The sequence below is a fragment of the Anser brachyrhynchus genome, assembly GCF_964034855.1.
Source record: "Anser brachyrhynchus genome assembly, chromosome: 24".
Taxonomy (NCBI): Eukaryota; Metazoa; Chordata; class Aves; order Anseriformes; family Anatidae; genus Anser; species Anser brachyrhynchus.
In genome coordinates this window covers 462259-701360 of record NC_137717.1, presented here as the reverse complement: position 1 = coordinate 701360, position 239102 = coordinate 462259, and the positions used below count along the sequence as shown (strand labels likewise).

The window sequence follows — 239102 nt, the reverse complement described above, 5'->3', positions numbered from 1 at the left end:
GCTGCCGTAGCAACAGGGCAGGGGAGACGGGCTGTTGCCATAGCGACAGAGGAGCTCGTTGCCCTGGCAACCGAGAGGCAGAACTGGTCGCCACAGCAACACGGGGAGATGCTGAGGGGCGGCTGTCCCCACGGCAACAGGGCCGGGGAGGCAGGGATGCGTTGCCGTGGCAGCGGGGGGGGGGGATCTGGGCAGCATCCTCTGCCGCGGGATGGGGGGCACAGCTGCCGGCCCCCCCCCTTGCAGGCACTGCGGTTGTCGGCGCCTCGAGAAGCTGCCCCGAGAATCTGCCAGTGCCGGCACGAAGGTGGGCACGGCCCCGCGGAGGTGCTGCGGGGTCTGAGCGTGAGCAGGGCGCTGTGCGTGTACAGCAATAAACCCCCCGGGCCGGGCAGTGTGAGCTGCGATGGCCACAGCCGACACCCGCCGGCTGCAGGCAAGGGAGGACGAAAAGGCTGCGTGTTCATTTGTGCACCTGATAGCACTGTCTGCTTTCATGGTTCTTACCGTGGCAGTGTGATAAGAGACCTCTGCTTTAGTAACCAGGGGAGTCTGGGGCAAATATATACACGTACATGGGCTTTAAGCAGGAGAGCTCAAAGGTATGTGTAAAACCGAAACTGCTCCTCCATCCAGTTTGAGAGCAGCTTTCTGTTGCTGATGGTCTCCGCTCAGGCCATGGGACCTGCGCATCACTTCCAAAAGAAAAATGTTTTAAACATCCTACGTGCCTTCAGCACGAAAAGAAAAAGGGCACCTTTCTGAAAACCTTACTGGGTGGGTCACCTTGAGCTGAAAAAAGGCACCAGTCTGCGAGCTTCAGCGTTCACACCCCAGAACTGAAGGGACTGGTACATCCGGGCTTTGTTTCCTGCTCACAGGCGAGGTGTCAGATTTAGGTCACCCTGCTCGGCGTTTCAGCTGCAGCTCCCACAAGCACCTTTCAGTACAACTCTAACGCACTTTGACACGGCACAATGCAACACGCAGAGAGTGTGAAATACTGCAGGAAGCGAAGGGAGCAGGCGTTCACGAGCTGCTGTGCAGAAACGCTGCGTTTTAAGGCTTGCTTCCCCCGGGTGACCACAGCTCCCAGAGCAGCTCTCCTGACATCTCAGCCTTAACAGGATCCCGGGTCCCTCCTGCACTTAGAGCAAGACTTTTGCCGCCAGCGTGACTAAAACCCCAAAGCATCGAGTTCAGGGAAGGGGGGAGCACACACATATATATAATTTCATCCACTCGGCAGATCCGGGTGTACAAAGTTCTCCCAGGCCCCTGGAAGCGACTGGGTCACCTTCCCCTCCCTGCTCACCTATAGGGTTACGCAGCCCCAGCAGCGAGCACCAGACTGCCCCGAGCCCATTAGAGGAGTGTACGGTTACAGCAAGGCCCCCGAGCCCGGTGCAGGCTAAATCCACTTAAAAGGAGGTAAAAGAAGCCGGGTGTTTTATCACCCCAGCCCCAGCACCACAGCCACTCGTGTTCCAACGGCCAGGAGAAAGCCGGGACACACCTCAGCGGGGCTGCCAAGCCCTGGTGCAAACCCCTTCCTTGGTTTGTGTCCGTGAGCAGCAGGACACCCCACAGCACAGCACCCCCCCCCCAGGCATCACAGCATGCACGGAAACCCACAGTCACCTGCACGGAAAAAGCCAACCCAGGCTGTCTTTGTAACTTATTTATTCATGAAGTGTGAGGTAATGAAGAAAGTGCTAAATCCGACCACAGTGTTAACTCTAACGGTTCTCAGCAGGTCAGCGGGACCCGGCGGGGCCGTCCCTGCCAGCACCCCAGGGTGCCCCCCCCCCATTGGGCACAGCCCAAAGCGCCACCGGGGATTTTAAGTGGCTGCTGGCCAGGGGGTGCTCACAAGGATGGGGGGAAACGAGGAAAAACCCCTGTTATTGCAAGAGGGTGGGTTGGAGAACTGCAAGGTGGGAACCAGCCTCTGCCAGGACTCGGCTCAAGGGTCCAGCAGGAATGAGCCCCTTCCTGATCTCCCTAAAGTGCAGCAGGACGGAGCCTTCCCCGACAGCAGGAGCCCCCCACCCCTCCACAAAAGTTTTTATATATATATAAAAAGCAAACTCTTTACCAATACTTCTCAAAAAGTGGTACAAAAATACAGTATAAAAACACAGCCTCCAGTATAAGACTCGCAGTTACAGCAGCAGGTTCTAGAACACAAAATCCAAGACAAGCTACTGCACGAAGTGGTAGGAAAGTGAGGTACGGTCCAGCCGAGCCACAGGGCTGCCACGAGCAAGGGGATCATGGCTGGGACGCTGCTCAGAGCGGGTCACATCCCACTGGGATCCTTCTGAACATGAGCTGGGACTCACCGAAGCGGATTGTGGTGCTTGGGGACATTTAGGCAGGGTGGGTGCCCGGAGCAGCTCCCAGCAGGGCTGTCAGCGGCCAACAGCTGGGGGCTGCCAGCGAGGTGGAAGAGCGGAGCCCCTGAATCAGAAAAGTCACTTGAGAAAGCTTCACTGGGAGACGTCTCCCAGCTCCCAGCAGGCAGCCACAGGCAGGGGGTGCCCCGGGAGGGCCCTACCTCCGCCAGCAGCGCTGCAGCCGCCCCACATGCGGCAGCCACCATGCGCTCCTGCCCCCAGGAGCGAGAGTTCGACAGCTAACCAAAAATCAAAAATGTGCAAATTGAGAGGGACGCGGGGTTGGTGCGAGGGCCGGGGTGGGGGCGGGTTCGTGCTAGTGCCCCTTGAGGTGAGCAATCTGTCTGAGCAGCTGGCTCTGCTGCAGCCGCAGCTGCCGCTTCTCGGCCGCCATCCTCCTCTCGGCACTGATGAGCGACTGCAGGTACTCGGAGGACTTGCTCAGGATCACCACTTTGGGCGTCTTGGGGCAGCTGGCCAGCCCGGGCACCTGGTCCCGCAGGGCCAGGAAGCGCGAGCGCAGGTCGTTGCGCCGCTTGCGCTCCAGGTAGTTGTGGTTTTTCCTCTTGGCCACGTCCTCGCTGTCGGAGCCGGGGCTGGTGCCGGCTTTCGGCAAGCTGGGCTCAGGCAGCGTGCTGGCAGGAGTCGACTCTGTGGTGCTGAGCAGCTCCTCCTCGTCCCGCCGGGGCGGCTCCGGCTGGGGGCAGGCGTCCGGCGGCGAGCGGGCGGCGTAGTTGTGCTGCTGCTGGTGGATGGAGATATGGAAGTGTTTCATGCAGGGGTCCAAGGGGTCGGCGCGCAGCGTGATGGTGACCGGCTGCCTCAGGCTGAGCGACTGCCTCTTCTCCACTGTCACCACATCGATCTCCTCGCCTTCTGCTCAGAAGGGACATGGCACAGAGAAGTCCCTGTGAGTTGGGAGCCCCTCGGGGGCTCCCCACAGCCCCGGATGCCCATCCCACTGCCATCCCACCAAGGTTTGGTGATGCTCTGCAAAACCACCCCACGACCTCCAGCAGGGATTGCACAGCTTAGATGCTCTTGCAGTGCCACCACACCGGAGGATTTCCCTGCACATCCGTGTGCCCAGAGCCCTGAACCCAGGCTGGGGCCTCACTTCTGCACCAGGAGCAACGCGTGCAAAGAAGCAACAGGCGAGAAGTGCCCCAGCCCACCTGCAGGAGGGAACAGCGGGATGCTGGGAGCTGGGGCTGGGCTCTAACCCCACGGAGCAGCCCAGTCTGAGGCTCTCCCGGCCCGTCGGGGCTGTGGATGCGGATGTGGGGCAGAGCCGCCCTTTGTTCCCCCGGCTCCTGCGACCCCCCGCTGCCCTCCCAAGCCGTGAGCCCCCTCACAGCCGGGGCCAAGCCCCCCGGGAGGCCAAGGGGGCCCTTGGGGAGGGGGCAGCGGCGAGACCCGAACACCCCCCGCACGCACCCGCCCCCCCCCCCCCCCCAAACTGTCCCCGCGCGGCCCCGCCACGTGCGCGCCCCCGTGCCCCCGTCTCCCATTAATAAAAGTCGGGCCGCGGGGCCCCGCCCCCGGGCGGCTCCCATTGGCTGCCCGGCGGTGCCGGCACCACCCCGCTGGCCGCCCATTGGCCCCCGCGCCCGCCCGTCGGCGGGCATTGTTCGCACGCTGTTGCTTTTTGTTCGGCGCCCACGTGGCGAGGCCGGGCCGGGACCCCCGGCCCCGGGACCCCCGCGGCCCCGGCCCCTGCCCCCGCCGGGCCGGGCTAAGCCTCTTAGTGCCGACCCGCTTACGGCCCGCGGGCCCCTAATGCCATTAGCGCCCGCCCCGCGCGGGGCGCCGCCGCCGGCAGATTTCTTAACGGGGTCACGGCACGGCGGGGCCGCGCTTCCCGGCGGCTAACGGGGGGGGGGGGGCGGAACAGGAGCGGTGCGCGGCCCCCCCGGCCGCGGGGGGGGTGTAGGAAGGTCAGGGTTGGGGGCCCCACACAGCCCCGGGGTGCCGCAGCCGTCGGGGATGTCCCGCCCACCCCGGAACCGCCCGCGCCTGCCTCGCCTTTTGGCCCGGGGGGGGGGCTGCGGCGGCCCCCACCGGCAGCAGAGCCCCTGCAGGGACGGGGAAAACATCCCCGGGCGAGCCGCGAACTCGCCCCTCGCCAGCCCGCCCGGCTCCCGCGGGGACGGCGAGCGGGGGCCGGGGGGAGCCACCTGCGGGGGGCACGGAGCCGTCGGGCGGGAGCCCCCGGGCGAGGGAGCGGCCAAAGGGCCCCTCGTCGGCGGAGCCGGGCCCGGGGCTCGCCCGGAGCCCCCCGAAGGCGCCGCCCCGCGGGAGGCCACGCGTGGGGGCCGGGGGAGCGCCGCGCCCCGCTCCTTACCGGAGTCGCTCTGGCCCTCGGATCCCGAGGATGCCGGGACCTTGCTCTCAGCCAGCGGGCAGAGGAAGACGGCGGCGGGATCCACGCACTCGCTCGCCGAGCTGCTGAAGCCCAAGTCCTGGGCGAAGGAGGGCTTGTGGGGGGCCGCCCTCTGCGGGCCCGGGGCCAGTTTCTCCGTCATGGCCTTCTCCAGGCGCTCCCGGGCCGAGAAGCCGCTCCACATGCAGTCCCGCAGGATGAAGGCGCTCAGGTTGCCGAAGATCGGTCCGGGGCCGAGCAGGTACTCGGGCTCCTCGGCGGCCGGGCCGTGCCGTGCCGGGCCACCCGGCCGCTCCTCCGCGCCCCCGCCCCCGCCTTTGTCGCCGGGGGCGCCCAGGGGCGAGCGGGGGGGCGTGGGGACGAGCTCGAACTTCTTCCAGATGTCCTCGCTGGGCGCCGTGGAGCGGTGGAAATCCTCCCCGGCGTCGTGGTCGTAGAAGTAGTGCGGGGACGGGTCCCGCTCCATCTCGGCATGGGGGGGGGGCGGCGGGGGCAGAGCCGGGGGCGGAACGGGGGCACCCCCGGGGCACCCCCAGCCCAGCTCAGGCCGGGGGCTGCCCCCGCACCCAGCTCGCCCGGCGCTGCGGGTGGCGGCGCCGGCAGCGGGCACCGAGCCGGGACGGCGGGGCATTGTTCCCCCCCTCTCTTATAGCCTGTCTGCGGCCGGCGGCCCCGCCCCGCGCCCAATCGCCGCTCCTAGATTTGCATAAGGGGCGTGGCCCCGCCGCCCGCCCCGCCCCCCCGCGGCCGTGCCTCAGTTTCCCCGGGCGCGGAGCGCGGCGGAGCCCCCGGTGCGGCGGGGCCGGGCGCAGCTCGTTGGGGCGTCCGATTCCTGCCCTCGACGCAAATTCGCACGTTCCCGACCAAAGCGCGGCGCGGGGTGTGAGAATGGAGCGGCGCCGGAGAGCATCACCGCGAGCCGCGGGGCTCCTGCGCCCCGTGAACCCCCCCCGGGGGTCTGAGCTGCACCGGGCGGGCTGCGGGGCGCTGGGGGGGCCGGGGCTGTCCCGCTGCGTGCAGCACCCCTCCCAGCCCCGGGAGAGGTCGGGGTTTGGGGAGCCCCTCGCAAGCGCTGCGGAGCTGGGATCCCTGCAGGGAACGTCGGGGCTGGGGGCAGCCGGGCCGAGGTGGGGGCGTGCAGCCCTGCCACCAAACCGGAGCTGGGGACAAGTCGTGGGAGGCTTCGCCCGCTGCCGGACAGCCCCGGGTGCCCCTTCCTGCCCACCTCGTACCTGCGCAGGCTGAGCCGGGAGCTTCACCACCAGCTCCCACAGAGAGGAGGCCAAAATAAAGAGGGGGGGGGGAGCCGGGAATGCCAGAAAACCGTCACTGAGAGACACAGAGATCAGCTCTCCACTTGTGCCTGAGGGACGTGGTGCGGGCACAGAGGCAGGGCTGGGCACCGTCTGCCTCCTGGGAATGTCCCCACCGGCAGGAGCGGGGCACAGAGCTGCCCCCAGCGGGCTGGGAGCCAGGGGCGGCACGGGGCGCAGCAGAGCCTTCCCCACGCGCAGCTCCCCCACTTTGTGCCTCTCCACCACCGAAGTCGTTCTAGAAAGGGCAATGAGCACCATGAAACGACTGCAGCCTCGTCACGCGGGTGTCACTGCACAGCCCGCGATGAGCAGCTCCCCCCAGCAGCATGCACTACCCCACCGCCCCGTGTCCCCGCAGCGTTCCAGCCCCGCTGGACCCAACCCCACAGCCCAGGCAGGGGGCGGCTGGCAGTGCCCTGCTCAGCACCTTCCCTTTGGGTGCTCTGCACCCAGGGGTGTCAGGGCTGCAGGATCGGTCCCGGCCAGCAGCGCTAGGAGCCGTGGGGCTGGGGACATGTCCCTGGCTGCATCCCTGACTCCACAGGGAGCCATCGCCCCTGTCCAGGACCAGCATGGACCAGTGAGGCCAGCCCAAGTGCGGCCCCGCGTTGTCCTGCACAGCCCAGCACAGCCCAGCACAGCCCAGCGCAGCCCAGTGCAGCCCAGAACAGACCGCCACAGCTCAGCGCTGCCCAGAATAGACCAGAATGGTCCAGCACAGGTCGGCATCAGCCAGTGCAGCCCAGCCCAGCCCCACATGGACCTCCCCATCCCTCCCCATCCCATCCCGTCCCGTCCCGTCCCGTCCCGCCCGGCCCCGCGGGGCTCAGCAGCCGCCAGCGGCGGGCGCCGGGCGCCACCTGCCGGGCTCGGGGCTCGGCTCCAGCGCCCAGCGCCCAGCTCCAGCTCCCCGTGCCCGCTGCCAGCTCCCAGAGCCCAGCTCCAGCTCCCCGTGCCCGCTGCCAGCTCCCAGAGCCCAGCTCCAGCTCCCCGTGCCCAGCTCCAGCTCCCAGAGCCCAGCTCCAGGGGGGCTCCCAGCAGGGGGGTGCTGAGCCTGGCAGGAGAGGGCTGGCAGAGGGAGAGACCCCACACGCTGTGCTATGGGGTCCCTGTGACGGACCCAGCACCCCACATGCCCTCCCACCCATGCAGAGCAGCCCTGAGCATCCCGATCCCACCCGCAGGACCCACACAGCCCCGGGGAGCCAGGGCCGGTGCTCTCAGCCAGGCTCCTCCTGCTCCCGTGCTCCCCCAGCCGCTCGCCCTCCCAAGGGAGCGCAGGTGAAGCCCCCTGTTTCTCTCCCAAACACATCTCCTTCAGCAGGCGCTGAGCTGCCAGGGGGCTGCAGAGGCTCCGCCTGCCCCTGCACCACTGGGGTGAGCGGGGGACGGGGGCTCAGGGCTGGGGACACAGCCGGTGCTGCCCAGAGGCACCAGCAAGGCTCCTCCGTCCTACAGCTCACGGCTACGTCTCCTTCCCCCTCCTGTCTCCTTCCCCCTCCCCGGTGGCCTCGGGACCTCTCCAGGTTTTCCCAGGGTGCGGCAGGAGCTCGCCCCAGCTTCAAGGAGCTCCGGATGCTTTGAGGGTGCAGAAGCACCGCTGGAGAGGGGCTGGAGGGGCCACGCAGCCCTTTGGGCCCGGCCTCACCAGGTGCTCTGCAAACACGACCCGAGAGCCTCTCGTGGCGCCCGCCCTGTGCCGGCTGTGCAAACAGGGGCGGGCGGGTGGGCGGGTGCCCCGGGGCACCCAGCAGGGCCGGGAGCTGCCATGGGCTGTGCAGGCTTCTCGCCGCGCTGCCCTGGTCGCAGGGGCTGGCACGGCTCCGCGGGAGCTGCTGTAGCCCAGCCAGCAGCTGGCACAGCTCCAGCGTGCGACACGAGGCAGTTCCCAGGTCTCCAGTGCCCTTTGGATCCCCGCTGACAGCAGGGCTGGACTTTGAAGCTCTGGACACAAGCGTTTCCCCACGGGGCACCCCAATGGGCACCCTGAGCTCCGGGCTCTGCCTCTGGCCAGCCCCATCCTGAAGTGGCCTTTGAGGTACCCTGCCATCCCCATGGGGCTCCCAGGTCCCCAGGGACAGCGAGGCTGTGAACCCCCCTGCCAATGTGCACCCCCAGCCCCCTCCTGTCCCCCCAGAGTTGCGACATGCTCCCTGGGTCCCGCGGGAGAGATTTGGGCAGCGCAGGACGAGAGCTGCGTGCTGCCCTGCAACGCATCCCCTTTGTCCCCGTGGCCGTGGGGCCTGGCCGGACCCTTGCGAAACGCCTGCCCGAGGCCCGCGGGGTGCAGGAGCACCACAAAACACAGCCTATGAAACACGGCCCGGCTGCGTGGGGCCAGCGCTCAGAGCTCCGGGGAGCTGGGGCTGGGGGCACGGCAACGCGCCCTGAATCCTGCAGGCAGCAAAGTCCAGCGAGCAGGGAGGGTAACACGTCCTCAGCTGTGGCCCTGGTACCTCTTCGCCCCCTCCCCCGGACAGATTGTGCCTGCAGCACCCCCTGCCCCACACCAAGAGGTGCCCGGAGCTCGGGGGGTGCCCTGCAGCTTGGCTGGGCTGTGCCCAAGCAGGGGAGCGGTGCCGCCGCCAGCAGCAGCCTGTGCCCCCCGAGTGGCTCCAGGCTTGCTGCCGTCTGTCCCCAGCCGCCCTCCCCATCCCCTGTCCTGTCCCATCCCTGTCTGGTTTCGGGTGTGCTCACACTTGCTCAGCCTGGCTCTGAGCCGTGCCAGACGCGTGACACACGCAGGCAGGGCGGCAGGCGCGGTGGCAGAGCCATCACCTGGCAGAGCAGCCCCTGTCCCCATCCCCATCCCCATCCCCGTCCCCGTCCCCGTCCCTGTCCCTGTCCCTGCTGCAGTCACATTCCTTGGGGCTGGCCCTCAGCAGCTCCTTTATTGTTGTGAGGATCCCCCGGAGCATCTGCCGGGGAGAAGGTTCAACGTCCCCCCTCCCAGATATTGTGCAGGAGAAAATCCTCCTAATCCCAGGAAATCCTGGTCTTTCTGCCTCTCCTGCTTCAGACGTGAGGCAGGGCTGCGCCTACCTGGCAATCTCCGGCACAAAAGGGCCGCTCATTGTTCTCCCAAAGCCTGCGCCTGCCCAGGAGGCAGCTCCGGCGCTTTGCTCAAGGACAGCAATGCTGAAAGAGTCGGGAGTGCTCGGTCCCTCCAGGTGCCCTGTGAGTGCCCTGTGAGTGCCCTGTGCTCCCCCAAAAGGCACTGTGGTGAGGGAAACTGAGGCATGGAGCAGAGCCCTGCAGATCCTGGCTGTTCACCCACCCGCAGCAGATCCCTGCTTACACACGGCTGGGGAGCGGAGCACCCCGGGGTACCCAACCCTGGGCTTCGGGGCAGGGACACCCGCCTGGGTGCCCCCAGCGGCTGCAGCAGCACTGCCCAGGGGTGCAGGCGCGTGTCCAGGGCCCCCTGCCCCACACAGCACCCAGCCGCCCGCAGCAGCGGCTCCCAGCCCGGCCCCAGGCGTGGATCAGGCGATGGTGTCGGGTGCTGTGCTGGGTGCCACGCTGGGTGTCACACTGGGTGCTGCTCTGGGTGCCACGCTCGGTGTCATGCCAGGTGTCACGCTGGCTCCGCTGTGTGGCCCCATCCCATGGCGCGGCTCGGCGCGATCTTTGGACCCGGATGGCCTGAGCAGAGCAGGGCTGGCGGCTGCCACGGGGGTGGCACGGCGCTGGTGCTTTGGTTTTGTTGGAAGGGGCCATCAAAGGTCAAGTCCGAGCTCCTGCCCTCGGCCTTCCCCTACCTCGGGCAGCCCAAAGCCACGGCCCCACCGCCCTGCGAGTGCCATGGTGCGGGAGCAGCCCCAGCCCCGGCCCCCCAGCAGCTGTGGGATGCCGCAGCACCCCGGGGCTCCTTCTGGTGCCTGCTGCTGGTACCTCTGCGTCTTTCATCACCAGAGCTGCTTTTGGAGCCTTCAGTGTCTGAAAGTGTTTTAAACAAACAAACCACAGACACCAAGTTCCTCACAGCCAGGTGATTCCAGGAACTGGGATTTTAAGAGGATTAACTTTGGGCTTCATGGCAAAATCGGGGTCCAGGGACACGCTCGCTGGTTTGGGAGAAGGGCACCGGGCGTTGAAGTGCACACGTCTGCACGGGGGCTTCGTTCCGGTGCTTCTGGAGCACCCCGATAACACCATTTCCCCTCTTGTTTTTCCCCGGTTTCCTTACAAAACGCCGAATTTGGAGCAATTCGAGCTGGAAGGGGCTTCCGAGGGGCGCGTCGTGCAACCCCTGCAGGGGAAGGGGACAGAGGGGGGGGACGGGGGCTGGGCGGGGGGAGGCAGGAGGAGGGGGCCGGGGGCTGGAGGAGGCAGCAGCAGGCAGGAGGCAGCAGGAGGAGGAGGAGGCAGGAGGAGGAGGAGGCGGGAGGCAGGAGGAGGAGGAGGAGGAGGCAGGCCCGGGGGCGGTGGCACGGCCGGGGCGGGGCGCTCCCGGTACAAGCCGGCCGGGCGGCGGGGCCGGGCCCCATTCATCGCGCTCGGCATGGCCGGGGGCGGCGGCGCGGAGCGGGCCGGGGTCGCGGTGGCCGCCGCGGGGCTCCTGCCGCCCGCCCGCCGCCAGCCCCGCCGCAGGGTGAGCTCCTTCCCCCGGCCCCCTCCCGGGGCCGCCCCGCTCCGACCCGACCCGGGCCGGCGGCCCCGCGGCTCCCTTCCCTTTCCCCTTCCCTTTCCCCTTCCCCTGCCCCTTCCCCTTCCCCTCCCCGCTGACGCCCCGCCGCGTTGCAGGAGGGCCGGGAGCGGCTGTCGGTGTGCAGCAAGCTGTGCTACGCCGTCGGCGGGGCCCCCTACCAGACCACGGGCTGCGCGCTCGGCTTCTTCCTGCAGATCTACCTCCTGGACGTGGCGCAGGTACGGGGGGGCGGCGGGGGCCGGGGGCTGCGGCGGGCTGGGGGCGAGCGGTCCCGGTCCCGGCTCCGCCAGCGGCCGCCCCGTGCCTCGGTTTCCCCGGGCCGGGGCCGGGACGCGGCCCCCGGGGCGCTGCGGGACCGGCGGGGGGAGCCCCGGGAGCGCCCCCGGGAGCCCCGGTGCCGGCCGCCGGGACCCGCCGTGGGGCCGCGGGAGCGGGGAGGGCCCACGCCGGTGCCCCCGGCCCCGCTGGGAGAGGGACGGAGGCCCCGGGACCTGACCCTGCTCCCCAACGGCCACCGGGCCCCGCGGGGGGGCGGCCGGGGGGATCTCGGAGCTCGGCGGGAGCAGCCGGGGGGCCCTGCCCTCACGCAGGAACTTGTCCCTGCAGCTGGACCCCTTCTATGCCTCCATCATCCTGTTCGTGGGGCGAGCCTGGGACGCCATCACGGACCCCTTGGTGGGCTTCTTCATCAGCAAAACCCCGTGGACCCGCTTCGGCCGCCTCATGCCCTGGTAAGAGCCGCCGGCAGCGCCCGCTGCCCCTGCCCAACGCCACGAGGTCCGTGGGGCAGCCCGTGCCCACAGCCCCCTCGCCCCGGTGGGGGGCCAAGTGCCCCACAAAGCCTGGGGTGCTGCCAGCAGTGGGGGGTTGCTGTGCACTGTTATTCCCCCCGGCCCTGTATGAGCTGTGCTGGGCTTTCCTCTGCTCTGCTCCGCCTGGAGCCGCTCTGGCCCCCAAGAGCTGCCCCGGTGCCGCGCTCGGGCACTGGGCTTGGCTCACGTGGCAGCCGCCAGCCCCTGCCCGGTGGCAGGGACACGTTGCCAGCAGTGCAGGTGGCATTGTGGCCGTGGGGAGGAGGGATGGGGGTGAGTGTGCCGACGTGGGGTGCTGGGGCACCAGCTGATGGTCACGAGGACGTGGCTCCAGCAGGAACAGCAGCTGTCCGGCCCCGTGCCTGCACATGGGTGCTCCCACCGCCGCTGGGAGCGAACAGGGGGCTAAGGGGGGGTCAGAGCGGCTGGGGGTGTTCACAGAGTCCCAAAGGGATTGTGCGTGGGACGAGGCAGGACATCCCCGAACACCTGCCCTGTGCGGGGCAGCGAGCGTTGCGGTCCCCAGGAAAAGGGCTGCAGGGCACTAACGCCCGAGTGCGGACCCGTCGGCCTGTCCCACGCCGAAATAACGCCCGCGGGATTGCTGAGATACAGTGCAGCGAAGGGGGCGGGCACGGGGGGTGCAATTAGAGCCCTTACCCCCGCAGATTATACCCTCTGCTTCCAGGGCTCCCAGGAATAGCTCCGGGCAGCGGTGCCGGCTGTTGTTCAAGGCAGGCTGCACGCATGGCCCGAAATAGCTTCCCTCCAGCCGCACGGGCGGTGGGGTCTGGGGCCGGAGATTAGCGTGAGGCTGGGCGTGCTGGCAGGGCGCGCAGGATAGCCACGCTCGCCACGGCTCTGCGCTCCCTAATCTCAAGGAGGGGGTGGGGACGGAGCTGCCGCATTCCTCCAAACGGCTCTCGCCTCGTTAAAATTAGCCAGAGCCTTCCTCCATCGGGCACCGGGGCCCCTCGGCAGTGCTGGGCGAGGAGCGTGCAGGTGGTGGTCGTGGCTCGGGGTGAGCAGCTGAGGCCGACCTGGATGGGGCTGAGCTGCCCCAGCCAGGCGGGGTTGGGGTCCCCCAGCCACGTGGGGACGGGGCCGCCCCGGCTGCAGCCCTGCCTCAGTTTCCCTGTGTATGAACCCAGGAGCGTGGCACTGCGGGATGTGGCTGTGTGATGGCCTCGGAGGCTGCTGCCTGTCCCCGAACCCTCGGTGTGACCCGGTGCGGGTTTGCTGCCCGACGTCCTGCTGGGCTGCGAAGCGCCTGCCCGGTGAGGCTGAGCCCCAGCCGGGTGCTGGTGGCTCTGTCTCAAGGCATGGGGCTGCTCAAGATGGAGAGTGAGCTTAGATCGCCTCCCTGCCCTCCAGCTTTCTTTAGAAGCTCTTTTTCATCACGTTTCCTTCCGGCAGCTCATCCGCTGGCTGTGCCCTCCCCTGCCGCACTCCCGGAGCCTTTTCCCGCTCCCCGACCCCCCCGGGCTTCCTGGTGACCAAACTTTCCCCTGACGTGGACGTGACCTCAGAGTTCCCACTCGGCTCTGACCCCCCTGCTCCGGGCAGAGCCCGTTTACAAACGGTTAAGCTCCAGGAAGGGGCGTGCGAGCGGCACAAAGGAACACGCCATCGCGCCGCGGCCAATGAGCGGGCGAACGCACAGGGGCTGCCTCCTCCGAGCCGCTTAACCGCCGTGCCCGGCCAGGGGTAACTCGCAGTCACTCGCCCCCGCGCCTGCCGGGGCTCAGCCGGGGCTCAGCACCCTCGTCCCGGCGCTGGGGGCGCGCCAGGAGGTCCCGTGGGGGCTCGCACACCCGTGCGCGCGCTGGCACCGTGGCAGGCGTGACGTGGTTCCCGCGTGCGGGGCCGCGGTGACTCACGGAGAGCTTCCCCAGCTCCACGTCTGCGCGGGAGAGGAGTGGCTGGGGCTGCTTCGCCCCTGTCCTCCCCCCCCGGGGTGACGTGCGTGCGGAAAAATGTGCATGTGTTGGGTCCTGTTGGGTCCTGTGCGGCGCGACTGCCTGCTCTCCATCCATGGAGATTTGGTTTTGCACCCCCCCCCCTGCAGCTTTAAATTTAAATTTTGCGTCCTGTACGTCAGCAGGGTGGAAAGATCTCCCTGTACCCTCGCTGCAGAGCAGCTGAGGGAGAGCCCTGACCTTGTGCAGCCCTGTCCCGCATCTGGTTCTGCTGGCTTAATTCTTGGACACAGCCTCCGTTCAGCACTTTGTGGGGCACAGCGTGCCTGCAAATCCGCGAGCAAAACCAGCCTCCTAAACCGATCTGGACGCGGCCTCAAGCCTTGGCTTCAGTTCCTCAGTAGGAGGAATTCCTCCCACCCCAGCACCAGGGGACCCGGCTGCTTTCCCCGAGCCTTTCCCATCGGGGCAGCAGTGGGACGAGGGCTGCGGGGTGCTCCGGGCGGCTTCCTGCTGCCGTCCCCCCGCTGGCTGCCCCTCCAGGGCTGCCAAAAGCCCGGTGCTTGAGCAATCCCCTCCGAGCCCCAGTCGCACTTTGTGCCCCGTGTCCCCGAGCACGCAGGGCTGGAGGCAGGAGGGGAGGCAGCCTGCCTGCTGCTGGCCGGGCTCGCCGCAGCCCTGCCGGGGGACTGGGGTGACGCGGGGATGAGGGCTCAGGGCCGGCAGCCGCGCGGTGCCTGGCCGCTCCCCAGCCCTGCCGGCAGCAGGGAGGCGATTCCGTCCCGCTGAGCACGCGGTGGTGCTGCCTGCGGGGAGGGCCGGGGCCAGGCTGGAAGCCGAGGGCAGGAGCACGCTGATCCCTTCCACTGAGGCGGGGACGGCTGCCCTGGCAGAAACAGCTCTTCCCTGGAAGTCTGAGTCAGCCCTTTCCCCTCCCAGCCCGTGAGACCCCAGATGCTGCCTGCAGCCGGGGCTGCGTCACCCCCGTGGCACCCGCACCCACCTCCTACCGTGGGTTAGAGCCGGGGGACCCGCCTGAGGCAGCTCGGGGACCCCCAAAATCAGGTGCCCGAGCCCCACTGTCGGTGCGGCAGCAGGGGGAGCTGGGCCGGTGGGTTGGCCGCGAGCTCGTGAGGCTGACGCTGTGTCCTCCCCAAGGATCATCTTTTCCACGCCGTTTGCTGTCATCTCCTACTTCCTCATCTGGTTCGTGCCGGACATCTCCAGGGGCCAGGTGATGTGGTACCTCGTCTTCTACTGCCTCTTCCAGACCCTCGTGACGGTGAGTTGGGCTCTGCGCCTGCCGGAGCGGACGGGGCACGCAGCGGACACCCCCTGCCCCCCTGAGCCGCGCGGTACCCCCCGGTCCTGCCCTAAGCCAGTTCTCCCCGTGCCGCTGCAGTGCTTCCACGTGCCCTACTCGGCGCTGACCATGTTCATCAGCAGGGAGCAGAGCGAGCGGGACTCGGCCACCGCTTACCGTAAGCATTTCCTTCCCTTCCTCGCCGTGTCCGGGGGGCAGCTGCTGGGGGCTGTCCTCGTCCAGGAGCTGGCAGGGCTCACCTATCGCACCCTGAGACCCTGAGGTCTGGGGGGACCATCATCATCCAGGGCTGGTCCCAGCCCTCCCCGCTCCCCTGTCCCAGCTCCCCCCGCAGTGGGGGGGTCCCGCTCGCAGCCGAGTGCCCGGAGCAGGGGACGGCAGCCCCGAGCCCCTGAGACTTTCCTGCTGCTCTGCCCCGTAGCAGAGGGGGAGCTGTGGCCAGGCCCTGGCACGCTTCACCTCCCTGCCTCAGTTTCCCAGCAGCTGCTCTCCCTCCCTGCACACGCGGGGCCTTTCCCTCAGGTTTGGATGGAGCTGCAGGAGCGCTGTGCTGGCTCGGCCCCGCTGGCACGGGGCAGCGAATGGGGGGAGGTGGGGGGGCAACCGGGGGAGCTCGGAGCCCTGTGCTCAGTCCCGCTGCCTCCCCCCAGGCATGACGGTGGAAGTGCTGGGCACCGTGCTGGGCACCGCCATCCAGGGCCAGATCGTGGGCAAGGTGGTCACCCCCTGCATCCAGAGCCCCCTCTTCGTCAGTGAGAGCAACGCCTCGGCCTCCATGGGGGACGTGAACATGACGCACTACACCGGGTCGCTGACGGACATGGTGAGCCCAGGGGCCTCGCTGGGCCCTGCCGTGCTCCCGGGCAGCGCTGGCTGCCGGGACGAGCCCTCCCTCCTCCCTCACCGCTCCCCTTCTTGCGCAGAGGAACGCCTACATGGTCGCCGCGGGGGTCATCGGGGCGCTCTACATCCTCTGCGCCGTCATCCTGTCGGTGGGCGTGCGGGAGAAGAGAGGTGAGGCTGGAGGGGTGCGGAGGTGCACGGGGCTCCTGGAGGAAGGCTGCTGCACTAACCCGGCAAGAGAAGCAGAACCTGGAGCCTCTGGAGCCTCTCATCCAGGGTCCCTCGGCCCCGGGACGGGGGGGGACAGGCAGCGCAGAGGTCTAGGCAGGAGACCTGGGGAAGGCTCTGCAGAGTAGCAGCGCTGCTGGCAGGAGCTCAGAGCATCCCCAGCGTGTTCCAGCACAGCCCCGAGGACTTAGCTCTCTGTGCTGGCAGATAAACATTATCTTGCACAGCTTCAGCTGGCCAAGGTCGCTGGTGCCAACTGGGGCATCCCCGAGTGAGGTGGTGTCCAAAGTCCGGAACGTTGTCCTGCCGTGCCTCTGCTCTGCGCCCGGCGCTGCTTGTCCTGGGCAAATCAGCCGGGCCACCCACGTCCCCCTGGGGCTGAGGGACCCTGCGTGAGGGCAGGGGGTCCTTTCCCACATTGCTGGGAACTCAGCCACGTGGGGTGCTCTGCAGCAGGCTTGGGGTGCTGCCCCCCGTGCACCCCAGGGTGCTGTGCCCGTGGGTCTAACGGTGGCTTGCTCCGCTCCCCAGAGTCCTCCGAGCTGCAGTCGGACGAGCCCGTCTCCTTCTTCCGGGGGCTGAAGCTGGTGATGAACCATGGTGCCTACATCAAGCTCATCACCGGCTTCCTCTTCACCTCGCTGGCCTTCATGGTGAGCGCCGCGGGGCTGCAGGGGCCGGGGGAGCCCGGTGGGCCGGGGACGTGGGGGGGGAATGGCTGCTGGGCTCTGCTCGGGGCCGCGGGGGCCTCCCCCTGACCGCTGTGCGCCTCCTTTGCAGCTGCTGGAGGGCAACTTCGCCCTCTTCTGCACCTACACCCTGGGCTTCCGCAACGAGTTCCAGAACATTCTCCTGGTCATCATGGTGCGTACGGCACGGGCAGGGAGGCTGGGGGCTGCGGGGACAGTGACGAAGGTCCCCCGGGAGCAGGGGAGGGAGAAGGAGCCGCCGAGTGTCCTGCGAAGGCCGGGCTGGCTGGCAGGAACAGCAACGCCTTTGTTCCCACATAAAGGCGGCCAGAGATGGGGAGAACAGGAGCCATGGGGGCCTTTTGTCCGAATTTGGCCACTTATCTCCCTTCCCCCCCTGAGAAAAGGAGCTCGGTGCTGGCTGCCAGGATGGGGCACAGCAGCTCCTCGGGAGCCCTTTCCACCCTCCCGGCCCTGTGGGGTGGGGAGGTGCGAAGTGCCAGAGCCCTGCAGGACCTGGCTCCTGGCCACGCCGTGCACGCAGCAGTGGCCGGATCAGGCCCCTTCCCACGCCCGGGATCGGCCGAGCCCTTGCCCGTCCCTGTGGGCCAGTGCTGGCCTTGCGCCCGTGCCAATCCCCGGCTCTCCTTCCCCTGAATGGGGCAGGCGAGGGATGGGGTGAGCACGGAGCAGATGGTGCGGCCACGTGCCAGCACCCGGAAACCCCGGGCGCTGGGCGAGGGGCCACTGGGGGGGTAGCCAGGCCAGCGGGTGACCCCATGGCCCCTCTTCCTGTAGCTCTCGGCCACCTTGACCATCCCCTTCTGGCAGTGGTTCCTCACCCGCTTTGGGAAGAAGACTGCTGTCTACGTGGGCATCTCGGTGAGTGGGCGCCCTCCAGTGCGGCTGCGGCCTCTCCCCGTGGGCGAGCAGCGCTGGGTCCCTCCCAGGGGAGGGATCAGAGCTGGGCAGAGGCTGCGGCCACCCCGTCCCAGTGCCTGTCCCTTGTCCTGTGCTGTCACGGATGGGGCTGAGGCTGGTGGAGGTGGCTGCGGGGCTCTGGCAGCACCGCTGCTCCCCGGCCGTGCCTGGGCCGGGTGCCGTGGAGGCCAACCTGGGTTCTGTCCCCCCTGCAGTCTGCCATCCCCTTCCTCATCGTGGTGGTTGTCCTGGACAGTAACCTCATCGTCACCTACATCGTGGCCGTGGCGGCCGGGATCAGTGTGGCGGCCACCTTCCTCCTGCCCTGGTGAGCGCGGGTCCTGGTGCCGCCCTGTGCCAGGAGCAGGGCAGGGTGCTCCCCAGTCCTCGGGGGGATTTGGGGATGGTTTCAGCCCCAGCGGGGATATCTTGGAGGGAGATGCTCCCAGCAGGGACGGGAGGTGCGCTGTGCTCACCACCCCGCTCTCTGCACAGGTCCATGCTCCCAGATGTCATAGACGACTTCAAGCTGCAGCACCCCGACTCCCGCGGCCACGAAGCCATCTTCTTCTCCTTCTACGTCTTCTTCACCAAGTTCACCTCGGGGGTCTCCCTGGGCATCTCCACGCTCAGCCTAGAGTGAGTTCTTGTGCCGAGGGGCAGGGAGGCCGGTCTCGTGCCCCCACCCAGGGGTCCCCGCTCCCCGAGGGGGGGTGTGTGTGTGTGTGTGTGTCGGGGGTGTTTAAATCCCACGGAGCTCCCTGCAGGGAGCAGGCTGCCTCCTGCAAGCCCTGCCTTCTGCCTGAAGGCCCCTTTGTGCACAGCTTCGCAGGGTACCAGACCCGGGGCTGCTCCCAGCCCAACGAGGTGAACTTCACCCTGAAGATGCTGGTGTCGGCTGTGCCCGTGGGCCTGATCCTGCTGGGCCTGCTCCTCTTCAAGCTGTACCCCATCGACGAGGAGAAGCGGAGGGAAAACAAGAAAGCCCTGCAGGACCTGAGGTGAGCGGCAGCTTTGGGACCGGGCCCGCACGGGGCGTGTGGGGGCAGGATCAGGCCCAGACCGGTCGGGAATCCTCCGGGAGCCGTGGGCGGCAGGGTGAGCAGGGCTGCCTCTTCCAATCCTGGCCTCCAAAGAGGTGGCGTGAAGGGCTCGGATCAGCGGGCCGCCCGCCCCCCTCGCTAAAGGACTGCACGGGACCATGACCGTGAGGCAGCAGCAGGCCTTGCTTCACGCCCCCTTCCCTACGCTTTCTCCCCAGGGAGGAGAGCAACAGCAGCTCCGAGTCGGACAACACAGAGCTGGCCAGCATCGTGTGACGGGGCTGGGCCGCCGCTGGAGCCACGCGGGGCACCCGCACCCCCACCAGCTCTGCGCCCGTCTGGGCCCAGACCCGCAGAGCGCCGGTAGTGTACATTACACAGTGACCCCGGGGGGCTCCCCTGCCGCCACGGGACGGTGCTGGTCCCACGGAACGGTGCTGGTCCCGGGGGCACGGAGCGGGGCCTGCGGCCGGGGGATGGTTGGTGTACATTACACTGTCGGTGTGACCGCGCCGAGGACGTGGGCTCACCTCTGCTGTCTGTACATATGACACTAATTTAGAAAACTGTGCTTTTGTTTTTTTTTATGGAGCTTAATTAACTTAATGATGTAAATATTAAACTGTTTCCTATTTGTATATGTCTGTGCAGAAACTGAACTCGAGGGGCTATTAATATTGATTTACATAAAAGGGGGGGGAAGGCCACAGTCCTGCTGCGGGGAATTGTTTGGCTGTTTTTCCAGGGATGTCAGCCCGACCTGGGTCCCTGTGCGGGGATGGGGCCGGCCGCCCCCAGCCCAAGGCCCGGGAACGCCGTGATCGGGGCCGGAGGCTGTGCCCTGCAGCCCCTTGCCCCCCTGCGGCTCCTTGCGTGGTGCCTGGCTGCAGCAGCCCAACAAAGGCCCTATTATTTTCCCTCTTTCAAGAGGGAAGGGGGGCGGAGGGAGGAATGACATGAAAGTGCTGGCTGCGGGGACTGGGAACCTGGGGCTGGAAGCAGCTGGGGAGCGGGGAGCAGGGCCTGCGGGTGACACCCAACACTTCCTCCCCGGGCACTGATCTTTGTGGGTATTTATACCTTGCTCTCACATTCCCCTCTCCCAAGCAGAAATCCCAGCCCTGCCCTGCCCTCAGCGGGGCTCTGTGCTCCTCCAGCAGCAGGGGCAGGGAAGGGCGCAGCAGGGCTGGGCGAGGGCGGCTCTGCCCTGTCCCCACGGCACGGCGCTGGGCGCTGGGGCTGTTGCCTTTAAGTGTTCGTCACCAGCAGGGAATGAGTGGGGTCAGCGCACAAGTCCCTCTGCAGGGCCCTGGGGATCGTGGCTCGTGTTTCCTTCCACTTCTAGGTACTGGAATGGAGCTGGGGTTGTAAAAGACAACAAGGGCGACAGAGCTGGGAGTGCTGAAATGGGTCCCGGTGCCACCGAGGCCTGGGCCAGGGCAAGGAGCTGGATGTGACGGGTCCCCCAGAACTGGGGAGGCAACGTCGGCTGTGCCCTGGGCGCTCCCAGCTCCCCGGGCATGGAGCTCGTAGCCAGTGCCAGGGCCGCAGCAGCAGGCAGGCGGGAGCCCGGGGAGCTCCCCGGCTGCGGGAGGGGGGCGGCAGCGCCCCGGCCCCGCACAGAGCTCCAGGGCCTCGCGAGTGCCCTGGCCCCAGTCGGGTGTGCGAGGAGCTGAGCTGCTCCTTGGCACGGCTGCTGCCCGGGGGTGCTCGGTGCCACCATCCCCCAGGGTTTGAAAAATCGCCGCTGCTTTTCTTTTTCGAACTGTTTTGACAGAAAGCAGGGACATGCCATTCTTTGCCTCCCATTTTCTGGCTCTGTGGGGTTCATAAGGAGTTTCTGTTCACGATTTTTTTTTTTTTAATATTTTTGCAGCCAGCTGAAAGGACTAAAAGCATACTGAGCTTGAACCTGGGCCCAGACATTCCTAGCTGAGCACACCTCTTCTATTTGGGGCTTTTAAGAAAATAGAGGGGGAGGAAAAAGTCACCATGGGAGTTGATAGCGCTGAGCCCTGGGCAGAGCTCCAGCCCCGAGGCAAAGCCCACGTCTTGCAGTCGTGATTACCGAGGGCTTTCACTCCAGGCATGAAGAAACCCTCGGGCACGGGCAGCGCGCCCGGGCAGCGCCACGCGGGGAGATGCTGCCCGCACCTTCGGCCGGCCTCCGGGAGCGGTGCTGAGGCTTCACCCAGGCTCCTCGTGGTGCCGAGGGACACGTGCTCCCTGTGGCGGTCGTGGCTGTGCCCGGTGCCAGCCGCGTGAGCCGTGCCCCGGGGCTGGTGTACCGTGGCTCCGGGAAATCAGAGGAGGAGGCCGGAGGTGGCTGGGGGGCAGCAGCTCCACGCAGCGGGTGCAGAAATGGATGGAACCGGGGGTGGGCACGGGCCGGAGCCACTCCCCACCACACTGGGGGGACCGATGGGGTCTGGCAGGGGTTGTCCACACGCCCCGTGCCTCCCCCGGGGCCTCCGGGCCGGCTGCGAGCCCCACCCCCGAGCCCCGGGTGGGCAGCGCTGGGACCCCCGGGGGGCTCCGGGGGCTGGGCGGCGCCGTGCTGCCCGGCTGGGCGCGGGGCACCGGGCTCGGGAGGGGGCGGCCGACGGGCGGGCGGGCGCGATCCGGGCTGCGGGCACAGAACCGGGCACAGGGCGGCCGCGGCGGGGCCTCGGCGGGGCTACGGAGCCGCAGGCGGAGAGGGGACGGGGCGCGGGCGGTGCCGGTGCGGCCTCCCGGGGTCACCGTGCCCGTGTCCCCCGGCCGCTCGCACCGGGCGCGGGACGGGCCTCGGGCAGTGCCCGCCGGGGCCGGGGCAGGGCTCGGGGCCGGCCGTGAGCGGGGCCGGCGGCGGGAGGCGGCCGCGAGCGCCCCCCGCGGGCCGGGCCGGGCCCTGCCGCCGCCGCCGCCCCGAGGCCCCGCCCCCAAAACCGAGGCCACGCCCCTAAAACCGAGGTCACGCCCCCCAAATCGAATCCCCGCCCCGGCCACGCCCCTCTCCACCCACCCGCCAATCACAAGGCGCGGACCGCCGAGGCCCCGCCCCTCCGCTCGCGCCGCGCCGGGCCGTGCGCACTTCCGGCGCGCGGGGCGGGGGCCGGAAGCGGCGGGGCGTTGGGGGGTGCTGGGCGGCGGCGGCGGAGCGGCAGCGGCGGGAGGTGAGCGGGGGGGGCAGGGTGGGGCGGAGCGGGGGGGGCCCGGCCGCGGGGTCCGGCCCAGGGCGGCCGCGCGCAGGGCCCCGGGCAGCCCTCGGCGGCGGGCGCGGAGCAGGGCGGGTCCCTGGGCCGGGGCCGGGGGGCGGCGGGGCCCGGGGGGCTCCGGGCTGCGGCCGCCGGGGCTCGGCGCGGCCCCTCCTGGTCCCGGGGCCGGGGTCGGCGGCTGGGTCCCGCCTCGCCTCCGGCAGCGCCCTCCGCGGGGAGCCGGCCGGCGGCAGGGGGGTGCCGGGGGACGGAGCCGCCGGGGGCCGCCCCTTGGGGCCGGACGGGTCGGTGCGGGCGGCAGCGGCAGCCCCGGGGCCCGGCTCGGCTCCGGGGCTGCACCGGGCGAATTTAACGGGCCCCTTCCCTGGGGGCTCGCCGCTGCTCTGCTCTGGGGCCGGCCTCCTGCGAGCCCGTGCCCGGGGCCGTCCGTGCCTCTACCGGCAGCACCAACTGCCCCCCCCCCCCCCCCGCTGCCCCGACCCGCGCAGAGCGGCCGGCTGGGAGCCCGCTGCCGCACGGGGTGTCCGCAGCTGCTGCCCGGCCCGGGGGAGGTGCGGGGCAGCGGGCAGGGTGCTCGCTGTGTGGGGGGCGTCTGCTGCGAGCCTGCCGCTGCCGCTGGGAACGGGCGTTCGGCGGGACTTAAACGGGAGCCAGCTTTAAATCCTGCCTCGCGTCCTGAGGGGAGGGCTCCGTGCCAACGGCACGCTGCTGCCGGGGGCCGCGGCCCTGCTGCACGGCCCGAAGGCCTTCCTGCGGCCCCCTCCTCTCCTCCCCCCTGAGAACGCGGAACTCGGAGGCCTCGGAGGCGAGCTGTGTGCCGCGGCTTCCTCTGCGGGGGATGCAAACGAGATCCTGCCGCGTGCACACCACCGAGGCCCGTGAGGTTAGGTTCTTGCTGACAGATCACTCTGCATTTGAGGTGTTGGGTGGACAAAACGCTGCCCAGGTACTGCCCGAGCACACTTTGTGTTTTTTTTTTTTGCTCAGCGTTAGTCTCTGGGTTGCAGACTCAGGCTGGCAGCGTTAGCGAGGCTCTCGCCTGGACACCTACAGAAAACCTCTTTATTTCGTCCGGGCTGGGTTTGTAGGTAGAAAGAGCTGCGTGAGCAGAGCAAAGAGCGCAGGAAGGGTGAGTCAGGGTTTGGTGAGGAGGGGCTGGGTTTAGCTGCCTGCTGCAGGACCCGACATTGCCTGCACGTAGCCCTGCCTCTGTTGCCGATTTACCAAATGGCTTACCCGTCACGTCGTCCTGGTGCTGCCCGTTAAATTGAACCGAATTCCCCGGGCAGCGGCAGGCTTACCCGGCCGTGGGCTCACGGCTTCCGCCAGGGAAACCCCCCCCAGAGGCCCAGGAAGGACGCGGGGGGTGGGGGGGGGTGGGGGGAAGGAGCCTGGGTCTGGAGGAATGCTTCCTCTTTTAAAGGCTTCGATCCCGCAGCCAGGCCCGGGGCTGTTCTCACAGCGGCCTGCCTCGCTGCTCCGGGGAGCCGCTCTCTGGCGGGGCTTTCTGGTCGGTAATCCCCGCCCGGCGTGCAGCAGGAGGCCAGTACCGGGGCTGATCAGATTAGAGCCTGGCGCGGGACGCGGTGGGGATCAGCGGAGCACAACAGCAGCTTTGTGTGCCCCGCGGGCCCGCTCTCCATCCCCATGCGCCTGGGGACCGCCCGGTGTCCTGCTGCGCTCCCGGGGCACGCGAGAGCTTCCCCAACGGGTGGCTTTTTGGGGACAAAACGCTTCCTTTAGCGAGCGCGGGGGGGGCGGCAGAGCCCCGCTCTTGGCTGCGTTCCCATGTGTGGACGTGAGCCCCGTTCTGGATGCATCCCTGGCTGCAGCAGAGCGCTGACGATCCTGTGGTCAGGGTTTCTGCACTGTGTGGAGTAAAAAAAAAAAAAAAAAAAAGGCATTCGTTGCTGCTGATTACGCGGGCGACCGCCCACAGGTTCAGCCCCTCTGAACTCGCAGCATCTGGAAGCCGCCCAGCCCAGCCACCGCTGCCCGGCTCCGCAGAGCAGGGCAGGAAACGGCCGCCTTCCCCCCGGAGCCTCGCCGCTGGCGTGGGCAGGCCGGGCTGAGAACGGCTGCGTTTGTGCGGTGCCGCCAGTGCTGCTCGTGCCTAACGCCGGCCTGCCCCGCGTCCTCGGGAAGCTGGGCGAAAACATGGGCTGTGGGGCAGGGCTGAGGGGGCTTGGGAGCGGAAGCCAAGCAGCAGTGAGAGCCGCGGGCTCAGCTTCTGAGGGAGAGCTGCTCTCAGCTCGTGAGGGCAGGCATAAACCCTGCCCGCCCTTTGGGGCGCGCTGGGAAGAGCCTTCTCGTCTCCTTCAGGCAGGGCTCTGAGCTTTGGCAGGCTGCTGCAGCGGGGAGGAGGCCGGGCTCAGGCCCTAATCGCGACGGGTGGCGATAAGATAGGATGCAGTCGGTGAGCTGCTGTTCCCTCCCTGCGTTCCCGGGGCGTTAGTGTGCTCGGAGGGTGACCCATCACGCTCCTCGGCGCTGGGTCTGCAGCGGGACTAAATGGGAAGTTTCTGTTGTGCTCAAGACTTGTCCAGATGAGAAGCTTCAAATGACTCGTGCCAAAGCAGCTTTCCGGGGCAGTTCAGATCCCAAAGCCGGTGGCGGGGAGTCCGAGCAGGGTGCGTCGCTGCGGGGGCAGCCTGTCGCGGTGCGTGCCAGGTGCCTCGCAGCGGTGCCGGGGCTGCAAACGCCCCGTGGAGGCGTTCGGGGCTCCGGGAGGTCCCTGCGGGCGCCTTTGCAGAATGAAACCGCTCCGGCCCTGCAGAGCCCACGGCTCCTCCCAGCGGAGCGCTCGCGTTTGATTTGTTGCACGGTCATAAACGGGACTTTGGCCAGTGAGCAGCTGCGGCGAGGCGCGGTGCAGACCTTTGTTTTACTGAGCAGTGTCAACAGGAGGCTGGGAGATGTGAGCTCTGACATCCTTATAAGGGTAACGAGCCGTGCGGCGGGACAGAGAGGATGTGGCCTTTAAAGAGCGCCTGTGGCGATATAAAACAGCCGTGTGCATGGCTGCTCGTATCCAAACAGCCCTGCCAGCGCCAGGGTACGTCACCGGGGCTCAGGGCCGGGGAGAATCTCTTCTGGAGCTGGGAGGGCTGGTACCGGACAGCTGACCAACGCTCCAACGCTTGGCACGCGGCTCTCCTGCTGCCGGAAGACGCGAATGCGTTGTGTGTGTTCAGGTCGTGGACGGAGCGGACATGGAGAGGCTGGTGGAGCGGCTGGAGAAGGCTGTGGAGCGCCTGGAGACGGTGTGCCAAGGCCCCGGCATGTGTGGGGATGGCTCCTCCAAGGGTAAGGCGCCGCGGGCCCAGCACCCGGCAGGCTCTGCGGGGCTGCTGCAGGGGCTGCCCGTGCGCAGGGGAAGCGAGTTTGGCAGGAGATAGCAACCGCAGCCCCGCTGCACTCGCGCGCTGGCTGAGAAGAGAACTTCCTGCGGGTGCAGAGCTTCCCCTGCCTGCGCTCACTGCACGTCGGGGTGCCCGCTGCCCCCCTCGGGGGGCATGGCGGTGGTGCCCACACTCTGCGTCCTTCCCTGCAGGAGTGGCTCAGTACGTGCAGGCGTTCGATGCCCTTCTGGCCGGCCCGGTGGCTGAGTACATGAAGATCAGCAAAGAAGTTGGCGGGGATGTGCAGAAGCACGTAAGGAATCGCTTTCTTCTTCCTCCGTCCCGAACAGCTGCTTGTCCCCCGGGGCTGTTCAGGGCCGGGTTTGCTGTCAGTGTTTGCGTTCCTTTAGCGCTGTGTTGTCGGATGTTAATGCGTAAGGATTCGGATGTTAATAACCCGCAAGGATTTGGGACAGATGCCCAGGTAACCTCCAGCAGATTGCCACCCGTGCACGCTGTGAATCGCCTCCCTCTGAGATCTCTGGGAGTCGGGCACCCAGCTCTCTCCTTACAGACTTTGGCGCGTGCTCGTGGGCGGCCTGTGCGCTGCCCAGCCACAGCTGCTGCATTCCCGTTAGCGCTCCCTGAGGAGAGGTGTCTCCAAGATGTGCTGCTGTCAGACTGGAACACAGATCAGACGTGCCTTCGCTACCAGAAATCCGGAGGCCAGAAGGACGATCTGGCCTAGCAACGTGATCTGTGTGTGGGGAGATAATTGTGGCAGCTCTTTGCACCCCTAGGTAGCTAACGTTATCTGCCCAGCGGGCTTCCCAGGGCTTGGGATTGGCACAACTGCTTCCTTGTGGTCGAGGAGCGAGGGGCAGCAGGAGCTCGAAAGACTGTTGGTGTTAGGCTGGGTACAAGGGAAGCTCTGTCACGTTTCTCTTTGTTCTCAGGCTGAGATGGTTCACGCAGGCTTGGTGAGCGAGAGGTCTGTGCTGGTGATGGCATCGCAGCATCAGCAGCCAGCGGAGGTAAGTCTGGGAAATCGCCTCGTCAGGGAACCTGGGTGCCCCTACCTGGGAGCGGGGCATGGCTGCAGTTTGAGGGTAATCTGGGACGTTCCGGTTGCTCCAAAAGAGGAACCAGAGGAGGACTGGAGATGCTTGGATCCGTGCGGTGGCACTTGCTGAAGGTGTGAACCGCTGTGGGTGCTCGTCCAATGCTGGGCAGGATTCCAGAGGCTGGTTCTCAGAGCTGCAGAACTGGCATTTCCCAGCCATTAAAGCACGAGCGCTCTGTGTCTGTCAGAGCAGCTTGTGAACATCATCTCGCAGCTTCTGTCCCTCTCACGTTCCTCCTGGCACCAGCGCTGCGCAATCGCTGCTCCCTAAGATGCAAAGCAGACAGGAGCCTGTGTAGTGTGCTTCTCGTTCTGTGGCACTCACAGACCTTCAGGCATGAAGCTCCTAAGGCAGAACAGACGCCTGTCTCTCTTGAGTGGTGTCTGAACAATAGCCAGACTTGTAGGACTGATTTGTCCTCAGCAAGTAATTTAATGCTGTGCCCTAGGCTGCCACCTCAGCAGGATGTGTGACTGAGACTCTGATTCTGCGTGCGTTGGCTTTTCCCTGCTGGGAACTGTTTCTCCATGAGCAGCAGGATCCCACCTTGCTTTTCTTTGCAGTTATTGTCTGGCTCACTCATGGCTTCTTGGTTACTTGATGGTGGTGCTAGGCTGGAGCTTCTTAAAGTGTAGCCTGGCCAGTGGTCCTTGGGACCTCTGTGTTTTCATGTGAACAGCACGACGGATAGCAAAAAGGAAGTCAAAGCTTGAAAAGCAAGTTTTGCCCAAATTTGTCCCTCACTGCTGCCACCGCAAGGACACTTCCTGATCTTAAAGGAAAGAAAAGTCGCCTAAAAGGCATCTCTGGAAATGCGTAGTTGTTTGCCCTTGGAAGACTTCTAAGCACTTGCATTCATCATTCTGAGTGAACAGCACATAAACAATTCTTATCGTTCAAGTATTAAAGGCTTGGATCGACTTGAGAAGTAATTTGGATCCTGAAGTCCAGCTTGATAGGTTTGTTGAGACTCTCATGTGGCTCTGAGTGTAACGCAGGCTGTGGGTCTCAAACTGCCTGCGTAGCACCCCCCTGCCCTAAGGGTTTATGAAGGAGAGGAGAAATTTGACAAACTGTCTTAGAACAAAAGAATACAGGGAAGGCAAATGCTATTTCTGTCCTTGTTACTAACGAGCTTTGTCAGTGTTTCTTGGATCGCACATGAGTCACAGTTCTTGGCGTACTCCCATAGTACCAACCCAGCTGGGAGCTATGACTTCAGCCCTGGAGGAGCTGGGCCGTGGGACCACGCTCAGCTCCTGGGGAGGGCCAGGCCTGGGCAGGAGCTGTAGCAGCAACTTGGGCCAGTTGGAGTCTTCCTCTGAATGACCGTCATCCCGGCAGGGCCGCCCATGAACGTGCAGCTGCTCCAAAGCAGCACTGATGTTCTTAATTGTTGTCCCCCTTGTTGTGCAGAATGTCTTCTCGGCACTTCTGAAACCGATTTCGGAGCAAATCCAAGTGGTGCAGAATTTCAGGGAGAAGAACCGTGGTAGCAAACTGTTCAATCACTTATCGGCAGTCAGCGAGAGCATCCCAGCCCTGGGCTGGGTGGCCATGGTAAGGACTGCTCTGGGAGCTGGTTTCCTTGGGCGGGTGGGAAGAGTCTGGCTCCCTGGTGAGGCAGCCCCCTCAGCTGCTTCGTGCCAACGTGTTCTTTCTTCTTTAGGCTCCGAAGCCTGGTCCTTACGTAAAAGAAATGACTGATGCTGCCATGTTTTATACCAACCGGATCCTTAAGGAGTACAAGGATGTGTAAGTTCACCTTTTCTCTTACAGACATCGCTGAACACAGCTAACGGGGTGCACGGGGTTCACTGCGGTATCTGACCGCAGCTGCCTTGGTCTTTAATTAATTCCTCTTGCTTTAAAGGCAGGGTGTATTTATAAAGCCTCAGTCAGCTGTTCTCTCCTGATCCTTAGGGTTAAGATTCCTTGCGTTCGTGTTGCAGCTGGAATCTCCAGTAGCAGGTGGATTGCTGTTCTTGCCTCAGCATCGTCTGGTGGCTGAACTGCTCCCCAGGGCGGTGAGCTTTGTCTCAGGAACGGGTCTCGTTAGGATTACCAGACCCCTCAATTAAAATACGCTACAGAACAGAGCAGGCCTCTGGCCTCCTGCCTGCAGGTGCAAGATTAATCCTGAAGCTAGAACTCGGTGCTCAGGTGTGAGACGGCTGTGCTAGTCCAGCTGAGTCCTGCCTGCAGTCCGAGAGAGGGAGGGATGTAAAGATCTCTCTATAATCCGTGGGTTTTGATGGTAAATGCGCCTGCTGCCTCCTCATGATCTCCTTGTATTCTAGAGATAAAAAGCAAGTGGACTGGGTGAAAGCTTACCTGAGTATCTGGACAGAGCTGCAGGCCTATATCAAAGAGTATCACACCACGGGGCTGACCTGGAGCAAAACAGTAAGTGCTGGCTGCATCTGCAGGGACTTCTCGGGCGGGTATTGCGTGATTATTGCAGCAGACGTGGAGCTTGTGCAATGGCCTTTCCTCTTGCTGGCCTCTTACAGGGTCCTGTAGCAACAGAAGGGGCTAAAGCGCCATCCGCTCCCCCCGCAGGGGCTGCGCCGCCCCCCCCGGGCCCTCCTCCCCCTCCTGCTCCTGCCCCCACCGGCTCCAGCAGCGACGACTCTGCCTCCCGCTCGGCGCTCTTCGCCCAGATCAACCGGGGGGAAGGCATCACGTCTGGTGAGTGGCGCGGCGGGCAGGGCAGGGCAGCCACGAGGAGAATGCCGCTGTGCTGCGGGTCCGACCAGGCTGGCGTTTCGGATCCTTGTTTTGCTGCTGTCCCTGAACATCCCTGCTTCTGGGAAGTAGGCTCACAAACAAAAGACCGTCTGGTCTGAGCGTGAAGCTGGGAGCCAGGAGCGGCCCTGAGGCAATTCGCAAGGACAAAGGGAGCCCGTCTGAGTTGGTGTTCTCAGCCTCCTCTGTCGAGGGGGGCAAGAGATTAATTGCTCTTTGGGATGGAGGGCGGGGGGCTCTTCGGTTGCATACCTGTCCTGCCTCAAGTACCAAAGGTGCGGTTTCACACCTACTCATATCTGCACAAACATCCCCCCCTGGCTGGCGGACCAGGACAGATGTGGCACAAAGGTGAGCTGCTTGGCTCAAGGCTCCTTCCAGCTGCGGAGTGGAACAGCAGGAGGGGGCCTTCTGGTTCCACCGAACGTCCTCATGAACGCTGCTTCAGTGTTTCTGGCTCCCTCTTTGACTTGTCACTCGTGGCTGGGCTCAGTTTAGGCCCAAACTCAAGAATTTATCTGCATTCTGAGAAACGTCATCATGCTGATTACTGATGTCTGGTGTTTGGGAACCTGCGCTGTCAGTGGAGAGCTGGAGCTCAGGCTTGATTTCTTTTGCAGGCTTAAGACATGTTTCAGATGACATGAAGACCCACAAGAACCCAGCACTGAAGAACCAAGGAGGTCCTATAAGAAGTGGACCCAAACCTTTCACTGCTCCCAAACCAGCCTGTAGTGCTAATCCTTCCCAAAAAACCTCTCCAAAGCAACCTGCAATACTAGAATTAGAGGGCAAAAAGTGGAGAGTGGTGAGTGCCTGGCATCAGTATGTGTGGGTTGGAGGGATGGGAGCTTACAGCAGGGAAGGGGTCTCCACAAGACCTTTCTTGTAAGATCCATTAGCCCGGTGCTGCATGCAATTAATTCCCTTTTAAAGGGGCTCCACTACCCTGCTGTGCTTATGGATGAATTGGTCTCTGTTCTAAAAATAAAGCGCGTTTTCCTCTCCTTTTCAGGAAAACCAGGAGAATGCCACTAACCTGGTAATCAGCGATACAGAACTGAAGCAAGTAGCTTACGTTTTCAAGTGCACAAATAGTACACTCCAAATCAAAGGCAAGATCAACTCCATCACCCTTGGTAAGTAGAGCAACCCTGAAAACTGCTTCTGCGTGCTGGTCTGTTTGCAGAAGGCTGAATCTCCACAACCTTTTTGTGAGCTGCTCTGTCTTGTCTTTGCAGATAACTGTAAGAAGCTAGGTCTGGTGTTTGACGACGTGGTGGGCATCGTAGAGATCATAAACAGCAGGGACGTTAAAGTTCAGGTGAGCGTCTGCGTCCTGCTCTCTGCCTGGGGTGTGATGCTGCACTGCACAACAGGGCTCCGGTAGCATCTGCTGCTCTCAGTAGCTGAGTTTCCAGAACGGGAATACGCACCTGTGGAGAAGGCTCATGAAACGCCTTCTGTCCTACTGCTCTGCAGCTGAGCCTGCCCGGCCCTCGGGAAGAGGGCTGAAATTTGTCTCAGTGAGCTGCTTCAGGGATCTAAATAAAAGATCAGTCTCTGTGAGGCAGGCAGCAGGATCCGGCTGCCAAAGTAGGAGGCGAGCAGGAGAATGAATGTATTCTGATTCCAGTTTTGGTGTCTGATTTGGGATGGGCAGCTTGCCCAGCCTTTCCTTTGGTTTTGTTCTTAAAAGACCAAATCAAGAAATAACCCTGGATTCTTGCCAGAAGTGTGAGTACTTGAGTTCAGTGTGACTGTGGTGGGGAACTGGAGTCAGACCTCTTGCCTTAAAAACCAGTGCAAAAAGAAAAATGTGGCTTCCCACTTCCCGCTGATGCTCCTCTAACTGCTGCTTTGTTCGCGGCTAGGTAATGGGTAAAGTGCCAACAATCTCCATCAACAAAACAGACGGCTGCCACGTGTACCTGAGCAAGAACTCCCTAGACTGCGAAATCGTCAGTGCCAAGTCATCGGAGATGAATGTCCTTATTCCCACGGAGGGCGGTGACTTTGTAAGTGTTATTTTTGCGCTCCGTGTGGAGGTCTGCAAGAGGAGGGGGAAGGCGTGATTCTGATTTTGAGACCCGCAGGGAATATCACAGTCGCAGTGAGGTCTGGAGGTACAATTCTAGACTCGCCATTTTAATCCTAGACTCGGGGGTTGTGAATGATGATTGGAGGCTAAAATCGGCAAATCAAGTTGTCTGTCTGTACACTGAGACGCTTGCTGTTTGGTGAGAGTTTCCTCTTCCTCAAGATCTCTGGGGGCCAGAACAGGAAGCGCTTGTTGGTGCCGGAGGGGACGTACCAGAGACTTAAGAAAACAAGTGCCTGAAGCAGTGATAGTAGCTACTAGTTTCAGTTGCAAATGGAGATGTATGACCACAGATTTCTGTTTTTACCCTCCAGACTGAATTCCCAGTCCCAGAACAGTTCAAGACGGTGTGGAATGGTCAGAAGCTGGTTACCACTGTGACGGAAATTGCTGGCTAAGAACAGCTCCAAGGCTCACGCCCTCCCCTGGCCCTGCTGTGGGACAAATCTGCTTTCAGATGATTCTCTTAGATTTCTTGTACCTTTCTGCTCTCAAACTGCTTCTCTTCTACCCGAGAGACACAGCTACCTGCCGTCACTGAAATACCTCTGGCTGGGATGTGGTATAGGTGGCGGGTCAGTTATTGTCCACATCTATTAGCAGGAAGGTGTATTTTTCCCCCTCCCCTTGTCTGATCTAACTGCACCAATTGATCGTGTCAGATTTTGGGTGAACTTCACAGCCAGTACTGGCGGTTGGCTTTCAGAGTGTTGTTCGGGTTTTGTTTTAATTTTTGTATTGCCTTTAAGCAAACTGTTCACGTGAGAGAGGAGTGTTGTCCCCTTTTTAACAAATACTGTTGTCTGTTGGGGTCCAGAAGCACACAGTTGCCATTGCAAATGTCTGAAGTTCCTGGGAGCTGCTTATTCCAGCCCTACGTACTAATCAGTGGCATTACAGGACATGGGAATGGCTTTGTTGGACCAAAGGCTGAGGACTTGGGCCATAGCATTCTACCTTGATTTTCCTTTCATCATTCCTACTAGCTCAGTGCGTTTCTGACTGTGCCATGACAGGAGGCTTTTTATTAACCCGTGCCACAGGAAGACTGCGGTGGAGTCGCTGCAGTTTCCCCCCCCGGCAGTCTGGCTGGTAGCTTGGAGCTGAGCTCTAACCTCTTCCCGTGAGCCCTCCATCCTCTCAAGGGAATCTTTACCCCAGGGCTTCCTGCTCGGAGCAGCTGAACTCAGGTTCAGTGCTCCAGGACGGTTCTGAACCTGTCCCCTCCTGCAGGGGAAGGGTCTCCTTCATTCCAGGTCAGTAGTGCAGTATTATTGATACCCAGGTTGGATCAAGTTGGTTCATCACTCTCTTCCTCATCTGCAATCAGTCACCATTGCGTGAATCTCCTTGACCTCCCCTTCCCCCTTGCTTGGCTCTTTACATTGGTGGAAGCTTGCAGCCTCTGTTCCAGGGCCCTGGAGCAGAGTGATGGATCTACACCTCAGTACTGTATTGACCCGTAAAGGGAGCTGCACGTGCTTTGACCTTCATTTTTCCAATGCCTCGGGTGGCATAAGCATATCGTAAATGCATTTCCTCGGTAAAGTGTCAATGTTCTTTTTCTCTAGGACAAAACTTACAAAAAAATATGCAATTTTTTTATTTTAAGACTGTCCTGTGACTTGTACTTGTCTTCTCCTGAGGCTTGTGAAAAATAAAAACCTTTCTTATGTACTTAAGATTATACAGAAGATAGAATAAAGTTAATGCCAACTTGCTCATTACAGCGTCTCCTGTTTGCTCTTCTTGGAGGCACAAGAGAACTCCGGGGGGACAGGATGCCCCGTGCTGCCTGGCCCTGCCTAGGTTGCTCTGAAGATGACCTCCCCCGGGGGGAGCCCAGCCTTTCCTCAGCTCTCTTTGAATCAACCGAGCAGTAGTTGTCAAATTGCACCTCTGTTGTGTTAGGTGGTTAGATGTAAAGGTCTTTATTGATTTCAGTTGTACAAAAGTGCATAAAACAAGCCATTAGTTGAAAATGGTTCAAGCTGTTAATACCCACTTAATTTAAAACGCCCTTTTCCCCAGGACCTCCTAAATGCGGTCTCTTTCCCCAGCCTGACAGCAAGACTACTCTCTCTCTCTCCCCTGCATATGGCCACGCTAAGTCTATTCGCTTATCCCCTTTGGAGACGCTGCGTTCCTGCACTAGTGATTTTGGTTAATGCTGCCAGTGCTTCTGGAGAGGAACAGGCAACGGGGGCTGAGTGTGACTTAAACCTCTCAAGCAGCTCAGTTATTTCACCGTCACCAACTGCCCAGCACAACCACCGCTCTGAGCCCAGCAGGGGGACGGAGCGCTTCAGCGGCAGTGCAGGGCTCAGCCCACCCCTGTCGGAGCGTGGTCACAGCCGTCTCTTGTTGCAGTGCAGCAGGTGCTACCGCTGCACCCTGCAGAAGCACTGAGATTAATTCCCCCCCCCACCCCACCCCCTTCCCCAGCTTCCCTGCAGGCTTGTACACGAAGTACTCTTGCACAGTAGCAGCTGCATTAACTACGGGGAGCCCCCCCAGGGTGCCTCACTGGAGGAAGGGGAGGATGGTGGTACAGAACCACTCCTCTGAGAACTGCAGGTGATCCCCTTCCACCCCCAGGAACACCAGCTTTCCTGCTTTGTCCATCTCCTGCAGCCCGAGGCGGTCCTGAAAAGAGAAGTGTGCTGAGAGCATCCCGAGGGCTGCTGCAGCCCGGTGACAGCTGGGGAGCCCACCCGAGAGCAGTGCTGCTGGTCACAGACCGCGGCTGCGGCACAAGGGGCTGGCGGGCTAGAATTGAGTGGGAACTGCAGAGCCCCCTCAGCCCCCAGCAGAACGTACCTCTGTGTACAGCGGGGTCTCCCTCAGTGGAACCGTCTCCTTGGCTTGGCCGCTTTTGTAATACCCAAACCACTGCCAGAGGAAACACAAGGGAACAGTTACCGAAGGGCTCCCGGAAGGCAGACGGACTTACTGACCGATTCCGGAGACGTGCTGCTGTGGGAGGCACAACAGCACGCCTCTGCGCTCAGCCTGCTCCTCAGAAAAGCTCTGCCACAGAAGGACAAACCACAACTGAGCAAGCAAGACCCAAAACACCGCCTGAAAGGAGCACCTGCCCTGCCTGCCTCACCTCAGAGATCGGAGGGTCAACCATCGTGTCGTTGAGAAATTTCACCATCACAAACTTTTTCAAAGCCATCAGGTTTTTCTTGTACGTCTCATTGATGCCCTGGGTGAAAGCAACACAGAAAGACCCCGGTCACGGAACGGCCACCGGGAGGGACGGCGGCTGGGAGACTGCCCGCTCCAACTCGCGCTGCACCAGCGAAGGAAGCCCCGGCCTGCACCAGCCTCGGAGGCAGGAAGGTGCTTTCCTGTGCTCTGCCTTCGCTGTGCTCGTGGCATTCAGCCTCCTCTCCAGGCTGTACAAAGGGGCCGGTCCTCTGCTGCCTTCCGGGGCAGGGAGAGGAGTCGCCAGGGGAAAGGTGACGGGAGGGCCAAGCACTTGGCGCATCCTTGACGGGGCACAGGGACACAGGAGCTGCTCTGGCGTGGCCAAGCCTCCATCACAAATCTACCAGGGCAAACACTTCGTACGCTCCTGGGGTGCAGGGCAAAAAATGCTCCCTTTGAACTCCAGCAAAGGTACTGCCATGGAGAACGCAAAGGAGCTCACTGCTGCTGCTGTCCTGCTGGGATTTATGCACCGGCCAGCTCCGTACCCTCTCCTGGTTTATGTCGGCCAGGAAGATGCTGTTCTTCCTGTAGTCCTCCTCCCTCAAAGGATCGTGCCAATACTCTGCTTGCACCAAACTGGAGAAGAGAAACCAGAGATCAGGCCAGAAACCCGCAGCTTCTCACGCCTCTGCAGCCTGACGAGTGTACTCACTGCTCTTGAACAGCTTGCGTGTAGGCGCCCAGATCCAGAGTCTTCCGGATCCAGTCACAGATATGGGAGCTCTCCCCAGGGCAGCGCGGAAAGCCGTACACGCCTGGGGGACGGAGCCATCATGTAACAACCCGGTGAGCCAAGCTGCAATCCCTTAATCCCTCCGGCTGGTAAAGAACCAGCCTCTTACGGAGGGGTGGCAGGAATTACCCGGGGATCAGGAGGCCGTTAATTCCCCAATCTCGTTAGGCAGCCCTCCTGCCCCGGGCACTAACCAACACAAAGGTAGTGGACAATCATCTTGAGCTGAGGTTATTGCTCTGGAGGATGGGGGCATGCAGGCGAGCAGAACGTTCTCCAGCTCGCCTCACGCGCTCTCTGGAGGTCTCAGGGTGGTTCCCTGCAATTCCCCCCCCCCCGACACTACAAAGAAATAGACCCAGGCCACGGAACTTCCTGGGGGAGACCATCTGAAACCTATTGCCAGCTGCCCTTAGCTGTACGCTCCCTAAATTACACTTCATAGCGCCTCTTCGGTCTACTGCAAAGAGCACCTCTCTTTCCTTGGGGCTTCAGCCTTTCACATGCCAATTTTAGAATACCCCGTGACCCAGAAGGTTTAGTGTCACAAAGGCTTCGCTGTGTACTCAGACGCTTCTTCTCCAGAAACAACTCATCCCAGGTGCTTCCAAGGTACGTAAGAGCTCTCCTGAGAAGTCTTCTACTTACACACGTCCCTTCTCAGTGCCAGTCAAGCCAGAAGGTAGCGACTGAGCCAAAGCAGGCCACCGTGTTTAGAGAACAAAGGGACAGCTTGATTCCGGAGAAGCCTGCTGTTTTTCAGGAAGAGGTCAAAAACCTCCCTCCTCCTGCCGACAAGAGCCCCCCGCCCTCCACCAGACAGGGTAAGAGGACGCTACCTTGGTGCTGCCCCCCAACGGAGATCAGATTGAACATGGGAGGAGAAGGACACCTCTGGGCCACCGCCCTCCTGTGGAGAAAGGAGGAGGAGCTGAGTTAGCGCCGCGAGCACCCCGGCCACGAACGCTGCTCAGCTTGCTGCAGCGTGGGCTCAGGCACCCGGGTGATGTTTGCCTAGAGAATCGCGCCGTGCTGGGAGAGGAGACTGGGGTCTCCTTCTGGAGTCTCGCCTCATTTGGAGTGCTCCCACCTTTAGGAAGGGATTTGTCTGTTTACATCTGCTTCGTACTTCAGGAGAATTTAAAATCAAAATCAACCCCCCAAAAAAATCACTGGAAGCGGAACAGAAATGTCAACTTACAGGAACTGCCCCCCTTGGGAGAAGCCGATTGCGTTGTAGCCTCCTTTCAGGTGCGGGTCCTTGGCGAGCTGGCTGCACACCTCTCTCACTTGGTCGTTCGCGTTCATGAAGAAGCTGTTCTCCACGTCCTGACAGCCAGATTAGGAAGCACAACTGGTACCTTTACCATGGCTTACATTATTTTCATTTCTGCAAACTGAGCACTAAAAGCTCCACTTGTGAAAGAGACCTTAACCTTCATGAGATGACGGAAACGAAATTCAGGCTCTGAGGATTCCCATCAGCGCAACTTTCTTCCTACTCTGCCTGCCAAACTGCCTCAGAGAACAGTGCCGCTTCCCCAGCCTTCTTCCCAATTTCAGTTCCTTCAGATTTTGTATGTGTTTTATACACGTATGTACAAATCAACCTCCACCTGCCCTTTCCAGGTCCCAGAAAATAACATACGTTGCTCGTTATTCTGACAATTTGAAGAAATTTCGTAGGGGTACGCAGAACGGACAAGAACACAAAGGCGCAGGAGCAGCCTGTGTCTGTTGCACTGAAGCCGTACAGCGAGCGCGTCCTCTGGAATCAGAAGGGACAGCGGGATGAGGCTTTAACCGGGACAGCGGGGCGTCCCCCCGCGTCCCGTACTGCCTGGGACGGTCCCGATCAGCGCCCAGCAGTGGCTGCGCACATTGACCCAGTTCAGACGAGGGGGTTGTTTTTCCCCACCTCTTTCCTACAGGTGTTACCTCGATGCTGTTGGCTCCTGCCCGTCCGGCCGGTTACCTCTGAGGTAACCAATTACCGGAGGTAACCAATTACCAGCAATTACCGGGGGTAACCAGCTACCGACAACTACCGGGGGCGCCCCGCGGCACCCCGGGCCGCGTTAACGCCTGCGCCCAGCCCCCCCCCCCCCCCCCCCCCCCCCCCCCCCGCGGCCGCCGCTACCTGCAGGGGCGAGGCGCCGAGGCGCAGGGCCAGCACGTAGGTGCCGGGCAGGCGGCGCTGCAGCACGGCGCGGATGTAGCCCATGCTGCGCGGGTTGCAGCAGCTGTCTCCTGCAAGGCAACGGCGCAGCGTCACGGCCCGGCACGGCCCGGCGGCCCCCGGCGGCCCCCCGCGAGTCGCCCCGCTGCCGCCCCGCGCCCAGCCACCCACCCATGCCGTGCCACAGCACCACGGGCGGGGCCGCGCGGCCCAGGCCGGGGCCCAGGCCCAGCCACAGCAGCAGCGGCACCGCCGCGCGGAGCGTCGCCATCTTGAATGGTCACGTGACACGCGCGCCGCGCCGGTCACGCGGCGGCGGGCGGGAGCCGAGCAGGAGGGGGCGTGGCCCGCCGCGGTGGGCGGGGCTTTGGAGAACGGGGCGTGGTTAGAGTGAGTGGGCGGGGCCTGAGTGGATCGGGGGCGTGGCCTGTGTTGGTGGGCGGGGCCAGCGGCGGCAGCACGTGGCAGCCCCCCCGCCCCGCCCCGCCCCGCCCGGGGGCGCGGAGCCCGGAGCGCCGGGAGCATGGAGCGGGCGGCGGGCAGCGCAGAGGCCCCGCACGAGGCCGCCCCCCTGCTCCCCCGGCCGCCGGCCCCCAGCTCCGGTACGGCCGGTGCCCCGGCAGCCCCCGGGGGGAAGGGGCCGGTGGGGGGTGCGGGGCCCGGGGGCGCCGCGGGGCTCGGGGCTGCCCCGGACCCCCGGACCCCCTCCTGAGGCCGCCTCCCCGCAGGGCCGTGCTCGGCTCGCTGCGCCCTGGCCCTGCTGGCTCACGGCGCCCTGCTCGTGGCGTACGCGCTGCGGGCCGCCCTCAGCATCGCCATCATCGCCATCACCGGCGGCAGCCCCCCAAGCGGCAACCACAGCGCTCCCGGCCCGCGGCTGCCTCAGGTGGGAGCAGGGGCGGACAGGGATCACCCGTAACCCAGTGCTGCATCCCGGCCGTGCTTCTTAGGGCAGGCTCGGAAGCAGCTGAGGAAAGCCTCAAGGATGGGGGGGGTGAGGAGCGGAGCGCTCAGTTCGTTGTCCTTAGGGCCGCGTTTCCTGCTTGCTTCTCCCTTCCTGGCGCAGTCTGAGCCAGGAAATGAGAGCCCTGGCTGACTCTGCTCCCCGTCCCCACCAGGCCCCCGTGTACAACTGGAGCGCTGAGACCCAAGGGATCGTCCTCAGCTCCTTCTTCTACGGCTATGGCCTCACGCAGGCGCTGGGCGGGTATGGTGCGGGGCTCTTCGGGGGGAAGCTGGTCCTGGGCAGCGGGCTCCTGCTCTCCTCCGCCCTCACCCTCCTTGTGCCGCGAGCTGCGGAGCTCGGCGTGGGCGTCCTCGTGGGGCTGCAGGCGCTGCTGGGCTTGGCTCAGGTCAGTCGCGGCTCTAGTCGGCCCTGGCTGCTGCTCCCTGCATCCCTTCCCTCCACGCTCCCCATTTTCTGTTGCAGGGGGTGATATTTCCAGCTCAGTACACGCTCTGGGCAAAATGGGCCCCTCCGCTGGAACGCAGCAGGCTCATGAATATCGCTGATGCTGGTAAGGCGTGAGGATGTTCCCAACTGCCGATTCAGTGAGCACAGGCCCTTCCCTCACCCCCTTCTTTCCAAGTCGGTCCTTGGTGGTTGGGTACCAAAGTCCCTTTAAAACAACTTTTTCGGTGTCTGATCCCTAGGATGCACTTTTGGAACTTTCTCTGCTCTTCTCGTGGCTGGAATCATCTGCCAGAGCCTGGGCTGGCCTCTTGTGTTCTACATCTTTGGTGAGCAGTGACCCACCGTGTCCCTCTTCCAGCCCCGCAGCAGAGCATTTGCTGGCAGAGCTCCCAGCGGTTCCCACCCAGAGCCCTGCAGGACCAGCTCCTCCCTTTGACCTCCCACACAACTCCGGGCTCCCCTCTCACCTTCTAGGCCAGGATGATGAAGCCCTTTTTGCTGGGGTACTGTAAGGGAACGTGCTGACCCTGTCATGCCATTGAGCCAGCCCCTTCCACCACGAGCAGTGGGTTTGGGGGAGTTTGTCCCTTTCCATCCTTTGCACTCCGTTTCACTAACACCAGCCTCCCCCCGCCGGCGCTCAGCTCTGCTGCATCGTACCCACTGAGAGCCCCACTTTCTGCAGGTGGTGTGGGCTGCGCCTGGTGCCTCTGCTGGTTCCTCCTCGTGTATGAGGACCCCGCGAGTCACCCGTGGATCAGCGCTGGGGAGCGGGAGTACATCATGTCGTCACTGGCTCACCAGGTACACGCAAACCCTTTGGGAACGCTGCGGACACTGGTAAGGGGACTGCTGTGGTTCTGCTGGGCTTCTTACACAGCAGCCAGAGCTGGTCCCGGCCTTAGCAGCAGGTGGAGAGGCTGAGAGAGCCTGGGCAGCCCTCTAGGGGATGGGAGAAGGAGAAGCCCTGACTGATGGCTGTCCTTCCAGGGCAGCTCTCATGGCTGCTCCCTCCCGCTTGGGGCCATGGCCAAGTCGCTGCCTGTTTGGGCGATTGCCATTGCCTGCTTCTGCACAGACTGGTTGTTCTACATGCTGCTCACCTCCATGCCCACGTTCATGAGCAACGTCCTCCACTTCGACCTCAGAGAGGTGAGTGCTGCCCTGAGGCTGGTCTCTGCAGCAGCGATGGGGCTTGGTTGCTCTCTAGGCTGGGAATACAGAGTTTCCTCAGGGATGTTTCTTCCTGAGGACCAGTGGCTCTGGGACCAGCGGTGCTGCAGCCTCCGAGCCCCTGGCTGCGTCACTTGGTGCCATGGAAGTGAGAGTGCCTCGTTCCCTGCTCTGCAGAACGGGCTCCTTTCCTCCCTGCCCTACATTGGGAACGGGCTGGGGCACATCCTGGCTGGGCTGCTGGCTGATTTCCTCCTGGCCCGGCGAGTGCTCGGAACAGCAGCTGTCAGGAAGCTCTTCTCAGCGCTGGGTGAGAACAGGCTTTCATCTGCTGTGCAGCCTTCCCAACACGCCCGTGTGGCACATAATAAGACACGTTCCCTTCTCTCAAGGGATGCTGCTCCCCTCCATCTTCCTGGTGGTTGTGCCTTACATCGGCAGCAGTTCCACGGCTGCTGTGGTACTTCTAACGCTGGCGTTGACGATAATCAGCATGACAGGGGCAGGCATCGACATTAACCACATCGATATAGCCCCCAGGTAAACGGGTCTGTCCTTTGTCCCCTCCCTGGCTTTGTGTTCTTCCTGTTCCCAGTCCCCCAAAGCTTCTGCAACTCCTCCTCGCTTCCCTCATCTCCTGCAGCTAGTCACTTTGTAAGCTAGGGAGTAAAATAAAGGCTTTAAATTCCCCCAGTCTTGCAAGGAAGACGCTAGTGTTGCTCAGCGTGACAGGCACTGTTCATGCAGATGAGTTTAAAGATGTTTCTTCTGGCTGAGGATCTCTGGCCTTGTTCACTGCAGGGAAGGGGCTGGCAGCACCTGCTCCTCTCTTCAGACAGTTTATACTCTGCCCTGCTCAGGAAATCTTTGCTTCCTCCCTCCAGATACGCAGGCTTCCTGCTAGGAGTCACAAATACCTTTGGCATAATCGCAGGAATTATTGCACCTACTGCAGTGGGACTTCTCGTCAGCCAGGTAATTTGGGGCCACAAACCACAAGCATATTCCTGGAAGAAAGCACAGCTTTGCTCTCAGAAACAGATTGCTTTCTTTGCACTGAATCAGATTTTAGTCCCAGCCAGCCCCCTCACAACACACGCGTGCCACGTAGCACCCTGCAAACCAGAGCCCCCGTTCTGGGGATGCGGGGATGAGTCAGGAAGGTGGAAGAGCCCCACATGGCCCCATCTGGGTGTGCTTAGAGATGGAGAGGGGTGAGGGAGAGGGGCAAGGGAAGAGCTCTGCGCCAAGCAGGAACGCTTCCTAAATTCAGCCCAGCACACGTTGTTTCCAAAGCTGCCAAGGCAGGAAGCGTATCTCCAGTGAGTGGGTCTGGTGTATGCCTTGAGCAGCTGTTGGTATCGGTGGCAAGGAGGGGACGGAGCTGAGCTTGGTGCCGGTGGTCTGGGTGGCAGCAGTCGGGTGATCGCTACGGGGAGGTAACGGGGGGATGACGGCATCGTGGCCTGTTTGGACTCCCCCAGGATCTCCAGGAGGGCTGGAGGAACGCCTTCTTCGTGGCCGCAGCCCTCAACGTTTTTGGCCTCATCTTCTACGTGGCCTTTGGCAGCGGGACCGTCCAGGGCTGGGCTCGCGAGGAGCCCGCTGCGCCGTGAGAGCTGCCCGCGGCGGGGCTGCGGGGGAGCAGAGCTGGTGTGGGGCGGACGAGAGGGATCGGGGGGCGGCGGGGGCACGGGACGGGGTTGTCGGTGCTTTGTCACGGCCTCCGCACGGCCACACAACAAGTCTTCTCCACAACGAGACCGGCTGCTTGTGTGTGGGTGCCCTGTTGGGGGGGGGTGGTGCCCGGTGCCCCGTCCTGACGAGCCGGCGGCCCCGCGGGGCAGGGGGCTGCTGGGGGGGGGGGCACAAAGCGCCCCCGGAACCCGGCGGGACCCCCCCGGGACCCTGCCCCCCCCCCCCCCGGGGCGCGTCCCCGCGCCGCCGCCTCACGAAATGGCCGCGGGGGCGCGCGGTTGCCAGGCAACGTGCCCGGGGGGCGGGGCAGGGCCGGCCTCCGGCCGCCAGGGGGCGCTGCCGCCCCATAAGGCCCCGCGGCGGGGCGGGGCCCGCCTCTTCCCCGCCTCCGCCATGGCGGTGAGTAGCGGCCGCCGCGGGCAGGGCAGGGCCGGCAGCCTTCATCCGTCGCCATCCGCCCTCGGCGGGGCCCGTCCGCGCCGCCGCCCGCGCGGGAGGGAGCGGAGGGGGCCGGGGGGAGCTCGCGGGGAGGGAAGGGCCGGCGGGGCGCCCTGCGGGGCCGGCCGCCATGGCTAGGCCGCGGCGCCGGGGGCGGTGTCGGTGAGCGGCCGGCCGAGCCGTGCCGGGGCGCGGGGCGAGCCTCGGGCCGCCCCCCGGTGCCCGGCCTCAGCCCCGCGCCGTTTCTCCGCAGCAAGACCAGGGTGAGAAGGAGAACCCCATGCGCGAGCTGCGCATCCGCAAGCTGTGCCTCAACATCTGCGTCGGGGAGAGCGGCGACCGCCTCACCCGCGCCGCCAAGGTGCTGGAGCAGCTCACGGGGCAGACCCCCGTCTTCTCCAAGGGTGAGCGCTGCGGGGCCCGGGGGTGCTGCCCTGGCGGGGAGGTGATGCTGCGGCCCCCCAGGGCAGAGCCGGCGAGGGCAGCGCTGCCCCTCGGCGCTCCGAGGCCTGCTGGGGCGAGCAGGGGGCCTGTGGAGCTGGTGGCTGCTTCTGTCAGGCCGGGTGTGGCTGCAGCTCTGCTCTCGTCACAGAGAACCTGCCGTTGTCGCGGTTCTTCTTGCTTCTAAGCAATTTCCCGTGTCTCTGTAAGCAAGCTCTGAGTCCCCAGGTGGATGTTCTCTGAGTAGCCTCTAAGTGTCGTTCTTGCTGCCCGCAGCACGATACACTGTGAGATCCTTTGGCATCAGGAGAAACGAGAAGATTGCCGTTCATTGCACGGTTCGTGGGGCCAAAGCAGAGGAGATTTTGGAGAAGGGGTTAAAGGTGAGACTTGGTCCGGGTCTTTGACTTGTGAAAGAACAAAACTTAAACTGTTATCAGCTGAAAAGAGGCTTTGAAATGCTGTAGCTAATCTGGTTACGGGTCAGTCATGGATGTAAGGGTTGGGGTGGCATCTCTGATACCCAGGCTGCTGCCTTTGTACTGTTTCTCTGCTTGGCCGTTGTCCCTTCCTTATTTAAGAGTTAGTTGGCGTGGTTGCTGTTATCTTTGGAGACTCTGTTATTTGCTGCTGTGCTTCCTGAGCAGGCTGTGGGATAAAAATTTTGGGGATAAAAGTTTTGGGGCTCAAGGCTTAACAGCATGTAGGCAAGTTGTGGGTCTGGTAGCAGTTAGAACGTGCAGGACTTGTGTCTGCAGTTGATAACGAAACGCTGACCGATAACACGTGTTTCAGGTGCGAGAATATGAGTTGAGAAAAAACAACTTCTCAGACACTGGGAATTTTGGCTTTGGAATACAGGAGCACATCGATTTGGGGATCAAATACGATCCCAGTATTGGTATCTACGGCTTGGACTTCTATGTGGTGCGTATTCCCCCACTCCGTTGTATTCACTGGGTTTGTGTGAAAGCTGTCGAAGGAACCTAGGCTGAAAGTTGGCTCTTGTTAACGCTGCTGGAAGATGGAAAGATGTCAACAAAATCCATGCCTGAACGGGCTCACGGGGCTGCCGTAAGCCCCCTGATACGTGGTGTCTCAGAAAGTGTCTTCAGAGAGAAATACTTTTGCTGTCACTGGTATTCCTGTGATAACACCGAGGAAAAACTGCTAGGAAGTTAGAGGGGAAAAAGCAGCAGTGTGGGGGACTGCGGGAACGGAGGCTGAAGGACGGGCTGCGTCCCTGCGCTGCTGGCGAGCTGCGGCTCTCCACGAGGTGGTGGTGGGCAGACAGCGGTGGTGGCGGGCACGTTTAGCTCTCCTCCTGCTCTGCCCCGCAGCACTGCGGAACAGGGGGGAGCTGTTCTGTGCGCGTTAGCGCTGCTTCCAGTGTACCTTTTGTCGAGAGCTGAGGCCTCTGGGTGTGGAGCACTGCGTCTGCCACGCTCACGTTGGTTTCTCTGAGTCTGTGTGTGCAGAGTTGTCCAGCCCAGGAGCTGTCCCATCGGTTCAGCTGCCTGCTCCGAGTTACGTAGATTTCAGTTCACATTGAGGCTGGTGAAGATAATTCTTTTAAGTCCTGAACGTGACTCAGAGGGGAAGATGTCGCTGGTTTGGAAGTTCTGGACTTCCTTCCTAGAAATGTGCTCGTTTTAATGAAGTAAGTAAATGCCAGAATGAAACAGTGCTGCTGGTCTGCTCTCCTGGCAGGTGCTGGGCAGGCCTGGTTTCAGCATCGCTGACAAGAAGCGCAGAACCGGCAACATCGGAGCCAAGCACAGAATCGGGAAGGAAGAAGCCATGCGCTGGTTTCAGCAGAAGGTAAGGCCCAGCCTCGTGGCTGTCATCCCAGGAGATCTGAGCAAGTGTCAGCAAAATGCGTCCTCCTGTGGGAGGAGTGGAACAAGTCCCTGGGCAGGGGGAGACGTTGGTCTCTGCTTAACGCACCGGTGTGGATTTCCCCGGCGCAGCAGAAGCTCCATTCGGGCACGAGCGCTGTTGGTGCCCCTCGGTGTGGTAACTGGGGCAGCTGCTCACGCAGGCTGGCTGTAAGTGCCGGCTCCGGCGTACAGCTCCCCTGCGGTTACCGGAGGGGTGACTGTGCCCGGCTCACCGGTGACGAGGCAGGGCTCGCTGTGCTTACGCAGCACGCTCCTGGCTCAGCCGCCAGGCTTGGTGGATGGAGCAATCCAAACAAAACCCGTGCGTGGGTTTGGCTGCCCGTAGCTCTCCCTGACGCAGACAGGATCAGGAGTGGGAAATGCCAAAAGGTTGAGATTCGTGGAAATGGGCCTCTGGTGGTTTTTTTTTTGTTTTGTTTTGTTTTGTTTTGTTTTTTAAGAGGTGGAAAGGGTGAGCAGGCTGTCTGGTAGCTCTTTATCAGCCACTCTGCTCCGACCTACACTGGTCCTGCCCTGCAGAGGGGGAACCCCAGCCTGCTCCTGCTGAGCGGCTTTTTCCCCTCCTCACGCTTGGTTCTGCGAGCTGCCAGAGCTCGCCTTCAGGGGCCAGATAGGAGCTGTAAAAGGGATGAGTTAATTCTGGTCAGATCCGCCTCTGAAGGGTGGGGCTTCTTGTTTGGCTGGCCCGGTGAGTGGAGTTCGGTGCTTTTGTGAACAAAGACCCCCTGGGAGGTTCACAGTGTGGCAGTTAGCTCAGCGGGGAGAGCTGGTGTTGAATGTCGTGGCTGGCTGGCTTGGGATGAGGGTGGTGACGCAATTTTTTCCCCGGGGTGCTGTACCTCTACCTGGCTCACTTGGCTCTTTCTCCTTTTCTCACAGTACGATGGCATCATCCTTCCTGGCAAATGAACAGCTCCTGTTACCAAAAAGCAAATAAAGTTTTATAACTCCCAAAGTTCTGTTGTGCGCTTTGTGGGGCTCTTCCTGACCTGGGAAGCTGCTGGGACTTGCACTGAAAAGGCAGCAGGAAGGCAGGGACTGCCATGACAGGGACTGCGGTGCCGTGTGCTCGAAGAGAGTTCCCGAGGAGTGATTGTCGGGCTTACACTGGATGTAGTCTCTGCTTCTGTGCTGCCCAAGAGCACGAGCAATACAGAGAAATCTTCCTAGAAAGGTAAAAGGGGGGACAATCAACAACAAAAAAATACATCCAGTTTTTGAATGTTCCCAAATCCCAGTTTGAAGCTCTGGTCTGAAGCTCGGCAGTGACCTCAGCTCCTCCAGTGCATGGGGTAACAAGTCTGCTGCGGGCCAGAAATAGCTGTTGCTGCTGTCTCGTGTCTGGGTGCTGTTTGTTATGCTTGGCCATAAAGATCGGGTTTCCTGGAACTGAGTAATCCGCTCCTATTTAGCACTGGGCAAAGAGGAAGGGGGGCGCTGTGTGTTCTTCCAGCCGTTTACAGACTTCAACAAAACCGTGGAGAAGGAAGAAAATTTGGTAAAAGTCGCTCGCAGGGAAGAGGATGGGGTGCTGAGGTGGGGCAGGGCTGCCCTGGCCGGGCTGAGCGGAGGGAGCGGGGAGAACAGAGCTGCCTGCAGCCCCTGCGCCCTCCCGGTGCCGCACGGAAACCGGGGGGGGTCAGGAGAAAAGCCGCGGGCCCCTGAACCGTCCCCGTGGCGTGGCGCTGCCTGGGGCCTGCGCGCTGAGTGCCGGGGTGACTCGGAGATGAAGCCAACAGTCGCGTCTTTAAGCGAAGCTGCGGCGCCGCAGGAGCCCGGGGGGCCGCGCAGCGGGTGCCGTCCCGGGAGGCTCGGCCCCGTGAAGCGGGGGCTTGGGCGGCGGCTGCGGCCGGGCTGCGCCGAGCTCCTGCCCCCTCCCTCCAGCCCCCCGGGCTGCCCCCGTTCTGAGACGAGCCCCGCTTCCTGCCCCCAGAGCGGCTCCCCTGGATCCCGCAGCTCCCCGGGCCCGCGGTTCTGGTTCTGAGCCTTTCGGGGGAGCGCAGCCAGCACCGGCCCCCCCCGGCCCCGGCCCCGTGCCCCCGCCCCGCGGCGTTCAGGGGAGGCGGGGCCGGGCCCGCCCCGGCCGCCTGCCAGCACTCAACATGGCGGCGGCGGCGGCGGCAGCGGCGCCGCGCCAGGCCCCAAGATGGCGCCGGCGAGGCGCTGCCCTCACCCGCTATGGCCGCCGCCGGCAGGGCAGCGCGGCGCGACTTCCGCTTCCCGCCCGCACCCAAGATGGCGGCGGCGGCCGGGAAGCGCCGTGTGGCGAGCGGGCGGTGAAGCCGCTTCCGCCGCCGCGGCCCGTCCAGCAGTAAAAATGGCGGAGTCGGTGCTGGAAGTCGTGGGCCGGCTGCAGTCGCGGCTCGCGGGCAGCTCCGAGCCCAAGAAGGTGACGGCGGCGGCGGCGGGGCGGGGGGAGGCGGGCGGGCCGGGGCTGGCGGGGGACGGCAGGCGCTGCCCCGGGGGGGCCGGCGGTGGGCGGCGGGGCCGAGCCCCGGCCGGGGCGGGTCGGGGTCGGGGGCCGCGTGTGGCGGCGGCCCGGGCCCGCAGCCCCCTCCCGGAGCGGGGCCGAGCCCCGGCGGGGGGGCAGCGCCGTGTCCCCGAGGCCCCGGCCGGCCCCGCGCCCCCCGCCCGGGCGGAGCAGGCGGAGCTGCCGGGGCCCCGCGGCCCGGAACGGAGCTGGGGGTGCCGGGGGGCCCCTCCCGGGGTCTCGCTCCCGGTCCCGGTGCGCTGCGGCCGCCCCTCGGGCCCTGGGAGCCGTGGGGCCGGGCTGGCCGTCCCCCGGTCACCCCGTGCCGGTCGCTGTCCCTTCCTCTGCTGCCCCCCGGCAGCTCTGCGGGGGCCGGGGCTCAGCGCCAGCCCGCTGTGACCGGCTGTGGTGGCGGTCCCGGTCCCGAGCCTTCTCCTTCCCCGGGAGGAAGGGCCCGGGAGCTCTGCTGTCTGATGGCCGTTACTTTCCAACGACAGCCCTGGAATAGGTGGCGTTTCCAGTCCGTGTCTGGTGGGCAGCTTCCCCTGTCACGCAGCGGCTTCTGCTTCCCCGCTGTAAGTTCCCTTCGCCCTCTGCGGCGGGCGCCGCTCTCCTGGGCCAGCGGGACAAACCCGCGGCTCCTCGGGGCGCTGCCCCCACATTAGGGCACCGCTCGCAGCCCGGCCTCCCTGGCCTGTCCTTCCGAAACGCTCCAGCAGTGCCGTGAGAGAACGACGCTTGCCCGGCGTTGTGTGGAGCTCTGTGTTGGCTGGCTGAAAGGTGCCGAGTGTTATTTTTAGGTGAAAATTTCTGTACAGAACTGTGAAAATGAAACTGGGCGCTGTTGTAATGGTTTGGAAATGGTCTTCTTGGTTCTTTGTTTTTATTTTTGGTGGTGGTTTTTCCCCCCAGCAGGGGAGGTACAAACTCTGCAGCAGGACTGCTCTTCTGGGGGGAGAGAGAGAGAGGCGGCACGAGCAGGAGAGCGCCGTGATGGGGAGGATGGGACCAGGCTGCGCTGCGCTGATTTGCTATCAGCGTGTGTTGTCAGAATCGTAACGGTCTGCCGAGCTTCTAGTAGAAAAAGAAAACAATCTGCCTACCTTAAAACTTTATCAGGGCTGGAATTAACTGAGGTTTTATGGCTTCGGTCTTCTAGCTCATTGACTGAAACTTCACCCTGCGCTGGGGTGATTTAGAAGAGCCTTCTTGTGTGTGTCTGATCTGGTGTTGGTAAGCTACGGGCCGTGTTTTGTCTCCCACCTGTGGGATCTGTTATTCCCGAGACGAGCTACCAGGTTTGGCCTGACTTCAGCCGCAGGCACCGTGTGCTGTGCCAGGCTGTCCCCGTGGGGCAGGCAGGTCAGCGCTCCGCCATCCGCACTGCTCGGAGCCGTCCCGCTTTGAGGGCCTCTTGCGCGTGCCCCTGAGGTCCGCAGCTCGCGAGCAAAGCGGGGATTTCCTGTGCTGGGTGAGCGCAGCTCCCAGAAATGTTCCTACCTGGTGCTGCCGGGCTGGGTTCCCGCTGGACGGTGTCAGCGAGTGCAGTTCGGGTATCTTGGGTGTTAGATAAGCGCCCTGCTGGCGGCGCAGGTAACAAAGCGCCTTGTTTCCTGGCGGCGGCACTTGGAGGTTTACAACCTGGCTGAGAGTTCTGCTGGGCTCCGAGCTGTGTTAACGCTGCTGGTGAACGTGCAGGTGTAAGGGCTCAGCAGCGACACGTAGGCAGCGGCCTGTGTGCGCTGGCCCCTCAGGAAGCCATCTCCTGCTCGGAGGCGCACGGATGTTTCCAGCCACTGACTGCAGGGGACGTGGAATAAGCCAGTTCCCGACAGAAGTGTTCTGGGTCAGACGCGCGGGTCCCCTGGCCTCAGACCACGGCGTTTTCCCCGGGCTATACGAAGTCCTGAGATCAGCCCAGCTGAGAACAGCGCTTTTCTTTTGGAGCTCAGCCCCAAATACAACAAATAACCAAAGACCAAAAAGAGCGGTTTGAGGCGTTCTGGTGAGGTGTAGCTAGGAAATGGTTGGGGTGGCACTAAGGGTAACGGGAGTTCTCCCTTGGCACGTGCTCTCGTGGTGGGATTTCTGTGAGCAGCCTCTCCAGGAAGGTAACTGGCTGCAGAGGAGCTGGTGTTTTAACACCCATTTTGCTCCCTTCTGGCTAGTACGAGCTCCGTCCATCCCTCCTCTCCCCTCATGCCCCTTGCCTTCCAGCGAGTGCTTCATGCGCACGTTCGTGTCCCTGCGCTGGTGCCGGGAGGGATTCGTAAAACACACTTATTTCCTTCCAAAGGAAGGAAACCCCAATTTCTTTGATCCCTGCCTGCTCTACGTGTGGGTGATGGGAATTGTTAGGCTGACGGCGCTGATCTGAGCGTGAGCGCGGCGCGTTAGAGAGGAGCCGTGGCTGGGGCAGCCCTCTGTACGGCGCGGAACAAAGCCCGGCTGCGTGGGTGCCGCAGGGCCGGGGGTGCTGACGGGGCTGGGCTGTGGCTGCAGCCGTGTGGGGAATAACGCGGGGGGCAGCGAGGGGCAGCGCGGTGCTGCTGGGTGCGCGCCATTGTGCCCCGTGACCAAACAGTCTGCGGGTGTCTCGGGGAGGCGACGCCTCGAGCTGCCGGGGGCAGAGGCAGCAGCAGCGTGCCCGGTGTGCGGAGCAGCGTGTGGGCAGGCAGGGCCTCCTGAACGGGAGCTGGCGTTCGGCACCGGGGCTCGGGGAAGGGAAAAGAGCGGGGCTGGAAGGGATCGGTGGCCTCCGGACAGAGCAGCTGAGAGCGGAGGGGCTGCCGGCAGCACCGGCCCAGGGAGCGTCTGCAGAGGAGCTGGGGGTTCCTGAGATCTTCAAGAGCATCTGGAAACCTTGCCTAGTTTGCACGGCTTCAGGAAGGTGTCTCACCTGTTTCACTTTCCCCCTCCCTTTGTCAAGGGACGTGATTCTCAGCGCCGTTCTGAGGGTGACGTTGTGTGGTGCCTCTGGTCCCGATGCTGCGAGTCGCAGTTAGGATGCCGTCCTCTGTATAGAAAGGGTTCGTATCTGAGTGTGGTTTAAGGCTCTCAGAGGCTCTCACAGGTGAAGAGACAATTTCTTTACGGTTGGCCATTGTGTTCAGCTTCTGGGGGGCTTGGTCTGGAGCAAGGTGCCAGCTGTCTGCTGCTTGGGTCTTTCTGACGAGCTCCCACGCAGCGCAGGGTTCTATTCCTTTCTAACCACGGTACGTGGTTCAGTGTGACGAGCCTGAACGCTTTCCTTCTTGTCTCTGCAGCTGCTGAAAAGCCTGAAGAGGCTCTCGGAGTTGCCCATCACAGTTGATATTCTCGTGGTAAGAGCTGTGAAATCTCTCGCGCTTTCATCGTGTCTGTCGAGTGCCAGTAACGGCGTGCCGGAGAAATGCTGCTTTCCCTGGAGCAGGACGTGCTGCCTAAGCCACCTGCTACAAAGCGGTGTCACAGACCAGCTTCTGATCAGGTTCTAGAAATTCCAGGCACAAAGCAAGCGGGCAGCCATGGAGGGCAGCGCTTTATTCTCAGTTCTTCCAAAAGCTTCACGCTCGATCAGGGTATGGGGTCAGAGGAGTTCCTAAATCCATGCCACCCCAGTCACCAATAGGGGCTGCTAACCCCTGGAAGTATTAATGTCTTCAAATAGTTATGGGAAATGGGAACTTAGCTTATTAAACTAAATAATTAACGTCTGATTAAGGCAGATTTGTTTTCTTTACAGAACTCTAGTAAACTATACAATGTCTGCTGAAGCCGTAATGTGTCGGGTGTGGTACCTGTGCTGTTAGATCAGGGAAGCTCATTTCTGCCTCGCAGTGACAGGGAGCGCTTGGTAGGAAGCTCAGCAGAGGTGAGAATGGGTTTTGCCAAGGTGAATTTGTATCTTGACTCTCTCCTGAAGGAGACAGGCGTGGGGAAGACAGTGAACGGCTTGCGGAAACACGAGCTGGTAGGAGACTTCGCAAAGAACCTCGTGGCCAGGTGGAAGAAGCTGGTGCCGGTCTCCCAGGAAGCAGACAGGTAGGTGAGCCCGCTCGGTTGTCTCGATGGGTAAGCTTCGTTAAGTCTTTGCAGTGGAGGTTATAAATTACTCTGACCGTGGAAAGAAGAGAAGGCTCTGGAAAAACTTGTAGCGCAAGTGTGCTAACTCTGCGTGGCACTTTTGCCTTGGTTTGGAGTAAACTTCCTGCCCGTGCCAGCCACAGGGCGCTGGGTTGCTGACGGCTGCAGTTCAGAGTCAAGGCAGGGGCCAAATCTCACACAACTGCAGTTTGATGGAGAGATTAACGGCGGATGCCAAGAAAGGGCCTTACTAGAGCAGGAGGTGCCGTCGGCTCGCTTCCCGTTGTGTGATGCCAAGGAGAGGGAGTTCCAGGCCCAAGTCAAGGCAGCGGCTCGCTTTGAAAGAAGGCTTCTGTGTGCCCAAATCCCGTGGAAACTGAAAGCCGAGGCTAGCAGCCACGTTGCGGTAACAAAGCTGTGCTGAATCCAGCAGTGAGATCATTTAAGTGTGGGTGATAACGATCCAGTTAATCACGATGACTTCGATGGCTCCAGTATCCCTGCAGGCTTTAACTGGTGAACTGGAGGCCGTGTTCTCTGTGCGCGCCGTACAGCCAGGGCTGTGTGGGTGCTGAGAGGTCCCGTACACGTTTGTCTCTGCTTGCCTCTAGTCCTAATAAAAGTGCTTCATCAACTCTGGCACCAGACGTGTAGTTCCCAAATCCCTGAGCAGTGCCGTGACAGGGACAATTAGTAATATTCCTGCCACAAAAGTACCAAACACAATTTTAGTCCTCTGTAAGAGATTCCCACCCATGCTGTCTGCAGGGTGTAGCTCTTTTTGTTCACACCGAGAACTTTGTCTAACTCATTCGTTTCCTCATCCCTTTAGAAATAACCTTGATTCTGAAGACCGTGACTACGAGAGGAACAGCTCAAGGAAAAAACAACGAGATCCTTCCCCCAGAGAGGATGAGGAGCATGACCAGGACTATTCAGAGCCTTTCCAGCCTTCCTGCAGCCAGTCCTATAGCCCAGATCACAGGGAAAAGAAGCCCAAAAGGTATTCTGGGCCTGAGAGGGCCCATGAGACTTATGACTATAGCAGCCAAGAGGATAAGGGGTGGAGCAGATCTTCCCCAGCGCTCTCTTCAGATCAAGAGTACTCAGACTATGGACAAGCTGTGTCACCTGAGCCAAGTGAGAGCCCTCAGGACATGTACACAGACCCTTACGCCTCCGAGGAGCAGGAAGAACCCGCAGTATTTCATCAGAAAGCTGGTAAAGGCCATGGTTTTCAGGAGAAGCGTGGGGGAAGCCGAGAGAGGAACCCTGGTGAGTTCCACGACAAAGGGAATGTGAGTCGGAACAAAGAGCACAAGGCTTCTCACAAAGAGAAGCAGCGACTTGACGGCAGAGTGGAGGACAGGACCTCTGCCTTCAGCCCAGAAAGGTCGCACAAGACTTCTTTTAAAGAGCACCTCCGAGAAAGCCCCGTGGCAGGATGCAGCAAGGAGAAGCAGAGGATGTCGGATGGCACCAAGAAGGAGAAGAGCCGAGAAAGCAGCTCCTCCAGAAAGGAGAAGCTACACGTGCAGCCGCACTTGGAAGAGTCTCCGGACAACCACGTGAAGAAGCGAAAACATCGGGACGCTGACAAAAGCAAATTGGAAAAGTCCAAGCCAGGCCTGGAGACGTCGAGCAGGGAGCGGGAGAAACGGAAAGCTGAGAGTGACTCCTCAAACAGGGTTAAAGAGAAGGGGATTTCTGGGAGCTTAAAAACTTCTGAGGGGAAGCACAAAGCCTCTGAGGTGGACAAAAAATCTGTGGGCTTTTCCTCAAGTTTTGGGGAAGGGGAAGTGGAGGATGAGTTTGAACAACCTACGATGTCCTTTGAGTCATACCTCAGTTATGACCAGCCCCAGAAAAAGAAAAAGAAAGTGGCCAAACCCTCCGTGCCAGCTGGGGAGAAAGACCAAGGGCACAGCAAACAGAATGGATCCAAAGCCAGTACCAAGAGCTCAAGCTCGAGTCGGAAGAGTCCAAGCCACAAACGGACGAGTGAGAAGAAGGCAGAGAAGAAACAGCCAGAGCCTCCTAAACCAAATAGGGTAAGACTTTGAAGGATCCAAAAGCGAATGAAAGAGGTGGGGTCGGCTGTCCTTGGTCCTCTGCCGTCCGGGGCTTGTTATTTCCCCCCGGAGGTGCTGGGCTGCGTCGTGCATCGGGCTGTGCCTGCGGTGTCTCCCTGGTACCTGGGCCTGTGACTCCTGGTTCCTGCCGGAGCTGTGCCTCGCACGCCCTGTGCTCAGAGCAGCCTGGTGGGCATCGCGTTGTGCTGTCGGGTGGAAACGTGCGGGAACGGGGAATGGAGGGGGAGCAGGAAAGGAATGCAATAACCAAAACCTCGCTTAGTCAAAGGGGGGAAGAGTAAGAGACCACCTTCAGCTGAATATAAGAAAAGATGTTGGATGTGAAGTGCTTGTTTAAAATGGGGAATGTCTTTGGTTGTGAGTCAGCTTCGAGTCCTGCCCATTGTGTAACGCATCTGCGTGCTAGCAAGGTTCCTGAATCTAAGTCCTTACGGTCTCTAAAATTGTCAGTTTTTGTTACCTTTATCAGTACTGCAGTTTTGTTAACTTAATCTGTTGGTCTGAAGAAACGGGAGAATTGGTGTTACAATGCAGCTCATTCTAGAAGCCTGACCTTTTGTGAGAACTCGACAAATAAGTAATGTTTCTGTGTATGTTTGTTGCCTCGTGGATGCCAAAGCTGTGTATATAAGTACGGGTTAAAGTGTAAAACCATTACTACTTAACCTTTTTACTCAACTTTGAAACGCTTTACTCCTCCAAAAGTGGTTTTTTTAATCTTAGCAGCATTTTAAAATCCTCCTTTGCCGTTCATTCTAACAAGCATTTAATACAGAGTTTCTAGATTTTCCCCCAGTGCGTGAGGTTCCCCTCTCCTCCTCCACTACTGAATCTTTTGCAGGAGAGGAGGAGGAAGAAGAGAGACTGGACAGGTGAGTGAGTGCTTGGGTCAGGATGTTTTTGCCAGCCTTCTCTTCTGTGTTGTTTTTTTTTTTTTAACCTTTGCCTCGTTAATCTGACCGGGGCTCTCGTCAGAGTCCTTTAGTGCTGAATTCAACAGGTTGAAGTTGTGGACGGCTCTTACCAGAGGGTGCCGAGTGATTCAGATCCTGAATTTTGGCTTGATGTGTGGACGGCCCCGGCAGTCACGGCGATGTGGCAGAAGCGCAGCCTACCCGGGCTGTTCCCTGGTGCCAGCTGACCAGCGCTGTGTGGCTCATTTGGGATGCCAGACGAAGTGCAGCTCAGTGCTGTTGTGCGCTGGCAAGGTCTGACATTCTCGTCTTAGCTGCATGTACGTCCTCTCCTTCCAGATACTCATAGATGTGGTGCCAACGTTGCCAGACATCCCGCTGCCCCCGATCCAGGCCAACTACCGCCCTCTTCCCTCAATCGAGTCCATTACCTGCTCCCAGACGAAAAGGAAAGGTATGTTGGGCAGGAAGACGGGTTTGAAACGGGCTGCAGGCACTGCTCACAGGAGGCAGCGGGAGTGGGTACCAGCTGGGCTCAGCTCTTGCTGTTGGAGGCCAGTGCCCTGCCTGATGCCCGGAGCCTGGGCTGGAATAGAATCGAACACTTCAGTGAGAGCGGCCTTCACAGGTCATATGGTCCCACCGCCTGAGCACCCCAGGGCTAACCAGAGTTAGGGCATTAATGAGGGCATTGTCCGAATGCCTCTCAAACGCTGGTGATTTCTTTCCCGTGTGCTTTTCCTCATTTCCGAGGAAGATCACTTGCTGGCCCTTCCCGGGGCTTTGGACTTGCTCTTCCTGAAATGGGTGGCAGGTGGCAGGTCTCCTAGAGAAGACTTGGTCCTTTAGTTTGTTTGGTCCGTTAGTCTGCTTCTGGCTGACTCTGGCTTGTGTCTCCCGTGCCGTTCATCGGGGTGGGATCTCTGTTTCTCTGTGCCTTCCTTACTCCAAGTCTTGCTTCTTACAGCAGTGTCCTCGCCGGTCGAAGAGAGTGAGGCAGGCTTTACAGGTCGACGGTTGAATTCAAAGATGCAAGTGTATTCGGGCTCCAAAACCGCCTACCTCCCAAAGATGATGACTTTGCACGAGCAGTGCATCAGAGTCCTCAGTAACAACATCGACTGTAAGTACCGTTCCTGCTCTGTGTTCGTCACTCTGCCCTGCACACACGCTGCCCTCTCTCCCCACCGAAGTCCCGGTGACTCGTGTGTGTATCACGCCTACAGCTCCTTTCTCCCTCCCCTCGTGCTGGGTGGTAGCATGCAGCATTGCTGTTTTTTCTACTGCATTTCAGGGTATCAAGCCCTTTCCTTGGCAAGGAAGGAGCGGGATAAATACTGTGTGCATCTTGCTTCTCTCTAGCGATCTATGAAGTGGGTGGCGTCCCTTTCTCAGTGCTGGAGCCAGTGTTGGAGAGATGCACCCCAGAGCAACTGTATCGCATCGAGGAATGCAATCACGTGAGTGCCTTGCCCTGGGGAAGGGATGCTGACACGTGGACGTGCTGTTCTGTCCTCGTCTGCAGTAGCAGAATGGCAAAGAACAACATGAGAAGTGTGAATTCTCTTGCTCGAGTCGCAAGTTCCCAGATTTGCCATCTGCCGCCTCTTGCTGCGGGCTGGCCCCAAGCCCTCTCGCCTGCTGCCGTGTTCCAGCGGCGCTGGAGACAGCTGGTGCTGAGGGAGAGGGAGGGATGGCTGTGCCAGGGGACGGGGAGCTGCAGGCGTCAGGAAGGATCCCAGGTTACCTGTGGGTTTGTTTCAGGTTCTCATTGAGGATACGGATCAGCTGTGGCACAATCACTGTCTCCGAGACTTCAAGAATGAGAAGCCAGAAGAATTTGAGTCCTGGCGGGAGATGTACCTCCGGCTTCACGACGCACGAGAGCAGCGGCTGCTCATGTTAGCACGGAACATCGGCTCAGCTCACGCCAACAAGCCCAAAGGTGGCGTGGGGCTAAACGGCCTGGGGAACAGACGGGTGGCTGGGAATGCTGCCTAGGGGAGTCTTGTTGTGGGGAAGGTCTTGCAGAGCGGCTGCTTTGAATCTAGTCCAGTTGAGGAGTTGCTTAACTCTTGTTCTCCATGTGGTGGCCCTTGCTTAAAGGCTTAGCAGGCTCTAGAGCTCCTCCATGGTGTGGTCAGTGCAGGCTAGGCAGGGCAGTGTTTTACAGCAAGGACAAATTCAGAGGCACCTCCTGTTCTAGAGCTGCTAATTCATGCTGGGGTCGGAGAACCGCAGGGTGGGGGAAGCATTCCTCCTTGTTTTGGTGAGCAAAATGAGAACGACTGGCCTCCTCAGCCTGACTCGTCGCAGCAGACGTTGTGACTGCAAGAGGTGCAGAGCTGAGGGAGGAGGCTCTCACCTGAGCTTTGGGATGAACGAGCTGGGGAAAAGTGCTGGGAGCTTGCTGCAATGACAAATAGTGAAGAGCCTCCTTTATGTCAGGCTGGACCTAAGCACTGTTTCCTTCTGGGCGCCTGTAGGTAGAGTGGCCAAAATGGCCTTTGTGAACTCCGCAGTGAAGCCACCTCGGGACGTACGGAGACGACAGGAGAAATTTGGAACTGGAGGGGCCCTTCTGCCGGAGAAGACCAAGTGAGTGTTTCTCAGTAGCACTTACTGTTCAGGGCCTTTTCTCCTCTGGGCTCCTGCCAGCTTCCCCCTGAACCCCTGCATCTTGGCAAGAAAGGAAATTGTGTATTTGGGAGATCCTTCTGCAGCGAAGCTTGTGACTGTAACGGCCTCTTTCTTGCTGGGAAGGGTTGAGGTCCTGGTTGGTGCTGGCTCCGCGTGATAGCAGCCGTGCTGCTGTTAGCAGTGTGGCTCATGTCTGAACGGCTGCATCAAATCACAGGAACACCTCCACTGAAATATGTCCTGTCTCCGTGTTTCAGAATAAAACCAGTCTTCTACGCATCTGGCAAAAGCCACGCTCGTGTGAGCGAGGAGCAGTCCTACGATGGGCCCAGCACCAGCAGTGCCCATTCTGTCCCATCGTCAGGTAGCACCTTCTCCTCCTACGACCCCAGGAAACCACCAGTGAAGAGTAAGTACCAGGCACAGGACGTCCGTGGTCTCCTGTAGCTCCTCCCTTAGGCGTGCACGAATCTGCTGCTGCGAGAGAAATGCAGGCGGTGCCTGGGGGTTGATGTTGGGGGCCTCTCCTCTCCATGAGCAGGAGCAGGGTGGTAAAGTCTGTTCAAACTTCTTTCACAAGAAGCAGCGTAGGGAAACAGCTGGAGTCAGGGTGTGGAGGCTCGGGTTTGCTTTTGGGCTCTCTAGCAGCACGTAAGGAAGCCGTTGCTCCCATGTGTCTGTCTGACTCACCTGCTTGCCCCCGATGGCTGTATCGGCCTGTCCCTAAGGTACCAGCGAGGCCAAGAGCCTGCATTTTCCCCTGTGCTTTCTGTATCCATCCAGCTGTTTGTAATAAGGAAACTGTAGTGCAGCTCCTTGGGGAAGGCAGCAGCGAGCTGAACCAAAGATCTGTTGCTGCAGTGCAGAAAGCAGCGTGGGCCCTCCTGTGTCTGAGACCCGAAAACAAGATGGGCTGCAGTCAGCGCGCACCTGTGCGCGCCTCACGTCTGCTTCGCCAGGGCTGCAGCTCCAGGCTGCTCGCTGCTTTAACGTTTTCTTTTTCTTCTCTTTTGCAGAAATTGCACCCATGATGGCAAAGACTATCAAAGCTTTCAAAAATAGATTCTCTCGGAGATAAGTTTGCAGCGCAGAGCTGGGAAATTCCCTCTCGTGGGGAAGTGGCACTGAAGGGGAAGCAGGTACCCGAACAGCCCAGGTCCCTTGAACTCTGCGGAGGCTGCAGCTGCTGGGAGAGGCTTCGATCTGCACAAGATGACAGCACAGTATTTTATCTTTTATTCTTGTCCCTTCCTCTGTGTCAAGCCCACTTCCCTTCTCCCTGACATCCTGTTTCTGGCCTTGTCTTCTGTCGAAAGAAGGGTGTACAGAATCTCCAGACATGAGAAAATGTGAAGTCTTGGCACCTGCTGAGAGTGGGAGATCCAGAGACTATTTACTATTTAACCTCTTAATAAATTATGAAAAGGTTTTAATTAATCCTCTGCCCCTCTAGCCCACCGGTACTATTTATGTTGCTCCCAGTAGTCTCCCCCCTCCCGTTCCAGTCCAAGGGCCAGCCTGTCTGACCAGAGGGCAGGAACCTGGCCGGGTGGGCGCCGGTTGGCCCGGGGAGCCTTTCCCCATGGCCTCGTACCTGCAGGGCCCGAAGTCCCACCTGGGCTCTCTGGGACAGGTGGCACTGGTGGCCCTTCTGCTCATCGCTCCTTCGGCAAGCGCATCAAGTCCCGAGGCTTTGCTCTCTAATCGTATATCTTAATAAACTCTTAGCTCTCGACCTTCTCTCTGCTGGTACTATAGATCTCGTACAGACGCTTACGTTGTTGTGCAGGGGTGCAAAGAGCCCCTGGGGTCTCTTTCTCTGCTGCTGTCGTCTTCTGCTGGCTACTGGGAATAAAACCTTGAAGGGTGTGGGGAGAAATCTTACAGCGCACCAATGAACATTTTAACTTTTTTAATTTTGAGGGAGTGGACTTTGTCTGCCTCTGGAATTGAAAATGTTTTTAAAATATTAATGAAGGCATTGTTTGCCTCTTTTAATGGAAAGAAGGAATAAATTTATCTTGTTTTCTGTGTGGGACTGGGAAGGATTTATTTTCAGTTTGGAAGCTGGTGCTTAAATCCTGTACTGTCCCCGTACCTTTTCCTCTGCCCGCTCTTTGGAAGAAGCGAGGATTTTAGTCTTTGAACCTAAAACCACTTGACGGGGGTTGGATGGAAGTGACTAAGGGGACGTGTCCTGCTTTTACTGCGCGCGGGCTTCGCGGCAGGAGGCGCAGGCGGTCGGTGGTACTTGGTGCCCGAGGGGCTGGAGCTCTGGAAGGACGGGCGGGGGGTGCGGCCCCGCCGCTGGGGCTGCCGAGGGGGCACGGCCGCGCTCCGAGGGGCAGAGTCGGGACGCGCTGGGGCTGCAGCAGAGCGGGGAGCCGGAGCCACCCGGGGAACCGTGAGGCCGTGTCGGTGGGCGTCCTGCTGGCGGCTTGCGCCCGGGGGGAGCTCGGGGGGGCTGGGGCTGGTCGGGCCCGGGCTGTGCGCTGCGGGAGCCGGCCTCCGGTAGGGCTCGGGAACGGGAGGGGCTCTCCCGGTACAAGCCGTGCTCCTTCCCCTAGGACCTCGCTGTCCGGGTGCCAAAGGGGCGGGTAGCGGAGGCTGGGGGCAGCCCCCGAGGGGCTCTGCCGCCGCCCCCCCGAGCTGCCCCCCCTGCGGGGGGTGCGGAGCGGGGAGCCCTCGCCGCGGTGTCCTCCCGGGGCGGCTTCGGCCCAAATCCCGCGCGCTTCCGTTCGCGGTGCCCCGGTTCCAGCCCCCCGCTGTTTCCCCGCTCCGCCCTTCCCTGACGGTCCCGGAGCAGCGCTCCCAGCCCGGTGCCGTGGGCCGGCCGCGGTCCCGGCCGCGTTCATCTCCCGGCGTAGCGCTGGGCAGCGCCGTGCGGGGCTGGGGCTGCCGTTAGCCGCCAGGACCCCGCCTTCTGCCCCCCCCCGCCGCGTCCGCGCCTCCTTGGGGCGGCGGCGGGGGCCCAGCACCGGGCGGGGGCCACAGGGCCGCGGGTGCTGAGCCCCCCCCGTGGGTGCTGAGCCCCCCCCGTGGGTGCTGAGCCCCTCCCTTGCTGTGCCCGGCCGGGGGGGGGGCGGGGCCCGGAGCTGAGCCGGCCCCGAGCCCGGGGCGGGGCTTCGGGGTGGGCGGGGCGTGGAAGGGGAGTGGGCGGGGCTTGCGGTGTGGCGGGGCTTGGCAGGGGGAGTGGGCGGGGCTTGGGGGCGGGGCTGTGCTTCGGGTGGGCGGGGCTTGTGGGAGGGTGGGCGTGGTTTGCGGGTGGGCGGGGCGTGGAATCGGCTGTGGGCGGGGCTCGGGGGCGGGCGTACCTGGGGGGCGGGGCTTGGCGTGGGCGGGGCTTGGTGTGGGCGGGGCGCGGCCATGGCGCAGGGTCCCGCGCACGGCCCCGGGCGCTGCTGCTGCTGCGGGGCGGGGGGCGGCGGGGAGCGGGGCGCGGCCTGGGGGCTGCACCTGCGGATCGACCGGCAGCGCCTGCACTGCCTCAACGAGCGCCGCGACGGCAGCGGAGCCCTCGTCTTCCGCGCCTGGGAGGAGCGCGGCGACCGCGGGAAGGTGCGGCCGGGCCGGGCCGGGCGGGGGGTCCCGGGCTGAGCCGTGCTCGGGGTCCCGGTGCGAGCCCCCCCCCCCCCGCCCCGCTCCTCTCCCCGCAGTTCGTGGAGAGCGACGAGGACGCGGAGCTGCTCTTCAACGTGCCGTGAGTGCGGGCCCGGCTGCGGGGCCGGGGCGGGGCGGGGCGGGCACGGGGGGGCAGCGCCGTGCGTCTCCCCGCAGGTTCACGGGCAGCGTCAAGCTGAAGGGCGTCATCGTCATGGGCGAGGACGACGGCTCGCACCCGGCGGAGATGAGGCTGTGAGTACCGGGGGCGCTGCGACGGGGCCCCCCGCCCCGGGTGGCTCAGCAGGGCTGTGCGGCTCGGGCCCGGGCCCGGCAGAAAGAAGCCGGGACCCGCACGGGGCGGCCCCGGCCGCTCGCTGGCCGTCGCTTGAGAAACGCAGCGCCGAGTTCCATTAGAAATCCACAGTCACAGCGCTGCCTGCGCGCCCCGAGGGGACCGGCCTGCTGCCGGCTTAAAGGGCTGCAGAAGGGGGAATGGGCCGGGGAAGGGAAGGGTCACGCTGCAGGAGGAGGGAGGGACGTGGGAACGGCCTGCCCCCAGGTGAGGCCTGCGGGGCTCTGCCCAGCCCTCCTGCTCTGCTCGTCCGTGCCGCCTGCGTTAGCTCCGGCAGGGGAGGGCTCCTTACTGCTGCTTTTTTTTTTCCCTTATGGAAGGGTATTGAGTATGCAGTTCTTGCTTGGGGGGGGGAAGCCACCGTTATGAAGTCAACGTTGCCCTCACTGTGCCACAAACATGGATGCGAAGCGCCGTCAGGGCTTGTTTTGCGCATGGAAAGAGAACAAGGGGCTCCTGGGCCTGGTGTTGGTCTGTTTTACTCCTTTGTATCGACCAAAAACGCCAGCGCTGCGCTCGGCTGTAACTTGTTACCAGCCGAGGAGCAGGAATCGGTACCCAGCCTTGTAGCAGGGCGGCCGCTCCCCTGCTTCCCCTTGTACCAGAGCCTGGGTTCCTTCACGTACCCGTGTGTGCTGACATCTGCATCTCCTCAGCTTTGTTCCTTGCTCTCTAGCTTGGTAGTTCGTCCGGGTGTTGAGTGTTCTGGAACATGATGATGCATTGTGGTGGCGTTGGTAATTTCTCCTGTAGTAGGCAAAGCAAGTCCAGCGTGTTATTGTTGAGAAGAATCCAGGTAGTGCTAATGAACGGGGAGGAAACCAATTAGTTGATGTGCACTTAATAACTTCCCAGGTTTCCTTCCTCTCTCCCCAGGTTCAAGAACATTCCTCACATGTCCTTCGATGATGCAGCCAGGGAACCGGACCAGATGTTCAGCCTGAACCGGGACCCCACGGGCGAGCTGGAGTACCCCACCAAGTACGGCGTCGGGCATGCAGGTGTTGCCTTTCCTGAGCGGAGGAGCTGCCCCCTTTCAGCCTGCTGAGGTGCCGCTGGGCTTTAGCAAAGTGTCAGTGGGGGCAGTTCCCTCCCTTGCAGCTCACTGCTGCCTATCATAGAATTTGTCTCCCCTGGCTCTGTCCTGCTCTTGTCAGGTGAGAGCTGTGGTCCCCAAACGTGACAGATCCTCCCCAGAGCACGGGGTGCCTGCTGCTCATGGCCCAGGCTCTGTGGGGAGCAGAACTGTCCCGGTGTCCTGGCCCCAGTGACAGCTCATTGCTGGCCGGGGTGATGGCTGCTCACTGCAGGGACGAGGGAAGCTGCTCCTCCTGCCCCCTCACTCGTTTGTCCCCAGGTCTGACTTGGATGGGGTAGGAGCGATGTGCAGCACCCAGCTGGGGCCAGGAGGCGGTAACGCAGGACAGCGCCACTGCCCTGCCTCTGGGGCGGCAGCCTGTACGCAGAGCCGTCTTCAGGGTGTTTTTCCTTGCAGAGTTGCCCGTTTCTCCAGCGTTAACCATCTCTCCATCCACTTCCCGAAGAACTTCGGAGCAGAGACAACAAAGATATTTTATATAGGACTCAAGGGAGAGTGGACAGAGGTAGGTCTGAGCAGGGCAAAGCTGAGCAGGACTGGGTTACTGGGGTACGGAGAGCTTTAACTGGGTTACTGGGGTACGGAGAGCTTTGGCTCACAGCTCAGGCTGGGCTCAGCTGAGGAGGAGGTGGGCGGCACGCCGAGGGGGGAAGGCCGGGGGTGGGCAGCGGGTGAGGGGGGGCGCGGGGCAGCTCTCGGGGCCGTGTCAGGGCCGTTCGGCGCCGCTCGGTTCCGCCCTGCCCTGCCCTGTCCCCGCAGGCCGCCCGGCACGAGGTGACCATCTGCAGCTACGAGGCGGCGCCCAACCCGGCCGAGCACCGGCTGCAGCAGCACACCCCGCAGACGCACTTCATCTCCTAGCGCCGCCGGGGCTGCGCGGCGCCTGCACGGCACGGGCGGGACGGGCGGGGGGCGCCGGGGGGGGGCTGCGGCCCGGTACTGGCCCCGGTGTGAGCCCCCCCCCCCCCCCCCGGCGCCGGCCCCTCCTCGCTGCCAATAAAGGACCGGGCTCGGAGCCGCCGCTGTGGCCTCGTCTCCCGCGCGCGGCGGGGCCGGGGGCGACCGGAGGGGGCCGGGGGCTGCGGGGGGCGCCGGGGGGGGGGAGCCGGGGCCGCGCTCCCGGAGCTGCTGTGCCCGGTTCCGGCCGGGGGCGGGGCGCGGTGGCTGAGATGGCCGCCCCGGGGGGCTGCGTCACTTCCGCCGCGCAGCCCCAGCCGCCACCCGCGGGCGGAAGTTCCGGTGGGAGCGCGGCGGCGAGCCGGGAGCGCGGCGGGCCCGGGCCGAGGTGCGGGGCGGGGGCAGCGGGGGGGGGGGCCGGGCCGGGGGAGGCCGGCTCGGGGGGCGCGGCGGGGGCGGCGGGCCCGGGGAGCGGCGCTGCCCCCCGCCACCCCCCCAGGCCCGGGGCGCCCCGAGCGGGGCCGGGAGGTGCCGAGCTGCCCCGGGCCGGGCCGGGCTCCCGGCGGTGCCTCCCGGGAGGCGGCCGGGCCCCCCCGGGGCTGCCCCCTGCCGGTGCCGGGCGCTGCGGGCACCCGGGGCAGCCCCGCGCCCGCCCCCGGTAAGGCAGGGCTGAGGCCCGGAGCCGCCCGCGGGACCGGAGCCGAACCCCCCGGGCCGGGCCGTGCCCTGCCCGCCCCGGGGAGCCGGGCGGCGGCTGCGGAGCGGGACCCGGCCCGGGCGGGGGCAGGGAGCGGGGTCGGGCGGGGACCGGGGACCGGGGCCCGGGTGGGACCGGCCGGGAGCGGGGGCTCCGCTGCTCGCCGCGCCCCGGGAGGCAGCGGCCGGCCCTGCCCGGGGCCGGGGCTCCCCCCGCGGCAGACGCGGGTCGGGCTCCTCGCGGCCGGGACCTGCGGCCGCCCCCCCGGCCCCCCCCGCTGCCGTCCCGGGCACGGCTCCGGCTCTGAGGTGCCCGGAGCCGATTTTAACGCTCCCGACGCCGCCGGTCCCCACCTGCCCGCCCCCCACGCGACCCCGGAGCTGCGGCGCGGGGAGCGTTTGGGGGCTCTGGGCACGGTGGGGCTGTCCCGGGGTGCCCCCGGCAGCTCGGGGGGGTGTTTCCCCGCCTTACCTCCGCGCCTCCATCCCGCAGGTGCCAGTGTCGGAGTCTGTCTCGGTGTATGTGCGGTAACAACATGTCTGTCCCCCTCCTCGCCGACGCCGTGACCGTCTCAGGGGCAGAGCGGGAGACTGCCGCGGTAAGGGGCTGCGTGGGGCAGGTCGGGGGCTGCTCCCGCGGGGTGCTGGGGGGGCCGTGTGCTGAGCCCGCGGTGCCCCGGCTCCTCCGGCCTCTGCTGAAAGGGGGCGCGGGGCCAGCGAGGTCTCTGGGGGAAGGAGCGGCCGTCCTCCGGGCTGGGCGCTTTGGCTCTGGGGCCTGGCCCAGCACAGAAGCAGCAGGCACCGGGAGCGGCGCAGGGTGGGTTCTGTGGGGTTTTGGGTGGCTCTGCTGCTGGGCAGCCGGGGGCATGGCGCTGATGGCACTGCTGGTGCTGCTGCTGTGCCTGTTCCGCCCGTCCGTAATGTTCAGAGCTGCCCAGACGTGTCATCAGCTCCGGCTAATTGCTGCCTGAGTCTCTGCTAATTAGTGACTGCGTGGCCTTTTGCCACATCCCTGCAGCACCCCCGCCTCTCTCCCGGCACGCCGGCCATCGCACCAGCTAATTCTTTTGTTTTTCTGCTTAATTCCACAGGTCATTTTCTTACACGGCCTGGGAGACACGGGGTGAGTGCTGCCGGAGCTGTGGCGTGCGGCGTGCTGAGGGCGGGCCGGGGCCCAGCCGGCGCTGCGGGGGCAGCTCGGGGCCGTGTCTGGGGCTCTGATCTCAGCCTCCGCAGCCCAGCCGATCCCTAATGAGCTGATCCACCCTAATGGGGATCCTCTGGCCGGCGGCTGTCTGCGCTCAGCTTCGATATTTATGACGCCGGCAGCCCCCTGCGGGTTTGACTTTCTGTGCTCGTTAGGACAAGCAGATAACACGGTGGTGTTCCCCGTCCCTGGGAGGGCTGCAAGCTGCCAGGAACAAAAGACTGCTCCCTGCACGGGGGGGTTCTCTCCCCCTCTTCCCTCACCGATGGCAGCCCCTCTGCCTCTGGCTGCTGAGATCTGGGCTGGGAGCTCCTGGGGGCTCCAGGCTGTTGGGGTGGGGGGGTGGGAGCCACGACAGCAGTGTCAGGGCTGGGCGTCGGCAGCCTTGGAGAAAAGCTGTCCTGGGGGAGATCCCTCGCTGTTGCCAGTGTCCTCCGAAGTGCTCAGGCAAGCCCTGGTCTCCTTTCTCTTCTCTCTTCTCCCCAGGCACAGCTGGGCCGATGCTCTCTCCTCCATCCGCCTCCCCTATGTGAAATACATCTGCCCTCACGCGTAAGTGCTTGGCGACGGGCTCGGGAGGCCCGGGTGCCCCAGCTGGGACCTGCAGGTGCTCCCTGCAGTTGCCTTGCAGCCCCAGCCTGCCACAGGGCCCTGGGGCAGACGTCCCGCAGCCAGGGGCCGGACCCTGCCCCCTGCTCCCGTTCGTTTCTCTGACGTTTGATCTGAGCCCCCCAACTTTTGTCTCTGCAGGCCCCGGATCCCCGTAACCCTCAACATGAAGATGGTCATGCCCTCCTGGTCAGTGCTTTGGGTGCTGGGGGGGGGTCTCCCAGAGCGGGAGGGACCCTTTGGGGGTATTTTGGGAATTTGCCAAAACCCAGCCTCCTGCAGGAGCTGGGAAGGGCAGAGCTCCCAGCTCCCTCCTCCCCGCACGCCGGCGGACGGGTTTGGGGCTGACTCTGCTGCTCCTCCCAGGTTTGACCTGATGGGCTTGACTCCGGACGCACCTGAGGATGAAGCTGGGATCAAGAAAGCTGCAGAAAACAGTAAGAGGCTTTGGGGAGGGGAAGCACGGAGCTGTTGGGTGTCTCTCCCTCTCCAGGGCAGCAGTGGCTCTGTTCCTTCTGCCTCCCCTTTCTGCTGTCCCGTGGTTCCAGCCTGGCTGCAGCCAGGGACCTCTCCCTGCCCCCCCCGTCCCCCCCTGGGACCTCTCGTGGCTGCCCCTCCTGTGCCCTGCGCCCACCCCAGGCCCTGGGGGTGTCCCTCGGCAGCTCCCCCGTTTCACCGACCCGTTTCTCTGTCCTTGTCCAGTTAAAGCAATTATCGAGCACGAGATGAAGAACGGGATCCCCCCCAACCGGATCATCCTGGGGGGCTTCTCGCAGGTGAGCGGGGCGGCGGGGGGCGGGCTCGGCCCCCTCCTCCCTTCCCGAAGCCCCGGGGACTCGTGGCGCTAACGCCTTCCTCCCGTTGCAGGGCGGCGCCCTCTCGCTGTACACGGCGCTCACCTGCCAGCACCAGCTGGCTGGCATCGTGGCGCTCAGCTGCTGGCTCCCGCTGCACAAAGCCTTCCCGCAGGTACCCGCGCCGCCGCCCTCGCTCTGCAGGCAGTTTTGGGGTGGGGGTTCCCCTCGGGTCTCCGCTGCGGGGAGCCTGGGGCTGCTGGAGGCACGAGCTGCCCGCGGTGGGGGCTTCACCCCCCCCTCCTCCCTTCCTCCCTGGCGGCAGGCGGCGAGCAACGGCGTGAACAAGGACATCGCCATCCTGCAGTGCCACGGGGAGATGGACCCCATGATCCCCGTGCGCTTCGGGGCCCTCACTGCCGAGAAGCTGAAATCCGTCGTCACCCCCGCCAAGGTCCAGTTCAAAACCTACCCCGGCGTGATGCACAGCTCCTGCCCCCAGGTCAGTGCCGCAGGCGGGCGGAGGGGACGGGGCTGCGGGGGGCGGGCGGAGGCTCGGACCCGCGTAGGGGCCTGCTGAGCCCAACGCCCCGGGCAGCCCCGCACACCGGGCTCTGCGCTCGCAGGAGATGCTGGCGGTGAAGGAGTTCATCGAGAAGCTGCTGCCCCGGATCTAGGCAGAGCCGCTCGAGACTGTCGCAGGGAAGGACGCCGAGGTCGCCGCCGCTCTTTCCCCCGTGACCCGTCCGCTGCACACGGAAGCCATGGCCCCCCCCTCGCCGCCCGGCCCCCGCCTCGTCCCCTCTCCTCGTGCCGCCCGGCTGCGGCTGGGGGTGCCTGTCCCTCCCCGCCGCCCTCGGAGCCGAGGTCGGAGCTCTGTGAGGCGCGGCTCCGGGTGGCCTTCCTTCTCCTCCTCTCGCTCTGAGCGGTTTTGGGGGGGGGGTCGCCCTCCCCTCGGTTTCCCGTTCAGGCACTGCAGCGTATGGGCCGGGCGGGGCGCGGGCGAGATTTTTGTTATTTGTTTTCTTTTGTAACAGTGTTAGGGGTGGGACGCGCCCCCTGCGGCGGGAGGAGCAGCGGGGGCACAGGGCAGGGCCAGGCACCCCCTGGGGCTCCTCCTCTGCCCTCGGCCTCGCTCAGGTGACTCGCGGGTTTTCGGTCAGAGCTCAGGAACCCGGGACTCTCCTGCCGACGCCTCGAGGCCCAGGGAGAGGCTCTGCTCCGGGCTGGCGCTGCCGGAGGCTGGCAGAGAGGCGTCTGCGGGGCTCCGGCCCCGGCCCTGTCGCACACGCACACTGCCCCGGGCTCGCCCCGCGCCCCTGCAGCCCTCCTCCAGATAATCACCTCCTTCCTCCTCCTCTCGTTGCTTTTACAATCTTCTCCTCAGCCCCGCGGGGGGCCCAGAGGCGTCTCCCTCTCCCTTGTCCCAGCTCCGCGCCCGCTGGCCAGGTCCGTAACGTCTCTCTTGCTGCTACTTCTCCTTCCCTTTGGACCCGGGCTGGCTTGGGGCGGGGGAGAGGGAGGCGAGGGAAGGGCTCCTGGCCCCGGGGCCCTGCTCCTGGCCCCGGCCGGCGGGCGGGAGGGAGTGGCTGCGCTCCCAGCCCTCACCTCACCAGCACCGCCCGGGAGCCGCCGTGCCCCTCCTGAGGGGCTGCACGGGGCCTCAGCGCTGCCCCGTGCCCGGGCGGAGGCTGGGGGCCCCGCTGGCTTCCCGCGTACAATCAGAGGCCGCCCGGGGCCGGGCCGGGCCCCTTCACCCAGCTGGCTGGAAGCGGCAGCCCAGGCTTTGCCTCTCCCCGGCCGGGAGCGCTGCGGCACCGGCTGCACCAGCAGCGGCCGCGGCACGGGGCCTTGGTAGCCATGGGGGGCTCCCGGGGGGCTCCCGGCTGCCCGCTCCCCTCCCGCAGGGCCAAGGGCACTCGCTGTTGAGCGGCGCTGCCCTTCTCCTCGCCTCTCCTCCCTGGGCTGAGCCCACGGCACTGCGGGGCCGCGCGGGGCCGGAGCTGGAAATGTCTTTTAAAAAACCAAAAGCCTCAAGCCCCTCTGGGCTGAGGGCTGCGGCTCTCCCGTGCCCGCTGGCTCTGTGGGGCGATGTCTGGGCCCCGTCCTGCCCTCACCCCGCAGAGCCCCTCGGCACCCCGGGGCTGGGGGCAGGCACCTCCCAGGGGGGGCGAGGGCTGCGGGGGGTCCGGCCCTGCCCTCCCCGCCCGGGACGTGCAAAGCAATAACCCGCTCTCCGGAGAGCCGGCTCTGTCGGACCCACCCTCGGTTTCCTGGGTTGTTTTGGGCTTTCTTCGTTTCCTTGGGGAAGTCTTAAACCAGCAAAGCTGCTGCTGGCAGCGGGGGGAGCCCGGCTCTTCCCCGTGCTTGGGGTTCGGTGCTGCTGCCTCTTCTGCTTTCTCCGTGTAAAGCTGCTGTGCCCCCAACCGGGGTGGGTGGGCGGCCGGGGGCTGCCGGGGCCGGGACCGCAGCTCCCCGCGGGCAGCCGGCCCGTGGGCACCGGCTGGGAGGCCCCAGTGGCCCCGCTGCAGCACGAGCGGCACCGACCGGGGCCGTGCTGGGACCGCGGGAGGGCGAGCGGCTTCTCTCCATTCGTCACCGCAGCTTTCTTCTCCTCTCCTGGCCCCCCCCACCCTCCCCCCCCCTTTTTTTTTTTTTCCTCCCTCCCCTCCTCGTCTTCCTTGTAAACGTTTGGGGTTTTTTGTGCGTATGTTCCACAGAGTCAGCCACAAGGTTAAATAAACCATAAACCTCTCCCAGCGCGGCGCTGGTGCCCTTTGTCCCTCGCGCCCCGTCGGTGCCTCTCCCGCAGCTCCCCCGTTCCCCGCGCTGCCTCGTGGGGCGCAGCAGCCCTGGCGCAGGGAAAGCAGCATGGAGCTGCCACGTAGAAAGTAAGAACGTTTATTTAGAAACAAATCAAAAGCTCGAGTCATAATTTAACATAAGTTATCAATCTAAGGGACAGCGCACCGGGCTGGCCGCAGCCTCTGCCTAACGCAGCCGGTGTCGCTGCCGTAATAAATAGGATCCGGATTTGGCAGCGGAGCAGAGCCTTCTCCTGGGCAGCCTTTGGCAGCGTGATTACAGAAGCGGCTGCTCAGGCCCCACAGAAGCAGAAGCAGACACCTGAGCCCCCCCCAGCCCTGGGCAGGGGCTCCTCCGGCCCCACCAGAACACACGGGAGGCGAGACCTGGTCCCCAACACCCCTGGGGAGGGCGGAAGGAGGCGGGGGAGGCCCCTGGCAGCCAGCAGGGCCCTGTGCCCGGGGCTGGAGGGAAGGCCCTGTGGTGGCCCCCTGGGGCAGACAGAGGGACACCTGGGGCCCGAGGCCACGACAGAGGTGCTGGGCAGCACGGCCCTGCCCTCACCTCTTGCCCTCGGGGCCCAGAAGCCTCCCCGGGACTGAGGCAGCAGGGAAGGGGCAGCTTCCTCAACGAGACTCACCCCTTTGAACAACGGAGGCGGCTTTCTGGGGCACTTGGGAGGGCCCAGGAGCAGCCTCGGCCATGGCTGCAGCTCCCAGCCCAGCACCTCCTCCTTGCTGGGGCTCGCAAGAGCCCCCGGGCCTTTCCACGGGGGGATTTGGTGCCCTGAGTGCCGAGGCTGGGCCCTGGCTGCCTCGTCCTGGTGGCGCTGCTCCGTGAGATGCTGAGGACCTGGGAGGAGGAGGAGGGGGGAGCCCGCGGCCGCTCCTGCCCCGGGCAGGGGGGGGCAGGACCCGCACCCAGGCTGGGCACAGCCTCGGCCGGCGGGCGAGCCCCGGGGCAGGGCTCAGTTCTTGCTGAAGCCTGTGGGGTTCTGCAGCTGCCACCGCCACAGGTCCTCGCCTGCACCGGGGGAGAGAGGCAGTGAGAGATGGGGGGGGGGGGGGGGCACAGCGCAGCGGGGGGGGCGGGGAGGGAGGGGGGCTCTTACACATCTTGTCCAGGCCAAAGGCAGCTTTCCAGCCCAGCTCGCGCTCAGCTAGCTCGGGGTTGGCGTAGCAAGAGGCCACATCTCCCTCCCGCCGGCCCGTGATCTTGTACTTGATCTGCAGGAAAGCAGCGCCGTGGGGGCTGGGGGCTCCCTGGGGGGCGCTGATGCAGGCAGGGGGGCTGGGGGTGGTGAGGGAGCCCCACAGGAGCTGCCGGCTCCGTGCTCACAGCCCCACAGGCTGCGGTCAGCTCCTACCTCCCTCCCTGAGGCTTTCTCCATGGCACGGACCATCTGCAGGACCGAGTAGCCGGTGCCAGTGCCGAGGTTGTAGATCTGGCAGGAGGACGAGGGAGGCGCATCAGCTCCCTCCGCGAGGGCAGGAGGGCCAGGCCCCCCCTCGTCCCGCCCGGGGCTGAGCGCCCAGCCCAGGCCCAGCCCCGCTCTCGGTACCTTGCAGCCGCAGTTCTCCTTGAGCTTCTTCAGAGCGGCGATATGGCCCTTGGCCAAATCCACGACGTGGATGTAATCCCTGACACCTGCCGGGACAGACGGTGAGCGCAAAGCCCTGCCCGGCCGCCGGGCTCGAGCTGCGCTGGCTGCTGGTGGGAGGGGATTTCTCTGCTCCCCCCGTCCTGCAGCAACGCACCGGTTCCATCGATCGTCTCGTAGTCGTTCCCAAACACGCTCAGGAACTCCCGGCGCCCCACTGCCACCTGCACAGAGGGACAAGCCCGCGAGAGCGCGGTCAGCCTGCACCACGCAGGCACCGCAAGCCCGCAGGGCCCCCAGGGCAGCAGCCGGGCAGTACCTGCGCCACGTAGGGCATGAGGTTGTTTGGGATGCCCTGAGGATCTTCTCCGATCATGCCGGACTCATGGGCACCGATAGGGTTGAAGTAGCGCAGGAGAACGGCGTTCCAGTCCTAGGGAAGCGCACAGACGGGGCTGCAGTTCTCTGCAGCGCTGCTGGGCAGCCCCAGCCCCAGCCCCCTTTGGGGTGCAAACCCCCCAGGTCCCAGCCCCAGGCTCCTTGCAGGAGCTCCTCACTTTCTCTGCCTTGCAGAGATCTCGGATCATCTCCTCGATGAAGTACTTGGATTTGCCGTAGGGGTTGGTGCAGCCTCCGACCGGGTGGTTCTCATCCAGCGGCAGGTACTTGGGGTCCCCGTAGACGGTGGCGGAGCTGCTGAACACGATGTTCTTCACGCCGTGGGCTTTCATGGTCTGCGGGGCGGGCACCGGCCGCTGCTGAGGCTGCCAGCTCCGCGCCCCGCTCAGCCACGTGGCTCTGCCCTCGGCGGGCACCGCACGGCGCTGGCCCGGGGAGCACCGCGGGGGAGGGGGGGGGGGGGGGCAGCGCCCCTCAGCTCACCTCCAGCAGGCGGATGGTCCCGGTGAGGTTCACCCGGTAGTACTCCAGGGGCTGCTGCACGGACTCGCCCACGGCCTTCAGCCCCGCGAAGTGCACCACGGCCGAGAAGCGGTGCTGGGGGGGGCGAGGGGGAAGGCAACGCCTGAGGGCCGCGGGGCAGCCCCCGGGTGTCGCGGGGGGGGGCTCCCGCTGCGGCCCGTGGCTGTGTGACGCGAGGAGGGGTCTGCCCTGCCCTGCCCTGCCCTGCCCTGCCCTGCCCTGCCCTGCCCTGCCCTGCCCCGCCGGGACGAAGCCCCCTCCCGAGGCAGCGGCCGCCCGGTGCCCCCCCCCGGAGCCTCCCCCCCCCAGCCCCGGGGGCCGTCAGGTGCCCGCAGCCCCCGGAGCCTCCCCCCGCAGCCCCCCGAGCCCCGGCCGCACCTTGCCGAAGAGCTCCCGCAGCGCGGCCCCGTCGGTGACATCGAGCTCGTGGAAGGCGATGGGGCGCCGGGCGAGGAGCTGCACGCGGCGCAGGCTCTCGGGGAGCGCGTCCGGGCCTGGGGGGCGGCGGGAGGTAACGGGGGGTAACGGGGGGGGGTAACGGGGGGGTAACGGGGAGAGGAGATAACATGGGGGGGTAGCGGGGGGGTAACGGGAAGGGGGTGAGGTAACGGGGGGGGGTAAAAGGGGGATGGGGGGGTAACGGGGGCAGGTACCGGGGCCGGAGGGGTGCCGGAGGGGTACCGGGGGATACCGGGAGGTGCCGGGAGGTACCGGGGAGGTACCGGGGGTGGCCGGGGGGTACCGGGGGTGGCCGGGGGGTGCCGGCTCCTTCCCCCCCGGGCCGCGCCGCACCTCGGATGGCGTTGTGCAGGTTGTCCACCACGACGGGCGCGTACCCCGCCTCGGCCAGCTGCAGCACGCAGTGGCTGCCGATGTAGCCGGCGCCGCCGGTGACCAGGACCTGCTCCGCCATGGCCGCGGCGCGGGGCAGGGCCTGAGGCGGGGCCGCCACGTCCCCACCCGGCAGGGACCGCGCGGGGGCGGGGACACAGCGGGGCCGCCCACGGCGCTGCCCGGAACCGGACTCGGACCCGGAGCCGGCCCCCCGCAGCCGCCGCCCCGGACCCCGGGAGCCCCCCGGGGACAGGGCAGGGTCCGTCCCGGCCGCCCTCCCGCCCCCCGCCGGTCCCGGTCCGGTGCCGGGCGCGGCCCCTTTAAGGCCCGGCCGCTCCTCCCGCCCCCCCCCCCCCCGCTCTCCATGGCAACGTGGCACCGCCGCTACGGGGCGGCCGCGCGGCGGCAGGGCGCATGCGTGGCGGGACCTGCCCGGGACCTCGCAGCGCCCCCTGGAGGCCGGGGCCGGTAAAGGCCGGGGAGCCCCGGGGCCGCCACCCCCCTCCCCCCCGCCCCCCGCAGAGCAGCGGAGCCGTTCCCCTCACGGTGCCGTAACTTTATTGAGATAAATACCGCGCTGATCGCTGCCCGCAGCCAGCGGGGTCCTGCACCAGACACAGCCCCAGCCCCCCGCGGCAGGCCCGGGGCCCCCCCGGGAGGTGCTGCTGCTGCCGGCAGGGCCGGGCCCGGTGGCGCCTCAGCACCGCCCGCTGCTCGGCGGCTCGCTCCTGAGGCACCGGGAGGCTGCCCGGGGCCGGGCCCGGGGCTCCTTTCTCCCCGCGGAGGGGGGGGCACATCCCCCTCTCCCTCCCCCCTCTGTCCTCCCCCCTCCCAGGCACACGCCCGGTGTGCTCAGGGAGCAGTGAAGCGGTCCCAGGTTGTTCGTTTCTTCACAGATTCGAGCGGATGAGTTTCCTCTCAAGCTCTGAGTCTGAAAGGCACACTGAGGAGGAGAGGCAGCAGCACAGAAGGGAAGCCCGGCCGGCTCCACACCCTCGCTTTCTGTGTGACCCAGGGACACGCCTGATCCAGTATCACAGCCTGCAGGAGGCCTGGGACACCTTGGAGTTGGTTCTTCTGTTCAGCGCGTTGCAAATAAACGTACCGGTGTCCATCAGCTTCTGCAGGTCCACACCCTTCAGGGAACAGAAGATACCAGAGGCGTTGGTGCCAGCGCTGCCCCGTGAAGCTGCCCAGTAAGGACTGGCACCACTGGGACAGAGCAGCAGGGGCCGAGGGAGGCTGCAGGGTGCCGAGACGAGGCCCTTGGTGTGGTTCTGATAGCGGTGGTCAGATCGCACAGCGCTGGAAGAGGGCCAGGACGCGCTCCCCGTGTGGGTGGGACTGCCGTGGCACAGCGGGCCCAGAGCCTGCACCTCCTGCGCCGGGGCTCTCCGGGCCAGGCTCTGCAACCCCGCTCCAGCCCCAACAGCCGCCACGCGAGAGGCTCTCGCTTACCGTGTGGATGCCCAGGCCGTTCAGCATGTACACCAAGTCCTCTGTAGCAACGTTTCCGGATGCTCCTTTGGCATAGGGGCAGCCTCCAAGGCCAGCAACAGAAGCATCAACCACGCTCACACCCATCTGCAGGCAAAACCATTCTCAGTAAACTTCTCCTAATTAAAGGGCAAATCACGATCCTGCTCCTGAATCCTCTGGTTCACAAGCAAGCACAGAAGAATCCTGAGGAAGCATGCAATGCTGCAAAGTAAGAATCTTACCTGAAGTGCTACCAAGATGTTGGCAAGAGCTTGCCCATAGGTATCGTGGCAGTGGACAGCAAGAGCCCCAACTGGCACCTCCTTCATGACTGCCGTCAGCATCTCCCTCATGCTCCCTGGGGTCCCGATGCCAATGGTGTCACCGAGGGAGATCTCGTAGCATCCCATAGAGTACATCTTCTTGGAGACCTGTCCAAAAGCCAAGACACGCACTGAGCAGGCAGCTTTGTCATGACTTTCCCCAAAGCTGGATGCCCACTGTACAGGAAGCAGAGCATGCTCCCCATGAGATTCCTCTGGGAACAGAAAACTCCAGGTCCACCCACCTCCCTGAGTTCCCCCGTCCACATCAGCCAGACCACCCTTCCTTATGTGTGGCGGCAGATCGACTTGGGGGAGTTTACGGCTTTCTCCCCATCTTTGGTTAAATGGCTCAATGCATTCTCCAGCCCCCAGGGTCCCATTCACGTCTTTATAACGGAGTCAAAAACCTCACAGAAATTCTGGTTATATTTATCAACTCACCTCTGCAACTTTAGCTGCAGAAATCTTCCCTTCATAGGGACATCCAAGGACACAGGAAACATATCTGTAGTTAAAAAAATAAGGTAACTTTTAACCAGAGAATTGAAGCGAGATTGTACAAGCCATTTGCTGCACACACTGTGAAGCATTTTGCATTCTCTATGCAATGGAAGAATTCTTTTTTTTTAAATACATATTTATTCTACAATTACTTTGTCCGTGAAAATGAAAAGTTGAGAGCACATCTCAAAAAAAAGATGAGAGCACATCAGACCGTTAGGTTTTATATCTATCTGAACACTTCAACGTGGCACGTCTGCCAAGAAGCCAGCATTACTTCAGATTATTTGATAAAGCTGAAGATGTAACAGATACATGACGGGTGAATCCACGTGGAGTGTAAACTGTCATGGGCTGTCCAGAGTTTGCACCGAGCCAACACCTCCAACTCTACCAGCGTGGTGTTGTTCCCGAACTAAAGCTTCCCAACGCACAGAGCTCACATCTGCTTGCACCCAACCAGGTAGAGACACTGCCCCCAAACAGTGAAATTTAAAAGAAATTTCCCTCCCCGGTGCTGTGGGGGCTGTGCTCCAAAGGGAGAACCTCGAGCAGCCACATTTCCCCCGTGAGCTGCTCGGTGCTGAGCTCACAGCAGAACTCCTCACCCCCGGACGGGAATGCTGGCTGCTCGCGCGGCACTCATCACTTCGCTGAACCTCTCCAGGCTCTCCTCTATGGAGCAGTTGATGTTCTTCTTGGTGAAGAGCTCTGACGCTGCTCCAAAGATGGACACTTCCTTGGCCCCCGCTGCCACCTGCCAACAGAAAGCATTAATTAAAGTGAGATGATTTATCTTTCAAGGGAAATGACCAGCACAACCAGGACTGCAGTTCTCCCCTTTTATAGAAAAAGTTTTTCCTCCCAGTTCTTCCCCAGATGACCTAATTCTTTCCTCAGTTCATTCTAAAGCAAAAACACGAGGCATCCTGGTTTATCTTCAGAACAAACAGAAAGTTACAGACGTGACAATGAAGCCACAAGTGCTGGATGCCGTCATGAGGGCTGTGGGACACGCAGATGGGCCTGAGAGCATCATTGCCCATTAAAAGAACGGACAAGTTTTTACGATGAAAGAAAGCATACTGAGGTGTTCTCTGACATAAACATCAGGTTTCTAGCTCCCCATCAGAGCAATTCCTTTTTCAAGGAACTGTAAGATGAAACTGCTGCCTACCAGAATGCAAGGGGCGCTTCCCACCCTTCACCACAGCTGAAACGTTCCTTCACAGGCAGCCCTGCGCACAGGACGCTGCCAGCACTAACACTGCGATCTCTTACCGCTGCCTGAAATCCTTTCAGATTCGGGGTCAGCACGGGATAACTAACACCAGGCAACTTATTGATCCCTTGCATGACTTCAGTGTGGTCGGCCATCTGCAAAGGGAACGCGGACAGATTTCTAAGGGTGTCGACATGCTTGTCATCCACTTCCACAAGTTATAAAACATTTCCTAAAATTCATTTTTTACGAATGGGAACAGCGATACGCAGAACGGGGGGAAACTAACTGGCCTCTAGAGAGCCCCCAGCACCGCGCACCTGGACGGACCAAAGGTCGGTCACCGGCCGAGCCGGAGTCACCGCGTGCGCCGCCAGCTGCGCGTGAGCCCGCGCCGCTCCCCCGGGTGCGGAGGGAAGGGCCACAGCAGCAGAAGCGCCGTCGTTTGGCTTTTCTGCGCCTCGCTCGCTACAGACGCGGTGCCGAGGGCTGGGGGGGGGGGGGGGGGGGGGGGGTCGGTCTGCTCGCCGGCCCGTCGTCCCCCCAGACCCACGCCGGGACCCCCCGGAGCACTGACCTGGGGCACCCACCGCGGCGACACGAAGCTGGTGGCCTCGATGACCTGCAGCCCCGTCCCGGACAGCATGTCGATCAGCCCGATCTTCACGGGCGTCGGCACGATGCTCTGCGGGCAAACGAGACGCACGACGGGGGGGGGTCGGCCCCGCGCCCGGCCCTCCGCCTGCCCGCCCGGTGCCGGTGCCGGTGCCGGTGCCCGCCCTACCTGCTCGTTCTGCAGCCCGTCGCGCGGCCCCACCTCCACCACCTTCACGCGGGGCGGGAGGGCGCCGGCGGCCGCGGCGCTGATCTGGGGACAGAGACGGGCGGGCGTCAGGGGAGCGGGGCGGGGCCGGTTCCCGTCCCGGTCCCCCGTCCCTGTCCCTGTCCCCGTCCCCCTCCCGGTCCTCGGTCCCTGTCCCCGTTCCCCGTCCCAGTTCCCGTTCCCCGGCCCCCCCCGCCCCTCACCGGCCGCAGCGATCCCGCCCAGCGCGGCAGCAGCCTCCGCGCCGCCGCCATGGTTGCCGCCCCCCACGTGACCGCGCCGTCACGTGCCCCAGAGCGGGGGGGGCCCGGCGGTCACGTGACGGCGGCGGGCAGCTCGCCCCCCCCCGCCCGTACCTGGCCCCGGGCGGCCTCGCGGGGCGGTGGCAGCGCGGCGCAGCGCGGCATCGGCGGGGCGGGAGCGGCAGCGGGCGGGCTGCACCGGGAACGGCGACGGGGACCGGCTGCGGCCGCTCTGCGCTCGGGCTGTGGCCGGGCTGCTCCCGCCGTGCGCTCGGGGTCCGGCCGGGCCGCTCCCGGTCTGCCCCCGCCGCCCGCAGCCGCCCCTTTATAGGCGGCCCCGGTGCCGGCGGCGCTGAGCAAACAGCCCCGTGTTTGCACGGCCCCGGCCCCCCCCGCCCCCCCCCCCGCCCCCCGGGCAGCGGCCCCGCTGCGCCCACCCCGCGCCCGCCCTCCGCAGCCCCGGCCCGGCACGGCCCCTGCGGAGCGGTCACTGCCGGTCCCCACCGGCACCGAGCGCGGCCTCGCCCCACGCGAGCACGGCGGCGGAGCCCCAGCAGCTGCCAAGGAGCTCGGCGTCAACCCAGCGGGCCCCGCTGTTCCCCGCGGGCCGGGCCCCGCCAGCAGCGCGCCGCAGCGGGCAGCCCGGACAGACAGCGACTTACAGACCGACAGACAGACAGAGCGGGCAGACGAGAAACTCTCGAGAGAAAAGCGATTTATTCAACAGTGAATGAAAAATCATCTTAGACTTAATACAAAAGACAGGCCGGGGGGGGGAGCTGCTGTCAGGCCAGGGCTGTCAGTTCACACCCTCAAGCCTGAGAGCCCAGCCAGGCTGCGCAGGCACGGGTGGCAGAGTTACCAGCAGTCCCTTACCCGGGGCCTTCTGCCACTCCAGAGTCCCTGCAAAACCCAACATCGACACCTGCAAAAAAGGGCAGGGGAAACGCTCAGCTGTGGCTTCCACAGGCGCTCCCCATTCGGTCACCCCGGTACACCCAGCACACGTTTCAGTCTCTGCATAACATTCCCCACACGTTAAAAGCAGTCCTGCACGTTTCCACCCATCGCTCACTGTGTACAAAGGCAACGCGAAGGGTATTTTGGGGCCAAACCTTTGACTGTAGTTTGTTTGGTTTTAGGTGTTGTGTTGTTTTGTTTTGTTTTTTTTTTTTACCTGAGAGGCTTCACCTCTGTTTGTTCAGAGCAAAGGGCACCCCAGCATTTGCGTCACTTACACTTACAACTAGCGGGTCAGTGTACCTGATCTGAATTGGGGATGTAATACCCGTGATCCCTTCTATGTGTGAGGCTTGTTACTGACCTCACCTCCCTGGGTCAACAGGAACAAAAGGGGAGACGTGTTCCTACCTGTTCTATGGCAGACCACAAGCCTCTCCTGCCCAGTCCTACCCACTGCTCTGTGTTGACCAGTGACAAAACCTGAACCTGGGATGCTGCAAGACTCTGGGTGAAGCCATCCCAGAGCAAGAAGTAAGTGATGCCAACTGCCGTGTTCTCCCCAGTTTCCAAATGAAGTCGGGTTGGGCCTTCCCACCCCATGCCTTCCCAAGATGGGCTCTCAAAGTGCATTCTCTCTTTTTTCTTCAGGTTCCTTACTTGCGTGGCCGGGGATGGGGTGGGTGAGGACAGCTGCAGCACGTTGTCCTGAGGCCAGATCAGAAAAATGGCATAGACAACTGGTCCTTTAGAAGTGTACCTAAGAGAGCAAGAGTTCAGCTAGGTGAAAAGCCCACAGGAGAGAGATCCACACAAGCCTGACCTTTCCAGACAGCACGAGAACACCAGCTCACCTACTGGCACCATACAGGGGTCACCTACTTTCCCCTAGTTCCAAAATCAGTCGCTTTGAACCCACCATTTAGCCAGTAAGCACTGGCTGATGAAACCTAAACAAAGTCCACGCACGTTTCCTAAAAGCGAATGTCATCTGTCCTTTCATCAGACTGAGGTCAACAGAGCAGATACGCTGTCGTACACTGATCTTGTCATTGCTCTGCATTTCGAGGCTGAACATGCTTGAGCACACTTAGAACCAACAGCTCTGTTTTGTAGCACTTCTGGCTCTTGATTCGCTCACTGTGCTCTTCTCAGCAAGTGTAACAGTTGGGTAACAGTACGCAGTACTATTATATAACAACCTAAAAGCAAATATCACTACATTTACAGACTACATTCATTTAAACTAACTACATTTGTGCAATTCAAACTAGCCACGACCACTACTTAAACAGTCCTGACAGCAACAGCGTAGGATTTTTTTTTAAGGGAACAATTGTTTTTTAAAATCATGTAAGACGGCTGAAGCCCTGATCTTTATTCTCTTCTTTCCAGCAGGATATTTCTTAGATAACGCCCTGGGGCAGTAAGTGAGCACTCCAGTTGTAGGACGTTACCTAAAAGCCATCTGCACCTGGTGGCAATGCTTCAGCAAGTACCAAGTTTAATGACCAATAAAGAAACCCCAGCTTCTTTAACCCGAGCTGGAGCAGCTGCAGGATGGTACTGAACAATGGAGTCCTTACCAGACAGTCCCTGTGTCCTCCATCTGTACTCTCCATGGCTTTGATTCATAAATTGCCTCCCCGTTAGTGTCCAGCCACCTCCCAAGGGCCAGAAGCCTTTCTTGGAAGATGGGAACAATCACTCCTTCCTTTGTAGGGCCCACATTGAGAAGGTAGTTGCCTCCAAAACTCACAGTTTGCACTAGCTCCTGCGGCAGATAAACAAAGGTAACAGACTGAATTATCTTCACTTCTGACAACAAAGAAACCTGAGGAGTGCTTTGTCCTCCTCAAACACTCCTTTATCTCCACCTGCTTGTACGAAACACATGACAACTCTTTCTGTGAGTAACAGGATGAAGGAAATCTGTAATTCTCAGTAACTTCCCTACACCCGTGATTTTGATTTCAGGTTTCTTACCTCGATGATACTTGCTTCATCCATTAACTCATCAATGTGCATGTTGCTTCGATAGCCCCAGGAAAGCTTGTCAATGGAGGAGCACATCTCCCATTTGTGAGCTGGCAAGGTCCCTGGTCTGTATTTGTCAGCACAATTGTAGTAGCCTCCATGATGGCAAGAGCAGTTATTACACCAACGGTCATTCACAACAACAGTGTCCTAGAAAAAAGAAACATAACTCAGCAGGAAGAACGTTTTGTCTTGGACGTTTCAGCTTACCTTTATCCCTCCCAACTTACTTTAGGCATCTAAGCTAGGAGCCTAAGTACTTAACACATACACGTGCATACGTAATCGAGAGAGAGAGAGAGAGAGAGAGAGGATCCTCCAGAAAAGTCTGAATATCTCTCTGGAAGAACGTCTCTCTATTCAGTCAAGCAGAAATCAAGGGAACAAGGTTCCTGGTCTCTGAGCCTTCCACACATGCTGTAAAGGAAAAGGCTTGTGTTTTCTGCCTCAGGTTTCCAAGAGGTTTCTCTTGGAAAAGTCAGTCTGGACTTTCTACTTTTGGTGAAAGAATAAAACATGTTTGGCACCTGTCAAGAAGGTTTCTGATCGCATTCATATCTCACTGCTGCCAGACCTTCCATACCTATAGAATACCACAGGCCATGACGGATAGCTGAAAGAAGTACCTTGACAGGACTATCATTATAAAGCCAGGCAAGGAAAGAGGTAGAATTCCAGTACGAGTCCGGAGCTTCCCAGTCTCCATCCGACCAAATCAAATCTGGTTTATACCTGACAAAGAGATGAACATTATTTCAGAATGGCTTATTTGCTCCTACCCCAAAGGAAGCATGTCACAGCACTGTGTTTCTTGCCTCTGGAGTCTGCTTTCACTTCCTATTGTCTGCCATTACCGGGAGGTTCATGCTATCACTTCCTGCTTCGGAAAAAGCTTTAAGTGAAGTTCTTGCAGCAGCAAAGAAAGATGATCACAGCTCAAAGTATAGGATGCAATTCTTCCAAAGCAAGAAGATTGCATCTCAAAGGCAATTATGAGGCACGTTCTTTACTTGGGACAATGGGTACTGTGAGCAACAGGTGTCCAAGCTGGGTATTCTAATCAACATGGGGAAGCAAAGCAAGGATGTAAATTCACAGTGAAATCGCTCTCCTATTCTAATAAATAGCTTGCTCCACTTTCAAACCTACTCTGCAAAAAGGTAGTATTAACGGGCATTTCTCTTGCACAAAAATTTGCCCCTACCTTACTGTAAAAGTCAGACTGCCCAAAGAGCAAATGCGAACCCCTTTTCTAATTACCTCAAATTATTGCTGCTAAATAAATAGATTTGCCTTGGCAAAAATTAACATTTGTCAACAATCTTCTCTGCATCCACTTTGCAACTTTCTCTACAAAATGGAAACCAGGAAATGCTCTTGAATCCTGACTGGTGGCAGCTCTTACTTTAGGACAAGATCATAAAGTTCTGGCATTGTCTTCTTCAAAACGAAGTTCTGGGTCTTGAAGCCACTTTCTTTGTCAGCTAGGTAGAGTGGATTAAACCACTCTAACAGAGAATGATATAGTCCATAGCGTATGTTGCTGAAGAATAGAAAACAGAGAGGAAAGAGTTAGTCTGGTAGTAAGGACTGAGAATCAGTGGCAGATATATTATACAGTGGCAGTAATAATAATTATTGGCATTATTATTTCACAGTTTCATGACTTTGCAAGCACTACTATTTTCATATTAAACATATCATTTTCCACTATTTGCTGAGAACAGCCATGAGAATTCAATGCAGACAGACAACAAGAACAGCAAAGCTTGGCTGTACCTCTCCCTGAGGGCTTGTCCCAGCTCTCCTACAAGGTCACGGTGGGGCCCCATATCCACAGAATTCCAGTTCCAGGACACGGGTGACCCCCAGTTGGTGAAGCCTTCATGATGCTTCGTGGTCAGCACCACGTACCTGCGGGGAAATGGCACCTGATCAAGATGACAAAGTAATTAGCTAAGACATTTCCAAGCCTCACTGGCAAATCTGATACCTATACATGCAAGGGACGGAATAACCATACTGTGAGGAGTCCTCTTCAGAAGTCCCTTTCATTGCCCTTAAGATTTAGGGGAAACAACAAGAACAGTAGATGTTTTAAATGGATTGTAATGCTGGAAAAGGATGAACAACGAGACTTAGGAAGTCAGAGCGGCCAACCCCTCAGCACTCTGGGCATGACCTGTCCGGGACCTCCAGGTGCTGCTCTGGGCCCCCTGTCCCCTCAGGGTGTTCAGACGCAGCCTCCGTCTCCTCAGGGACCCCCATCCCCTCAGGGACCCCGAGACCCGGCCCCATCCCCTCAGGGGTCCCAGCCCCATCCCCTCAGGGACCCCCAGCCGAGCCCGGCGCTGACCTGGCGCCGGCCCGCTGGAAGAGCCGTGCCCACTCGCGGGGCTGGAAGTCGTGGGCCGTGAAGCGGGGCGCGAAGTCGGCGTAGGCGGTGGCGGGCGGGTAGCGCTCCCGCACGAAGCGCTCGTAGTCGGCGCGGCGCTCGCCCTGCCAGTGCCACCAGAACCACTCGGAGCCCCAGGCCGGCACGGAGAAGACGCCCCAGTGCACGAACACCCCCACCTTGGCCCGGTCGAACCAGGCCGGCAGCGGCCGCGCGTCCAGGCTGCCCCAGTCGGGGCCGTAGCGCGGCGCCGCCGCCGCCGCCCCCAGCGCCGCCGCCAGCCACAGCAGCGGGCCCGCCGCCATGCCGCCGCCTGACGTCACGCGGCCGCCGCCATGGTTGCCCGGGGACGCGGGTTCGAGGCTGCGGCCGGCCGCGGGGTGGCGGCCGCCTTCCCTTCCCTTTCCTTCCCTTCCCTTGCCGCCCCTTCCCCTGCCCGCACGGCCCGGCCCGGCCCCGCCGCGGCCCCCTCAGCGCGCCCCCTCCTCCGGCCCGACCGCTGGTCCGTGAGCCCCTCGGCCCCGTGGCTGCCGCGCCCCGTCCCGTGCCGGGCGGAGCCGGGCGGAGCCCAAGGGCCCCGCGTTTGGGCCCTGCCCGGTGGCGGCCCCGCGGCCCTCGGGGCGCTGGCGAAGGGCCCGGGCCCCGCGCCGCTCCCCCGGCGGTTCCGCGGCCGGGGCTGCGCCTTGTGGAAGTGGCCAAAGCGTCTCCCGAGCTCCTCGTGCCGGGGGCGGCCGGGACCCCTGGGGTGTGAGCCTCCCCTGGGGCCTGCGGGCCGGAGGTTACAGAGGACAAGGCTCGAGCACGGTTTGGATGTTTAATCACACAACAGCCAACGCTGTCTGCGTGGTACAGGTTGGGTTTCTGTAAGCTTGCTGAAAGAAACGTGGTGCCTGCAGCATCCCGTCGGTCTCACGATTTTCGATGACGCAGTCCATAATCCCCAGGGTTTATGGCGAGGCAGCCCCGGCACCGCTCCCGCTGTTCCCTCCCGCCTTTGCCGGGACACGAAGGCCTTTTGTCACCTCTTGTCACCATGCTGCTACCACGGAGCGCCCCGGCACGGCACACAAGGCCGGTTTAATAGCTGCTCCGCTGCTACACAGCGACGTGCTGCGAGCGCTCTGCTGACGGCGCTTGTATAAATAACCCTGCTGGTGCCTGCGGGGGCGTTTACAGAGGTGTTTGTGGTGGCTGGGGACCGCTGGAGAACCTGGAGGTCTGCAGAGTGTTTCACTTGAATACAGTTATATTTTAAGGGAGATTTCACTGAATGTAAGAAAAATGGGTTAGGAGGTTACTGGTGGACAGATTGGAGGCCAGGCAGGATGAGCTGCCACAAAACACCTGGATTTGCTGTTTTGGGGTACGGCATTACCCACTGCCTCGCAGCTCTCTCACCGTAACGTGGCACCGGTGTCTTGGCAGCCCGCGGACTGGCAGTCCGGGCAAGTCTGGGCACTTTATGTCCCAGCGTCCCAGAATAACATCAGCGGGAGCTGGGTCCATGCCAGACACCTCCCAGGACCTCCATAAGAAGAGAAAATAAAAGCAATCCAAAAGAAAAATGATCCAGAGGCTCCCACCAGCCTGAGCTCAGACTTCCACTGCTGCCTGCCTACGTTACGCGCACCTCATCCTCGCAGACGGTCTCTACCACGGAGGACTTGTGGGCACTGTCTGCTTCTGGGCTGTCGTCCGTGCCCCTCAGCCGCCTCTTGACCCGGAAAAAGAGCGCCCTCAGGGAGGAGAACAGCTCCTTGCTCCGCAGGGCATAAATGATGGGGTTCACCATGGAATTGAGCAGGCAGAGAACGCTGCAGAAGGCAAACACCTTGCGCAGGTGATTGGTAAGCTTGGCAAAGATGCTGTAGATCATGAGAATGAGGACCGGCGACCAGCACAGCCCAAGGACGGTCAGCACCATGACGAGGGTCTTGGCCAGCATGACATCCATTCTCATCCTGGTGTTTTGCTTTCCCACCTGCGCCTGGTGCTTCCCCATGTACGCCACGTGCTGGTGAGCCCTCCACAGCACGTGTGTGTAGGCGTAGACAATACACCCTAGCAGGACCATGACGAGGCAGACCCAGCTGGACAGGTAGTTGTCATCCACAAAGGGGAACAGCTCGGAGCAGGTCGAGTTGAGCGTGCAGCAGTTCCAGCCCAGGATGGGCAGGGAGGCAGTGGTCACACACATCGCCCAGAGCACCCCCAGGGCTGCCCATGCTCTCTTCCTCGTCACAAGGAGCTTGTATTCGGAGGGCCGGCTGATAGAGACGTAACGGTCCACAGCTGTCAGCAGCAAGCTGCTCAGGGAGGCTGTGAAGGACGTGTTCACCCCTCCCAGCTTCAGCAGGAACAATTCTTTAGAGGAATCGGTTTCATTAAGGACGTGGAAGTTAACAAAACTGCCAACAAAGATGATGCTGGCCAGGAGGTCAGCCAAGGCCAGGCTGCTGATAAAGATGTAGGAAGGCTTCCTCCTGGTCCCAGGGGAGGAGAAGATCAGGTACAGCACCACAGAGTTCTCAAAGATGCACAGCGTCCCAAAGAGGCCACAAAGTGTGGCAATGCTTATCTTCTGTGCTTGGGTGCTGAGGACCATGAAGCACTCCATGAGCTTGCTGTTCGCACTACATTTGGAGGCATTTTCATATGTTTTACAGATATCCATAGTAGTGAACTGGAGCCAGGAGCTTGCAGGGAGCGTTTCAGCTTCCTTCTGCACTTCAGGTGCTCTGAAAAAGACCAAGGGGAAGGTGAGGGACAACACCTACAGGAGCACAACGAGCAGTAAGCTCAGCCCCCTCCCTTTATGCAGAAGAAGAGCCTGGTGCAACCTACTTTCAGGTCCACAGACCAAATGTGGGAGACGACTTCCAGCCTTTCCCAGCTGAGATCCAGGCTTTGTCCTGCTGGGTCCAGCTGCCACGGCTCTGAGCACTGCATCTGTCTCCTCACCGCACGAGGGAAGCGGTGGTGCTGAGACCTGCCCGTGCCCCGGGCTGGCTCTGAGCAAGGCTCCAGGGCTCGGGGCTGGAAGCACGGGAAGGGGCTCCCGGTGGTGCTGGGCTGTGGCCGGGACAGGGCCAGGCTGGAGGAGGACGAGGGACACTGCCCGCTGCCTCACACAACAGGGGAACGAGGGCACCCCAAGTGGGTTAGAGAGCAGGCAAGGAGGCGGCTATGGGATACACTAACGCTGCCTGATTAGCAAAGTGGGGTGCTGTGTCCTGATGCACTGCCAGCTCGTACCCCACTGGTGTAAAAGCCCACGGGACAGAAACCCCAACAGCACCCGTCTGGCTTCCAGCACCCAGGATCCCAAATCCACGCAAAGGGGCCAGGATTTTCCACTGCTGGAGGAAAGCACTGAGCTGGCAGTGTCCCCCTTCTCCCAAAACAGAAAAGCCACCGTCACTGCCCGCCCTCAGCTCTCTTTCAGAAGGGAAAATGTCCAAACAGCACGAGCCAGCGCAGGCAGGCCGTGGGACAGCAGCTGCCGGGCTCCAGGCACCGGTAACTGACCGACTGCGGTTTCTCCGTGTGGTGTCCGAGATTCAGCAGTGATGGCAGCGTCCTTGGAGGCTACAACAACCAGCAAATGACCAACGTGCTGGAAAACCCTGACTGCAACATATTAGAGTGACAGGTACGTTGTTTGTCTTTGCTACTTCCTTCCCGTTGGTTAGCCGGTCCCTGACCGCCACCACTGTTCCTGTGCTGCAGACACCCAGCAGCCTGCGAGGCTGCTCAGAAGAGCCCAGCCCCGCACGTCGGGGCTTGGGCATCAGCGGCTGCAGGGCGTTCGGTTGCACATTGCAGCTGGAACATTTCAATCCTGATGTGCATTTCTTGGCATGTCGGACCAGAGGGGTCCTGGACTTTGAAATGTCGCTTAGCATTGCAGCAAGCCTCCCCGTGCTTACGTCAGGCCCTGCCATGGGGCAATCACACGGGAGCAGAGATGTTGCACTCCAACCCTAGCGCTCCTGCTTCCTGCAGCTCTTCACAGAAACATTGCAAGCGCAGCAGTAATTAGTAACTGCTGGTGTTAAACCTGACCACCAGAGAGATGGACTGTGCAGCCGGAGGGACTGTGACGTATCTTGGGGCTCACCAGGGGCCACTGGGGCAGCAGCTGCCTCCTCGAGTACCCAAAACTCCCCCGGCCAAACCCTAGCATCCAAACCAAGACATCTCTTAATTAAGCAGACTCCAGCATCACCGTGACATCCATTCATTGCAGCCAGCATTCCCAGGACTACCCTAAATTCCCAGTATCTGCCTTTATTCAATGTCCAAAGAACATACCGAGGAGCCTGGAAACAAATGAACAGTAGGCAAGAGATGGAAGGTGAGCAAAATGCTGTCCCTTGTGGTACGTCGCTTAGGGAGGGAATTTGGTTATAACAGCAAAACAACTCCTGCACTGACTGTTCTGGTACAGCTCTTCCATTAAGTTGACAAAATTCAGATAAGCCCTTAGGTTCAAAATGCAGTTACTGTGCCGGGCTCGTAGCAACCAGCCCGGCAGCCCAGACCTCCTCTTCCCACATCTGTTGTGTTTCAGGCTGAATGACAAGGACGAGTCTCTTTGCAGTTTTGTCTGAGCTCCCCCCAGTCTTTCTTCAGCTCCTGTGTCTGCGAGGGAGAGCACAGGGCTTCGCTCCCGCACAAGGTCTGCTCGTTCGCAGAGGCTCCACAACCTGAGAACACAGGTGGGGCTGAGAGCCCGTCTCCTTGCACGGTCTGACCCTTCTTTTTGGCCACAAAACTGCTTTTTCCTGCCCAGGAGACATCCTTCTGTTCTCAGATGGGCTCCTGTGTTCAACCATTAGTTTCTTCATGCCCACTACCTCCTGCATGCTTCAGCTTCTGGGAAAAAGCCAACCCGGGGCTGGATCCCAGGGGAGAGCTTTGTGGGGCAGGTCCCAGTCCCACTTCCAGGGAGGACACCCCCTTCTGCGGGGCAGCAGCTCCCCTTCCCCGGGAATTACAGCCCAGGCATTGCTGGCATCCCTGCCAGAGACCCTGCCTGCGGTGCTGACCTTCCAGCTCAGCCCCAATCCCTCCTTCACAGCCAGAGGCTGCGGGGATTTCCTGCGCCCCTGCTCCCAGAGGACAAACTCCCCTCCCAGAAGAGCCAAGTGTCTCCTGCCAGCAGGATCTCCCAGGATGGGGAATATTCTGCCACAGTAGAGCGATGGAGAAAGCCCCAGCCAATGCCAGCAGCAGCAGCAGAGTCCCAGGAGGCAGCACACAGAGGCAGCACGCTGAATGAACGAGAAGCCCAGCTATCAGGAATAAAATACAGATAAGGCATGTGGGAATGTGGCAGATTTCTGGGGCCACATCACTGACTGCCAAGTCTCTCCAGAAGCAGCAGAGAAACCTCCCCCTGCTAGATCTGATTGTTAGCCCACTCGCTGCAGCCTAATAACTCCACTGGCTTCAGTGGAAATTAAATCTACAAGTGAAAAAGTCCTTTTCCATTCCAGTGCTTTGCTGTGACTGATTTCAGCTGTCAGACTTCCACTGCGTTGCACACAGCAGCACAGTTTCTGATCCCACTTGGGATGGTTTCTTCATTTACAGAGACATCTCAGAATCCTTGTGATAAATAAGATAACTTACTGGTTGCTTAGATAATGTAAAATTAAATTTTCCTGCTGCAACCAGACAGCGCAATGTTCCTGCAGCACTCTGAAAGTGCTGGCCTTGAATTTTCCATCACCAGTATTTCTGAGAGATTTGGTCTTTGCAACAAAATGCAGCAATCACATCATATGAACAAGTGAAGTGATTTACCTGAAAAAAAATGTAATGAATTTCTTTCACATTTCACTTGCTGAAAAAGCAAAATATTGTTTGCTTTACAAATATTTTCGCTTGTATACAATTTCTTGTTTTAGTTGCAGGAGAAGTTTTGGCATTGTTTTGGAAATAGCTGTTCATCCCAGCTTGTCCCTCTGCCCACACTGAGCAATGCCCGTGGTTACCTCCCTGATGCTAGGAACTCTCTGGCACAGGTGCCGCACCGAGGACTATTTGCTTTATTTGTTTTCAGAGTCACGATTTGTTCACGTGTGACTGTGCAGAGTGTCAGCGTTCAAAGCACACAGGTGCACGGCTGCAGAGCAATGACACAAATGCCAGTGCAGGTACAAAGCATGGCAAAACTGCTGCTGCTCCTCCACTGAAACCACCGCATGCGGAGCCACAACCATCAGCCAGCGCAGAGTGCTCAGCCTGGGGGCTCGGTGCCAGACTCACGTTTGTGAGGCAAACCTCTGGCATATCCAACGTTAGTATTTCCTAAAACCAGCTGCAAAGAGCCAGTCTGCAATCTGCTATTTAAACACTTACCTTTTTTGTTCTTGTTAAGAAAGCATTCATCCGAAACACAACATTTTCCCACTCTGTGTTACACATGGCATTGCAGTTCATCCCGAGTATCAGCGGGAATCTCCCCGACAAACCCTCGGTGGCAGAGCCTCCCCAGACTGCGTGCGTGCGTCAGCACTGTGGGCTCCCAGGTACGATGATGCCTTTTACCGTGAGAAAGAGGATCCTTGGCTGCAGGATGTCCCTTGGGGCAGCGAGTGCAGCCACTCACCTTCTCACGCCTACGCTTCGGCTGCGGACGGTCGGGGGCTTCCCACCCTCGGGCTCCCAGGGCAGCTCGTGCAGCTGCGGACGGTGCCTGCTTCCCCCTCCTGTCACATCGCTTCTGGTTTCATCTGGGCTCCTCGGTACCATTCTGTATGATTCCCCCGGGCTGCAAATCCATCAGTGCAAATCGTTTATCTGGTTTCTTGCTCTCTCTCACGTTCTTTTGGTGTAAGTGTGCTTCTTTCCTTCCCCACTTCCCCTCTGGGTCTCGTGTTCTGCCTCTGGCTGGCAGCACCTCGCAGCCACCCTGCCCTCGGCTCGCTGGAAGCGTTTCCTCAGCCCCCCCAAATCCTCCGTGCACATGCAGTGGCTGAGGCGAGAGACTTTCGGGATCTTTTCCTGATTTCTGAGGGAAAGTGGAAGAGGAGGGGAAGGACGAGAGCTGAGAAGCAGACATGGAAAATGTGGTGTACCTATCGGTGTGCAGGGCTAAGGGCAGGCTTGGGAAGCCGCCGTGCGCGCTGGCCGGGCCCCACCAGCAGCCACGATCCCACCCCTGGGCGCACACAGCCACTGCTGCGCGCTCCGTGCTAAGGCCCGCGGGACGTGCACCAAGAGGATTGTCTCCTTCCAAACGTCCGGGCAAGGAACCGGGCTCCGCCGCGCCGTCACGGCCCGCGGACCCCCGGACCCCCCGGACCCCCCCCGGCTGCGCAGGGCGAGCTCCGGCCCCGGCCGCCCCCGCCCCCCCCCCGCAGCCCCGGGCGCGCTCCGCGGTGCTCGGCTGCCCCCGCCCGGCGGAGCGGGGAGCCCCGGCCCCCCCCGGCCCCCTTCCCTTTCGGTCCCCGGCAGCACGCAGGGGGCTGCAAAGCGCCAGCGAAACGCAGAGGGCTCCTTGGAGCGGCTCTGGGCTCGTGAACCCAGGCGGTCGGGGGGCGCAGGACGCCCCGAGGCAGAGCCATGGGGGCACACGCACAGGTACAGCAGCCGGGGGGGGGTGGGGGTGTAGCTGGCCCAGTGCGAGAGACCGCTTAGGGTTGTACAGCGTTCTTCACGGTGACTTAAAGGGAGTTGAATTGCTGTTCCACAGCGAGCTTCCCACTCCTCACCATCCCCAGAGCGTTTTGTTTGCCTGCACCCTCTGCCCAGAGGTGTCCGGCTGGTGGGTACCGCACGGGCCCTCCGCGTGCCCTGGTGCTGCCTTGGTTCTGAGCAGAGGCTCCACGAAAAGGCGCGCGGGCAGCAGGGGAGAGCACTTGTGAGCTGGGTCTGGCTCAGCAGCAGCTTCTGTCTGCGGAGAGCAGCAGCTGGGGCGGCTGGCAGGACACAGCTTGTGTGATGGGGAAGTTGGCACCTGCAGGAAGCTTGGCTGGGCTCTGTGGGAGCACCGCAAGTTTTTATTTCTCTGACTTTGGTACGTGCCAAATGTGAAAAACGAAGAGTGGCTCATGGCTGGGGGTAGAGGCAGCACTAGCACTGATAAGGTGTCAGTCAGAGAGATGGGGTCGCTTTGTACTGCACCCCTAGAGGAAATGCTTAGGGGAAAAAACAACTTACTGTCTTCTGTGTGTTGTGGCTCACATGAGTGAAGTGTGGCTTGTCTGCTCTGGCCCTGCAAGCAGAGCCTGTCCTGAGAACCACCTCTGTGTGTGTTGTGAGGTGGGCTGAGGGTGACAGTGCTTTTCCTGCTGATAGGACGTGAGAGGTATATTGATTTAACTGGGCTGAGGCCTCTACAGGCCTTTGTGACTCACTGCTGGTGTGGATTTCAGCAGGGAGCTGTCGGAACAGCGAGCCTGACGGGTGTGACTCGGGAGTCACGCCTGGATGTGCCTGTACAAAGCTCTGACATCAAGCCGCAATGAAGCTGCTTCAGAGCAGACTTTGTAATCCCCCTGGGCACTGAAACTCAGGGCTTCAGCGAGCAGTGTGTGTCTGCAGTGCTGCTGCTCAGGGTGCTGAGCCTGTGGTGCTGTGCGCGCGCACGCAGCTGTGCAGGGCAGCTGCACGAAGGAGACAGGAGCTCAGGTGCTGGTTTCAGCGGCGCAGAGGAAGAACCTCCGGCTCTGGAGACAATGCAGCTCGGGTAGTGCTGGACAAGGACTTAAGTCACATCCATTTAAGTTTATATAGAAAGTATCTTTAGGTATCCTGCCTCTGTTTTCCTTAAAAACTTACAAGGAGCTTCAAGCTATTAGAGTAAAAAGTTTCATTAAATTGTTGGGCTGCTTGCCTTGTACCTCTCTCACTAGTTACTCTGGAGAAATTCAAATACCCATGTAGTTCCTGTGGATTGCTTTGAGAACCAAAGGTCCTCTGCCAAAATAGAATAAAGGATATTCTAAATGTTACCCTATATTTAATATTTTCATGTGGATTTTTCAGAAAAGACAAAACCAACAATTCCCACATGAAAAAACAAACAAACAAACAAACCCCTTAGATTGTAACCCTGGTTAAGGTTTGCCTCAGGTGATACCAATGGAGACATGTAACTAGTTTCAAATGTGTCATGGGACACTTCGTAACCCCAAGATCTTTACTTTTTATGGCACTTTTAAAACCAAATGCCACCGGAAGCTTGTCACCTATGGAATAAAGCTGGGGCAATGGTTCACTGTTGACTTAACAAATGATTCATCTGTGCTGCTTGCTTCCTGAAGCGCCCATCAGTGGGTATTTCCACCGAGCTGCTCTGGCACACAGGTGCCCGTGGTTAGATCCAAGAGTGTGAACAAAGGTCTGGGCTCGGCTATGTCACCACATGTTGTGCCTTACAGCGAGGCAGGCTTTGTTTTACTAAGGCTGCAGCGAAGGGAAGGCGGGCACAGCGCTCCTCGGCTGCAATGAAGGAGCCCGGCCATGTCAACGTGGGGAGAGGCGTTAACATCAGAGAGACATTCCGCAGGGCCGAACCCAGCCCGGGTCCCCGCGTGTAACGCCCCCGCGTGAGCTTTTTTTCACGGGTTTCGCTGCTTTTGACACTGAACATCCCCCAACTCCTTCTGAGGGTCTGGGGAAGGCGTGCAGGGAAGCACAGCTTCAGCCCCCTGCCCGGGGGTGTGCGGTGAACCCCCGGGGCCCCGCTCGCAGCCGGGGGCGTTGTGGGGCCGCCCCGGGGCCGCCCCGTGAGGAGCCCTCAGCGGGCCGGGGCCGCGCTCCCGACCTGCCCCGCGGCGGGGGGATTCAAACGCGGGCGCCGCCCCGCCCGGCGCTCAGTCTGCCCCCGTCGTCCCGGCAACGGGCGGGGCGGGGCCCGCATTGGCTGAGGGGGCACGCCGCGCGCTCCCATTGGCTGGCGCGGGAGGGGCGGGGGGAGGAAGGCGAGGCGCCGTGCCGCGCAGGGCCGTGGCCGCCATTTTGTGTGGCTGAGCGAGGAGCGGCGGAGCGGTGCTGTGCGGGGGGGGGGGGCGGCGGGACGTGACGGGACGTGGCGGCAGGCGAGCGGCGGGATCGGTTCCGAGAGGCCCGCGGGTGTGCGCGCGGGCGGACGAGACGGACAGAAGTCGGTAAGGGAGGAGCGGCGCGGCGGGCCGGGCGCTGCCGCCGCCATGTTGTGTGCGCCGCGGGGCCGGGGCCGGGCGGGGGCGGCGGGCGGCGGCAGCAGCTCGGTGAGCGCCGGGACCGACGGCCCGCGGGTTTAGCGGTGCGGGGGGAGCGGGGGGGAGGTGCCCGCTTCCCGCTGGGCTGCCCGAGGCCCTGGGTGGCGACACGGCGGGGGGGCGGCGGGGGGTGCGGTGCGTGCGGGAGAGGACGAGCCGCGGCCTGAACGGGAGGTAACGTCAGAGCTGACGGGGAGTCGGTTCCGTAACAAAAGGAGAAAAAACAGCCCAGGGATCAGCAGGGGAGCTCCGCTGTGAGAGCTGGAAGAGGCTTCGGGGCTGCGGGCGGCTCGCCGGGCGGGCCGGGCTCTGCGCTGTGCCTGCCCGCGGAGCCGGGGGCGAGTGTTCGGGGAGGGCTCCTTCCCACTCGAACGATACTGAAGTGCCAGCTCCCTGGGGTTTCATCCCAAAGTGTTTTGTGCTGTATTTGACTCCCCTCCTCCCCCCCCCCCCCCAATCAGGAAAAGGGTAAAGTTCTTGCTTGCCTCTTCTTATTTATTAGCAGATACCTAGAGCATGATGAAAATGCTGTTCTCTGGGGGATGCAAAGTATGATGATGAAGTTAATGTAAATAGATGAACACTACCGTGGTTTAAAAAAACACAAAGGTTTGAAGTATATTGTCAGCTTTAACAACTAAGATGTAACTGACTTAATTCTGTGAATTTCAGCTACTTTTGATAACATTCACAAAGGAAAACAATTTTCTCCTAATCTGACATCAGACTCCTTTCTCATTTATGCAGTTGGACTTCTCCCCTTGGAGCTTCAGTGCCGAGAATCCGATGTTGGGCTCGGCTACCTGGCTGAATACAGCAGATCATCCCATGAAAACGTCTATTCCTAGCCAAAGGAAGGAGTCTAGTAAAAGGCACCACCTACTTTTTCAGGCTTGGAAGCAAGAAAGGGAGCAAGAGTTGGAGGGTGTGGAATCTGAGAAGGCCACTGAAAGGTAAGTGGGGCTTGGAGGAAATAGTATATTGTAAGAGAGTCAGCATGAAGGTGCCATGTGTGATAGTATCTGTCTGTCTGCTTTAGAAGTCCAGTTCTGAACGGCTGCTTTCCATTTGAGCTTGTTTTCAATTCACTTTGAGTTTTCAATCTGTCTTCCCCAAGTATGCTCAAGTCTGTCTCTGTACGCTACCTTCTACCCTCCTGCCCCCATCTCCCTCCAAAAACAGTTGTTTGGGAAGTGGATTTCACCCCTACCTTGCTGTGAGTTGCTGTGTAATGCCTGAAGAGTATCAGGAGTCATCACAGTCTCTTTTGGACTTACCAGGAAGACTGGGGAGTGGCTTTATCAGTGCAGACTTCATCCAGACCTTCAGGTGTGACAAAAGCTTGGTTTGAATGTCTTCAGGATTAAATACTAGTGCCTTACCATCTGGTGCTGTGTTTTGTGAGCAACATTTATCTTTCACGTTCTCCTAGTAGCATCTCTTGCTGTGGAGAAAAGCAGCGGTATGTTCAGTAGCTGGGCCGTCTGGAGGACCAGCGTTTTCATAACCAGGTAGACTGCGACTGTTGCCGAAGGGAACTAGTGTACATGGAGTTCCCGAAGGTTGAATTGATTCATGATGTGCTGGTCAGCCATTAGCAGCAGAATTGTCAAGACAAGCCATTGTAGCCACTCACTGTCTTCCACTAGGAAGATCTGCTACACTGTAATTCTTCTGTTTTCTTCAAATTTTTCAGTTTTGAAAAACAAAAATCCAAACTTTTCCCTGCTTTTTTACAGGTGACATTTAAGTTGAAGATGGGTGGTGGAGAGAGATTCAACATTCCAGCTCCCCAGCCTAGAAATATTAGCAAGAACCATCAGCAACTTAAAAACAGGCAGAAGAGTAAAGACCAGAATTCACAGATGAAGATGAACTATATGAAGAAAGAAAGAGGACATGGATGCAATTCATCATCTGGTGCATGGCAGGCCATGCAGAAAGGGGGAAAGAACAATGCTCATTTCCCCAATAATCAAAATTGGAGTCCTAATTTATCAAATGGTAACCTGTTTTTCACACCTCAAACCAATCAGAACTATGCTGGAGCAAAGTTTAGTGAGCCACCCTCACCAAGTGTTCTTCCCAAGCCACCAAGCCACTGGGTACCTGTTTCTTTTAAACCTTCTGATAAAGAAATAATGACATTTCAGCTTAAAACATTACTTAAAGTCCAGGCTTGAGATGGAATACTTCATATTTTAAAGTTATTTAAAGTTATTTAAATTTACAGGGTTTCACATTTGAGAATAGTTATTCGTAAATGTAGATGCACAGGTATACAGAACTAGATGTTCTTGCTATGTGTAGTTAGTCAGTTGCAAGAGAAGGGACTGGGTAGGGAAATTTACACTCCCCTAGTGTTTTACCTCAAAAGTCAAGTGCTCTGGAATAGGCATTTTCCCTAGAATCACTTTAACCAAATCCTGAGCTGTCACCATTTACTATGTTTACTGTAGATGGGACACTCTCTCAAAATTGGAATTATGACTCCTTTTTGTGTAGGGCATTAGAAAACCAGGTTTTACCTAATTTAATGCAGCATTAACTGAAAAGAAATGCACTGAAAGCTTTAGTCAGGTACTTTGCCATTCAAACTTGTGTCAAATTTGCTAGTTAAAACTGCAGAGCAGAATTTCCTAGCAGAGGGGAATTTTTACCTAGGTACTAGTGAAAATAATTATTGCTAGTACTGGTGATTATCGTTCTTTAATACCTGTGAGCTTTATTTGACACTCAAGCCTGTGACTGAAATTTAGATCTAGGAAACTCATACATGTTCTTGAAAAGATGGAAGAACACAAGGAAATGTATTTCAGTCTCTCTCCAGCTGTAGCTATACTTTATTGGAATCTCAAGTCAGACTGTGCCAATTAATAACATACTTTGCATTGCCAGATGACTGCCAAAAAAAGTCCAAAAAATCCTTTTTATTCTGATTGCACTGATAAGTTCTAAAATACACTTCTGTATCATTTTCTAATTGTCAAAAAGCTGGAGCAATTCTTAAGCGAGTCTTCAATTGGTTGTCCTGTAACAATTGCTTTAAGTTGCAGTATCTTGTGGCAGGTATAAAATGTTCTCATAGGGAAAAAAAAAGAGCCATGTAAATAAGTGTAAAACGTTGTAGCATATGTAAATTTATGCTGGGCTTTCCTGCACAGAAGTATTTTTAGTATAAAACTGCTGAATGTAAGATGACCATGCTGAGTACATGGCCTGATTTTAAAAAAAGATATTTTGTTAAAAAGAAATACAAACCATAAAAGGAGATTCCTTCACTTGATGCACAGTGAATGCATATGTTTTACTTTGTCGTGAGCTCATTTTTAAAGTAACTCAGTGCTAAAGAGGCTTATTTAGAATTTTGTAGTAAAATTTAAAAAAAGCTCACTTTTAAGATACTGATTTTTGAATGTGTAGGAGAGGTGCAGGTTAAGTGATCACATGCAGTAAGGTGCTTATAATCTGGATGTTTCACAAGAAATGCAAAGGGCAATTTGGGTGCTTAATGAAGTACTGTTAAACTGTTTGTTTCTAAACTTAATGCTACAACATTTTGTAACAGTATTTACTAAAATTTGTGAAGTTCAGATGTCAACATGCAGATTTCAGTGCCGTTACAATTCAGTTGATCCTGTAATAGAAATAATCTGAACTGTGATGGTCTGAGGTTCTGCACTAATCCAGTACTGAAAAAGTGGTTTAGTTTGAAAGGGAGTTCTGCAGATTGTGAAGTGTTACTTAAGATCTCTTCCTATGCATTCAAAATGCATTGGCAGCTAGGTGAATGTTTACAAATCTATTCTTTCATGGGCAGTCTTAAAACTTTGTGACCTGGACCTTCACCAGTGTAAGAGCTGTATCCCAGTTACAATCGTGTATACTCTATTTCAAATTGTCAATTACTGTGTATGTACAAATTGGTAACAAAATTAAATAAATTCTTCCTCCCCCATCCCCCCAAGCATTTAATTATTTTCAGGTGGTAGTGGAGAAATGGGGTTGCAGTATTCTGGCATTCAAAGAGTTCTATAAAGCACTGACATTTAAGAATACCAATTAATGTACCAAATGCCTCCACTCTTATTGGTAAGAGGCCCCAAACCAGCCAGGATTGCAAAAAGCATCAGCAACCTTAGAAACCCAGGTGAGCATTCCATGCGTCTCTTTAGGCTACGAATGTCAGAAGAACCTGGAAGTTACTTAACAATGAAGGAGGTTTCTTCACTGACAGTCCTCTCATCCATTCTTGCCAGTGACTGATAAACAACAGGCTTGAGAATTAATGATAATGGCATTCAGGAAAACCCCCACCACCTGTTACAGGGCTGCCAGGCCATGCCCAGGAAAGCTGCACTTGGGAGCAAGAGGAGCTAGTCTGAGTGAGTGCAACTGAAGTATAGCTGAGTACAGCTGCAGTCGTGCTCTGCTGCCTCTGATAAGTCACTGGCTCAAGTGCTCTGAGCTAGAGGAAACATCCTTGGTTATTTCAGTGCTTGGTTGACAATCTGCAACAGACTACAGCTGTATTAATTAAGTCAGAAGGTGCTCTCAAGATATAGTCAAAACTTGTACATTTTATTCCCAATTCACAGGGTTATTTGCACAGATGGAACACAAAACTCAAGAAGAAAGGATGTGTATGAATAAAACAGCATCTTTTGATCAAACACACTACAGGGTACATAGTCTTCCCTTCCTACATTAGTCTCATCAGTAAGAGCATCTGTAGACAATTATTATAGCAATGGACTACAAACTTCTTAAGCAAGTTACAAGATAAATGGAGAAAACCAGCGATTATTAATGGGTGATTATGTCCTAAAAATGTGTGAATTTATTCCTTTGTATTTCAAAAATGCTATCTGCAACGTTCCTGCCAAAAATTATGTAGCAGTGCTGCAATGTATATCAGTCCAATTACCCTTCTCTGAACATACTTCAAGCTGTTACCCGAGATTAAACATTAAGGAAAAAAAAAAAAAGCTCTTTTCCAAGAGCAGAGCTCAAAATAACATTTAAATTGAAAATTTCCACTTTGAATAAAGCCATTATACTGTACATTTAAACATCTTTAAAAGACATAGAAAGGATAACATTTAGCTTTCAGAGACCAGTCTATCATAGTCCCTAATTTGAACACCCAGCTACTTAACCACTAAATTTAAGATTTTTAATTATCCGTTGGGTGCATGGACTTTTGGTGAAAAAGAAGTTCCAATAGAGCCTTCTATTACTGCTGAGATAAATCAATATGCTGCAGATATTTTGGAGCACAGTCATTACTTTCAGCAGAATTTTTACATACTACTTCAATTCTACAAATTTTGCAGGAATGACAAAATCTAGTTTACCACAGAAAAACATAATTCCCACCATTCTTGAGACTCCAAAAGAAAGATGCCTATACATGATCTTTTGTAGCCTGCTTATGTTCTTGCATTCCAGCTGTGCATAACCTGCAGGTAGCTTGCACAAGACAGGCTACTGCTTTTTTAGAGCAGGCACAGGATACCTGCATCAAGGAAGGGAGATGTTATCTAGATGGGCTGTGGCTTGACTTGCGTGAATGCGTAAACATTCCCTGCCCTTTTGGCCACATCCTGCTAACTCGTCCCCAACTGAAAGGCCCACAGAACAGCTTCTTCACAATTTTTCCATGGGAGCAAGAACTAGGACAACATCTTTATTCATGCACTCTTGAAACATCGTGGGTTTGTGTTCGGCTTTTCTGGCTTGTTCATATACACAAGTCAAGTCAAAGTTTAGTCCTACCTCTGGGAGAGAAAGAAAGAACCATCAGAACTGTCAGATACTACATTATACTTGCAATGAATTGGATTTTTAAAACAAAAAAAAAATAAACTGTGCTATACACAAATGTTGAGGCACACAATATAAGGACATGCTGACACAATAGTTAAGGTATGTCACTATTACTCTTCAGTCACAAATTAGAACCTCAGTCTGGACCACAAAGATGTTCTTCCTCCCCACTGATCCAGCGGTAGTTCTGGCTGGACTAACGTGGGAACCCTAATTGCAGCAATCCCTGCAGGTTGCTGACTAAAACATTACCACACACTCCCAGAAGATAGGTGGACCACTTCTAAGTAGAATTTTAGTTCTGAAGACTGTATTCATTTACAGAAGCTTAAAAAGTGTGGGTTTTCTGCTGTTATACGACATTTTTATGCACAGCTACAAGAAAATCACAGCTCAGCATCGGAAATGTAAGTGTGGGCTTACGAAAGCATTTAAGTGTTCCTCAGAATTGTTTTATTCAGTGGATCAAAAAGGACTAGCTGTACATACCACAAGTGCCAGGAGGCAGCTCTAATTCTAAATGTCAAAGTTTTACAACTTGCTAGAGAACCATTGCTGGCACTTTTTTAGGCAACATGTAAAATGATGAGCTGTTACTAGAAACTTGATTCTAAATGAATCTTCAAACATTAATTTTTAATAATTCATAACCTGTCTGTTAATATCTGAATTATAACCATAGGGAAGTTCATCCAGCAACAATGGAAGTTAATGGGAAAAGAAATGTCAATATATTAGACTGAAACATTTGCTTATCGTTCTTATTTTGTCTAATACCCCTTTAAAAATATGAAATATTTATTCAGACATCAGACAAATTCCTGACTTTACTGAAATACCATAGTAAGGATTTTACTCCGTAAGGGATGCATAGCTCTATGCCTAACCATGCTCTGGAGTCAAATTCTAAAGCTACAATAATTCCAGTGGATCAGTATTTCCTTCATTTTTTTATTACAGCATGTTTGCTAAATTTACAGCAAGCAGAAAATAAGCTGGGTCTTTAGTTATTTTGATCAAAACATTGATGTTTTAAAGGTAGTACACAATATTCGTTAAAAAGAACATATAAAAATACCTTTTTAGAAGCCTCTATAAGAAAGGAAATACAAAGTTTAATCCCACAACTTTCCTCTGCTAGAGCTGCACACTACTGCTACAGTTTTAAATAGACTTTATGCTGTTTTTAAACTATACATCCAGGAAAGTCTACAAAATTAAAGGAACGTGCATATAAATGATTGCATAGCAGAACATGAACATTAAACTGCAAACAGTAAAGAAAAAAGTTAGAAATACTATCAAACGTACAAAGGTTCCTAGAATCAATTCCCTAAGCACGTTCCACTGCTAATATTTAAAAGCCATCTGCATTTCTTCAAAGGCCCTGCTGAACACACTAGAACCAAACCCTAAAACATTTCTCTAAAAAGGAACTTTTTAAAAATCAATGTCATTATATGCTACTACACAGACAGCACAGAACACTAGGTGTTTGATGCTGGCTTTTGAAGGTAAATAGAAAAAAATGCCAAAAGCCACTTTCATAACAAAATATTTTGCCTTCTAGAGAAATACTGGTTAGATTACACACTGGTTTTGTTATTTTTCACATTCAATTTACTAAATATACTGTATTAGTGAAACTAAATATCTAGATGCAGCTCTTGTTCATATCCAACCTTAAACACTTGTTCTTAAGTAAAACGAAACCTTGTAACCAGTTCACTATTCGTTCTGAGGAAGAAGTGATTTAGACTTGCTTGACTAAATACTTTTTTGATGTGTAGAAGCAAGCCTTTGTTACTCAAGAAGAGAGATGGCTACAGTTTTATACCTATGAATACACCAACTAACCACAGGAGTCATTGGCATAAAAGTTTAGTTCTTATATACTGTACACACACAACTTGAAACAATCTACTTGTATCTAACAGCAGGAAAACTAAGCAATTTCATGGTTAACTGCTCACTAAAATTTAGAATAGATACAAAAACTGCTTAAAATGTACACACAACCTAATATTTAGTTGCTCTGTCATTTGCTGAAATCTGAATTTAATTTTCCATTTCGAGGTGTTTTCTCCCCCCCCCCGCCCCCCACTTAGCAGCAAGGCCAAAAGCAGTGAAGCCTCTATGCTGAGAAGTCACAACACTGCACAACTCTCTGAATGAGCTTCCAAGACTAACTCTCTCCTTGTGTAGTATATGCAATGTTAGTACCATCTCTCCAGATGGCAGGGTTAAAGAGAAATTTCAAATATCTCTCTCCACAGAGCTCCATTTACCAACCTACTTGTGTCACTGGGCATGGAGAACTTAGAAACCTGCCTTTGAACAATGGAAACATAAAATTACCAGTCTGCATTTCACAGCAGTGTTGCACTACAGCTGTCCAGTTTTCCATTTTATCACAAAGTTCAGCATTAAAGAACAAGTTAAACAGTTGGTTTAACTGTTCAGCACAAACTGGTACCAATTTCTACGGGTATGACATTTTCAATAGGACAATGTTGCAAATTACGATCAAGTCATCACCAATATCTAAGCATTAAAAATGCAAATCTTTACAAAAATATACATAGAGACACCACAATCAATTCAGTAGCTGCCCATAACATGTAACCAAGAGGACATTCTCTCTCTCTCTCTCTCTCTCCCTCTCTCTCTCCCCCTCTGTCTCAGTGGCTTCTCAACACTGTTTCAATTTTAACCATTGTCTGCTACAGGGAAAACTGACAAAGAAAGTTTGTTGTTGTTGTTGTTGTTTTAGCACTGTTGCAACATCATATTCCTGATAATTTAAGTAAACTGAACTGCGTGTAAATGAATCTTACATGCCTAAAACCAACATGGATACGGTTAGTGGCCACTGGACTTGGGACTAGTCCAAGACCTTGATCTGGATTTTGACCTAGATCTAGAATGTGATCTTGACTGTGATTTGGATCTAGCTGGTTCTTTTTTTCTCGACTCCTTTTCATATCTTGAGCTGGACTTATAGTGTGTTTTAGAATCTGTTTTAGAGGTGCCTCTAGATTTGGTGTGAGATGCAGACCTAGACCGTGATTTAGCCTTCATTTCTTTCTTGGGCTGTGACTTGGATCGTGATCTTGAATTGGACTTAGATCTTGAAAAAGATCGATTGCGGTGTTTGAACCTATCAGAATAAAGGGGAGAGAGGAGATTTGAATGTAAAAACACTATTCTTAGGCATCTAGTACATTAAAAATTGTTTACCATTTTTTGCAGGAGAAATTTTTTTTTAAACCTACAGTTAAAGGAATACAGTGCTCTAGTTTTCAATTTAAATGGTGTAAAAATTATTTTACCTATCATTGTCCGAATGGCTTCTGCTACGACGAGGTCTTCCAGTAGGTCTACTGCTAGAAAGGTATATCAGAAAAAGTAAACGGTGACAAATACCTATGTATGTATGCATGCAAGTGATTAATATATATTTTTTGAAATGTGCATTTGCTTTTAGTTATTCTTCAATGAAGCAGAGAATCATTTCATTCAATAATTCTGATTCGATGTAGCATGCAAGTATATAAAGTATATAACTCCCACAAGCAATTTACAAAGGGAATACAGAAAAAGAATATAAAAATTTTAATGATTAAATATTCAGTGTGTTGTTTCTCCTCCAACAGACTGCTGTTCAGTTGAAGCTAAACACACACTACACTTACTTTCTGGGACTATACGATCTTCTATAGCTGTAATCAAAAGAACGACTTCTAGATCGTCTCCTTTCGTAACTCCGACTTCTAGATCGCCTATATCTGTCATAGTCATCGTAACGAGAAGAACTGTATAGGTTTCTCCCTTCCTTGGCTTTCATTTGATTTGGTGCTGTAAGAAATATTAACATTTAAAATCTTAAGTTAAAGTACCTCTCTTCCCTTTAGCAACAGTACTAATGCTATTCATGTATGTTTTATGTTTAGTAAAAATCCTCATTCACGTCTCTAGCAAAGATGCTTATAAAAGGAACAGGAAAAAAAACAGGTGAGAATGCTGTATACCACTTGCATTTTGCTGCTTTAAAACACTGCAGCTTTGAGAGTATTATCAATCTAGGAGGGGAAAAACAAACAAACCCAAGACAACAGCCTAACTCAAACCAGAACCAAAAACATCAGAAAACAGTGAGAAACGAGTAATGCTCCACACAACCCAAACACAGACTTGACTAAAGTGATTTGAGGCCACCTGGAGGTTGACTGACAGGCCACCTGACAAACCAAGCCCATAACTGAAATATTCTAACATTCCTGAGTTTTCCTAAGAAGTGGCAGCCAACAGTGAATTAAACACCCATTTTTTGATTAGACAATGCCATGGATTACACTTGATCCAGCCTTCTTTAATTATTTAAAGACAATTTATACAGAGGCAGCAATCGATGCCACACAAAGGAGTTAGATTCTAAAAGTAGCCCTCTTCCCTATACAACAATGCACATTCACTCCGTAGCTTGAATATTAAAATAATTAGAATTAAATTAGAAGTCTTCTATTTTCTCAAAGCAGCACAGCTATCTTTCGTTTGTATTAAATCTGATTTTCACTCAATTGCAAAAGCCACAGTCAATGTATTTTAAATACATCATGCTGTAATAAACCCTACCTGTACTACCAGCTAAATTTTTTACGGTTTAACTGTGCCAGTTGACAACACGAAAATAGATTTAATTATTTTTTTGTTCAGAAACTTAAAAGAAATCCCAGTGTTTACATATAGGACAGAAGTTTGTTCTTCAGAGCATGATTTCCATTGAGTTCAACAAAAGTTAAAATGGCATGTTCAAGGGCTACTTTGATAGTTTTAACTGAAAGATCTTTAAGGCACTCTTATTCCCAAGCTGAACATGAATATTATAGTCCTGTTTTAGACCAATGAGTATCTGTTATGTTTACCAAAAGTGTGTTTTGTTTTTATATATGTATCTATCTCTATATTAAGAATACATACATGAATAACAGATAAAAGATGTAAACTGTCTTTACAATTAACTGTTCAGAAAATAAGACTTCTTTTCCAAGTTGAAATGAGATACCTTGTCTTTTTTTTTTTTAATATCCTGAAGCCAAATGAAAATGAAGATGTTACCTCAATCCTGGAAACTGGACTGCACTGGGAAACGTCAAAGAATCACGAACACACTTCAACACAATATAAACATTACAATACATTAAAATTGAGCTACTCATTTTGACAGGGAAAGTTTTTGACAGTGTGTTCCTGCAAAATAGCTTGACAAAGCCGCACAGAGAGTTCTTAAGTATTTTCAGCTAGCAAGAATCATACTGCGTCAACTGCTGTACTTAGTTATCTGTTTTTAATTAAAACGAAAGACGTTAATAAGGTCCTTTTAAATCCAAACCATCTTATGATTCTATGATAACAGTTATTGAATAAAAAGCAAAACCACCTACATACTATTTATGTGCAAGTAAAAACTTTTCACAACAATTACTAACATGTGTAATGTCATCTGGCACTAAACAATCTGATGAAATACACGCGAGGAGGCACTTACTCTTCCGATCACCCTGCGCAAACTGGATTTCTATTTGTCGACCACAAATCCATTTTCGGTCCAAATTATGGAGAGCATCTTCTGCATCGCGGACATCTTCAAATGTGGTGAGTGTTAAGGTACTTGGGAATTTGAGTAGTTTACAGATTTGGTATTCAAAAAAAAAACAGTTATTTTCTAGTTTTACAGCCCATTATTTCTAGTTATTTTGTTCATACTAGCCCACACTGTAGCAATTTTTAAATTAGCCACCAACTACTGAGAACTACAATAAGAAAACCCTCACAATATGGCCATGAACTTATCCATCAGCAAGCAATTGCTATGCAATACCCACTTGTAAGGAAAAAAAAGAGAATCCTTCTCAAGATACATTATTTGTTAATGGTTATTCAGTTCTCTGCACTACATCGACTTTATGGAAAAGAATAGTTCTTAAATTGTTAGGCATGCTAACAGTAAAAAAACCAAAAACGATATACATCTATTCGTTTTAGAATTGTGAGGAAGCTTTCCTTTTTAGCCACCAGTTGATTTTTAAGTTCAAATTATGTAATACCAAGGACGTATATACAGACTTTCAGCAACCTGAGAAAAAAGCATATAATAGAACTACCAACTACTCTACCAATCAGGTCCAAAGCTCAGTAACACAATCATTACTAATTTTAATCTGTGCGATTGATCACTACTTCAATTCACACAACTTCTAGCAACGTGGTCTGGAAGAATGAATTGCCTTCCTCCTCACAGCAACTCCGTTCATTATCAGCATCATCCGTGCAGAACACAAACGGTACGCTGTAGGTACACGCATCTGGATAAACCAAGAACGAACGCATTTTCAGTCAAGACCACAGTTACAATAGCACCCACAAGAGAAATATTACAGGTTTTGTCAATGGACTAAACCAGAATCATTCATCAAATTACTGCTTACGTGACAAACAGAAGAAAAACTGTTATTCTGTAGGATACATCAGGTATGACTCCTTTAATCTTGGCCACCATTCAACTTCATCTTGACCTTTAACTCTTTAAGGGCTTGTCAGAAGGACTTGTCATGAGATGCTTGGCCAAAAATGACAGATGGCTTTATCTTTAACTTTGAAAAACAACCTTTTCCCCCTTTTGTAGATAAAGCGAAGCTTTGTCTCCCATTATGGCTTGTCCTTCTTCCAGCTTTTCTTTATTTTTTCTTTTCCCAAACTGTCCCTTCTCTTCAAGCCTGATCCTTAAGAGGTCTTTGGCTTGTCTACTTGCCTCAATTGTTGAACTCTACTCTAAAGGTTCTTTCATGCTTTCTCTTTGGGGTCGCCATTACTGTACAGCTTTACACTCTGAGGCAACAACAGAGGACAGTAAATTAGGGGACAATATTAGAGAAAGAAGTTCACCTCATTTTTTTTATACAATCTGCTTTTGATTGATTTCAGTTCCCATTTGTTAAATTAACAATGAATACTAGCCACAGTTTGCTACGCACAAGTTTACTTACATACCAGTTATAATAAAAACTTGGTAGACAATTTTGAATCAGTGATAAATTTTCATTTAAATCATATAATATCAATTTCAGAGACATAAGCAAGCTTTTATATTACTGGACTTAAGTTTTGCAAAAAGGCAAACAAAATTGTAGATAAGTTAATCTTCAAAAATAACGAAACACCACAACAGAAGACACTTATCAGATACAACACAGAAGTAAACTGCTTTTTCATTTAGATTTGTTACCTCTTACACAAACTTGAATTTCAAACTTCAACACCCCTCACTAATCAGCCATCTGAAGAAAGGATATTGAACATAAGCAAATCCTCTGGGACGACGAGTGTAGAAGTCAAGTGGAACGTATACATCAACTATTGGCCCATAACGACCAAACTCACGGCGCAAGTCTTCAGACCTAGAATATCACAAATATCTTATATGTTTTCTCACTACTAAAGGCATTAAGAAACATCCCCTAAATAAGTAAAAAAATCTATACTCAGTATGACCACCCATCTTTTCGGAAGCTCCTGGTACAGAACACATGTAAAAATATTTTCTGGGGGAAAAAAAAAAAGAAAAAAGTGTTTTAGTCATTCATTGTTAAGCAATACACCGGGCTTTCCTAAAACACTGTCAAGCCTCAGGATGCTTAAGGTGACCCTGTTATTTTCAAACCTGTGTTCAGCATAACTCAGTAATACAAATGCAAATGGAGATGAGAAGTGACAGACATTAGCCAATTCAGTGCAAAGATGGACAGAAAGTCAAAAGAAGGATCTAAGAGTTAAGCATCGCATAACCTATTAACGTGGATTTTACAGCATGTAAACATTAGTTGTAACATCCAGAGAAAAAGCTTAAAAATAATTCAGTCACACAAAGTTATTTCCACAGGATTATCAATACTCACAACCACATCAAATAGAACAGAACCGAGTGAGCAACCATTCATGCCCTGAGGTCAGCTGTTCCGAAGATGTGGCTTTAGAGAGTGGAGTGCAAAACCCTTCACCAGATCAGTAACTGTACTTGAAGTAACTACTGTCTCTTCAACGGGAAGGTTTCTTAGTTACTTCAGCTTCTTTACGTATCTATTCCTGTGTCATTTTAGGACAATAATCTGTATGAGAAAGACTGATTATTTTATTTATGTGACATGGAAGAGTTCCTGATATTCCTCTTTCTCATCTGTTAGGAAAAAATCCACGCTGTTCATAGTCAATGACAGCAGAAGACAACTAAAACAACCAACTTCAGGATCTCATGAGACCATCTCTAAAAAGAACTCACCATTTAACCGCGAGCTTAAAGCCTAAATGGGAAGCACGTTGTTTTTAAAAAAGTGTGAAAGTCTTCTCCCCCGACTCTTCCTATGAGGAAAAGTTCTACTGGCATTGACAGAAAACTGGTCCAAGAAATACCACTTTTAATTTGAAGCTATTTATATTTTTAATCATAATAAGATTCCTAGTTCCTTCCGTTATTCCTACACCGTTGTTATTTGCCAAACACATTTGTCGCAAGCTGCCCAGGCAGCAAGTTTGAGAACTCGGGCTCTCATTTTACGCAAGGAGACCTTGCGGGATCCTCCGCGCCAGTTCTACAGCCAGAGCACGAACCGGGCTCTAACTCGGGCACCCACTCGGGACTGCCGCGCTCTGCAGATGCCTCCCGCGCGGTAACACACGCGAAGGGGAGACGATAAACTGCAGGAGCGAACAGCGAGACCGAGCGCTTTACTAGAGATGGCCAAGCAACCAACGAACCTCCGCGGTACGGGCTTTTTAACCGTTTAAATCCATTAAAAGTCACCGCGCCAAGCCGCCGCGCGGGTGCCGGCCTTGCGGCGTTCCCCCCCGCCACAACCCCGCGGGCACGAACCGCTCGTTCCGTGCCGCCGCGCGTCGCGTGCCGCGGCAGGAGGCGGGCCGCGAGCGGCGCCGATCGCCGCGGTAACGGCAGCGGCCCCGCGGGGAGCCCGGGGACACCCGCACGGGGCCGCCGCCGTCCGGCGGGGTGCTGCGAGGCCTCCCCCCGCCGCCGGAGACCCGCTCCGAGCTTTGTTCCCTCGGCGGCGGCTCCGGGGGGCGCGGGGGACGCACGCGGCGCGGGGCGGGCGGGCGGCCGGACCCCCCCCATTCCCTCCCGTTCCGCCCCGCGGCCTAGCGAGCCCGCCGCAGCCTGCGCGGCCCCGCGCCCGCCCCCACTCACCGGGTGTCGTCGGCCACGTTCCGCACGAAGAGCGAGGTGTTGGGGGGCCGCAGGTAGCGCGACATGGCGGCGGCGGCGGCGCGGCGCGGGGCGGCGAGCGGCAGGGCCCTGGCGCTGCGGGGAGCCGAGCGGCTGAGGAGACCCCTCCGAGCTGCACGCAGCGCCGCCGCCGCCCGCCCGCCCGCCTCTCGCGAGACTTCCCGCGGGGCTTCCGGCGAGAGCTCGGCGCGAGGCGCGCCGCGCGGGGGAAGGGGCCGCCGGCGCCAAAAGCGGCCCCGCCCGCACTGCGCATGCCGCCTCGGCCCACCGGGCGCGCGCGCGCACGCGCGGAGCGGCGCCGCCCGCCTTCGGCCGCGGCCAGAGCGGGAGCGGCCCCTCCCGGCCCGCGCATGCGCCTCGCTCCGCCCCGGCGGCGGCTGGCTTTTCCCGCCCAAAGGGGGGGAAGCGCGCGCGCGGGCCTGGTGGCGGCGGCGGGGCGGGCGCTGCGGCCCCGCCCCTACGAGACGGCCCCGCCCCTACGAGACGGCCCCGCCCCGATGAGATGGCCACGCCCCTCTCTGAGGAGACGGCTCCGCCCCGCCCCTCCCGCCCTGAGGGGACAGCCCCAGCACCCCCCCGCCCCCCCCCCAGTCCGCCTGCATTTGGGTTGAGAATCGGGGATATTGGGGTGTGTTGTGAGGCGAGGAACGTGGCTTTCCCCCTGCTCATGGAGCGCCTCAGCTTTGTTTAACCGATCTGTTCTCTGTATCAGTTTGAGAGCAGTCTTTCCTGTCACAACTGTTAAATACTTCTTAGCTTTTAAAATGTTGTTCCTCTTCTTGTTACGCACTGTGCAGATCAGCTAAACAAGCACCTAATTGCTCTTTGCTGAACAGGATATAGAGAAAACAGTTTTTAGTAGAACACCACAGCTTATTAAACACAGGAATTAAAACTGAATACATTCATTAAGTATGTAAGGAATGAAGAAACGTTTATATCAGCTTCTGTCCCTTGCCGGCGATACAGCGATAAATGACCGCTCCCCAGCTAGGCCCCGGTTCGGCCGCCCGGCAGGCAGACCTCTGGCACTGCGGGTACAGAAGGGGGCTGGAAGTGTGCTCGGTCTTACAGTAACGGGAAGTGATTTGTATGTAAAAGGACAGAAGAGATCGTAACTGTTTTCTGTACTATTCCTTCAGATAGCAAAGATCACACCTTGTGGAAAGTGCACTTTATTTTAGGTATGTAAAGGTGTCACGAGGAAGATGATCGGTGTTTAAACTCTCTTGCTTCTTCTGACAAGCGTTACTCCACCAAAAGTTATAGTCTGTAGAGGATAAACACACGTAACTTGTTTTTCATTTGGGCTTCAGGATGTTAGGATGTCCATTTATAGCTAAGTGACTAGAAGTTTCTGTATTTCATTTATAAATCCATCTTATTCCATAAGAATATTCTACAGAGCCTAGTAGGAGTTACAGTGCCTGCCTATAAATACATGTATAACATCCATACCAAGGAATGTGCTTGGTTGCCTTTTTTTTTTTTTCTTTTTACACATTTCATCACTGTCTTAAGTGTTATCATATATACTACAAGAAAGACAGGCTTCCCATAATAGAAATCCACTATCCCAAACAGTAATGTGTTTTTTTGCTGTGTGTTTTGCTTAGTTTTAGAAAAGTAGTTTGAGATACTCAAATTGATCTTAGGAAGTTGCATGTCCAAAAGACATAACTTTAATGTAGTCAGCTGGCATTCTGGTAGTAGTCTTTACCCAAGCAGACCTTTTTAGAAATTTGGTGAGCTTAACTCTGTAGATAAAATCTCTTTGTCAGTGATAAATCATCTGGAACTTACTAAAGGACTTTGAAGAAATGTAGGTGGACCAAATGTATTGTCATCTACAGGAATTTATAAGGAGTCTTTCTACCTAATGCTCCCCAGCTAAAGCCATTCACTCTCCAGTGCTTAGAATTGTTCCCAGGATAATAATTAACAAAAGCATCTGCAAGGAATTCTGCAAGTAATAAAGCAGTTTGGGAGCCAGCATTTTTTTTTAAAATGTATTGAGCCCATGCTTAAGAGCTAATCAACACAGAATGTTTTCCCTTCAGCATTCATTTAATACACCGTTATTTTCTAACACTCACCTCCACCATTTCATTTCCTTTAACTTCTTGCTCATGAGAGAATTTATCTGATTTGCACACAAGCTTCCCATTTACTAGGTTCACAGTACACTGTTGAAGCAGATAGAAAACAAAAAATTGAAGATTTAATGAAATTCAATTAGACATAGACAGGAAATAAATGCAGATGATACCGATGCTTCGTAATTACGTCTGCTAATTTAAGCAGGAGATCACCGTATTTTAATAAGAGTTTTAGAAGAAACACTTCTGTTTGTTGAAATGATAGATGTATGGATATGTTCTATTTTTTTGCTAATGGAAGTGGTACAAACAGGTTTTACTCATGCACAGAGAGTGAAGTATAAAGATGAATAGAGATGCACTTGTTCCTGAAATTTGTTACCTTTAGCTTTTTGCCGTCCATAGTAGTAATATCAGCTTCTTTTCCAAGTGTAAATGAGTTAGTTACAGATTGCTTGGGTGTTTTTGATGTCACCACAAAGTCGTCTCCTTTTTGCTGTATTTCAACAACAGGCTTAATATCTCTAGCGACTTTGATAAGTTCTTCTGACAGTGCTGTGAAAAAAGGCAAAAAAGTTACTTTTTCTGTTATGACATAGTGCATTGATACGAAATAGCCAATTCTTTTCTCTGATCAAGATGCAGAGGGTACAAACCAATGACAGAAAACGATGTCCAAGGTAAAAGGCAAATCCCATTTTGGATTCCTCACTTCTCGATGGACATACTGTTCCATTCCACCTAGTCTGTGCAGGTTTAGATACTATAATGATTAATACTGTGTGACAATGTTTTGTTTCTTTCAGTAATGGCTCGTCACAAGACGACATTTCTCTGTGACTAACACCATATATGTTACTCAGTTTCCCTCACCTCTTTCCAGGGAGGCTGGAGATGACAGTTATCTGTCTGGTTGGAGCTGCAACAGTGCAGGTGACCTCAAACTACCTTAACAGGGTGTCTCTAGCATGACTTGAAGGTGTCATCTTTAGCAGGAAATGGGTTGGTTTAGGCATCATACTGCAGAGCTAGGCTTGTCAACTGTATCTGAGTTTTTTCTACTAAATATCTCGTACTTTTAAAAACACGTGAATCTTTTGCCAAGACTGTCAAGAGGGTAAGTGCATTTTTATTAATGCTGGCACCTATTAAATCATAACTACAAAGTAAATTCTTTATAGATTATGAAACAGCTATCACATACATTAATCAGTAATGCTAGGGAAAGTGCCCCCTCTACTAAAGCACATTGGAAATCTGTATGTCATTGACAAATTGATTCTAGTTAAATGTATTTGTAAAATTATGTCTTAACCAAAATAAGTCAATTTCTGATATACCTCTTTTTTACTGAGGGACTCGTGTTAAGATTGCTTCTTTTCAATTTCAAATCAGATATAATAGACTTACCTGACAGGGAGTAGTTTGTCACACAAACAAAAGAAAAGCAAACAAACAAACAAACAAAACCACATAGAAATACTGTAATAAAAGATGTCATACAAAGCATGTGTTGCAAATCAAGGAAATTATTTCAGAAATAACTTGACACTTACCAAGAGCTTTCAGAAACTCTTCATAGTTCTCTTGAGCATAGACCTGCCAGGTTCCACTGAATGCCATTATGGAAGATGTAACGCAGTGTGAGGGCAGTGATGCTAACAGGAAAATGAGGGCTCCCCCTGGTCACTCAGATGCTATTTATGGAAAGGGTAAGGCCAGCCCAAACTGTGAGATGATCAGCTAATTATTAACAGTGAAGTAACAATTATTAATCGTTTATTTGTTCTTAATGATCATAACCTCTAGTTCATTCTGCTTTCTACAAAGTCCTACCTTGACCGACTCTTTTGGGATGTACTGTTTATTGTGGGTCATTGAACTCAGGTAATTATTCATAATTGTTGTAAAGTGTTGCATCGATTAATTTGTTTTCTTTTTGTTGACAGCTTCTAAATTAAATGCATTTTCTGTGCTTTAGATAGAATTCTTCAGATAAAATGGCATAATTTAAAATAGATATGAGGTAACTACTGTCGTATGGTAGGAACCTCCTAACCATCACAATATTCTGTACTACAGGCACTTGGAACTTACAAGGTGGGAATAAAACCCACAACTATTTCTTCCAAAATTATGGTCCTCCAATCACTCGATGGCAGGGAGTCTCCTTGGAGTGGGACAGTCAGTTATGACTTTGTCCAGTAGATGTCAGTAACGTGCATCTAAATCTGTATTAAATGTAGGGGTTTTTTAATAGTCATTACATACATAGAAAATTAAAGGTAAAATAAAATATGGAACATTGCTTGGAGACTGAAATTAAATGAGTAACTGGAATGCGTTACTTTTCTTCTCACCGATTGCACCAAGAATTCTTCAGTCATTATAGACAGTGAGTGATATTCCTTGCTGTCTGTGCAAGAATGGTTGTTGATTTTGGAAGGCATTCACTAGATTGTGTGTCTTGCAATTATATTGCTTAATTCAAATAGAGCCTGTATCCCAGGGGTAGCTGACCTTTCTAAGTTAACTTTTGTTACTCTATACAGGTCAGTAATTCTTCTGTTTGAACAGGAAAACAATTCTTATCTTTTTCTTACAAATTAACATTATTATTATTTTTTTTTAGCAAATAAAAATTCAGACTCAAAGAGCCAGATGCCCATAGTGTAGGAAATGGTTATGTTCAAGCCTATTTTACCTCTAATTCTGATTAGCAGACAGCATACGAGGCTCTGAGTTGAGAAAACTTGTGCTCTAATTCTGATTAATCAACCTTTTCTTGGTTTCAAGAAGACATTTCTCTTAAACATTTTATCTATTTTTTGTTTGCTTTTTCAAAAACATATCAGCCATTTTGACTGAAGAGTAATATTTCTTTATTAAAATGTACATAAATTAACCTATTCTTCTCCCAGCGATGTTTAGTTCAGGATAGTTAACAAGAAGGTCAATAAATAACTCGTTTCTCATGAATCTGGAAAATTACTGATTCGTGCAGGCCAACCATGTGCAAGCAAGTGTAACGTTCCTTTTCTTCAAGGACTGGTCATGTACACATCCTAATCTCTGGCTTTAATAAAGTTCATTATTCACACCAAAAAAACAAAAAACCAAAAAAACAGGCTATCTGTTCTAGCTGACCATGCTTGAGCAGGGGGGTTGGACAAGGTGACCGCCAGAGGTCCCTTCCAAACTGAATGATTCTGTGAAATCAAAGATTTAGGTAAAGCTTTTCTAGTCATCTCTCTTCATCCTCCTCTAAAGTCCACTCTTTTCTTTGGGTAGCTAACCATGATACTAAGTAACCCAAAAAGAAATGCTTCTTGCACACACACACTTACGATGGAGTTCATGTGTCTATAAGGTGCCTTACTCTGTAATACCAGTGACAATGCTGTCCCCGCCAGAGTCTGGATCACACTCAAGCTTTTCTTTATTATTATTATTTTTTAAATTCTGATTATGTTATTATTATTGTTATTTTTAAATCAAAAATGCCCATTTTGGAATTGCATAGGACATAGAATAATACCTTGCTGCTTAGGTAGCAAGGATGAGATTCTGGTAATGAATAAGGCTGTATGTATTAGTGGGATGTAACTTACATGGATGTGAAATGCAGGTGTTTGTAATTGGAGTTATTCTAGGACATGATTCATCTGTGTTACCATAGAGCAATGTTAGTTGTGCCGTCTGCTGTTAATGATCAGAAGGGCCTGCTTTTCTTCATTCACCATAGGATGAATCTAGACAATTAGCCAAGGTCTCATTTCTACTGCTATTAGATTTAATAATAAAAGTTATATAAATCTAATTTAATTTTAAGTGGTGTGTGAAATATAACTACCTTTGGTTATATGATCCTCTACAGGATTGCAGTGCTTATGTATGTAGGCACTGGAACAGCAAAGTGTCTCAAATAACTGGGAAAAATACTGTTACTGTTAGGACAGTTTATAGTACTTTGTGAAGCAAGATAAAATGCTCTTTTGCTGAATAAATGACTGTAGCTGTACGGCTCTGTCAGGAATACAATCACTCTTTCTCTCTCCCAGCCATGGTTTTACTGGTAGAAGCTGGGAGTGTAGGTATAGCTTTAGAGCATTTGAGAGCCCACACTTTTTTCTACATTCATAACAGTCCAACATAACTAATAAACATAAAAATTGTTTTATTCTAAAGAATATAGCTGTGCTGTAGGATGGAAGGATCTGGGTCCAACTTTGTGGACTTTCACTCAGTGCTCTTGTGTAAGCATATTACTGCGTGTCAGTATGGAGAGAAGCTGAACGTGTTCCTCTGTGAAGCACCGGGCCTTGTTTTCTTCCCGTATGGCTTAAGTTTGTGAAGGCGAATACTTCAAGACCTTGATTCACACAGTACTTGGGAAAATTCTTCACTTCTAACTCATTTCAAAATGGATGTACTTGAAGACAGTGCTAAGGTGTCAGTCTGGTTATAAGTTTAATAATATAGACAAACATTTCTCAGCTACAAGGTAATCATTAACACATGAGGATTTAATACAAAAAAAAAAATAAAAACAAGAACAAACAACCCTCTACTAAAAGCCTGGTTCTCATGCACGTGAATCCTCTGGTATTTCCCACACAACATAGTTTGCCAGGAAAGAGTTTCTCTGTAAAGTGAGCATGCAAGTGTGCGCATGCACCCACACACAAGTGAGAATTGTTTTCTAGCAACCACCAAAATAAAAATACTAAAATAATACTGAAATAAAAATAGAGATATGAGACTGAATTTTAGGGTGGAGACATTCAAATGAATCCAAAGGAGTTAAATTCCTTTTAAATTCGATGCGATATAGTTGCCTAATTCATTTAGGCTTTCTCATTACAGTTTCCACCTGGGACTTTTCTTCTGTTCCTACGGGTATCTCTCCATGCTTATAGACACTGATAGTAACCTGCCCTGTTTCAGAGCCATATTTGTTCTTGACATAGATGCTGTATTTTCCTGTGTCTTCATTGCAGACTTTCTCTATGGTAATTGTGACAACTGTCCCCTTCACATCCATTTTGTAACGATCTTTAAAGACGATAACCTTCTCGTTTTTGAACCAAGTGATTTCTGGGTAAGGATCTCCAGATACACAGCAAGTTAAACACAGGGTCTATTGTAAAACAGAGAGATTACGAACATGTAATTGAGCAAAGAAATTCAGTTGATGTGAGATTAAGAAAAATAAAAATCAAGATCAGGACAAATCCACAAAGGTTGCTTATTGACTGTATTGTTCATTATATGTCATGTTATGTGTTCATCAAATAGCACACATACTTTTATCTCAGGTCTTTGTTTTATAAACTGAGAGTGATGACTCCTGAAAGATAACTATTATTTAAAAAATGATTATTTTTAAAGTTGTTACTTTGCAATTGCATTTAATTGGCTGTCTAGTTTGTGGCTATAGGAAATTGTGGTCCTTAATTAAATTTTATTGCTGTTCTGTGCAGCTCCTATGGAACTAGAAAATTCTTACAATGGTGACTTGGAGTCACTTTCACAACCTTGGTAATAAAGTGTCAGAAATGACATGAGGCATTTTAAGCACTTAGCAAATTCTTCTAGGTTTTTAGTAGGTGAGATTCCAGGACTGTCCATTTCCTTTTCCTGATATCTTCCAGTATAATCAGGATTAACCTGACTAAGTTCACAGGGCCTGACTAATATTTGTGCTGCTGTCTTTTTACAACTTTCTTACACCATGAAGTGGCACTTAAATAGACACATGGTGAATTTGCAATTACTTTACAGACCTGCTATTTATTTTGCCTGTGTAGTAGTAAAGGGGAATGTGACCCAGAAATGTAAGCATCAAGTTTATATGATGGGAAAAATCAGGATCAGCACTTAGCCCCTAGTCTAATTGTATTTTGTGGGAAGACAACAGAAAGGATCTGACTGGGAAACAGACCTAGAAAACATCTGTTACACCTGTAACCTGATAGAAGATTCTGTGCCAGGGAAAGCACGTGTAAGTGCAGAAGCACATGCACATTTGAAAGCACATCAGCAATAAATGGGACTGACACAAGTGTCACAGAGGGTACCACTTCGCTCCTTCAGCGGTAGTTCTGAAAAGCTCCTGGAACCGTACAGGAGGGAGACACCAGTAGTGTTCTCCCAGCAGTCATTCTCGTGTCTGTGCAAGGCCCAGTTACACGAACAGTTACTCAATATTACCTTGTCCTCCATGATGGTGGCAACATCTGGCAGACCTTGAACAACTCTGGCACGACCTGGGAATAAGCAAATACGACCTTTTAGTTTTACTTATCAGTGTACCACTTGGCTGTGTTTGGCAGAAGGAAGGAAATTCATTTACTTACACTTTTCTGCTACTGCTGCTTCTCTGAAAGTGAAGAGAGAGAGAGGAAATTATAGTGGTTTTATTTATTAGGTATTATATTCTCAATATAGAATATGACGCCTGAAATAGATTAGTTTGGCTGTGAAAATAGTTAGGCAGAAACTTACTTTAGCCTTCTGTGCTCAGCCAGGGCATCTTCAAAGGCTGCAAGGAATGAAATGTTTTTAAGGAAAGTTGCTGTTTATTTCTTTTGACTTAGTAGGTTTAATGTAATGCATCGGGTTTGGAAATACAGGTATTTGTATGCACAGCTACATATAATTAACTATCACTTATACATTATATATGCCTTATGGAAATAAGAATATACTTATAAAGTACTGAAATTAGTGGAGCTTAATATTCCCTTTCCTCAGAAGGAAAAGAATCCTTTGAACTGTTTGGAAAAGCCTTTGTAAACATGAAACAATGTTCTATTTTCCAGGATGCTGCTCGTAAGCTCTGGCAGCCTCGGGGGCATGTCCCGGGAGCAGCTGTCCTTCCACTCATCCTTCCCCCTGCAGCACCTTATGCTCTGGCAGCAAGGTGCCCTAAAGACTTCGGTCCCTTCTGCTGCTCCCTTCTCCTCTCCTCAGGTTTCCTTTGACTTTTATGGGCAGTTCATTGTCTTTCTGAACCCGGTTTCGTATCATGTTGTCATGGAACCAAACCTCCAGCCCAAACACAAGAGAGAGGAATTGCTGCCAGCGGTTTGAAGGAAGCTGGGAAAGCAGCTCAGGTGGATCCGATTCCTGTGGCAGTGCTGTTGACTTAGCTTACCTTGCCCAGACAAGTCCGTTGACAGCTTGTGAGTGTCATTCCCATCAAATAACTCCAGGTCGTATTTTCCCTTATCTGCATCTGTGGGGTTCAGGATGTGAAGCCAGATCTGATTCATTGTGCTCCCAGCTTTCAGTCTGTCACGACTTTCCACTTTCTTCTCCCTAAGCAAACAAATTACATAATTTCAATACTATTTAGCAGAGTTGCATAGAGTGCTAACTTTCTGTTAGTCCTAAACCGGTTAGAACAAGAAGGTGGGAGTCAGGACTTCACTGCTCATTTCATGGAGAGTTATGGACTCACTCATTTGAAAATCTCACTGGGCATCTATCTCTGTGTTTAGGCAGTTTGCCAAAGCTCTACAAACTCTACAAAAAACCTCCTGATTCTTATGGACGAGATTAAATAGGATGTAGGCATCATACGCATTTAGCCTTTAAACATAATTAAAAATTGGCCTCCTTGTGTTTGTCTGTACGAGGTGTGTAATAAAAAGGCATTTCTCTATTTTACTAAGATGTTATGCGGCTAAATTAGCTCATGTTTGGAAAGAATCTTGTAATGTTTGGGAATATTTGTTACTCAGAGTGGGGTAATATGGTTTACGGAAGTATAAGATAGTAGACATAAAGAACTTGGGAAAAAATGACAGCTTCCTTTCCTGTTTGTAACCAAGGTGGCTGTAACTGAGCAGTACCTTAAATTATTATTCTAGTAAAGATGACCGCTTGTAAATATTTCTTCAGTGCTAAGATAAAAATAGCATGACTTGTTTATTTTGGAATTCCCGGACATGATTCAGGATTCAGAGAGAATTGTGGTTTTCCGTCTTTACCCTGATAAATCTCCCATTGCCTTAAAAAATAAGGATTCAGGCCTAAGATGCTTAATTTTTATGATAGACAAGCAACATTTTTATGATGTATAAGCAACAGTACCCCCAGAAGCCTTGAAAATGTCTTTTGGGGACTTACTTGTGATACCAGGTTGTTTTCATGTAGTCTGTGTAGTACTTCACGTCCGTGTAGATTTTGATGCCTTCTTCAGTAGGCTGAATTTTCAGAGGTGAAGCAGAAAGAGCTGATAGTATAATTGAAAGACTGAAATTGAGGCGAATGTCCAAGAATATCTGTGTAATTTTACATGCTATGCAAACAAAATCCCAAGCAATTTCTCTCTGGAGACTGTGACTAGCTGAACGTGGCATTGAATTTTGCCCCATGGAGTCTTGAGTCTTTTAGCCAACAGAGTAGAAAAATGTCAACACATCTTCTGGAGACCCAAAATACACATCACATGGATAAAAACAGTGCAACTTGCTCAAATTCACATAGCAAGTGCTGTGACAAGGAGCAGGCTGCTGGCACGTAAAGGTCACAGGAATAATTTGTAAGTGCAGAGCGTTTTATGTCCCTGGACACACATACTGACCATCCCCACTGACAGTTTAAAGGTGCTTTTGATGCCAAAGAAATATGAAATAGGCCGTGTTGTACTTGAGGTGGTAAATATTGACCTCGTGAGCTGTTTGCTCTGATTGTGGCACCCCATCTTTTCCCCCTTCTGTAATTACTGTATCAGCTGAGGAGAAAGGGACATACCGCTGATCCTGCACAGCTCCTTGAGAAGGTCTTCAAAGGCTGCAAAGACATAGCGGTATTTAACTAACTATACAGTACTTAGCAAATCACATCAGATCTACTAACTTAATTTCATTATGTTTAGAATATATCAGTTATTCATTGTCTTTTTCTGTTGCACAGCTTACCGGGTATGGGGGTTTTGTCACCAATTCATTTATTTTTAGATGCTGAGCATTTTTTACTGTATTTAGATGCTTCTATCTTCCTTAGCACTCAATGTGTGCAGTTAAAAACATGGTAGCAAGTTATGAAATTTGTTTTTAAATCCAAAATGAATCCAGGCAGATGTGTGAATGTGTAATATTGCCATATACAAGGTTCTCTTACATCCTTTTGTGAGATCAAGTTGGGTGTAGTCTTCTCCTCGGTCATCTGAAACAAGGGCTTTGTATTGGCCTTCATCTGCTTTGGTTATCTGGCAAATACATATGTACATATATAATAATAAAACAGGACAAAACTACAACAAAACTACAACAAAAAAGGACAATAGAATTTTCACATATCATTGAAATAAGGCAGGATTTGGAAAAGGCAGAGAGCTGAGATTTTCATCTTCCCTGGACTGAGGTTGGACTGATCAGAAAGGATGGCAAAAGAAGAAAGCGGGATTCAAGTTAGCCATGCAGAGATCGCACTAAAACTCTGCACCACCAAGCTCCCTTTCCTCAGCTGTACTCCCCTGAGGCAGAGTTAAGACTACAGTGGGCATTAGCTCAGCGTGTCTGGCCTTCTCTGCAGGTTACGCCTTAAATTTCATTCAGTCATTTCAGTAATGAGCACAGTAACTTTTTTTTTTGACTAAAGTTTGTCTCCAGAATGGGCAACCAATCTTGCTCAGAAAACCTGCAGAGCCCACACTTCCTTTTTAGCCACTCTCAGAACTCGTTAAACTTTTAACAGGCACTCACTGCTAAAAACATCTAATTTCTAATTCAGCTGGCTATAGCATTAATTCTTCTTTCATTTAGTGGGCACTACCCAAAACACAAATTGAATGTTAAGTGCAAGATAACCCTGTGTTTGCACGTTGACATGACTTCCAATGCTTCTGCTTTTTTGTTTTTCACCTTTTTAACACGAAGAGTTCCTATCCCAGTCTGTGGATCAAACACGCCACCTGTTCGTGTTTTCTTATTGAAGAACCACTGGAAGCTGGTGTCCTTTCTCAGGTTCGTTGCCTGTTTAAAGTCAAGGTTTAGAAGTCAGGTTCCCAAGCGTATTTTATTTCTGAATGCCAATATGCCCTAATGCAAAACGTCACTTGCATTACAGGATTGGTGTAGAATTCTGGAAATTTCCTTCTTTATTGAAAATTCTGTCCAAGATATACTATCTCTTACCCTTCATTGGTCTGCAAATAACCATTTAAAGGAGCATTGTTTGTTCCCATCCCTTACATTTCACATCTAAAATTTAATGCTAAAGGAATTCAGGCTGTGCAGTTGCATCACATAGATGTATGTACCTTGCAGGTAAGGAGTACTTCACAGCTCTCGGTAACCTTCCATCTCAAATTCTCTATAAAATATGGGCCTATAAAAGAAAATAAGTGTTTTCTGCTGTACAGTTCCACAGCTCCTAATTAGCTACAGAAATGCCCCCCTCTAGTGGTGAATCCCAGCAGTGCTGCTCCTTGGGAGCGTTTCATGCTTTTTAGTTTTGCATGCATCAGGCACCACAGTTCACAGCACACAATTTTTGCTGCTCTTGTAATGTCCTAAGGCAACAGATCTTATGTTTGTTGAGGAATCATACCTTAAAATGATGTTAGTGTTGATGCCTAAGCAGTCCTTTACTTAATGACTACTTTGCATGAAGTCAGTGTGGGAGATGAGAGATTTTCTGAGCGAAGTGCAACAGAATAAACAAGCTGTATACTTTCTAATTTTCTTCCTGAATATTCCTGTAGGGGCAAACTGAGGGGCAAGTTGCTTTATACACAGCTTAAACTTATACTGGTCATCTCTGAAGACAGACAGCTGCACCCATAGCCCTCTCTGGTAGGGCAGTTGGTGGTGGTGGATACTTGTATCCCAGTTAGAAGGGGATGATCGGCTTTCCAACTGTAATATTTTTTTCCTCTGAAACTGTTTTATAAACTTTCTTATCCATGAATGTAAGATGGGGGATAAAGTGAAAGTGGGACGCATGGATCTTTTTAAACACGTCTAGAGAACCTTGTTTTCTACAAGGAAAGTGAATGGGTATTAATTACAATATATATATTCAGACTGGACAATTTACAAAAATAAGAAATGTTCTGTGTTACAGTACCGGCTCAGAGAACCTATACTGAGTATTGTGGCTAGCATGGCTAAAACTAATTTTAAGAAAATATTTTCTTTTTCAAGAGTTGGGGCAGAGTATCTGAAAATAAGGAATTTTATCCCCGTGTATTAATCAGCTTAAATAATACACTTAAAGAAGTTGATAAAGAAAAGTGTTTAGAGCACTCAGTAATATGGCTTTGCTCAGGTTTTGCCACCCTGTTGGCACAGCTCTGGTAAGTCATTAACCTTCAGCTTATCTTACCCTGCTTTTTCTTCCACTCTCTCCGTTTTGCATCAGCCTCCTCTGCAACTTTAGCAAAACCTGTAAGAACAGTAATTGTCAAAGTCAACAAAAGAGCCTGTTTCTTACTATAACACTAGAGATTTCTGGTTGCAAAGGGTGTTACCATAAGAGCTGTGATACATGTTTATAAGGTATCTCTAGTGCATCAGTTACCTCTGGCCTCACTGAGAACCTTGAACAGACCAGCACCATCTTTTTTTGATTGTACTGGTTGCTGAGTATGTGATATTTATTGTCATGAACACAGAAGGGTCTTTGGAGACCTGAGCATTATGCATTTAGGAAATCAAACAGGACTTTTGACCATACAAAAATATAGGCTAGAAACCCTGAAATTAAAATGTTTTAAAAGTAGGAAACACAAAGGAAGGCAGAGAGGATAAAATTTACCTCACTTTTAGACAACTGTATGTAACATGAGGTTTTTCTACTTCTTTCATCATCAGTAAAGAAAAATGTGCACTTACAGAGCACAAGTCAAGCTCATTTTGTATTCTGAACTTAACATGTGCTGGATCACCCCACAAGAGTCTGTTTCTCTCTGCTGGTTGTACAGGGAGTCAAGTGGACGTGACATTTGTACAGACACTTTCTGTTCACAGAATGTGGAAGCTTTGTAAGGTTGCTTGAAATCATCAAACTGCTTGCAGGAACAGAAAATGGAGATAGACAGTACGTGGGGAAGTATTTGAATGCTAATCTTGTTGCTTCCTATTTTTAATTTATTAAAGAGCCTCCTTGTACTAGCACGTACAAGGACCCCGCATGTTTCATGTTTATCTTTCTTTGTTGCTTGGACTTGCCTTCAGGACAATCGACACTAGTTCCTTTATTGCATTCAGTTTGATGCAACTGACCAGCTGTTAAATACACTGAATTTTCAACCTGATCCTGTCCTGAAATAAATAGGTACGTATCATAATACTTGCCATACAGTTTGCTGCCAAGATACAGACAGTTTGACATAACAAGATAATAATGTAAAACATTTGGAAACAATAACTAAACTAGATTCACTAGATGTTTTACTTTAGCAGATCATTTTTATCATCAGGGACCCTATTTGTAAGACCAAAAGCTTCAATTTATGTTAAAGAGAAATACAGATTATTTCTTACGCAGTTCATGGACTTTCAATGTATGCTAAAATTTGTTCTCCACATTCCCAGTGTGCCAGTATAGCTGTCAGAAATACTTGAGGTCCTTAAGTGCCTTGAAAAATTTCCACTCGGCATGGCAGTCTATATTTGATACTGAATTTCCACTTACGTTCATCCAAAAGAACTAGGGTGAATTGATTTTTAGCTTTTCCATCTTGCAGCTGGGCTGTGTACATCCCTTTATCATCATCACAGAAATTCTGGATTATCAGTTCTACCAGACCTTTTCCTTTGACAAAGTTTATTTTATGTGTCTGTGTAAAACAAAGCAAATATGATAAATTAAATAGCTTTTCCACAGAGGAACAGTTCCAAGGCTAGATCCTGGCTCAACATCTTTCACAAGACACTCAGACATCAGACAGTCCCATTATGTATGTATCCTCATGTATTTCCCTCATCCTACAGGTATAATGAGGCCAATGCACTCTGGTATTCTGTATTCTGTAATTCATCTATTCTTTGTTTGTGCATTTAGGCATAGCAGAATTGCAGGCAGCAGAACTTTTCTCTGGGAGAAAGTTTCTGTTAAAACCACACAACACAATGCATTCTTTCTTGTTGTGTATTACAGACTTTTCAACTTGCCAGGATCTCTACGATTTTTAGTATAATGAAACTAATCACATATTTGGGCAATTATAAGTAATATTGCCACCCTCTGACACCGTGCAACCACTACTGAATCTTTTACACACACACCCCAAAACCTGCCAGACACTTACATGCAAATACCTTAAATGTAAATACCATCGTTATGCCTCACCTCATTGTTTGCTCTAGGCAAATATTATTGTTACAAAGAGCTTGGCAAACACTTTGTAATCACGCATTACTATGTCAGTTCTCCAGTGTAGAAAAGGCAGTTCTTATAATAGAAAAAAGTCTTCAGTAAATTAACTACACATTGCTTTAAAAAAACAGCCCTCCCCCCAAAACCAGGAACCATTGCAATAAAGGCTCTGAAATTCTTTGGAGTACTCCTAGCCCTTTGTTGTATCTGCGGTGTTTTTTTGTTTTGTTTTGCTTTTTTGTTATCTTGGCATTGCTATGCTGCGTTTTAACTGACAGGCACATGATTTACGTCGTTCTTCATTCTCAACTGTTGTCCACTCTGCTCCTGTCATTCCAAATGCTTTTTAAATGTTAAAATATTAACTTGATATGGAAGACAAGGAAGAGGCTAGAACTCTTTTTTTAAAATATATCAGAAGGTAGGAGTGTATTGTAACATGTGATGCAGTGTTATTTCCAGTTATTTCCAGAGAAATAAATCACTTTCATCTGCTCTTAGAATTCATTATCCGTATGCAGTTCAAAGAGAGAGGGTGGATACCTTGCAGCTTTGCTTGTTAAAGTAGAAGAGAAAATATCCTGCCTCATTGTCGGAGATGGTATATTTCTTTACCATCCTCTTAAATGAGTTCAGATGGTTCACTAAGAGAAAGCTCTCGGTCCTGCACAGGTGCATCTAGTATCAGATGAATGGGACATGGATGGGCTTTGCTGGAAAAGCCATGTGTAAAAGGGAAGTCTGCTGCAGCACGGTTGACAGAGGCAGCTTCTCACAGTGGGAGGAACGCTGGCTAAGGAGGTGTTCTCTGCGTCTTACCACTGAGGTTTCTGCTGGCCATAGCACTGAGGAGGACTGCCCTGTCTTTAACTGAGCGTCAGTCCTGTGGCTGTGTATGGTACTAAGGCCGGACAGCTTGAGAATCAGACAGTTGGCTTTCTGCTTATGCACAGTGGGAAATCAAGGCACAGACCCTCCCAAAAACACACATCAAAATGTCTGATGGTAATTTAGAAAGTGTGGGACGTGCCCAGTTGGTCTATTTCCCTGTTCAGCAAGGGGAAAGTAAGTCAGAATTAAAAATACCCAAACGTACTGGAGTACTTGTAAGCTCCTTCTCATTGAAGATTAAATGCAGTTCTGCGTTTGGTGACAGCTTTTCAACCTCCAGCCACAGCCGCACTTCTCCCTTCTCCAGGACATCAATGTTCCACCCAGATATCAGCTTTATCACTGGAAAACAAAGAGAACCGCCAAGGGGAATTCATATATAAACCACAGAACTTGGCTCAGCCAGGATTATGCCAGAGTTCCCCTTTCAGAATCTATATATATGGTAGTGGCCTCAGCCTGGTTCAACTTACACGGGTTCCTGATTTCATGGCTACGTTTCAGTAACTTGTCCAGGTCTGAAATGCAAAGAAAAAGAAATCATTGAGATTAGTACAACGAGGCCAAATCAAAATCATTATATCAATTGGACTTAATTTGTCAATGAGCTTTGTTTACGTCAAGAAGAAGATAATAAGTACAAGACATTCCATAGCAGGGAGGGCCTGAAGTGGTGGTGAAGACAATTCTTACTTATGTCCAAACAGAATGTTGGTTCTATCAACTTGAGAAATATTTTAAAGTTTTAAATAACTGTGATAGTGTAGCTGTGTGTGAAATCTGAACTCTAATGGAAAAATGACCTTCCAGGACCGTGGTATCTTTTTGTAGGGGACTGGAAAAGAAACTGCCCTTTGGCCTTCAGGGAATGAGAAACATCTTTCTAATGATACCCCTATCATTAAGTGACATCAGTCACTTTCTATTCCTTTAGGAGAAGCTTTCCTCCAAACATCTCATACTAGAAAATTATGGCACATTAGATTTTGGTGCTTGTTAATAATTAGTTTTTACCTTCTTTCGTTAAAGTGCAGCTGGCAGAGATATCTTCATCTACATCTGTGACCTCTACTGAATATACTCCCAAGTCCTTTTCTGATGGGTCTGTCAGTATAAGCTTAGATCTTCAAAGTAATAATAGAAAAGAAATATATTTTTTAAAATTTATGATTTTTGTAAGAGAATACAATACATTTGATACATCTAGAACATCACATATATGTGACACTGAGAAGCAAGGCAAAAACATTAACAATATAAGGGATGTTGTTTCCCTTCTGTGACCTGACCATTTCCCTGCCTGCCCCATTGCATAGACAGCAGAGCTGGGAAGAGATTTGCAAAAGAGAGGGGGAGATTTGCAAAAGTTCAACAGTTTACTTGTATATTGGGAGGAGAGGGAAACATTTGCCCTCACATTTTCTCTGTGTTTAAGGCATTCTTTATTCCACAGTCCACAATTCATTTTCTCAGTGTGCATAAGGTACTCACTTATTGCCCTTCTCTTCAGTCCGAACTCTGTCAGCATCTGGTGGTCCTTCATAGTCCTTTGACCAGATAAATTCAGAAGAGTCATTCTTCTCAGGAGCTTCAAAAGCCATATAAATGAGACCCTCTTCATCAACCCCAAGTTCAATTTCATTTGTGCCTGTATGACAAAAGTAAGCAATCAAAGGAAAAAATATAACACTGCAAAACATTCCTTACCGAAACAGGTAACGTCTGGACATCTGGCTTAAAGGCTAGAGAGTGTACAGCTAGAGTAAATTCATTTGGGCAGATTAATTTGTTAATCTTTATTTTGACTCAGGCTTTTTCTTGCTATGGAACATGTAGCTAATATTTAAAATCTCACCACTTTAGTTTCATACCAGGCTTGGTTTTAGCCACCACAGGATCCGAGGGGAGTGAAGGGGGCCCAATTCCAGCCTTGTTCAGTGCTCTTACTCGGAAAATAAAGCATTTCCCTGTCTCTAGATCTGAAACCTGTAGGAACCAGTGACAGGAATTAACATAAGGCTGAATGAGAAGCGACATTTGGATAGTAAGTGCACATACAGACCTTCATGTGAGTGGTGGCTACGGACTGCTTGTTTATCTGCTTCCATTCCTCTGACCCTTCCTCACACACATCCACGTAGTACCCTGTAACTGGACCTGCGCCTGTGTACAGTGGGGCTTGCCAGTGTAGCATCAGAGACGAGTCTCTTACTTCGGTGAACTTCACATCATAAGGAGGGCCTGTCCGGAGAAGAGTGTGCTGTCAAGCAATAACATTAAAAATGCAAGCAGGTGCACATCATTTGAGTTTGAGATCAGAAAGCAGAGCTTTCTGTTAACAAGTGAAGAGTGGGCCCACTGGTGGTGCTTTCTATGCTATTCAACCGTTGAGGCTCTAGAACCATAGGTTCTAGGAAAAAAAAAAGCATACATCAGCTGGTTTGATGTTATGTGCTCTGGTGTAGTATACAAAGATGTTAAGGTATTTGATCCAGATTATTCATTCTCTGGAAACAATATTATTAAAAATACCTTGCTGCTAGATGTGTGTAATGCAGAAATAATATGCTACATCTGAATCAGAAGATCCCCAGAAGTGTTTGTGTGCATCTGTACACTGGGACCCAGCCTTGCACAGATTTAGTCTTCAGAAGTCCCTTGGAGTCACAGAAGAGTGAGAAGATAACTGGTGTACCTGGTAATACTTTTCTGCCTGTTCTTTTTGTGAGAGGTACCTGGTTCTGGCATTGTCCATTCCTCACACTTGAACGCGTCGCTGGGTTCAGACACTTCCCCAACACCAGCCATGTTCACTGCACAAGCCCGGAATTCATAGAGGTGACCTTCCTTGAGGTTGCCAACCTTTGGGTTCAGAAGCACAAAGAGATTATTGGCGTGGCCTTGCACGGTAGCAGTCTTATGAGGCATGAGGTAAGTTCTGGACTAGAGGAAGTAGAGGAGAAGCAGCTCATCTCGTGTTGGAGCTATGGTTCCCACTACATGTAAGGAAGGACAGTATTATATCTGAAATTAATACCGTGTAAACTCGTTGGGGAATTGGCTGAATATTGACTTCATGCCAGTCGAGTTCAGACGTATCGTGCTGATCTAGGAAGTAGCCCAGAAGCTTTGTTCCTCCTCGGCGCTTCGGGGGCTTCCAGCCGATGGTCATGTCGCTCTTCCCGCAGCTCAGCAGAACAAACCCGCGGGGCGCAGACGGCCGAGCTGCGCAGCAAAGGGAGGGGGGAAGGACAGCGGTGTTCAGTGCGGGCTTGGGCTCTGGGGACTAGGGAAGGAGGTGTACGTATTGGACAAACCAGGGTGAGGAAAGCCCTGTGTGTGCAGATCAGATGTGATGCTATTTATATTAAGGCCCTTTAATACCACTTTTACAGCATGAAAGGATTTAGAAGTGAGTGGATTCTTTTTCAGATGCCACAAGAAAAGTCACGGAAATGTTTCAGGGTGTTTCTTGCATGTTGCTTTATGTTTTGTCTGTTAGAAAAGATGGACAGAGTGAGTCGGTATAAAGGTGAAGGCTGAGGGTCGGCTACTGTCTTAACGTGGTGGGCAGGTCTTTGTAATTGCTTTGGAGAAATTCACATTGCTGATTTCAAGATACCAGCATAACAGTGCACTTAAAACATTCACTTGTACCAGTACCAAATGAATACTGTAAGCGTTAACACACTCCTTTGCCAAAATGCTAATTAACTTTGCCCACCCCTGACATGTATAATTAGTAACAGAACCAGTGGGGTGCAAGAAAATCCGTTCCCTCTTGCTTTTGTTTGCTTATCTGCTCACTGTTATTACCACTGTGTGTCATAATAGCTTTGTATGATAGATACATCTTGGAGGGGTTTATTTTTTGTGTGTATGTGCATGTATATACTATTTACCAATAGCTGGCCTGACAACAATAGGATCCGTCTCTGGTGAGCTGTCGCTTAGTCCTGCCTCACTGACAGATTTCACACAAAAGACATACTCCTTTCCAGGCTGCAGCCCAGGAACAGTAAATCTAGGAGAGAAAATAATTATGTTTGTGTCTGACTCTTCAGAGTACAGGTAAACAGTCCTCTGAACAGACAGCAGTATATTTTAATAAGGCAATGTTCCTTGCAAAACCATTATTTGCCGTTACAGATTAAAGAGCACTGTGCCACGTAAAATGGCTACCAATAAATCGGACAGTAAGTATAGATTAGATACCAAGAGGTGTCATGCTGCTGTCTGGCACTGCCAGTAGAATAAATAGGACTTCTAATGGACTTTTTTGTTGACATGTGGCCCCCACAGTTACAGAGGTTTTCTGAATCCTGTGTGTGAGTGACACCAACTTACTCTCTGGAAAGGAAGCAAAAAAATGGAATGTGGTTCTGCTGGTCATGCCACAAGGTCTGTCTTCTGCAGACTTAGAGCCTGAAGATACACACAGACCTTGCTGTCAGTCTGGCTTTGGATGTAAAAGTAAGACTGGGCATTTCAGCATGTGAGCAATACTTAACGCTAAAAGAGGACGTGGCGTTTGCGTGTGTGCATGCCTGTGTATGCAGAGAAGGAAGTTCTTTTTTTATCTGAAATATGACTCCGGCCATACACAGGAATCCAAGCTGGCACCCTGTCTTCTCTCAGTGCAGTATAATAGCTGAACTCACTCATTACATGTCACGGGCTTATTATTGACGGTTTGCCATCCTTCTGTCCCAGTTTCCCGACAATATATGTAGTAGCCAAGAGGCTCCAGACCATCCTTTAACTTATCCCACTGCAAAACAACAGATGTCTTGGTGTCTCTGAAAGCTAAAACCTGAGAAGGTGGTGGCAGAGTAGCTGCAAAAGAAAAAATGAAAACAGAAAAATAGTTGTATTCTTAAAAACTTATAAATTCAAAGGTTTTCATAAGTGAGTTGAGCTGTATTATTTATTCACCTTTTCCAGAGCTACACTTTCAAATTAGAGCAAAATACCATAGACATTGTCCTGGTCTACAGCCTAAATGTTTATGTTTGGGTTTATGACTCCTTATACTTCTTTGCCTTATGGACCATAGATTTCTGCACGTACACCTATGTAACCTCTGAAGCAGAGGAGAAATGAGACTCATATATTAACTCTTATGTGACTCTGCTGTGAAATGGGACCTGCTTCACTCTTGACAAAAAAGGACAGCATTAATGAACACTAGTGCAGCTTTAATATGAGGATATATAAGAGAAAGAGCTAGTCCTCTCTGTGTAACGGAAACATGTGCATGGGTCTTTGCATCTCTTACTGTTGTCATGTCATTCCTGGGAAGAAAACAGAACAAATCAGCCCTTCAGGGACTGCTCCTTACTCTGAAGCCCCCGAGACAGGTTCCTTCAGCAAGCACAGCTGTATCGTTCCTTGTGACATGGGCCTGTGCAGCCTCTTTTTTTTTTTTTTTTTTTTTTAGAGTGCTGGAAGAATACTTGGATTAATCACAGGCTTCAACTGTCCCTTAATTAAATGTAATTCTCCCATATTGCTTGGTTAGATTTACACTGCACTGACCAACTGCAAAGTAATTAAACAAGGATTTAAGGCATTAAGAGATTTCCTGATATCAAAGCAACTGCTGTGTAATAATATAACATGAAGTTTAAAGGAAGCAGGATGGGGGCAGGGGGAACCCACACATTAATTTCATAGTACATCACCTTTTCCATATCATTAGTGTAGTGCATATTAGTGAAATAATTACCCAGTTTTGCTCCAGCAGTTATGGGTTCACTGGGCAGGGATGGCTCACTGATTCCGTACTTGTTAACAGATCGCACGCGGAAGCGGTATGATTTTCCCTTAACAAGATCAAAGAGTGCAAATCTTGGGGAATTAACTGGCATATCCAGATTAACCATTTGCCAGGAGTTGCTGCCTACAATCGACTGTAAAGAAAAAGGTGATGATTTACAACTTGTGAAAGCTTAAAACCCTCCTGAGGAATAACAAAGTCAATCTTCATGGCAAAATAATAAACCAACCAACCAACCAAAAAAACAAAAACAAAAACAAAATATAGATGATACACTTCTTCTTGATAAACTTAAACTTTTCTTCCATGGCAACAGAGGGCCCCTTTGCAACAAAAATGGTACAGCAGGTGGGAAACGAGTACATATAGAAGGAAATTGGTAGGAGATACTAATTAACTAGCAAAGGGGTTAGAGGGGAGCAGTAAAGTGAACTACTGTGCAGTTCTTCATGGCTCTTCCCCTCCTAGGGGCCCATAAGGCCTGAACACTCTTCCTGTTAAAACTCCACTACCATTGTATGGTGTAAAACTCACTAATTTATTCTTTGCTAATTGTTGCTATGTAAGTTGGTGTCAGAGTCAGGATCATGGCTCTAGTAAGCTGTGGAGCTGGAGAGAGGCCGAGAAAGTCATTGCTGACTTGGTTCTGCAGTTCCCTGCGCAGTGAGCAGTGCTGGCGAAGCAGAAGCAGCTTCCCCTTAGAGCAGCCTTTCAGTGTGTCTCATTCCAGTAAGGGACTGACCACGTTTTCAAGGGAGTAGGGTGATTCAGCTCCTTTGCCTCCCTTCTTCTACTTTGTGCCAAGGTTTTCAGGAAAAACATGATTGTATTTTTTTTTTTTTTTTTAAGATGGGAGGAAACCTCTCCCTTAGAAGCAGTGACTTAAATTATTTTCACTGACTACTCTAAGCATCCACCAGCAGTTATTCATGGTCAATAAATATTGGCCTGTGCTATAGGCCATATGAGAAATAAACAGTTCTATTCAGGAGTAGCAGCAGTTTCCCTTCTATGTGATATTATTTTCTTACCTTTTCCACGTAGTAATTCAGTGGCTCTCTGCCTCTTGGGTCTGGTTCATCCCAGGCCAAAGCCACATAATCTTCTCTGACCTCACTTGCATGAACATTGGTGGGTGGCAAAGGAATTTTAATGTGTCCTATGGGAAGTCAGAATAGAATATGCTTTAGTTATAATGTAGCAGAAAAGTGTTCTTTTAAAACAGATTATGTTTTCCCACTGTAAAGTAAGATTTTTTTAGTATAGAGGAAGAGACTTTGCTCAGTCAGATAGTGACTGGATGAGGGGGAATGGTTTTAAACTAAAAGAGGGGAGATTTAGATTAGACATTAGAGAGGGTAGTTTCCATTCCTTGTGCAGCTTGCAGTTATGTTTTCCCATATCCTGAGTCATGTTAGTACTGATCTCGTTGTTCTATAACAATCATTTCTCTCTGAGACAATGGCTCAGTATAAATTTGAACGTACCTTCTAGGTCATCCTTGAAAATTTCTATCTTCCTGCCTTCGTCATATGGAATAACTGCAATGTTAACAGGACAGTGTTATCCAGTAAGAGATACAGAACTGTGTCAAAATGCTTGGAGCTTGTCAGAAAAGACAGAGATCAGAACTGTGTAATTTAATTATATAAATAGTTGTATACATTTCATCACACATTTAATGAAATGTCCCGTGTGGTTGATCTTCTCTGTTTCAGAATAGCACTGAGGTGGGTTCAGCAAATGCACAGCACGGCAGTATGTTGCAATGATGTTTGTGGGAATGAGGAGAAGCTGGACAAACTGCATTCGTTTATACCTGCAGCCTCGCATTGTACTTACAGAGCACATTTTCCTGGTTTCAGTACATACCCGTCACTCTCTTGTCCTTGCTGGGGTCATACGTTGTAACTGGAGCACTGGTTTTTGAAGGATGACTGATGCCTGCTTTATTGACAGCCTTTACTCGGAACTGGTATGTCTGTCCTTCAGCGAGGCCCAGGACCGGGTATCGGCAGGTTTTCACAGGCTTGTCATTGCATGGGACCCAGTCCTCTGACCCGGCAACACACCTGGAAAGGAACACAGCCCGTGGAGTTCCTTCGGGTTTTGTCCACAACATAATGATGAGCTTTCTTGCTCTGAGATGGCCAACATACAGACCTTTCAATAAAATATCCAAGGATTGGGCTTCCTCCATTATCACTGGGGGCTACCCAAGAAAGAATCAAGCAATCTTTATTTATGTCATGGCATTTCACATTGAGTGGGGATCCGGGTGCACCAGCTGTTTCTGCTGCAGCATCTATAGAAACAGCAAGTTACAGTGGTTAAGGTTTTTTCCTTCTCTGTACTAAAACTTGTACTCAGTAACTTGATTTTAAGTGTGCAAAGGCCTACATCTCAGTAATGCAAGTCATATATTCTAGAACCTTAATCACAATTGAAAACAGGATTTGGACATCCTGTTAGTTGTACCCATGCACATAATTGAGACACGTTTTCTTGAGACTGAGGCTGTGAATTCCTTTATGCCAAGATATGAGGAAAGGAGCTTCTTGTTCTAAGTAGGACAGCATCCTGGTAATACCTCTAACAAACACGTAAGTGGTCTGCTCCTTATATCCATCCAGTGAGGGGACGCGGATAGTGTAAAATCCCTCGTCTTCTTTGTGAGCACATGACACTGTCAGAGAAGCTTCCCGGTCTTGGTACTTTAATTTCTGACATTCTGAGTTCTGCAGCAACTCACCTGTGAAGCATGAAGAGGGTTAAAGGATCTCCACCTGAACTGGTGGAGTGAGGATCACTGTATTTCCAAATGTAAAAACAAAACCAAGAATAACAACAAAACAGAGCAAGAAAAGGGGTCTGCGAGACAATTCTGCTACTATGATTGTTGTGCCTCTGAGATACAGTCCTGGACTCTGATCCTACTTTGTGGCTATCCCTCTGTGTTCTCTTTGTACACAAAACACAGTGCAAAAAGCGTGGACCTTATCCTGAAGAGCTTGTAATCAAAGCAATAAAGAGTAAATAAAATGGAGCTTTAAACAAATCAGTGAGTAAAAGGTGTTCTTCACGCCAGGTAACTGGATGCTCTGAGGTCTGCCAAATATTTTACCATCTCTGCCTGAGAATGCATTACCATGTAGCCTGCAGGATCTTCTGCCTGAGTGGCCCTCAAAACCAGCAAAGCAGGATGGCACATGCTGTGCATTTTGCACATATTTATCAAATCCGGAATTGCTCAGAAATACAAACTATAGCCAAATTCTCCTCAGATCACTAAAACTCAATAGGTCCTGTTATTTTTGTGGCTGATTATGGTATAAGCTCTGCAATGGTAAGAGGCATCTTAATATGTTGCCTCTGCTTTCCAAAACTTAATAGCACACAAAGAATTACCAGTCTGGCTAAGATGGACATCCTTGTCTGGCAGCAGAATAACAAAGGATAGCCAGAAGGTGTTTTTTTCTCCGTCTTTTCAGTGACTTAACAGCAAACACTTTGAGCTACCACTGTATAGAACTATGGCTCTTAAACTATTCTTACAAGCAGAAATAAGTCATTACCTCCAAACCATTGTAGTGCTGTCATCCTTTTACAAGTGAGGAGAGCATGCCAATTAAATAATAGCACCTATTGCTTGAGAAGAGCTGAGAGCAGCTCGTGAATCCAGAATTCTAATTATCTTCTGTAAACATTAGATCACAGCTGTGAAATTAAATGGTATATTCAGATGTGTATATGTATACAAGCTTATATGAGCTTAGCTATTGAATACAAACCATCTCTGAACCAGGCAATGTCTCGTTGGTGTTCAAGTAAATCAGAGGAGAAGTAACAGGAGAGGGTGAATGGCTCCTTCTCTCTTGAAAATAAGGGTTTCATTGAAAAGGCAAAATCTGCCTCTCTGGCAATAAGGGATCCTATGAAATTAAAACAAAATTCAGCATGAGCGAGACTTCACAGAGTCTTCTTCCTTGTAGCTTTTTTTATTATATTAAGAGTGGTATCTGAGCCTTGCACTTTTCATATGCAGTCAAGCTAATAGGAAAAACTATAGCTCAGAAAAACCAGCTTGCTTCAGGATATAAAAGTCAAAGCAATAATAGTAACAGCTGTTTACTTACTTCTGTATATTTCTGAATCAAATCCCGACTCTTTCCCATAATATTCTATAAGACAAGAAGGAAATACCCTTAGGAAATTTCATGCCAGTGTTTATCTTCCACTCAATGATATCAGCACATTTTAAAATAAAATTCTTGAGACACATTCTTCTGTGTGTATATGCAGCTCCAAATGGTATTCAGATGTGATCAAAATACAGCATGCAAAGAGTAAGGATGATAATAACATAACCCATAACAGAGCCAAGAATGTATTACAGCACCACCAACAAATACACTATCTAAACCAAAAAAGACCCCTTCTGTCTGAAAAAAATAGTTGAGCTGGCTTTGCAGTTCATTCAGCCAGACACCTGTCTTAGCATGACCTGTGAGGTCTCCAAAGCAAACCTCTTCACCTCCTGTCACCATCTGTTACCATTTAAATTGCTCCCTGGACCCTCAGTCCCACTGTAGGCATTTAGTTGTCTGCAATTCTGTAGGTCTTTTTTTTTTAAAATGACAAAATTGTTATCTATATGTGTTTAGATAGAGAGAGGAAGTATGAGCAGCTAAACTAAGATCCTGTGAGACTTCATTGCATATTTCTTAAAGCTTGATATAATTTCCATTTTTAAGTAGTGGTGGTTTACTTTTTTCACCACGTCTGAATTTGGCTTGTGCCAGACCCCAGACAGTCTATGCCAGTTACTGTATTTGCTCCTGGTGATTACTGATTTGAGAGAGGGGTACGGTATTCCATGCAATATTGCACCAAGAGATCCCCATTAAAGTCACAGCAAGTGTTAACCAATTTCTTTCTTAACTTTAGAAATGCAAGAGACTCCTTCTAATCCTGTTATGTATTGGAGGCATTGTGTATGTTTGGCTGTTTTACATCAGTCCAGAAAAAATAAGTATCTAAATTCAGTACTATTTCAGCGCAGTAGAAAGACAGCTGTGTCCACATGGAATCTGAAAGATTTTGCCTGAGACCAAAAGTGACTGAGAAAGGGAAGCTGTTTTAACAGCCATTACATATTGGTTGGCGGTTGCTAAAAATTAGTTTATTCAGCTATGCTTTTCCCTCACTAATAAATTAGAGGAATTTTCCTAGCTTATTGACAGAGTTCTCACTTCTTTCTCTGTTTTTCCAGAGTGCCTTTTTTTTTTTTTTTGATATAAGGTATAGCATTGAAACTATTTTGAAGAGTCTCAAGGATTTGAAAATTTAAAACTAAGGAAACATTTTCTACTTACTCCTGACAAGCACTGTAGCAAATGAGTAAGCCTCGCCGTACTGATTCTTAATTTCAACACTATATTCAGCAGAGTCTTCCATGGAGCATCTGAAAAAATATTTCCCCTTCATTTTAGGTTTCAGTCATTATTCGTACTTTACAGGACAAAAGTTAGAAGCAGATAGTTGCTTTTCATCAAGAAAGTGTTTTTCCTTCTGATTGCAGATATTTCTTATACTTTGTTTTTTGTATGTTTGTTTGTTTTGTTTGTTTGTTTTTTAATACACACGAGCAGAAGATTTCACATTAGGAGCAAGCAAAAGACCTGTAGAACGCTAAGCTCCAGTGAAGATATGCAGGAATATTTATCACCTGTATAGCTCACAGGGTTGTTGAGCTAATGTCATTTTGATTACCTTGATCAATTGATCAATGTAGCAATTCACATTGGTATGTTTGCTTGTGAAGTGCTCCTAATGTGCAGGGCACTACCCTTAATGACAATGTTCTGGCCATGCCTAAAAAAAGGAGTAAAAATTAATAAGGCTGTAAGATTTTTGTAAAAAAAAAATTAAACCTTCTGAACCATTGATATCACTCACTAATAGCAGCGGCTTAGCTCAAATACAACACACTAAAGTCAAGCAGGGTCAGATGCCAGAAGAATTATCCTTTTTGTTTAGCATACACAAACTGGATGTTTCAGGAGAGCAGGTCTTACTCAACTGAAAAAAACACCTCACAGACGAGAGTATATACATTACCTGCTGATGTGCAGGGTCAACATCCCAAACTTGTTTTTTATCTTGTATTTTCCTGCTGGGGCTAGGCGAAGATCGATAGGGATTCCGTTTTTATACCTAGTTTAACACAAAGGTGACACAAAGGTGCTGAGGAAGGGACGAAGAGACTGGCTGGTAAAATTAACACCTTATTTTAAAATTAGCGATATCAAACATAACAGAGATACAGAGGAGTAGACGGGTGCTTAGGCAGCTGCTCGCAGCTCTCTCTTTCCGTGCTCGCATCCATGCCAGGCCCGAGCAGCCCTGCAGCGAACCTCGCACCCATCGGCGCTGGCGTCTTGCTTCCTCCTTGGTTTGTGCTCCCTGCTTTGCACGTCGGGTGAGGCACCTGGAGCAGGTATCTCTTGCTTCCTTTGGTTTGCTGGGGAGCTGCGGGAGGTTCTTATTCTCTTTGCTCTTTGAGAAATTTAGAGGGGTAATTCTGGAAGGACACGGGGGCTCTGACAGTACAGAGTTGGCTGCCTGCGAAGTCAGTAGTAATCCAAATGTTTGCATGCTTCAAAGCTTCCGTGGGAGGAATGGTCAATCACTTAAACAAACTGATCAAAGAACACTCTACGGATTGTTTTCTGAGGCAATCTTTCATTTATTTCTGTCCTTCTGTTATTAATGGCAATCGCTGCAGTCAGGCCTGGTACATAACGCTTCCTCTCCTGCGTGCTAATAAATAACCAGGGCTGAGTAAGTATAAGAGTTGGTTTGTTTTTCACAAATTGTAGGACTGATGGCATCAAAGCCAAAACTTGTGTGGTATCCAAGGTAGCCAAGACTTGCTGGTGTGTGTGTGCAGAGTGAATTAGTGCTGGCAGGAGATTCTGGTTTCCGAGCACCAAGGGAAGCAGGGAGATCAATGTGAGCATCAGTCCCATCCCAAAGGAGCCCAGTAGGACTGCCGACTGTCTTCAGGGCCCACTAAATACCTCACGTCTTTACCAGTCCTAACAGTTGAACTGAAGAAGGGACCTAAACTGAATGTGTTTTCTGTGATTCTTAAGCTCTCCCTTCCTCCTTTCTATCAGGACCCAGATGTTACTCCTCTGGCTGCCCCCTGAAATGCACACACTTTGTCAGCCACGTGGGCAGGACGAGTTGTTGGTATCGGCGGACATACCAGGTAACCTGTGGTGGTGGCGAAGCCAGGACTGTGCACGCCAGCATCACTTCCATCCTCTCCCAGACAGCGTGTACCCGGAGGGGGATCCAGAACATAGGTGGGCGCCCAGAACGCAGCTCGATGTAGTCCTTCTCCATCTGTGCCTTCTCTACAGCCTGTGACAAAGATAGACTAAATAAAGGCAATGGAAAGGGATTATTTTCCAATTATACAAACTCTTTTACACAAGGGACATGTACAATAACACTTCAGGGGCAGGAGTATAAGGCCTTGTCCTTATTGCTGATGGTATTGAGGTTGTCCCAACACCTGTTTAGCATCTTCTCCAGAATGCTACATCGTGTTGGCAATTACAACCCCGTTGGTTTTTCTGCTACCAATAGAGACATCTGATCTGACCTTCCTCCGAAGGGCCTTCCGGTCAGCTCTCACACGCAGCAGTCTGCAGTTCCTAATAACCTCCTTTTCCAGCTTTTCCATCTCATTTCCAAACCGAACCCTCTTTTGCCCCCTCTGCTCAAGCTCTAGGATGGCAGCTTTTCTTCTTAGCTTGTAATCTCTGCAATAGAGTATATTAAAAGCCAACAAATTTTAGGATAATGCTTCATATTTTGTTTTGGTCTTTTTGTGTTGTTTTATAGTACACAGTTTTGTTTAAATCTAAGCAAGTATTAAGGACAAAAACATCAGTTTTTACTTAGAATGGGGTATGATGACAGGCAATCGTGTGTCATAGAAGCCAACAGTGCTACCATGAGAGATAACACTCTAATGACTCAAGAAGGGAATCCACTATTTGACAACTGTTAATCCCGTATGGGGAACTGGCAGAAGGATTAAAGAGAAGAGGGGTGTTGCTCACTATGTAGGTTGTTCAGTCCTCACAGAAGGATGGACAGCAGGATCACTGCCAAGATTTTCTGGAAAGAGGGGTGAGTTCCATCTGTTACCATTATATATTAATCTGACTCTGTATCTTCAATTTATTCCTATGAAATATAGTTTCTCTTAAGCCCTGGCTTGTGAGGGCTCATCATCACAGGTACCAAGGCAATGTAATTTAGTTTCCTGCATTTTTGTAGAGGACTGGTGTTTTTAGAGGAAGAACCTCTTGACAGAACCTGGTCTTTTTGAGTCCAATTAAATGAGTTGGAACCTGTGACCCCTATAGAAAGGCAATACAATGCTTGTATTTGAGTTATAATGATTTCTGACTTACTGTGGTATCTCGGAGGTCAGTGCAAGGGCAGCTGCTATGGATAACTCTGAAAGGCTGAAAGTCTCTTCTTCCTCACTTCCAGAGGCAGACACATAAAAAGAACCCAGACAAATGTCCATAATTTCATAAATTCAAAATTCAACAAATCTGTGAGTGTTTGGTACTGAGTGTAATGCTTCAGAAAGTCCTGTCTGGACAGGATTTGCTCAAACTATCTCTGTGGCTTACCTGGTTTTGAACCTTTTCTTTCTAGTTGTGGAGGTCATTTGCAAGCTCTGTTCCCTTTCCGCCTTTTGCTCCTCCTCTCTGTGGTGGAAAAAGGTTCGGGTTCCCATGCTGGGAAGCCAGAAATGAACTTCTTGCTGGAATAGAGTTAAACATAAAGTGGCTTTCAAAGCTTAACAGTATTGATTACAGTTACCATTAAGTCCTTGCTTTGCTCTGATGTTCAAGGGCCATGAAAGAAAGTTCATATAATACTACCTTTTGGTATTCAAACTATGAAAGAAGTTTGTTTTGTGACGCTTCAGTGAAAAATGGAATCAGATAATCAAATTAATAAGTCTTTAAAGGCAGCTGAAGTTGTAACAGAACAGTAGGTAGGCAACATTTTGTGGGTCGATTTGTTTTCCGAAGGCTGATGCTCTAAAGCTGCTGGATCTTCCAGGGTGTTCCATTAGATCAGACCCCCAATATAGCATGCAGGCAAATGAGGAGCGTCGTGAGAAGGGAAATCAGAGGGACGTAGAAGATCAGGGATAAAATAAGATATGGAACATTAGATAGTGAAATACAAAGGAAAAGTTTAGAAAATAAGTAGATTTTCAGTCTGGAAACTATTACAGGGGTATCTGATGCCAGATAGCCTGTGACCTGACATCCAGATTGCAGTTGTACCGTGTTCTGACCTTGCCTGGGTGTGCCAGGGGTTGGATAAGGCAGCACTGCTGCATCACAGGCTGCTGTGTGGGAATTGCTTGGTGTCTGTGACAACTGGAAAATCCAAGTTGGTTTTCTGGAACTGATCTTTTGCAGACAGAGCAATTCTTCACCCCAAATATCCCATCTGTGTATTTTAAGCTGCTGGCAGTTCCAGTCAGTACTTCAATGGGATAATGCTTTATCCAGTCCTCTGAGTGCCTCCTGCTTCTTCTTACGTCTTGGAAAAAGTTGATAAATTGTGAAGAAAGCTAGCATTCTTCAAACAGTAGCTGTAATGGAGTTGCTCAGTAAACAGCAGGACTCTCCCCAGAGGGAATGGAGAAGCCTGCCCAGAGAGATCCCCCTCCTGGAGGTGAAACGTGGGGAGCAAACAGCAGCTCTTGGCTGCCTTCCACCTCCTGCATTAGCTGCTGAAGGACCGTGCTGTTGCTGCAGCCCCTCTTCTGGGAATAAGGTGTACTGCTTTTAGGCACTGGATAATGAATGGGCATTAATCAGAAGTGATTTTTAACAGGGTATTCCTCCGTATCTCCTTATGTCTTGCAAAAGGTTCAGAAACCGACAACCCAATCTGTAAACTGCACAGATTTTCAAGTTCTAGGAGCTTATGTTACTTTATGAAAGCACATTGGCTCTTTGGAAACGTGATCATTGCTGAATAATATTCATTCAAACATACTTGTAAATCCTTCCTTTGCTCATGCTCTATTGTTGAAATTTTCTCTTGACAATTGTTTCACTGCATTTTAATTTTATTGTTTTCTAACCCTAAAACAATTAAAAATACACCCCTGACAACTTTTACCAGGAGAATGATTTTCTGTTAATGTAAACAAATTGTGTAGAAACTGTCCACGGAAAAGCACAGTTTTATGGAAAAGCACAGTTATGGTAAATGCAAAATATTCCCAAGTGCATATGAAAATACAGATTTCCTCAGTAGATGCTAACTTTGGATGAAAAAAAAGAAGCATTGGCAAATACAAAAAAGTGAAAATGGAAAATGGAGTATTTTTTTAATGGAAAAAATATCTTTTTAATTTCCTAGAATACTACTCTCTTCAGGACTATTGCAGCTGTAGAATGACTACTGTGCATCAGATCTCTGTTTCTATGTTCATGAAGAGTTACTGTTCCAAAATCATGTTTAATATATATTACATTCTATTATTCCCTGGAAATTTTTCTGTCCTCTGTAATCTGGTGTTTGTTCCAAAGATACAGAGTTCTGATCTACAGAAGCCTACACTTTTCAGTCCAAATGTATGCACTTTTTTTCTGAACAGACCAATAAAACAGAATAGACTCTTGTGAGAAAACATAAAATAAAATTATTTTCATAAGAACAACACTGGAAAAACAGTAAAGACACTCTAAAGCAGATACAATCACAAAGCACAATCTGTCTCTGTGGTGCAATACAAACAAAGTGATCATACAGAATAGCTGACGCTGCTATAAAGATCTTTAAAAATCTTGCTATAAACAGTAGTTTATTTACAGATAAACAAACTCACCCTGCGAAGACTACAGCGAGAGTGCCTGTCCTCATGCAAGAGAAAGGACAAAGGAGCGTTTCCTTTTCCCTGTTGACGACACTAAGAATGACTCTCCCCAAAAGAATGTTCCCCATGTTTGAGTGCCCATCCTCGAGCCTTAAATATAGCATCCTACCATGCCATCACAGTGACAATGGGGAGACCCATGCAGGGGTTACACTGCTTGAGCCGTGTACTGCAGTGATAACTAATCACAAACTCGTTTTCGTTTGGTTAAATAATTGCCATTGCCAAATGATATAAGGAAAGTCAGGTGCCTCCAAAATTCAGGCATCAGAGCATTGTATTATCCTCTGCTTCCTTAGGATAGACACTCGTGAAGCAACTAAAATGAATAATGAATGTTTCAACCTCCTCCAGGATTTTCCCTTGGGTCAACATTGCCATTGCTGCATAATGAACTGAAATCATTTATTTTGACATCACTTTAGTGAATGCCAGCTGCAGGCAAATTATGTCAGTGTATAATTAGATCGGAGCTAACAACAGCTCATGTGTTTGGGTTGGCTGTGATTATTGTACGTTCCTTGTTACAGGCAAAGGAGGGCTCGATGCCACCACAGCAGTGAGCTTACATATCCAGCTGCTCATGGCAGTATCTGGGAGGCTGGAGTAGGGTAAAAGAACAGAGACTGCTAGTTTTCCATGTGTTTATGATCGGCATGCAGTTTCAGCATGCGGGATAAACCCTTCTCAGCACTGGGAGGAGCGGGTGGTATTTTCTGTGATATCAGGAGAAACAAAGGCTTGCAAGTAAAGCTCTGCAGCTACAATGCCAGTTTGTTAGCCAGGTGTTCTGCAGCTCCATCTGATTAGATGAGAGGTCAGTGCGCCAGCAGTGGGCTTTGCCAAGTGGCCAGAAGGCAGTAAAGAGGATCTGTAAAAAAATAACATTGCAGTAGAGGGTGTAGCTGAAGGTCTGTTCAGCCCAGCGCCCTGTCTCTTGACAGAGGCCTGTAGCTTTTCCTGAGCTGAGCACCCACCATGCTTTATTGCTGCTAATAGACCTATCCCTGCTAATTAGTCTAATGATTCTGGCCTTCACAAGACTTTGTGGAAATGAATCCCAACATCACATCTGGCAAGGTTTTGAGTCACCCTGATTGTATCAGTAGGATCCATTTCTAAGAACCTGTGTTTGCTTCACCATCCAAAGGAAGCAAAGCTGAACTCCAGCAGGATTGGCACTGGAACAAGGACTTCTGTGGGAAAAGTTTATTTGGTGGCTGCCTCAGACATTCGAAAGAAAGCAGTAAACAGATACTCCTGGGCAGGCACAGCTGAGCACATTTTGGTATAAACGAAGCTGTCAAAATGAAGGAACACTTTTCTCTCATTGGTTTTTAACCATTGCATAACCCTTTGGGTGCTTTCCTGAATTTGGTATTATGAAAAGAAATGGGTAATTATGGCCTGTTCTGCTTAATATTAATGATTTCTTTCATCCTTGTCATATCAACCCTCTGTTATGTGTTTTAAGGAGAAAAGACCAGTCATGCTTTCCTCATATGGAAGCTGTTTCAAACCTTTGACTGCTTTATTACCTTTTTCTTAGAAAAATCTCTTGGCTTCATGTCTCGCTTCTCTCATTGTCTCAATCTGAAAAGATATACATGGATGTCTTACATCCTCCGAACATGCAAGCGTAAGGCCACTGCTTAGCACCGAGGTCCATCTGCGGTGCAGGCTCCTTCACGCAGTTCTGCTGCACCGTACCTCCCCATCTCCAACAGCAGGACTGCTTGGCCACCGTGATGCCGGAGGACAAGCTGTAAGGTCTGTTCTGTCAGGGTCCCGGTGCTTTCAAAGCTGCCCCTCAACTCTGCTTCATCCTGTCTCCAGAATTCAGAGCTCCCCATTTGTTCCTTCAGTAAGGTTTTCCTCAAAGCACATGTTAAAAAATCACCCGTGATTTCAGATAGTCTTCCACCAGTACACCTTCCAAAGCCAAAACAGGTAACAGGGGAAAAAGCGAGCCTCACCCCGCAGTGATGCGTTCGCCCCTGTGCAAGCTCCCTGGCGAGCTACGAGCAGGGCTTGGGGAGTGGCAAAGTGACAGCTCCCAGATTTAGCTGAGAAGACAAAGAGCAAAGCTTGGCTCTAGGGTTACAGCAGCCACCTGCTGCGCCGATGTCCTTGTGACAACTGGAGCTGCAGCGCTCACCTGTCATCATCGTGACATCTGCCTAGGAGCAGGCACGGTCTTTGTCGTAAGGCAGTTCTCTGTTTTGTTATCTAGGGCTATCAGCACTGCTATCTGGAAAAGTCAAGATGAATGAGGAGCAGTCTCTTGGTTGGTACAGATGGCTTGCATGGGATGACCTTTGAGACAATGTTGAAATCATGCTGCTTATCTGGAAATGTTCTTACACCGAATGAGAGTGAGATAATTAGATCCTGCTATAGCTGTTCGCTGTGATGCACTTTGAAACAAACAAGGCTATCAATTTGATTATGAAAAGCAGTGAAGTGGAAGGCAATAAGGTCAGCATGTGTTGATGGGGGATGGATGAGCACTTTACTTGTGCAGCTGCAGTAAAGCTAAATAGCATCAACATCTTTTTCCAAAGAGAAACGGTTTTAGAAGATATGATCTTCCTCTTAAATCCAAGAGGTGACTCATGAGACAAGAATCAATCTCCTCCTGCTTGGTACAGCAAGGCCTAAAAGATAAATATTGACTTAGCCATGATCATGGCAGGAAGTTGAGAATATTGCTGTAGGAGATCACCTCCTTCCACCATGGCTCAGAGAGTGCCTCTCTTGACCACATTCCTTGCTCGTGCTGTTAGGGGTAGAACAGATGAGGACAGGCAAGAGCTGGGTTGTGAGACTTTAGACCATTCTGCTATACGCAGCCTTTATCAACTTGTATAGTCAGAGGCAATGGAACTTTTAAGGTATTTAAGTGCCCGAAGAAAAGACTGACATCCTGCTGTGGGACGCTTTGCATATTTAGGCACCTATGTTAAGTCTAAAACTCTGGTCCCAGGTTTCTCTGCCTTAGCTGCATGTCTCCTCTTGAGGCACCAAGACGACACATTTGTTAAGGGCTGTGACATGATCGGGCCCTGTGGCAGGGGGCTGCAGAGAGATTTGAGAAGGCTGTTAAGTAACAAATGCTGTATTTTTTAGCAGCATCTTCAAATGCTCTACTAAGGCCCCCTTCCCTTCCACACTGTGCTGCCCATACTGACACTGCACTGAGGATAGGGTTTCACAACATGAGCCAAAATATTGGCGTTGTGGCATTTGGTTATTCCCTGAGTAGCATCACTGGGAATGTTGTTGACACAGGATACGTAGCCTACGGCAACCCTGAATAAAGGACCTGGCATCACGGGCTTGAAATGCCGCCTCTCCAGGGGGCAGTTAGCGGGGTAGGACGGTACCCCGGGCCTCGCACTGCCTGGAAGCAACAGAGCTGGGCTGCTGCAACTCCTGCAACTGCAACGTTTCTCTCTGTGTTATTTTTGATGGTATACTTTGGACAGAAGTACATGAAACAGCTCAAACGGCACTCCACTAAACCTCCAATACTGAATGGCATGATGTAAAGTCAGCACGATGGAAATGTCCTTCCACATTGCTGCCCAGGCTGCAAATGTATTCACACCTCTTACACCCTGTGCCATGGCCATTCTTCACCACATCCCACATTTCATCTCTTGGCCTCATATGACATGGCCACAGTGCTTTGTTTGTTATTGATACTGGAGTTAGGGCCTGAATCTTTACCTATGAAGTTTGGCATTCTTACGGTTAGTCCTTTAATCCCGGGTTGAATCATCAAAACCCCTTTGCTTCATAAAGCTACAGTTTATTTGCAAAATCATACCAAGAAAGTGGAATTTAACCTTTGGCCTCAGCTTCCCCAGACTGAGAAAACACCTAAGTGCACTCGTGGTGAGAACAGCTGAGTTTTTGCTCCTGGTCAGCCTTCCCCTGGCAGCGCTCAGGGGGTGCTTCCAGTGAGTACTTCCCCATACTATTCAAAACCTGGCTTATTCTTACGTATGGTTTCAGTTCTTCTGAAAACCTGAGGTCATCAGACATGTGCACTTATTCACTGCACCAGTGGAAATCAACCGGCTGAACTACGCTCTCCTCTTAATGAAAAACAATTGCCATCTCTGTCCCCCAGATAAATACCATTTAGCTTGCTTTTGGCAAAGCTGCAGTCCCAAAGGAATTTGGCTGTCAGTTTACGTTGGTTTTGCTTCATTTCAGCCCTGGAGTTGGGTGTGCTGGTAACAGAGGTAGAGGAGACCTCTGCAGTTGTGGATTCCTGTCCATCATTCACATGGAGCGTGTTCCTTGCTCGTATTGCCAGGGAAGGATGGGAGGAAGCAGCTCAACACCTCCCTGGTCTCCTTGGTAGATTACAGTGAGTAATGCACTCAGAATTCATTCAGGGTTCATGGGGCTGAACTGAGATTGGTGCGAATCCTCGTGTTCCTGTCTATGTGGAGTGTGAGGCTCCCTGCTTTGTCCCTGGGGATTTCAAGGGAAGAAGAGAATGGGTGACTATTTCATGAGAAAGAAATGAGCAGCAGTTGAAAAATACGTCAGGGCTGGGCCAAGACTGCACCATTCTGCTGCACAGATGAAAAAGGTTTAATCTTTCTACAAGCATTAAAGAGCACAGCAGAATAGAGGGCATTTAGTTTCTCAGAACTGCTGTATCAGGAGCTATTACCACAGTTTCAATGACTGCTTTAAAGGCAAAGTCCATTCTATGCAAGTAGCTTTGCAAGAATCATATATCCAAGGGTAGAACACCAATACGTATTTCCTCCTTTTACTGTACCACATTGTTTTAATTCTTTTAGCTTTGCACACATCTGCACTTTAATTTCTTCAAAGCATGGGCATATTTTGGAGCTGGCTGTTTGGTGTTGGTAAAGAACAAAACAGTTTCTATTGTGAACTTAGCCAAGATTTCAGGAAACTGAATCTGGAACTTGAACTTGAATCCTAACTCAGCTTTAAAGTAGTCCAATTCATAACCAGTCTGAAGAATATCCACAGAGCGAAGATGTACTAATTAAGTGCTAAGCTACAGTATCATAGCATACCAGGGAGTAATTATATTAGTAAGGTACCAGAGCCCATGATAGAACAATAGAGGGAACAGCTCAGTGCCCCATTACAATACATCCGAGATTAGCTATGTTTATTTGTGTTGTACTGTTTTCAGGATATGTTACTATTTTATGTAAGCAAACAGAATCTGGATTTTAATATTATTAACTTTTCTTAATAAAATTCTGTGTTTTCATCTTCTTGATCCCACAGTACTTTCAGGTTCAGGTCTTTGAACAGCGTAGTGAGAGAAAAGCCATTGCCCCGGTCTGAGATAGTGTCCTGGGACAGAACATTATTCAGTTTAGTGCTGCTAAGCTCCTTTACTGTTGTTAACTTCTGTGTTTCTTGAGTTTCTAGGAAGTAAAATTTATTTTCAGGGTGTGACACTGAACCTGATGACATCCACCACTCTGTGTTGTTCTCCCCAGGGAAGCTGTTACCAGTACTGACTGAGAGGAGGAGAGCTGCTGATGGAGATGGCAGGGATTCGTCCTCTGGAACCTGGTCCCCATCAACCGTAACCGAAGACAACAACAGCGGCAGTTCTGCTGTCTGCTGTCTATAGCATCCTCCTTGTCCCACCAAAGACAGCGCCAGCTGGGGTACGTGCACTTTACTTTCCATCTCGTCAGTCTGCAACAGCAGCTGCTGCGTTTGCCCAGGGCTCCATTGCATGAGAGCTGGCTCTCCCATGCCACTGCTGCCCCACAGTGCCACGTTTGGCCTCTGTTCTTTATAACTCCAGTGGCTGCAGCTTTTGCCTAGCACCTGGTTTACAAGCTTCACACCAGCAAAGCTATCTGGAGAAACTTCCTTTAGCACCTGGTTTGGGTGATAATTGTTCTTGTCGACATGGTCCGTGCCATCGACACACACCCCGTAGGTCAGGGGGAGGTTGGAGACTCTTTGCTCGGCTCTCTGGGGAGCGTAAGCAGGACTTGTGCTTGCTGGGCAGGGTGGCTGAGCCGGCAGCTGGGACGCCTGCACATCAGCCTGGTGCTGGTAGGTAGCTTCTGGTGGGCAGAAAGGTCGTGGTGGCTCCAGGGCTTTGTCCAAATGCTGGCTGATCTGCGCTAACTGCACTTCAGGGATGAGAAGCGAAGGTTTGGATAAATTAACGGGCTTTATAATATGCTCCACTGTCAGTGTGAGAGGCTGGAATGATGAAATCCCTCTGAAGTCCTGTTGAAGTAATAGACAAACACGAGCTATTAACAAGAAGTCTGTGATTTTGAAGGTTTGCTTTAGATTCTTAAAAATTTTCTTTGGAGAAATATCAGTAAGAGCCAGCAACTACCACCTGGCATCTGCTGTGCTGACAAAAGACCTGTTTCTTTTTACGGGGAATGACCCCTCAGAGGAATACAGGCATCTCCCACTATGCTTCAGGACAATTGTGCTATCCTAAAATATGAGGAAGAAAAAATCCTCTTAAAATTTTGCAGTTTTTGGCCTAGCACCTGGAGCATGGAAATAGATTGCCCTTAAGTTAATTTAACATGCATGAACAACCAGTGCTCGCTAAGGGAGATGAACAACAGGTAGGGTGGCCTGGGGCTTCAAAAGGAGCTGGTGATTTAGTATGCCTCAGGTTTTAGCTGCCTAACCTGACACTTGCTTTAGAGGGGAACAATCTGGGGGAAGCTCTGAGCACCCATCTTCTGTAAATCAAATTACCATTGAGTCACTCAAAAACTGGAAGCCAAAATTATTAAAAACTTCTGAAAATTTTAGGTTTAAAATTAGAGGAAAGGAAACTTTTGGGGGTCTGTGATTTTGAGAGCTGTTCTAACATATCAGTATAAAGCCTTGCTCTCCTTTAGGGACAATATAAACAACTTACTTAATTTATTAGAATAACCAAGATCCTTCAAATCTGCAGGCATCTTTGGTGTCTTACTTTACAACTCCCTGCAATAAATTTTCTCTATGTGTGTAAGGATGACCAAATTAAAACTGCCAGCAGCCTGCAGTGAATGCCTAGACAATGCTCTTGCATGCGCATTCTTCCTCCTTGGTTAGCGCTGTTATTCAGGTGCATTCACATGGTCCTGAGCAGTTTAAAGTTTTGCTGCAATGGCTTAAGAACACTTACCAAAGACATAGGCTGCGCGCTGTGCTGCTTGATGTATTTATAGATCACGTAGCTAATTGCAGCAAACACCAGCCCAGCACAGAATCCGAGTGCAACAAAGCAGTAGAGAAGCCATGTGGTGTCTGGTTAGTGAGGAAAAGAACAAAGTGAAAATGTAGCTTCAGAGCACTGGGTTGGAAAAAATGCATGGCATCGTCTAAATGATCTCATAGGACTCAATTTTTAAATTAGGAAACTTTGCATTGCTTCAAAATGTTTAGTAAGGCTATGATATTTAGCACCGGCTAAAAAATGGTCTCTTTCATGTACCCAATATCCCAGGTAGACTTTTAGCCGAGCAGAGTTAACAGCCTCACCTGCTAGAGTTTTCACCCAAAATACTTGGGATTTGCTGCTTCTCTCACGGAGGTGTATGTACACTGTTCCATTATATTCAGTGTCTGGGTCCAAGTTGATAACTTCAAATTCTTTGTTGTGCTCATTCTTTATCCACTATTTAAAATAAAGGTAAATGCTGTATTTTAGAAAGATAATATGCATACAATTTCCTCAACTCAGATTGCAGAATTAAGCATATTAAAGTTACTAATAACGTGCTACAGGACCGTAATAATTCTGTATATATGGAATTCTAAATACACAATTTCCTTTCTACTATTACTGCATTTAGTTTTTGCATTTAATTTCATTCACACTTGAACTATGTCGCTTTCTTTTTCAGTCATTGTCGGCTTTACTTTTTGTTACTGATACTGTAACGTGGTCAACTCTAGTTCCATTTCCAAAATTTCAGAGGAATGCTTAAAGTTCCTCTTGTCTGCTAAAAGTCAAAGACAGAATTTCTTTTCCTTGTGCATCAGAAATCTCCTCTATCGTGTACCAGTTCTGGTGTCCTTCTCCACCTTATGCAAAATGTGATTTACAAAATTCAGTGGCTGGCGGCCTGAGGTTGTACTTTACCTTTTGGTGTGTCCGTTGGTTGAATAGCGTTAAGTGATAATCAACAGGACCAAATTTGCTATAAATGTCCTCTATGGTTAGCTGGTGGCCATCCTCACCTCTCAGCGGAGTATAGGGGGGCCGTATAAGAAACTTTATGGACCGTACATAAGGAATATACTCTAATTCTGGTGCTCCAATAACAGCTAGAAAAGACAGAACAGGAAGTGTCAATTGTTAAGATTAAAGCTAATATGTTATCAGAGTGTTTTATACACATCTTATACACACACACCAGACTGACTCTAAATGATTATGCCTGTGTATAATCAAAAAAGTATTTGGGCTGCATTTTGTTGACCATAGGAAAAATCAGGAAATGGGTGATAATGCCTTTCCTCAAGGTTCTGCCTCCTTTAGCCAGTGTTTGTCTCTAGAAATTCCTTCCCCAGGCTTTTCCTTAGGACCATGCTCTCACTGTTTCTGTGTTGGTTCCCTTTGCTGCACAGAAGCATCCTCCCTCATGCGTTTGTGCTGGGATGAGTGTGGAATCCCACCACAGGGCACTCAGCTAACTGCTACCTACGTTCCTACTCCCATCCTACTTCAGATTTTGTCTTTAGAGCAGTTCAGGTCTTGTGTATCGAAACTTATCTTCAGTGAAGGGTATACACAATGCAGAACACTTAAACAGAGGTTTAACCCAATCCATAACAGGATATTTAAAAGCAGCACTCAGTAGTCCTTCAAGGACATGTAGCTTAAAATAGTAAAAAGAATGGCTCTGGGGAATAGGCTCACCTCATGAGGAGCATTAAGGCTTATGCTGCAATGCAAAGTGAATGTTTCGTGACCAAAGCGACTACATGGCTCTTTCATGGCTTATTTCATGCAAAGATCTGAAGGCTCTTCATAGCCACTGACTGCTAATGTCACCCTGAATTATTCTTGACAAGTATACAGTGGGAAAATTTTAGACACAGAGCAAGCAAGAGGACGTCCAAAGGGTGTGGTGTTTGTTGTGCAGCTCACTTGGGTTTGGGAGCACTGAGCATCAGTTGGTCTGGCTGCTTATCCCGATGTGCTGGAGTTCACATTTCCTAGCTTCTATGAGTGCATTACTGACTGTCCTTAGGTTGCCCATCATGTCTCTTACTAAGTTCCTGCCTGTCTTAATAGCAGTTCTTCCTTCTAACACATCTGGCTTTTCCCCTTCTCTAATTGCAGTCTGCGTCAGACCTCAGGGCTGGCCCTGCCCTTTTGCTCACTTGCCTCTTTGCCCAACAGCAAGCCTTCTTATGGACTGGAAAGCTTTCACTCCCATCCTAGCAAGCAGAGTCTTGCAATACTAAAATCAGAGGAAACACTGTTCTGAACATCAGTGAGACTAGAGATGAATCCCCGGCAAGCAGGATTTAACAGATTTAAGCAGAGGTACGTACTCTCTTTTCTGGGTTCAAATCTTTCCGAGCGCACCCAGTTGGAGGAGCAGTAGTTCTGGCCAGTGGCCCTCACCCTGGCGTAGTAGTGCTCGGTGAAGTTTTCTGTTTCATGAGTGAGATTGCAGAAAGGCTGTGTGATGTTCTGGCACTCACGCTTGTTAAGCCAGGCTTTCTCTCCATACCTTAGACAGGACAAAATAGCTTTTAGTCTGATTGGTATAGCAGATGCAATACAATCCTCCGGAATGATCCAGGCAGGCTGCTTTGCCAACTACTAGTAGTTTTTAAATTAATTATTGCGATTAACAAGTGGTTGGGAATGAAATGGCAGAGAAACCTCCCCTGGCCTACAGCCCTTAATCCATTCCCACTGGTGCTTCTGTGTGGATAAGGCTTTGAGGAAGTGCAGCTCATTTTAAGGCATACACAAGAGTGTCCTGCGGTCAGTGACTCCGGGGTTCTTTGCTCGGTCTGGCACTGAATGACTGCATGCAAATTCACCGCTGACTTTGCAAACTACCCAAATGCAACAAAGCTATTGTGTAGCACTGGTCTGATTTCTTTTAGCTCTAGTGACTGACCTGGAGGAAGGCAATTGCTATTACCTGTATTTAGAGTTGAGGAAACTGCAGAATAGAGAGAAGTAAGTTGCTGAAGACAAAGCTCTGTAATGGAGTAAAACGGGCAACCCAAAGTGTAAAAGTATTTGCTTAACTAAGCACCATCCACCAGTTTAAATAATCCTGTCCTTTACTGAGTTCTTGTCTAAGCAGAACCATTTCCATGAAAGCAAGACAAGCAGCAGAATCAGCAAAATCTACTGAGAACAGTGGCCGCAAGAACAACAGAATTCCAAAAAGAAGCAAACTTCACATACTGCTTATACTGGACATCAAATACGGTGCCAGGGAGAATATCTGCTTCAGTTTCCCATGTCAGGATGTTCTCAAAGTTTGTAGAAGAAAATGCTGCACGTTTCAGACATGATGACCTCTCTGTAGTCGCAATGCCTAGGGTAGCAAAGAAACTGGTATTAAAATGCATATTCTGGCATCTCAGCCCTCAGGTGAGCATGGATCCAGCACTGCTCAGCCATTTGGTGAAGAGAATCATAACACGGAATGGCTCGGGTTGGAAGGGACCTCAAAGATCATCCATTTCCAACCCCCCTGCCATAGGCAGGGATGCCACCCACTAGATCAGGTTGCCCAGGGCCTCATCTAACCTGGCCTTGAACACCTCCAGGGATGGGGCAGCCACAACCTCCCTGGGAAACCTGTTCCAGTGCCTCACCACCCCCTGAGTGAAGAATTTCCTCCTAATCTCTAATCTAAATCTCCCATCTTTTAGTTTAAAACCATTCCCCTTTGTCCAGTCATTATCTGATTGAGCAAAGAGTTGCTCTCCATCTTTTTTATAAGCCCCCTTTAAGTACTGAAAGGTCGCAATGAGGTACCCCGGAGCCTTCCCTTCTGCAGGCTGAACAACAGGCACGCCACTTCCAGGTCGCTAGAGAGGGGCTGCAGAGCAGACGCTTCAACAGAACAGGAACTCAAATCATGCACACATCACCATATAGGCTTTGCAGATTGTTGGCTCATCCCAAAGGAATCGAAGTCAGGAATTTTTACAGAAGGGCCTCAAAACCTCAAAATCCAGGATTTTCTTATCAGGTTTCTTTTAAAGCAGTTAAATGGCTGGAAAACTAAGAACAATAACCTGTTTCCAGGCTAGATTTAAATCTGTGAATGCCATCGCTTCTGCCCAGACTCAGGGAAGTAATGTGTTTAGATCAGTCTCACATCACTGCAGATGTGACGGCCATTAGCTGCTCATGGTCCACGTTTTATGGGATGGAGACTGCCTGCGCAGAACGACACTCGACAGACCTGAGACGTGGACTCTGATCTGGGTGTGCCAGGGTGAGGGCAAACAGCTCCTGGCTCCCTGCAGACCGAGCTGCGTGCCTCTTCACACAGAGGATGGGCTCTAGCTTTGCAAAGCTGAAATGTCCCTTGCCCTGGCAAACATGCCCTCTGTAGAGCAGTACGCCACTGTGATCCACCTGCGGCAACCTGGCTATGAGCAGCTGCTGGAGAGTGTCCTGGAGGCTTTGGGATCCCTCCTGTAACCAGAACACATGGTGCCACATTGCCTCAAGGCTGATTCACAGGACCTTCTAACTTAGGCAGTAACCTGCAGAATCTATGAGCTCTGTAAATCTGAATTACAGACACGTCCTCAAAGTTGTGTAGTTTATACATTAATTTTAACCCTTGCTTTGCAGTACTGATAAACTCCTTGAACTAATGGAGCTTCAGCCTGCTCTCGTTGGAAATGAACAGTCCAGTTATGGTGCTTGTAAACAGACACACACAATCAATGCGACCCCGCTGAAAAAATGGTGATAAACAGGTAGAAGTAGCAGCATTTTACAGATGGGAAAATTTAGGACCAGACTGGGGGGGACTTGGACAAGATCACACTGAACAATTGTGGTAGAGCAGGGACTAAAATATGCCAGTTCCTGGATCCTTACCCCAAGCTTTTCCTCCAGCTGCTGCCATGGAGAACTGTGTGGCAGCAGTTTGACCTATTGTGCTCTACAGGAGGAGAATTAGTCAGAAAGACACAGATCCAATTATCAGTCTTTTTGGGTAAGGCATTTTGGCAGGGAACCAACACAGAAATAGGCTCTGATCTAGTCCAAATGCTAGCTGAGCACAGCCTTCCTCCTGAGGCAGCACAAAGTGGGTGGGTTTCCCTGTCTGGTCACCATAAGACCGAGTCACCAGTACCCTGATCATATCAGAGGTAGGAAATCTCCATCTTCCCACATTTATCCATACTAAAGCACGGTTATGCAAACCAGTGTAACACAAGCACAATCAGCGTGGGCAGGAAGAACCACAATATTTCGGAGTGTGAAAGTCCCTCTGCTTCAGAAGTTTCTGTAGGCACCTTCCCTACAGTGTAAGGTCATAGACAAATATGCAGAAAAGCAAAGCAGAAGCAGATGAACGCTAAGGTTGCTTGCTGAGAAGCTGCCATTCGAAAACATAGCAAGTTTATGCTTGATTCACCCAGGAGTGGGTTTGCCACATTTGGTTTAGGATTGAATGGCTTTTAGGGATATATTATTTGTTCGTACCTCTTTTAAAATCAGGGCTGTTCTATTTGTGTGTATCTGCGTAAGACACAGGGGGCTGATCCAAAATCCCCTGAAGTCAGTGAATATCCTTTACTCCTGTAGGATCTGGGTTGCATTAAGCCAGTGGCAAACACTTCGGATTGAGGGAATCATTTCTTCTCCCTAGTAGTCCTTAAAGCACTGAGCACACCAACAATACTTTGAAAATATTAAAAAGAGAGAGCTTTTGAACAACCTCAAACAACAGCTCGTTCTCTAGGTCTTGTTTCAGGACAAATGACTGAACTGCTTCCCATACTACATGCCCAAACTGAAACACTCGCGGTCAGGGATAGGAAAGAAGTCAGAACTTACCGACCACTGAACACACAGCCAAGACGATCAGAAATTTCTTCATGAAGAGCTAAGCAAGCTGGGCTGGGAGAGCAGGCAGTGGATCCTGTGTGCAGATGAATCACCTTTTACAACAGCTAAATTCTTGCTTGTGGGGCTGAGTTGGATTTGTTGCCCAGTAACAGGCTGCGGAGCTGCTATCCCGCCTGCATTCTCATCTGAGATCAACAGCTGAAGACCTGTGCGCATGTGTAAGCACAGGAGAGAAAACAGCAGAGTGACAACAGGAACACCTCACTCCCTCTGAGTATACACACCTAACTGTACAAAGGTGCACAAGCCAGAGGCTTAGAAAATCCCCGGGTTTTTCTTGAAAGAGAGCCAAATACCATTTTCCTGATAAAGAGCTTCCTGCCTAAAAGCCCTCACTGAGGTTTCTCAGTTTTGGGGTTTGCTTTTCTGGTTGGATAGCTTTGACTGGTTGGAACTCTGGAAGTTATTATTTGGTGCTGTGCTCGTAGCTGATTTTATAACTGCTGCAAACAACACACCTATTTCCTTAAGAAATACCTTTGGGTATTTTGTTAAAATCAAAGTCAGGCAGATCATTAGTTTTTAAGCTCTTCTATTGTTCGTGCTGGGCATGGGTGGGAGCCAACTGACTAACACGCAGCCCTGCTGCGCTGGGCAGAGCACAAGCTCCTCAGGTGCGCCAAGGCCTCCGCACTGCCAGGTGGCTGCAGAGGTTCTTTGCTTGGCGTAGGAAGGGGGGAGGTCACCTTTCTGCAGCAGGAGCATATCTGTCCCCACTTGCTTCATAGCTTTTCTCAGAGGCAGTTGTAGACCTACAGTTAATTTTAGTGGCTGCTTACAATATAAAGTTCTGTTCTGGATATCATGAATACCATACAATAAAAATGTTTGTAAGAAATCTAGACAAGAAAGAGATGTAGTTCCTTTTCTGTACCTTTCTTTTTTTTTTTTTTTTTAAATTATTATTTTTTTAGGGTGTTGTTCAGTTATATTTTCAAGCTTTTCTCAGAAGAGGGAGAGGCATTTCCTTTTCTGGTGAAAAGCGAAAACTAGTTGCATGTCTCCAGGAGCTGTGGATTTAGAACCACCAGATGTGTGTAAAATAGGAACTGGTACAGTTGCATGCTGCTTTTTCTACCTAATGCATTGTAAGCGGAGAAAGCTTCACACATACAACCTGCACTTGAAGCTTAGGTAACTCCCTGAGACACTGCTTTTGAATTTTATAATGTAACGATTCCCTTTACACAGACTGGATAACCTCCCTGGGCTCTTTCTCTGGCTTACTTTATCCCATGGACACAACAGTTGACAAAACGAGGAAGTCCTGTCCCAAGTCCTCCATTTTGCCTAGGACTAACTGGGCCTTGCATAAGGCTCAGATGCCCCCAGAGCAAAACCAATTGGCCTGTCCTTCTGGGCACCGAGAACTATTCAATTTGTGATTGCTTCAGCCCTAAAAAGTCTTAAACAGAAATATCTACCCTAAACCACAAAGAACAACTGTGCATTAGACAAATTCCTTATGAGCAGTGCTCTTACATTGTCTAAAGCCTATTTAAAGCTCCTGAATCCTAGATTTTTTTCTTATTGTTACAAGTGAGCCCCAGAAGGAACATCATACCTGCAGTTAAGTTTATCAAAATACAAGCCATGTGTGCTTCTGAAGCTGAAGGCACGCTGCTTTTGCTATTTCACATGGTGGCCAAACATGGTAGAAATTACTACCCCTCCTGTTTACCCATTCATCTTGTGGATTTTCTGTCCTGAAGTTGTTTGTATTCCCTGCTCTGCATTGATACTAACAGGGCTGTCTGCTTCAAACCATGCCACTGATGCATAGCTATCGCTTTAGCTTTCTCATCTCACAAATGCACAAGCTACAGGTTTATTAAACAAGACCCACCTATCCATCAGTATGGCCTACATCTATTTAAGTACAGCTCTTTTTTAGGGTATTTTCTGAATATAGCTTGCTAAATGATTTCCAGTTTTTCCCTTCCCTCCTATCACTGCCTCATGCTGCTGCTGTGGGATGACCCATCACAGGGCAGAAGTGAGGGAAATTGCACCGCATCTCAGACTTTTGTTTTGGGAATACCACTTAAAGCTTTATTTCTGCCTTATTTCTTGAGAGACGTTACCTTTTAAATAGCCCAGGAAGCACCCTTCTGAATCTTTCAGTACCTGAAAAACTCCAGAAGCCTGGTTCTATGTTTAAGATTCAACAATTGGCTTTCAAACTTAAACCTGTAGGGCCCGAGCCTATATCAGAAGTTAGTTCGTAAGGACAAAAACAGACTGAGAGGTTCATAATGCAGATTTACCATGGAATTCTTCTTATAACATGACACAGCTTGGGAAAGAGGAGACAAATCTTGCGTGCCAGAGATTTGTGAAGATAGGAAATCAAGGCTTAACAGACCAAGATGGTTATCTCCTGAGGTGCTGCTGGGCCCGGGCTGCAAAGCCCCACTCTGTGAGTGCCATGTGAAGCCCAGCCACTGCTGATCCAGGGATATGGGAGACCTGGTTCCAGCTCTTGTGCTTATCCAGTAGATGAGCAATGGCCAGATTTTTGGAGGACTGGATCATATCTCTTGATGAGAATGGAGAACTTTCCTTGTCACACAACTACAACCACTAAGTAGGATGGAGGATATGGAATGATTGCTTGAGCAGAGGGAGCTCTGGCTGCCCCTCATCCCTTTCCAGTGGAAAGTGGGTCTCAAGCCCTGGTTAAAGAAGCTATGTAGAAGTGGAATGCTGCCCCCACAAGTACAGCTCTCCTGCCTGCAGCCTTCTCCCCAGCTTCCATCCTGAGAAGACCTGGGCAAGACAAAGAACTGGTCACGGGCCCTGTTTGCAGAGCTGTGGCATGTCCAAATCATTTTGTAGAGGTTACACAACTTCTGAGCTTCCTGGAAACCAAAGCCTAGGGGGTTTTCTTCATTGCACAAGAAAATAGGTGGTAATTATATTTGGATGATCTATCTCTTTCTAAATTGACAGGAGGCATTACAGTACAGGATGTACCTAAGGATACTCTGGGGGAAAGAGGTAAGAAAAAAAGGAGAATTCTGGTTGATTAATCTTTTCTACCACCTCCCTTTTAATTTTAATTTGGGATCTTAATTAGTACGTCTTGCTTTCCTCTTCAAAGCAGTTCCCAACAACTCATATCACCCTCTACTTCCTTCTGATGTTGTTCTGCCGATTCTCTAAAGATGTCAATATTAACAGCCCCAATCAACACCCTTCCCTCATCTGAGACAACTCTCTCTGAATGCAGAGGATGGCTATTGTGTGACTTCCTCTTTCTTTAAATGCTTTGTTTTCCTCCATGTCCTTTTACTGGGGAAAAAAAATGGGAAAATATGTTTCTGTGGGATTTGAAGGGTGCACATGAAAAATACTCTGCAAAAGTCAGTATCACTCAGTCAAGAGAGGTCCTGTCCCTCCTGTGACTTTTGTAGGTGGACTTCCTATTTGATTCTTTGCTTACAGAGATAGCCACTCTCCTGGACGTTCAGTGACCCAGATGGAGACCTGGCCAAGAAGTTTCACAGAACTTCACTCGGACAAAAGCAGTAGAAATGGGACGCCCATGATGGGGTCCTGCTTTCAAATATAATGTTTTTCAAGATGAGCTGCAGTCACCCTTTGCAGTTCTGGGAAACATAAACACACACACACACACACACAGAGTTATCTATGAAAATATTATTTCCTCTGCATGCAGCAGCTCTCATTCTGCACAGCAGGGGCAATCAGTAGTTATATATACATTTGTATAAAAAAGCAAAATAAATAAACATGCTGCACATTTCTCACTTTGACTTCAGTTCACTCCACTGAAATACAGAAGGTGATCTCTGTAGACTGAGAGGGAGATCTTTTCATCCCATAAAAAGCAAAGGTTGCTAAATGTCTCTGTAAGGTGCTTCCAGCCAAGCAGGAGTGCAGTTTTGCTGTTATACAGAAGCAAGTGTGATATTTGGTGTTTTCATCCTGGTTCAAAACCAACATGCAGGCACAACTCACTGCATTTTCAGAACCCATCTGATGGTTTCACACAGGGTTATGTTTTTGCCATCTCAGAAGTGTTTTTGCCTTTCATAACTCACATGTAAAAGTTATCTTGCTCTGAAGTCTCAAGTGAGCACAAGGCACTGTGTGTTAGCTGTGATACCTCCATGAGATATCACACATGCCTCACCCTGGCTGGATTCAGATAGTGTGCCTTGTGCCGTCGCTTCAATGCTGTCTCACGGCTGTATTGTACAGAGGCACGGGGAATGTCCATTAGTTACCTTGCAGTAAAAATACACCTCTTCTGTTCCTAAAGCCATATCCGTGATAGGCCAGACATTAATAGAAAAAACTCTGTGCAGACGAATAAATAAATAAATAAATAATCACAGCACTGACAGTTATTTGTCCTTGTTCTCATCTAGGTATCCTTGCCTGGGTATCTAGAGCTCTCTACCACTTCCCAGGCACACCACAGAACTTCAACGGTACTCTAGCTTCTTCCCATGTAATGTGTGTGCTGATAGCCTTTGAAGTTAAACTTTTGATCATACTTTCCCTCCATATTTGAAGTTCCAAATACATCACTTAGCACTGTGGATGCAGGAGGTGTCCCTTCTATAAAATGATCGCTGTCACAGTCACTCGCAATACCTTCATCTTCTGCCACCTGTAAGGTCTGAAAGCAGATGAGTTGTTCCACGCTGGGATCCACACTGAGCTGTGACTTCTCCCTGACCTGGACGGGCAGATCAGCTAGCGGTTTCTGGTGACATGTGGTGACATGGTGATGCTTCCTGTGCAGGCAGTGTTCATCAGCTGGAAGTTTGGCACAAATCCTGTTCAGCGGTGTTTGGAGGGGGGTCATTTCCAGGCAGTCATCCCGGTCTGTATCATGCTGTCCATGTTCCCTGGGACCTGGGAATCTCACATCAGTGAGGGATATTCTTCCCAAAGAGGAGCTGTGAGGAAGGGATACCTTTTCGTTTCCTTGGGATCCTGAGGTGTCCACTTCATTCTGTCTCACTGGAAAGAAAGAGAAACCCAAGGCCGTGAAGTCCATCACAGATCCGCTGTCCACAGAGAGACCACCAGATGTGGAGTCCCTGCCTGTTTCTGGCCCAGCAGTTCTGGACGGCTGGTAGTTCAGACATCTCTTTGGAAAGTGACGCATTTCAGTGTATGGGATGAAAGTCCTGCTGTCTTCTTCATCTTCCTCCTCCTCTTCTGATGACGATGATGACAGGAGAGAAGCCATCCATGGTAGGTTGTTTCTTGGTGATGTTCTATTTTTCTTCCCTTGTGACACTGGCTTCTCTGTGCAGGTCAGAGAGTCCGTGAGGAACTCCTCACTGAGCTCACAGTGAAAGGGTGGTCCAGCAACTTTAAAATTAGATAAATCCTACCAGGGGAAAGAAACAAGACAGATCGGAGAGTTAGTGGTGCTTTTTAAAGAGAAGTTTGGACATAGGACATGCCAGAATCAAAGCTGTCTTATAATGGTATTTCTGAATGCAGAACCAAGAAATGCGGCACACGTGCGGCTCTTCCACTCCTCCCCAGCCACCCTCCGAAAATCAGCCAGACATCAAGTCGGGCGGCAGCCCAGCCTCTGGGCCGTACCAAAGCATGAGGCAGCTTCTTGTGCTTAGCATCTTGTTTCAGCAGCCAGGTGATGAAGGCACTTGCCAGAAGGACGGGGAGGACAAACACGGGGATCATGGCAGAATATGGGAGCTTCCATTCCGCTGCTGAAAAAGAGGAAAATAATCTCCTTTATTCTTTGTTATTTTGTTCTTTTTTTCTTTCAACATAAACAGGCTGAGTCTAATCTTTTACCAGAGCATGCTATCAATAGTAACTTCATTTTCTCCATAATCTTTAAGGAGAAACTGGTTATTTCACCAAGGTCAGAGCTTTGGATGCTGGAACCTGTAGTTCACTTCTGGCATCATCTTCACAGCAATGTTTTTTTTCAGTTGATAGCATTTTAAGCAAATTAAAGTGATGGTAAATTTAAATAACAGGCTTTTACGCTTAGCTTTTCTTTTAGAAGTCTCAGAAAATGTTATGGCTCAAGAGCCTTATTTTACAGATTAGGATAACAGATTTGCCTAAGACCAGCCTCTAAGCCAGAGTCACAGACAGAAATGAATGTTGATACCAGCCAGTGCCTTACTTAGAGCAGGTCAAAAATGAGACTTTATTAACTTTTTTTTTTTTTTTTTCCCAGGAGAAATTTGAAAATTCCCTAAATTTCAGTGTGACCATAACTCGAGTATAATATTTCAAGATTTTCTGGAAATACATTAGAGATGGATTTTTTTAATGAAAACATTTCTATAGAAAGCAGTTACCTTTCACTAGAACATCCAACCAATCCATTTAACAGGAAGGCTTTGTTGTTGTTGTTGACAAGCTAAATTTGATGGAAATCTTTGACTTGGCCCTACTGGCATTTGACATCTTAACACATCCTTCCTTGGGACATACCTTTATGGTTTAAAAGCATGCACACTGGTTGGGAGAATTTGCTGTACTTGAAGCCAATGCTTTGGAAGGAGGATCTGGCACTCAAGCAGTAGGTGCCTCTAAGTGCAGTGGTGTCGATAGTCACTGTATTCTTCCTAAAGATACTTTCGTATTGCTTCTGTTTAGAAACAAAAAGAACAGACGGTTAGAAAGATGGTTCTTTCATTATTCAGATGCTGCTTCTTTACTTTTTGAGCCCACGATTCTCTTCATCATGTTGCATGGCTCCAGTGGTTAGGTGTGTGGAGAGGCACTTGCTACAAAAAGCAAGCATCTCTCCTAGGCCTTATAGTTTCTTGGGTGGGATTTCAAGTGGGTTATGCTCTTTGCTGCCACAGCTACACTGTTAGCAGTACCTGAACTAGCTGCTTTAAACCTCAGATATTTCTCTATTATGCTGACTGTGGTGTAGCCTCACCATCACATCTTCTCTGATAAAAATAGGAATAGAATAAGAGAGGGAGCTACTGATAAAATAAGCATGCTGACTGTAATGCACTCATTTCTTCTCTGGCTTTAGTTTAACTCTGGTTTGACCGTTTCAGTTTCTCTAGGCCCTGGATCCAGTCACTCCCTGCCTAGAAATTGGCAGCTATTTCAGTTCAGCTGGGCATCATTCCTCCACTTCATCTATGAAGTGCCACTTTTACTGACCTTGTCTTCAGATCCAGCTTCCCAAAGGTTCAAGTCATACATCCAGGAGAAACTCTCCACACAGGTGGCCAAAGGGAAGGTGGCATTCACATGGAGTATGTTCTCCTGTACGTTCACGTTTAGCACTGGGGGAGCCAGTTCCACTGTAAATGATCGACCAGACATAAGAATAGTGCTTGCTTACATCATAATTCCACAGAAGTAATACTTTAAGTGATTGATCTAAACTTCTAGCTGATATCCTGTGATGGACATGAAGGAAGAAGGAAGGCAAAGGAATACCTTTTTTAAATTTTATTTAATATACCCCCACTGGTGCTGTCTTTCCATTGTGCAGAGCTTGAAACCAGCTTGTTTACCTACAACACTGTTGAAACAAATTCTGATACCTGCTACAAAATTTATTTTCAAATCATTATGGCTTGTTGTTTGTGCACTCTCAAATCTGGTATTCATAAAGCTGCCTCTTACTCTTGGTCTTTCTGTATGTGGTTTAACTGATTTGCTCATGCAAGCACTGTTGTTGGGGTGTCCTTTCAGCCAGGCTGTAACTCAACAGGCACTCACCATCCAAATAGTATTCCTTGAATTGGGATTCTACCCATGGCGACTGGAGTTTTCCAGAAACGGCTTTTACTCGAGCACGGAATTTAATGAAGAAGTTTGGAAGTACACAAGTCAGGTTGCAAGAGGTACTGTGGATATTTTTACAATGACGAACCTTTATCCATTTGTCCATGCGTTCCTGGCTAAAAGAAGAAACAAACACCACAATATTGAGCATGCTGTTTTGTTGTAATTCATAGAGCAAGAGAAGGAAGTGTTTTGCAGGAAAGATACCAAATCTTGCTCAGAGTTCATAGCACTTTCCAGACAGATAAGGATTGGTTTTGGTGAAAGAATGCAGTCAGATCACTGATTGTAACGCTGTTACTAAATGTACATCCAGAGATGTTTGCATCGTGCCATACTTTCGATGAGACATCCTTGGTAAGCACTTACCTTTCATACCTCACAGTGTATGTCACATCTGGTGGAGATCCTTCTCCTGGAGTCCATGTCAAAATCATGTCAAAATCTTTTGACAGTAGTGTAACATTCTGAGGAGGGGAAAGCTGAATATGACCTAATTGAAAGGGACAATTATGTGAATGATTAAGCAGGGCTCTGGGGATAGGAAATATCACCTGTTTTTGATCAAGGTGGTTTCAAAATTGTTCTAAGCAGCTCAATTAATTTAGGACTGTAAACTGGTTTTGGAAACAGGTATGTCTGTGTTGTAGTTGGGTTTTCCTCATCTCTCATAAAATATCTTCATCTCAACAGCTTTCAGAATTAGGACCTAAGTGTGGGAAACCCATCCAATTCTATAATTTTAGCAGCTTTCTCCATGGTCTCACCGGATTTTCCTATGATCCAGCTTACAACCCCATAAATTCCAGTGTGACTGCCTTGTGCTCCCACCTCTGAGCCCCTAGATGAGGCAGACACAGCTGGGTCACAGAACTCAGTCCCAGTTCTCCCAAGGCAGACTGTACCACAAATACAGCAAGATGCAGCATGCAGGCTTGCCGGTGAGCTTTCTGGCAGTAATTGTTTGCGGTAGGTAAATACATCGCTACTCGTCAACTAGACACGTTCTGTAGACAGATTTTAAATTGCCATTTCTTTACAGCAGAATATTTTACTTGATGTAGATCATCCCCACTCTCACTGCTTAAAAATTCTCTGTGTATGTCTTTCCTCTGACAAGCAAAGCCCCATAGCATGGCGAAATGCAAGTAACAAAGCCAGCAGTACTGTACCTCTCGGCTGCCGCAGGAAGCACAGTGCTACCAGGACTCTGATCCTCCAAGCAGACATGCTGAAGCAGAACTTTTCCACTTGTAATATATTTCTTTTCTTGCTACCTTTTCATCATCTTGTTTCCTGTATTAAGTTGTACGACTTATGGAGGAGCATGTAGTTAATTAACCGCACCGATGCACGCAGCCTCACTTCCTGGTACAACCCAAGTACAGGACTGCACAGTGAGCCAAGAAGGGAGCAGGGGTGAAGCTGCTTTTAATGAAAGTAAAAATGTTGTAAAGATTGCAGTACAACGCCCTCCCGTGTAACTTACCTGATCTCTCCGTCACAGGCTGTGTGCAAAAGTAACACAGTGCTAGCCTTCTCTTGTGAGGCACTTCATAAGAAAATTGACCTTTGGAATTTACTTGTTTGGCCATCAAATATTAATAGAAATCAAATAAGGTTTTACTGCATGAACCATCTGATAATAACCTAGCAATAATAAAAACAGTAAGCAGTAGTATGTGATATTATGTTAGTCTTGTGTTTATAAGAAGCCAAGGATTTTCTCCCAATTTATGTTATGAGGTTAAGACTACTTTTTACAAGTTATAGATTTACCCCACTTTATAGTGGGGAAAGCAAAGTGCAGAACTGGGGCAGGGATCTGCCCCATACATGGTATGGGGGAACAAAAGGACGAGGACCCTTTTGATAAAGGCTGTGCTTTGTTGGATGCCAGTGCTGCTGTCGTTTTACTTCAGTTATCACTTATCAATTATTTGTCATCACCCCCAAAATATCAGTCAAGATCAGGACCAGTTGTCAGGCCTGTGCCAACACACAGATGGTTCTTGGCCCCTGCACTTCCAAATCGATGAGCCCGTCAGCTGCTGGCCGTGGCATTTGCAGCTATGAAACTCTTGAGGTATTTGTATTTTCAACAACACCTTTAAACTCCAGAGTTCTCCTGGAGCAAAGCTCAGTTCCTCAGTTGCTGCTGTTACAGCCTCATACATCTTCCCCCAGCAAAGTCACGGAGACAGCAGTTTTGTTCAGTGCTTGTCAGAAACACAGCAGGAGAGGTCCTGGTACAGCTGTGAGCTACGTCACTGAGCACAGCGTGTTCAGGGGCATGTGCTTGGAATAGCTGTGCTGTTGCATCCTGTGCACAGCGAGAGCAGGGACACCAGCAGCCCAACCACTTGCTCTGTTTCGTTAGCCAGAGTGCTCCCGTGCTCTTCTCATCACAGCCACCTCCAGGCCTGTGCTGTGAGAAAAGGAAAGGAAAAATGATGTTACTGCACAGAAGATAACACCAGCACAGAGATGGGCTTTTCTGGGCCTTCCCCAGATGGGAGGCTCACCAAGCCCAGCAGGTGGCCTCATGCCCTCCGCTGTGGCTGTCAGGTTCTGGGTACTAAGTGGGAGAGCAGCTGATGGAGCTGGGGTTTGTACTGGTGGAAGCTTGTATGTTTACCAGGAAGGAATCAAATGTCTCATTTCCCCGAACACACTATGATTCAGGCCATAGGAGGAGACCCTGTTACAAGTTTCTTTGATCACAACTTTCTCCAAAAATATGTTTCTTCATTGCACAGGCCTCTGCAACTGTACGTTTCTTGTTCATTGGCTCTTTTGCTACCTCTGTTTAATTTCTATGAAATTTCTTTCTCGCACACACACAAAACCCTACAACACTGGCAGCCTCTCACTTTTATTTTATCTCTCTCTTTTTTTTTTTTTTAATCAGGTTCCTGTTGATGTTTTGTGCACATGATGCATACATTAATTTAGTCCTTGCCTATGGCCTGTATTTTGAGGTGTGTTCTTGCTGTTCAACTACCTAGTCCATAAAGAAATGTTTCCCACTTACCTCAGTGGAAGAATGGTAGTTCCCAAATTCCAGTGAAACATTTTGCATAGGAATTTGCTGATCAATAGGAAAGGAAGATTTGCAAATGTGTTTCATCGAGGCAGGCTTCTGCTGGCACCTTGAAGGATTTCCCCTGGTGGTGACTTGCCTGGTTATATTTCGGCATGTGGGCATCCAGGCTCCTGCGGCTTTCAGTATCTCCTGCCAAGTGAGGGGGGTTCTGGCTCCTTTTCCTTTCCTGGGGAATTCTGAAATGTTTGGATTTTGCTCTGAACCGGGATGAATGCAAATTTAAGACAGCAAAATACTGCATAGTGCAGATGAAACATTGTTCTTCTGATTTCTGAGGACAGATACCCTGCACATTCATTGCAGGAGAGCTGCGGAGTGGGAGTGCCTTTGCAGTTTTTGCCTTATCCTTGCCATTCCACCTCCATCCACACCACATTTCGGACAGAGGAGACAGTCGAGTCCTTGTCACTGGCAGCTTTTTATGGTGATTCAGGTCTAGTTTGGTAATGAAGCTGGAGAGCAGTCCCTGGTTGTTGTGGACTCTCCTCGTGCTTAAGGAAGCATCCAGAGCAAGCAGGCTGACAGTGTGCCAGTACCTGGGTGTCTGTGCCTTTCCGGAGGAGTCCTCAGAGCAAGGGGATGCTTTTTCTACCATCACAGAAACCTGACTGGGATCTAGATTACACGAGGTTACCTACACCACCTCAGTTTACTACAGGGTTTGGCTAGTTTAGGAGGAAAAACAAAGGCAAAGGGTCTGGAGGGTCCAAGGTCTGCTTTCCTCCAGCATCACGACCGCAGAGCTGGTCCCAGCGCGGCCCCCCCGCTCCCTGCAGCAGCCGAACAAGCGGGGGGCGGCTCCGGGGGCGACTCTCAGGGCGCCTGCCCTGAGACCGGGGCTGTCTGTCGCGACAGGCCGTGTCGGAGTGGGGCCGTGCCGCGAGGTGTCGCTGCCTCTCAGCTCCGCGCCTCTGCCGCCTCCCCCCAGCCCCGTGCCCGCGCCCGGCCGGCTCCCGGAGGGCTCCCGGGGAGCCCCCGCGGCCCCGCTCTGCCCGGTGCCCCCGGGCAGCCGCCCACGCCCGTGTCTTCGGCAGCGTCCCCGAGTCGTGGGCACCGGCTTGTCCCGGCCGCGGGTGCTGGCAGGCGGCAGGCCTCGGTGGGGGGCCGGCGGCCCCCGGCCCGGCCCGGGGCTCTGGCAGGTGGGACGCCTGCGGCAGGGGCCTGGGCTCGGCGGTGCCGCTGGTGCGACCTTCCCGCAGGTCTCGGCGCCGTGCCTGCCTTCCCCGCTGCTCTACTCGCACGCAGTGCCTTGGGGCAGGGGCTGCCGCTCGGCAGGACGGTGGCTGGGCTTGGAGGTGGGCCTCTGCACGCCGCTGCGGTGCCGTGGCGGCGGGGCCACGCTCGCAGTTTTGCCACCTCCCGGCTCTCTGTGTGCCACAGGTGATTCAGACCGAGCCTGCAGCATGTCGTGAGTCAGACTGACGGATGGCTCCTTTCTGGAGGAGGGGCACTGCAGGAAATGCAGTCCTGCTCTTGTGAGGAAGGCGCAGTTTGGGCTGAGATTTGGCTTTACGAAGCCTTTGGAGGCAGCGGGCAGCGGAGCGTACTGCCATCCCGGCTGCTTCCTCTAGCTCCTACCCCACCCAGGCGGTGGTTCTGGCAGATCTGTGTGCTGTGAGCCTGGGAGGACGGCTGAGCCAGCTGAGAAAAAGCCCACACGTTAAAAATTTTAATAGGGCATTTCTGGTATGAATGGCACCGCGGGAAACCAAACCGCTGATCCATACACGAAAAAGAATGAACATTTCTTGACCACAACCTAGAGGAAGGAGCAGATAGTAACTTGCTGTTTTGTGACGGTTGCCACCACTCACAGCACACCTAACGTTTCTGATGTGCTTGTGCATTTCCAGCACCACGTTGCATGAAGGACTGGGTGAATGTTTTCAGTATTTCTTCAAATGTGAACCAGCCTTCTGAAGTAGCTTCTGCATGGCGTCTTCCCCAGTTGGTTTTTGTTTCTTTCTGAAATATCATTCCTCTCTGCCAGCTGTCATTGCCTTGTGCTAGGTGAGAGCACTCAGGCTAAGAGAACGTTACCAGCAGGGAGGGGAGGTGGCGGTTGTCACAGACACACTGGACGCTGGAAATCTCAGGCAATCTGAGTGACATTTCCCAGTGCTTCTTGCTGGGTGATTTGACAAATTTCTCAAGGGAACATGATCCAGACAAAAATTATTTTAAAAGGAGTTTTTGGCTGAGAACTTGGTAAATGGGTGACTAAGACTTTAGTCATTCAGACTCAAAGCTCTTTAAATGGTCTTTTCCTTTCCTGCTGTTTTATTAATGTCTCTGCTTCGCTCAGGGTGATGCTACAAACGCTGCTGGCAGCGCCTCCTGTCTGCTCTGCTCCTGCGGCTGAGCTCGCGCCCCTGTGCTCGCTGCTCGACCTCTGCTTGTGGCTTACGGGGCAGCCCTCGTCCCACGTGGCATTTCTTCACATTTCTCCTAAACGTAGAGACATGTGTACACGGTATTCACAGATGGGGACTGCAGCACACAAAAACTAGTGCCTTCCCCAGCGCAGTTCAGAGGCCTGGGCCCGGGATTTGGCCGGCCTGAAAGTAACGTCTATGACTTAGGAAGCCGCCTGCAGAGCTTCCTAGCAGAGCTTCACCAGTGCAAGACTGCTTTTCTTGGCTTAATGTCTTCATTTCTGGAGGTGGTGAAGCTGATCTATCTGTGATGGCAAAGGTGTGTGGTATGGGCCTGTCTTCAGATCTGAGCAAAGTACAACCCAAGGGCAGGAGCGGAATTTTTCCTTCAAGGTTTTTCACCACCTCTTTGGAAAAGTGAATGAGCACAACAGTGTCTGAAGAGAAACTACTCATTAGCCCCAATCTAAACAAAAAGCATGATCTGAAACTGAAGGCAAGGTTTCGCACCATTCCAAAGTTTTCCCTGGAAACCACTTGTATTTCTTGTGGAGAACATGCTGATCTTCAGGGAAACCTACACTTCAGGGACGGGCAGAACATTTCTGAACAACTCAAAAGTCTCCAGTTTTGGAAACTTTCTCCCTTGTCCTGAGTTTCTCATGTTGAGAGGACAAGTTTGGACCTGAGGTGCCGGCACCTCGCTCCCTCTGACAGCATCCAGCTCTTTGGCAGTTCTGCCCAGCAAGGGAGGTCTGCAGGACGCTCTGCAGCAAAGGCGTTCAAAGCATCAGGAGCACGGGGCACGGGAACAGCCCCAGCCCCCTCGAGTGGCTGCAGCTGTGGCTTTGGCACTGGGTGCACGGCACAGGCTCTGAGAGAAGGAGAGATGTAAAGTGACAGCCAGAGACTGTCAGTGGCAAGGAGATGTAGCAGCAAGCCTGGTCCTGTCTTTATTGAGCCAGTTGGGTGAACTTGAACCTTCTCACTCATCCCTGGAAAATCTTTTCATTGAAGGCTCAGCTCTGACCTGGAACTGGGGATACCTGAACTTGTGCAGCTCAGGAAGTGTTTTCCTTTTTGTGCTTAGAAAGAACAAATTGCTATTGGTAATTAAGAGGTTAAAAAGTCCACAAGGCTGAGCAATGCCAAATAATAAAATGCAGCAGTGTCCCCCTGACCCAGACAGGCATCTGGGGAACCTGTCATCAGGAGAAAATAAGAGAATGGACTTGATTTGTTTTTTAAACCAAGTCTGAAAAGACTTAGATTGAAAAGCAAAAGCAAAAACAAAACCTTAAAATGTTCCCCATACAAGTGCTATGAATCATTTCATGTTCTTTTTTTTCTTTTCTTCTAGGGCAGGGTTTTTAAAGGAATTCAGGGCCTTTACCGTACGCAGTAGCCAGATACAGCTCCAGATACAAGGCTCACAAGTAAAGGCTGTATACACCTGACAGTCTGTTCCTGCAGGGTAAGGGGAGTACAGTAATCCTGTAAAGACAGCTGGACCCTGTAGGCTGACCTTTGTGTTAAATACGGGACTTGTGTCCTAGTCCATTAGACTGCTGTACCGCAGTGGGTACTAGGGGAGGTCAGGCAAGGCCTTGGGAGCTGCCTAAGGAGAGCGCTGCTTCAGACCTGCACAGGCAGCAGTAGTGCTGGGTCAGCAGACTGCCCTCCCTTGTAAGCCTCGTTACCGTTAGCACTGCAGTCGGGCAGAGCGGATGCCGCGGTGGCACTGAGGGAGGAGGCAACTTCAGAGCAGCCCTAGCAGAATGCAGGAGCTCAGGCTGGATGGGCCAGTGCTGATCTGGGGGAAAGCTGGGGCTTCACCCGCACCACTTGGGAGGGAAGCTGCCCAAACCATGCTTGGTTTCAGACGGGTCTTCCTCTGTTTCAGGGAGAGCTGGTAAGGTGCGTGTCTGTACCTGGAGGGGACAACTTTCCCTTCGTCTCTTCTCCTGTAGCAGGGATCTTGCCCATCCTACCTGCTTTATCATCTAGCAGTTGCAAATCTGCAGAGATTATTTTCTTCCTCAGCAAAGAGAAGCCCTACTGAGTAAGGCAAAACCCCTGTGCTCACGGGGTGAAATCATTCTCTCCAAAAGGTTTGCTTGTTTGTTCACAGCAAATGAACACGCAGAAGAGTCTCGTGTGCATGTTTAAGGAACGTCAAGAGGGGTTTGCCCTCTTCTGTAGCAGCGGTTACTCATGCTGCAGCTCTGAGCTGACTTCGTCGTTACCTTCCCTGTGACCTGCTTTTTGTTTGCAGCCCTGTGGTGTGCAAACACAGTGCCGCTTTACTGAAACACTCCTGTCACAGCCCTCCCTGGGCAGCTGGCTGTGTAACGTTAAAGGCAACAACTTGCCTCTTGAGCAAGCGCACCAGTTCCATCAGGTGCCAGTCCACTGATCTCCCACGTCCCGCAGCGACTGGCTTCAGGCAGGGGCAACGGCTTGTCCCTGTTCACTTGGTTGGACCTGGTGCTACTCTTCTGCCACAAGTACATTCAACAGAGCTGTTACGTGGATCTCAGTTAAAGTCCAAACTACAATAAAATTATTTTGGGCCCCAGCCTGAAGTCAGACAGACCTCTCCCATCCTTTCTGCCTCCCTGAGCAGTGGGGCAGCGGTGTGGGATGATGCTGTTAGCCAGTGGACTCGAGTCAATAGACTTTTATGCTTCTTCTCTCGTGTTTCTTGAAACCTGTCCTTTCCCCTTTACAGTGCGTTTTTATTCATGCTGAAAGCAGTTAGGGAGCTTGCCTGGACATGCAGTAACGGCGAAACTCCAGTGCACACAGAGTAAAACATGTGCTAGCCCACAAGGTGCAGATATAACAACACGGGAACCTCCTGGGGGCACCGTGCCTCCCGAAACCCCTAGCTCTCACTGATCAGCGTGGGAAAAGCGGTGGGGACCCTGCATGTTCCAACAGAGAGAGAGACTTAGTTCTGGCAACCTGTCTGTTGTACTCTCTGAGCCAAACTGTGCTTTTGGGGGTCATCCCACAGGCTTCAGAGCTTGTCCCTCTTTGGGAGCGTTTCCTTACTCTGTGCTGTGATGGCACCCTGCCTAATTTGAGGGGTTTCTCTGTGGGCTTAGGACTGCAGGATGCCACTACATTGGCCCTGGTTGTGAAATTCTTCCCCTGCCTGGCAGAGGGACGCAGGGATCTATCTCTACGTAGCCCTTTCAAGCAGGAAATACATTTTGTCTTGGGTATATTTCACCCAGGGGTAGAGTGAGTGCACATGCTGGGAGGGGGAATATGACATGGGGAAGCTGTGTATGTTCTGCGCCTTTAACTTGAACACCATCAGAAGGTGAGCTGGGGCAGAAGGGGATGTGCGGGAGTCCAAGGAGCACGGCGCCGTGAGAGGTGCCCTCTTCTGCGAGATGCTCCCCTGCAACCACGAGTGGCAGCAGCCGTGCTTCCTGGTGGGGAGGGCAGCCTCTGTTTGAATGTTTGCGATGTTTTGCATTGCAGTATTTGGATGCCAAAGCTATGCAGTGCCGTAAAAGTTAATTAGCCAGATAACTAATTAAAGACTTCTCCCTTTTATTGTTGCCAACTTGCAATTCAGAAAGGGGCTTGTGTCAAAGTAGATGCAACCACACACCCCAGTGAAAGAAGCGATAAAGCATTCAAGATCCAATTAACCATTCGGGGGACTGGTGCGGGAAAACCCCATCCCTGTCTGGGGGGAAGGAGTGTCCCAATCACATGCAGGACCAGCACAACTGACCCGGCTTTGAATACCTCGCCGGGGAGGCTGCTGCTGTGCAGGGAGGCTTGCAGGCTGGAACTGTGTGCAGGGCAGGATTTCCAGGTGCCAACAGACACTCTGGCATTGGAAGGGTCCCTGGAAGGGTGACACGTCCTCGGGGACCATGTCAGATCTCCACAGCAAAGGTCTGGGATGTGTGTTGGCAGGGCTCTGAGCTGAGGGAGAGCGTGCAGGAGGCTGTGAGGACACGAGGCAGGCTCTGGTGCTGGCTGCGCTGCTGTCCGAGAGGGACCCGCCTGCCGAGGGCTGCCCCTGGAGTGGGCGAGGATCTCAGCAGGCAGGTAATGTCTGAGCCTGTCACCTTTCCACGGGTCACTGTAGAGGAGATTCGTAACATCTTTTTGTTAAAAACAAACCAAACCAAACCAAACATCAACAGCGACATGACATCATTCGAACCAGGCAGCTTTACAGCGGTGTAAGAAGGCGTGCTTCCCATCACCCGGCAGTGTCCTGCGCTGCCGGTCCCTGGGGTCACTTTGGCCCAGGGGAATACACAGTGAGCAGGCGGAGGGTGGAAGAGCCACGGTGAGGTTCAGGCTCTCTGCTCTGGCCACCAGCCAGGAGACGTGCTGTAACTCAGTGGCACCGGGCCCAGAATTTCCAGGAGGGCCGAGCTCCCGTCTGAGATCCGGACAGGGGCCCACATTGCCACCAGCGCTTCGCACGTGCTGGGTGCACACAGGGTCTGGGCTCTTGTGAAATCCCAGCCTGGCTGAGGGTGGCTGAGTGTTTGAAATTCCACCAAGCTGCCCAGCCCTCCCTCCCCTCTGAAAAAGAGGGGAATTGAGCAATTTCAGCCAGCGTTCCTTGTCTGTGGAGCTCACGTACTCTGCAGAGCGGGCTCACAGGGGATGATGCTGGTTTCACCCAGCAAGCTGCTGCCTTGCAGAGAGGGGCAGGGAGCGTTTTAAGACTTGTAGTTTTGATGAAATGTCTGCTGAGATCAGTCCCCCAGAACACATTTACACCAGTTGAGGATCTGGCCAGAGTCCCGATACTAGGAGAATATGCTTCCCACCCCCGCTGCTATCAGGCCCAGCCCTCAGATGACAAGAATTTAATTTAAAGGCTCAATCTCTTGTCTGAACAGCTCCCTCCCTCCCCCACTCTGATGGGAGGAAAAGCTTCGGAGAGGCATCCAGGCGAGTGGGAAAGCTTTGGAGAGAGCTGTCTCTTGCCCTTTAGCCATCCAGAGAGGAAGAGCTCATCTGAATGAAATGAGGATCAATCAGAGAGAGGCATGGGAAAAGCTGGGAAAATGAGCCTCCAGTGATGTATATTCATGGGGGGGGGGGAAACCTCCCCCAGACATGCAGAAGCTTTGATGAAAACCCTCCCAGCTGTGCTGAGCCTTTGAAGTGACACAGCAGAAGTGCATTCACGATTACCCAAGAGATAGAAGCAGATGAGTTCTCAATCAGCTGAATCCTTGTATTTAGGATATACTTTAATGCTTACTTTTTATAACTCCTTCCAAAATTAATGAGAATCATCTGTACTGTGCCCTGTCATTCCTCTCCCCTGCTTCCTCCCCACCCCACCCCAGATAACCTACAAAGTCAGAATCACATTCCCAGGGGGTAGGGGGTGAGTTGGCTCTGGTGTTTTGTGCTCCAAACAAGATCTGGGAAGAGTTCTGAACCACCAGCAGGAAACAAAAGGCTAATGGAAATGGGTCACTTTTTTTTTTTTTTTTTTTACCAAAAAGTAAGTTTCTGTAATCTCTTCACATAGCTTGTGTAGAAGTATCATAGCATTTCATCAGCAGTGTGTCCTACTCCAGCACTTGTCTCTATCTCATCTCCTAATCAGAATCTTTAAAAGCCAAGTCCAAAATCTGTGCTCTGGTCCTTGAGCTGAGCAGTGTTAGAGCCATTTTCATCTGGGAGGATCTTTGCACACAGGGAGATGTATGCAGGGGGTGGAGGGATGCATCCCTGACATGGCACTGCCCAGTGTGGCACTCCAGATCACCAGCATGGACTGGTAGCGCCTGTGGACCAAGGAGCTGAACCTCCTCTGCTGAGCTGAGATGAGCACCCAAACCCTGAGGGAGCTGTTGAAGGTTCTCACTTTGTTACTGCTGGCAGGTTTCTCCGTTCAGAACCACATTGGAAAGGTCATTTCCTGCTGAAAACTTGCTCAGAAATGCACTTCCATCTGGCCTTTGCTTACCTTAGCTGTGTGACGTGCTCAGCACAAAGTGCTCCTACGTTTCTCTATGACAAACCTCACGGAGTATCCAGGAACCCAAAACCCAGGTCATTTCTCCCTTGCAGTGGCCCTTCTCAGCAGGTGGCTTGCTTGCAGGTACACTTGATGGAAACAGACAGATGCAGTCAGCCGAGTCGCGTATGTTTAATGCACTTCGAGGTGCGTTGGCAGCTTCAGATGATCAAAGCCTGTCTTGTGATGCAGTGGCATCGCCAGGGAGTTTTCTTTTAACTCTATCAGATAAGTTGAAAGAAAGTCAGTCAGTTGGCTTTCATGTTGTAAGAAACCAATTTGGGAATGGTCAGAGACAAAAAAATTGCTCAAGAGTTCAGTTAACTGAGATCCTCAGCATTGCCAAGGCTGAGGTGGGACTCGCACGTGTTTCTGGTTCTTGTGGTACTCATGTTGCCTGGTTTCACTTTCTGAAGTGATTTTATGAGTTTGCAGCTGAACTGGAAACATCCAGTGTTAGTGATTTGAAACAGGAGCTCTTAATCCTTGAGAATTAGCCTAAAATCTCCTCTGGTGGCTTGGTGCAAGGATGAACCTCCACCCAAGAGGATGGGTCTTCCCAGGCTCGCTATTTCTCTTTAGTACTAATGGCAGCTGGGTGCCATTAGCTGGGTACCCAGCAATGAGGAGGTGTCTTCACCAGGAGCCTTTGTGCCCCTAAGAATTTGTTTGCATTAAAAATACATGTTTCTTACACAGAGTTTTCTTTGCAGGATGGTGCAGGCTGTGTCTAGTGTTTAACTACCAGGTGAGGCAGGTGTGGTGACATGTAACCTTTATGACCAGGCTGGAGGAAAACCTGTACAGGCACTAACTTCAGTCCACGGATGTTTCAGTATGGTTATGACAGAGCCAAGGAAGTGTGCTGAGAGGGAAGAAACAAAGCTGTTTATGCCGTGAATCCTGGTGACTGAGAAAGAGGCAGCACAGTCTAGCGGAAAGGGATCAGTCTCAGGTTTGCCTGAGCTGCATTCTGCTCATGGAGCTCTTGTGGCTTTGAGCAAGAGGTGTCCCTTTCTGAGCACAGTTTGCCTTCCCTCTTCCCTCTTATTTCTTATGATTACAGCCAGCTTGGGTGGGATGTGCACCAGAAGAGGTGGGGTGGAGCTCTCGCCTCTGCTGACATCGCTGATAAAGGAGTGAAAGTGATGGTGGCAACCGGCCTGTGGCACAGCACTGCAGCCTGGGGAGCCCGAGCTGCACCGTGCCCACCTCCTCGAGGAGGTCCAAACGCCCCTTGCCTGGCTGCCAGTGGCCACCACGGGTCTGGCTCACGGAACAGAGACCCTCCTTCCTGGCACACCTCCTCCGAGCAAGCTCTTTACACTAGGGAGAAGTGACTCTTTGTCTGCCTTGTCTCCCACCCATTGCACATCTCTCTCACAGCGTCTCTTGGGAACGGCTCAGGCTTTGTCTGCCCTGAGGTGTGCTCATGCATGCGAAGATCTTTAGCAAGGCATGAGATACTTTCCCCTTACATGAGCCAACAAAAATGTCATGTCTTGAGAAAATGAAATGAAATCTAATGCGTCATCTTTCCTGCTGGGCAGCAAATACAGTCCTGGGGGAGCTTTTAAAGGGGCCCCACATTTGCAGTAGGTGGGTGAATGCTAACCTTTCTTGAAAGGACCTAAGGGGAAAAAACAGGACTTAGTGTTTCAGTTATTTTTGTGTTGGGTTTCTACACACAAAGACAACATTAGATCCCTGCCCTGAGTTCTGCTTAGCCCAAGCACAGAAATGGGGCAGTTTAAACCTCCTAATGTTTGTTCATACTCTCCAGACTGAGTTACAAGACTGGAGAGTGCATGCTAAATCCGGGTGGGTTGGCCAGGAAGGTAAGAGTTATTTCAGCCCCAGGAGAGTAACTTTGTCTTTTGTCAAGTTGTTCTGCTGGGGAAAGCTTCTGAAGACCCTTTTCTGTATTAGCTTATGGCCCAGACCAAAGCCAAGTTGTACGGAAAGTGTGGAAATGGCAAGGGCTGGATTGCCTGAGCCTTAAATGCTTGGGCATTGCTGCCACGAGGCAGCATGGATGCCAACCATCACTTTAGGGCTAGTAGCGTTACTCACTGTATTATTATGGGTGCAAAAACTTGGACACAATGAAGGGCAATGACAAGCCAGGCTCTGGGGTGCACTGTATTCTTCATGTGTGAAGGAGTAAAATATAAATATAAAATATATAAAATATAAATGTTGTTGTTTCCCACCCATCAGTTTGTGGATTTTTTTCATCATTTTGCCATTGGCAGATGACAAACTAACCACTGCCAGTGTTGCAGATACCTTTTCATGTAGATTTTGTTTAAATATAAAGACTTAACTTTTTGCATGACACCTCTTCTCAAGCCATGTAAGGATGTGTTACAGATTAGCTTTCTTGTGGAAATGAATGGGAATATCCAAGGACTGATGGTACGTTTGTATTGCTCAGTACTAAGCAGCACCAACCATAATTTGTAAAGGATCTGTATAAGGGCCTAGAACTCGGGAAAGCTAAGTGTCTTTTCTACCTGTTTCCTGTAGTCACCGCTAAACAATGTGAGGGATTACAAAATGCCTAGCTGCATCAACAAACAGCAGCAAGCAGCGCTTGACAATGCCATCCGTGGAAGCCCATTACCTCCTCTAATTAATCCTCACTTCATTAGCCAGAAAGAAGGCCACTCATGGGCGCGTGGGCGTGAGGAGGATGCGGTCGCTCCTCTCCTGTTTGCTGTTCCTGTGGCCCAAACAAACAGACCCGCCCCGAGCGCTGCGTGGGTTCAGCAGCGAGCGCAGCTGAGCAGAGTGCTCTCACCACTGCGTTTTCTCAACGGGGATCAAAATTTGCTTCAGCCATGGTTCTCCTGGCTTTCTTTAGGCATGGAGAGGAAACCGCTGCCATGGGTAGTGGTGAAGCTCCCCCTGATCTCCTTGAGCGCAGATGCTTCTTGTGCTGCAAGAGAGCTCAGTGCCTGCCGGCAGCCCATGCCCTCTTCATCCCATTTAATTCTGCCCTTACCCCAGGAACCGCTGGGGCAGGAGACCTTTCGCCCACCTCTGGCCCCCACTGAATGCTAGTTCGAAGCGAGATGGAATTTTGCCTGCATTAAAAGTAGGGGGTCAGGGCCTTCCACTGTGCTGTCCCTGCGATGATTTGACAACCCACAGGTTTCTGCTCTCAAACCTCTCCGTGCAAAGCCCTTGCTGAGCACCTTTGGGAAGGAGCGTAGCACCCAGCTGTGCTGCGGCTTTCCTCTGGTCTCTGCCTGAAGACGACCACTCGCCGCTGCGTGACAGCTCCACCGGAGTGGCAGGATTCATGAAAGCAGCTTGCAATGGGCTGCCTGTTGTGAAAGAGGATTTTTAGCTGACAAACCTGTAGTTATGAAATGAAGTCTGCCTCAAATATAACAGAGGAGGATCATAGAGGCAGTTACTATAATTACTGCTAATGATACTTACACTTACCCATACGTTAGTTCCATATAAACCTTTTTTATTCCCTGTGCAAACAATGAATAATTAGCAGCCTCTATCACAGCCTTTTTAAGAGCTACGTCATGTTCCCTGGGACAAAGACCATCTCTGAACAGCACCTAGCATGCCGGGATTATAGGGTGTTGAGTGCCACTGTAATAAAAGCATGTCAAAATTGCAAGTGAATTCATTAAGATCAGGAGGGACAAGTTATCTGCAGGGAGAAACCGTTCCCAGTAGACGTTTTTGATAGCTTTTTATTAGTAGTGTAATTTTCTAGAGGGTTATTTCACACTATGGAGGAAATCTGTTTTAGGCTTGTTTCCTTTGCCACTGAAATTTTAAGGCCTTTGTTTTGGGGCTCTGATGGGAGACAGTTTTGCCATTTCAGGGGTTCAAAGGGTTTTGGCATTCATCTACTTTTGCTTCCCTATCGTGCGTCTTTGATTCAGTTCCCTCACCTCTGTTTCAGCAGCTGCTCGCATTACACAAGTGAAATGTCTCTCTCTCAGCCTTGACTAGGCATCAGGCATGCACTTGTGAAAAAAACACAATTTTTCTACCCGACGTCATTTTTACTCCAGACAAAATTGGATTTATTGCATAATAAATACATTCACTGGAGCTAAGGTGAGATGGTGGTTAAAAACAACTGTGCTTTGCATAGCCTTTCAGACCACCAAAGCCCAGCCCTCTGCTTTGTGCTGATGCATTATGGCTGACAGCAGTAATTTTTAGTGACAGATACAGAAACGTCCTTAGGGAAAATACAACAGTGATGGAAGTTTCCTGTGGGAAAGAAGGCTTTTTTTTTTTTTAAACATGCTTTCACCTTTTCTTTTTTTTTTTTTTTTTTGTTCTTTAGGGACAGATTCTTTACAGGCATTCAAAACCTTTTAATCCGATTAATTTCACCATGACATAAGGTCAGTCCACAATTTATGAGGAATAATCATCTTCTTTTAGGATCAGACCTGAATGGCTGTGCTTTCCAACTGTACTGGATCTAAATGGCAAGCCAGCTGTGGTCTGTATTTGTTGCAATGCTTGGAAGACCACACCTCTGTATGAAACACCATCTTTTGCATAGCAACTGATACTGTGAGCTAAACTGGATTGCACAATTTAGACTCTAATCTTGACTGGAAAGATAGCATCAGTTCTGAGTCAGAACTATATTTTCCCGTATCTCAGAGACAGGATATTTTTGCACAGCAAATGGCAAAATTTACATGTATGTAAATGTATGTAATCTTGGTCCCACCGCTCTGAGTGAGGCCTGGGTCAGGCCAGGCTCCCACTGCATGCAAATGGCTGTTTGCGCGTCGCAGTCTGAACAAAGGCTGGCTGGGGCTGCTCGCGGGATCTCTCAGCCCAAGTGCAACCACTACAAGAAGGAATTGCAGTAAACAAAGGGGAGGAGACTCCATGGGGAGGAGGAAGGTTACGACAGCAAGATCCTGAGATTCACCTGTTGTTCTAAACCATTTAGTTGGGTCATAGTCCAGAACCAAAAATTTTCATTGAAAAAACATAGCTGGGTGATAACATTACACCTACTTACATGATTTGTAAATTGTGATCATGTCAGAGCAAGGAAATGACTAAGTAAATAAGTGCCCGCGGCTTGGGCCCTATTTATGGGGATGGGCGCGAGCTACCCTGAACCTCCTCTGTCCATACCATGAGCCAACCGAATCTGAAGTCGTTTCAGCTGGAAGTCCATCAGCCTTATTAGCATCATGGGAACTTGTGCTAACAAGCAAAAACTTGGTACAAATATCAACCGCTTTTTCTCTCAGTTTGTATAATTGATCAGAATGATCTAGTTAAACTCAAAGGCAGAGTTTTTGGCCTGGACGTAGCTTGAAATTTGTTGTTTCTGAGTCACGTCTAGAGGAGTGCTTGAGGATATTGCTCCCAAAAGCATCTCTGTTTTTTTCAGCTCCAGCAGCTGGTTTAGTAAAGGTAACACCTTTCACTACAAATCTTGCCTTGCTTAAGCACGCTGTGAAATCCTGGTTCCACTGCCCTCAGCAGGAACTGTGTTGAATAAAGCCTCTTGCTGCAAATCCTGCCTTGGCTAAACATGCTGGGAAATCTTGAAATTGGCAGTTCTGCACTTCACTTCACGTCAGGATTTCTGCTATGTAGAGAAGGGTACTTCAATGTCACATCACGTCCTGAACTCTGACTTGAAAATTACTCATCTTTTTAACTGTTTTGGCTCTTACAGCCTTGATATCCTTCTCAAAACATGTTCTTTTAAGGAAATGGTAAAATCAAAGAAAACAATTTATAATTTACTGACTTGCCCTTGAGTGTTTTGCTAGTAATGGTGACTATTATCTCTTGATAATAAGATACGTGTATCTTAATGGGAAACTTAATTGCTATTGTAGTAGTGTGGAATCCCAGGACCTCCTGGGCTACGTGCTGGACCAGCTGAGAACAGAAGGTAGTCCCCATCCAAGAGAGTACATCCAAGGGATGCGTCATGATTATGTCCGTGTGGGATTTTTGCTTTTCATTTGAAAAACATTTTTCTTTAATTATAAATTTTTCAGATTTTATTTTGTTCAGGACAGTGACTAAGATATTCATGCTGTAATCAATATGTGTGTTTTTATATTTGATTATAATGTGCTTGTAATGTGAGAAGTATAAGGTTAATGGCACATGTAGCAATCCAGTGTTTTGTTTCTAATTGGCGTAGTTGTGCAGAGGAAATGACAAACATTCATGTTGCTGTCACTGTGTGTGTCTGGGTTAAGCTCTCAGCTGGTGTAATTGTTGTCCGATATGACAAGGGCATGTGCTGACTTTAACTCACCTAGAAGCTGACCCAAGTCAGCTTTTTTGGGAGACGTTTTAGCAATGTTTAGCCATCCTAAGATGTTGGCTTTTTTCTCAGCAGATACCATGTTGTGGATCCAGTTATCTAAATATCTGAATCATCCCTGTATTTTTAACAGGCTAACCTCCAAGTAAACTGTTGCAGTTCAGGATTGGTATTATGGATGAGATGGAGGCAGAATTTTCCTCAAAGTCCCGTAGGAATCTGCGGCAGAGCTCCCGCGTGCTGGGTTAACGCTGCAGTCACCTCGCTCCCTCTGGGCTGTAAGTGCTCTGGGTGCAGTTTTACTCAAGGACTGAGCCCGCTGATCAAGGAATACTACAGTTACTTTAATTGTGACAGCTAAGTGCCAGAATTTCGATGAGGCCCAGCGTATTCATTAGAAATTGCTAGTTATTACCATTAATAATACACTGAAATTAATTACTGGGAAGAAAAATAATATCCATGCTGATCTATACACGTGAATGATGGTAGATGCCTTCAGTGGCACTTTCTTTTGCCATTCATACTGTTTTCCTGGAGAGACTGGGGTTTCCAGGTAATTCCCAGAGTGACATTTTAGTGTATTTATCTGAGGTAACTCATTCCCCTCTGCAGGCCCATCTCCAAGCAACAAAGCAGGAGAAAATAACTGCTCAACCGCCCCTTAATCCACTAAGAGTAAAGGCATAGACGCTCTGAACTAGCGTGACAGGAGCGATGACCAGCAGAGCAAACAGCTGGGGGCCCTGGGGGGAAATCTGCCAGGCTTTGGCCATAAAACCACCTAACGCCTCCGTATCTGAGTGCCCTCAGTGCTGCTGGCAGTGTTATGGGGCACAAGATGCTGTTGTGCCCATTTGCTAGACCCTGAGTCCTGTAGTCTGGGTTTTCAGGCTACTCGTTATGGGGGTGCTGGGAATGGCATCGCAAAGTGGCGTCAAACAAATTTAGGTCTGGGAATAAAATTCCTGGGAAGCTCAGCTTTGTACCACTTCAGGACTGTGCAGACTGTCGTTCTCCCGCTGTGAACTGGGAGGCATCCTCAGAGAGCACACTGCATATGTGTGCACTTGTGCGTGTGCTTGCGTGTCCAAACACTAGGACTAGAACTATTTCAGAGAGAGGACAATACTGAAATCATAATCAGTGAATTTAAAGTGGCCCTGAGTCAAATTAGACTGATGATTAGGAGACAATTTTGCCCACTAGAGATAACTGCATTTTGGAACTTTCCACCAAACTTTATGCCCAGCAAACTTCATTCTGCGTGGACAGATTGGCAGTGTTCAGAGGGAGGAACCAGAAAGAACCACAGATCTTGCTGCCCAGTCTTTAGCCAGCAAATGTGGAAATTTAAAATCAGTTCCACTGATGTATTATTTCACTTGCCTGTATAATGGCACTGGATAGTCTGCTCCAGCTCAGAGTCAAAACACAGTGGTTTGGCATACCCCTTTCCTTTTTTCTGTGTCTGATCTGTCTCTCTCTGGTCCTTGGAGAGCATCCCTGTTGATTCCTTGGGGTTCCAGAGCTGGACTCATCTCTGATGTCCCTTTTATTTCATTATAATGCTGTTGCCTTCTTATGTGTTCTGTATCCTTACCAAATCAACCAGTGACCTGTCCAGCGCAGTATCATTTTTTACCATCAGCAGCCGATGCGTGGTATTTCCACGGATGGTGAAACCCCTACAGAATGCACCCAGCTACTTGAGCAATGCTGTGCATGGGAAGAAAAATTCCTCTGTTGTCCCTGGAGGCCACCAGCACATGCCCTGAAGCAGGAGGTTTCATTAACCCTATTTTTTTTTCTTTTGGCTTATATGACTGCCAGTGTTATTTGCAGTCATAAAATTTTCCAGCCCCAGTTTGAAACCCAGTCAGCATTGTTTGTCTCAGTTGTCTTCCTGTGGCTGCAAATTCCTCTGCTCTGCAATGCACTGGACGCAGCTATTTCCTTTAGGAGCCCGCCATGTGCTGCCCTGTAATTTTACGCAGAGCCCGCTGTTTCCCACAGGCTCTGGCCGAGGGTGCTCAGCGCCTCGCAGGATGGAGCTCGCTGCCTGGGGCTGGCCTTAGCACCAGCAGGGCCGAGAAGAGACACATGGGAACAGGAGGAGTCACGGCTCCGGGGCAGTGCAGGAGCTGCTTGCTTTGCCCGTCCCCATGGCTCTGCTGGCCAAGAGTGCAGCTTTTGTAGCGCCCGCCGCAAGCCGCTCAGCCCCTCTGAGAGCTCCCTGAACGGTCTTTCCACAGCACTTGCCAAAGAAATTCGACTGTATCTCCACCTGTCGTTGTTGCTCTTTCAATGAGCCCTACACATTCAAAAGTGCACTGCAGAAATGCTGGGGCTCAATTAGTTTTATTTGTTCTGTGGTTCTAGATTTTATTTTTCCAGTTAGCAAGAATGAGATTTTTTTTTTATTTTTATTTTTTTTCAGATGAAATTGATTTTTCCAAAATAAAAGGTTTGCAGACTCTGGGTCTATATGAAAGCAAACAGCAAATAGCCATGAAATATTAAGACAATCTTGTGAAGGTGAAGGTGAATCTTGTGAAGGTGACAATCTTGACAATCTTTAAGACAATCTTGTGAAGGTGAAGCACGTCTGCCCCTGCAGCACCCGAGGCTTTGTTTCTTGTCATTTCCCTCTTTGCTGCTGGCAGGGGAGAGCAGAGGGGTGGCTGTCCTCCATCCTCCTTCCTCTGGGCTCTGGCAAGGATCGCAGCCACCTGGGCTGATCCTGGCTGCCAGGCACCGGCTTCATTCCCACCTGCATGGCAGGGGGATAAGTCCTTCTCCCCGAGGCCCTGGTGGTGGGGACGTGGGGAGGCCTCGCCCGGCACCCAGCCTGGTGCAGCGCGGCCGCACGCCAGAGGCCACGTCGCAGCCATGCTGGGCTGGCACCTGGGGAAGATCTGAGGCCACACGGATGCACACCGGGCGAGTCAGAGTGAATCTGAGCCTGTTTTTCCCCTGAAAAGCGCACATATTCATCGCCAAAGACACATTGGGCTTCATAGGAGCAGACTATAACAAATACTAGCGCTAAGGGGGTGTAAAGCAGGCAGACAATCCGTCCTTTCTGTCTTCAGTGCCAGAAGCACAAATAGAAATACTCGGGTACAATGTTTTTACTTTCATCAGGATGCTACAAATGTGAAGGGGCCCCTGTTAGATCTTTTGCAGAGATAACTCGGAACATGTAAATAAATCCGTCCCGGTCTCTCCAGAGATCCCAACTCAGATGTTGCATGCTTTAAACTCCAGCATTTGTAGCTCTCATTTACATGATCAGATGGGGAAGGGAGGCAGGTTAGTAACAAAGGGTGCAGCTGCCTGCCCCACATATTGTCTCCAAGATCAACAGATTCCTTTACCCCCTGGGGTACTGGAGTCTTTAATCTAAAGCTCCATGGAGATGCTCTGTGCAATTAGCACCTATGCTTATTACTCCCTCTTGCTCCATTCTTACCCCAAAGCTCTCTAGATAAAAGAGAAGACTTTTAAAGCTCAAAGTTTTCTGTGGCAGTTTCCTGCTTCGTGCAGTTTTACCCCGCCTCTCCTTTCCCCATGGCTCTGAGAATCTCCCAGGCTTGTTTGTGGTTTTTCTTTTTCACAGGAAGTTCAAACCCTCCTTTCTCCTATTAGGATTGTCCATAATTCCATCTCTACGCATCCATTTTGCCATCCTTGAAGTTTTATTTTTATTTATTTATTATTTTTTTTTTACACCTTCCTGCATCGTGGTGCCCAACTAGTTATCTTTTTTCCCTCACTGTGTGCTGTGTGGCTGCTCATCTGTTTATTTGCAAAACTGGATGGAGGTCTTCTAAGAACAGATATTTTCATTTAATTTCCATCCGCCCTCACTCCAAAGAGAGGCAGAAACTTAGCATGAGGAAGATTTTGGGAGCTTTTTTTTCCTAGTCCCAACCAGAATCTGAAAACAGTGTGGCAGGAACCAATAGTGCTTGTTATCTCGGCTCTGCTGCTCTCTCACGCTGTACTCTTGGGCAAGACGCTTCACCTTTCATTCTATTTTCCCCAGCTATTGATAGACATAATCATCTGGGTTTATATATCTCCCAGGGATGCTGTTAGCTTTAATTAGATGGTCCCTGTAGAGTACTTCCAATATGCAGCTTTCTATGGCAGAACTAACTGTTGCTGGAGCAAAAATATGCTAGCGTAAATCCTGGCTTTTCCCAAGAAGCTGAGTGAAGGGTATGATATGTGCTGGAGAAGCAATTAAAGGAACGGGAATCATTTCTTTTTAGCCACAGACCCCTAGGAGACTTGTATAACTTCTGGTGAGCCGGCAGGTGGTAACTGAGAATAGGAAGCTGTTTGTTGGTTGGTTTAAACTCATTAAATACAGAATAATGGAAAATTTGTAGAGATTCTTGTCAAAAAGTGTTGAAAACTTCTGATAGCTAGAAATAGGTCAACACTGGCTGGAAGAAGTCAACAAAGACTTGTTCAAACTTTCATGTGAGTTCCTTTGTGACTGTATACCTGTGGGGTAGTCTAGGGATGGGTCAGCTCCCGAGAATAATCCTGGAACTAGTGAATTTTAAGGAGGTCTGATTTTAATTCATATACTTTAGTTTCTGTGGTTTACATCAAAAGACACCAAAATGCTGGGAAAACCTCCGGAGCAGCCACACCTCAGTTTTGAGAAGGGCAGTTCATTCACACCTACTTCACTGTTCTTCCTTTTAAGCTATATTAATTGTTTTAATAAACAAAACAGTTTTCTTTCTAGAGCATTCTAATCTTTTAGCTGCTACTCACTTAAGCGGTGTCCCTATATACTGTGAAATTCCCTATCCCTTGCTTTCCTCTGTCTGACTCCATCTGTAGATTTTCATTGCATTTGAAATGGGCAGGAAAGAAGAGATTTATTGGAGTCCAGATAATTCTGTCCTGTGCATCCTCAGCAGCATTCACTTCTCTCTGAGCTGCCCAAATCCTACACCTGGACACCCATATTGGGCAGGTAACTATGAAAATGGGGAATTAGGTGGCTAGTTACCTGATTTGCGTACACAAATGGACATTTTTCTGTGTGAATGCAGCTTCTTAGAAATGTAACTGGTTAAGGGTATTTATTTTATTTTAAAAATATTCCATCAATTTCTTCTGTCACTTTCACTTACTGCAAATTAGAGTCAATCCAATTAAGTTGGAACAGTTGCCTCAATACAAACTAGCAAGAGCAAGAAGAGAATTGGGTTTGTTGTCTATGTGATGGTTTTCACTAGAGAAAAAAATTCAGCGTGCACCATATTGGGATAGTTGTCTTTGCTGCATATTTGAGATATTTCCCATTCTATGTATAGGAAATACTTGAGCAAAGTCAACAAGCAGGTAGTCAGCATGCGTTTCGCTTTAGATGCCACCACTATAGCTGTGTGTTGTGCTGACAGAGTGAATTCCAGCTGGAGCTTGGAGAAGTGATGATTAATTTCCAGCAGTTCCGAGGAGGAAATTATACTCGTTAAATCAATCTAGGCGAATTTCAGCTCTTGCTTAAAAGACACCCTAATTGCATTGGTGAATTCAGAATGAACTGTAGTACGGTGTGCAGGAAGTTCACACACCCCTTGTACTATCATTAATGATTGCAAAAGAGTCTGAAATGTTTACTCACTCAACCAATAACATGTTTGTGTTCTGTTTTTTCTTTTTTTTTGACCTTATTTAATTGCAAAGGTAAGAGGGTGAGTATATGGCTAAACAGCAGCCCTCCTGTGCTATTGAGGTGGGATGATGCACCAAGAGAGCCCTGGCAGAGCGTCTGGTCTCACTGCCCCACAGCAGGGCAAAATCGGCCATCCTGCTCCCATCATGACACCAATTTGCTGTCTAGCTCTGTGCTTGAGAACATCAGTCACGGTTTGTGCTTATTTTCAGCCTGCCCTACTTTGCGCTGTCATTAACTATGGAGAGGTGATGGGACGGGATGAGGCCGGCGATCCCTTTGTGGTGACAGGCTGTGCAGCCAGCCTGTGCCCCGCTCTCATTCCACTGAACCTTTATTTTCCCAGAAGCAGCATCAACGAGACATTTAATTTATTAGCTGTGCAGGGTCACTTATTGGCATCAAATTAATATGAGTTAACTTCACTTCACAAGGAGCCTGTGGAGAAGAAAAGCAGCCAAGGAATGAAGCAGCCAAGTTCCGCGGCTCTGTGACTCAGTGGGTTGCAATTAGGTCACGCAGGGGAGCGGGAGGGGTGGCCGCTGTCTCTTCCCACTGCAGTCGTGCTGGGGATGACAGCTGAGCTGCTTCAGGTTCCTCTGTCGGTGCTTAATTCTGTCTGTTGTGCTCTGGGCACAGGCCGGGGGGCGATTTTCCAACAGCTGCTCCCATTGCTTCCTCCTGCCAGACGGCAACATGCAGAGGGGCCGAGGTGGACTTTTGTCAGGGGCAGGTAGGTTGTGTGTGGTCCCTGTCACTTTATGGGGCTTGGGTAAACAACAATCGCTTTGTTATGTGCTGAATAGGAAATTTAGTCCCAAATTAGCACTAATGTGAGGTCATTTAACCCTTATGGGAGGTCTGAAAAATCATAATAGAGCCATGCAGGAGTTAGGACAAACCAGCCACAGAGCCCAGCGAGGTTTTGTGCAAGATTGACAAAGTGCACTATTATCATGCTGAGACAGGGTCAAAAATGTAAATAGTATGAGACCAGCAAGAGAAGCTTTCCTCCTGCTGGGATGATTAGTTCTGGAACAGGTGCTGCTCCCAAATCTCCATGCAATGGCTACAAGCTCCCCATGTTACTCCTGCAGGATTTCAGGCCAGGAGAATTAGAAGTGAATTGGAGCCAGGGTGAGCGTCAGCACCTCTCAATCCAGCATATTCATTGATATAATGGCTGCTGGGTCAGGGCAGCTCTTCCTGCAATTTCTTTGTCCAGCCCTTGAAACGAGAGCTAGCCTTTAATTGCCACTGAAAATAACTGTGTGTGGCTTGTTTGGGACATGTAGCAGCCTGCGAGTGAATGGAAGCTCTTAGAGGTGTGCTGCAGCCGCTGGTGTCCTCCTTTCTCGGGCAGCGTTGGGCGAGGTCCGGGTGAACTCTTGCAGCCAGCCTCGCTCCATCAGCAGGAGCAGAATTCGCGGCTGGTCCCAGCCGGTGAAGCGGGGTCCGGAGGTGGGGGCACTTTGCTTTCAGGCAAGGCCCACCCCACAGGAAAGCTGCGATGACCTACGGGACCAATCGAAGTAGCGGGGGGCCATAAACCTGTAGTTTGGGACCCCCGTTTGCGAGGTGCGTTAGACCTTGGCCAAGGCACACGGCGGGGCTGTGGCAGAGGTGCCCGGTGTCTGCAGGGCAGCAGAGCTTGGGGGCAAGCAGAGCAGGGTACCAAGTGGCGCAGGGTGAGGGCAGCAAGCGCAGGAGGGGTTTCGCAGAGCCTTGCTGCATGCCGTGGACCTGCCAAACCATCCATGTGTTGTTCATCCTGTCCCCGGTGCCACATGGGACCCTCGAGGGACCCCATGTGGGCATGCTCCCCCTGCGGAGCCCTGCGAGCAGCCTGGGGCTGGAAGCCGCGCTGCACTGGCCCTGCCGTGCGGGTGGGAGCAGATCAGATCCCGTCTCTGCCTTCATGGGGACCTCTGCACTGTGCCACGTTGTGAGGGAAAGGCGCATCAGTGCACAGCGGTGGGAGACTTTCCCAGCTTCGCGATAGCGCTGGGTGGGTGAGGCTGGCGCTGAGGTGTGCGTGGGGAGATCAGAGGCCGCAGTCAGACCGGGAGCAGTCCAGACCCCTGAAGCTGTGTGTGGGCAATGAGAAGAGCTGAAGGCTTTAACCAACCAGCTTGATTTTGGCAATATTAAGCACATCTGAAGTTTCCATATGGCATATGCACACTATAAGTGCAAAAGTCAGGAGAGAAACCTTGGTCACCTTTTTCTGGTGAAAACTTGGCTGTGTTTCCCGGAATACCAGTGAGTTCTGGCTCTCTAATCCCAGCCTTCCCAGGATGATTCCCCAGGTGCTTGTTGAGAAACACCTTCTGCCAAGGAGTCGGCAGGACCGGAAGCTCCAGATACCTTCTCATCTGGAAAGGCAATCAGACGAAATGCCAAGCCCAGGGGGCAAAATTTCGGTCCTGTTGCCAGTCTTGCTTATTACATATCTGGGTTCTGCAGCCTGGTAGACTTTCATCATATAATTTATTTGCTTCTCAACATCCCTGCAGTTATTAAAAGCATCATACTCAGAACTGCCACCCAAAGTTTCTCTAATTAGTACATCTGCCTTTCGGGGCAATTTTGGATTGTTCGTTTTATGGCTTGACCTCAGGCAGCACATGGCCAGAATTTGATTTGGGTTCGTGCTACCCAGGGGAGCTGCCTGGGGTCTGTAGGACAAAGAAATTCACAGGGAGAGAGGATCTGATGCTGCAGGGATGGGCTCTGTACCAACGCCAGCCAAATGTCATGCTCGGGCCAAGGGGGAGCAGTCTCCAGAGGCCCTTGCCTGCAAGCTGCCAACCAATGCCAGCCCACCTTGTGAGGCTCTGCCACGGGCAGATTTTCCTTGTGTGGAGGAAAAGAAAAATCCAGAGTCCAAAGCCATAGAAAATCTCCTTTGGGAAGGCTCGCAGCAGCCCTGTGCTGACCCGTTTGGCCTTTGCCTGTACATGAGGTTCAGTGCTGCTCCCCAGATCACTGGGATCCTCTGGTGTGCTGGGATTAAGTAGCTGAATGCAAGGAGGGCTCCTTGGCTTGGGTTGTCTTCCCCATCTTTGGTCCCCCAGCTCCTTCCAAAGCATGGCTGAGATGGAGAAGTGGTGCAACGCGAGTAGTCCCATCAGCCAGAGCACAAAGGCAGGGCAGACCTGAGGCAAGGAGCAAGCCCTCCCCTGCCTGCCTGCTGAGCCCCTGCAAGTGCAAGAACCCAAATGGAGAGGCAGGTAGGCCAGACAGGAGCCTCGAGTCTCATTTTTTTGACTTTTTATTCAAGATTGGAAAAATACATTTAAATCGTAGGTTTTCTAATGGGCTGCTCTACCATACAAGGCTACCATTTGGCATCCCTCATCTGAACCCAGCCTTCAGCTTTATCTCTCCACTGAGCTCGGAATATGGCTTCTCCCAGGACTGGCCCACATTGAGTCTTTCTAGTTTGTCCTAGAATGATTTTGTTCTATGCTGAAAATCAGAGCGGCAAGCACTGACCTCATCAGCGGCAATTAATCCTAAAGCTACAGTAGGACCTCACAAGGAAAGGTCTCACTGTCATGCTATAAATCCCTCAGGTCCAGGTAAAATTGTAACTTCCTTTCTGTGCCTTTCTAGGACTCGGCTGTGCTTGGGTTTGGGCCACAAGTTCCAGTTCCGGCTCCAGCAGAGACATGGCTTGTGCTGGCGCAGTACAGTTTGTTTGATCTTGTTTCAAACTGGGGTAAAAATGCATTGCTATAAGTCACATCTCCACTAGTGGTTTGCGTGGGTGACTAGACACTCAGGGTAGGCAAATTTTTCTAAGACTTGCATCAAATTACTTGCTGTACGGTCATGGCTCCAAATCCCATGAGAGCCCAGGGTGGCATCTGTCCAAGCACAGGACTGCCCAGACAGGCCTCCTGCTGGAACAGGCACCGAGGTTGTGCGAGGCAAAGTTCAGGCACACCGATCTGCAGCCAGCAGCGCTTTGGTCTCCCGCTTTCTATTCAGCTGCCTCAGATACGAGCTATGGCAACAGGTCCTCCCTGAACATCAGTGATGAGTGCTGATGCTGCTCAAACCAGCATCAGAGGTTTGCAGGTAAATCGTATTCGCCGTTCCCTAGAAGCCTACCTGGCCATCAGTGCCTGGTATCTGGGTGCCGTGTAGTATTTATGGGAAAGTACAGCAGCGTCAGCTTAGAAGAGAGGCTGATCCTCGGATCTTGAAGTAAAACAAGATTGAGTGATTTAGAAAAGCTAAAGCGGCAGTTTGTTTTGTAATAGGTATGTGCTTCTTGCAGCAGGCATCTTCTATGGGGAAGGAAAATCCCCAAGCCCCCGAGGGCCAGCAGCCCCTATGTGCTAACTGCCACCCAAGGCGATCTTGGTGCATCTCTTTAAATGTTGCAAAACTACCTGATATTTTTCCACTCCATGGGACAACTGGTACCTTGCAATGAACTTTCTGTTAATCCCCCACCAACCTCCTGCCCTGGGAAGGGAGTCCCACCCCTACAGAGGCAGACTGAAAGCAAACTCATCCACTGGGTTTGCTGTGTAGGAAGGCTTGTGGATTACCAGGTGCTGGCCAATTTAGAAAGGATCTAATAAATTCATACGAGGTTTGGTTAGATTTGTTGTCTGAGAGGGAGATGCACTGATATGATATGAGTTTAGGTTTCATTTAAGATGGAAAGATTTTTCAACTTAGATGTTGGATTATGGCCTAGCCAGGAAAAGAGCAATTTGAGCAGGTACAGCATGTCAGAATTAAATGGGCCTTTATTTGGTATCAAATATGAAAGACAGGTACCAGCTAGAAGTAGAGAGCTTGCCGACTACCAGAGGGTGGAGTAGATGGGTGTCTGTTTTTCTCTCTCCTAGTCTTCAGGGCCACGAGGAGTCTATCTCCACCATGTCGGCCAAGTTTCAGGGTTCCTCCAAGATGCCATGCGCCTGCTCACATACTGTAGCTCTGATGGGGAAAGACAAGAAGGAGCCCAGGAGCCCTGCAGCCTTTGCTCCTTTGACAGAGGCGTCAGCAGGACAAGGACTGCAGTGCATTAGTGCTGGCAGGTGAGGACACCTGGCTGGGATTACCTCCATCCCCGCCAGGTCACAGATTCATCCAGAGCTGGATGCGGCTGCCGTGTGGATGGAGAGGGGCTGGGCACTGAGGGTGCTGGGCCCGAGGCCCCCCATGAAGCTTTCCCCACGGTGTTTCTCCCTGTGGGCACCAAAGTGGTGTGCGGCACCAAAGGGGAGCCAGAGAGGCACTGACCGACTCGTGCTGTCAAACGAAGATGGCATCCTGCAGCAGCTCCCCTGAACTGTGCTTGCACCATAAGATAGTCTGAAAGCTCATGTTTTTCCTTTTGCCAGCCCAGAACTATCATTTTTACAGGAGGCTTCAGCACTGCCGGCTTTGCTGTAGCACCGACAGGCAGTGGTGGGCTCCCGTATTTTGCAGGGGGGGATCTTTTCCCTTTGATGGCTGTGTGTTAGCATGACAAAGCTGGAGCCCTTGGGGAGGGAGCTGGGCCAACACTGGGCTTGTTTGCTAGAGATTTTCAAAGGGAAATCCCTCCCTGCCTGTAAATAGCTGAGAACAAGAGCTCCAGGTACCAGGTGCTTCTCCCACATGAAGCCGCTCAGAACCGTGCTGTGCTACCTGCACAGCACCAGCCAGCGAGACGATAGCTTGGTGACTCATGCAGGCCCTTTGGCAGGGGTTTCCAGTTTTCTCAGTGGAAATGAGATTCAGTTCCCACAGTTGATGTACCAAGCCCCTGCCCAGCCTCGCTACTTTTCCCCTCCCTCCACGTTTGCCTTTTTATTTGAATGCTTCGGGAGCGGAAGGTGGCTCCAAACCAGGCCTGGGATCTAAGCACGGGAATCCCAACTCCAGGGACAATTTTAGAGTCAAATCAAGATTGCAGAGCCAACTTCTTCTTCCTTTTCTCTGTAAATAATCAGGTTCAACAGCTGCCTTCTCAGTGTATTGTGGGAAAGTCAGCTCCTGCCAAAATGCTGAGATGGAGAAAGGCAGGATGACCGCTGCTGTGTGCCAGTTCTGGCCATCCCTAAACATCCCCTGTACCAGGGTGTCATGACTGGTTGCGTAAGGACGGGTACAGAACAGAAGTGAAAAACAATTAAAATTTGCAGTGGGCTTGGATGATTCCAATATGACCAGCCTGAGCACTAACCTGTCATGAACTGTGGTCCTGCCAAGCGCAGGACTCAGTTAAAAGCCACAAGACAGGTCCCTGGCAGTTATGGGACTGCCTTAAAATTGCTCATTTTCTGGGGTGTGTGAGGGAGTTATTTTCATTTCTGTCTCTTCATTCCTGAACCTGTACTGTGAAAATGTACTCACTGGTGGATGCTGGGGTAAGAAGGCAAAGTTTACTTGGACCCAGTCTGAAATCCCTTTTAAAGAAGACACAGTTTTCTTCTATGAAACCTTCCCCTGACTCCTTCCCTGTACATCTTTGTAGCTGAATGTCATAGGAAGCCTGGGCCAGGGTAGCATATTTGTCTGGAAATGGAAAGCATCCTTGCTGCATCTCCATCCAAGTCCCTCACTCCATAGACTAACCTGGCATTTCCATTCCCCACTGTGGATTTCTTCTAGCTGGGTTTGGATTGACAGGTGTCAGCTAAATGCATGCCCTGAAAGTCAGCTCCAAAATGGGAGCATGGACAAGCTCTGGCAGGACAAGCCGAGCAAGCAAGGACGTTTCCATCGTGGAGGTGGAGGGCTTTGCCTCAGCTGTCCAGATGCTGTAGGTCTTTTGCCCTCACAGCCACCCAGCAATGCATTTGCCAAGCGCTCAGAGCCTTCTGTAAGTGAGAAAAAGTGAAGCTAAGAGAAGCTGGCTGAGACTGTGGGTCATGTTTGTTTATTTAATCTGAAGGTAGTTGCCCTGAAGACTCTTAGTTGGGTCAGTTGTTTGCAACTCAAACTTGTCACTGCGTAAAAACTGGTAGAACTAGATAAAGACAACAGGAATTGTCCTATAGCCCCGTGGGCTACAACAGGTAATAACAACCTGGCCTGGCTCTGTTAAAAAGACATGCAAGCATTGGGTCGTATTGTTCAGTGGTACTGGGACCCAGCAGGGCCAGCCAGCTTCCCAGACACCCTGCAGATATTGGTGTTCACCTAACTGGAAAACAGCTGCTGGGAAGGGTCAGCGAAGGGTTCATCTCTCTCGCTCACTTCAGAGAATTGAATTCTTTTTTTTACTTTTCCTCATTATTGATATGACAATAGCACTACAGAGTGACTTTTCATGGCCACTGTTGTGCTCTGTGTTGTACAAACAGCAAAAGGGCTGTCCTGCCAGACTCAGGCTTGCAGCCCAGGGAAGTTCTGGTTCAGTTTTTTTGTTCTGGCTTCTCGAGAAAAAGGATGTAGGAGGCAGGAACCTCACTAGGTAGCACCGTCTGGTCTGGATATCAAAGGTTTATAAAAACGTATATGGCGAAAGCCATGTTTTTCCTGGAAAAGCACCTGAAGCAGCCACATCTCCCTTTGGAGAACAGCTCACTTTAACCTGCTTCAGGCTGCTTCCACTTACTGCGTAGTAATTGTTGAAATATTTTAATAACACTTGGTCAAGCACAGCTGAAATTCCTGGCACATCACGGGACAACTGGGAAGGATATTTGACAGCTGTCAGTGGCAAAAGCCATGTATCCCAAGGGATAAGAGCCCTTGCTTTGAGGTTACTTGCATGTTACATGGAAAAGAAGCCAGGCTGGGAACAGGGAGTGCAAAATGACTTATCCAAGGTCACACTGCAAATCGGTGGCGGAGGGTGGAATAGGACCATCAGGGTAGCATGTCACAGGGCTGCACTGCGCCTTGGGCCGCTCCTCCAGGTGCAGACCCAGCCGGCTCCTGGTGCAGCAGCGGCATCTGAGGGCAAGCACTGGAGACCTGGTGAGTGATGCTGTCCTCGGTCATCGAGCTGCTGATCTATTGCTGATGAAATGCAGCTAATCACAGCTTGCCCATGGATGTTTAAAGAGGATTTAACAATCCAAACACAAATGCAACCCTGTTACCTTAGAGAGGGTGTAGCTGTGAGCAGAATTTGGCCCTCTCTTTTAAACTTTGCAGTTTGTCTTGACTGCTTCATGCTTTATTTTTAGAGCATCATAAAGAGCTTTTGTTCCAAGGTATATTTAACAGGGGAGTGGAAGGGAAGTGGGAGGGTTTTGTGCACAGAGAATGTATCTCTTGGTCTCCTTCTTCTAACCCACCCCCTCACCAGATACTCTTGGAGGGTGGGGTATAAATGTTAAAAAAAAAATAAATTAAGAATACTGAAATCATAGTCAAAGAGATTGTCTAGGCATCCAGACCTGGAGGTCTCTCAGGTGCCATGAAGCACACATTATCAGAAGAACACCATGGTGCCCAAGAGGATGGCAAGGGCCAGGCGAGGGTGGTCCCGGCCAGCAGGAACTGGCAGGCGCCTGTCCCCGCCTCCCCCTGGGCACCGACCCCTTGCCCGGTGCCATCCTCCTCCGCCAGCAGTGGGGTAACCCTGGCTGGGGGGCGGCTGTGGGGGTCCCTCTGTGGGAATGATGGTGGTAAAGTTTCACCTGGCCTCAGAAAGGTACCCGAGAACAAAGCTCAGCCAGCGTTGCCGCACAGACAGATGTGTGGTGCTGACACAAAGGGGACGTTTTTGGTGTGAGCCATTTTAACGAGGCGCCGTAACTCCCGGAGGCTGGGAGAGCGCCTTGGTGCTGCGGGTAGGCGCATAGCTAATTGCATAAGAAATAAGACTGCATGCGAGAATGAGCACGCGTGTGCCTAGCTGGCAGTTTCCCTGTCTGCCATTGCAGTAAGCTCCTTGCAGGAAAAAGATGAGGTTCTGGGTCAGCGGCAGCAAAGGAAAGGAGAAACTTAACACTTAAAAACAGAGGCAGGAAAACCAAGAGAGACAGTTGCAGCTGTCCTTTTGGAGCCCCGGTGAATTCGTTCAAAGGAGAATCTGTGCTACTGTCCCATCTTCCAATCCGTCCCAGCTTCCCAAGGAACCTTGTGGCTTCTCCAGCAGACTCCAGCGACAGAGGTGCCGGACAGGGCACGTAGCCTCACTGCCAACTGGCAGGCAGGACCCGGAGCCCAGTAAGCCCAGACTACTCCTGCTTGCACCTGCTTCCATCTGAGCCGTGGCAAGAGAGCTGCAAGTGCAGCAGGGGTGGGCTTACAGCCCCCAAGGCAGGAGCAGGGTTCCCCGGCTCTTTCATCAGCTGGTTACAGGGCTTAGCTTCAGGATCCTGCAGGTGTCTGGTGATTTCATTCTCCTATCCCCTGTCGCAGAGCAGCAGACAGCATCATCCATGCTGTTATGCAAAAAGCAGAGTCTGAACGCCTGAACATTTCCATCTGGACATGGATTTGACCTAGTCATGGTGGTGCTGAGGCCCACAGGGCACCTTTCACTAAGGCAAAGCATGTCAGCTTTGTCAGACACATTTCTCCCTTTCTTCTTTGACACAGTTTTTTTCTCAGGGAGGTCAGAATCCCGTGCCCTGCCATCCCCCTGCCTGGTCTGGCTCAGCTCACTTTTCCCCTCCTTCACTTTTGTTGCTGGAATCTGGTAAATCTTTCTAAAAGGCTTGAAGAAACCTGGAGGTCCCCTAAGGGGATATTGCTCCTCTTTGTACTACCCAGAGCCAGTGGAATACTCTCTGGCTGTATCCAAGTAAAGGACAAGTAGCCAGGACTACAGCTCCAATTGTCATGAACTTGCCAAGGTTTTTGATTCTGGCTTTGATTGACTTTGATTCTGACGGTCAGCCCTCATTCAGCTGGCTTTTGGGTATCGCACTACCCCCTGGTGAAGGCTTTGGCAACCAGTGCTCTCCACACCTTTGGCTTTCGTTCCCAGAAAGTGGGCCCCGGCCGCTCCCTGGCTGCCCGGGTGACGCGGCGGGGCCGGGGACCACAGCGAGCCCCAGCAGCACCAGGGTCCGTCTGGCTGCGCTCGGAGCTGGTGTAAGGCCAGGAGCCATATAGGTGTGCTTGAAGGGTGTTGTACCCAAATTATTATGCTCTCTCCACGTCTGCCTGTGCGGACATGCCTTACGCCTGCCTGAGCGGGCTGGGAAGGCCATTTGCCACCAAGCTGGGGGAGCTGAAGACTTACAAGCTTTCTCCTCTCCTGTACTCATCTGCTGGTGCTGGGCACCAAGTGGGACAGATTCAGTGAGACAGAGTGATGGGGGATGAGAATGAGTGGTGGAAGCCTTTCTTTTTCCCTTTGTTTTAAGGCTTGTATCAACTTGTCTTGTAAAATCCTCTCTTGCCTTCCAAATCGAGTCAACGTGAGTCACCCGCTGGGCCCATCCTTTGCCTCCTCATTGCAACACGGATGACAGAAACCGTCCAACAGGAGTGCTTGAATCCATGATGAGTTTTGTTCTATTGCATAAATCTTTTCACCCTTTACAGGTGAGTTGCTCCAGAGTTATTGCCTGGGTGGTATTCCCGCAGACAGTTCCCAAACGGTGTGTGTCCGGGCTCCTCACTGCGATGTTCCTGTCCGAGCTGTGAAGGCAGGACAGCATGTGCGGGTGGTACGGACAAGGGTTCTCCCACAGACCTGCTCCATATGTATCCACTGCAATGGAAAAGATCTCCTGAGTCAGTGGCTTCCCTGCATGTCTTGGCATCTAACAGTCTGTTTATTTTAAATTATTTTTAAGGGAAAAAAACACAAACCTCCACAGACTTCCTGGAGTGAGCTGCTAAGAGAAGGTGAGAAAAGCAAAGAGAAGTTTAGTCTGTAGGTACAATTACCATTTAGGAATGAGAGGAAACAAAGAGGCTTTTCTTCTTCCTTAATTTATTCCTGTATATATATGTATGCATTTTTGTCTGTATATTTATATATAAAGAAACAGCAAAGGACAAATCAGCCCCCAGATTCCTAAAAATGACAGCTCTTTGGCATTGCAGCACATGGAACACGTCCACCAAACTGAAACTAATTATCACAGAGATGAATAACCGAATCCACTCCTTTCTTTATCACATCTTCTTTCCCTCGGGGGCTTTTCCCTCCTTCCCCGCCCTCCTCCAGCCTCGCAGGCCGGCACGCAGAGGGTTACGGGCTGCACCTGTCTAGGTGTACCTGTCCCACGGCACCTGTGCCCGCAGCCAATCCGCGCCGCGCCGCCAGCCTACCTGTCAGCAAAATACCTGCACGCGAAACCTCGACATAAATCAAACACTGCGCTTCACAGGCAATGTCTGTATTTAGCAGCTACTAGCAGAGAGAAGTCATCAGAATTTACCGTCTGCAAAGATTTGGAAACGTGGGGAAATATGTCTAACGAACTCGAGTAAGTAGAGGTTGTTTTGTTTACCCGGTCCCCCTGTGTGTAGGCTGAGTGCTTTTTCTCAGGCTTGGTTAAGGACTTTAGGTCTGAATGAGTTGGACTCCTTCGGTTAATCTGTCTGTCCAGCTGTTTGCAAATGGAAGTAAAAAAATGGACGTGAACTTTTTTCAGGCTTTCTGTTCCTTGCTAACCTGTTGCTGCTCTTAAGAGAAATTGCTTCAGATTGTTGTTATTTAAAAGAGTTTTTTTAAAATCATGATCCTGTTTTTTTGGTGTTTTTTTTTTTTTTTTTTTTTTCTCCCGGACTAAAACTTGACACATTAGGTTTCTGTCTAGAGGCACCTCTGTTCTGCCTCAGTCCAGCAAAATCTAACATATGCTACAGTGATCCTATGTTGTTGTTTTTTGTAGAAAATACCTTCCAAAGTATTTAGCAGTTTTGGATGAGTTTCTAGCATGGTTTTGTTGTTGTTGTTGTTTTGGTTTTTTTAGGAGGAAGTAAGGGCGTAAGAGAGGGGATCACGTTAAAGTAAATAGATTCACATTATTCTATCAAGTAATAGATAGAATTGTTACAAACTGTAACTGTATTCATTTATTTTGATTTTTTTAATTTATTTTTTTATTTTTATTTTTTGAAATCAAGGAAAAGCATTTAACATTTTCCTGATCCTGTATAACTCTTCCCTCTTATCTTGGGACCTCCAAAATATTTTGGACTTTGGATACTGATGGTTATGCATTTGCCTAGCATGTCTTGCACCTCTGGAATAAAAGTGAAGGAATGTCGTAATAGCATGACATGATGTGCTAAAGGCTGGTGGTATATTGAACTATGATTTAGAAAATTAGTAAATGCTGCTGTCAATCTAGTCTCAGAAAGCTATCTAGATATGTTGCCTCGTATGAAATGTATCAAGAAATGTCTTAATAATAAAATTTATTAAAAATATACACACAGATATGGGTATATCTGGGTACAGATACAGTGCTTCATAAGGTTTATTTTGAAAGAAAAGCATGTACCTGTACATGTTTACAAGCCTGACGGAGGTGTTGTGACAGCTAATCTCTTAATAACTGAGAGCCCTGAAAAGGTGCAGCACTGATTATTATTTTATGTAAATACTGGGATCCGTATGCTTGGATTGATTAAGAATCAGTGACTTAAATTTTCACCTTTGAACTCTTTGGGTAATTTATAGTTGGTGTTTTTAAAACTTAGAGTCAGGCCGTGTGGTTTACTCTCAAAATGCTAAAGAGCGTTTCTGTGTGTACACAGAGCATTGCAGAATTAGATTGATGTATTACTAATTACGGACTGGGGCATTATGTTACCTGATGAATTACATGGTTGCTTGACTCTTCTCTTTCTAACGGACTGTTAACCCCTGTGCCTTTCACATGAGAAAGGGGGAACTGATGGGAGTAGCATCACTTTTGTGATTCAGATCTCAGCGCCAGAGACTGATAAAGATGCAGAGGTTGCTATCTGCTTGCAGTCCTTAGCACAGATCTGCATGGAACTTTGGTTACCTCCACAGGTAAAAGGCTCTGCAATGTTATTCGAGATTGAGCCCTCAGACACATTCACAGATCTCTCTGAAAACGCTGCTTTAGTTCACTAGTCCACAGCTGGGGAAAATTTGTCTGGGAGTGCAGACAGGTGGGCCCTGCAGACAGCGTGTGCTGGTGCTGCACTGTGGGGCAGGTACCTGCGAGCTCTCCCAGAAAGAAATCATGAGCACAAAGTTTCTGGAGGGCCTCACCGCAAAGCAGGGCTGACCGGGGAGCAGCGGCAGGAGAGAAGGGAGCGGGGAGCCTTGCAGTACCAAAAGCCCAGCCGCCAGGTTTGGGCAGCTTTTGGGTGCCGTGCCTCGGTGGGCAGGAAGCGTTGGGGGGAAGACGAGCGCTGTGAAGAGCTGCTGCAGCCCCGCACCTGGGCCATGGGGCTGACGCAGTCGTTGTACACCTCTGGCCAATACCTGGGCCAAAGTCATACAGGGGCAGCTTTGTGGACACCAGTGGAAGGAAAGGGCTCTGGGGACAGTTTCAGAGGATCTGGTAAGGGCAGCAGTGCCTGTCTGTCCGTCTCACAGAAATGAGGCTCTTTTGTGCAGCCCCCACAACAAGCTGAGCTGTGCATGTGCCCAGATGTAGCCAACTGTCAGGTACCTGTGGTATCCCTGTGGACTGGTGCTGTCACCCAAAATTACAGGGAGAACCATCTCTCATCTTTCCCTTTGCAACTTTAATTTCACAGAAAGGACTGGGAAGAGACTAGCATGGCATGAGAGAATGAGATGTTTTGCCTATTATAAAATATTCTAACTGATAATTTCCATAGTCTTCTATATTGAACTTATGTCTAATGCTGCAGTGCGTGGGCTTGAAGGAGTTAACCAGGAGTTACTCCCAGTTGTGGTTTTGTGGTCGAAACCATGATCGCCAGAAGCAAATTTTTGTCATGCATAAGGTGTGTTATTAAAACTTGAGTTATGCTCCTGGTGAATGAAAAGTTAAAGCCCTTTTATAAAATCCTGGCAGTAAAGCACACAAGGAATAACCGTGCTGAAGCAATGTACACTTTCAAGGGAGATGTGTTTTTTTCTTTCTTTTTTTTTTTTCAATTGTATAAAGAGAGAGAGAGATTTGTAAATTAAAGAAACAACAACCAAATAGCTGCTATGCAATTCAAAACAAAGAAGTAAAAGCCCTCTGAATAAACTCTAGACTCAAAGCAGAGATAAATCAACATTTACATAGTATCTCTGCTTTGATGCTTTGGGTCACATTTTCAATTGATTGGTACACCAGTATAATTCCAATGAAATTTGTAGAACAAAGACAGTTACAGTGATGGGGATCTGCTCCCACTTGTCCAGTCTGGCGTTCGAGTTGTTGATCAGCGCAAAGTGTTTATCCGGAAATGCGCTTACACGGACCTTGCACCTGCAAGCGCTTCGGTTCAGCTGACTGGCAGAGACCGCTCCCGATCTGTGCCTTGGATCCTCGTGTAATGTGTTCAAGGATGGCGAAGGCAACAGCCGAAAAGTCCATTAACCAGGAACTGAGTTAACATCTGATTATGTTCTGGCTGAAACTCCGTTGCTAATACCCAAGTTTCAAAGGCTCAGAAGATAAGAAAATGTGATGGCTTGTTTGTTGTTATTCCTCTAGGTGTTATGTTTTTCTGGCTGGTGGCTGTGGTTATGGGTGAGAGTAGCAGGGTGTTAGACACTGTGAAACATCTCATCCCAAAGTGGTCCTTGTCCCTGAAGTGTTCATAACCAGAACTGTTCAGAGGAAAGGGGCAGGGGTCATTTACCAAGATACTTGGCTCCCAGGTGCCAGCCACCTGCTTTATTAAGTATTTGTTTCTTCTCTTTATTCTGTCTTTGCCAAGCATCCAAGCTGTGATGGTTGCTCTCAAGAAATGCATTGTTTAATGGGCTTATACCTAAAATGGAATGAATCATCCTTGTTTGGCAAAAACATTGTTCAAAACACAGCATGAAGTTTTTTGATTAAATAGCAAAGTGAAAGGCTTGCCTGGCCTTGGGGACATATGTTCAGAGGATACTCTTGTGGCCAAGCACATTACAGGAGATCTTGCCAGCTGAGTGAGAACTGGCCAGCCTGAAAAGTCCCTCCAGGATGGGAAGAAAGGGAAAAGCAAACGGGGAGAGCCGACCCGGGCTGCCTCTCGCCAGGTCTGCAGATAGACCACAATGCAGCTGAAGAAGGTTCGTCTGCTGCCAGACATCAGGCAAGGTGGGCAGGGGAGTGAGGTGCGTCAGGTGAGGCTTGTGGCAGCTCTCCTGCCCTGACACACGCTTCCTGTATCCTCTTGGGCAACTCACTGGAGAACTCATCTCACCCACCTTCAGCCAGCTGCAGTCCAGGTGCCAAGTTTGTTAGCTGACTGCGTTTGCAGTCAGCAGGAAGAGACCAGCACACCCCAGCCTAAAATGGGTGGACTGAACTGTCCTGTTGGCTCTCAGAACACGTAGGAGGCCTGAGATTCAACACGTAACTCTGAAATAGCAAATTTTAGGTGAGCTTAATATTAGTCTCTGCTCTTACTGCATTCAGGAGTGCTGAGCATCAGACAGGAAAATGTAACTCCAGGAGACAGCCCCATTATTTAGTGTGTAACTGCAGGATTCTCTGACAGGATGCGATGAGGGAAGTACAGAAGCTTGAGTAAAACTGGGCTCTGTTCTCTGTCAGGGACCCTAGGCCCTGCTGCAGTACAAATAACCCGTAATTATTTACTACATTAAAACCTGATTACCTGAAGAGCAGGAGAAAACAAACTTTGTCTCAAAAGATTGAATATTACTTTATTGCTACCATTGGGTTTTTTCATCCAAGTCTTGTAAAGCTGTGATTTGTATTTATTTGTTATTTCTTAAAAGTTACATCTCTTGGAGTGAGGTGAACAGATGAGAATTAAAAAGTAAAATAGCCAGTAGCTAGGTTTTTGGATGTGGAAGCTCTGGAAGGAAATCCGTAAGCACTGAAAACAAAAGCAATAACTGGAAGCACCCAATTCTCCAAGTTATGAAGACTTGTCATGTGTAAGCCTTCTCATGGCGTTGGAAGGACTGGGAGCTTCAATACAGTGTGTGTGTGTGTGCTAGGTGTTGGTGGAGGGGAAGGTTTGTGTTCATGAATACATGTACACACAAGGTGTCTCCTTATCTGTCTACAGGGAAAATAGGAGTAGAAGTTTAGAGCAGTGTTTCAGACATGCCAGGTGACAGCAGACGTTCACTCGGAGGCCCTTGTTCAGGGCCTGTTTGTTGTGTTCTCCCTTTGAAGGCAGATCACCCTGAAACTCGGGCGCCTCAAAACTGAAGCATCTGACATCACAAAGCAGCTTCTGAAAAAAAGTAGTTGCAATTCCTGAACTGCAAACTAATTCTGTGCTGTAATTTGTTATGTTAGGCAGGAAAGGCACTAAAACACGAATCATTTGTGAAATATGATTGTGTGGGTGGATAGCTCAAGGATGATGTTATCAGGTAAAACAATACCAGCTGGTGTCCCCCCAGCATCATTCAACGCTGAATCGTTGGTGGAGCCCTTCAGGCTAGCAAGGCAGGAACCAGTCCAGTGCTTGCAAGGTTTATAGCAGAGATTCAGGTCTAGTTCTGTTCCTTCACCGAGCATCCTTGGACAAGTCATTGTAATGTCAATTCCCGTTCCTCTGTTTCTCCTCCCGTGATAATAAATAGCTCCAAAAGCATGGAGTTAGGCTGGTGAAAAATGGAAGAACTCTGAGCTTGGATCTAGGGTTTATGGTTTGTTCCCTGCAAGTCACTCAGGCATACCGGCCCCTGGGAGGTTTGTCTGTGGGCTCAGGCTGCAAACCGTTCCAAGTGGCTTCAGCTCCACAGGCAAGCTGGGGAGGGGGCTGTGTCCTGGAGCCAGGCAGGGCTCTCAGCCCCCAGGGTCTGCCCACGGGACACGGCGCCTTCCCTCCGTCCCGCTGTCTGTGGGTGAAACAGGGCTGAGGGATGGCTAGGAGACATCTGGCTGTGGTGCCAGGCTCAGTGCTGCACTGCCCCGAGGCTGATCGTGCAGGTGAAATGCCCCTGAAGAAATCCGGTGGCACAGGGCGCATTTTCACCCAGTTGCCAGTGAAAACACTTCAGGCCTGTAGGCAGGGGAGGTCAGGGCCCTGAGATTTGAGGTCTCCTAGGCCTTTCACACCTGTGAATCGACACTGTATTGTACTTGGCATCTAGGCGACATTTTTCATTGTTAGTCTGTGTGTTTTTCTGTTTTTCTTTCCTGGCTCTGTCTCTCTCTGGATTTTTGCCCGACTGTGACAGTACACATGCAGATAGCTGTATGGCCGCATTGTCTTTAAATATGCTTCTATTAAACTTGTGAAGATAGAGTAAAAATCAGAATATAGCTCAGAAGTTTGGATGTAGAAACTAGGCTGTTCTATGGGATGTTGCCTTCCTTTGCAAGGGGGCCTGATTTACAGGCTAGCATCTCTGCCCTGAGAAAGCAGGCATGCTGAATGCTGCTGCTTTTGTCCTGCTCTCCCAGGTGTAGCAGGGATCTACTGATGAGAGACTCTTGGGGAGCATCAGGGTTATCTCATTAGGGAGGCGAGTGCAATGCACAAAACCAGGGCTAATAATAGCCCCTGTGTGCATGGCCTGGGATATCTCCGAAGTCCTGTGGGCCAGGGTCTCTGTTCTGCGGCTTGGAATTCCTGCTGCTGGTTGCCATGGATTCCCCGTTCCTTTGACAACTTGATGTTTCCCTGTAGCCATCAGCATCTGGCATGGCCAATATTTAGGTTGCAACCTAATCAGTTATGGGGAGAGAACAAAGACAAGCAACACAAAGCTTAAAGGCCAGCAAAACCACCCACTGAAACCCAACAAAAAGCAAAAGGAATACAAGTGTTTCTTTCCTGCTTGGCTGATCTCCCCACCTGGACCCTTTGGGCATATTCTCCTGTTTCAGCATAACCCTGAGTGTTTATTCATAACCAGGAGGCCACTGTTATGGTAGACTTGACAGATAAATTGGGGAAACACAGATTGGGTGGGATGGAGCAGGGAAAGGGGGCTGGTATCACCTTGTGTCAAATTCTAGACTGTTTGGAAACAAATAGACTGCTCCCTTCCCAAAATCATGCCCTGCTTTGCACATGACCTCGAGGCCCCAGCGGGGTGAGTCTGTGCACACAAGAAGGGAGGCCACTGGGCCCATGTGTTTGTGTTTCACCAGCCGATCTGTGCTTTGTCTGCGCTGCTGCACCAAGGCAACTGCCTGTCAAAGGAACATTTGTTTTGCCAAACAGAGCAGACAGTTTGCAGTGGACAAACATGGTGTAACCACATGGAAGAAGCATCACAGGGAGTGATGAAAGTAAAATTCACACGTGTTTAGATCTGGATTTGGATCCAGATCTTTCCTGTATCTCTACTTCACAGAGATTGCTAATGCTGAGTTGTAGGTAGGGTGTAGAAGCAAACCGACATGATGGTATGCTGTAGCTACATGAACTGAAGTGCATCTGAATGTCAAAAAGGTGCCTCTAAACGTGTCATCATATCTGCTGATCTCCTCACATCACCCTCTTTCTTCAGGTACTGGCTAACCCTGTTGACCCTTTGGAATAGGGTCACAGCAGTCTGCTCTGGAAAAGTAAGGTGGGATGGAGTCTGTGTTGGGTCTCATCTGCAGAACTGTCCCAGCTGCAGGGTTCTATCTGAGACAATAGTTGGCTCTACACAAATTAATTTCAGTGACTATTAGGTATCATATGAACTCATATGAAGGAAACAAAATGGAATAAATGGGATGCCCGTAATGTCAGCTTGGTCCAGGTCCCCCAGCTGGGTGAATCAGTGCAAGCTCACCGGGACCGATGCAGTTGCCAGAGCATGGCAGGAGCCGCTGTGTTGGCTGGGCTGTTGGCCCCTTGGCTTTCAGGGACTTTTCCAGTTCCTTCTTTCTGCTGGAGTTTGCTGCTTCTGTAATGGGAGTAGCATAAAGCAACATGTGCCCACATTTTAGGTCTCCTCCAGTTTAGTGCATGCATTGGGGCTTTAGGAAAGTGCCTTTACTTTAATAGGTTTTGGGTAGGGTGGGTTTTCTGTTGTGCCACCTCTGCTACAGGGACAGTTTCTCCTAGCAAAGGCGTGAGGTGGGCAGGGATGAGGTATCAATGTCTGCAAGCATCATAGCCAGGGCTACCCAGCAAAGCCAGAAGTCACATGTGGAAATAAGACGTAGGTTTCTAGGGCACCTTTCAAACTTGTATTCTTCGTAAACTGGACACAGCTGTGAGTGGTTGTGATCTCGAGCTCTGCCACCCATCTTCCTCTGCCTCCAAAGTGTAGACCGGGTGATAAAATCCTAAAGCAGTAGCAGCTCGCGCTTATGGTGGTTGTGCTACGCCAGATGGACAAAGCAGGTAGGCAGAATGGAGTTGCAGAACAAGGAGTGCCTTGGTTGAGAGCTTAGGTGAGGGAGAAGAAAGCTCCAGATCATTTTTCCTGGTAATATCTGTGCTTTTTTAAGCTCCTGAATGCTTTGTTGCTACATCCTACCACGGTGTGTTTATCTATGTTGATTACAAGTGATAGGAGTGGAGTCTCACCCTGAGAGCAAGCTCTGTTGCTGCCTATTCTTCCTTGAGAAGATCGGATTGAGAATGGGTGAGGATTCCTGTCCAGACAGGACTGAACAGCCCATCGCCAAGTCGACAGCAGTGAAATCTGAGTCATGCCGATTGCTCGCCTTGGAGACAGCAGCGGCACTGAAGGGGAGGGAGGGCTGCGTGAGAAATGCTAAAGACAACGAAACTCGCAAAACACCTGGTGAAGTTTCATGCATGAGGTGAAACTGGTGCTAGCGCATCATCACGGCGTGTGAGGGAGAAGAGGAGCGAGCTCAGCATCTCCGTTATTCCGGGGCGCGATGGGAGCTGGCAGAGGACAGACCTGCCACTGGGAAGCTGCTGCTCTCTCTGCCAGCCTGAGCCCAGGCCCCTGCCTCCAGTGAGCATTGAAACCAGTGGGAATGGGGTGCCCCGGACCGTTGGCAGAGCCCTTACTGGCTTCTGCTGCATGGCTTGTACGTGGAGGGACTTGGTGTGGAAGCAGCATATAGCTTAATAAAATAGTGACAAGGGCAGCAGTCAGCTGTTGGCAGCCTCATCTGTGCTGCGGTAGGAGACACTGTGTACCACGGCAGGGCTGCCACGGTGCTTGGCCAAGGAGCGCTCTCGAGCACCACCAAAACTGCCCCTGCCTGGCTTTTATGGGTATGCCTACGGTACATTGGTGCGTGTGCAGGAGCCAGGCTGCCTTAGCTGGGCTGTCAGGGAGGATGGACGAGCATCTGTCATGTCTGCACCCCTCCAGTTTCCAGCCCCAGAGCATCTGCCGAGCACCTGGCTCTTCACCCTGCCGGCTCACACTAAATGGGCTGGCAGTGTCTATCCTGGTTGGCAATAATTGGGAGTTTCAGAGATGCCAAATTCCTTTCAAGAGAAATTATTGTTCTCCAAGTGATTCACTTAAAATTCAAGCCCAGGCCTCATTACAAACGTATGGAGAGTAAGGTAATGGAAACATCTTATTCCTTATAAAAATGACATTGAAGTGCAGTACTCATTACCTGAATTCCTGTGCATTTTCTCTGCCTTCCCATAGAAAATGTAGTAATTGAAAATGTTCTGCTCTTGGCAACTTTGAAGATTTAAAGGCATCTTACTTCTTATTTTTCTATGCCTCTTCCACTAACAAAAAAACGTTTGCCATTCCTGAAAGTTTACATTTGATGAAGAAGTAATTTCTGACTGCAAAGCTTGTTTACTTTCTTATGGCGAGTGCAATGAGCTGTGGTGGTGACACCGTGTACACATGGCTGATGGACGTGACAGGAGTACAGCCCTGATTCAGCCTCTCCTGAGTGGGGTGAACCTGCAGCACGGAGCACCCAGGGGATGTGCGGAAGCACTTCTGTGCTGCCTGCTAGAGCGATTTGCTGGAGGAAAGGGAAAGATGACCAATATTTAGGTAATTATGTACCTGGCAGTTTATTAACATAAGATGGAGAGACCCAGAGAAAGTGCCAGAAGAGAGAAGAGGCAGGACATTTTTTGTATGTTGCTTCTCAGCGCACACAGTCCCATGAGCATCACCTCTGTCACGTATTTTTAGTGGAAGAGAGGGTGTTGTGATTTGCCTGTCTACTTCCCTCAAAGTGAAATCATTTACTAATGATTGAAAAAAAAACAAAACAAACAAACGAAAAAACTTAGGATGGAGCTAAATTCTAAATCCATAAAGAGCAAAGAAAAATGAGTCTTGGTTTCTTCTGGGTAAGTCAAGTTCTCTGAATGCTGAGTGATATTTTGTGGTCTGCACTGGCCTTTAGTTCAAAGTTCACAGAATAATTTTACAAAGTTTCCTGATCACATTGCATCCAGGTTACTGACCAACATCCCACCCTGACAGCACGTGCTCTGGCTGGCCAGTACATGTGTGTATGGGGGGAGCAGTCGCAGATGTTGATGTGGTGTTTTGCATCCTTGGGGCAGGAGGAGGGATGCAGAAGTACATCTGCCTCTGCGCAGCCCCACCAGAGACACTCTGGCCTATTTTTGTACATAGCTACAGGCAGGATTAGGAACCCCAAAGAGGCTGGGAGTTAAGCACCAGGAAAGCAGCCCTTCTCCATTCCAGCAGTGCCTCTGGGAAGCCCTTCATGTGTTCAGCTGGGTGGCATGGAAATTTCTGTGGAAAATTAGTATTCTTCATCCCTTGCTTTCTCTGTCTGGCTTAGTTTTAGGTCTGTGCGTCTGATGAAGAATGACACCATGAACTTCCAGAAGTTCTCCTACACCAATGAAGATGAAGCCTGGAAAACCTACCTGGAGAATCCCCTGACTGCAGCCACCAAGGCGATGATGAGGGTGAATGGAGATGATGACAGCGTGGCTGCCCTGAGCCTCCTCTATGACTACTACATGGTATGTTCCTATTGGGGCTGGGTGTCTTGGGGGAGTCTGTCCCAGAGGACAAGTGTGAAGGTAAAACATGCTGAGCCACCTTAGGAGAGTACCCACCTCTTGAACTCTCTTTGTTGTTCATACAGTGATCCCTGAGTAACGCCCATGGGCATAGAGTGCCACTATTATCCCCAGTGCACAGATGGAAAACTGAGGCATAAAAGAGCCTCGTACTGTAAAACGAAACCAGAACAGGGTGGAAAACTGAAACTGGGTGTCTGGAGTCTCAGGCTGGTGTTCTTTTTATATAACAGCTTTCTTGTAAGAAACAGGGATGCTCTGAGAGACACAAAATTAAAACAGCAATGTGTTTTCCAGACCCTTGCAGCTTTATTTTTTCCATTGCTGCTGCAGGATGGGGCTTAGTGAAACGTGGGTAGGATTTAGACCTAATTGAAACCAATAAGACTGATGTTCCTATTCAGCTGGGTGCTTTTGAAAGTCATTCCCAGAACAAGATGGTGTGGCTTGCCTAAGGTTACCTTGGGAGTCCGTGGCAGAACCAGCAGGAGAGCCCAGGTCTCCTGTGTCCTCACCCAGTGTTTATTATTCACACAGTGTTTTATCTATGAGACTTCACTTGCCACACAGACAAGGCTAATTTTGCCTCTGCTTTCCATGAATAAAATCTAACAATAAACAAACTCTTTGTTCTGCCTTGTTCTAGGTCCCAAAGGAGAAGAGGATTCTTCCGTCTGGTATGATGGGACGCAATGAACTAGGAAAGAGGTTAGCTTCACTTTTGCTCTCTATAGCAGTCTAATTCTCCTGCAGCTGCTTGCATGCATGATGGGTCTCTTAGCTTGCATAAAATAAACATCAAAGCATGGTGTTATTACCAACAACAGTGGAGGTTATTAACCCTGAGACATATATTAAAATTCTTTAGGCCAAATCCCAAGCAGGTATAAATTGAGCTACACCCATTTACACAACTGAGGATCTGTCTAGCTGCATTCAGAGTAGTTGCACTGATTTGCAGTAGCTAAAGAATTTATTTAAAGAATTTATTTCCTATTTTGTTCCAGTTGGAAAGGGGAAAGGGATTAAGCATTGGCAGTGAGAAGGGAACGACAAAGTTCTCTTCTGTTCACTGGGCTGATAAGGGTTTCTGTTGTAATTGCTTCTAGTCTCCCAGGATTCTCCTCCAGTGACTCCCATTTGTCCTTTGAGGTTTTCAGATAATTAACTATGAAATTAATAGCTCATTTGCCACTATGAGTTCAGTTCCTCTTCCTGGATGCTGTATACTTTGGCAACCTTTTCTGGTTGTCTGTTTTTAACTATTTAAGCCTCTTAAATGATACTTCATTTCTTCTTCATAAGTAGGCTGAGTTAAGCTGTTTTCTCCTCTCTGAAAGGCCACTGCATTCTGAACAGTATTTATAGCAGTGGAATGTGTTTTTTTATTAACTACATAGATTTCACCATATACCTGAAGGTGAAGGTCTCAAAGCAGAGTGAGTGGGAGCTACTCAATCAGCTTTATTTCCCTTAGGGAAAGCTCATGCTGCCAAGAGGTGTGAGGGTTGATAATGTGGGGATTGGTTTGTTTTCTGAGCATGGTAACAGGGGCAATAAACCACCTCTTCCCACCTGAGCAAGGGCTGCAGAGCCAGCAGGGTCACAAAGTCACTGCTGCAGAAGGGACCAGTTCTTGGAATGTTGTACCAAGGGATGGTTTGTGTGTGCGACAGGAATGCATTTTGTCCATGTCTTTATCACCTGATAGCTCCTATACTTGGTCTCTTCTGCTTTGAAGCTTGAGCCATACATCTCATTTCTAATATTGCAAATTTTCACTCATCTCGTGATCTCTGGGAGTTTTGTCTCCTAAGTTCCTGGAGTTGTGTGAACTAGTGCAAGTCAACTTTCTTAAAATAAAATGAAATAAAATAAATTCATTGTCAATGAGCCCTGAAAAGACCACATAGCAGTTATCTTCTGTATCTTCCCTGCTGCTCTGAGTGTTTAATAGCCTAAATGAAGAAACGATGGATGTAGGCCCTGGATCTGCAGCTCCTACCAATGTCTAAACCATATTCTAGGATTCTGTGTGATCATCCCTTATCTGCTGATCACCTCTGGCTCTTGTTGATTGCACTGAGAGGTGTGTGAGTGAGTAGAGATCACCCACGGGCCTGTCAGATCTCCTGTATCAAGTGGGAGATGTATGCTGCTGACTCAAGGTCAGCTGGCAGCTAGACTGTGCAGTTTGCTTCCCAGCAGTGCATCAAGGCATTTGCATCTTGCTGTGACAACTTACTGGGGTTGTCCACCCTCTTCCCTGGTTTGAGATGGGATCCTTTCTCCACCAGGCACTGCCACGGAATGGAGTACGACCCAGAGATCGCATCCTTTGATGGCTCAGCCCATCTCATGAAGCTCTTGTCTGAAAACACTTCTATGACCCAAGAATATTGCGAGCCGCAGAAGAAGAATGGCTTAAATCTTGAAGGCATCCCTACTCCTCACAAACCAGCCATGCTTCCACCAGGCGTTAGCAAGCTGGATGCCACACCAGACACCTACATGGTCCCTCCAGGGGATGTATACGACAACAGCTCATTGAACTCCCTCTTCGAGACCATCCCTGTGGCCCCAACACAGCAGAGGTGGCAGCCAGACAGCACTTTCAAAGAGGATCCCCAGGAGGTCAGAGCTGTTGGTTGCATGCTGTCAGTGCAGCCCAGGGGGTACTGCATGACGCTGTCTCTAATTTGGGGTTTGTTCATGCTGGAGTCAGTGGGAGCTTTGCTTTTGCATTACAAGCTTGATGCCATTTGCATTGAATTATTGGGGGGTTTACATTGATTTTAGAAGTAAGATAAGATTTTGAAATGAGGCTCCGTGTTTTATCAGAAGCCTCTGTTGTAATGACTGGAGAAGGTGAATCGACAAAGCAATGAAAGATTCTAGTTTTGACTGTTTTTTTTCCACTTTTCTACAGTCGCTACTCTTCAGTGATATCCTCAAACCCCAGCCAGAGCCACCTTGCCCTGAGAGTTATGCTACGGACAGTGTTAAGAGGTAACTGCCAGTCCTTGATCTCTGGGTTTCCAGTGCACTTGGCTGTGTACCTTTCCTGGGGAAAGACTGCAGCCCTTTCCTCACCCCAGAACCAGCCTTGGCAGGGGCCATAGCAAACTTAGAGATGTCACGGTTTTGCAGGTGTGTCCCTGGTGTCTTAGAAGCAAGTGGCTCTTCCATGACTTTTTAGACACAGAACAGTTTATGAATTTTGGTGTGTGAAATTTGAAGCAGGGATTAGGATTTGAAATGTTTTGTTGAAAAGGGATCAAACCCAGTCTTAAATTCAAGTTACTAGATTGATTTGTGCCAGCTCATGCTTTTAGTGTGGTTCAGATTGTACTCTCTTGGCCAACCTGGTGTAAATCCAGTGCCAACTGTTTTTACTGCTGTGGTCACATCTCCTTAGCACCTTAGCCAGAGCAAAGATGTGGCACTGAGGTCTGCCATGTGAGGGTTTGTTGGGTGCTACAACCCCCTTTCCGGGACGACTGCGTAGTTCCTGTGTAGATCCAGGTGGCTGCACCATCTTTCTACAAGCTACTTGGAATGGGGGTAAATGACAAAAAAATGAGGATGTCAGTTGATAAGGGTGAAAAACAGCCTCCTCCTAATCTAAAGTTTAGGTTCTTACTTAGGGTTTAGCACTGTTAGCGAACATTTATTAGAGAAGGTGCCACTGCATCTCATTCCTAAAACATGAGAGAGATTCCATCCTCTTTTCCATCCCTCACTCAGGCAGAGCTTTCCTGCTCTAGATATCACATCAAATCTCCAAGTAGGTAACATTATTCCACCTCCCACTTTTTATTTGCCTCCTGAGTCACCTGGCTCTGTGACTCAGCTGCCAGACGTGGGGATTTTCACACAGACATCAGCTTGTGTTCATGAGCGAGAGGCTTTCTGTTTGCTGTTTATTCCTGTACTGAAGTTCTCTGGTTCTCCTGGCTCTAGATAAGAGGAGTTGCCAAGTCTATCTTCAGAGATGGCATCACTGGGGAGGCGGGAGCAGGAAAAAGAGTTAGTGACTAAGCAGGAAGATGATGATTTTCAACTCCCAGGCAGCTGAAGGGTCTGTGTGAAAGCTTGCGTACAGGTGATGGCTTGCACAGGTTCCCCACAGAAGAAACGCTTGAGCTGTAGCATCGTGGTTTGAATGCTCATAGGTGCTGGTGAATGTCCAAGAGCGGGCCTTCTGGAAAAATCAGGCTCCTCTTTTAAATTTGCCTGTCAACAGTTATGCCTTCCTCTGTCTAATACTACTGATATTTTTTGTAAAGACTAAAGTTACTGTCCATGAGACTGAGAGTTCAACAAGCTGGGCTTCTAAATCATTTTTTAAGCACCTGGATAAACAAGCAGATGTCAGTGTCCTGCAGGTCCTCCTGTTTCTATAGGACCCATTAGGACACACTCCTCCTGGGTCAGCCACTTGTGGGTGTGAATTTGGAGACAGTAATCTGAGTTCAGGACATTTTAAAAGTCTCATCACAAGTACCTATTTCGGTTTAGTTTGGTTCAGGCTTTTGACTGTGCAGTGGTTCTGTAGCCATCCACAGAAAAATACTGGTTACAATAATGTATGTTTTTTTTTAAACATAAACAAAAACAAAAGGTAAAATGAGGATATTGGATAAGTGCTGTTCCCCAGGGTGTTGGGAGGATCACTATGTGCTGTGCTGCAAGGTGCTTGACCACAGCTGTGAGATGGGGAGTAGGGCACACTTCTATGTGTGCGGTGTCTGTTGCCTGTAAAGATGGAGACTTGCATTTGTTTTACTTTTGAAGTGAAACAGCAGTGTGTGCTTATTCATCATACTCATCATTCTCTCTTTGTTCCATACAAGTGACTTTGAATACACTCTGGGGTCGCCCAAAGCAATTCACATAAAATCTGGGGACTCTCCCATGGCCTACCTCAACAAAGGACAGTTCTACCCCATCACACTGCGGACAGCTGGAGACAGCAAATGTTTACACTTGTCCTCAAATAAAGTGAAGGTAAGAGACAAGCTGACAATTTTGCTGACACATGCTATAATCAGACATCCAGCAATTGTGCTGGCCTGGGAACAGACCTGAACATGAAGAGTAATGGCTTTGTGGCTCATGTTGGCTTAAAGTAATGAATGGGATGGATTCACCCATAGCAAACTAATCCTCTGATCCACAGCAACAGCTTGCATGTTACCTGTCAATTGAAACCTTTCAGTCAGGTCAGGGATGCACAATATGCCTCCCTAGCTGATGGTTGTCTGGGGTCCCTGGTGGGAAGGTTGCCCAGAGAAGTTGTGGATGCTCCATCCCTAAAAGTGGCCAGGTTGAATGAGACTTTGAACAGCCTTGTCTAGTGGAAGGTTCCCTACCCATGGCACAGGCATTGGAATTAGATGAACTTTAAAGTTCTTTCCAACCCAATCCATTCTATGATTCTATGAAGATTTCAGTACTGGAAACAAGTGCCCTGTCTTGATCCCGGGATGTGTGTCCAGGCTTCAGAGTCACCCCCAAGTCTAAGCTGAGCTTGAGCTCCCACAAAAGAAACATGGTCCTCCAACCCTGAGGGGTATCTAGGGGCTAGACTTCGGACATCACAAAACTTGCAGGATTTCTGAAACTGAGAATGTCTAGGAAAAGATCTTCTAGAATGTTTCAGTTTAATACCTACTGCAGCATTGCTAACAATTTCCCAATGCAGGATGCTTGCATGCCTTGGAGTTGGTGGAAACACATGGGCACTGCAAGCAGGGGACATACAAGGCACCTTGGTTCTGCTCTTGGCTCTGTGGCTGCCTGTATGATCATGGTCAAGTCCCTTCTCCTGTCTGCCTTAGGTTCCCCAGCAATAAAACATTATCAATGACACTAAGCTGCCCTTGGCCAGTGCATGGATGCACTGGACGGAAAGGGCAGTGAGAGCACCAAACATTGTCCTGCTGTGTATACTGATATGGGATATCCTCACTGTGTTACAGAGTGTTGTGATGATTGTTTTTGACAACGAAAAGATACCAACGGAGCAGCTCAAATTCTGGAAGCACTGGCACTCCCGCCAGCCCACAGCCAAGCAGAGAGTCATTGACGTTGGTATGAGCATGGCTGTCAGATTGTGATGGCTGGGTGGGGTTGATGACTTCTAGCACCAGTTTACTGCATTTCCAATACACAATAACATGGTTGCAGCTCAAAAATCTGGCCTGGGGGAAATCAGGGAGGAGCAGGCTGGTCTGCTGGCTTCAGATCCTTTCTGTCTGGTGAGCTCTTGGGGATTTAAGATGGTGTTTGCCAAGTGTAGGGACATGAACAAGGAGCTCAAGATACATCAAGAAGAGCCTCAGTCAGAGGAACAGAAGCTTCTAAACCAATTTGTACTCTTACAGATGTGACCTATGTCCTCTTGGAGTCTAGGAATCTGAGCTAGAAAAGGCTTTGGTACTTCTTGTCCTTCACTGCCAGCATACAGGGTTTACAGTGAGTTATGCTGGGCCAGACAGATGTTTTGCCCGTCCAGCACAGCATCTTGCTGAGCACCGTGCCAAGCACCTCGTGGCTCGGAACAAGACATATGGTTGTTTGAATTTAGAACCAATGTACGCTGACTTTGCATAAAATCACTACTCAAATAGCAGCCACCAGCCAAGACCTTTGAGTCATTTCTGGCCTTAGTTATGCACACTAAAGTTTATCCAGTGGTCAGTCAGTGGGAGGCAGGCATTTGGGGAGTGGAAAGCCTAGGGAATGTAAACAGTTTTGTAGCCAGAGTATAAGCTGCTTCTTCATTGCATTTCAGCTGACTGTAAAGAAAACTTCAACACAGTTCAGAACATTGAGGAGTTAGCCTACAACGCGCTGTCCTTTGTGTGGAACGTCCATGAAGAAGCAAAGGTACAACCTGCTTGTGGAAGGGAAATGGGAAGCCTTGGTCCGCAGCAAAACTGTAGCCTGCTTTCTGACAGCCCAGCCGTGCTCTCCCTGCTTCTCAGCTGAAAGGCAGAGTTTCAAATCCAAACAATGCCATTCCAGTGGCCCCAGGTAGCGTTTGTCTGCCAGGACAGCAGGGAAGGACACCGTGCTTCTGTGTGTTTAAGCATTGCCATTAACTAATAAACATTCTAGCTATACCTGAGACTGACTCAGAGATGTTATTTTGGTGCTGATGGATAACTCAAGAAAACTCTTTGCAGCAGTTAGCCTAGATGAGGACTCTACTCACATGTGGGTGAAACCTATTTAAATAAACCACAGCTTAGGGAACAAAGACCCTCCTTTCAAGGCAGCATTTTGATGCATAAATGACTGACCACCCTTTTGTGAGTTGTGTGATGTGGAAGGGAGCCAGGCAGGTCACAAGATCCCTTTTGACCTTAAAATCTGTAAGACTTATGTTGACATCTTTCCTGTGTAGCGAAAGAAGAGCTTTGCTGTCTCTTCTGCATCTCTTCAGAGTCTCTTGTTAATGCTTTGCTATCTAGTGTGGATTGAAAAGAGCATATTTGAAAAAAAAAAAAAAAGATGAAAGAACTAAGAAAAAAAGAAAAGCATAAATCCTGTCTCTCTGAAACTGGTAGCTTGGGAAAACTCTGGTTTGCTTTGGGATCTCATTAAGTCATTCTTTTAGCCCAAAGGCGACCTTGGTCTTTTACAACCCAGGAGGTTAACAAATGTCTTCAAGGCAAAGTTGTCAGAAATGGAAATATGTCAGGTATGTGGCAAGCCCTCAGGGGTACCTCAGTAAAACTGGATTTAACTCTTAGCAGAAACTCTGTACATGCACTGTCCTGGGGCTAGTAAAGGTGAGACTTCAGAGACCTGCAAGGGCTGGGGGGTGGATCAGGTATTTGGGTCGTCTGTGGCACCTGTTACCTCTCTTTGCGCAATTAAACTTCACACCACAGATAAGTGGTTTCTTTTCTATATGTAGGTATTGACTAGATTTGACACTAGGTTTCAGGGCTGTAATCTTCAGCCAAAGCCCTGCTGAAAGAGCTGTGTGAGCTTCACCAGCTGCAGATCTGTCCCCAGAGAGTCCAGGGGAAATTCCAGGGTCACGCAAATGAGTTGGCATTGTGGAGATACAGTGTGAATTATGTCTGTGCTCAGCTTTTCTTCATAAATTCCCACTGGAGGTAACTCCATTCGAGTGAAAGGAGACCAGCGTAAGGATGGGTATTTATTTAACTAACAACAATGATTTGTAATTCCTCAAGCTGAAGCCTAACCCTCCTCCCTTCCTCCAGGGCATTGCTGTCTGAGGGTCCCTTGTTCAACTGAAAGATCAAAAATATCAGCAAGAATATCCCCAGGCAGACTTTGCATCTGATCTGAAGCTTCCCTGAACTGATGGGAGTGGATAGCCAAAGTGTTAATAAAGAGTCAGAGACAATCAGGGATGTAACAGAGTGCAGTATGATAAAGTGTGAGCTGTCCATGCAACAAAGCTCTTTCTCCTGGACAGCTGGCGTAGGTGATGTGGGAGGGTGCAGCTAGAAAGGACTTGCAGCTGCACTTAGGTGGGAAACCAACAGCCCACGTGCACGGCCAAGGCTGGGGGGGTTGGAAGCTGTCTCAGGAGCTGCTTTTGTTCCTATCCCCCATTCTTATTTCTGTTTGAGGATAATGTTTTAAGCACCAACAAGCTATATCAAATTCTGTTCCTATTTGCAGGTATTTATTGGGGTGAATTGCCTGAGCACTGACTTCTCCTCCCAGAAAGGAGTAAAAGGTGTCCCACTGAACCTCCAGATAGACACCTACGACTACGGCAATGGAACCAGCCAGCTGGTGCACCGTGCCGTCTGCCAGATCAAGATATTCTGTGATAAGGTAGAACATCGCTTTTCCACCAGGTTGTCTGAGAGGAAATTTAAACTCCAGTGACTCCACAAGAATAAAAAGAAAGGTTGTCGGAGGTTAGAGCAGCATAGCAGACAGGGCTGAGGAATAGAGATTGTTCAGCCCCCTCAGATGAGTGAGACAGGACAGCCGGGATGTGTCTGCACCGCTGAGGCCTTTACAGAACAGGGTCCTGAGAAAGTTTTCTTTGTATCAGACCTACATAGGACTGTGTCTCACAATTAATGTGTAATTCTGACAAGTTTTTAAAAAGCAGAAAAGATGAGAATCTCCTTTAGAGGTTCTTCCCCAGCCTCAGATATCTTCCAACAGAAACATTTTGCACAGCTATTTTTGTCCACGGTTTTCATTTGTAAAAAGATTTTTTTTTTAATGTATAAGTATCAGAAAGTGCACACCTACCTCCTTTTTCTGGAGGGCCTGTAGCAGGTCTCTGAGGTGATCATTTTTAATAAAGGCTGCCTTTACCTCAATGTGCCTGCCATCCAGAGATGGCCAGTAAACCCTCTATTGCCAATGCTATGTTAAAATTTTCAATGCCCTAATTTTTGCCTCATTTTCCCCACAGGGAGCAGAGAGGAAGATGCGGGATGATGAACGGAAACAGTTCAGAAGGAAAGGGAAATGCCTGGACTCCAATAACAATGGTCAGTGCTAGTGTTTGTTACCTGATCTGAAGCATGTTGAAACTCCTGTAGGCCTGTCCGTTAACTTCCATGAGATCCGGCCCTGGGTATTGCCAGGCCTGATGAAATCAGCACCATTCAGAAACAACTTGTCAGTCAGGTCCCCGCCTGGCCTCCTCCTACCAAGCCTCTCAAAGCCTCTTATCAATACTAACCAACATTTCTGAATTGTCATGGGGTCTTGGCAGGGAGCCTTCCTAGGGGAGACAGCAGTGGGCCAACCCTGAAGGTCTGCTTGGTCCCATCTACAGATGGGAGATATTTCTAATATTTCTGCTGGGAGACCTTGGGCGGGCATTTTCCCCACTCTGCATATAGTTGCCTGTTAAATGGCCATCTGAACAGAGATGAACTGGACTTTCCATTTGTAGGTCTGAAAGGCTGTTTGCTGTCTGGCTTCAGAGGGAATGAAATCACATTCCTGAGGCCAGAGACTGACCTTGAAACCCAGCCAGTCCTGTTTATCCCCAATGTCCATTTTTCAAACCAGCAGAGGTGTGGCACGGTAAGTCCCTTCAAAAAACAACCAACCTGTTGCCCTCATCAACCAGTCGCCCCCATCATTTCCAAACTGGTCAGTCCCCCAGACATGACTTGTGTTTTGTAAAAAATAAATAAATAAATAAATAAATCAAACCACAGCTCTTTATTGGAAATGTGGTGAACTTGAAGACATAGCTGTCAAGAGTGGTCTGGATAGTCATACAGGAGTGATAGGCAAGATAGCCTTTCCAGGTACCTTCCAGCCAGATTTTATTCCTGTGATTTACATGTATTATCTGGAACTTCCACAGAAGACTGGAGTAGTGGGAAAAATATTGGCAGAAAATGAACTATTGAAAAACGCAACCGTATCAGTCCCTGCATGTGTGGGACATCTCTCACTTCTCCTCTGCCCATCTATCTGCCTTTGAGCCTGAGAAATCCTAGACTCAGCCTTCTTCAGAGCTCATCAATATTTCCTCAAGAAACAATGTCTCAGTTTATCAAAACTGGGGGAAAAGCCATCTGTGACAATACTTTAGCATCCCATTGCAGTGGCTGCTGTACTGATGTATCACATCAAAAAAAGGGACTAGAAGAATTTGGTTTGCAATAAAAGAACTGACCAAGAAACAGCTGGTCCTTGATCCCAAGAAGGTGATGAGATTTGATCTGCTTTTTGGTGTAGCTAGATACATGTTCAGGTGTGTTCTAGACAGAGGAGAAGAACCTACATAGGTCTTTATATCAGTTTTTATTTAGTCTAAGAAACACACATAGATGTTTAATTGCCATCTCAAGGGAAAACAGATGGATTGGGAGGAAGGGAATCATATTAAAAAGTCACCATGTTGTCCCTCACCAGTGATACTGTGTATGCTAAAAGATCAATGTTTCCTTTCCATTTCAAGGTGCTCCCTCCTGCTGTTCCCAACTCTGCTAACAGGTAATTTTGCTGCAGTTTGCCTTTCCTGTCCAACAGCTGCTTTATTTCTTTGGGCATGTTATGGTGGCTTAATATCTATAGGCAGCACAATATCTATAGGCGTAAAATGGCAGAGCAGAGTGTCTCCCTGAAGCCCTTGAGTGTTAAAATATGTGTTAAACCTTGGCTTAGAATGGACTAAAGGAATGCAGAAACACAGGTACGCTTCTTCCCCTGTCAGTGTCACACTCCAACATGAGTCTGGTCTCTGACTGTCCTGCTGTTCTTATAGAGACAAAGTTTGAAAGACAAAAAAAGAAAAAGATCACAACTATTGCTGAAGGGTTCACATAACCAGAAGCAGTTACTGCTGTAAAAGAAACTAGAATGAAGTAGAAATCACACTTGTAATGTGTTTAGAGTGGGGAGAACCAGATATTTACCCTAGGCTTGATCCACTGTCTAGTTATATCAATAGAGAACAAGAACATGAAGGTGCAAAAGGCTTTTTTTTATGATGTGATACCAAAACCACTGCCTACATTCACTGACCTCCCTCTATACATTAGGCAGGAAGGTGCAGCTGTGGTAGATACTCTGCTGCCATAATTACAGAACCAATATTTAATTGCGGGATGTTTGCTGGAATAGTCAGTTGTTCAATCAAAAGTAGAATTGCTGGAATTGTTTTGTTTGCTACTATTGTTCTGTTCTCCTGAGAGTACTGTGTTCCTTTTGCTTAGGCTGCCCTTAAAACGGACTGGTACCTCATTCACAGATGAGTTTGACCCGATACCTCCAAAGCAAACCAAGGAAGAAGATCCTCAGAGAGGTAAGCCTTGGGATGGGAACTGTTCTTGAATGTTGTGTTTCATTTGATTAAAGTAACTCTTGATCTTGAATTATATGAGACCACATAACTCTGAAAACATGCTGTAAAGAGCACTGATTCAGTGCTATGCTTTATCTGTTTCAGTGTTGTTGTATGTGCGGAGGGAGTCAGAGGAAGTGTTTGATGCTCTCATGTTGAAGACACCAGATCTCCAGGGCCTCAGAACAGCTGTAAGTATTTTCCAAAAACTGTGGCACATGAACACACTTCAGATAGTAGGGTGCTGGTACTTGACATATAGGAAACTGGATATAAGACTGCTTATATCTGGTGCCTACTTTCTTCTGAGAATGGAAATGGAAATTGTGAGTACAGGTGAATTCTATACACAGCTCCTGGCTTGGGCTATGTGTTGTTAGTGCTGCAGAGGGGAAAAACACACTTTATGGGGAGATGTTTTCTTCAGATCATAATATAAGTCTCCTCTTGTGACAGCACATTCATATTTTCCATTGTAAAACACCCTTTCCATTCTCTAGCTGTAACTGTGCAGTCTGAAGCCAGTTCTGGCTTTGTGCTGGAATTCCCTGTGTTGTGTTTGAGGAGCACATAGGCATATTTCTGTGATGATTATCAGCAGCGTCCCTGATAACCTACCTTTCTTTGGGGATTACTGGGAAGGAAACAAACAATAAATCTCCCAGATCTGGGATGGCTTTATGACTGCACTTTAGGCTCTGTTGGTTTTACAAACTTTTAAAAACAGAGTTTGAAAAATGTCAGCACAGAAGATTCAGAGGATTCTTTGCCATCTTCTCCCTCCCCCATCCCTCACCACAGAGAGTCAAAAATCTCTACAGAAAATGCTTGTGAAAAGGCTACAAAACTCCCCTTCCACCCAAACTTCCTAAAACTGTAACCGTACTTGCCTAGGAGAGCTCTGCAGGAAAGCATCGCAGATCAGATAAAACCTAGGCAATAGCTTCAGTCAGATGCATCCACAGCAGACACAAACGCTTTCTGTAGCACTTTCTTTCACCTTCAGATGCATCATATAACAAAAAGCTCAGTGTTCTCTATGCCCAGCAGTCCCAAATAGGCCAGGGAATGAAAGAACGAAAACAAAGATTATTCCCCAAGGTTCATGGCCTGTAAGTAGCCATCAGAAAGAGAACCAAGACCAAACTGAAGCCTGCCTATCTGCTCATTACAAGACATGAACGTGATCAAATTGTCATGTTCAGATCATCGCTTCAGACTTTTTTCTTGAGTAAAAATGAGGGGGAATCCTTTGCTGCTGAATAGCCCTGGCTCAGTGTTATCTTTGATTTTTATCATAGGAATTTCAGTTTACAAGTACAAAGAATTGCCCTGTTTTCTCTCACAGATTTCAGAAAAATATGGGCTGCCTGAAGAAAGCATTTATAAAGTCTACAAAAAATGCAAAAGAGGGTAAGCTAATCTCTCATCTGCTTTTATGCTGTGCCTCTAAAACCCCATTCTCTTTGGTACCCTACCATAGGCTGAAATAGCATTTTAACAAGATAATAAAAAGTAAAGCCATGTGGGGTCTGTGCTATTTGGAGCATATAAAACTCAGATCTTTCAGGGCTTTAAAGATTTGGGATAGTGCTTGTTTGTATTGTATTTGTTTGGAGTGTAAAGTCTCCCAAGGAAAGGAAGTTGGATGAAGGAGGAATTGTTTGGGTAGTTTAATGGGTGATCCCTTATGTCTCATTCTGAAAGCCTGAGGTTTTAGAGAACTTATCTTACTGCCATCCGAGACGTATAAATCTTTGCTTCTCCAAACCAAATGCCTAAGCGTCCCTGGCTCAGAAAGAGATCTTAGAGCTAAATAAAAGCATGGGCAGCCCCAGTAGAGACAAGGGGCAACCTGAAAGGATTGTCTCTTCCCAGCTTTACCATCCCATTCCCAGACCAGGGGGGTCAGTAGGAAACTTCACATTGACTTTGGGAGGTGGGTCAGACCCTCCTGGGCACAGGTGGCTCTTGTGCAGCCAAGTACAGAAATGCAGGTCCTGCTTGAGAGACCTGCCATGTGCTGCTAAGAGACAGGTGTAGCTCTGCAGGGAGCGGACAAATGAGGTGTGCAGTAAATGTGAAATGGCTTCTCGAGTGTTTCCAATGTGGTCTTTATTATTGACTGATCCATGTGGATCTCCCCCATGGCTGAGGGGGAGCGGTACTGGTTTGCACGAGCTGAGGACCAGTTGTTGAGTCTTCTGTGGAGGGCAGCAGTCTTGATGTGGAGCAAAGTGCTACTTTCAGAAATGTTTTCTGGACTGATGAACTACTTCTGGGTCATGCCTATCTCTGGCAGAAAATTTTCCCTTCAGCTGATGGAAAGGGAAAGACTCATAAATTCCCAAGCTTATTTTCATAAAGCTAAATCCAGAGTTCTTCTTGCAGAACGAGTGTGATACAATCAGGCTTTGCAAGCATCAATGACAGCCTGGGAGATGAACTCATTGTTGTTGCTGGCCTTGGTCCAAATTCTGAGCATGGGGAGAGATGAGCAGAAAAGCAAGGCTGATGACAGGTCCTGCATTGTGCAGTCCCACATTCTCACTAGCGTGCCCCCCCCCCCCACCCTGAGTTTCTCCTCCATGCTGTGATGTGGTGTCACTGAAGTGGGAAACCATTACAGTCCCCTCACCTGTAAATCCAACATCAAGCAACCTTTCTGAGTTCAGGAGGGTTCATGGTCTGAATTTTAAGCCTCTTGCACCTGCTCCTGAACTCAGGTCCCTTTGTACTGTCAGATGCTGCTCATCCGATATCCCTAGAAATGGAAAAGACAAAGATCAGCACTGACAGCCCCAAGAGAGGGGTTGTCCAATACACCTCCCCACAGACTGTGCTTCGAGTCTGGTTTCAAAGAACGACTGCGAGTGACAAGGTGGTCAGTTTGTTATTAGTCTCCAACTTCAGGACTGAGCCAAAGCTCAGGTGTGTCAGCTGTGGTGGTGGCTTGTGATGTGGCCATTACAGGTCATCAGACTGTCATCAGGTTTCTGAACCAGCTGACTGTGAGCCACAGCACTGCAAGAGAGATCCAAACACTGATGAGTTTGCAGGTGGACCAGGAAATGGCACTGCTTCTGGGGAGAGGCCGCCCTTACTTTGTTTTGCTTTGGTTTTGGTCATTATTTGATCTGATAAGTAGTGAATGTGGTTTAATGATGATCGGGAGGGAAAACAAGCAGGTGTCTTTTCCATCTCTTCCACAGAATGGAGAAGCAATGAAGTATCTCATGAAAAGAAAAGGCAACACCTGGGAATTAGATCCAAAACATATTTTGACAGTTTAATGAAAGCTGGACCTGATGCCATGGATTGCTGAAGTGTGGGGGAAATACAAACTTTTCTCCAGTCTACTGGATTGCAGGGTCAGATACTGCTTCCTGCTCCCCCAGATTTAATTTTCCCTTGAGTGATTTTATCCTGTTGCTCCACCCTAAACCCTTGGTAATTACAGCTTGAGGGACAGATCTTCATCTGATTTAAACTAGTGAATCTCAGTGGTACTACCTGGGTTGACAGTAGGTGAGGACCTACTATCAGCCTGGGCTTTCTTAGTGTGATGTCCTCATTCAGATGAACTTAATCTCAGGATTACTCAAGAGCAATAATGAGTGATTTAGTATCTTGTTGAGGTCTTGGCTGAAAGAAACAATACAGGGCTCAGATTTGTAATCAATACTCCCTTGAATCTTCTGTGGTTTGGAAATCTGATGGAAGCACAGTAGCAAGAGGCACAGGTGACTTCTCTGGCTTCCTGCGCTAAGCCAGAGATGGCTGGAGCTGCTCTGTTGCAAGGCGTTTAGTGATGAGCCACCCTTGGGTATCCACTGTCCCTCTCTGCAGGCACCCATCGGAGGCCAGACTCCTGGGGCCCAAGGGAAAAGAGAGGCTCCTGTGGGGGTGAAGGAGCAGGACCCCATCACTGGCACGTTGCGTGCTTGGGGTTCGGCAGTGCGGTATCAGGTACAGTGGCAGCAACGTGCAGTTGCCTCCCCCTTGTCTCAGCCAGCTGCCTTTGTGGGTGAGAGACGCCACACGGGTGGGCGTGTGGCGCGAGGGCAGAGCTCCCACCCGCACCCCCTCACACGCGAGGTGCACCGTGCCAGGGCTCTGAGCCTTCCACTGCACGCGGTGGTGGAAGGGGAGCAGCCAGCTGCTGCAACCCCCGGAGAGTCACCAGGGCCCCACGTTTGTGCTGGTTAAACTGTTAGATGCTCGGTCTTTCATTTTTCTTGTTTTTAATCTTGGCTTCTGGAGCATTACACAATTAATGCTATTGCTCCATTAATGACCCCAGCAGGAACCTGGAGGGGATTTGCTTTCTGCAAAGAAAGATAATTTGTTCTCTTTGTTTCCTCCAAACAATTACAAATTTCACATCTGATTTATGGGAAAACAGTGGGGTGATGCAAAACTGCCCCGTTACTTCCATTACAATAATGAGGGGCTCTTGCCTGGCACAGAACTGCAGCCCCAGGTTTAAATCAGCTGTTGAAATATTTCCTTCTCCCCATCTCTCCTTGTAATTGAGTCTAGATCGGAGAAGCTGCGCAATCTGCAGCAGGGTTGGAGGTGTGCCCCAGAGCACAGGGAGGAACTTGCCAGCGGCTGGCCCAGCTGGCTCCACACGCTCTCTGCGTGTGTTCCTGGCGGAAAGGGCTCCCAGGCAATGCTGAGGGCATGTCTGCATGGGAGGTTGTCCTGGAACAGAAGGGCATCCTATTCCAAACCACTTACATCTGCTTCCAAAGCAGTCTCAGCTTGTTCAGAATAATGCATCCCTAAAAGCACCCAGGCAAGAAGTGAGGAGTGAGCAGTTCTGCTCCAAATTCACGCCCTCCTGTAATCCAGATTAATTTGCCTGTGTAGCAAACACTGGGCCTAGGCATGTTGTGGGTAGAATTGCAAAAAGCACTGCAGGATGTTTCTTTGTGTTGTATTGGAGCTTCAATACCCTGAGCTTGCCAGACCAGGAGAGGCGGACGCTGTGGGGCCGTGATGCCGGGAGCAGCCCAGTGGCGGCCGAGCCTCCTGGCCGGCGGGTGGTGAGGAGCGCGGCTGCGGAAACGCAGCGCTGACTGAGCAGTGAGGGGATGGTGTGGGTGATTTTTTTAACACAAACTTTGTGTGGAGAAATTTCAGGGAGGGCCGCCCCATGCCACAAGGCTTTGTGGGGACCCTGAGCACGCAGTACTCAAATTCCAACAAGGCTTTTCAACGTGCCGTATCTGACCCAGACATCCTCACTCTCCTGTAGGATCCTGGTGAACATGGACAACAACATCATCCAGCACTACAGCAACCATATGGCTTTTCTCTTGGACTTGGTGGAGGCAGAAGACAAGATCCAGGTCATCCTCAAGGAGCTATAAAGAGCCGCAGGCAGCACTTACTGGGACTTCTCTCAAAGATGGCAAGTTTGACCCAACAGAGCTCAGCCTAGTGCCTCAATTTGTTGCCTTTACTTGAATACACTGCCTCTGGGGAGGGACTCGGCCTCATGGTGCCTGGCCAGAGACTGCTTGGAAGATCTGTTACTGATGTGAACATGGAACTTCTCTCTACTGAATTTATTATTATTATTATTTTTTATTTTATTTTATTTTATTCCCTTCTGGCAATGGGCCTGACCTTCTGTTTTACAGCTGGGAACGTGCAGCTACACTAACATGGCTGTCAGAACCCAGGCAGCGGCAGGGGACTGCCTCTGCTCACTGTTTGCCTTAGCCCATGACTGATCCAACCATAGGCTTTGGCTTTCTCCCAAACCATCAGTCATGCAGAACCTTCAAACCATTTCCAGTAGGGCTGAGCCCAGCTCTGACCTCTGTCCACAGAGACTTTCACAGATGCATTTAAAACTCACTGTTGAACGGACACTGCCTGCTCCCACGCCCCCCACCCTGCTGTGTCTCTGATTGTAAATACCACAAAGGCCTCCATAGCCCTTGTTTATACATTTCTGATGTATTGTTCCTTTTATATTTTATATATGTATAAATATGCATTGTTTTATATTTGACTCAGTACGGTGACACAGAGCATTTCAAACACAGGCTGCTTCACATTTCTCCGTGAACTCCTTTTGTAACTGTGTTGTTGGTTTTGTTGTTTTGGATATTCCATAAAAATAAAGGTTCAAAGACAGAAAGTGAACTGTTTTCACCCAGCTCCCGAGGTCTGTGTTGGGAAGGCCTTCAGGAAGGGCTGGGCAGGAGCCAGGGCAGAGAGGTGACCTTGGAGGCACAGAAAGGACTTGGGGTTGTTTTGCATCACATGCTCTTTAACAGCTCAAGAAGTTTGTCAGTCTAAACTGCCTCTTCATAAAGGGGTGTGAGGCAGCAAATGCTGCCCGTCTGTGTACGTCTGCAGCAACAGCTCCCGTCAGGCACACAGACCCGCAGCTGGGCTTTCCTCCCAGCTCCGTGCCGGCTGCTGCAGACATGCCGTCACGGTGCTGCGGGCGGGCGGAGGTGACTGAGCAGTTCTGGGCACATCCCTTTGATGGAGGGATAAACGCTCAGAGGGGTTACCTTCCACAGATCTGCTGAAATTTTAAGCAAGTCAAAAAGAAAGGCCCTTTTTAATTCTGCTCATAGGAGGAGCAGCGCAGCCTCCATCTTTTGGGCAAGGCAGTGTTACCAGACAGCCGGTTGTGTACCTTCCTCCACCTGTGCTACACTGGCTGCCCAAATTCCTCTCACCTGCTACCTCTCAAACACCAAGCTTCCACCCCTCTGTCTCCTGTGCTAAAAATTGTCTGCAGCTGCTTTTTCGTTTAAATATATATATATTATATATATATATTTAAATATAATATATTATATATAATATATATATAAATATATAAAAATAATATATATGAATATAAATATATATATAAATATATATGTATAGCAAGGGGGAGTCCTCCATTTTCCCATTAATCCTCTGATGACTGAAATCTGTGGACTTTTCTCCTTCTTTGTCTGCTTCAATCCTCTGCTTTTCCTGTCTATATCAAAGTGAAATGAATGTGAGTCCTATAACCAGAGAAGAGAGAAAAGCTCTGCTCCCACTGGGAAGGGGTTTTTGAAATGTTGAAATATGTCAGGTTGGTGAATTTTTGATTACTTAATTGTTGTTATCATTATGAGGAGGGCCTCTTAGATGAGACTCAGATAAGTTTGAAGGCTTATCAACCTTTGACGATCTCTCCTGGCACTCTATACTCCTTCATCTTCATATCATAAACTCCTTCAACAGGATTTCTCTGATTCAGTATTAGTTCTGCAGGTCTGGGCCTTGCTATAGCAGAATTTCTGGGTCTTGCTATAGCAGAATTTCAGCTCAAGTTAAAAACAGGCACACCAAGAGCTCCCTAGTGCTTAGAAAAGATGGCTGTGAAACCGGCAGGTGCCCTCATCATCCTGACACATCAGGCAGGCCCGGGGACTCGGCTCCGCTCTTCTCAGGGGGATTTCTGCAGCAGGACTCCTGGTGCTGGGCACCCTGCCGCTGCTGTCTGTGCAGGGCTGGTCCTGGGGAGGGCGGATGGGCTCTGCCTGCCCGATGGACAAGTGCTGCCTGCTAAGGGAAGAACACAGGTTTACTGCTGCTTGTGGGAGAGGGAGCATACAACACCCCTAGAGACAAAACTGTCCTAAGTTTTGCAGTGTGAGAACTGCCCTGGCTGGCGCTAAGCTTGTCTGCACCATTCAAATGACTTCCCTTTGTGTTCCTCAGAAGGCGGCAAAGAACCGGGTAATTCTTCCTGTGCAGGTTCTGGGTTAGCCTGAATTTGTTGGGTTTTAAATCACAGTAACTCCACCATGTGCGGGGAAATGCTGGTTGATTCATGCCAACGTCAGCGCAGGTACAGTCACCGCCCCCTGCCACCACTGCTGAGGGTGGGTGTTTTGCTGACTGGCTTAGTATCGTTCATCCCTTCCAGCAAAGGCGAGTTGCTGTAGAGGTTGCGTAAAGCAGAGCTCCCAAATATGTGAAAGCATTCTTGACTCTTTGCCCGGAGCCCACCAGTTCCTTTTGAAGATTAAGATACGAGTGATGAAGGCGATTCACCTCTGAGTGAACAAAGGTCGTGTGAAAGTATGAACCCACTTGTGTTTTGCAAAGGCCTTACACTGACAAATGAGAGAAGCTTCCTCTGGAGCAGTATCTGCTCTGGACAGTCAGCAGCTGGTTTGTGCTGACTCTTGACTGGCTTGTAAAATGTACCTGGCAGGTGTGCAGCAAAGAGTGTCTGTGCACACATGCATGCACACCCACGCTGGGCTCTGTGTTCTGTGCAGGCACTGTGCTTCAGCTGCACCAAGGCCTGGTGCTGGCAAACCCAAGTGTCCATCCCCTGAGCAAGCACACAGCAGAGGTGTAGGATTTGCCTGCACTGCCCTTTTCACATATTTTAACCCTGATAAGAAAGGACACTCCAGCCAGGGCAATGTCTCCTATGGGCATGGCGAGTTTCCACCACCTATTTTTTCGTTTATCAGATGATAGCACCAAGAGGAGTTTTTCTGCAACTCCCAATAATTGTAGTAATTATTCAACGCAAAGGAAATTGGAAGCTTTTACGTCAACTTTAGCTAATATCTTCCATTATACAGCACCAAGTATCACCAATTAGCTGCTGAACTATCAGCCAGCCAACCACGGCAGGCTGAGGACAGTACCGCTCACTGTGAGTTAGCATGTACTTTGCAGAGTTTGAAAGAAGTCCTGTTTGAGGAGCTTTACTCTGGTGTCTGGGTTCTGCTGCTCACAGCACTGGGACCCCTTCTGATCATAGTTGTAGATGAAGGAATACTTCCCAAGTGCTCTGGGTGAATAAGCACTTGCAAAGACAGATATGCATTAAGGAAAAAAAAAAAAAAGAGAGAGAGAGAAACATAGCAGCGTGAGCAGTGTGTGAGCTGAATTTTGCAAGAGCTCTGGTATCCACAGTGCTGGGTGGAGGGCTCTGCTGTTCAGCTGTACAAATAACACCCGGTTTCTATGTCTTTATTCATGCTTATTCATTCCTTGCATCATCAACCAAGCAGCTGAGGATCTTGGTGTGTGGTGTGATTCTCCATCACTACGAAGGGAAAAACAGCATCCTGTGTTTTGTTAAAACACCCACGCATCACGTTTGGAGATTCCCTGGCACCGTGTTGGATATTGGAAAGGATCAAAGACAGGAAACTGAAACTGTTTGCATCTGTTTCACAATGTGGAAAGCTTTAACAAAGTCACTGAGGGGTCCCCTACACTCTGCTTTTTCACATTTTCCCTGAAAAATTCATTGGATTTGTATAAAATTTCTGATTTATGACAAAGTTACTAAAATCCTCAGCCTGTGTGAATGTCCTGGTATCTTCTGTAAAGTGTCTCTGGCCATAGAATTAGAGTTTTGTGCTAACATTTGGTGTACATAGACTTTGGGGTAGCTTTTGTATGTTGAAGGTTGTCTTGACTGTAAATTTAACTGTGACTCCTATGTAAGGGATTACCCATATTTCCTGAAACACTGAGACACTGGCTCCAAAGGAGCCCAGGCATCAACAACTGGTGAATAACCAGCGTTTATTAAAGTTGTTGCTTTTTATCAGCTACCAGCTGATTTAGTTCTGAAGTATTTTACCTTCCTCTAGTTTTATTCCTTGTGGTCTAGTGCTGAATATTTCTGTACGTATCATGTGTTCTTGTGGGCAAAGGCTTAAGTCACCTCTAATCTCATGACATGGAGTTTTGATTCTATGGCATTTTCTTCCCCACTTTTCAGACTGGGCCAGAAAGGAGATCTGTATGTGTTTTTTGTTGTCGTTGTTGTTTTGTTTGGTTGGTTTTTTTTGTGTGTGTGTTTTCTTTTTTTTCCTAACAACAGAAAGAAGACTGCATGGTTATGCGATGATGGTGTATCCTTGTCCTTTTCATGCACTAACATGGTATTGCATAGGTTTCTAATCAATTTGGCATGAAGGACTGATGAAAATGACGGCATTTCTTCACCATCTGCAGAAGGTATTTGTACTCCATTCCCTTCCTCTTTAATTAACTTGGTAACCATCCTTAGTAATTTTGGGCCAGATTTTCAGCATAAATAAACTGGCCTAGCTCTGTACCTTTAACTGAGACAGGCTAATTTACTCTGGCTGGGGACCTTGTCCTAGCTTAGTCAGCAGAATGGCTCTCAGGGAGCTGGCATGTTGACACAGTACCTTGCAAGTCTGGGATATGATCTGGATGGAGCTCCAGTAAAGCCCATTACCCCAGTTTGTGCCGCCTCAAGGGCGCTGGACAGACTAATGCAACGAGCATGTTCTCTTGCACTCTGTGTCTGGTACAAATTCTGTATCTGGGAAAGTTCATATGTTAGAAATAACAGCAGTATTGCTATTGACTGCTTTTCCAGACCCTTGGTAACCACCTAGAAGAACTTTAGAATGTTAGAAGACATAAACAGGGCAAGAAGTATGAGTCTTAACTGAAAAAAATAATGTTACTCATGCCTAGAAACAATCAGCCAACAGGATACGTTCCACCCAGGCTGAGCTGAGCTCTACCTTCGCCCCGTGACTAGCTCCCTACCTGTGTATGAAAGATCTACTCTGTAGAAGGAGACTGCAGCAGGATTTGTCCCTGTATCTGCCTCCCTTATCAGCTCTAATGTCAGAGGGTCAAAATTCAGGCGTGCTTCCTCGTGCAAGCCGTCCCTTTGCCATTGAGGAACAACTCCCACTGCAAGCACTGCTGGCAGGGGTGAGGCAGGGCCCACCGGTCCTGGCTGGACAGACTGGTGGCAATTGTACCCATGCATGTTGCTGGAAGTCAGCCTGGTGTGTTTAACCCATTCCTCAATGGCGGTGTGTCCCTCCTAACCCTTCACCATACGTTTCCTGATTACAAGCTACTGGGCATGTTTCTTTTCTTGTTTTACTCAAGTTTAGATCAGGAAAATTCTGGCAAATCCTGCCGAGGACAGAACAGCCGGAGGGTTATAAAACCAAAGACACTGTGCTGAGGTGCTGTGTAATGTTGCTCTCCAGCTGAGGCATGGAGGCTTTCTCTAGCTTAAGAGGATGTTGTTTCTTTCCTGTTCTCTTGTTCCAAGTGCTCTTCTCTCCCAGTTGAACAGAAGAGTATTGCAGGTGAAACATCTGTTGCACCAACAGCCAGAATTATGTGGTAGTTTTACACACGCACTGTAACTCACAGAACCTGTTTGTCAAATGCACTGACAGCTGGTGATATTTTAATGGCCTTTACTTTGAAAACATGAATTTTTTCTATCTTGCCTTTAAAAAATAATATTGTAAAATATGGAACAGCAAGTTGGTTATAGCACTGGTAGTCAGGACTCTAGTCCTGCTTCTGCCATGTTGCTGTTGTGCAATAGAGATCAATTTAGCCCAGATTTTCAATACTAGACCAGTGAAAGGTAGCAGGGGACACGATGCTCTGATCTCAAAAGGATTTAGCTGCTTGGTGCTCATCATAAACCTACTGTCACAATTTACAAAAGATCCTACGTGACATGTACTACTGAGTAAGGTGTCTTTCAGAAACGGTGTGTGTCTTCAAGTGTCTACATGCCTTTGAAGGTGGGCTCTCCAATTCCTGTGCTTTGTTTCCTTCCTGTTGAATGGGCAATGGTGCTGTTTAGTCACATTTGTAGGTCTCACATCTCTAGCAGTAAGAAGTACTTCAGAATAATTCTTATTTTTACCTGGTCCAGGGAACCCTTCCTGTGATCCACTCCTCATCCATTGCTCTGTGTTTGAGACAAACACAGCACTTGAGCAGTTTTGCTTTGGAGATCCTCTGTAATCCACGAGGTTGTACTGCCCAGGTCCAGGAAAAGGTGGATCTTTACAAGGTGGGATTGCTGGAGCACAGAGTGTCAAGCAGAATTTCTGACTGTCAGGAGAGAAGAGGCTTAAGAAGCTTGTCCCATAGTGGTGGAGTTTTGTCAGGAAATAAAAGCTGTTGTTTCTGTCAGGTGCCCTGGAGAGGTCAGTGCTTAATCCTCCTAAGCCAAAACCTCTGGGGAATTATTTGGGGAAAAAAAAAAAAAATCCAATTGCAGTGCTATAGTCAGCCTGCTTTATTTACTGTAAAATACAAAGACTTGTCAGTGGTCCAGCTTCTGCAGAGACCTGGCTGCTCAGCTGCTCCAGAGTAAGACAGCACTGAAGCCAAAGCAACAATGCCAAATAACTCCAACTGGGAGTTCCTCCCATTCTCTCCCACTGATTGAAACAGGAGAGGGCGCAGGCTCTAACCCCAGCAGCTGGGTGTGAAGTGTTTTTGTGTCTTCCCATGGTACAGACTGGCAATCTTATCTCCTCATATTTAATTTGCCCTTCCCTCTAGCCCTCTGTCCTTATCAAATGCCACTTGGCATTGCTTCCCTCTCAGCCTACAGCTTCCCACTCTTTGTACAAAACCCCTGCTAAAAGATACAACTGCTGAGAGATGTAGTAGGTACACCTGTTGAGTAAGGAGAGCTGTGGGCCTTCTCATGTTCTCATTCTTTTCCATGGTCAGGAATTTATTGTTGATCTTAATCTTAGGCCAGGCAAAGTCACTGCATGGTGACAATAAATTTACTTGAACAATTTGCTGATAGGCAGATTTATTTGCCTTCTTATAAGGATATGAAGGGGAAGGAGTTTCCTTTCATGCCTTTAATCCCTTTGAAACAAGTGGTAGGATGGGATACGTGGGAATGACAGTTCTGGCTTGAAGGAAGTACTTGAGAGTTTTATTAAGCCTCCTTCCAGCTCTACTTCCCACCATAGCAGGGGCTAGCAAAATGCCCACAATTTACCCCCTAGGTTGCCTGAGATGCTGTACTGCTGTGAGCAACCCTCACTGTTCCTGCTCAGTGGTTCCTGGATTTGACCCTTTATGCCCAGTGTTACTCTGGGGGTGAGTTTAGGCCCTGGCAATGCAAAAGAAGCAAAGCCTCGTGCTTAAAATCCCTGCCTGGGCTACGAGAGCTGAAGGATCTTTTTCCAGGTCATGTGTGCTCTGGCTTCTTGCTCTGTAACATGGGGGTAAGATTTTACCCCTACATCATAAGGGTGGTGCAGTATTTAATTACTGTTTGTAAATGTCTGAGAGATCATATGATAAAGGTACCTCTGATACACTGCTCCAGGATGTTATCAGCCCACACTCCCCTTCAAGGCAATGCCCTGTAACACTTCCATTTCTGAGCTAGTTCCTGTAAATCTGTGGCAATAACTGGCCAAATTGGACCAGCTGATACAGTGGGATACTGTGGGATCACTCTGCTCTGACTGATCACTCTGTCTGACCTCGTTTCAGATGTCGCATGAAAGTGGCATGTCTTCCAGAGCTGGACTTACTTGAAAGGAGTTTTCTTTGCTTCCCTGGTGGGTTTATGTGGCTGATAGATTGTGGGCTCTGCAGTAATTCTGTCTGTCCTTGTCAGGCGGGAGGTCTTTGACTTGAAGCAAGACGTTATACCCTTGGGAGACACCTTGGTGAGGGAATCGCTGATGTTGTAGTGACCTACAAAACATACAGGAAAGGGATGTAAACACCAAACATGGCTGCAACACTGGTGCTGAGAAATGAGAGTGCTACAGTCAGTGAATGTAACAGAAGGAAAAAGAACCGGTATAACAGGACTGTGTGGGGAAATCAATTCTGGATTTAAGAAGTGTTGTCCTGGGCAGAGCTTATTTCGAGGGACACTGATAAGGCAACACCAAACTTTGTCTTGAGCATAGGCACAAATGGAGACATTAGCAATTTTAAGGAATCAAACAGGAGGAGAACTCACACGTGATATAACTTTGCACGATAATATGTGCCCTCATGCTCTGGGTCTTAAACCTCAACAGGCTACGGGCCAGGAGTAGGCTTCTTTTGCAGCTAGAGTACTGTGGAGCTTGGTACATTATACACTAATGTGGCTTCTCCAGAAGCCTCTGGCATTTACACAAGAGTTGCAGGGTTTTTTAGTGATTCCTTAAGGCTACTCAAAACTGTCAGGATGGTTTCTGGAATGTTGTCTCAGCAGAGACTCAATGGGGTCAACCCATAGCACTTGGAAGGGAGGCACACTGGTGTTCTGACACCTGTTCAAATCTCGTATGCCTTAAGAAGCTCTGAGTGACCTGAATTTGTGTGCAATGGTGCTCTGCACCCTGACGGAACAGAACCAAAATTACCAGCAACATCTTTCTTCCAGCTCAAGGCTCACATACATGGAGAAGGTCATTTTCCAATTTTTTCCAAATTTAATCCTCTTGTGGTTTGGGACACGAAGACTGCATGGGCAGAAACATTGCTGCTTTGCTTGCAGAAATCCATAGATGTTTGTTTCGGAAGAAAGAAAAAGGGCTTGTGAATGTCTTTAATTGACCTAACATGTGGGTAATTACTGACAAAGGAAAACCCACATTTAAAATCCAGTTGTCTCCATCGTGAATGATTCTAATGATGCAACTGTAGGCGGTATTAGGACCAAAATATTGGAGTGCTTACCAATTGTAGGTAGGTCTCTTTGTGACAGCCCAGCATGTAAAGGTTGCATTTACACACACACTGAGGACATGAAACTTGTGCAGAAAATGTGGCTTTTGGCTTTAATTGCTATCTCCAGACTTCTCTGATGTCAGGTTTAAGTGTCTTGTTTGGATCAAGCTGCTGACTGAGCCCAGAATTTGAGGTGGCACTGCCAAGACACCAAAGACCAACTGCAAGACAGCCCCTGGAAAGTGCTGCAGTGAAAAAGGGCTGTCTCTGTGGCTGTTACTGCTGGGACTGCAGCATGGGCTAGTGGCCTTGAACTAAGCATGACTTGAAGACTCTGCACTTCAGTTCATTCAAGCCTGCAGATAATGCTGGAGTGGTTGTGCCCTCCTGCAGCTTGCACCAAGCTTGGTGTGCAGCACTGCAGTTCTACTGCTAGCAGTCCCCAAGCTACTTAACTTGGACAGAGGTGCCAAAAGTCCCTGGGGGAGGAGGTCATGCTGCTCTCGTGGAGCACTCAGCTATTTGCCACACTCGCTGCCCAGATACACACTGCCGCTCTTGTACAGAACATACATAGGAACACATTTAATCCTAAGCTCCTAAGGAGCTCACACTCAAAGAGAGAATTGGTCCCAGAGCTGAAGATAGCTTTGAGGACAACTTAGGATATTGTTTTCTTGTTGCTCACTCATTTTCCCCAGAATATTTGTAAATTTTCATCTGTCACCACCTTAAAAACAGATCTTCCAGTTCCTAGACAAAAGTTCCTTTTTTCCCAAGAGCAGTGGCCGCATAAAGAGTGCAGGATCTGGCCTTCTTTTTCTTCTCAGTTGTCTCTTTGTCTATAGTCATAAATTATCAGACACTGCCATCTTTTAAATAGATAGTTTCCTGTTCTGCTTCTTGTAGGTTAGATAGTATCTCCTACAGTAAATCATGAGTCAGTGATTAATTCAAGAAGGCCGTTCCCAGAAGCAAATTCTTACAATGTTAAAAATAATAAGATGTGAATCCATTATACTATGATATAGAAAATAATTATGGCCTGCAAACTAGTTTAATCAACTTAGAACATGCCGGGGCAGATACTCAGCTGAAGTGAGTCATCATAAGAAAGTTCACAGTCTTAGTGTATAGGTTGTACGAGTGAACATGATTACTCCATGTCAGCTGAGTCTCAGTAACTCTGTACGTGTGCTCTTTGCACACCCAAATTGTGAGGCACGACATGTTTGTTTAAAACACCTTTGCTGATGTTTAAACTGTATCAATTTACTTTATAAAAGCATGAATTGCTTCAAGAACATGCATGCAGCCAGTTAACATGTCTCAGCTGATGAGTAGCAATTTATTAAGCTTATTAAATTGTATCATGTTCATTCTGCCTTAAACAGCTATGCAATGTCATCAAATGTTATGAAGAGTCAACATGTTCTGCCTCAATCACAGTGGATGTATCTTGCATCAAAATACGATTTGAAAGGGAAAAGTTCAGTAGGAAATGGCTGCAATGTAGACATTCTGTGCTGAAAAAAAATCTCTCTAAGGAATAACAAAATCCAAAAGTAAATATGGCTAAAGCAAGACAACACTGAAAGGACAAAAAAAAAGTCCATTAGCTGTGTGCATATTATTATAAACTATCTGATAATTGTTAATAACACTTTGTGTTTCGTTATCATCTTCCATATTTCAAAATACACTCCGAATTCCTGTGGACTAAGGCTTGCAACACTCCAGTGAAGCCTGGTCACCGTGGCATGGGTGGGGAGCATCAGGCATGGAACAGTTAAGTGACTTACACAAGGGTGAATCAGGAGGACGTTCAGGAACTGAACCTGAGGGCTAGGTCCTCAACTGATATAAACTGGCACAGCTCCACAGCAAGTGGAAGGGCCCAGCCAATTACATTAGTTGAACATACTCAAACCTGATTCCCAGCTCTGAGGTTGAACCTCAAAACCCAGTACCTGTTAAAGATGTAAAATTCACCTGCCTTGAGCTTCTTGGCAGAAGTTCCCTGTAGCCAACCAACACAGGCTAGATTTCTAGGATGAAAACTCACAGGGTGCTGTGGGGTCTTCCAGTATCAAAGCCAGTGATGTGGCAAGAAGGGCAGAGGTTGCCACCATCGCAGGGTCAGGGATGTATTTTTCCTGCCTTGGTATTGAAAAGTTACTGCCTGATGTATGCTCATTTTACAACACCTTGGGATACACCTGCAGCATGGTCAGAGGTGAGATGGCAAATCATGCAGAAATACCTGAGCTAGGTTCATGCTCATTCGTTTAGCTACTGAGTGCAGTGGAACAGACCTCAGAACCATCAGAAACAGGATAAGTATTTAGTGCAAAGCTCTGGGCTGTTACAGCTACCTTGAGAGCTGTACCCAAACTAGCTCGGTTACAGCTAGTTCCTGTGTTTTCTGGAACTTCATAGTATCACCTGGAACATCAAACATGACTTCACCAGCATTACATGTTAGCTGTGCCCTGCTGCCTGCCTTGTCTTCCCTTCCAAATCTCCTTACATGGTATTGATTGGGGGCTGGAGTAGGGATTTTCTCAGTCTTCCTAGAAACAGGTTGTTGAAACACCCTAGAGTTTCCCACGCTAAAGTCTCGTCTGGACTGAAAATAGGATAGGATGTTGTACGCATTCACAGCTGGATAGCTGGAGATTTTCTTGCATGCAGTGCGTGGAACCTGGAAAGAGAGGGAGAAAGGAAATTGTCAGTAGCTGAGCTGAAAAGAAATTGTGAAATGACTGAGGCCTGGTATTTACCAAATGTAATTTTTAAGGACAAATCACCTCTAGCATTTTAAAATAGCAAAGACTTTGGTATACAGCACTCACAGTTGCAAGTTCTGTGAGATTAAATGGGGATGAGAATGACTTTTTCAAGTAATAAGCTTTGCTGATTTCTTCTTTTGGGGGTGCAGATGCTCATCAGCTGGCAAAAGAAACTTTTTTCTTTTTTTTAGTCTTGTGTTAGAGAGAACAGATCCTGAAATTATTCACTTTAGCTAGGAATTTCAGATAGCCTAGTACAACGCTCTCAATGAGTCCACAAAGCATGTGTGTATGTATCCTCCTTTACATTTTTTTAGTTAACAACAGCTCTGCCAATTTGGTTTGAAAAGGTTCATGCAAGATGAAAAAGGACCACCTCTGGGTGAGACTAAGCAGAAAAAAGTCCAGCCCCATTGGAAACTGAATTTAAAAGAGAACAAAAGATGAAAAAGCAGCTTAGAATAGCTGTTGGACTTCCACTTTAATTATAACTCTGTCTGATGACAGTGAAGAATGATTTTCCTTCTTGGCTGGATTTTAGAAACATCCCCAGTACAACCCTAAATAGACACTGCAGACAGGCAACAGAGTAGGTTAAAGACCAGATCCGCAGTCCCCTGAAGTCACTGCAAAGGGACTATGTGATTTTAGCAGCTTTGGAAATCAGTCTGAAATAAAATGCTTCCTCTTACCAGTGAAGGAAAGTATCCAGTTCCTTTCTTTGACAATGAAGTGCTGTTGATCTCTGGAGACTGATGAGTGACGTTATAGAATCCGGGGCCTGGATTTTCACTCTAGCAAGAAAAGTATCACACATGTTGACCAAGCTATATTGATCACCTCTCTCTTGGGGCAAAGGCAATGAAATACAGGCATAGGCTCACACTAATGCTAATGGGACAGCTCCTTCCCCCAGTACCTCATCTTTCTGCCACATACTTGAGGCTCTCCAACTTGTGCTCCATGGACAAGATGGTTGTGCTGAGGGAAGCAAGTTTGGTCCAATTTGCTAGAACCAGCTATTAAATGTGCAGCGGGTTTCCAAAGCAGATGATAAAAAAAAACTGCATCTGCAAGCTCAGTTACCTGGTGTTGCCCAGGCTTGGCTGCTCCTGCTGACCAGCCTGCTGAGGCTTGGATGGAATCCCATGCTCAACCCTGTCCCATAAAGGGGAGTTACTACTCTGACAGCACGTTCTTAATTAGCACCTTTCAGGACAGCACGTGTCATGGAAACAACTACAGAGCCCTTCTCCCATCCACTGCATCTAGCTCTGGTTTGGCATGCACATCATCACGTCAGTGTTGTTGAAAGTAATTGGAGATTAGACATCCACACTCCCTTGGAAATTTACCTCCTGCTACAGTGACTGCACACCTCTGTGTCCTTTGAATACTTTGAACTATATTCTGGTAAATATAAGGGAGGATTTAGCTGTGTGGTAAATCCACCAGAAATGCCTTCCAAACTCCAGTGTTCAGGTACCTGTGGGGCTCTGTGAATACAGTGGTAAACTGGCACAGTTACAAAAGTGGGTCAACTCACTTGTTAATTATTCCAGGTCAGGTACTAAGAAGCAAATAAGCTCTCTACATTGCCTACATTACAGGTGGGTAAACTTCGTGTACTGGTAAACTTCATTTATCCCTGACTACCCTGCTAAAGGAATGTGCTCCAAAATGGCTTGTGCTGAAGAGAACACAATCAAGCACTGGTGGAGGAAAATAAGTCAGTAACTGCAAAAAGGTCTAGTATTAAGCGACCTAATGCTTCCCCTCCCCTGCCTAGCACAGTAACTTTTCTCTAGGGTAAAGCTTAAGAAAGAATCAGCCAAGCCCTTGTATAGCTTGTGGTTTGGCTTCCTGCCTGCTCTGCCCTTCAAGCAGGAAATTCTCAAAGGGAAGGGAGTGCTTTGTGAAGCTACCTTAAGACTCTGCCTCTTCTCTTTTACTCAGAACTTAGCATCAGGTCATCTGGAACTCCTGGAAGCTGACCAGACAGACTGATGGCGCCTACAAAAGGTATTTAAGCAACTTCTCTACCTTGATCATTTTCCCTCATCTTCTGTCGTTTACGTCCTTGATTGTTGTTATTCAGTCCCGAGATAATATGCTCCTGATATCACTGAGATGGGAGAGACAAGCAAGGAGGAAGACATCAAAGGAAGGAGAAGAAAGAGAAGATGCCAAAGGCAAAAGAAGAAAGAGGGAAGAAGCCAAATACTTCCGAGATTTACCTACTTTACATACCTGGGACCCAAAGCTTCAGAAAATCTGAATATACTTAGTTTTCAGAGTTCTGGTGTTACCACATAGTCCCAGATCACAGGAAACAGTCAGCGGGGGCCATGGGCATCCTCTTTCCACCAGCAGAGGATGTAGCTTGAAAGGTGCATCCAGAAAGCCCAGGAGGCCCATGGCACCTCTGAGTGTTGGCTGGACTTGAAAAGAAGCCGTGCACAGGGCAGGCTGGGAAAACAGTATGGTTTTAACATATCTTTCTGCTTCCCTCTGCTGGCCAGATAACAGATATACCAATGTAATTCCTACAAATCAGGGAAGGATCAGTGTGAAGACTATCAAAAGATAGAAGTGGTCATATTCTCCTATCATTATACAAGTGTTAACTCTACTGATTTCTTTCAATTTGCTCCTGAATTTCATAATACATGCAAGATATATGTTTGTGTCCATGAGGGTTCAAGACTGGAGAAGGGACCAGGGACAAAGGTGGGTGCATGAGAGGTAGGGAGACAAGGGTGATATATGTGGAGTAATTTCAAGGTTTAAATTAGTAATACTGCTTTACCATTTACTTCATACTGTTAAGAGTTGTGATTACAAAACAAATTTAACAACCGTAATCTAGGCTTATTTGCGTATTTGCCATAATATATTTTTAGTTGCAGTTCAGTGTTTAGTTTTTAGTTTTTTATTATGAGGACATGAACTTCAAACATTTTTGTTACTCACCTGGTTATACTGAAATCGCTTTGATTGAGAATTAAATCCCTTTTTTTCTGAGTTTGAGATCACCTTACAATGGTGCTTATAAGGACTGGAGGAAATCTGGAAACCTAAAAGGAACAGCCAATAATAACAAAATTCTGAATATGAAGATACAGGAAGAATGTAACTACAACACCTGTTTTCTTTTTAAATAGGATGTAGAAGTTAAGGGCACATCTAACATTAATGGTGTAGACAAGTCAAGAAACCAGCAGTCATTTCTGCATTTATTTAAAAAGCAAAGGGAAAAAAAAACACTTTGAAGCACTAGTGTTGATAAATGGGCTGACTCAGTGCTGTTTAATCACTTTTGCAGATTTTCCTCAT

At 51.1% G+C, this 239102-nt stretch overlaps 21 protein-coding genes and 1 long non-coding RNA gene across 51 annotated transcripts in view; 9 read left to right on the top strand and 13 right to left on the bottom strand.

The window, feature by feature from the left end:
* Positions 1-2579: 2579 nt before the first annotated feature.
* On the bottom strand, positions 2580-5415 carry MYCL (MYCL proto-oncogene, bHLH transcription factor). Its single transcript, XM_080567006.1, has 2 exons — positions 4744-5415; positions 2580-3275 (listed from the first exon to the last, which is right to left on the bottom strand). The coding sequence occupies exons 1-2, from the start codon at positions 5411-5413 to the stop codon at positions 2716-2718; spliced, it is 1230 nt and encodes a 409-aa protein (XP_080423132.1). The 5' UTR covers positions 5414-5415; the 3' UTR covers positions 2580-2715.
* A 5120-nt stretch (positions 5416-10535) lies between these two features.
* MFSD2A (MFSD2 lysolipid transporter A, lysophospholipid) lies at positions 10536-19164 on the top strand. The gene is made up of 14 exons (XM_080567002.1): positions 10536-10692; positions 10845-10967; positions 11356-11480; positions 14639-14762; positions 14883-14961; positions 15455-15627; positions 15728-15818; positions 16407-16528; positions 16656-16739; positions 17363-17446; positions 17701-17813; positions 17981-18124; positions 18310-18486; positions 18747-19164. Exons 1-14 carry the CDS (start codon positions 10603-10605, stop codon positions 18802-18804), a joined length of 1587 nt encoding a protein of 528 aa, XP_080423128.1. The 5' UTR covers positions 10536-10602; the 3' UTR covers positions 18805-19164.
* A 2398-nt stretch (positions 19165-21562) lies between these two features.
* On the top strand, positions 21563-32766 carry CAP1 (cyclase associated actin cytoskeleton regulatory protein 1). 4 transcript variants are annotated; one of them, XM_080566996.1, is made up of 13 exons: positions 21563-21683; positions 24920-25031; positions 25279-25379; positions 26023-26100; positions 27607-27750; positions 27860-27945; positions 28491-28596; positions 28704-28881; positions 29559-29746; positions 29954-30077; positions 30180-30262; positions 30813-30956; positions 31354-32766. In XM_080566996.1, the coding sequence occupies exons 2-13, from the start codon at positions 24938-24940 to the stop codon at positions 31435-31437; spliced, it is 1410 nt and encodes a 469-aa protein (XP_080423122.1). In that variant the 5' UTR covers positions 21563-21683; positions 24920-24937; the 3' UTR covers positions 31438-32766. The 4 variants fall into 4 exon arrangements, with proteins under 4 accessions (XP_080423122.1, XP_080423121.1, XP_080423120.1 ...); XM_080566995.1 differs by lacking the exon at positions 21563-21683 and adding an exon at positions 22329-22608; XM_080566994.1 differs by lacking the exon at positions 21563-21683 and adding an exon at positions 22549-22671.
* A 180-nt stretch (positions 32767-32946) lies between these two features.
* Positions 32947-37499, bottom strand: PPT1 (palmitoyl-protein thioesterase 1). Its single transcript, XM_080566998.1, has 9 exons — positions 37342-37499; positions 37132-37241; positions 36193-36320; positions 35831-35901; positions 34911-35013; positions 34744-34834; positions 34152-34250; positions 33860-33931; positions 32947-33685 (listed from the first exon to the last, which is right to left on the bottom strand). Exons 1-9 carry the CDS (start codon positions 37439-37441, stop codon positions 33563-33565), a joined length of 897 nt encoding a protein of 298 aa, XP_080423124.1. The 5' UTR covers positions 37442-37499; the 3' UTR covers positions 32947-33562.
* Positions 34415-34740, bottom strand: LOC308182419. The gene is made up of 2 exons (XR_013941816.1): positions 34698-34740; positions 34415-34595 (listed from the first exon to the last, which is right to left on the bottom strand). It is a non-coding gene; the product is annotated as an uncharacterized lncRNA (long non-coding RNA).
* Positions 37500-37630: 131 nt separating the features above from the next.
* Positions 37631-40067, top strand: LOC308182416 (sodium-dependent phosphate transport protein 3-like). The gene is made up of 8 exons (XM_080566999.1): positions 37631-37772; positions 37899-38056; positions 38289-38522; positions 38600-38687; positions 38824-38910; positions 39270-39388; positions 39663-39736; positions 39935-40067. The coding sequence occupies exons 1-7, from the start codon at positions 37694-37696 to the stop codon at positions 39705-39707; spliced, it is 810 nt and encodes a 269-aa protein (XP_080423125.1). The 5' UTR covers positions 37631-37693; the 3' UTR covers positions 39708-39736; positions 39935-40067.
* Positions 40068-41698: 1631 nt separating this feature from the next.
* On the top strand, positions 41699-45190 carry RPL11 (ribosomal protein L11). The gene is made up of 6 exons (XM_080567000.1): positions 41699-41854; positions 42147-42297; positions 42611-42717; positions 43130-43261; positions 44045-44155; positions 45115-45190. Exons 1-6 carry the CDS (start codon positions 41714-41716, stop codon positions 45142-45144), a joined length of 672 nt encoding a protein of 223 aa, XP_080423126.1. The 5' UTR covers positions 41699-41713; the 3' UTR covers positions 45145-45190.
* A 1245-nt stretch (positions 45191-46435) lies between these two features.
* On the top strand, positions 46436-58150 carry ELOA (elongin A). 3 transcript variants are annotated; one of them, XM_080566992.1, is made up of 11 exons: positions 46436-46624; positions 49972-50028; positions 50610-50728; positions 51603-52821; positions 54117-54231; positions 54748-54900; positions 55140-55237; positions 55542-55722; positions 56264-56375; positions 56675-56826; positions 57434-58150. In XM_080566992.1, the coding sequence occupies exons 1-11, from the start codon at positions 46553-46555 to the stop codon at positions 57493-57495; spliced, it is 2340 nt and encodes a 779-aa protein (XP_080423118.1). In that variant the 5' UTR covers positions 46436-46552; the 3' UTR covers positions 57496-58150. The 3 variants fall into 3 exon arrangements, with proteins under 3 accessions (XP_080423118.1, XP_080423117.1, XP_080423119.1); XM_080566991.1 differs by having other exon boundaries at positions 54745-54900; XM_080566993.1 differs by lacking the exon at positions 46436-46624 and adding an exon at positions 46966-47280 and having other exon boundaries at positions 54745-54900.
* Positions 58151-59748: 1598 nt separating this feature from the next.
* PITHD1 (PITH domain containing 1) lies at positions 59749-62486 on the top strand. Of its 2 annotated transcripts, XM_080566989.1 has the most exons (6): positions 59749-59975; positions 60074-60117; positions 60195-60272; positions 61249-61353; positions 61868-61976; positions 62231-62486. In XM_080566989.1, exons 1-6 carry the CDS (start codon positions 59784-59786, stop codon positions 62330-62332), a joined length of 630 nt encoding a protein of 209 aa, XP_080423115.1. In that variant the 5' UTR covers positions 59749-59783; the 3' UTR covers positions 62333-62486. The 2 variants fall into 2 exon arrangements, with proteins under 2 accessions (XP_080423115.1, XP_080423116.1); XM_080566990.1 differs by lacking the exon at positions 60195-60272.
* A 97-nt stretch (positions 62487-62583) lies between these two features.
* LYPLA2 (lysophospholipase 2) lies at positions 62584-68428 on the top strand. The gene is made up of 10 exons (XM_080566987.1): positions 62584-62756; positions 63558-63663; positions 64156-64187; positions 64758-64823; positions 65022-65069; positions 65247-65317; positions 65583-65656; positions 65748-65849; positions 66000-66176; positions 66301-68428. The coding sequence occupies exons 1-10, from the start codon at positions 62641-62643 to the stop codon at positions 66349-66351; spliced, it is 843 nt and encodes a 280-aa protein (XP_080423113.1). The 5' UTR covers positions 62584-62640; the 3' UTR covers positions 66352-68428.
* Positions 68429-68559: 131 nt separating this feature from the next.
* GALE (UDP-galactose-4-epimerase) lies at positions 68560-72106 on the bottom strand. The gene is made up of 10 exons (XM_080566988.1): positions 71793-72106; positions 71379-71494; positions 70962-71075; positions 70637-70813; positions 70399-70512; positions 70237-70303; positions 70041-70126; positions 69846-69923; positions 69591-69705; positions 68560-69502 (listed from the first exon to the last, which is right to left on the bottom strand). Exons 1-10 carry the CDS (start codon positions 71911-71913, stop codon positions 69447-69449), a joined length of 1044 nt encoding a protein of 347 aa, XP_080423114.1. The 5' UTR covers positions 71914-72106; the 3' UTR covers positions 68560-69446.
* A 269-nt stretch (positions 72107-72375) lies between these two features.
* Positions 72376-76506, bottom strand: HMGCL (3-hydroxy-3-methylglutaryl-CoA lyase). The gene is made up of 9 exons (XM_080566986.1): positions 76389-76506; positions 76147-76230; positions 75940-76047; positions 75422-75517; positions 74749-74897; positions 74081-74144; positions 73556-73744; positions 73293-73418; positions 72376-72970 (listed from the first exon to the last, which is right to left on the bottom strand). The coding sequence occupies exons 1-9, from the start codon at positions 76437-76439 to the stop codon at positions 72869-72871; spliced, it is 969 nt and encodes a 322-aa protein (XP_080423112.1). The 5' UTR covers positions 76440-76506; the 3' UTR covers positions 72376-72868.
* A 618-nt stretch (positions 76507-77124) lies between these two features.
* FUCA1 (alpha-L-fucosidase 1) lies at positions 77125-82249 on the bottom strand. The gene is made up of 8 exons (XM_080566979.1): positions 81781-82249; positions 81204-81338; positions 80830-80967; positions 80051-80156; positions 79374-79574; positions 78974-79161; positions 78048-78147; positions 77125-77352 (listed from the first exon to the last, which is right to left on the bottom strand). The coding sequence occupies exons 1-8, from the start codon at positions 82122-82124 to the stop codon at positions 77227-77229; spliced, it is 1338 nt and encodes a 445-aa protein (XP_080423105.1). The 5' UTR covers positions 82125-82249; the 3' UTR covers positions 77125-77226.
* A 370-nt stretch (positions 82250-82619) lies between these two features.
* CNR2 (cannabinoid receptor 2) lies at positions 82620-89182 on the bottom strand. Of its 4 annotated transcripts, none has more exons than XM_080566982.1 (2): positions 88439-89182; positions 82620-84557 (listed from the first exon to the last, which is right to left on the bottom strand). In XM_080566982.1, exons 1-2 carry the CDS (start codon positions 88579-88581, stop codon positions 83435-83437), a joined length of 1266 nt encoding a protein of 421 aa, XP_080423108.1. In that variant the 5' UTR covers positions 88582-89182; the 3' UTR covers positions 82620-83434. The 4 variants fall into 4 exon arrangements, with proteins under 4 accessions (XP_080423108.1, XP_080423111.1, XP_080423109.1 ...); XM_080566985.1 differs by having other exon boundaries at positions 88908-89182; XM_080566983.1 differs by having other exon boundaries at positions 88189-88580.
* Positions 89183-91726: 2544 nt separating this feature from the next.
* On the top strand, positions 91727-95994 carry PNRC2 (proline rich nuclear receptor coactivator 2). Of its 2 annotated transcripts, XR_013941815.1 has the most exons (3): positions 91727-91943; positions 92784-92989; positions 93776-95994. XR_013941815.1 is itself a non-coding variant. In XM_080566978.1 (2 exons), the coding sequence occupies exon 2, from the start codon at positions 93794-93796 to the stop codon at positions 94217-94219; it is 426 nt and encodes a 141-aa protein (XP_080423104.1). In that variant the 5' UTR covers positions 92850-92989; positions 93776-93793; the 3' UTR covers positions 94220-95994. The 2 variants fall into 2 exon arrangements, 1 of the variants encoding a protein (XP_080423104.1); XM_080566978.1 differs by lacking the exon at positions 91727-91943 and having other exon boundaries at positions 92850-92989.
* A 602-nt stretch (positions 95995-96596) lies between these two features.
* SRSF10 (serine and arginine rich splicing factor 10) lies at positions 96597-107441 on the bottom strand. Of its 7 annotated transcripts, none has more exons than XM_080566974.1 (7): positions 107122-107423; positions 105218-105322; positions 103414-103517; positions 101561-101723; positions 101198-101251; positions 100924-101025; positions 96597-97816 (listed from the first exon to the last, which is right to left on the bottom strand). In XM_080566974.1, the coding sequence occupies exons 1-7, from the start codon at positions 107184-107186 to the stop codon at positions 97798-97800; spliced, it is 612 nt and encodes a 203-aa protein (XP_080423100.1). In that variant the 5' UTR covers positions 107187-107423; the 3' UTR covers positions 96597-97797. The 7 variants fall into 7 exon arrangements, with proteins under 7 accessions (XP_080423100.1, XP_080423101.1, XP_080423102.1 ...); XM_080566975.1 differs by having other exon boundaries at positions 101198-101248; positions 107122-107420; XM_080566973.1 differs by lacking the exon at positions 96597-97816 and adding an exon at positions 104354-104753 and having other exon boundaries at positions 98799-101025; positions 103414-103535; positions 105151-105322; positions 107122-107441.
* Positions 107442-108319: 878 nt separating this feature from the next.
* Positions 108320-111861, bottom strand: LOC308182401 (fatty acid-binding protein, liver). Its single transcript, XM_080566965.1, has 4 exons — positions 110816-111861; positions 109642-109814; positions 109257-109346; positions 108320-108430 (listed from the first exon to the last, which is right to left on the bottom strand). The coding sequence occupies exons 1-4, from the start codon at positions 110880-110882 to the stop codon at positions 108380-108382; spliced, it is 381 nt and encodes a 126-aa protein (XP_080423091.1). The 5' UTR covers positions 110883-111861; the 3' UTR covers positions 108320-108379.
* A 1847-nt stretch (positions 111862-113708) lies between these two features.
* Positions 113709-143904, bottom strand: MYOM3 (myomesin 3). Of its 4 annotated transcripts, XM_080566913.1 has the most exons (38): positions 141244-143904; positions 140219-141137; positions 137988-138121; positions 137760-137834; positions 136940-137099; positions 136538-136695; positions 135385-135480; positions 134640-134728; positions 133401-133445; positions 133056-133196; positions 131855-132016; positions 131428-131569; positions 131137-131336; positions 130752-130805; positions 130296-130423; positions 129214-129397; positions 128147-128321; positions 127388-127509; positions 126523-126710; positions 126221-126347; positions 125548-125726; positions 125357-125471; positions 124977-125133; positions 124500-124609; positions 123959-124003; positions 123691-123827; positions 121911-122055; positions 120600-120659; positions 119533-119600; positions 119135-119245; positions 118392-118479; positions 118023-118061; positions 117396-117501; positions 116419-116582; positions 115767-115803; positions 115619-115641; positions 115473-115528; positions 113709-114399 (listed from the first exon to the last, which is right to left on the bottom strand). In XM_080566913.1, the coding sequence occupies exons 3-38, from the start codon at positions 138092-138094 to the stop codon at positions 114103-114105; spliced, it is 4290 nt and encodes a 1429-aa protein (XP_080423039.1). In that variant the 5' UTR covers positions 138095-138121; positions 140219-141137; positions 141244-143904; the 3' UTR covers positions 113709-114102. The 4 variants fall into 4 exon arrangements, 2 of the variants coding, with proteins under 2 accessions (XP_080423039.1, XP_080423040.1); XR_013941811.1 differs by having other exon boundaries at positions 118190-118436; positions 140219-142540; XM_080566914.1 differs by having other exon boundaries at positions 125357-125464; positions 125544-125726; positions 140219-143904.
* Positions 143905-144909: 1005 nt separating this feature from the next.
* On the bottom strand, positions 144910-153640 carry IL22RA1 (interleukin 22 receptor subunit alpha 1). 2 transcript variants are annotated; one of them, XM_080566946.1, is made up of 7 exons: positions 153330-153636; positions 150702-150834; positions 149825-150006; positions 148404-148588; positions 147800-147935; positions 147444-147565; positions 145019-146530 (listed from the first exon to the last, which is right to left on the bottom strand). In XM_080566946.1, exons 1-7 carry the CDS (start codon positions 153370-153372, stop codon positions 145520-145522), a joined length of 1812 nt encoding a protein of 603 aa, XP_080423072.1. In that variant the 5' UTR covers positions 153373-153636; the 3' UTR covers positions 145019-145519. The 2 variants fall into 2 exon arrangements, with proteins under 2 accessions (XP_080423073.1, XP_080423072.1); XM_080566947.1 differs by lacking the exon at positions 149825-150006 and having other exon boundaries at positions 144910-146530; positions 153330-153640.
* Positions 153641-157049: 3409 nt separating this feature from the next.
* IFNLR1 (interferon lambda receptor 1) lies at positions 157050-173039 on the bottom strand. Of its 2 annotated transcripts, XM_080566950.1 has the most exons (10): positions 173024-173039; positions 164227-172919; positions 162682-163620; positions 162365-162488; positions 161562-161685; positions 161127-161308; positions 160560-160702; positions 159867-160023; positions 158997-159124; positions 157050-158775 (listed from the first exon to the last, which is right to left on the bottom strand). In XM_080566950.1, exons 4-10 carry the CDS (start codon positions 162420-162422, stop codon positions 157867-157869), a joined length of 1701 nt encoding a protein of 566 aa, XP_080423076.1. In that variant the 5' UTR covers positions 162423-162488; positions 162682-163620; positions 164227-172919; positions 173024-173039; the 3' UTR covers positions 157050-157866. The 2 variants fall into 2 exon arrangements, with proteins under 2 accessions (XP_080423076.1, XP_080423077.1); XM_080566951.1 differs by lacking the exons at positions 162682-163620; positions 164227-172919; positions 173024-173039 and having other exon boundaries at positions 161571-161685; positions 162365-162663.
* A 12270-nt stretch (positions 173040-185309) lies between these two features.
* On the top strand, positions 185310-224522 carry GRHL3 (grainyhead like transcription factor 3). 5 transcript variants are annotated; one of them, XM_080566941.1, is made up of 16 exons: positions 185310-185445; positions 206402-206588; positions 207295-207356; positions 208946-209282; positions 209578-209657; positions 211505-211658; positions 212633-212744; positions 213448-213542; positions 215322-215480; positions 216079-216157; positions 216568-216701; positions 217591-217625; positions 218348-218436; positions 218581-218666; positions 219824-219888; positions 223739-224522. In XM_080566941.1, the coding sequence occupies exons 2-16, from the start codon at positions 206421-206423 to the stop codon at positions 223851-223853; spliced, it is 1770 nt and encodes a 589-aa protein (XP_080423067.1). In that variant the 5' UTR covers positions 185310-185445; positions 206402-206420; the 3' UTR covers positions 223854-224522. The 5 variants fall into 5 exon arrangements, with proteins under 5 accessions (XP_080423067.1, XP_080423068.1, XP_080423069.1 ...); XM_080566942.1 differs by lacking the exon at positions 185310-185445 and adding an exon at positions 195485-196072; XM_080566943.1 differs by lacking the exon at positions 185310-185445 and adding an exon at positions 203649-204023.
* Positions 224523-224655: 133 nt separating this feature from the next.
* Positions 224656-239102, bottom strand: part of STPG1 (sperm tail PG-rich repeat containing 1) — a 14490-nt gene continuing 43 nt past the window's right edge. The window contains exons 1-6 of one of the 5 annotated variants that reach the window (XM_080566959.1): positions 237810-238733; positions 236459-236560; positions 235420-235678; positions 231837-232002; positions 230189-230379; positions 224656-226050 (exon numbers count right to left, since the gene is read on the bottom strand). In XM_080566959.1, coding sequence (XP_080423085.1) covers positions 225932-226050; positions 230189-230379; positions 231837-232002; positions 235420-235678; positions 236459-236560; positions 237810-237818 — 846 coding nt within the window. In that variant the 5' untranslated portion in view covers positions 237819-238733 and the 3' untranslated portion in view covers positions 224656-225931. The other 4 variants (XM_080566960.1, XM_080566958.1, XM_080566961.1 and 1 more) reach the window with 4 other exon arrangements.

Excerpts from the sequence above, each read along its gene's own strand:
- PITHD1 (XM_080566989.1), top strand. The coding sequence starts at position 59,784 with ATGGCGCAGGGTCCCGCGCACGGCCCCGGGCGCTGCTGCTGCTGCGGG. Across the intron at positions 60,273-61,248 it reads CACCCGGCGGAGATGAGGCT|GTTCAAGAACATTCCTCACA; the intron begins GTGAGTACCGGG and ends CTCTCTCCCCAG. Across the intron at positions 61,354-61,867 it reads GAGCTGGAGTACCCCACCAA|AGTTGCCCGTTTCTCCAGCG; the intron begins GTACGGCGTCGG and ends TTTTCCTTGCAG.
- CAP1 (XM_080566994.1), top strand. The coding sequence starts at position 22,564 with ATGCAAACGAGATCCTGCCGCGTGCACACCACCGAGGCCCGTGAGGTT. Across the intron at positions 25,032-25,278 it reads TGGGGATGGCTCCTCCAAGG|GAGTGGCTCAGTACGTGCAG; the intron begins GTAAGGCGCCGC and ends CCTTCCCTGCAG. Across the intron at positions 30,957-31,353 it reads CCACGGAGGGCGGTGACTTT|ACTGAATTCCCAGTCCCAGA; the intron begins GTAAGTGTTATT and ends TTTACCCTCCAG.
- LOC308182401 (XM_080566965.1), bottom strand. The coding sequence starts at position 110,882 with ATGGCATTCAGTGGAACCTGGCAGGTCTATGCTCAAGAGAACTATGAA. Across the intron at positions 109,815-110,815 it reads AGAGTTTCTGAAAGCTCTTG|CACTGTCAGAAGAACTTATC; the intron begins GTAAGTGTCAAG and ends CTTTTTTCACAG. Across the intron at positions 109,347-109,641 it reads TGGACGGCAAAAAGCTAAAG|TGTACTGTGAACCTAGTAAA; the intron begins GTAACAAATTTC and ends CTGCTTCAACAG.
- GRHL3 (XM_080566942.1), top strand. Across the intron at positions 212,745-213,447 it reads GCAGAGAGTCATTGACGTTG|CTGACTGTAAAGAAAACTTC; the intron begins GTATGAGCATGG and ends ATTGCATTTCAG. Across the intron at positions 216,158-216,567 it reads CCTGGACTCCAATAACAATG|GTCTGAAAGGCTGTTTGCTG; the intron begins GTCAGTGCTAGT and ends TTCCATTTGTAG.
- LOC308182416 (XM_080566999.1), top strand. The coding sequence starts at position 37,694 with ATGGAGCGGGCGGCGGGCAGCGCAGAGGCCCCGCACGAGGCCGCCCCC. Across the intron at positions 37,773-37,898 it reads GCCGCCGGCCCCCAGCTCCG|GGCCGTGCTCGGCTCGCTGC; the intron begins GTACGGCCGGTG and ends GCCTCCCCGCAG. Across the intron at positions 38,523-38,599 it reads CGCTGCTGGGCTTGGCTCAG|GGGGTGATATTTCCAGCTCA; the intron begins GTCAGTCGCGGC and ends TTTCTGTTGCAG.
- IFNLR1 (XM_080566950.1), bottom strand. The coding sequence starts at position 162,422 with ATGTCTGCTTGGAGGATCAGAGTCCTGGTAGCACTGTGCTTCCTGCGG. Across the intron at positions 159,125-159,866 it reads CATGCTTTTAAACCATAAAG|CAGCGGAATGGAAGCTCCCA; the intron begins GTATGTCCCAAG and ends CCTCTTTTTCAG. Across the intron at positions 158,776-158,996 it reads AGAAGCTGCCTCATGCTTTG|GATTTATCTAATTTTAAAGT; the intron begins GTACGGCCCAGA and ends TTCCCCTGGTAG.
- CNR2 (XM_080566982.1), bottom strand. The coding sequence starts at position 88,581 with ATGGTACCGAGGAGCCCAGATGAAACCAGAAGCGATGTGACAGGAGGG. Across the intron at positions 84,558-88,438 it reads CGAAGCGTAGGCGTGAGAAG|AGCACCTGAAGTGCAGAAGG; the intron begins GTGAGTGGCTGC and ends GGTCTTTTTCAG.
- LYPLA2 (XM_080566987.1), top strand. The coding sequence starts at position 62,641 with ATGGCCGCCCCGGGGGGCTGCGTCACTTCCGCCGCGCAGCCCCAGCCG. Across the intron at positions 64,824-65,021 it reads AAATACATCTGCCCTCACGC|GCCCCGGATCCCCGTAACCC; the intron begins GTAAGTGCTTGG and ends TTGTCTCTGCAG. Across the intron at positions 65,070-65,246 it reads AAGATGGTCATGCCCTCCTG|GTTTGACCTGATGGGCTTGA; the intron begins GTCAGTGCTTTG and ends TGCTCCTCCCAG.
- FUCA1 (XM_080566979.1), bottom strand. The coding sequence starts at position 82,124 with ATGGCGGCGGGCCCGCTGCTGTGGCTGGCGGCGGCGCTGGGGGCGGCG. Across the intron at positions 81,339-81,780 it reads TTCCAGCGGGCCGGCGCCAG|GTACGTGGTGCTGACCACGA; the intron begins GTCAGCGCCGGG and ends ATTTCCCCGCAG. Across the intron at positions 80,157-80,829 it reads CTTTATGATCTTGTCCTAAA|GTATAAACCAGATTTGATTT; the intron begins GTAAGAGCTGCC and ends TCTCTTTGTCAG.
- HMGCL (XM_080566986.1), bottom strand. The coding sequence starts at position 76,439 with ATGGCGGCGGCGCGGAGGCTGCTGCCGCGCTGGGCGGGATCGCTGCGG. Across the intron at positions 74,145-74,748 it reads GCCAGCATTCCCGTCCGGGG|ATATGTTTCCTGTGTCCTTG; the intron begins GTGAGGAGTTCT and ends TTTTAACTACAG. Across the intron at positions 73,745-74,080 it reads CTGCAGCTAAAGTTGCAGAG|GTCTCCAAGAAGATGTACTC; the intron begins GTGAGTTGATAA and ends GCTTTTGGACAG.
- MYCL (XM_080567006.1), bottom strand. The coding sequence starts at position 5,413 with ATGCCCCGCCGTCCCGGCTCGGTGCCCGCTGCCGGCGCCGCCACCCGC. Across the intron at positions 3,276-4,743 it reads CGAGGGCCAGAGCGACTCCG|AAGGCGAGGAGATCGATGTG; the intron begins GTAAGGAGCGGG and ends CCTTCTGAGCAG.
- IL22RA1 (XM_080566946.1), bottom strand. The coding sequence starts at position 153,372 with ATGAAGAAATTTCTGATCGTCTTGGCTGTGTGTTCAGTGGTCG. Across the intron at positions 150,835-153,329 it reads GGCTGTGTGTTCAGTGGTCG|GCATTGCGACTACAGAGAGG; the intron begins GTAAGTTCTGAC and ends TTGCTACCCTAG. Across the intron at positions 148,589-149,824 it reads ATTTGAACCCAGAAAAGAGA|CTGTTATTGGAGCACCAGAA; the intron begins GTACGTACCTCT and ends TGTCTTTTCTAG.
- PPT1 (XM_080566998.1), bottom strand. The coding sequence starts at position 37,441 with ATGGCGACGCTCCGCGCGGCGGTGCCGCTGCTGCTGTGGCTGGGCCTG. Across the intron at positions 36,321-37,131 it reads TCGGCGCCTCGCCCCTGCAG|GACGTGGAGAACAGCTTCTT; the intron begins GTAGCGGCGGCC and ends TCTGGCTGTCAG. Across the intron at positions 33,686-33,859 it reads AGACCCCGCTGTACACAGAG|GACCGCCTCGGGCTGCAGGA; the intron begins GTACGTTCTGCT and ends TTCTCTTTTCAG.
- PNRC2 (XM_080566978.1), top strand. The coding sequence starts at position 93,794 with ATGGGTGGTGGAGAGAGATTCAACATTCCAGCTCCCCAGCCTAGAAAT.
- RPL11 (XM_080567000.1), top strand. The coding sequence starts at position 41,714 with ATGGCCGCGGGGGCGCGCGGTTGCCAGGCAACGTGCCCGGGGGGCGGG. Across the intron at positions 41,855-42,146 it reads TCCCCGCCTCCGCCATGGCG|CAAGACCAGGGTGAGAAGGA; the intron begins GTGAGTAGCGGC and ends GTTTCTCCGCAG. Across the intron at positions 43,262-44,044 it reads ACGGCTTGGACTTCTATGTG|GTGCTGGGCAGGCCTGGTTT; the intron begins GTGCGTATTCCC and ends CTCTCCTGGCAG.
- MYOM3 (XM_080566913.1), bottom strand. The coding sequence starts at position 138,094 with ATGGGAACCCGAACCTTTTTCCACCACAGAGAGGAGGAGCAAAAGGCG. Across the intron at positions 119,246-119,532 it reads AAGTACTCCTTACCTGCAAG|GCAACGAACCTGAGAAAGGA; the intron begins GTACATACATCT and ends GACTTTAAACAG. Across the intron at positions 115,804-116,418 it reads AACGGACTTGTCTGGGCAAG|CCTTTGAAGATGCCCTGGCT; the intron begins GTAAGCTAAGTC and ends CATTCCTTGCAG.
- SRSF10 (XM_080566971.1), bottom strand. The coding sequence starts at position 107,186 with ATGTCGCGCTACCTGCGGCCCCCCAACACCTCGCTCTTCGTGCGGAAC. Across the intron at positions 103,518-105,217 it reads AGAGGATTTGCTTATGTTCA|ATTTGAAGATGTCCGCGATG; the intron begins ATATCCTTTCTT and ends AACACTCACCAC. Across the intron at positions 101,724-103,413 it reads TGCGCAGGGTGATCGGAAGA|CACCAAATCAAATGAAAGCC; the intron begins GTAAGTGCCTCC and ends TATTTCTTACAG.
- MFSD2A (XM_080567002.1), top strand. The coding sequence starts at position 10,603 with ATGGCCGGGGGCGGCGGCGCGGAGCGGGCCGGGGTCGCGGTGGCCGCC. Across the intron at positions 10,968-11,355 it reads ACCTCCTGGACGTGGCGCAG|CTGGACCCCTTCTATGCCTC; the intron begins GTACGGGGGGGC and ends TTGTCCCTGCAG. Across the intron at positions 14,962-15,454 it reads GGACTCGGCCACCGCTTACC|GCATGACGGTGGAAGTGCTG; the intron begins GTAAGCATTTCC and ends GCCTCCCCCCAG.
- GALE (XM_080566988.1), bottom strand. The coding sequence starts at position 71,913 with ATGGCGGAGCAGGTCCTGGTCACCGGCGGCGCCGGCTACATCGGCAGC. Across the intron at positions 71,495-71,792 it reads CCTGCACAACGCCATCCGAG|GCCCGGACGCGCTCCCCGAG; the intron begins GTGCGGCGCGGC and ends GCCGCCCCCCAG. Across the intron at positions 69,706-69,845 it reads AGAAAGCCTCAGGGAGGGAG|ATCAAGTACAAGATCACGGG; the intron begins GTAGGAGCTGAC and ends GCTTTCCTGCAG.
- ELOA (XM_080566993.1), top strand. The coding sequence starts at position 47,179 with ATGGCCGTTACTTTCCAACGACAGCCCTGGAATAGGTGGCGTTTCCAG. Across the intron at positions 50,029-50,609 it reads TCACAGTTGATATTCTCGTG|GAGACAGGCGTGGGGAAGAC; the intron begins GTAAGAGCTGTG and ends TCTCTCCTGAAG. Across the intron at positions 54,232-54,744 it reads CTCCCAGACGAAAAGGAAAG|CAGTGTCCTCGCCGGTCGAA; the intron begins GTATGTTGGGCA and ends TGCTTCTTACAG.